The sequence below is a fragment of the Kogia breviceps genome, chromosome 5 (assembly GCF_026419965.1).
Source record: "Kogia breviceps isolate mKogBre1 chromosome 5, mKogBre1 haplotype 1, whole genome shotgun sequence".
Classification (NCBI taxonomy): domain Eukaryota; kingdom Metazoa; phylum Chordata; class Mammalia; order Artiodactyla; family Physeteridae; genus Kogia; species Kogia breviceps.
Window position 1 is genome coordinate 140,814,112 of NC_081314.1, and position 270,577 is coordinate 141,084,688.

Consider the following 270,577-nt stretch of genomic DNA (forward strand, 5'->3'; position numbering starts at 1 on the left):
GGATGAAATTAGTGTTAACGTTTTATTTAACCCAACACAATCAAAATATCACCACTGCAACATGTAATGAGTATGAAGATTGGTGAGATAATTTATAATTTTGTGTACTAAGTCTTTGAAATTTTAACATTTATGGCTCATCTCAGTTTAGACTAGTTCGATTTCAAGTGTTTGATAACCACGTGTGGATGGTGAGTACCATACTAGATAGCATAGTTTTATTTCAAGATAATGATGCAGCCTTTCCTCAAGCATGTGCAGATATCACACTACAAACTGTATAACTCTTCAGGATTCAATTTATATGATTGACTAGGGATTGCTAGTATACAATTTTAAACTCGTTTTCAAAAGTTGAATTTTTGCTTTAAATGCACAAACTTTAAAAATATACATACACAGGGACTTCCCTGGCGGTCCAGTGGTTAAGACTCCATGCTCCAATGCAGGGGGTATGGGTTAGATCCCTGGTCAGGGAACTAGATCCTGCATGCCTCAACTAAAAAGATCCCCCGTGCCGCAACAAAGATCTTGCACACCACGAGGAAGATCCCGTGTGCTGCAACGAAAACCTGGCACAGCCAAATAAATAATTTTTTTAAATTTAAAAAAAATAAAATATACAAACACACACTGTAAACCAAAATCTCAGAAACAAAGACCTGATTGAAATAAAGAGGCATTAATTTGGGGTTTGTTAGGACTGCAGCCAGGAGACACAGATTCAAGAAGTACTTGAGGGCTTCCCTGGGGCGCAGTGGTTGAGAGTCCGCCTGCCGATGCAGGGGACGCGGGTTCGTGCCCCGGTCCGGGAAGATCCCACATGCCGCGGAGCGTCTGGGCCCGTGAGCCACGGCCGCTGAGCCTGCGTGTCCGGAGCCTGTGCTCCGCAAAGAGAGAGGCCACAACAGTGAGAGGCCCGCACACCGCAAAAAAAAAAAAAAAAAAAGAAGTACTTGAACTGTGGACCACTGGACTACAAAATAGAAGCTTATAAAGGCAAAAAAAGTAAGGCCCCAGTTACATAAGTCGTTTGTCAAGGATTCTGATTGGAGCTGGAAAAAAAAAAATAAAGGTGCTTGTTAAACAAGGATTGGTTGGGGTCTGATATAGTTACAAAGTTGCAAGGGGAAACCTTGAGACCACAAGGTTGCAGCTAACAGATGTATCCTTGGGTTTGGTACAGTTCAGAAGGTTTCAGTTCTCAGTGGTGCAGGGATGTATCTCAGTCCTGATTCTCAATGGCTGCCCACCCCCGTTCTGTGTGCCTGAACTATGATTACTATGACTTCAATCTGTCATCAATACACACACGTATAAAATACATTTTCATATGGTCCATGCAGTATTCTTTAAGTTCAGATGTTCAAATGTTTAAAAAAAAAAAAAAAAGGGCCAGTGTTGACCTAATCTTTACCTAATGACTGACTTTAGATTATTCTGGGAATAACTGTCAGTCTGGAGAGTCAGATGACTTTCCAGCTCGTAGTAGCCACAGCCAAGACCATCCCATGACGCCTGCCTCCTATTCATACCCTTTGTAGTCTTTTCCCACATTAGACCAGAATTGGCCTGTGTGACCAACAGACATAGTAAAGTAATGGTATGTAACTTACGAAACTAAGTCATAAAAGACAATGTGGCTTCTGTCTTTCTCACTGACCCCTGGCCCACTTGCTCTGGAAGAAGCCAGCAGCCACATCTTGAGGATGTGGCCCAAGCAGACTACGGAAAGGTCCACTTGGCTAAGAACTGAAGCCTCCAACCAAAGGCCATATGAGTCAATCATCTTGGAAGGGATCGTCCAGCTGCAGTCAAGCCTTTAAGGCTGCAGCCCCAGCTGACATCTTGACTGTAACCTCACGAGCCCTGAGCCAGAACTACCCAGCTAAGCCACTCCCAAATTCCTGATCTACAGAAACTGTGGGAAAACAAATGTTTCTTGATTTAAACCACTACGTTTGAGTAATCGTCTATGTAGCAATAAGTTACTAATACACAGTTTTAATTTTAAAATTAAAGTTGGTAATGGGAATCTATCTGTAAAATTCTATTTAGATATAAATTACTTAAGGTATTGAAGACTTTTACAGCTTGAGAAATTTGATCTTTCAAAAAATATATTTTAAGTCAGCAATTTCTTAGCACTTTAAAACAAATTTTTTAAATTAAGTTAAAAAGCAAAATAAATTAAGTACAGATGAGCAAAATCGAATATTGAAATGTTTTAATTAGTTAAAATTCTGAAAATCTGACCATATTTACATTTATTTATAGTTTTTAAAAGCTGATGTCTAAAGCCATAAAGTCTATAATGCCTTTATTGTATCAATTTTACTGTGTTCAATTAATACCTTTAGAAATAAATATTTCTATGAACTAAAAGTTCAGTATAAAATCCCATCAAAAATCAGACTTGCTAAATGTGAAATTCAAAAGCCAATGAGACACTACAACACAAATAAACCTTGAAACATAATGTTAAGTGAAAGAAGTCGGTCACAAAAGAGTACGTATCTTATGATTCCATTCATATGAAATGTTCCGAATAAGCACGTCTACAGACAGAAATTAGGTTAGGGGTTGCCTAGGGCTCGGGGGGAATGGATGTAACTACGAATGGGTATGAGGTATCTGGGGGGTCATGAAACTGTTCTAAAGTTGTGGTGATGATTGTACAGTTCTGTGATCATATGAAAAACCAGTGTGCTTTAAATGCGTGCATTATTCAGTATATGAATTATCTCTTAATAAAGCTGGTTTGTTTTTTTTTTTAAGGGAAGGTTCAAAGAACAAGAGTTGCTAAATAGAAGAGGATAAATATATCTTTTGACAGCAGCACAAAGATTCTTTCCCAAGGAATATAATGTCTCTGGAAAATGATTACTAAACAATCTTCTCTTCTATAGGCCACTGATAACTGGATGTACCCACCACCAGTTGAAACAGAGAGGAAAGCAGTGAGACGACTATGAAAGAACATCAGTGTGGCTACCTAGGTGCTTTCAAGTCTGCTTTCAAAAGGAGTCCCCCAAGCTTGGCTCTACAGTATAGCAAGCCTCATCTTATAATAAAAGGGGTTGCAGTATTAAATGCTGAGAGCAGGAACTCAATAAAGATTAGCTATCATTTTTTTTTTTTTTTTCTGTACGCGGGCCTCTCACTGCTGTGGCCTCTCCCGTTGCGGAGCACAGGCTCCGGACGCGCAGGCTCAGCGGCCACGGCTCACGGGCCCAGCTGCTCCGCGGCACGTGGGATCCTCCCGGACCGGGGCACGAACCCGCGTCCCCTGCATCGGCAGGTGGACTCTCAACCACTGCGCCACCAGGGAAGCCCTAGCTATCATTTTTTTAAAAGCCGGAAGGGAGAGAAGGAAAAGAAAGTTAACAATCCAATCAAGTTCTCTTTAGAGACACCTAATGCCAGATAACAAAAAACAGTAAAGATATCATATATAATTTCTATGATGATAGAAAAAAGTATGACTATAAGAGCAAATTATAGCAAAAGAAAGCTACATGTTATACATGTAGGCAAGAATCCTTAGGATAAACGAGTTGGGAATAAGTCATTGATTATACTAATCGAAATGAAACAACAGAAAGTTTAAAGATTAGTAGTAGGTTGGACGATGTCCCCACAAAATTCATGTCCACCCACTACCTCAGAATGTGACTCTATATGGAAATAGGGTCTTTGCAGATGTAATTAGTTAAGATGAGGTCATCCGGGGTTAGGGCAGGTCCCAAATCCAATGACTAGTGTCCTCAGAAGAAGGGGAGAGGATACACAGAGACACATAGGGAAGAGGCCACAAGGATTCTTTGCTAGAGCGTTGAGAAGGAGTATGGCCCTGACAACACCTCGATACAGCTCTTCTGGCCTCCGGAACTGTGAGAAACGAAATCCCTGTTGTTTGAAGCCATGCAGTTTGGGTACGTTGCTTATATGACAGGCACAGGAAACAGATAAACATGCCATGAAGTGTAGTCACCAGGCCAGCAGAGGGCACTGTCTACCATCAATGACTACATAAACAAACAGGCCCAAAATAATTGCTGAGGTTTACAGAGAAAGCCATACAAACAGTGTTCAAATATAATTTAAACACTTGTACCTTTCCAAGGATGATAAACAAGCTAAAATGTATCACTTTAAATAATTTACAGCCATTGTCATCTTACTGGATAAACTGTTAACCTTTGCAACCACTCGGCTGGGAGCTGCTTTTCAAGAACATCCCCGTCTGGCATCACTTCACACCCACAGGAGGTTATCTGTAGGATGAATTCCCCCAACCATTTCCCTTCCAGGAAGAGGTGTATATTTTAAATTTCAATAGATAGGGCCCAATTCCTCTCCAATACTACATTACATACTCACTAGAAATGCACAAAAATGGCTGGTTTCCCCCAGCCTTGGCAATACTGTTCTAGAGCCAGCAGTGACGTGGGTCCCAAGAACAGGGCTAAGGGCTCTTAGACCCACATTTCTCAGCGCTGGTGCTTCACCAGCCGGATGGCACTAAACATCCCCGACCTCCCCCAAACCCTTCTCCAGCCTAGCATGGGCACAGTCAATTCCCCTTTCAGGCACGGAGCCCAGCCTTTCAGACAGCACACTGAACTGGTTCATACCACATCTGCAGGGAGAATGTCTTGCTCCAAGTCAGCACTGTTTACAATGAACAGCACCCCTTTTCCCTGGGTCACTGTGAACATAGAGGCCAGAAACCACTTCCAGGATACCAAAGGGACAGACACTACAGTGGCCTCAAGACTAGCTCTGTCACCCAAGCATATACGCTTGACTAATATTTGACAAGAACACGCACCAGAGAAAAGACAGTCTCTTCAATACATGGTGCTAGGAAAATTCATTATTCACATGTTTAAAAAAAATGAAACTAAACTGCTAGCTTAACACCACTCACAAAAATTAACTCAAAATGAACTAAAGACTTAAATGTATGACTAGAAAGCATAAAACTCCTAGAAGAAAACATAGGGGAAAAGCTCCTTGACATGGTTCTTGACAATGATTTTGATGGCTTTGAAACCTAGAGCACAAAGCAACAACAACAAAAAGAAGTGGGACTTGTTTCAAACTTAAAAGCTTCTGCACTGCAAATAAACCGTCAACAAAATGAAAAGACAACCTACAAGATGGAAAAAAGATACTTGGAAACCATTAGCTTATAAGGGGTTAATATCCAAAAATACAAAAAGAACTCATACGACTCAATAGCAGAAAACAAATAATCCGATTTTTAAATGGTCCAAGTACCTGAATGGTCATTTTTCCAAAAAAGATATACGAATGACCAATGGGTACATGAAAACGTGCTCAACATCACTGATTATCAGGAAAATGCAAATCAAAGACATGAGATATCACCTCTCACCTGTTAGGATATCTATTATCAAAAAGACAAGAGATAACAAATGCTGGAGAGGATGTGGAGAAGAGGGAACCCTTATAGACTGTTGGTGGGGATGTAAATTGGTGCAGCCACTATGGAAAAAAGTACAGAGGTTCCTTTAAAAATTAAAAATAGTACTGTCATGCGATGCAGCAATTACTCCTGGGTATTCATCCAAAGGAAATGAAAACATTCTGTCAAAGAGATGCGTGCACTCCCGTGGTCATAGCAGCATGAATTACAATAGCAAAGACATGGAAACAACCTAAGTGTCCATTAATAGATGAATGGATAAAGATGTGGTGTACATACAGTGGAAGATCATTCAGCCACAAAAAAAGAAGGAAGGGCTTCCCTGGTGGCACAGTGGTTGAGAGTCCGCCTGCCGATGCAGGGGACACGAGTTCGTGCCCCGGTCCGGGAGGATCCCACATGCCGCGGAGCGGCTGGGTCCGTGGGCCATGGCTGCTGAGCCTGCGCGTCCGGGGCCTGTGCTCCGCAACGGGAGAGGCCACAAAAAAAAAAAAAAAAAAAAAAGGAAATCCTGTTACTGCATTTGTGACAACATGCATGCACTTGGGGGCATCGGGCTTAAGTGAAGTAAATCAGAACGAGAAAGAAAAAGACTGTACGATCTTGTACGTGGACTCTAAAAACAAGAGCAGATTGGTGGTTGCCAGAGGGGAAGGGAGGAATGGTGAAGAGGATCAAAAAGGTATAAAGAAGACACCAGCGCCCATAATTTCTGAATAGGGCACAGAGCCGTTTAGATGGTGGGAATTTGGATATGGCAAAAGAGCTTACTTTTGGGCTTCCCTGGTGGCGCAGTGGTTGAGAGTCCGCCTGCCGATGCAGGGGACACAGGTTCGTGCCCCGGTCCGGGAAGATCCCACATGCCGCGGAGCGGCTGGGCCCGTGAGCCATGGCCGCTGACTCTGCACATCCGGAGCCTGTGCTCCGTAACGCGAGAGGCCGCGACAGTGAGAGGCCTTCGTACCGCAAAAAAATAAAAAATAAAAATAAAATAAAAGAGGTTACTTCTGCTCAGACCCACCAACCAGGTCATGAGTCAGACGGTGTCAAGCAGCTTTTTCCCTTTAATTCATTTCATTTAATTCATTTCTCTCCAGTATTTTCTTAAGATTTGTTCACAATTCAAACCCTTTGTGTGATGCCATACTGGGTACAAGTGAAGGGTGTTTTCACTCCGTCCTGGAGGCAAGGGGAGAATCCTCTGTGTTAACTGTATTAGTTTCTGATTGCTGCTGTAACAAATTACCACAAATGTAATGGTTTAAGACAACACAAATTGATCAACTTACAATTCTGGAGGTTCGAAGCCCTAAAATCAAGACATCAACAGAGCTGTGTTCTTTCTGAAGGCTCCAGAGGATAACTCATTTCCTTGCTTTTTCCACTTTCTGGAGGTTACCTGCATCCCTGGGTCCCCGGCCCCTTCCTCCATCTTCAAAGCCCGAAATGGCAGCATCTTCAAATCAGTCTCAGTCTCCTTCCCTCCCTCCCTCTCCCTGCTTTTACCTTGTATCTCTTTCTGCCTCTGACCTTCCTGCTTACCTCCAATAAGGAGATTTGGGATTACACTGTGCCCAGCAAGATAATCCAGGGGTATTTTCCCGTCTCAAGGTCCTCAATTTAATCACATTTGCAAAGTCCCTTTTGCCATACAAAGGGACATCCACAGGTTCTGGGGATTAGGACTGGACATCTAGGAGGGCAGAGGGGACTGTAACCTGTGCCATTTTCAAAACTTTTCTCCTTTCTCTCAAAAACCCCTAGCTCTTTTTTGAAGATTGTGTCACTTTTAACCAATTAACTCTCCTCATTATGTAACCCAATGTTCCCCAACCTTTGCTGCACATTGGAATCAGAGAGCTTTTAAATCTCCCAACGCTTGGGTAACACCCCAGCACAATTAAATCACGATGTCTGGGGATGGAGCCAGGCATCAGCATTTTTTTTTTTTTTTTGGAGATTCCCCAGGGCATTCTAATGTGAAAAATTACTTCTATGAGCAACAGACTTTCTCCAAGCCACCCTAAGCGCCCCTTCATTGACCTGCTGCATAATTTGCAGGGCTCAGTGCAAAATGAAGACGCGGGACAGGTGTTTAAAAAAAAAATCAAGAATTTCAGGACAGCAACAGCAGAGGATGCAGACCCTGAGGCCAGCACATTGGTCAGTATCTTCTTCCCTCCTCATCTCTGAGGAGGTCAGCAGCTATGTGCAGGACCCATCCAGTGTCTTGGCTTCCCAGTCCCTTGACCTCCTTCACACCAACAAGATTTCCCTGTCCCCTTCACGTGGTTCATCTGTGCAACCTCTGAGATCTGGATCTCAAAGCATCCCACACTGACCCCCAGGACCCGGCTTGGCTCCAGTCTCCAAGCTTTGCCTCCGGGGGTGCCCTGCCCTCGGAGACCTCTGTTCCATCAACTCTACTGTGTTTCCCTTATTATGAACTTCCAACTCTCTCGTGTCCTTTCTTCTGTCCTTAGAGGCCATAGCCCTACACTACAATCCTTTCCTTGCAAACATCTTTCCCTGTGCTGTGTGAGCCTGGCAAAACACCAGCCCTCCAACTTCCTCCACCAGCTGCACTAGGGACTGGATGATGCTGGGGGAAAACTGAAAGAGGCCGATTGTGCTGTCTTGACATTTATGACCACAGGCCTCATATGGGCCCCCAACTCTGCTGGTCAATGCTGCCTAATTCCCTAATAAATTCACTTTCCCATTCTGCAAGACGGCTATGGTTTCCTCAAGTTTCCTAAAAGAATCCTTCTTGCTAATGACCTCAAATCACTCATCCTTCAAAGATAAAATAGTGCCCTCAAGGAGAGCCACGCAACATCCTACAAGTAGACCCACACACGTTGATGTTTAGATGATTACTATTGTATCAAAACATGCTTTCATCTCTCTCTCTCCCAGCTTTAAAAACTCTTTTAAAAGAGTTCAAGTCATACAAAGTATGTTCTCGACTACAACAGAATTAAGAAATCAATAACAGCAAGATATCTGGATAATCCCCAAATAGTTGGAAGCGAAAAAATATACTTCTAAATATCCTTGGTCAAAGATGTCAAAAAGTAAATTAGAAGGTATTTTAAACTGATTGAAATTGAAAACACAACGTATCAGTGTTTACGGGATTCCACTAACGTAGTACAGAAAGGGAAATTAATAGCCCTTAATGTCTATATTAGAAAAGAAGATCTTAAATCAATGATCTCAGCTTCCATGGTTAAAAAACAAAACAAACAAACAACAACCAAAAAAAAAAAAAAAAAAAACCCCACAACACAAACCAACTAGAAAACCCAAAGTGAGAAGAGAGGAAATAAAGATTAGAATGGAACTATAATATAACCAGAAAAAATAGAGAAGCATATCAATGAAACCAAAAACTTCTTCCTTAAGAAAATAAATAAATAAATAGTTCTAACCAGAGAGATCAAGAAAAAGATACGAAAGACACAAAATACCAATATCAGGAATGAGAGAAGGGGCATCACTCTTGATATTAAAAGGATTGGTAAGGGCATATAATGAACGACTTCATGTCAGAGTCAACAACTTAGGTGACATACACAAATTTTTTGAAAAACATGAATTAAGCTCACTCAGAAAGAAACAAAAAACCCGAATAGCCCTATATCTTTAAAATAGAGTTCCAAATAATCTTTAGGAGAAAAAAGAAAATACTGGGTGAGCCCCAGCAGGTGCCCACCTTCCTGACCTCACCTGTTGAGTTGATGGAGAAAGTGGAGTCAAGGTGACAGACACAGGCAGCTCAGCCAACCTGTGCTTGGGTAGAGCTGAGTCATAATGAGATCGTAGCTCTCCATGAATCTAAAAGTCACGAATCAAACACACTCAGATCAAAGGCACTCAGATTACACTAAAGAAGGTGGGTGGGAGAGTTCTAATTGCTTGTCCACTCCGTGACACACCTTTGGAGATTCATTTTCAGTTGAATTTTGTGGGCACAAATTTCACTTAGAGAAAAAAAATGCATATATGTATCCTCCTTGGACAAACCTAAAATGCACACACTTAGCACCCGTAGGAGTTGTGTAAGATGAATAAAAACGTTCCGGTAAGAGGCTTCACCCACAATGAGAGTTTCATAAACATTCTCTCCCGCTTGGCGGCGCCCACAGCTAGGATCCCACACAGCTAGGTATCCTGCCCACACCTGTAAATCTGTTCTTGGGACCTTTTTTTCCTCTCATTCCTCTCTTGAGTTTCTCTTCCGCAAGGCATGGGATCTGTGTCCTGAGAAGCAGTTACCGTGTCGAAATAATTTCACTGTAGTCAAGGAAAAAGCGAACATCCTCATTTTGCAGTGGAAGACGGACGCACGCCCAAGAAAATTACTCAGCACTTGTTTTTCTCCTTTGGGGGTTCTCCTACAATAGTTTCTTCAATCCAACTGCAAGGAATCTCTAGACCCTATCGACCCGTCACCGTCCGCTTTTGCTTTAGGGGAACAGCGTCTCGACCCCGCAGACCACAGCTTGGCTCAAGAGGCGGGATCAAAAGAGGGCGCCTCGCGGGGAGGGGGCGGACCCGGGAATGGGGCGTTGCGAAACCTTCAGGAACAGATGGCCCCTCCTCGGAGGGGAGGGACCGAGGACCGGAGCCTCGTTCTCTGCAAGTCACAGCGCTGGATCCTAGAACACAGTTCTTCCTGGCTTCTCTGACTGTGGCCGGGCCTCCGCAGCGCGCGCCGCCCGTGGCCCACGGCCCGGTTCGCTCTTCACCCAACGGCCGCGCGCGCCCGGCACCCGGCCATGCCGTCCTACACCCGCGTGGCGCTGGTCACAGGGGCCAACAAGGGCATCGGCTTCGCCATCGCGCGCGACCTGTGCCGGCAGTTCTCCGGGGACGTGGTGCTCACGGCGCGGGACGTGGAGCGGGGCCGGGCGGCCGTGCAGCAGCTGCAGGCCGAGGGCCTGAGCCCGCGCTTCCACCAGCTGGACATCGACGACCTGCAGAGCATCCGCGCGCTGCGCGACTTCCTGCGCAAGGAGTACGGGGGGCTCAACGTGCTGGTCAACAACGCGGGCATCGCCTTCACGAGTAGGTGTGGGGGGCGGGAGGTCCCCGGGCGCTCCGAGGGTGCGAGACAGTGAGCCGCATACGCCCCCTACCCGCCCACTTAAGTTACGGAAGGCAGAGCCCGCCCCTCGGGATGCGCTCAGCTCTCGCCTCCCACGGCTGGTTCTCGCTTCCCACGGAGTCGCGGGAGCGGTTCGTTTAGCTCGAGACCCGCCCGGGCTCCGGGCACAGTGCGCGCCGCCCGCCTGCCGGCCTGTGCAGACCTGAGCACGCCAGGGCTCAGCCCAGGACCCTCCCAGAACAGACAGCTGCTGAGGTTCGCAAGAGAATCGGTCTCCTGGGAGGGCACCACGCCCTGCTAAGCTCATCAGCTTTCTAATGCAAGAAACATTTTCTCTGCGAAGGGTCTCAAAACTCACATTGGGCTTTCTCTTTCCTTGAAAGGGCGCATTCATAGATACGAGGCGGCATCTGCTCGGGACGGGAAGTGGGTCTCGGGAGCACGATTAGCGCGCACGTGCACGCGCTAGTGGACTTGAGAGAGCTTTAATGGAGCTTTTTAATGGAGAGCTTTGATAGGCTCTGGCAAAAAGGAAGCGAGCGTGGTTCCCACCCCCAGGGAAGCTATGTTTGTTATCAAACATATATAAGTGTGGTCTGAAGTAGCACCTTCCTTTGGGGCCGGGGGGCGGGGCGCGGGAGGGGAGAGATCAAGGAGATTACTTACTCTTATTATTCGAGTAAGAAAGTTATCGATCTGCCATGTGCTGCGGGTAGAAATAAACAGGCCAGCCTCACTTAACAACTTAGTGGGGAAGAGAAGAGGCAGAGCGGAGGAAAACGAAGCATTGTGAAGCGTTAAGTCTTCATCCCCTTGGCCGTGGGCCCTCGGCAGCGCCCTGCACCTGCACCTGCGCCTCGGTCTGCGTGCTTTCTGGGAGCGCAGGCGGGGGCGGGGGGCGACTGACAGCCCCTGGAGCCGACGTCTGGGTAATTGGTGGATAAATACCCGGCTTCCTGGAGGACACACGGAGGAGCGCTGACTTCAGAGGGAAGCTCTTGCCCCTCAGAGTGTGGGCTATGGCCGGCAGCGCCTGCCCCCCGGACACTCGCTGGAATCGCAGGATCTCCAGCCCCGCCACCACACGTGCTGCATTCTAATCTGCCTTTTAACAGAACCCCCAGGTGCCTCCTATGCCCATCCAAGACTGCGAACTCTGATCACTGCTGCTCAGAGTGTGGCTCGCAGACCAGTAGCTGTAGCGTCACCTGGGAACTGGTTAGAAATGCAAATTTTGGAGCCTCACCCCGGACCTTCAGGATCCCAAACTCTGGGGGCGGGGCCCAGAATGCCGTGTTCTAACAGGCCCCGCAGGTGCTTCCCACACACGCTCCAAGTCTGAGAACCACGGATCTCGTGGTTTTAAAATTGTTTTAGGGCTTCCCTGGTGGCGCAGTGGTTGACAGTTCGCCGGCCGATGCAGGGCACACGGGTTCGTGCCCCGGTCCGGGAAGATCCCACAGGCCACGGAGCAACTAAGCCCGTGCTCCACAACTACTGAGCCTGTGCTCTAGAGCCCCCCCGCCAAGCGCGTGCTCCGCAACAAGAGAAGCCACCGCAATGAGAAGCCCGCGCACCGAACGGAAGAGTAGTCCCTGGTCTCTGCAACTAGAGAAAGCCCTCCCGCAGCAACGGAGACCCAAAGCAGCCAAAAATCAATAAATTTATTATTTTAAAAGTTAGCTGAGGGCTTCCCTGGTGGCGCAGTGGTTGAGAATCCGCCTGCTGATGCAGGGGACACGGGTTCATGCCCTGGTCCGGGAAGATCCCACATGCCGCGGAGCAACTAAGCCCGTGAGCCATGGCCGCTAGGCCTGTGCGTCCGGAGCCTGTGCTCCGCAACGGGAGAGGCCACAGCAGTGAGAGGCCCGCATACCGCAAAAAAAAAAAAAAAAAAAAAAAAAAAAAAAAAAGTTAGCTGATTTTGTCTTTCATTAGAGATAAGATCCACTTTGTCTTATGAATTTCAGGAGGAAATGCATAACTTTGTTTCCGTCTCTCTTTTGAAAGTTGATGATCCAACACCGTTTGACATTCAAGCTGAGATGACACTGAAGACAAACTTTTTTGCCACGAGAAATGTCTGCCGCGAATTACTGCCAATAGTGAAACCTCACGGTAAGTCCAGCTTTGTGGACTGTCAGGTTACCTCCCCTTGGCAAGGCGTGACCCACTGGCCGGGGGGCTGTCCCCCAGGAATCACCCAGGGGTACTATTTCTCTGTAGGGGGGAAAAATAGAAAACTGCATTATTTTCTCAAAGTATCTGGCTCCTCATCTGAACATTTCAGTTTTGTTGAAAGATATGTATACCCCACTCCAAGTTTATGGAACAATTAATTCACTTTTCCTCCAGAACTTGCATGTTTATGCATGCAGGCATGAGTGAACTTAGGCATGTACAGATGCATGTATGTTTAGATACCTGATTCATTTGCAGTTTATCCGTGTGTAGGAAGGAGATGGATCCAAATGTACCGTTTTTCATATGGCTACCCAGTTGTTCCCTCAACATTTATGAAAAGTGCATCTTCTCCCCCACCTCCAAAAAGAAAGATGTGTATGATACATGGTGATGCTCTTGGGTCCCGAGTCCTGAACTGAATCCTAGAAGGATAAGGTGTTTCAAGTCCCCAAAGGCCTCTTGCCTTTGAGCAACTTCAGTGAGTCCTTCTCAATTCCCCAAGGTGGCCGGGCCTCGCCCAGCTCACCTGGGGCTTGGGGAAAGTGCCTGTTCTCTCATTACTAGGAATTTTCCTCTATTCCTTTCTTCTTGTACCAGCCTTTGCCAATCTGGTTCAGAGCATCCAAAAGAAACTTTTCTTTATTAGGAAATATCTTCCCCACACTTTCAAGTATTCAATGAATAACTTTTATTACTTTTCCCACAAACATTTATTGAGCGCCTACCATAATCCAGGCATTACTCAGGTGCCGGGAATACAGTGTTGAGTATTGTGGGTGTGGACGGTCCTGTCCATGGAGGGAAGTCCTGTCCAGTGGGGAAGACATCTGCTGACAAACAATCTTAGCTGTGTAAATTACAACTGTGCTGGGAGGTGGGGAGAGAAGCCTTGCTCCCCTGAGTATTTTCTTTCCCAAGAAACCAACTGTGATTCTTAGGAAGAATAACTCTGTGATTCTTAGTAGAAACATGCTTTTCTTAATTTAACATTTTGAAGAAAGATGCACGGTGAGAGTTCCACCTGTCTGCCCCTCTCCATCCTCCACAGGTGATTCTTGTTACTGGTTTCTTAGTGGGATGGGATCATAGAAAGCTCACAGGTAGAGTTGCAGGTACTGGCTCAAAGAAGCCTTGGGCCCAGGGACATGGAGTTGGTGAGTGTCCAGGGTCAAGGGGATGGAATTTTTAAATGCAAATCTAAGCAAAAATAAATGTGTGTGTATATATTTGCTTCCCTTTTTACCAAAAAAAAAGGGATATTAAATATAATGTTTGCCACCTTGCTTTCTTCACTTACTATATCTGGGGCTCTTATTCTTTTTTACAGCTGCATAGTATTCCAGCGTAGCTGTGTCTTTTACCAAGTATCATGAAATCTTCTTATAGATTTTAGAATCATAGAATTTGAAAGCTGCAAAGTATTGAAAAAAAGTACATTTTTAAAGTACATTTATGGTATCTGTCTACACCTTCACTTTATACAGAAGGAAACTGAGCCCCAGAGAAGTGAATACAGCCAGGTAGTAATAGAGCTGGAAACAGTATCCCAGTTTCCTAACTTCACCCCTTAATCAAACCAGGATAATTAGTTCTAGTTAGGGAAGGATTATAGCACCAAATGATTGTGAACCAACCATTTTGAAAGGTGAAAGAAGTCTTTGGGGAGGGTGGGGCTCAGGGACCCACCCGGTGCTGGTGAATCACTGTCTTTAACCAGTTTTCTGTTACAGTAATTCCCAAAGCAGGAATCTTTGGTTTGCAACACATTGAGAATAGTGGTGACTTTTCAATAAACGTCACCTTGAAGGGCAAAACGCGGAGCATCACTGCCCCTTGGTTTGTAGGGAGTCACTTTCTCCACATTCAAAGCTGATTTAAAAGCCACTCTTTACTTAGCTTTATAATATCACTTTAAAGAAAGTTATCCCGGGGCTTCCCTGGTGGCGCAGTGGTTGAGAGTCCGCCTGCCGATGCAGGGGACACGGGTTCGTGCCCCGGTCCGGGAGGATCCCACGTGCCGCGGAGCGGCTGGGCCCGTGAGCCGTGGCCGCGGAGCCTGCGCTCCGTAACGAGAGAGGCTACAACAGTGAGAGGCTCGCGTACCGCAAAAAAACAAAAGAAAAAAGAAAGTTATCCCGCTTGCTTATTGGTTCAAGAGTGAGTGAATAGGTTAAGCAACTGTTAAGCCACTAGGGGGAGCTATTTGCCCACTCTTGCCAGAACGCAGTAGGGGCTGTTTCCGGACCGTGGAGCCACCTGGACCTCAGCAAAGAGTGGTGGTGATGGTTTGGGCTGAGCCCTTTTCAGGGCTGATTGGGCCCATTTAGCTGTTGTAAATGTCACCCCTTGGCCTCTCCCCCAGGGGTGTGCCTTGAGATCAAAGGGAACGCCTCTTCCTCTTAGGAAGTTTTTTATTTCCATCGAAGCCATAGAGTAGCTCCTGTAATTTGTTTTTTCTTTTCTTTCCTCCTTTCCTGTTTGAATTTAATTCCTTGTAGCAGCCAAGCGTTTGAGTACAAAGCTGCTTAGCAAGTAATGAAGAGCATAACTTCAGCAAAGCAGAATTCCTGGCCAAAATATTGAAGTGAATCTAATCATAAAAAAAAAAAAAAAAAATCATGCCAATCCAAACTGGGGGAACTACTATAAAATAATGGCTTAGGGCTTCCCTGGTGGCGCAGTGGTTGAGAATCCGCCTGCCGATGCAGGGGACATGGGTTCGTGCCCCCGTCCGGGAAGATCCCACATGCCGCTGAGCGGCTGGGCCCATGAGCCATGGCCGCTGAGCCTGCGCGTCCGGAGCCTGTGCTCCGCAACGGGAAAGGCCACAACAGTGAGAGGCCCGCGTACTACAGGAAAAAAAAAAAAAAAAATAATGGCTTAGAGTCTTTAAAAAGATCACTGTCAACTGCTCTAGTCTAAATAGACTAAAGAGATAGATAGGACAACTAAATGCAACCCATGTATCCCTCCAGGGTCCATGCAACAATCCATTGGACCCAGGATGAAAACAAACAAAAAAACCTATAAAGGAAGATTACTGAGACAATTAGGGACGTTTGAATATGGACTATAGTTTAGATAATAGTGTTGTACCATGATTAATGTGATCACATTTGCCGTTATGGAAGGGAATGCTCTTCTGTATACTACAGTGTTTTAAGGTGAAGGTTTATGGTATCTGTCTGCAATTTAGAGAATGAGAGAAAGTAAATGTGGCAAAATGTTAACAATTGGTAAACTCAGCTGAAGGGTATATATATGGGTGTTTATTAAACCATTCTTGCAACTTCTCTGTAGGTTGCAAAGTTTTTCAAAGTTAAAAGTTGGGAAAGAAATATTACCAGAGGCAGGGAGAAGGAAGGAAGGAAAAAATATACTGAAGAGTCTTGAGTCCCTGCGGGCTATGTGAGATGCTTATGTACAAGGACAAAGTGAGGGCATCTCCGTGTGGGGCTGGGCCCACAAGAACCTCCCAGCATGTACACACCCCACCAACAAATGTGTACCTGTGGTGAATGCCACTCAGAAAATGAAATAAAATCCAGTTAACCTGTTGGATGCAAAGAATTGGATTCAGGATAATATGTGAGAAAAGAACCCCCAAAATTTGGTGCTTTTTGATGTTGGACAGGATGTGTAAATTCACACGTTCACGGGCTTGGGGATTTCTATCAATGCTTCAAATTATTTTCTAGTTTTTGGCCTTCATATTTTATTTTATGGACAGATCTGTCTCATTAGTAGCTGTGAATCATTGCTAATATGAATATTAACTAATTATATTTACTTATTTGTTAACTAGGGGCTAAAAAAAAAAGCAATGAAAATCAAAACTGGGATGGAGAATCAACCCATTCCACATGTGAAGGTATCCATCATTAAGGATAGACAAGGGTCATTGGCAAGGGATTGCTTAAACCTGATTTTGGCACTCAGGGGTACAGGGGTGGCCCCAGGACCCTAGGAAATAATCTAAGGGTGAGGGCGCTGTCCCCCGGAAAACAAGTTCACAAGTACCTGGAAATGTGTGTGTGTGTGTAGGAGGGTGTGTTTTATAAAACTACCTGGTGATTCTCCCACAGACCTACCTACCTTCTGCTCCTCTAATGAATCACTGCTCTTTAGCCCCTGTTGTTGACAGAAATGTGTCCTTCCTTTTGGGAGAACAAGGGACAAAAAGGTAAAACCCACTGGTGCATTCTTGAGGCATTTTTGAATGCCTTTGGAGGTTTTTTTTTAATGCCTTCTAGAATCACTTTTTAAATCAGCAATTATACCTGCCCCATGACTCAGTCATGTTTGTCAGTAGTCAACCAACGATTGTTTGTGACATGCTTCTATGTTTTTCTTATTCTGTTTCAGGCAGAGTGGTGAATGTCAGTAGTTTACAGGGTTCCAAAGCCCTTGAAAATTGCAGCGAAGATCTGCAGGAGAAGTTCCGATGTAAGACACTCACAGAGGAAGACCTGGTGGAGCTCATGAAAAAGTTTGTGGAGGACACAAAAAATGAGGTGCATGAGAGGGAGGGCTGGCCCAACTCTGCTTATGGGGTGTCCAAACTGGGGGTCACGGTCTTATCGAGAATCCTGGCCCAGCATCTGGATGAGAAGAGACAAGCGGACAGGATTCTTCTGAACGCATGCTGCCCCGGGTGGGTGAACATGGACATGGTGGGGGCTCATGGCTCCAGGACCGTGGAGGAGGGGGCTGAGACTCCCGTCTACTTGGCCCTCCTGCCTCCAGATGCCACCGAGCCTCACGGGCAGCTAGTCTGGGACAAAGTCGTCCAAAACTGGTGAATGTCTGCTTTGGCACTTGAGGCTTAATAAATGTTTGGGGAATGAATTCTGGTGTTATAGTCCAATTCTGTTTCTGTCCTTATGGGGCGTCGATGAGAAAGTGTCTAGTTCTGGGACTTCCCTGGTGGCACAGCGGTTAAGAATCCGCCTGCCGATGCAGGGGACACGGGTTTGAGCCCTGGTCCGGGAAGATCCCACATGCCGCGGAGCAACTAAGCCCCTGCGCCACAACTGCTGAAGCCTGCACACGTAGAGCCCGTGCTCTGCAACAAGAGAAGCCACTACGATGAGAAGCCCGTGCACCGCAACGAAGTGTAGCCCCTGCTCACCACAACTAAAGAAAGCATGCACACAGCAACAAAGACCCAACACAGCCAAAAATAAATAAATAAATTTATTTTTTTTAAAAAAAAAGAAAGTGTCTAGTTCTGGAATGGAGCTGAGCAATTTTGCTCTGCCCAAGCTCTAGCCTGAGAGGGAGATGCACATAATCCAGGGGTTCTCAAATATTAGAGGGCAGTCAAATCACTTGGAGGGTGTGTTAAAACACTGCCTGGAATTGGGGCCCAAGAGTGGGCATTTCTATCAAGTTCCCAGGTGCTGCTGGTATTGGGATGGCACTTAGAGAACCACCAGCCTCCTGAGAGGTCCCAGGGCTGCAGAGCAGGTCCCCGCCACGTTCCAGGTGTCCCTTGCTGTTTCCAGGTTGTCGACTCTATAAGGATGGTGATTTATCCTGTTTCCTTATTTCTGCAACCCTGCTTTATATCTCCTTCTGTTTTCCTACATTTGAGTACACTGAAATTGGTTCTTACACTTACGAAGTTGTGTGGCTTGAGGGACTTGGGAGGAATGTCCTTCTTTTGTTGGGTTGTGGTTTCTTCCGTAATAGGTTTTCCGTTTGGGTTTTGCATCCTGTGTTCTTCCCAGAACGTTTGCAAGGTTGCCCTGCCACTCTTTTCAGCTGGTTCATGCCTGGGCAACTTTGTCCAGACCATCTCTTTGCTCCGACACATGCAGATATTTTTTCCTTAACCTATTCTGCTCCCCTGTAAGGTACAGGCCAGGGTGGTTCTTCGGATGCCCCTCTCTGAGCCCCTTTTGCGCTCTCTCTGACAACAGGCAACTCCACTGCTTTCAAATGAGGTTGGTTTTGCAACCAGCCTCCTGCCTTCTGGTTATACCCTGCAGAAAAAAGACCTGGCGACCAAAGGATCTTACGAAAGACAAGAAACGTACTTGCAAAGAAAGTTTGCTAGGGAGCCAAGACTTCAGAAGGAATGGGTAGCCAAACAACAAAAATGCAACAGGTGCACGATGCATAAAATACAAAGGAAAGAAACCACAGATTTACCAAGTTGTGATGGGCTGTTCACAGTGGGAAACAGCAATTTTGTCCCTTGATTATGACCACAAGGGTCACGTCATATCTCCCGACAACAGCATGGCAGAAATAAGGGGTAATGGTGTTTTTCATTTGGAGATCAGTAAAGTATGGAAGTGCTGAAGGTTTCACTTATTTGGGGGACCAGGACTACACAGGTGACACTAGTATTTCTGGTCTATAACAGGGTGCAAGGTATTTATTATTCTCGACTCTCTGACTTGCGATGGCAGCCTTGCAAAGTGTCTGTTCAGCTCTCACGACCCTCACATCACTTTTCCATCCACTTTGGGTAGAGGAAGGTCTGAATCCCACCCAGACTGCATTTCGCTTCCTCTAGCCATCTCTATATTGCCTGATTAAATGCCGCATGCTCTTATATTCGTCTCAGACCATAGCTCCTAAGATATTTTAATGACTTCTTGCCTGGTTCTAAAAACATTTTAATGGCTTTCTGTAAGTTTCCTGAATACCCTTCATACTCTGGACTTTTGCAGCCAGGCTCCAGACTCCTGCCAATGACGGGTAGAAGCCCAGGGACCGTGGAGTGCTTTCAGGCTCTGCCTGATGGCGTCACAGACAGGAAATGCATGAGTAAACAGGCCAATTCCTTTGATCTCTTCTCCTTTTTTTGTCTCTAGCCATATCCCACCTTGACATTTTTTGGATCAGCATGTAGCCCACTTAGAAGACCCCGAATTGTAAACTGCTGATCAGAATGGAATTTCTCATTTTTATGGAAAGGTCACTGGGGGCTCTTATTCGATGGTCTACCCAGCACCCTCTTCCCAAGAATTGTCTCCTGGACCCATCCCCCCTGCTCTTTCCCCATGTTTGCAGCTGCAGCAGCTGCAAGATGGCTCTGTCCTGCTAGCCTCTGTTGACTACCGCAGCTGTAGCCCCTCCCTCTGAAGAGGAGGACCAGCGACACTGGATCTGGGAATGCTCAGAGCTGCTACTGTGAGTGGCCACGCCCCACCCCACGTGGTCTAAGGAGCCGAGGAAGCCAGGCATAGCCAGAGAAGGAGGAAACTGACTCTCAAGAAAAGCAGCTACAGGGCTTCCCTGGTGGCGCAGCGGTTGAGAGTCCACCTGCCGATGCAGGGGACGCGGGTTCGTGCCCCGGTCCGGGAAGATCCCACGTGCCGCGGAGCGGCTGGGCCCGTGAGCCATGGCCGCTGAGCCTGCGCGTCCGGAGCCTGTGCTCCGCAGTGGGAGAGGCCGCAACAGTGAGAGGCCCGCGTACCGCAAAAAAGAAAAAAGAAGAAGAGAAGCAGCTACAGAGTGGCCCAAAGAGAGATGGCCCCCATTCTCACAGTGGCATCCATTCCCCATCTTCAGACCATCCCTGAGATCCTAGGCTCTAAGAGATGCTCTAAGAAACTCTTGTATCCTTTAAAGAAGTTTCCCTTTTCCTTAAGCTGGTTTGAAGTGACTTACTGTTGCTTGCAACCAAAAGGAATCTAACTAACAGAAGTGCATGAAAACGTTTCATAGTATGCTGTAAAGGCAAAAATATCATGAAGTGAGGACCCATGGCGTGCTAGTCCGTATGTCACGCCTAATACTTTCCTGACATTGTTTTACATACTTCTCACAACAGTCCTTTGAGGTAGGTGTTAATGTCATTGTTTCAAGTGAGGAAATAAAGCCTTGGAGAGGCTGATTAACTTACTCAAGATCACACAGGTAAGAGCCAAGAGTCAGAATTGTATCCAGGACTGTCTGACAGAAAAATTCCTTGGTGCCGGGCTTCCCTGGTGGCGCAGTGGTTGAGAGTCCGCCTGCCGACGCAGGGGACACGGGTTCGTGCCCCGGTCCGGGAGGATCCCACATGCCGCGGAGCGGCTGGGCCCGTGAGCCGTGCCCGCTGCGCCTGCGCGTCCGGAGCCTGTGCTCCGCAACGGGAGAGGCCACAGCAGTGAGAGGCCCGCGTACCGCAAAAAAAAAAAAAAAAAAAAATTCCTTGCTGCCTAGCACTTGGTACATCCAGCCTCACTATTCCGAGTCTAAAGACCACAGGCAACTCCCTTGGTGAAAAAATTAAGGGAGGTGATACATTGAATCTAAGGGATTTGTAAGCCATATGGTTATTAGATCCCCAAACCAGCCTCTGTGTGAACTTTCCCATAAAGTAGATACATGAAATACGGTTTTAAAGTGGCATCGTTTATTATTTATTTTTTTGGCCGTGCCACGCGGCATGTGGGATCTTAGCTCCCCAGCCAGGGATCGAACCTGCAGCCTCTGCAGTGGAAGCGCGGAGTCCTAACTACTGGACTGCCAGGGAATTCCCTAAAGTGGCATATTTTAAATGGATTATCTCATACGTGTTTTTAGGCACCAAATGGTGACAGAGATTCCATCCACATCAGCTTCTCTGTGATATACTTTTCTAGGTTGACACCCGTGTGGGAAACCCAAACACAGCATCAGCTTTAGACCTGGCCTGTAGACTTTGCCCTCACCCACTGAACTGTAACAGGATTGTGACAGCCCAAGCACCCAAAGAGTGATGCAGTGGAGATCAAAGCAGGTGATAATGACGATCCTGACACAGGTTTACTCGTTACTGCAAGTCAGCCACAAAGTGGGAACAGCATCAACTACAGAACTATGCAAGCTTTCTACACAGATGGGTGGAGAAGAGACGGGCTTGGAGGGTCACCAGTATCTGCACATGGAAACTCAGCATGCGTTTCCCTGGCCAACCTTCCTCATAGGTGGGCCAGCCTGACCCATTTCCTCTGATTTACAGTGCTTTCTTCGCTCTCAAAATGGGTAAAATTCTGATTTAAATTAAATTTGAAGTGCCCTAATTAGTTTGAGTATTATTATGCAAGGAACCTATGTATTTACATGTCTTAAACAGATGAACACAGCTCAGTACATCAAGGGTGACAAGACAGCTTGACCCAAGTAAACAGATCCTTGTAAGAATAAACTTTTAAATCTTAGTGCTGTACATTTCATATAATCCTGATTATAAATGGAGTTCTTTTAAGGGTTTACACTACCCTTATTTGTCAAAGTTAATTTATATTAACCTCCCACACACCTGGCATTCTTCAGAGCTAGGTGGCCTAACTATAAGGTAAGTGTATTATTTTATATAAATGCACTAGGACAAAGTGGTACATAGTGGTTTGGGCACAGACAAACTGATTCTCTCTCCTTAATGGTGGGTATAAGCAGTTCTTTTATCTCTGTTAGTTCAATGCCATGTGCAGTGTGGCTAGGACTTGAGAAACCTAAAAAAAAAAAAAAGAAAAGAAACTCACCTGTTTGTCAACTTTGTTCTTGTAAAAATGGAATTTATCACATCTTCATCAGGAAACATTTTCATGAAATTAATTCTTTGTCTTGCAAATGCTCAATCCTTTAGTTTTCTTCTGTTTTTACTTTAAGACCATTCCTAGAATTGACCATTAGAGGATTTACATCTGGGACACTTGGTATATGCCAATTGGGTGGAGATGGAATCAGAATCAGAAGCCTGGCTGATGAGAGGTCCAGCATCCCAAACTATTAAAACATTCTTGATGTTTGGGGGGAGGTGATAGATCCCCTTGGGGATCTGATACAAACTCTATACTCTTTCTCCAGAAACATATGTAAACACAAAATATTCTACACAATTTCAACGTGTTCATGGACTCCCCACTCCCACCCCCCAAAACTCTTTCATGGATGGCCTAGCATTTATGAGCCCCAAACTAGGTCTGAAAATTCCCAGGGGACAGTGAGGGGTTAAATTGTTAGAGGCTTCCAAAGAAATCACAACCTCAATCAACAGGTGGCACTGCTTTGGTTGGCTGGGAGCCTGAGCGGGTGCAACCAGGATGCTCAGGTGAAATTTGCCTGAGTCCCATCATCAGGCGCTTCTTGCTCTGCAGCTGTCAGGCCAGGTTGGGTGCGTCTGGACTGTCCAGGTCCGAAGGCTCCTGAGGATGACGGGAAGGGGTTAGAGTTTATCTGGAAACATGAATGCTCTTTAGACTTGATGTGAGGTCTCCTTTCTGAGCCAGAGCCCACATTAAGAAGCTCATTCCAGGAATTATCCGGCCTCACCTTCTCCGATGCCAAGGGTCAGAAAAGTGCGGCCTGTGGGGCCGGCGCACCTTACCAGGGTCCCCAAACCTCCAGCGTCCCAAGCGTGTACAGAAGGGTTCATTTCGCTTCCTCCCCGAGAGTTTGGGTGTAGTCCCGATGGCCAAGTGCCACGGAGCCCACCTTTCTCGGGTCCGTCGGTTCTCCTTGTCTGTAACTCCAAACCTCTCCTTGGGCCGGCTGATTCACTGACCGACGTCCTCTTCCATTAGAGGCGAATCCAAATCTCCCCCCGACCTGTGCGACGCCTCCCCATAAGCAGACCCGCGGCGAGGGCGGGAGCTAGTTGTTCTGGCTGAGAGCGACGCCCACAGCCGGGAAGCTGTGGGAGAGTTGGGGTGGGAGCCCTGCACTCTGGAGTCCGCGTTCAGGCCCCGCCCCCGAGCGCTGATGACCCGCCCCCGGGACCCACCCCTCCAGCCGAGGTACCGCCTCCTGGTCCCGAGCCCCAAGCCAAGGGCCAGTCTTCCGGGCCCTGCCCCGAGCGTCGAGGACGCTCCCCGACCCCTGCCCCACTCACCGAGGGCTCTTCCTTAGCCCCGCCCCCCACGCGCCGAGGACCCGCCTCTCCGCCCTGCCTCGCCCAGTCCGCAGAGAAGTCCCTCCTTTGGCCGCGCCCCTATACGCCAAGGGCCCGCCTCCCGGCCCAGCCCTTCTAGGCTCCGCCCCACGCACTGAGGGTTCGCCCTTGTCCCCGCCCCCAAGCGTCTAAGATCCGCCCCCCCGGCCCGCTCAGTGTCCTGGAGCCGCGGCCGGTGCGGCTCGGGCGCTCGGCTTCCTCCGCCGTCTCGGCTCCCTGCCGCGCCGCAGCTGCCGATCGTTTAACCCTTCGCGTCCAGCTCGGCTCCTCCGCGCCTCCCGTGGGCGCGCCCGCCGAGAAAGGCCGCCGCCGTGGGTAAGTCGGGCCGGCGCCTTCGGCCGCCAGGAGAATCCAAGGGAGCCGGGGCGTCTCCTCTTGCGGGTCCGCGAGCGGCGGATGCGTCCTCCCCGGGTGCACAGGGTTCGGGCGGCGCCTTGGAGGCGGGCCCGGTGTGCAGGTGGCTCCCCGGAGCGCGGCCGGGGCCCGCCGGCGCTCACAGCTGCAGTGCGGGGGCGGCCCTAGCGAGGCCGCTAGTGGGCGTGGGCTCCGGCCCCGGCCCCCCAAGGGGCAGCCTGGGAGGCAGAGCGGGGTCCCCTCCCAGTTCCCCCGACTCCCTAAAGCGAGGGAAGAGCGGTCGGGCCCGGCGCGGCCTCTCGTCCGGCAGGTGGAGGTCAGGTGGGTCACGGCCCGCCGCGGCCGGCGGATGCCGAAGCCGTGGCTTTGTTTGCTCGCAGTCCTGGTCCAGGAGCAGGGCTAGGGATCGAGACCTTTTTAAGATGAAGCCTTTCCTGTTAAGGGAAGATCCCCCAAGTCTTCCCGACTGTCCGCGGGAGAAGGGATTCCAGCCGCAGTGCGCGCTCAGCCGCCTGGCCCCTCCGTCTCGCAGGATTGCCAGCTGTTGCCTTCCTGGATGGTCTTTTACCAACTCAGTGCCGCTGCTCATGGAGGCTGTTACCCTCAGGTGTTTCCCTAACCTGGGACAGCTGCCCTACACTTGGGAGAATCTTTGCAGCATATTTTGGTAAGGCAGTGGAGGCGCTCCTCTCCCCCCCCAAAGCTTGCTCCCATTCTGTGTCTTACGTTTTTGCCACCTCAATTTAATTACCACTCTGAAAGATCCGACTCAAAATCATGTGCCCTACAGTTGATTAAACCACTTGCAGATGAGTGTTTCTGTGCTGTGACTAAGGATCATTATCTACTGAAAAGTGTTCTGGCTCATGGGAGGGTGACTGACGCTTTCCACTCACCTATGTTTTCATCGAACTCAGAAACGGTCCTTCGTGTAAACATCTTTAATACTAACTTCTTTTGGATCTAGACAGTTGATTTTTCACTCAAACTTGTTTTCCTAAGAAATTAAGAATGGTTAAGGTGAGAGATTCCCAGCTGACGTTTTCCATTTGCTGGCGGATTCATCTGGTCTGATATGCTTGTTTATATGACTACTCCTTTGGGTGTAATTGTTAGGAGGCTGTAGAACTCTATCAGTCTTACTGAGCTACCGAGTCTCTCACAGAAAAGGTATCCAGAGTGGATTGCAAAAACATTGTCAAAAGAGCTCTGTAAGGGCTGCACTATTAATTTTACCTGTAGCTTAATGTAGTCGAGGCTCTGTGGCACCTGGCTGGCCTGAGCCGGAATCCTAATTCTGCCACTTGCTTGCTATGTGACCCCAGCAACTTTCTGGAGGGCCTGATTCCCAGTATCCTCATCTGGAGGCTGATAATACCCTTCTCTTGGGACTCTTGTGTGTTGCGTGAGAGAAATACATGCAGAAATGATGGAGTTGCCAACCCCCCCCAGAAGACTCGCTCACTAGCATAGTATCAAGTGCCCCATATTTTGAAATAGAAGAGCTTGCATATTTCCAAACTTCTCACCAGTGCTGTGACTTACATTGAATAGTACTTTCTTCTTATAACCAACCATAACATTGAACGGCTCCAGTTACCTGCTCTTACCTGGCTGACGCCTTCCTCACCATGAGCAGTGGTACCCCTTTGCCATCTCCCCTCCTAAACACGTGTTATCGCTGACAAGGCTCTCTTCCTGCTAACAAGCGCCCACACCTGTGGACTTTGAGGACGTCTCTGCTGGTAGCTGGGCGTCCTCTGCCCTTCTCACCAGCATCACTCTGTTACATCAGCCCACCCTCCATCACTGTGTGTGCCGCATTGAATTGAAATTACGTGTTTAGGTATTTCCTCTTTTATTAGGCTCTGAACTGTGAGAGTAGAACCCTGCCTTGTTCATGTTTCTCTCTCCAGTGCGTAGACACCTAATACAGTGAACGGACTGCATGGAGTATTGCAGTGGTTCAGAGACACGGGATTTCAGACCTGTACATTTCCTGGAATTTAAAACAAACAAACAAACAAAACCTTACGGACTGTTGGGATGTACTAAAGTCTTATCTTTTTACTTGGCAAAACAAACTACACCTCTCATTACCATCCTTGATATTTTCAAAAAGTATGGAGGCTATTATTTCAGAAAAAGGGGCAGGCCTTTCCAAGAATGAGCAGGCAATCTTACTGTGTGCCTATGCATAGCACAGTATACTCTTGCAGAGAGGCCCAGCACGTGCAAAGGCTCTGTGGTAGAATGCGTTGTCTTAGGACAAGCAGAGTGCCTTGAGGAGAGACGCAGGTGGAGCCTTGTAGGCCACAGAGTGGGGTTGGGGGGAGTGTGGACTTACTGTAGGCTTAACGGGAAGAGTTTAAACATGGTGGGGAAGTGCTTTATGTTTTAAGAGGACTTGGAGTGCTGTGTGAAAGTACACTGGAGAGGGGCAAGAGTGAAGGAGAACCCTTAGGGAGCTTCTGCAGGCTTGCAGGAGAAAGGTGGCTTGCACAGTGGAGAGTCCACGGGTATTTTGGAAGAAGAGCCAACAGGACTTGGGTTGAGTGTGACAGGTGAAGAGAAGGAAGTGTCCAGGACGATGTTGAAGTTCCCATAGATGGCGGGGCCACTTTCTGAGGAAAAGAAGACTGGAGAAGGAGCAGGTTGAGTAGATAGAATCAAGAGTAGAGGGTTTTTCGGGCTTCCCTGGTGGCGCAGTGGTTGAGAGTCTGCCTGCCGATGCAGGGGACACACACACAAAAAAAAAAAGAGTAGAGGGTTTGTTTTTTTTTTAACACGGAAGCAACTTAAATGTCCATTGACTGATGAATGTATAAAGAAGATATGGTGTATAGACACACAATGGAATATTACGCAGCCATAAAAAAGAATGAAATAATGCCATTTTTAGCAACGTGGGTGGACCTAGAGATTATCATACTAAGTGAAGTAAGTCAAAGAGAGACAAATACTATATGATATCACTTCTATGTGAAACCTAAAATATGACACAAATGAACTTATCTACAAAACAGAAACAGACTCACAGACATAGAGAACAGGCTTGTGGTTGCCAAAGGGGAGGGGAGGTAGGGAAGGGATGGGGTGGGAGTTTGGGATTAGCAGATGCAAACTATTATATATAGAATGGATAAACAATAAAGTCCTACTGTATAACACAGGGAACTATATTCCATATCCTGTAATAAACTATATTGGAAAAGAAAAAAAAAGAGGGTTTTTCAAAAACAGTGTTTTTGAGGTATAATGGCCTCTCAATGCTGTGGCCTCTCCCGTCGCGGAGCACAGGCTCCAGACGCGCAGGCGCAGCGGCCATGGCTCACGGGCCCAGCCGCTCCAAGGCACGTGGGATCTTCCTGGACCGGGGCACGAACCCGTGTCCCCTGCATCGGCAGGCGGACTCTCAACCACTGCGCCACCAGGGAAGCCCTGTTCAGTGATTTTTAGTAAATTTACAGAGGTGTGCAGACATCACCATAATCCAATTTTAGCACATTTCCATCACCCCCCAAGGATCCCTTGCGTCCATTTGCAGATACTCCCCTGTTCGTACTCCCCACCCTAGGCAACCACTATCTAATCTACTTGCATCTCTACAGATTGGCCTATTCTGGGCATTTCATATAGATGGAATGATACAACATGTGGCCTTTTATGACTGGCTTCTTCCACTAAGCTTGTATTTTCCAGGTTCATCCACCCCGTCACGTGTTTCAGGACTCTGTTCCTTCCCATTGCTGAATAGCGTGCCATCGTGTGGCTAGACCATGTCTTGTTGACGGACACTCGAGTGTCTAGTTTGGGATGCCCCTGGTTTGAGACGCGCGTGCCGTATCCTGGTGGAGAAGTCAAGGAAACATTTGCATGAATTTGGGCCTTGGAGGGGGAGGTTCGGGAGGTTATAAATCGGTGGGTCCTGAGCATGACGATGGTATCTGTTAGTTAAAGGAATGGAGAGATCATTGAGGGGAGAGAGAGGAGAGAGAGAAGGCCCAAGCTTGGTGCCTGGGGAGGCCAGCATTTGGCAGTCGTGTAGAGGAGGATGGGCCTGCAGAGAAGGCATGGCAGAGATGTCGCTGGGCCACAGGAGTGTGGGCAGACAGGAGGCTGTTGGGAGAAGGAGGAAGTGGCCTGTCGCGCAGTCCTCCTGAGAGGTGAATGAGGAAACAGGGTCCACTGACGGTGGCAACTTGAAAGTTGTGTTGGCCTCAAGAAGACTGCAGTGGGCCCGGAGCAATCGGAAAGTGAAGCAGAAGATGATCGTGGGAGTCTTACAACCTCACTGTGGCCAGTAAATGAAAGACTGAGGCTTAAACATCGTGTTGTCCCTGCAGTTCAGTTTCTTCCATCTGTGATATCTGGCTTTTTATTTGACTGACTACATGCAGCTTGGTTAGCCAACTAACTCCAACTCAGGGGATTTAATCATGTCACCGTTGCTCCGTATTTCTCTCTCCTTTCAGACCACGTACTAGTGAGATATTACTTAGGTCCATCAATCAAACAGGATTGTGTTCGGTTGTGAGTAACAGAAAACTTGATTGAACGGCGGCTTAAGCAAATGAGCTCTTATGTGCAGAAAACAGTAAGTCCAGGGGCAGAGTGTCCAGGGTTGGGATGGCGCCTTCTTAAAGCCATCTGGGGCCTCAACTGCTCTGTCCTTCCACTTAGGCAGGGAACTCATGCCTTAAAGATGGCTCTTGGGCTTCCCTGGTGGCGCAGTGGTTGAGAATCCACCTGCTGATGCAGGAGACACGGGTTCGTGCCCTGGTCCGGGAAGATCCCACATGCCGCGGAGCAGCTGAGCCCGTGAGCCATGGCCGCCAGGCCTGCGCGTCCGGAGCCTGTGCCCCGCAACGGGAGAGGCCACAGCAGTGAGAGGCCCGCGTACCGCAAAAAAAAAAAAAAAAAAAAAAAAAAGATGGCTCTTCCCTCGTGCTTGCAGGATGTGGCTTCAGCTCCAACGTCAAACCTTTGTTTCAGGCAGAAAGAAGGGGAGAGGTGGAGGACAACAGGCCAGAAGAGTCCGCCACCAGCAGCTTCCATTTGTCCAGCACTGTCATACGGCCACCTAGCTGTAAGGGAGGCTGGAAACTATAGTGCCACCCGGAGCAAAATGCGGGTTCTCTTAGTGTGGAAAAGGGGGCAAGGAATTCGGTGTGGGTGTCCGCCACACTTGATATAGATCTTAATCAGATGAAGACTAAAGAAGGGAGGCAAGTGGAAACCCTAAGGCATCACTTTTGAGAAAACATTGGAGCAGGGAGCTTGGCGACAAGTCAAGGGAACGATTCGACATTTCCACGCCTTGTGGAGTGCTTTTCAGAGCTGTAACTTGTTTGAATAGACTGATGGCTTGACCTTCAGATTTTTTTTTTTTTAATGAAGGAGTAGAAACAAAACTTAAGCATGTATTTCTATATGTTATAATGTATAAATGGTGGATGTTTTCAAAAAGGCAAATCTGCAGCATCTCACGTTGTTTCCTTTTGTCACACTGGGGATGAGAAGAAAAGGAAATGGTCGCTGTTGGCATCGGGCTCAGGTAGTCGATGTCTCAGGCTTTGCAGTAGCTGCAGTGGTTCATATATAATGAATGCATCTAGCCACAGAAAAAAAAAAAGAAAGAAAGAATCCATCGAAGAATATACAAGAGCCAGAATAAAATGATGACTGCTTGGGCCCTGGGGTGACACGCCTCGGTGCAGACTCCTCACCCAGGGGCATAGAGCTGTCGGGGGCCTGCCAGATAATTGGCACTTAGTAAATGAACAGGCACGCGGTGGGTTTCTGACACCACTGCTGTCAGACGCTTCACCCTTAGGTCCTTGTTTTCCTCCCGGTTTTCTTGTAGAATATTTCCAGTCCTCTCTCGGAGTCTAGTTGTTTGTAGAGGATTGGATTGCTAAGCCAGCTGTTCAGTTAAGACCATAGATCTGCTTTTCCTTAGGTTTTGTAAATGCCCTGTGCTGGGGGGGGGGCGGGGACCGCCTGTGTTGAGAATTACCAGTCAGCAACAACATGCAGTTGGCCGCTTTGTGACTTTGCTCCTAGAATTCATTTTGTCCGTTGAGTGGAACCCTAGCGTTTTACTTCTTTCTGCTCTGTCCATTTGTCTCCCTCAGAGCCCAGGAGTGCCGGAACCGTTTATCGTTTATCTACCATTGTGGCTGGCTCAGCAGCCTTGCTAAATATTTGAATTGGATCGCCCAGCATGTTTGTGCATAGGAACGTTTGTGGCCCTGTGTCCTCTGGGACTCTGGGCTGGGAACGCTTTTCATCCTCAGAAGAGCTGCCTCATGTGTTTATTCACTGGTTCCCTCTTAGATACCTTCTCTGCTGCAAGAATGTAAGATGGATCCAGAAGAGCAGGAGCTATTGAATGATTACAGATACAGAAATTACTCTTCTGTGATTGAAAAGGCTTTGAGAAATTTTGAGTCCTCCAGCGAATGGGCGGATCTCATATCCTCGCTGGGCAAGCTCAACAAGGTATGTGGGGCGGGGAGTGTTTGGATTGCAGGGAGGCGGGGACACAGCTGTCCTTTTATTATTTCAAGGACTTGTCTTTTTAGTATTACACTACATGCTGATTACAGCCATTAGATAAGAAGAACCACCCATAATTCTGTCACCCAGAGTTACCCACTATTAACCTATTGGTGTACGTACCTCCTTTCAGCCCTTTTTTTCTGAGCATAGACATGTAATGTGGATATAGTCGATAGAACAGCTGAACAGTCTTTTTTCTCAACAATATTTAGGTCTGAACAAGATAAATGTATAAATTATCCAGTTATTCATAGATGAATTGTCCTTTGTGTACTGCTTAGGATTTTTATGGCTTTTTCTTCTCCAGTCTACTTTTTTCACCATTTTACTGCAGACTGGTAACTCCTAGAAGAATAAAGGATGAAATAATTATGGAAATCTGCCCAGAAATTGTGCATGTGTTTGGACGAGGGAAAAGGGGTTGCGTCTGAGAAAACCAAAACCGGTTGCATGTGGGCTTGACCTCGTGTTCTGTGGATGGGGACCATTGTATTTTTCCATCCTGCCCAGAAGGAGGGTGACACAGTGATGCCCAAACACTCAGATGACCCCTGTGACATGTAGGAAGAAGATACCTGGCCTCGAAGAGGCTGTGCCTGGCTCCGTTATTGTCTGGCCAGGGCTCCTGGCTGTGATACCTGACTTTGGAGCCCGAGTGCCATATGGGAGCTGGGAGACGCCCAGCCTAGTCTGGGAGGTCCCCATTCCCCAGGTAACACACACCAGGGGACTCTAACAAACCTCGCTAAAGAGAAGGAATTTGTCCGTTTACCTCTTCAAGGGACCAGGGTGGGGGGAGTGAGAATGCCAACAGCCTGACCGTGGGGGCAGCGCCCGGGCAGCCATCCAGCACCAACCGCCCGAAAGCAGCTATCAGCACCCACAGATGACAAAAAGGAGATAGGCAGTTACTACAGGCAGTGGCCGGGAAACTGCACGGTCTCTGCAAAGTGTATTTACAACACGCGCACATCACGGCTGGTGCTGGCTTGGGGTGGAGACGTGTAATAAAACAGCAGATAAGAGCTTGAGAGCGCTTTGGCTGTAGAGCTCTGACTCAGGACTTTTTCTAGCTGAAGGTAACATTCACTGTCTTAAACGAAGGTGGGTTGCCTTTTCAGGGGAAAGCGAGAAGCCCTGGAATGGGACTTGGACAGATTCGGGTTCTTCTAGATGTTTCTGTGTTTTAGTACTTGACTCTCTCCTGGAATCTAAAAACAGCATACTTTGGGGGAGAGGGGGGTGTGTTCATTATTTTTTTGTTGAGTTAAAATTCATGTAACATAAAATTTACCGTTCAGCCATTTTAAAGCGGACGGTTAAATGGCTTTTAGTACATTCATGGTGTTGTGCAGCCGTCACCGCTATCTAGGACATTTTCACCACCCCAAAGGAAACCCTCTCCGTTACTCCCCTTCCCCTGTCCCTGGCAGCCACTAATCTACTTCCTGTGTCCATGACTATTTCATACAAAAGGCCTGGTACAATCATGTGATATTTTGTGTTGGGCTTCTTTCACTTAGCGTGTTTCCAAGGTTCATGCACGTTGTAGTGTGTAGCAGTACTTCGTTGCTTTTCATGGCTGAATAATGTTCCATTGTATGAAAAGACCACATTTGGTTTATCCAGTCATCAGGTGGGTTTCTACCTGTTGGCTCCTGTGAATAGTACTGTACGGATATTCACATACAAGTTTCTGTTTGAACGCTATTTTCATTTCTTTCGGGTCTATACCCAGGAGTCGCATTACTTAGTCATGTGGTCATTCTATATTAAACTTATTGAGGAACCACCAAACTGTTTTCCTCAGTGACTGCCCCAGTTTACATGCCCACCAGCAATGTATGAAGGCTCCAATTTCTTCTCAATCTCAGTAACACTTATTTTCAGGGTTTTTTTTTGATGATAGCTATCCTAGTGGGTATGAAGTGGTATTTTGTAGTTTTGACTTGCATTTCCCTAATGACTAAAATTTTGAGTATCATTTCATTTGCTTATTGGCCATTTGTATATCTTCCTTGGAGAAATTCCTATTCAAGTATTATGTCCATTTTTTAACTATGCTGTTTGTCTTTTTCTTGTGATTTGTAAGAGTTCCTTATATCAATACATTCTGGGTACTGGTCCTTTACTGGATATATGATTTGCAGATATTTTTTTTCCCATTCTTTAGGCAGTCTTTTCACTTTTTTGATAGTGTCTTTTGATGCACAAAATTTTTAAATTTTTGATGAAGTCCAATTTTTCTGTTTTTTCTTCTGTTGCTTGTACTTTCGATGAATATCTAAGAAACCATTGCCAAATCCAAGATCATGGAGATTTACCCCTGTGTTTTCTTCTAAGAGTTTTATAGTTTTAATTCTTACATTTAGGTCTTTGATTCATTTTAATTTGTGTTTTCCTGTTTTGTTTTTGTTTTTTGTTTTTCATAGAGGAATATCAAGTATGTAGTAAGGATAAAATTAACTCATAGCACACATACAATTCAAACATGTAAAATTAAACAATCTACTGTTGGGAAATGCAAACAACATATGTGCCAAAACTTCTAAAAAATACATGATAAACACAATAACCATATTATTGTATATAACCAGAGATATTAGATATCTCTGGGATGGAAGGGGGTGGGTTTGGGACATGTGCATGCATTCTGATGTTCTGGAAACATTTTTTTTCTTTAAATTTCATTTTTTGTTAGAGTATAGTTGATTTACAATGTTGCATTAGTTTCAGGTATATAGCAAAGTGATTCAGTTATACATATACATATATCCATTCCTTTTTAGATTCTTTTCCCATGTAGGTTATTTCAGATTATTGAGTAGAGTTCTCTGTGCTATACAGTAGGTCCTTGTTGATTATCTATTTTATATATAGTAGTGTGTATCTGTTAATCCCAAACTCCTGATTTATCCCTCCCCCCATCTTTCCCCTTTGGTAACCATCAGTTTGTTTTTGAAGTCTGAGTCTGTTTCTGTTGTGTAATTAAATTCATTTGTATCATTTTTTTAAGATTCCACATATAAGTGATATCATATGATATTTGTCTTTCTCTGTCTGACTTACTTCACTTAGTATGATAATCTCTAGGTCCATCCATGTTGCTGCAAATGGTATTATTTCATTCTTTTTTACAGCTGATATTCCATTGTATGTATGTACCACATTTTCTTTATCCATTCCTTTGTCAGTGGACATTTAGGTTGCTTCCATTGTCTTGGCTATTGTCGATAGTGCTTCAATGAACATTTCAGTGCATGCATCTTTTCTTTTTTTTTTTTTTTTCTGGCCACGCTGTGTGGCATGCAGGATCTTAGTTCCCCAACCGGGGATCGAACCCGTGCCCCCTGCATTGGAGAGAACAGTCTTAACCACTAGACCTCCAGGGAAGTCCCCCACCCCCTTTTTTTGCATGTATCTTTACGAATTACGGTTTTCTCTGGATATATGCCCAGGAGTTGGATTGATGGTAGTTCTATTTTTAGTTTTTTAAGGAAACTCCATACAGTTCTCCATAGTGGCTGTATCAATTTACATTCCCACCAACAGCGCAATAGGGTTCCCTTTGCTCCACACCCTCTCCAGCATTTATTGTTTGTAGACTTTTTGATGATGGCCATTCTGACTGAGTTAATTTTGTACATGGCATGAGGTGGGGCTCCAACTTCAGTCTTTTGTGTGTGGAAATCCAGTTGTTTTGCATGTGCAAAGCCATCTGTGGTTTTTTGTTTGTTTGTTTGTTTGTTTTTTTGCGGTACGCGGCCCTCTTACTGTTGTGGCCTCTCCTGTTGCAGAGCACAGGCTCTGGACGCACAGGCTCAGCGGCCATGGCTCACGGGCCCAGCCGCTCTGCGGCACGTGGGATCCTCCCGGACCGGGGCACGAACCCGCGTCCTCTGCATCGGCAGGTGGACTCTCAACCACTGCGCCACCAGGGAAGCCCGCAAAGCCATCTGTTGAAGAGACTGTTCTTTTGAAGGGTTTTGGAATCCCAGTTAACTATAGAGAGATGGATTTAATTCTGGACTTTCATTTTTTTTCCATTGATTTATATGTTTATCCTTATGCCAATACCACACATTTTATTATTGTAGCTTTGTTTTTTTTTTTTTTTTTTTTTTTTTTGCGGTATGCGGGCCTCTCACTGTTGTGGCCTCTCCCGTTGCGGAGCACAGGCTCCGGACGCGCAGGCTCAGCGGCCATGGCTCACGGGCCCAGCCGCTCCGTGGCATGTGGGATCTTCCCGGACCGGGGCACGAACCCGTGTCTCCTGCATCGGCAGGCGGATTCTCAACCACTGTGCCACCAGGGAAGCCCTATTGTAGCTTTGTAATAAGTTTTGAAGTGGGGAAGTAAGAGTCCTTCAACTTTGTTGTTCTTTTTCAGAATTGTTCAAGATTCCTTGAAATTCCATATGAATTTTAGGATCAGCTTGTCAATTTCTGCAAAAAAGCCAAGTGAGATTTTGATAGGGATTGCATTGACTCTGTAGATCACTTTGGGGAGTATTGCCATATTAACAATATTGTCTTCTAATCCATGAACACAGAATGTCTTTCCATTTATTTAGGAACACGTATATTTTGAGGTAGGTAAAATTATAAACTTGGAAAGTGCAGTTCTTGAGCATTGAGGTATTCTGTGAAACAGGCTTTGTTTCAGTGCACCTGAAAAACTTTCAGAAATGTTTAATCATTTTAACCCAACCCAGGTTATTGAATACAGTTGAATCTTTCTTTAAGGAGCTTTGAAAGCATTAGCCATTCATTCTTTCAGTGGCCATCTGAGTGCCTAAAATGTGCCAGTAGGTGCCAGGGTGCAGCAGAGAGCAGAATTGACAAGACCATGCCCGCATTCTGGTGGGGATGGGGGAAGCTGGATGATAAAATAGACGTGTTGTTAGGTGGTGTGGTAAGTGCTGTGGGAACCGCGAAGAAGGGAGGGAAGGGGGAGGGTTGCCGAGACGTTGCCGTTTGACCAAGCACAGAGGCTGTGGTGTGTCTGATGCCAGGGAGGTAGTCACAGAGCAGGAGAGGGATTGGGAGAGTATAGGAAATGAGGTTGCAGAGGAAAGGGGTGGGGAGGACGTCTGACCTTGTCGCTCCTTTAAAGCTGGAGGCTGACAGTGGGCCCTGAGCCGGGGGCGGCTGCCGGGCAGAGTGCCACAGCCTGGCTTCCCTTTTAGGTGCCAGAACCGTTTCCAGCTGCTCTACTGGGTGGGGCCGGGCAGAAGCAGGGAGACCATTTAGCAGCAGTTGCTGTAACGTAGGTGGGCCGGCAGGGACGTCTGTGGATTCTGAACGTACTTTGAAGGTGTTGCTGCTAACAGGCTTTGTTCGCCGAGCGGATGTGGGATATAAGCAGAAAAGAGGGGTCCGGTACGACGTGCAGGTTTCTGCCAGGGTTTTGGCTTGAGAAGCTGAAAGGATGTGATAGGGAGACCAGGGAGCCAGGGGCCCCGTGGGCTGGGCAGGGAGACCAGGGCCTCCCGTTGGAAGGTGTTGGTCTGAGCGTCTGGAAGATGGTGTCCCGGTGTGACGTCCGTGGGCCGTGGGATACGAGTCGTATTGGGTAAGAGTTGAAGAAGACACCTTTTTGTTGTCGGCCAATTCCACGTAACCCCGCTCCCGTGTCCTCCTTGCTCCAGCTTCTCCTGTCCTCTGCTGCAGTGATTAGGTCAAGAGGCTGAGTAGCCCTCTTGATGAATTTGCGAGATGTCGATGGGATGAGGGCGACACCGCCGTCTGTCCCTCCCCCCGCCTTGCCGATGACAGCTGACATCCGTAGAGAGCGCGCTGTGTGCTGAGGACCCGGTGTGCATCCTTGTATAGACTTACAGCGTGTCTTGAGGTTGGACCCAGGCTAAGCAGCTTGTGCAAGATCGTAGCCGGCAGATAGCAGGGGAGAGGGTGGGGACCCAGACCCTGTCTGCCAGCCTCCAACACGTGCTCTGGGGCAGGGCCCCCAGCGATTTTCAGGTCGGTATCTGTGGCTCACATAAGGGGTCAGGGACGCACCTCTTTGCTTTCCTCATTAGCCAAACGAGGCAGAGCCGACTATTAGCCCCATTTTACTGGCGAAGTTAACTCTTGCCCCCTGTCATGTGGCTGCTCAGTGGTTGTTAGGGGTTGAGCTGTGTCCTCCAAAACAGACCTGTCCTAACCCCCAGTATCTCAGAGTGTGGGCTTACTTGGACATCTGATCTTTACAGAGCCAGTCAAGTTAAGACGAGGTCATTATCCAGTATGACTGTATCCTTATAAAAGGGGAAAATTTGGACACAGACACAGACATGCAGAGAGGGAAGGCGCCACGAGAGAATGAGGGCAGAGATCCGGGTGATGCAAATAAAAGCCAAGGAATGCCAAGATTACCAGCAAACTGCCAGAGGCTAGAAGAGCAGCCTGGAGCAGATTGCCCCGCACAGCCCCGAGAGGAACCGGCCCTGCGCACACCTTGATCTCAGACCCCTGGCCTCCATTTCTGTTGTTGTAGGCCTCCCTGCGGGCGGTGCTTTGTTGCAGAAACCCTAGCAAACTGATACAGTGGTAGAACCACTGTATACTGAACACTTAGGTGCTTGGGACCCAGCACTGAATACACGGTTCCTGCTCTCGTGGAACATAAGGCTTTGCTGGTAGCAGACAGACAGCAAAGAAATATGTGCCGTTGGGTGCTGAGTGCTAAGAAGAGAAGTGAACGAGGAGAGCTGGTAGCAAGGAAGGAGGATGGGATGCTAGCTCAGGCAGAGATGGCTCTCTGATAACGTGACATTTGAGATTTGAGCAGAGGCCTGGATGCATCAAGCTAAGCTGGTGGGGAGGCCATCTGGGGCACGGGCCTGAGTCCAAGGTCCAGCAGGGGACGGCGTGGCTGGAGAGGAGAGGTGATAGAGGATGAGGGAGGAGAGGTAGCCAGGGCAGGTCACCGGGCTTTGTCCTGCGATGGAGGGACGCCACTGAGCTTCCAGGAAGGCTTTGAGCGAGGTGACCCATCGCTGCCTTTCTCAGTAGAGGAATCCCTCTGGCTGATGCATGGGGAAAGAGCCTGATCACGGGAGCCTGTGGGTGGGAGTGGGCAGCCTCAGCACCCAGATCACAGTTACTGGACATGGAGGGTTTGGGAAGGTGCTGGAGAGAGCGAGCCTTGATCAGCTCAGCAGTCACTTACTTCTGGGAGACTCGCGAACTTCTGCACTCAAGGGTTACCTGATAGGAGTTGATGTGAATAAAAAATTTTCTTCAGGCTTTTGTGATGCTTAGACTTCTTGAACTCTTGTGTGGACACAGAAATTCAGTGAGTGAATTAGTGACGAATTAGTAAAAAATGCAAGCAGAAACAATATCGTGGTGTGCAAAGTTAGGTGCAGTTGTGTTCTAATTAAGGTGGGCGATTGAAAGTTATAAAACATAAACCGTATACTCAGCAGCAGACGTGCATCTGGCTCAACTTGACAAGAGAAAACTGAGCCCCAAGAGGTTTTGGTTTGTCAGACTATAGACAAGTTCTGATTGTATTGTTTCTAAAACTTGCTAAACTTTCAGTATCATTTTTAGAATCTTTCTGTATTATGGAAAAGTTTATCTTTTATAGTTTTATGTGTATCAACCTGAATAGGGTAATTTTTGCTTCATTGTTTATCTGAGACTTCAAGCTGTCACGTTTCACGGATCATTTTTAGATAAATTTTAATCAAGTGCATTTGAGCCCTATGAACCCAACCACTGTACCAAGCCTGGGATAGAACTTTGATTATGGAAATGAAGGATAGTTTATTTAAACTCTGTCCATTTAAAAAACCTTAGCACTAAAGCTTCTTTTTAAAAAAAATCATAATGGTTCTGAATTGAACCATGGTTTTGGCGGGGGGTTTTTTGCTGATTTTATTCAGTATCCCACTATTTCACAAAATGGCCAGATAGCAGGTGACATGAGTAGCAAGGGAAATAGGTCTTGGGTGTTGTTAAGTGTTTCCTCTTCTAAAGGCTTAACGCTTAATGACAAGCACCTGCTTTTTAAAGCAGAGCCGCCTTGTTGTGACATGATGAGAAGGTGGCCGGAGCTCGGAGACCAGGTGAACCGTTCTGGCTCTTTACAGATCAGCTCCAAGACCTCGTCTACCTAAAAACTTGATGAGTCTCACCTGTATCCTGATGTCTACCTGAGCCCTGATAACTGCTTCTCTGTTAAATAGCATTAGTTCAGATAAAGCCTCTTTAGTTTGGGGTCTTTGTTAGTTTGCTAGGGCTGCCATAACAAAATACCATAGACTGGGTGGCCGCAAGAGCAGAAATTGATTTCCTCGAAGGTCTTGGGGCCGGAAGTCCAAGACCAAGGTGTCAGCAGATTTGGTTTCTTCTCAGGCCTCTCTCCTTGTCTTGCCAACGGCTGCTTGTCACCGTGTCCTCTTCTCTTTGTGTGTCTGTGTCCTAATCTCCTCTTAGAAGGCCACCAGTCAGTCATATTGGACACCACCTATATGACCGCATTTTACCTTGGTCACCTCTTTAAGGACCCTGTCTCCAAATACATCCACATTCTGAGGTACCAGGGGTCAGGGTTTCAACATACGAATTTTGGGCACACAGTTCAGCCCATAACAGGGTATGATAATGAACTGCAATTTGTCCCCCCACATGTCAACTGCTTAAAAAAGTTCATTTCTGGTGGAAGCCCAGGTGGCTTTTCCATCTGGCACCTCATGGAAGAGTAGAGAGTTATTTATTTAATGTTTGTTTTTTTTTTACTGCCCTAGAGCACTGTGAGGAACTTCAGCTCTTGTGTGTGTAGTAATACAGGATGTGCCCGTCCTTCAGGGCAGCCTTGCGGACTGCCTTAGCCCACTGGCGCTGCTGTAACAATACCACAGCCTGGGGGGCTTATCAACAACAGACGTTTATTTCTCACTGTTCTGGAGGCTGAGGTCAAGGTCACGGTGTAGGCAGATTCAGTGTCCCGTAAGGGCCCTCTTCCTTGTTCACAATTGGCTGTCTCCGGGTGTGTGTGTGTCCGTGGAAGGGGCAGGGATCCCACCCTCGAGGGCTCCACCCTCATGACCTAATCACCTCCCAAAGGCCCACCTCCTAAGGCCATCACACGGCGGGGGGACACAGACATTTAGGCCATGACCGTGATGACCGCACCTCAGCAGCTCGGCACCAGCTTCTCTGTAGTGCTCTTTGCGGGGTGTCTTTTAGGGGAGTTCAGCCCTGCGGGTTGGGCTTCCCCATCTGTCTCCCTGTGAGGACTCTTGCAGTCCTCCTCCCAGTGAGACACAGTCAGAATCGCCGCCTGTGATCTCTGCTGGACCAGACTCCGCTTAGCACGTGAGCTGGAGTCAGGCCACGAGCCCCTCTCAGCCCGCGTGATGCCTCCTTCCATCTTGTTCACTCACTTTTGGGCGCGCCCATCTGGTAGAGAAACGGTGTCTCAGTTTAGGGCATTTATTTTAGGCATTTTTCCAGCAACCTATGCTGCTGTCTGGGGTGGTGACCTTGAGGGTAGAAGGTGTCAGAGAAATGGGGTGTCAGGGTCATATTGGAAAGACGCGGGCCTAAATGCCTTCTGGGAAGAGACCAAACTTAAAGGATGTCGTTGGCAATTAGCGACTCCTTTCACTTGTAAATAAAGTAGATCCTGTACCTCTGCAGGAGAGTGGCGAGCGCGAGACCCATTTGTTTCCTTCTGGCAGTGTTCTCGTTTTCTTGGCACCGCGACTTGAGAGATGCAGCTAACAGACCTCCCATTCCTAATGTGTGAAGGCCGCCCCATCCTGTGGCCCTGTTCTGTCATCCTTCTTCCGGTGGGTGATGCCCTAGGTGGCATCATTGCTTCTTACCCTACCCCAGGTTCTCCAGAAGGAGCTGAGAATTGGCAAGCGCTTTGCTGTTCAGGGTTGAGAGAACGGGCTCACTGTGAGCCACTGAAACACCATAAGGCTGACATGGTCCTTCTGGGAAAGAGCGTTTCTTTTTGCTGAAGGCAGTCTGATAGGCTTCCAATAATTGATAGCTAGGATAGTCTATTTATTTTGCATCTGAGCCAAGGATTTTTTTTTTTTTTTTTTTTTTGCTGGTCTTCCTTTCAGATCTGCTGGAGGGATGGAAATAGTCCAGATTTGGACAGATGAATTAGTCTTCCAGTAATCTTATGACAAAAGCTCATCTGAAAAAAAAAAAAAAAAAAAAGGCTCCTCTAGCAGAAGTGAGTTTATGGATAAGGAAAAGGGCTGTGGTTTCCTTGTGTGTTATAAAAACCATCAAAAAAGCTTAGAGGGCTTCCCTGGTGGCGCAGTGGTCGAGAGTCCGCCTGCCGATGCGGGGGACGCGGGTTCGTGCCCCGGTCCGGGAAGATCCCACGTGCCGCGGAGCGCCCGGGCCCGTGAGCCGTGGCCGCTGCGCCTGCGCGTCCGGAGCCTGTGCTCCGCGACGGGAGAGGCCACGGCGGTGAGAGGCCCACGTACTGCAAAAAAAATAATAAATAAATAAATAAAAGCTAAGAAACCAGAAATATCATGTCAGGACTGAACTGTGTCGTCCCCCCCAATCCCCGCCTCAGCCACCAAATGCATACGTCAGAGCACCCCCTAGTGTGACCGTATCTGGAGTTAGGGTTTTCAGGAGGTAAGGTTAAATGAAGTCCTAAGTGTGAGGCCCTAACCCAGTAGGACTGTGGCCTTAGGAGAGCGAGCTCTCCCCTCCACATGAGGACACAGCAAGAAGGCACCACCTACAAACCAGGAGGAGAACTGAGTCAGTCGGTACCTTGATGTGGGACTTCCTGTCTCCAGAATGGTGAGAAATACATTTCTGTTGTTTAAACCATCCAACCTGTGGCATTTTGTTATGGCAAACTCATACGGAAGGAAATAAGTTTAAGCTGGGCTATTTTTCAAAAAGGACGACTGATTGAACATGAACACCCATATACAAGCTTGCATCTGAGCAGGCATTCCCATTTATTTATCTTTTTAAATGGTCTTCTCTTTTTTCCCTTTTTTTTTTTTTTTTACAACTTTGTTGTACAATAAACTACACGTATGTAGAGCGTATAGCGGATGAGTTCCGATGTGTGGATATCCCTACGAAACCATCACCATATAAGGTAATGAGCATGTATCCGTCACCCCCAGAAGTTTCTTCTGGCCTTTTGTGGTCCCTCCTCCTCCTCCCCTCTGTCCCCTATCCCCAGGCCACTGCTGGTCTGCTTTCTATCACCATCGACTAGTTTGCATTTTCTAAAATTTTATATAAACAGACTCATAGAGTATATACTCTTTTTTTTTTTTTTCCTGGTGTCTGCCTTCTTTTGCTCAGTCAGGCTATTCTGAGAGTCAGCGAAGTCCCATGTATTGATAATTTTTGCCTTTTTACTCCTGAGTAGGGTTTTATGAGTATACTCCATTTATTTACCCATTTGCCTGTTAATGGACATCGAGTTGCTTCCAGTAGGTGTATCTTTAACTTTAAAAAACTGCCAGATTGTTTTCCAAGGTGTCAGTTTACACCACAGTAGGAGTTACGAGAACTCCCGTTCTTCCATATTCTTGCCAACACGTGGTATGGGCAGTCTTTTTCTTTAAATTGAAGTATAGTTGATTTCCAGTATTTTATTAGTTTCAGGTGTACAGCATAGTGATTCAGTATTTTTACAGATTATATACTCCATTAAAAGTTATTACAGGATAATGGCTTTAATTCCCTGAACTGTACAATATATCCTTGTCGCTTATCTATTTTATACATAATAGTTTGTATCTCTTAATCCCATACCCCTAATTTGCCCCTCACCCCTTTCCTCTTCCCTCTGGTAACCACTAGTTTGTTTTCTATGTCTGTGAGTCTGTTTCTGTTTCGGGTGTACATTCATTTGTATTTTGTTTAGATTCCACATATAAGTGATATCATCACACTTGTCTTTCTCTCTGTCTGACTTACCTCACTAAGAATAACATTCTCTAGGTCCATCCACATTGCTGCAAATGGCAGAATTTCATTCTTTTTTACGGTTGAGTAATATTCCATTGTGCGTATATATGTGTATATATCACTGTGTGTATATATGTGTGTGTGTGTGTATATATATATATACACACACACACACACCACATCTTCTGTATCCATTGATCTGTTGATGGGCATTTAGGTTGCTTCCATGTCTTGGCTATTGTAGACAGTGCTGCTGTGAACATTGGGGTGCATGTATCTTTTCAAATTAGTGTTTTCATTTTATCCAGCTATATACTCAGGAGTAGAATTGCTGGATCATATGGTAACTCTGTTTTTAGTTTTAGTTTAGGGACCTCCACACTGTTTTCCATAGTGGCTACACCAACTTACATTCCCACCAACAATGTATGAGGGTTCCCTTTTCTCCACATCCTAGCTAGCATTTATTTGTAAACTTTTTGATGATAGCCACTCTAACAGGTATGAGGTGATACCTCATTGTGGTTTTGATTTGAATTTCTCTAATAATTAGTGATGTTGAGCATCTTTTTGTGTGCCTGTTAGCCATCTGTATGTTTTCTTTGGAAAAATGACTGTTGAGGTCTTCTGCCTGTTTTTTTGATTGGGTTGTTTGTGGGTTTGTTTTTTTTTTTTTTTGATATTGAGTTGCCTGAGCTCTTTGTATATTTTGGATATTAACCTCTTGTCAGTGATATCATTTCCAAATATTTTCTCCCATTCTGTAGGTTGTCTTTTTGTTTTGTTGATGGCTTCCTTTGGTGTGCAAAAGCTTTTAAGTTTAATTACATCCCACTTGTTTATTTTTGCTTTTATTTCTTTTGCCTTAAGAGGCAGATCCAAAAAAATATTGGTGTGATTTATGGCAGAGTGTTCTGCCTATGTTCTCTTCTAAGAGTTTTACAGTTTCACGTCTTTACATTTAATCCATTTTGGTCTTTAATCCATTTTGAGTTTATTTTTGTATATAGTGTTAGGTAATATTCTAATCTCATTGTTTTACATGTGGCTGTCCAGTTTTCCCAGCAACACTTATTGAAGAGACTGTCTTTTCTCCATTGTATGTTCTTGCCTTCTTTGTCATAGATTAATTGACCATAGGTGCGTGGGTCTATTTCTTGGCCCTTTATTCTGTTCCACTGATCTGTGTGTCTGTTTTTGTGCCAGTACTTTGCTGCTTTGATTACTGTAGCTTTGTAGTATAGTCTGAAGTCTGGGAGGGTGATTCCTCCAGCTTTGTTCTTTTTTTTATCAGGATTGCTCTGGCAATTCAGGGTCTTTGTGGTTCCATATGAATTTTAGGATTATTTGTTCTAGTTCTGTGAAAAGTGTCCTGGGTAACTTGATAAGGATCACATTCAATCTGTAGATTGCTTTGGGTAGTATGGCCATTTTCACAATATTAATTCTTCCAATCCAAGAGTACGTGTTATGGCAGTCTTTTCATTTCTGCCATCTTAGTGTAGTAGTATCTCCCTATGGCTTTTGCATTTCCCAAATAACTAATGATCAGAAAGTTAGTTCAGGGGACTTCCTTGGTTGGTCCTGTGGGTAGGACTGTACACTCCCAATGCAGGGGACCTGGGTTCGATCCCTGGTTGGAGAACTAGATCCCATATGCTTGCCACAACTAAAAATTCTGTATGCTGCAACAAAGATCTGGCCCAGCCGAAATAGATAAATATTTAACAAAGAAAAAGAAAAAAGAAAGTTCATGATCATTGTAAATTTTTGTTTTGTTTTGCTTTTTTAAATTATTTTTTGGCTGCATTGGGTCTTCGTTGCTGCACATAGGCTTTCTAGTCGCGGCGAGTGGGGGCTACTCTTCGTTACGGTGCACGGGCTTCTCACTGCGGTGGCTCCTCTTGTTGCGGAGCATGGGTTCTAGGCATGCAGGCTTCAGTGGTTGTGGCTCGCGGGCCCTAGAGCGCAGGCTCAGTAGTTGTGGCGCACGGGCTTCATTGCTCCGCGGCATGTGGGATCTTCCCGGACCAGGGCTCGAACCTGTGTCCCCTGCATTGGCAGGTGGATTCTTAACCACTGCACCATCAGGGAAGCCCTGTAAATTTGTTTTAATCCTATGGAAATACAACACAAAGAGAGCTCTGAGAATCTGCAGTTTCTTTGTATGTGATAGCAAAAAAAATTGGAAATGACCACCTTCAGTAGGGGAGTGGCAGTAAGATAAGACATGACACAACAGCATCCAACTGTAGTTACTGACACGAAAGAGCTCACAGTAAAGTAAGGGGGAAAAAAAAGACAGGTCGAACCGTTCATTATAGCGGTGTTGTGTGTGTGTGTTTGTGTGTGCGTGTGTTTATGTAAAGAAGAAAGGAGTGAAAGGGGATTGTATAGGAGTGGACAAGATCTAGAAGCCCTTTGTTGTTGGCCTAGTTTACTTCCAGTTTTTCATAACTCTAAAGGAGGCTCTAATGAGCATCTTTCTGCCTGTGGCTATTTTTGTAAGGTATGTCTCCCGTGGTGGAGCTGCTGTGTCAGTGAACGTAGAGTTAAATCTCTGGACACACAGCTTTATTTTGTGTGGACTTTATTTTGCTCCATTAATTAAATTGTCTGCACGGTGCCAGAGCCACTCCTTTCAGCTGCTGTGCTTTACGTCTTCATCTGGCAGGAACGTGCTCTCCCCCCCAGCCTAACCAGTCTTCTGTTCCAGAGTTTTTCTAACATTCCCAGGCGGTCTTCTTCCAGATGAACTTCAGAATCATTTGCAAAGTTTTCAAAAACTCTTATGGGCGTTGGTTGGTATTAAGTAACAGTTATTGTACATTTCATCTCCACACAGTTGGGCTCTCCTCCCACAGGGAAATTTGGTGGTGTCTTCATTTATTAAAAAGCATTCACTTAGGTTCCTAAGCACTGAATTGTTCTTCTTATATAAGTCCTTCTTGTGTCTTAAATATATTAGAATTTATACATGTATTTCTGCTGTTATCAGTGGGGTTATTTTCCACTATACATTTTAACTGGTCGTTGCCACATAGGAAACTATCAATTTATAGAATTTGGAAACCAGCCAACCTAGTGAATTTATTTCTAAGTTTTTTCAGCTAGTTGTGTTGAGTTCTTTGGGTAGACAGGTGTACATATCATCAACCAGCCCTGAGTTTGTGTTTTTTCCCAGTGTTTTGTTAGCATTTTCTGGAACAAGGTTAAATAATAATGATACTATCAGTGTATCAGTAACAGTAATGTTAGCTGCTGTAACAAAGAAGTCCAAAAATTCAGTGCCACCGTAAGACTGAAGTTTCTCGCTCATGAGTCAGTTCTGCGTGCTGGTCCAGATTGGGCAGCTCTCTTCCATATGGTCATTCCGGAGACTCAAGCCAGGGACTCTGCCATCTTTAACGCATGCCTTCCAGAGTTGCTCTGTTCACTGCCGTTCTGTCCCACAGGAAGGAGGAAGAGCACGTAGGTGCACGCTTAGACCTTAATGGCACATGTTACTTCCACTCATATCTTCAAGGGACAAAAATATCGGCTGGTCCAGCAGCCCTGGCCCAGCTGTGCCCTTTAGCACAGGAGGGGACTTGATTTAGGTGGGCGGTCCCCATCCCTGCTCCTACCTGGAGTGCACTAATCTTAATGGGAGTGCCTCAGCCCTGCAGATCCATCGTATTGCATGTCTCATCAGGGATAAGCTTGTTCCTTATTTACTAACCTTAATAACTTCTTATCTTAATTTTTTTAAAAAACTTTTTGTGGTACGCGGGCCTCTCACGGCCATGGCCTCTCCCGTTGAGGAGCACAGGCTCCGGACACGCAGGCTCAGCTGCCATGGCTCACGGGCCCAGCCGCTCCGCGGCATGCGGGACCTTCCCGGACCGGGGCACGAACCCGTGTCCCCTGCATCGGCAGGCGGACTCCCAACCACTGCGCCACCAGGGAAGCCCAGTAACTTCTTATCTTTCTATGACAAGAAATATATGTCATTTCACTACCTCGTCAGTTTGTAAGGTATTAATTGTGTTTTTCCCAAGCAGCACAGTTCTGCCTTACATTTTACTCATGTGCTTTTGGTGATTATTATCTGGCTTAAGCCAGATTCTCCCAGTGCCTGAGATATGTGTAAATTTGTTGGTAGGCGTGCTGATTCAGACGTCGTGGGGTAAAGGAAGGAACACGGAGCTTGCGGGTGGAGGACCAGGGTTCATGGGCAGACTCACCACTTCTCAGCTTGGGGCAGACGTGCCGGTTGCCACCCACTCGCCCCCTCTTCCTTCTTGTCAGAAGAACCCCGGTATGTTTAGGGGTCGGGTGGTAAAGTGCTACAGGGTGGTAACCCCCATCTTCCAGCCCCGGTGGTGAATATTATTGTTTGAGGACTTAATCCTAGTCGTTCTATTTTCCTTTAGACACAGGCACGTGACCTTCTCTGACCCTGAGATGTGGCCGCAGCTTCTGGAAAGGATTTCCTCTAATACAGAGAGACAAAAAAGGAACAAACTTTTTTTTTTTTTTTTTTTTTTTACTGTTCTCTGTAGTCATGTGAGAATTTAATGCCTGATATGTGACAGATATCTGAGGTTATGGCAGGAAAAGACTGAAGATAAGTCAATTCACCGTTGGGAGCATATAACCATGAAAAGTTTTGGGTTCTTTTAGGATGTCCTTGAGCCCTTGCATTAGCCAAACGCAGAAGTAGGCTCCTCTAGACCAGGGTTTCCCAGCCTCGGCACTGTTGACCTTCTCCGGTGGGGCTGGGGTGCTGTCCTCTGTGTTGTAGTGTGTTTATCACCATCCTGGCATGTGGGGGACAGGTGCCAGGAGCACCCCGTCTCCCCTACTGCGACAGCCAGAAATGTCTCCAGACATTGCCAAATGTCCCTTGGGGGAAAAATTACCCCAGTTTGAGAACCACTGCTTTTGGTTGTGAGGTGGTAGATTTCTTCACTGAGACTTGTATAGTCAGATAGCCTATTCTTTACATCCAAAAGCTTCCTAACTGATCTGCAACCTTGGACCATCACTAACCCATGCGGAGCCTGTTTCCTCTGCGAGCTGATGCAGGCACACTTGTTTCTTGACAATAGAGGGGGGGGGGTGTCCTTAAAAATGCAGAATGTCGGGCTTCCCTGGTGGCGCAGTGGTTGAGAATCCGCCTGCCGATGCAGGGGACACGGGTTCGTGCCCCGGTCCGGGAAGATCCCACATGCCGCGGAGCGGCTGGGCTCGTGAGCCATGGCCGCTGAGCCTGCGCGTCCGGAGCCTGTGCTCTGCAACGGGAGAGGCCACAACAGTGAGAAGCCCGCCTAGCACAAAAAAAAAAAAAAAAAAAAAAATGCAGAATGTCCTGTGCTGGTCTGTGCCCGTGCCGTTGGCATTCCCGTGGTTCTCGCTGGAATCAGGCTGTTCTGGACCAGCTGCCGATGATTTCCCGTCTCTCCATCTGCACAGGTTTCATCCTAAGTACGGAACTTCCTCATATTTCCGAGGAGATCGTGTTCTTCCAGCACCTGCTTCACGGCAGCCGCACGTCTGCCTCTCGGTTCTGAGCGTCCCGGGCGGTTTTACAGCTGCCGGGGTTTGGCGAGGAGACGCAGCGTTGGGCTTGAGTTGATCTGGAGGGAGTAAGCCAGGCTCTCAGGCCTTGGTCACCGTTCCTGGGCGTGTTGGTGGTGGTCCCCCCACCCAGAGCTGGCTCTTTCACCGTGGCCTGCTTTTGTGCACAGAGCTCACCTCGGGGACGGGGCAGCCGAGGGAAAGCACCGACCGCGGGTGGATTCAGGTCAGATCTGAATGGGCGGCGCCTCTTGGGAGAGGTGTGTTCTTCGCCTCCCAACTTGAGACTGAATTGCATCCCTTGCCGCTGGGGCCGCACGTGCTCTACCCCCAGTCCTGGTGCCTTCCGTTCCGAGGACCCTGTGGGCTGGCGGAACCCAAGCACCCGGGGAGGACGCATCCCAGGCTCTGAACAGCCATTCGGAAGCCCTTCTGCGCCGGCAGTGAGGATCGGGAGGTGCCCCTGGGACTTTTAGGCCCAACGTTTAGTCTCATTTGAGCGCGCCAGTTCTGTTCTCCCAGGTATGAATGTGAAAGAATATCGAGTTCTACCAGTAAAACTTTTGGGACTGAAGCCTGTTTGGAATTTTAATGAGACTCTCTACCCAAAATGTTCTTTCTTCCCTTCTGGCTCTTAACAAGTTGGTTATTAGGCATTAGGCTTTGGGTTTGTTTGTTAAATATGTTATTTGTATGTGGATTAAAATAAGTTCAAAAAGCAGAAAAATAACATATTTCCAGACATTTTGTCATCTAGCGTCTGAATGGTATGCTTACTTTTGTTAATGTCTCTATTGTATAGATTGTGGTTATAAATCCTTAATTATTTCAGTATTCACTGCGTCGTGTGTGTTTCAGGGTTTAGACTGGACCCTGAAGGGCGTGTTTGCCTCACGTGTTCATTTTCCATCATTAGCCCCCCCCCCACCAAATAGCGATTCCCTTTAGTGAGCCCCTGTAATCTGCTTCTCACCCATTATTTTTCAAACCTAGAATCCTCCCAAATCAGTGCCACGTGACTCCTTTTACTGATAAAGACGCCGAATGAAGCTCAGACCCTTCTGCGTGCAGTGTTTCAGCCCAGCCAGCGCCCCTGCAAAGCCCATGGGGCTGGGGGGTGGCACGTGGAGGTGAGGGAGGGCCGAGGACCGGCTCTGCATTCAGCGAAGAATAAAGTCTGGAAGCACGGAAAGCGCTGGGAAGCATCACAGTAGCCCCTGAAGTTCCTACGTGGCAGACAGGGAAAGTGGGTGTCACTGGTGAGAGCGAGGGACTTTTACAATCTAAATGTAATAAATTCAGAAGGGGGAGGAGAGCCATATTTGAGCACGTGTGTTGTAGCCTGCCTTCTGTGAGGTGGCGAAGCATTTGTTGTGATGTTTCGAGACGTGGTTTTCTGACCTAGTGTTAGATTCCTGCGTCGTGTTAGCCAGGAGCCCGGGATGGCCCCCGGTGCCATGTCCCACGTGCATGCGCGTGTGCGTGTACATGTGGGCACGTGTGTGTGTGTGTCCTCCTGATGCCCTGGGGGGTGGAAGTGGAGTGAACACCGTGGACGCCGCTGCTCCCTTTGGAGTCTGACCTGCGGGACCAGCCTGTGAGTAGGTGGCGGCGAGTTTTCTTCGTGAGAAGCTGGGGCGTCGGCGTGGACAGCAGCTTGGGACAGGCTGGACGGCCGGTGAGGGCCCGAGCCCGACTCTGACCCAGGTCCGCCAGTCCCGAGCCTGTGCTCTCCATCCTGTTGCCCCTGCCGTGGCCTTCCCGACCTTTCTCAGGAGTCAGGCCAGCAAAGCTTTCCCTCTGCAGCAGAGCCCTCCAGGTAAACTGATAGAAATGAGTTTCTGAAACTGCCAAGCCGAGGCCCAGGCCCAGGGCTCGATCAGGTGGTTCCTCCCGCGGATGGTTAGTTACTGCCACCCTGTGCCCCTCGGCCGAGGCCTGGCCTGGGGGCTGCTGCCCTCACCTCTCAGCCATGTTTTGTAAGGTCTCCGGGCGTGTAGAGGCTCAGCCTTTAGTCGTCCTCCTACACGCGCTGCATGGTATTTGTTCAGAAAGTGCAAGTTAATATAAGCTACAACAATAAGGTAAAACTGATGCAAAAGAAATAACTTTTAGACAATTAAAAGAAAAAAATGTGTTCTAATGGGTCTCTGATGCAGGCGGTTGAGTGAGCCAGAGGCCCCAGTGCCCTGCTGGCAGCTTCAGTGCAAGCCGGGACTGCGGGACGTGGATGAGAGTCGACTAATTGGGTGCACGGCCCTGCAGGTTTGCTGCAAGCATCGAACAGAAGAAAGCAGTGCAGTGATTCTCCAGTCGGTGACCTTTCTGAGAAGGAAGCTCTTCCTTTACAAAGGAGTTGTACTGGTGTCATTCCCCCAGTTAAACCAAAGCTGGCCTCGCTGGCTACCCGTGGGTCCCAGCTCCCTGAATCGGCTCCCAGGGGCCTTGATGAGGTGCCAGTCTCCCCACCTGTCTCTTTCCCTCCCTCGCCCTCCCAAGCTGCTGCAGTGGCTCGGTCACTGCCATCTCAGGGATGGCCTGATGTTCCCCGCATGGCCTTACTTTAATATGGGAAGTCCTGGCCAGTTTGTTATTATTGCTCAGCGTCTGTTCTCTTTTTACTCTGTCTGAAGGGCGGAAGTGCTGTTGCGGTCCTCTGGCAAGTACTCAATGAGTGTTCAAGCTTGTGCCAACTGGTCAGTCTTCATCACTGTTCAGCTTCTTTTTTGTGGCATGAAATGAACATCCTTATAAAGGTGCCTGACTTCCAGAAGGAAGGCATGCCAGTACTTTACCATTTGCTTGATGAGAGCCATGCTTTTAAATTGGCTTCCTTACATCCTTGATAGACAAGCATCAGGCACTCTGAGGTCAGTGCTATCACTGGGAGAGCAGGTCTGGGCTACCTCTTCTGGGAACTTTATCTATGTATTTATTTATTTAATTCTTATTGGATTATAGTTGACTTACAATGTTGTGTTAGTTTCAGGTGTACAGCAAAGTGAATCAGTTATACATATACATACATCTGCTCTTTTTTATATTCTGTTCCCGTATAGGTCATTACAGAGTATTGAGTAGCGTTCCCTGTGCTATAAGTAGGTCTTTATTCGTTATCTATTTTATATATAGTAGTGTGTATATGTTCTCTTCTGGGGACTTTTAAAGGAAACATTTAAAAATTCATTTTAAAGGCTAGAGCATCTTAAAATATAATTTAACTCCCCTCACCCATATTGTTAAATTACCCTAAAGTTTTTAAAATTGTGATAAAATACATATAACATAGAACTTACCATCTTAACCATTTTTAAGTGTATTAAGTTACTTTTTGAGTCCTCGGGCTACCTTTTGGAATTTTTAATCATGTGTTTTACATAGAACCGTTCTAAATCACGGGGAGAGTCCTGGAGACCATCAGACCGTCAGACCGTATAATGTCAGCGTAAAACAAAGTGAAACGTAGACATTGCCTTGGGCGGAGTGAACGGAGACGCTTCCTGGGCTCTGTTAGTGGAGCTCAGATGTGGTTCAAACTTTTTTTTTTTTCAAACTTACATTTTGTATTTTATTACTTTGTTCTAAGGTCGGTCTGCTAAGCCTATGAATACAATGAGGTTAAAAATATTGTAGTTATATCTTAAGGAATACTTTTAAAATAGTATAGTGCGGGTGAAATAAATAAGGAAGTTTAATTTCCTGTCTAATCATATTTTTCCTTTCTGGTTAGCACGTAAAAAAGTAATTTTGAAAGCATGGCTATGTTTTCCTTGCCAATTCATCTGTTTCCCTGAGATATTTATTCTATAGTTGTAGAAGAATCTTTTTCTCTCTTTTTTTTTTTTGTTTTCTCTCTCTCTCTCTTTTTAAAGTATACATCCTTTTCATTCAGAGTTAAAACAAACAAACAAAAATATATATAGGTATATATATGTATATATATGTGTGTGTGTGTGTGTGTGTATATATATATAAAATATTAAGCTTACTGGCCAGTCACTTTGGGTTTCTGTTTTCCTGAAAAACACAACCCAAACAATGAAGCTTCCCTGGAAATATTCCTTCCCTGAGCTTTTCTCACTGGAGAAGGCTCTTTCCAAAGTGAAATGCCCAAATGGAGGCTGGGGAGAGGAAGGCAGAGTCGGGGGGCCTTCCCTGACCTGAACTGGGTCCAGTCATGGCAGCTCTTGAACAGCTGGGAGGGGCGTGAGGCGGGAATCAGGCATTTGCAACCCCTAAAGTGCGCGACTCAGTTCAAGGGGGCTATTTTGCCAATTAAGGGTTAAAAACTCTCACTCAGGACAGGCTGGACCAAGTCCCTGTGTCCCTTCAGGATTGTTAAAAGGAGGCCCTTTGTTCTCTGGTCGGGAAAGAGTTTTCAGTCTAGTCCAAGGTGTGGACGGCACTCGGGAGTTCATGTGCCTTGCAGCTCAAGGCCAGTCCGGCAAGAGCAGTTGGGGGGAACACAGCATTCATTTTTTTCTTCTTTTTTGGTGATAAAATATACGCAACATATATTCAACTATTTTAACTTTTTTGTGTTTTTTTTTGTTTGTTTTTTTTGCGGTACGCGGGCCTCTCACTGCTGTGGCCTCTCCCGTTGCGGAGCACAGGCTCCGGACGCGCAGGCTCAGCGGCCACGGCTCACGGGCCCAGCCGCTCTGCGGCACGTGGGATCCCCCCGGACCGGGGCACAAACCCGCGTCCCCTGCATCGGCAGGCGGACTCTCAACCACTGCGCCACCAGGGAAGCCCCTATTTTAACTATTTTTGAGTGTATGGTTCAGTGGCGTGCAGCGTGTTTCATTGCTGTGCAGCCGTCCCCACCATTCATCTCCAGAACTTTTGCATCTTCCCGAGCTGGACACTCACTCCCCATTTCCCCCTCCCCCAGCCCCGGTCACGCTGCTTTCTGTCTCTATGGATCAGCTACTCTAGGGCCTCACGTAAGTGGAATCATACAGTATCTGTCTTTTTGTGTCTGGCTTATTTCACTTAGCACGGTGCTTGCAGGGTTCATCCAGGTTGTAGCACGTGTCAGAATTTCCTTCCTTTTTAAGTCTGAATAATATTCCTTTGTGCATATAGACCACATTTTGTTTATCCATTCATCCACGATGAGCACCTGGGTGGTTTCCACTATTTGCCTATTGTGAATAATGCTGCAGTGAACACGGCTGTGCAAATATCTGTTGGAGCCCCTGCTTTCAGTTCTTTTGGGTGGGATTGCTGGGTCAAATGGTAATTTGGCAAACAAAGCAAGTGTTTAACATTTTGAAGAGCACTGCGGTTGCACCCTTTGACGTTCCCACCAGCAGCGCACAGCGCTCAGGTTTGAAACGTCCTAGGACAGGGCTGCTCTGAGTCTAATGTCTTCCTTTTCAAAAGCAGTGGCAGCTGAGGGTATCAGGCTCGTTCCCACCTCCCAGAGAGGACGCAGCAGAACCCCTCCAGGTTCCTACCGAGAAGTGTCTTTGGGAGCCTAAAGTGGGCTGGCGGCGCCGGCCAGGCCTGATGGCTTAGGTGCCGGCGTTGACAGCCCACAGGTGGAGGAGCTTCTGAATCGAGGGCGTCTGCCTGAAGAAAGCCACCGGGCTGAACCAGCACACGGAGCTTTGACTGTGTAGCAGCCAGCTGGGGAATGAATCGTTGTATCTAACAACCTCATTCTCTGTTAAGTTTGTCCTAAAAACATGGGACTGTTTTCCCCCTGGCCTTGCGTCAGTCCTCAGTGAGACAGAGGAAAAGTCTCACGTAGGTAGAATTTGAGATGCTACTTAGTACTTCTCAGGTAGAAGGTGTCTTTGAGTGGGACCCACACCCACTTCCGGTGTAAATTAAGTCACACTGGGGGAGGTGGCACCCTGTCTAGGAGAAGCCTTTGTTTCCAAAGGTGCTTCCAATCCTGCTACATGGAAAATGCTTTCACCCGGCAATTCTGATCGCCAGTCTTACCACATTTCTTTTAAAGTTTTTTTGATGTGGACCATTTGTAAAGTATTGAATTTGTTACAGCATTCGTTCTGTTCTGTGTTTTGGTGGTGTGGAGTTTTTTTTTTTTTTTTTTTTTGGTTTTTTGGCCACGAGGCACGTTGGATCTTAGCTCCCCAACCAGGGATCGAACCCACAACCCCTGCACTGGAAGGCGAAGTTTTGTTTGTTTGTTTGTTTGTTTTTTGTGGTACGCGGGCCTCTCACTGTCGTGGCCTCTCCCGTCACGGAGCACAGGCTCCGGACGCGCAGGCTCAGCGGCCATGGCTCACGGGCCCAGCCGCTCTGCGGCATGTGGGATCTTCCCGGACCGGGGCACGAACCCGTGACCCCTGCATCAGCAGGCGGATTCTCAACCACTGCACCACCAGGGAAGCCCAGGAAGGCGAAGTTTTAACCAGTGGACCGCCAGGGAAGTCCCTCCAGTCTTACCACTTGCAAAACGTTTCTTTAGAGTTTTTTCATTAAATATCCTTTAAGAAACAATATTTTCTTTCCTTTTTAATCTTAAATATTAACGACTATTTACCTTTTCCTTTGTTGCCTTAAAAAGAAATCTCAGGTTCTCCAACTCCACCTCTTATTATATGCAGATTTTCTCCTTGGCCTTAGTCTCTTGGAATTCTCATCATCTGTTGGGTCCGCAGTTGATTTCATCTCCAAATATACAACAGTTTGAGTTTTTCTTTTCTAATACAATGTATTCCTCAAACTTTTTTGTTAACACATCTAACTAGTGTCCTTGTTTGCTTTTGTGACAGTAAAGGATATTATTTGTAAGTGATTGGATTTCTGTCAGTTCTTTTAAAATGCAATGCATTTTATCTCCATCTTTAAATCTGGTGCTTACCAGTCAGCTTGTCATTATAATAAGAGGAGATGCTTGTTGATTGCTTGCTTTGTGGCAGGGCCCTGAGCTAATTTCCTTAAGTGTGGCATCTCATGATGCTTGAAACTTTGTTAGGCACCATTATCCCTGTGAAACCGCAGCCCAGAAAGGCTACAGGATTTACCCAACAGATGATGGAGCTGGAATTCCAGGCTCTGACCCCCAAGCTCACAAGCTTAAACCAGGCGTTATAATAGCCTCAGTCTTGTTTGTTTATTTAACCTTCCTGTTGAAGCACATATTAAGTGCCAGGCTCTGTGGGAAGTGTGTTAACAAAATCACCATGACCCAGGCACTATTTTAGCCCCATTATTCGTGATGAGAATGGTACAGAGGGGAATCAATGTCATAGCTGCTTCGGGGAGCAGCCTTGCAAATCCTGTCTGGCCAGATCCTGACTGTAGGTTGGATGAAACCAGTTTTTGATCTCTGGGTGTCTCTGCTCTACTCCTGAACCTGTGTGCTTTGCTCTAACTTACCAATCTGATGGGTGAAAAGTATGGCATTTCATAGTAGTTTTTTTGTTTTGTTTTAAAATTTTAATTGTATTTATTTTTGGCTGCATTGGGTCTTCGTTGCTGCACGCGGGCTTTCTCTAGTTGTGGCAAGCGGGGGCTACTCTCATTGTGTTGCGCGTGCTTCTCACTGCGGTGGCTTCTCTTGTTGCAGAGCACGGGCTCTAGCCTCACAGGCTTCAGTAGTTGTGGCACGCGGGCTCAGTAGTTATGGCACACGGGCTTAGTTGCTCTGCAGCATGTGGGATCTTCCTAGACCAGGGCTCGAACCCGTGTCCCCTGGATTGGCAGGTGGATTCTTAACCACTGCGCCACCAGGGAAATCCCTCGTAGTAGTTTTAATTTGCATCTTTTAAATCAGGAAGGATGAGCATCTTCTCATTTTTCTAAGTATTATCTGTTTATATCCTTTGTTCTTCTCTGCATTTTCAAATCAGATAGCTTCCTTCATCTTCAATGTACCTTTCCCTCAAGAGGCACTGACTCCCCGACTCAGATATGCTGTGTTGCTTGGATTAACACGGGCAGCATACAATGAACAATTCATTCCACATGTCCTGGTCATGCCCTCAGTTTTTGGTTATGTTTCTTTTTCTAATTAAATTAAATGGGGTAACAAATTTAAATGAGAAAGAAATAGCAACCTGCCTTGTTCATTTGAAATGAGTGGTTGTGGTTCCTTGTAATTCCATTTATATGGGAAGAAGTGTATTCGTCAGAATAGGAAAGGTTATGCCATGGTAACAAACAGTCCCCAAGCTCAGTGATTTTTACAGTGTGGTTGAGTTCTGCCTCAGTGGGTCAGCGGGTGGTTTCTGCTCTCTTAATTTCTCAGGGACCCAAGCTGGGAGGGGCTCCAGTTCAGCCGGTGTCTCCGTGATCTTAGAGGCCGGGAAAGAAAACCCACTGGGCTTTGAGTTGGCTTCTAGAGCCTGAGCCAGAAGTGACACATCATTCCACTCATCTCACTGGCCAGGGTAAGTCATGGTGTCACGCGTATGTTCAAAAGGGCAGAGAAATGGGATCCTGCTGCTGTACAGCCCAAGCGAGCCAAACACTTTTGGATCCCAGATGACCCCCTTAGGAGCTGCAGCCCATCTTTTGCACCTCAGTTAGCAAAAGTCCTTAGACTGTGCTGAGCAAAAGTGAGATTGTGACTTAAAAAGCAAGAGCTCTGCCTGACGAACGTAACAGGTGAGGACAGAGCTTAGTTCTCCTCCTCCGAGATCATGGAGAAAGCCCACAGCTGCAGTATCGATAAGCCAGTGAGTCACAGACATGGTTTCCTAAAAGCTGTGTCTTTAGGACTGGCCAGCTGATACTTGTTGAAACTGGGTGATGGGTACTTTGCTGTTCTACCTGCTTTTCTATATGTTTGAAAATGTCCATAATAAAACGCACCCTTTCCTGTGCATTTCCCACTGTCGTTTCCTCTCTTCCTCGACACCTCCGTTCTTACCTGCTGTTACAGCATGTGTTTCCAGGTCACCTCCTCAATTTTTCTTTTTGACACGAGCACATTAAAAAAAATTATTTTGTTGGCTTGCCCTTTGTTTTAAGCTATCAGATTCTGTGGAATGATGTGTCACTTCTGGCTCAGGCTTTACAAGCCAACTCAAAGCCCAGTGGGTTTTCCTTCCCAGCCTCTAAGATCACGGAGACGACCCCTCCATGAGCTGAAACCCCTCCTAGCCTGGGTCCCTGAGAAGTTACAGAGAGCGGTATATGTTTTAGAGGTGGGATCATTTTCTTCGCTCCTAGGAAGAAAGCTGTCATGGCCCTAAGACCACGTGGTCCGGGGGGCAGCGGTTCTGACACACATCCTGTGACGGTCTTGCGGGGTGCCTGCCTTGTAGGAGGCAGGTGCAGAGGGCCGAGAACAGCAGAGGAAGAAGATCTGGGGGTGCGGGCCCAAGGAGCTCACCACCGAGCTCAGCCCTGAGGCAGGTGGTCATTGGCACAGCACGCAAGTCGGTGACACGTGCACTTGGAACCGGGTGGAGCACAGATAAACGTGTTCCCTGCCTAGAGGTGGGGAACATTCTGCCTCGTCGAGTTGGGTGCACAGCTGAGTCTCCCATGAGGCAAATGTGCAGGCAGAGCCCGCACGAGGCAGGCAGGAGCCCACAGGTGGACCTGTGCTATTAGGAAGCTTGAAGCTGAAGCATTAATTCATGGAGCAGGTGAATCGGGCAGGAGTCGCGCCGTGGAGGCCTTTGAGTGGCTTTTTAAGAAGCGTGGGCTTTACCCTGTCAGCTTTCGGTGAATATTTGTGTGAGTGGTATGGATTGTTTCACTGTAATGACGGACACCTGGCATAGAAGACTAAGTCATGAGGACCCACCCAGTGCTCTGTGTGTGGTCACTCGATGCCATGAAAAACGGCGTTGACCTACTCCCAACAGGGAGGTGCCCTGTTAGCAAGAAATCCGCCGACCGTGTTTCTCAGTTGCGGCCAACGCCCAGGGATGCTCTAGCGCAGGCCAGGCCTGTGTCCTGCTGGAGGAGGCCCAGCTCAGGGGGACTGTCATTCCACGCCAACAGGGATCTGACTTCCTCCTGGGGAACTGAATGGTGAGGACGCAGGAGTCATGGCCTACAGGTGTGTCCCACACGCTCAGGGCCACCTGGCTGTGCAGCCGGGCTGGGATAATGACAGGGAAATCCAGGGCTTCCGTGGCACACAAACGAGGGTTTTCTTGGGGATGGGAGGTCTGTGTTCTGCTTAGTCTCATGTGTAGACTAGAGGCTTCCCCAGACAGAAGCACACGGCTCCATCAGAAACTGGCCTGATGGGGACAGAGTCCCTTTGAAGGGATGCAGGGTTTCCCTTCACTGCCGGGGGCTTCCCAGCCCCGTGTCCCTGATGCCGGCTCGTGGCCCCCCTCCCCAAGCCCTCCCGCGCAGTCCCTCTATCCTCCTGCCCTGTCACGTCCCACCTCTTACAGCCACACCGGGGCCTGCTGGTGTCTTCCTGGCCTCGGCAGATGTCCTCTCCACAGTCAGTGTCACTGCTTTCTTCCTTATGTGCTTTTCCTCTTGTTTTCCAGGCTCTCCAGAGTAACCTGAGGTATTCCTTGCTGCCAAGACGGCTCATTATCAGCAAGAGATTAGCTCAGTGCCTGCATCCTGCTTTGCCCAGCGGTGTGCACTTAAAAGCCCTAGAAACCTATGAAATTATCTTTAAAATTGTGGGGACCAAATGGCTGGCCAAGGATTTGTTCCTCTACAGGTATGATGGCATCCCCACCGTTTTACTTTTTTTATTACCCAAGTAATCCATATTTCAGTTCACAAGATGAGAAAATGATACACAAAAAAATACAGAGGGATGTGTCAGTTCACCATAAAGCCATCACAGAGGTAACCAGGGCTCACCTTCTGGACTATGTCCTCCCTGACTTTTCTCTAAGTCGGAGTGTAACGTGCATGCTGCTCATCACCTGCTCTGGGCCAACAGTTCATTGTGCCCGGCTCCTGACAAGCGAGCATCTCCGTCACCTGTGTAGATGGCGGGCTGCCTGGCTGCTTTTGAAAACCCCCTTGGGCTGGCCAGTCACTTGGAGCTTCTGAGCAGGTGTCTCATTTTCCCTCCTCTCCCTTTTTCTGTCCCAAAGCTGTGGGTTGTTCCCTCTTCTGGCGCACGCGGCCATGTCGGTGAGGCCCGTGCTGCTCGGCCTGTACGAGACGTACTTTCTCCCGCTGCAGAAGCTCCTCCTGCCGAGCCTCCAGGCCTTCATCATCGGCCTGCTGCCCGGCCTGGAGGAGGGCTCGGACATCTACGACAGGTGGGTCTCACCCAGAGCTGACGGCTGAGCCCATCCACGTGGGCCGCCCGCATGCTCTGTATTTTATTTCACTGCTGTATGAGACACAGGGACAGTGGGACCTCCCTGGTGGCGCACGGGTTAAGAATCCGCCTGCCAGTGCGGGGGACACGGGTTCGAACCCTGGTCTGGGAAGATCCCACGTGCCGCGGAGCAGCTAAGCCCACGCGCCACAACTACTGAGCCCCCCGCGCGCCTAGACCCCGTGCTCCGCAGCAAGAGAAGCCACCGCAATGAGAAGCCCGTGCACCGCAACCAAGAGTAGCCCCCCCTCGCCGCAACTAGAGAAAAGCCTGCACGCAGCAACAAAGACCCAACGCAGCCAAAAAATAAATAAATAAATAAATAATTTTTAAAAAAGAAACAGGGACAGAAGTGCAGAGACCCATGAAGCAGGGCGGGTCGACGTTTACATTTCTGTGGTGGTCTCTGCCTGACGAAATACCGTGTGTGCCTGGGAATTACCTCACTTCCAGGTGAGGGTCAGAAGGTAAGAGAGTTTCCCGGAGTCGCAGTCAGTGGGCAGCAGAGATGGGGTTCTACTCCCCATATGTCACATTCTGAAGTCCTCCTCCCTCCTGTTGCACGAGGCCGCTTCCAAATGAAAAAGCAAGGCCACGTTTCATTGATGGATAAGCTCAGAAAGGGGTGAGGCTAAGCAGAATAACTTCTGACAAGTTTCAGAAGCACCTTGGAGGAATCTGTCACTCACACGCGTGAAAGTTCACGCGGTGGTGCGTGTTTGTTCTGGTCATTGCTTAGGAACAGGAGAGAGGGGAGAGGCTGTGTCCATTCCGATTGAGTGTACAGAGTGTCCTGCTTTTCTGGAGAATCATAAGGTCAGAACTCACTTCCAGCGTATCGACTATTCTGAGTGATGCCACAGTGATTAACTTCTGTTCGTAGGACCCATTTTCAGAGCCCACGTGCAGCCTGACTGGGAGGTTTAGAAACCTGTGTGCTTACAAAAGTTTCCATTTGATTACACAAGAAACTGCTCGAGAGGCCCCAGCCGTGCCACCGTGGCCTGTTTTGTGCCGCCGGCAGCGACTGGAGGGTGCGGGGCGTGGAGTGGAATCTCACCGTCGATCCAGAGTGTCCACTGAGAGTGCGCCGTCGAGGAAACCAAATAATCAGAACGGTTTGTGGGACGGTCGCTGGTGACCAAGGGTGCGTTAAAGTCACGAGCATCTGTGCCGGGATTGGATGTGCATTTGACCGCTCGGGGCTTTCACACAGAGCCGGTGGCGGCCGTGCACTTCCCAGTGGGGAATCCACCTCGGCGGTGCACTGGGTCACTAGGATCCACTTCCCTAGGAGGCAGGCTCTGTCTCGTTGCTGTCTTAAACCTAGCACCGTGCCCGGAGAGGCTGGGTAGGTGTGTGCGTAAGGGAACAGTCAGGGTCACATGGGGTCAACAAGAGGACCTTTACCAGACTCTGTTTCTTGACTCCCAGTCCCAGGCTCTTTCTAGCGTCTGATCCATTCACGTTTTCCTAACAGATGTGTGTATATAAATGCTTTTTTCCCATCATCTGAAGATGAACACATCAGCTCCCAAAGTGTATTGCGGTTTTTTTAATCTGTAAGAGTGAACCACACCAGGAGCATGTCGGTAGCTGGGGTGTTGTCATGTGTTCTCCAAGTTGATAAACAAATGTTCACTTGAACAGTCGCTAAAGTTGCTGAACACGGGTGTCTTCTCCCAACTCTGTGATTTGTTGACGTTGAACCAAGAGCGGAGTGAAGCTGCGTGAACCACAGAGTAGAGAGAGGCAGGTGGGACAGGAAGCCAAGCCCGGCGTCTGCAGCCCTCAGAGACAGGGGTGACCGGCCTTCCGAGGCGGAGGCTGGTCTAGGGCTGTGTGGTCTCGGAGCACAGCAGTCGGGGGACCGCACGTATCCGTGTCAGTTTGAGAGAGTTCAGCACCGATTCTTCCCTAACGTGCATAGGAATTGAGTCAGACACCCCCGACCCCAGCAAATACTCTGCGGAGACAGGAAGTGGGGGGGTCTGGGGGCGGGGGGTCGTGATGTCCAAGGCGGTGGAAAAGGCTAAGGGGGTGAGTGAGTGAGTTTGGGGCTGGTGAGGACAGGTGACTCAGGGGTCTTGTGGAGGTGGGGACAGTTCCTGGTCTGTTCTTGTCAGTGAACCATAAGGGAATAATGGAAATTTTGGCCAGTGTTAGGACTCGTTATTCACCCTGGCTTTCTAATAACCCTTTGAGGTCTGCAGATCACTCCTGGCCAGAGTTCCTTTTTTAAAGTGCCCAAGAAGTAGCCACATAGTTTGCTGTGTTTTGCTGTATGGAGAAAACAGGATTAGTGGCATTGGGGGCGGGAGGATATTCCACTCCTGTTCGGAGAAGACGGAGGAGAGGCGGAGGTTTTCAGTGTTTGGAAAGCAGGCAAAACCTGGCTCCCCAGAGATGTCCCTTTAAATCAGTGGCTCTCAGCGCGGGGTGGTTTCTGCCCCCCAGGGGACACTTCGCAGTATCTGGGGACACTTCTGGTTGCTAGACCTGGGGCGGGGAGGGTGCTACTGGCATCTAGTGGGTGGAGGCAAGGGGTGCAACTGAGCGTCCCACAGTGCGCGCGATTGCCTTCACGGCACGGGAGCGTCCAGCCCCGATTTAAATAGTAGTTGAAAAATATTTATTGACCTTTCTTTGGGCTGATTGCAGGCACCATGATGATGACCTCTGCTGGGTCTAGAACTTTCCCCCCCTTCTCTGACGTATATCCGACTATGGTGGTGCAGAGAGCGCTGTTGTCACTTCCCTGCTTGTTCGGATGGTCACACCCCGCGCCATTCGGTCTTGTGACAGCTCGGCTTTCCACGGGGGTCCATTCGGCAGGTGACCGCAAGCCCAGAGTCGTGCAGTGCCTGGGGCTCACGGCGCGCAGCCTGTGTCCCTCACCTGCTGTCAGTTGAGTAGAGGAGAGCGTGTCGGTGTCGTTAGAATGAGCTCGTGTTTGCAGGGGGCACGAAAGCAGCAGCCAGGGTGGCTGAGGAAGGACGGGAGGAGTAGGGACTGGGGGTTGGTGTGTGTGTTCTGTTTTGTTGATTGTTGGGTTTTAAATCGAAAAGATTACCGTTCTGGATGCTAAACTGTGCACACTTCTTTGGGAACTTCACAACTGAGGTGCTATGAATAATTCTTATTTAGTAGAAAGTTACTTAGTTTTTAACCCCAATTATCTTGCTCTTTACTTTGCTCTCCATAGCAAAGTCCTGTCATAATTGCCATTTTTGGACCTGTAGCACCATTTCAATTTTTTTTTTTTGGTTTTGTTTTTGTTTTTTGCGGTACGCGGGCCCCTCACTGCTGTGGCCTCTCCCATTGCGGAGCGCAGGCTCCGGACGCGCAGGCTCAGCGGCCATGGCTCACGGGCCCAGCCGCTCCGCGGCACGTGGGATCTTCCCGGACCGGGGCACGAACCCGCGTCCCCTGAATCGGCAGGCGGATTCTCAACCGCTGCGCCACCAGGGAAGCCCAATTTCAATTTTTAATATCCATTAATTTTTAGAATAAAATGGGAATTTTTATATTTATGTATAAAGCTGTGTTTCTTTAATAAAGAAAACTAGCCAGTGTTCTGTAAATATTGAAGAAAGGATAGCATAAGTGGCATTCCCCAGGCTCTCGGACAGTGGAACCTCTCTACTGTGGAACAGCCCAAGTGGCCAGTGTTCCGTGGAACGTACTTTGGGGATATGCTGTCCTAAGCAAAGGGGATGTGATAGCAGTGTGTGCGCTGTAGTGTTTGCGTTGGGTTTTAGCTAAGCGGTGGTCTTCTGGGATCCTGGAGAGAGGAGCACTCCGGGGGCTTCCTAAATTAATCTGTTGCTGTGGGAATCTCTTCCTAGCTCAGGACCATGCTGTCTGTCCAGAGGACACAGTGACCCACCTGCCCGACTTACTGTAACGGCAGCTGCTGAACGGTGCTTCTGCCTCAAATTAGGGCCTTTGTTTGGTTGTTTTCAGAGCTGGGCAAAGATAAGCTCTATTTGTTTGCTCAGCCTTGATAGAAGACCCATCGGTACCTTTAGCCACTAAACCATTCTGTGTCCTTCTCCTAAACGTTTGGGTGGTTACTTGTGCTTCTTCATTTTGTTTTTTTCTCTGTATCTTTTGCTACAAATATTTTATGAGTCAAAAAGGAGGCTTAAGGAGAACAAAATTTATTTTTAATATCAAAAGGTAGTAGGCATTTTTTGTATGAAATGTTTTAATATACATGGAAGTGGTTATTTAAAAAGTAAGCTGAAGACAGTTTGGCTTATAGTAAAAGGGAAAGAGTAGCATTCATCTGACATTTTTTTCAAGTGCCAGCTGTGTGTCAAACGCTCATCTGGGCACTGGGGGGCGCCAGCCAGCAGAGCAGGCTTAGTGGTGACGGTGGCTGTGTGGCCTCAGCAGCAGCTGTTCTCCTGTGCTGAGTTTTTGCTCAAAGACTCTCAGGTATCTTTCACAACATTTGCATCCCTTTTCCCTACCATAGCTGAGAGCTGAAACGCACAGAGGTTTGACTTCTGTGCAAGTGAAATCCCTTTGGGGGAGTTTGCCCCCGCTGTTGTATTGATAGATGCTATCACCGGGCCTGCAAGCTCTTGTGTTCGCCGTCGGCGGGAAGGTGCCCCGTCAGCTGCAGGTGCACCCCGAGCGGAGAAGGGCCAGGCCTTGGTCAGTGTCAGTGGAAAAACAAGCCCGCACCCACTGATGATGCTGCTTCTCTTAGAGGACGGCCGTGAAGTCGCTGACGTCGTGTCATGGGAGACCTGGATAAAGATAAAGAATAAATGCCGGTCGTCCACAGGAGGGCTTCCTGGAGTGGGAGCCGGTGTATGGAGGTGCTGTGGCAGAGTGACGGGAACTCGGCTCCAGACCTTCTGGAATGTGCCGTGCGGCAGGAGGCCCGGGGGAACGTTGTCCCCAGTGTTTCTAAAATCCGGTGTCACTGGGCACGTTTTTGGCTGTGCTCAGGTCGGGGGTGTCTTTATCATTACTTAGGTCTTCAATCAGTCACATTAGCCTCTTTTTTTTTTTAATGACTCCTCCTACTTTTATACAGAGTGGCTGATCTGCTCATCCACTCCGGGCAGTGCAGCCTTTAAGCACCATGTAAGCACCATGGCATCCACAGCAAGGCCGGGGGCGGAGACGGATCTCTGCCACGGGGTGACACAACCGTCAGATGCTGCCTCTTGGCCAAGAAGCCGCACCGCTCGGTGACATGTTTGTTTTAGCAAATTCCGTTTCAGTGACAGCCAGCAGGTGGACAGACGCAGAAGGGCGAGAGATGGCAGCATCTCAAGATGAGGAGGAAGGTGGCGCTTCCCGGCCGGGGAGAGTGGGCCGCGCGGGTTCTGAGGGCCCGCGGGATGCGCCCTAAGTCTGTGATCTCCCGCCCACAGGACGGACGCGCTGCTCCTGAGGCTGTCCCTGGTGGTCGGCAGGGAGGTCTTCTACGCCGCCCTCTGGGGGAGCGTCCTGGCGAGCCCGTCCATCCGCCTGCCCGCCTCGCTCTTCGTGGTGGGCCACATCAGCCGGGGCTCGCCTGGCAGGGAGCAGAAGTACATGCTGGGGACCGACTACCAGCTCACGGTGGGTGCCGTGCTCCCGGCGGCGTGGCGGGCAGGCTCCCCGGCACGGGGCGGGGCAGCGGAAAGCAGAGGCGCTCTGAGGTTGGGCAGGCGGGGAGGCAGCATCACTGCGTAAGCCGCAACGGCGGCGTGGGCTTCTAACACCGGCGTCACGTTCGTGTATTCACGCGAGAAGGGCCCTCCGGGACGCCCCCGCGGCTTCCGCGTTACCGGTGGCCGTCGCCGGCGCTCCGCGGAGCCTGGCTGGGGTCTGCCGTTGAGCCACAACCTTGCTTGCTTCCCCTGCCCCTGTCACACCGCCCGCTGCCCGCACAGTCGGCTCCCTCCAGCTCCTGTCGTCAACCCTGCCGCCCTCCTCTCCTCTGGCTGCTCTCACGCCTAGGTTGTCCGTGCCCGGGCCCCTCTTCCCTGGCAGCGACCTGCCTTCTCATGACCTTGAAGAATGGGAACTTCCCAGATCTTTCTCTTTTCCCCAAACTTACCGTTTGTTTGATGGCCTGCAGTCTGTCGCCACCTAGTGGTGGACCCAAGGCTGTGAAGTTAAAAATGTTCAAAACGGAATCCGTCGTTAACAAAGTTGCACCCTCTGAGTCCATTCCTTTTTGCAAAGTGGGAATAAGAGCTTCCTCACGGGGCTCTCTGCGGACCTCTGCTTAGGGCAGAGGAGACCCTCAATAGTCACGTTCCCTTCTTCCCTGACCTGTCAGTACCACTTTGTTTCTTTCTCCGTTTTCACTGCCCTGCCTCAGCTTCTTAGGTCTCGTTCCTGGACCGTCATGTAATTTTCTAACCGGTTTCTCCCCATCCAGTCCTTTTTCGGTTGCTAAGAGATTCACTTTGCTAAAACATAGCTTTGCTCAGATCTGTACTGTGCTTGCAAAATGCCTGTTTCCTGCAGGTGAAATCCATCCTCAGGAGTATTCTAACAGTGCGCTCCCAGCTCACCAGATGCCTCACTCTCCACTTCAGGCCCGTTACACTCCCAGAGCTGGCCGCCTGGCCTGGCCTCGCACGTCTGTGACGCTGTCTTTGCTCCAGTCAGCCCCTCGTCCTGCACTCACCGCCTGTCCCTCTTCTCCCCCGTCGCAGCGTATCTCCTGCCTGTATTACAAAAAACTCAGCTTACCCCCAAAGGTTCACTGTTCTCCCCAGCTGAAAGATCTCTCCCTCTCCTCTTCCCAGTTCTCGTAGCTTTTTGTTACCACTTGTCTTATGGCTCTTATCTATTATGCAGCTGAATTACATCTATCTATGCTCAGAAAAGACACCCAAAATGTCTACTTAATTGGTTTGGAATCCATTTGACTGACTGTCTTTGGAGTTTTAGCGTAGCTTTAAAGTTCCTATTGGAACCTAAATGTATTCGTTTCTGGGATTATAGAATTTTGAGGTCTTAGCATCTGACGATCTGGTCCAAACCCCTCCGTCTCTGAGATGGAACAGTGAGGGCTGCAGCTGAAGGTCTTCCCGATGTCACACAGCCCCCCTAGCATCTGGAGCTGGAACCAAGTTTCCCATATTTATATCTTATTATTCTGTTCCACACGACAGAACAGGGTGGTTTCAAGATGCCCAGGAAAAGTGATTTTCATTTTTATGACTCTAAAGAGTAGCCTGCAAGTGATGTCCAACGTCTTGGGCATGAAATGTTCGTGGCTTTTCGTCTTTTGTAGGTGAAGTCTTTATGTGCATCCCTGTTGGACTCAAACGTGCTGGTGCAAAGAAATAATCTGGAGATTGTCCTGTTCTTCTTCCCATTTTATGCCTGTCTGGTAAGCCATTTGTGTTCTTTGAGGGGAGTCGCTGGTCTTTCCTGAGGCCGTGGGGTACACGAGAGAGGTCCGAGCCGTGTCTCGTCTGGAGGGGAGGGCAGCCACTCAGTGACCACTATTTGCTTTCAGCCATTCAGGGTCCTCGGTCATTTCTGTGAGGGTGGTGTTTCCATAGAGAACATTGAATAGCCTCTTTCCCTGGGCAGCGTGTGAAAAACCAACCCCTTTTGAGAACCGCCTCTTTAAGATAAAGCTTTTGTAGACTGGTAAGGAGGGGTCACATGTCAGAAAGCCGGTGATTTACTATGTCATCTCCTTGCAGTATAGTCTCCTCTTTCCTCCTCATAGGATTCCAACGAGAGAGCCACCCCGCTGCTCAGATCCGACATGGTGCAGATCCTCTCGGCCGCCACCCAGACCCTGCTGAGAAGAGATATGTCTCTGAATAGAAGGCTTTACGCGTGGTTACTAGGTACTGAGTAATGCGTGGGAGTTGAAAAGTCAGTTAAGGTGAAACCTTTGAGTGCTGATTTTTGGAATGAAGTCGCAATCTTGTCGATACATTTCTGAATCACAAAGTGTGGAAAGATAACACGGGGACTGAATTGGCACTGGTCAGCTGAGTTCTGCTGCCTACCCCGCAGCTTTGGTTATTTTGCAGCTGTTACATTAAAAAACAGAAGTGATGGGATTCTTAAAATGTTAACCGAATTCCATTTTAAGAAGCTTGAAAGACCACAAAATAATGGTCGCTAAGCCTTATTCAGGTAGGAGTTTCATGGGATAAGACTGTGTGTGAGAAAACCCAGAAACATGGAATATATGTAAAAGAAAGTTTTGTCTGGATGGGAACGTTTGTGGCATTGACACGTGTGGGGAGATATTTGGATGACTTTGGAAGAGCGTGAGAAGCCCGGGTCGTGTTTCTGTGAGCATGTGTTCTTGTGAACAGACTGCAGACCTGTAGGAAAAGAGCCGTTGACTGTTGGTTGGCTGGAAGGCTTCAGGGGGACAAGTCCAGGAAATCAGAGGGCCGAAAATCCCCAAGTCCATGTACCTAAGAGAAGGTGGTTGACAGAGCGGTTGTGAAAAAACTCCGTAGTTTTTTTTTTTAGAAAGACTTTATTTTTTTAGAGGAGTTTTAGGGTCACAGCAAAGCTAAGAGGAAGGTCCAGAGAGTTCCCACCTCCCCCTTCCTCCCTGCCAAATACGGCCTGCCCTATCACCCCCTGGAGTGGCACGTTTATTACAGTCGAGGAACCTACACTGATACCTTATTGTCACCCACAGTCGACTGTTTACACAAGGGTTCACACTTGGTGCTGTGCATTCTGTGGGTTTAGACAAAGGTATAATGACATGCGTCTACCGTTATAGTGTCACACAGAGTATTTTCCTGCCCTAAAAATCTGCTTTTCAGCTTTTTTTTCTTTTTTTTTTTAAACCCTCATAGATCTTCTCATACCAACGTCAGAAAGTCCTCTTAACCTTTTCTTCCCCTAGTTGTAGAACTTCCAGAAGTCACAGCACAGAAGCTTATGAAGGATTTCCAGAAGGATACTTACAGGCTCTTTGAGCATTTTTGTTAAAAGGATGATTTTGTTAAATGCATGGCTGCCTTCCAGTGGGGCTCGGCACACTGTATGTAGACAGGACCCTGGACCCAAGTTCAGTACCGGCTCCGACTTGCTTAGCTGTGACCCCAGGAGTCCAGACTCTGCTTAGAAAGATGCTGTTCCCTTCCCTGAGGACCTTAGAGACTTAGCAAGGCTCAAAATGAGGGCATATAGTTGAGAATACCTTGATTTTTACATAGTGCCATACAAATAAATACTGGGTTTTTAAAAATGATTCTCATTCCATTAGACCCGTGTAATCATACTTGTCGAAGACAGGATGAATTCTTGGGGTAAACTAAATTGATGCCCGTTGAGATGGAATTCTGCCTGTCTGATCCCTGGTCTACACTGTCAGAAGAAAATAGGTCTCGGTTTTGCTGGATCTGATTTTGGTTTTCTGTTGGAGGAATTCTATTTTTTAACATGTCAGAGCATGAGACCTTTGCACAATAATATGTACTTGAAATGTATAGATTTCTTTACAGCTCTTGGTGCTTGTTCTTTTATAGGTTCAGATATTAAAGGAAATGTCATTGTGCCGGAATCGGAAATCTCAAATTCCTATGAAGACCAGTCCTCGTATTTTTTTGAGAAATATTCCAAGGATCTTTTAGTTGAGGTAAAGGAGCATTTCTGGAAAGTAGATTCCAATTAGGGCATTCCTGACCATGGTTCTTCAGTGGAGTTCCTTGTGGGACCTCAGAAGTAGACAGGGGGCCTGTTCCTTAGTACACGGTTGGGAAAATCTCTTGTATGGTTGTCCTTGGAATCTGCAGGAGATTGATTCCAGCACCCCCCTGCCCCATCCCCATGGATACCAAAATCAGTTGATGCTCTCAGGTCCCTCATATTTATCACTTGGCCTAGTATTTACATCTAACCTATGCTCATGCTCATGTCTTAACCCGTCTCTAGATTACTTACGATGTAAATGCTTTGTAAATAGTTGTAGAATACAGTGTAAATGCTCTATAAGTAGCTGCCAATGCACGACAAATTCAAGTTTTGCTTTGGGGAACTTTCTGGAGTTTTTTTTCCCGAATATTTTCAGTCTGCAGAACCCACGATATGGAGGGCCGACTGTAGTCACCTCGTGCTGCATGACTGCTTTTACTTCTATCTATCCCAGAGCATTTAACAACTAGAACAACCAATAGAGTCATACTGTACTTTATATAATACCCTAATATGTGGCTTTAAAAAAAAAAAATAGGGTCTGGCTGAGATACTGCACCAGAAGTTCCCCGATGCTGACGTAGAGGAACGCCACCACACGTACCTGAAGCCTTTCCGCATCCTTATCAGTCTGCTTGACAAGCCAGAAATAGGTAACATTAGATGAGCTTTACCATCATACACCATTAAAACTCCGGTGAGATACAATCAACGTGTTATTTAGAATACAGTGTAATCTTTGGAAGTTCAGAATCTTGAAGTAGTTTAGTCATGCTGGGTGCTTCAGTTTTCATTATCTGGGCACCACTTAAAAGTTTTGCACAATTACTTGAACGTTTTTGTGAAGAAATTATAATACTTTGAGCAGTTGTGCTCGTCTGGGCGTGTGCCTGCAGGGCACGTACAGTACTGACCTTGTGAGAGCGTTTCTCCAATCAAATCATTTCTTCAACTGAGCCTTGTGTTCTCGAGCAAATAGGGGACGCTCCTCCATCTTTTTGCCTTGTGACCCTGAGCAAGCCCCTTCTGCTGTTTGGGCCTCACTGTTTTCCTCTGTCAAATGAAGGGGTTTGAACTAGACTCTGGTTCCAAAAGGGTTGCCCCTTATGTACCGTGGTCCTCTGGGCACCCGTTGAGGAAAGTGACCTTCTCTCCCTTCCTTTAAAAAAAAAAAAAAAAAAAAAACCTGCCCCAGTATCCACTCACTGTAAGATCTCAACATCCCATCCCTTGAACACGGTAACAGGGAAGCAAAGCCCCTTCTCCGTGGGATTTATCCCTGATGGCATCATCTGAGTGCTCAGGACGTGCCCACCGTCCGGGCACCGTTTGCAGAGAACGAGAGCTGAGGGTGTTCGTTAAGTTCCTCCTCCCTCTGGCCTCAGGACGGGGACCCTTTGTTTATGCACTCAGAGACGGGCGTGGGGCATCTGTGCAGCAGGGAAGGTGCTAGGCTCTAGGTGTGCAAAGGGAAACAAGGGCTTCTGGTCAAGGGAGACGGAAGGGAGACTGAGGTCCTGGTGTGTTTTCACGGTTGTTAATAATAACGGTGACATTTTTTTGAGCAGTTATTTTGTGCATCGTTAATACGCATCTCCATGCATACTTCCGTACCTCCAACAACCCTGGCTGGGGTCGATTTTCTTACTATACACATTCTACAGAGGGAGAGACTAAGGTTGAGCAAGGCTAAGTCATTTACCAGGGGCCACCCAGGAACTGGGACTCAAACTCTGGAGTCTCTTTGACTCCAGAGCCTGAGCCCTCTTTGTCAGGACTCTGATGCTTCCTTGATGGCACTCGGACAGCCCATCCCCGAGATGTTACTCACGTAACACCAATGAACTTGGGTACCATGACAGGTGCAGCTCTGGCTGCTCCTGAGCAAAGTCAAAGCACGAAGCTTTTGTGCCTCCAAGCTCCGCCCTTGGAAATGGGTGTTTTACATCAAGGTGTTGACGTGAGCCAAGTAAAGCATTGAGCTAGCTTGGGCTCCAGGTCATATTTTCTGGAGCGGGGTGAATGGCAGGCTTCTGCCCCATCCCAGCAAATTTGTCCTATCTGATAATTTAGTTTTCCAAGGAAAGACACACGTACGTGAAGGACAAAGGAGTGGATTGATCATGTAGACTAGAAGGCATAGGAGGGTCATAGGTCAGTCTTATCTGTGCTTTGGCTACCAAGCTTTAGCCACTTCCTCATTTCTTCTCCTTGAATCTTGGCCACAAGCTTTCCTTCACTAGTAAAAAGCATTTGGCAGTGTTACACTATAGATAAAATACACCTGGGGCTTATCGTGAAAAAGAGACCTTTTGTCTTTGGAAGCGTAAGAGGAGATGAGATTATTTGCTGATTCCTTGTTTGACAGAGCTTTTGTTTTCTCTGAATCATCCCGTGTTCATTCCTCTGAATACATGAGTGGGAAGTCACGCCCTCCCGCCAGGTCTGCTGGTTGATGTTTGTGGAGCAGAAATGTCCACCCGCCTTCCAACTGCCTCTCTGGCAGGGTCCAGTTCTTTCGTGCCCTCTGAGGCTTTTCTGGGTTGGTGTTATTTCTTGTGTGTCATTCTAGCTCATCAGTAAAATAATTCAGAATAGGAAGTTGCCCTGCTCTGTTGGTGCTTCTGTGGAGTGATGGCCAGAGGCAGTTTCTACACACTTAAAACATTTAGCCCACTCCCTGCCTCCTTCGAGAATCCTCCTGGGGCAAGTTATTCGGCATCTGGGCCTCAGTCCTCTCGTCCCCTTGTAATCAGGACAGCCTACCTGATTGCATACCTGGCTCTGTGTCTACTGTGAGGGTTAAATAAGTTAATAGTTACAGAATGCTTAGAACAGTGGCCAGCACACAGTAAGCTCTCCAGAAATGTTGGCTGTTTTCACAGCTGTTATTCCTCCAGCTAAAGGTGTCATTGTCACAACTAAAGTTTCCCTACATCATTTAAGACTACGTAAATTACCTATGCGTTAGATAGAGTTACTCTCAATACGCTTTATACGTTTGTCACTGGTTTACAATGGATTTTTTTAAAAAACATTTTGATTATTAATTTATTTATCTGGACATTTTCTTTTCAATTGCAGGGCCTCAAGTTGTTGGGAATTTGTTTCTCGAAGTCATCCGGGCCTTCTATTCTTACTGCAGAGATGCTCTCGGCTCTGATCTTAAACTGAGCTACACTCAGAGTGGAAATTCACTGATAAGGTACTGGTGGGGCTTCCAACTTCACTCTTCCTCCCTCCCTAATGCCATGATTTTTTTTTTCTCTGTTTACCATAAATCGTGAAGCGCTCGAGAAAGTGGGGGTGCAGAGGGTCAGGCCACGCCTTAAAATGACCTGTGCTCTTAATCAATATGAATCGACTCTTCCCTCTTGAATACTGTGATGATTACAAGGAGTTTGACCTTGTCTCTGCCCCACACTGGGAAGTACAAACCGTATTTACTGATCAAGTGTGAAAAGTTGCTCAACAAAGGCAACTGAGTCTGGTGTACAAGTGGTGAGGGTCAGGGAGGAGGGCTGGCCGTGTGGGTATGAGTCTTCAGGAGACCGGTCAGAACGGGGGTAGCAGCGAGCAAGGCGAGGGCACCCCAGGGGCCTGAAGGCGCTCTAGGGCCCTGGAGGCAGGGTGAGTGGGGTTTGGGAGATAGCAGACGTGGCGATAACTTAAAGTGTGTAGTTAGCCATCAGCCCTGTGTTTTGTTCTGTCTTTGTACTTTTTATGGTAGTACAACCTCTTCCTTTTTACTTTACTCTTTTTTTGCGGTTACGCGGGCCTCTCACTGCTGTGGCCTCTCCCGTTGCGGAGCACAGGCTCCGGACGCGCAGGCTCAGTGGCCATGGCTCACGGGCCCAGCCGCTCCGCGGCATGTGGGATCTTCCCGGACCGGGGCAAGAACCCGCGTCCCCTGCATCGGCAGGCGGACTCTCAACCACTGTGCCACCAGGGAACCCCTGTTTGTTTTTTATTTAATGCAAGTTGTGAATGGCTCTACACTCTTCTCCTATGGAGGACAGTGGTTGCCTTTAAGTCTTCAGTAAGGAGTTAGACTTATTTAAGAAATCCTGACTGATTGACCAATCTCTTATTGATTGACTTTTGGGTGGTTTCCCCTTTTTCAGTATTTTAAGATTGATCTCGGAGAGGCAGCAGCAGCAAGTGGTAGCTTGAAGCAAGGTCTTAGTTTCCTGCTCAGGAATTGAACCTGGGCAGCAGCCTGGATGAAAAGCAGGAATCCTAGCCACTAGACCAGCAAGGGCAAGAGACTAGACTCAAATTTTCCCTGGCTCTTGCCTCCATTTGAAAGCAAGACTATTTCAAGTAGGCAAAAACTGTAAAAGCAGGTGCAAAGTTTATTATTAGAGGCACAGCACAAGTGGGAGAGCACACAGAGAAACCCTTTAAGTTTCTTTTTCCACACCTGCCCTGCCCTAGGACCCTCCCCGGTATGTATGTGCACCTTTTTTCCAGGACGGATTCCAGCCCAGAGGCCCATGGCGGGGGCCTTGGCATCACCTACTGTGGGGTGGCGCCCCCTCCTTTTTGACCCCTAAGGAGCCTTTCTGCACCCACGCCATATCTCCCTTGCTCTAAGGGTGGGAAATATGTGACCTCTCCATCTTTTACTCAGACAGGGTTTAGCCCCTCTCTGTTCCTGCCATGACTGTTATCTTAAAGTGTCCTCAGGAGACAAAGCCTGGCTATTTACTCTGTTTCTGTTGTTATTTCTCTTTCAAAGTGCAAACAGGAGGCTGGATGTAAATGCCTAACCTGGGAGCCCATCTATCTCCTGTCTCAGAAAATGCAAACAGGAGGCTAGTTGTAAGTGTCCGGCCTGAAGCCCACCTTTTTCCTGCCCCAAGAAATGTAAACAGGAGGCCAGTTTGTAAATGCCTAGCCTGGAGCCCATCTATCTCCCGCCTCAAAATGACATTGTCATGATATCCTTATGCCTACATCTTTTTTTTTTTTCCCCTGGCCGAGCTGTGCAGCATGAGGGATCTTAGCTCCCCGACCAGGGATTGAACCCATGCCCCCTGCATTGGAAGTGCAGTGTCTTAACGCAGGACCGCCAGGGAAGTCCCCCTTTGCCTACATTTTTGTGTACCTCTACAAGGATTTCTGTAGGATAAATCCCTAGAATAAATTTCCTGAGTCGTAGAAGATGTGCGTTTAAATGTTAGCCAAATTTCCCTCCTAAATGGCTGTACTGTGTTATTCCACCAATAAAGTATGTAATTACCTATGGTTGGACTAAAACTGGTTTTCCATATAACATTCTTTTTTACAATAGCTCTTTTTTCTTTAATTTATTTTTATTTATGTATGTATTTATTTGTTTTTGGCTGTGTTGGGTCTTCGTTGGTGCGTGCGGGCTTTCTCTAGTTGCCACGAGCAAGGGCTACTCTTGCGTTGTGACGCGCGGGCTTCTCATTGCGGTGGCTTCTCTTATTGTGGAGCACGGGCTCTAGGCGCACGGGCTTCAGTAGTTGTGGCTCGTGGGCTCTAGAGCGCAGGCTTAGCAGTTGTGGCGCATGGGCTCAGTAGTTGTGGCTTGCAGGCCCTAGGGCACAGGCTCAGTAGTTGTGGCGCACGGGCTTAGTGGCCCTGCGACATGTGGGATGTTCCCGGACCAGGGCTCGAACCCGTGTCCCCTGCACTGGCAGGCGGGTTCTTAACCACTGCGCCACCGGGGAAGTCCTACAATAGCTCTTAAGCTTACTTCTGAGGGAATGGATCAGTATAAATACTGTTTAGGATGGCACAATGCATTCTCTTCCCTATATAAGAACAGTAATACTCTTTATCTATGATCAAGTTTGTCAGTCTCTCTAGAAATAAGTTGTAAATGGTACAATGAATTCGTTTTTCAGACATGGCATTCCCGTAATACAGGTTTTTTCATAGATATATTTATAAATATCCCTCTTCCTTTACAGTACAATAAAAGAAAACAGAAATGCCTCTGAGCTTGTTAAAACAGTGAATTTGCTCATCACATCCCTAAGCACAGACTTCCTCTGGGATTACATGACAAGGTGCTTTGAAGACTGTTTTAGGTAAGCCTCCAGTTCAGGGCTTGTGAACATGTGGGAAGGAAATGAGGGTGCCATGGTTTCGTTTCTGCTTATTGTGGTCAGATTATACTTAACTCGCTAACGCTGGGTCGTCTCTGCTGAGTACACGATTGAATTCACTTAAAATCATAAGAGAACTAAACACAGTGCCATTGAGAAGGTTCACATGATACTGAAGCTTCCTTATTAAAGTCGAACTTCAGAAACTCGTCTGTGCATTTTCTGGTTAGGTCGATCTAATCGGCTTTCTTTGCATGGTGTCCTTGGAGCCCTGATCTATTCATAAGAAGCTTAGTTTTGTGGTCCTGGGACTGGAAAGAGTGTTTTTGAAATCATGAGTCATCTTAAATTCTTATTGAAATTAGTGTGTAACTGTTCAGATGAAAGCATTCATGTTCTAAGCTACTATATATAATCAGCTTTCCCGTCACTTTCAATCTGGTGAATTGCAGCACCTCCAAATTGCTGGCGGTGGTGTGCTCAGGACAGCAGACCTTCCTGTGGAGTCCTTTCCGATGTGATTTTCGCTGTTAAGGAGGGCTGGTGTTAGTAATCTCTCAAACCGCATTTTGTCCTGTGAGTCATGCTGTGAAACTTCATCCTTGTCACGTCCTTTGGAATGCTCTGTGTTCTCACAACGTCTTCAGTACCTGCAACTGTAATCAAAGCATAACTTACTCACGTTTGCCGCCGGCCATCCCCTGGACACCCCCAGGAGAAGCGGGCCCATCCATCATACAGGGAAGCCGGAGCTCAGAGATGTGAAGTACCTTGTGTGACACTGCACAGCAGATCAGCAGCAGCTGAGATTAGAACCAGGCGTGCCCGACGTCCCAGCTGCTCCTGCCATGCCCTTTGCCTCCTCCGGTGCCAGGCCCCAGCAGGCGTTCAAACCTGTGATGAGTAAATTAATTGTAATCGGATCCACGGTGGACAGCAAGGCCGTGTTATACTGAGGCTGGAAGTGTATTTTGGTCAGCTTAGTTCCATTTCAGAGTTACGAGGAGTGCTTTCTTTTAAAAAAAAAAAACTTAACTATGAAACATTCCAACGTAAGAAAGGATGGGAAATGACATCAGACACACATGCACCCATTGCTGAAATTACAGACCACACTTGATCATTGTTTTTCACATCTTTTTTTTTTTTTTTTTTTTTTTTTTTTTTTTTTGCGGTACGCGGGCCTCTCACTGTCGTGGCCTCTCCCGTTGCGGAGCACAGGCTCCGGACGCGCAGGCTCAACGGCCATGGCTCACGGGCCCAGCCGCTCCGCGGCATGTGGGATCTTCCCGGACCGGGGCACGAACCCGCGTCCCCCGCATCGGCAGGCGGACTCTCAACCACTGCGCCACCAGGGAAGCCCCACATCTTTTTTTTAAAGGAATAAAATGTTGCTACCCAGATAGAGCTAACGCCCCACCTTCCCAGCACTTCCCCCTCCTTTCATCCCAGCTTTTCATCACTGTTCTGAAATTCATGTCTGTCCTGTGATATCTGTGTTTTTATAACATGTGTATCCAGAAACAATATAGTCTGGTTTTGTCTGTTCAAATTTTATATAAATACTATCAAGTTGTATATAACTTTTTGCAGTGTGTTGTTTTGGGGGGTGGGGTGTGGTCCACAGCCCTTTGGAGATTTATATACACCTAGTTCATTTATCTTAGGTATAGTAGTGCAGTGTGTGAATCAACCAGTTTCAGTCTTTTCATTGTTGCAAATAGTACTCTGGTGACCCTGTTGGTCCTGTGTCTTTACAGACAGTTGCCTGGGTCTCTTTAGAGCCGGCACCCAGAAGCAGAGTCTCCCAGATGTAGTGGATACAGTTCTTCAGTCCCTTACCGAGATAAATGCCAAGATAACTAAGCGATAATTAAAATTAACTCAGGTTGAATTGTACTGTGATAGCTAGATGAATCAAAAATTACTGTTTTGGAAACGAGTATATTGACTTTTTAACTTATGTATCCAGCTGCCTACTTATTGAAAAGGAAGTGTTGAGCTTGAGAATAAGATAAGCTCCGTGGAGTTACACGTCTCTGTGGGAGCTGAGAAATTCTAAGCAGCTCATGGGGATGAGCTCCTGGTGACGTGGGAGGGAGCTGTCTCTGGTTGCTCTGACAGCATATTGAACAGCTGTCCCGCATTCTGTCACCAGGCTCTTTCCCCGGGAACATGCCTTTGGTTTGGGGCTGGGGGCCTGGAATTGGTGCTGTTGATAGCTCCAGATCTGCTGGGTAGGGAATCCCACGTGGGCGTGGACTTATTGAGACGTGTCAAGACTTATTGACGCTTCTCTATGTTAGATAGTTTTTGGCACCAAAGCTTAATTATTAGAACTGCAGAAGCTGTCTTTCATTATGGTTGAAATAGAATAAGCAACTTTATTGGAAATATAGGGAATGCTTGAAATCATTATAAGAGAGTTGTTTTTCTTTCCTCCGACTCACACAGACCTGCAGAGCAGAGTCACGCTGTCGGGAGGAGCGTCGGCCCTCCCCCGACGGTCTCGGAGCTCTGCACCCTCCTCGTGTTCCTGCTGGACGTGATCCCCTTGGTAGGTCCTTTGCTCTAAGGAGACGGCCCAGTGTCGGCTGTTATTTACATTCTGATTAGCGTTGTTTGGCCTTTTCATGAACCTAAACTTACTGAAGAAGTAGTTTTACATAAATACATAGCACTGTGTTAATGTTTGTTTCAGCATGGAAGATGTAGCTGGATGTTGTATCTTTTAGGTCCTTTTAATATAAGGGGTTATAACATTTGAGCCAGTTGTAAGTGGGCTGAGCTGAAGTTATGGAAACCAGATGATAAGCTGAGTGTCATCCATCCTAAATAACAACAGTTATTTAGGAGTGAGTGTTAATGTATGTCCTTTTTAAAAATTTTTATTTATTTATTTATTTGGCCACGTCGCGCACCATGCAGGATCTTCGTTCCCCAACCAGGGATGGAACCTGTGCCCCCTGCAGTGGAAGCACAGCGTCTTAACCACTGGCTTGCCAGGGAAGTCCCAGAGAGTAAATGCATTTCTTAGTTAAAGTCACACCCTTGGCTAATTTTCTCAAAGGAAATTGATTTCTTTAATATAGAAATAAACGTGGCGATGATTTTCTGCTAGAAAGAGGAAAGCCACCTGAAACGAGACGAAGAACGTCCATTGACTTCTTTAGATCAAAAAGAAATATTATTTTGTTTTCTGATTTGGGACTTCATGTGAAACAAACTTATGCTGTAAAAAAAAAAAAAAATTTGAATTTTCTCCTGGTTACACATTAAACCCGTGTCTCTGCTTCACAGGAACTTTACTCCGAGGTGCAAACCCAGTACCTCCCTCAGGTGCTTGGCTGCCTGGTGCAGCCTCTGGCCAAGGAAATGGAGGCGCTAAGCTTACCTGAACTCACGCACGCCTTGAAGACATGTTTCAAAGTGCTTAGCAAGGTCCAGATGCCGCCTTCCTACCTGGACACGGAGCCTGCAAGTGGAAGCTTGGTACGTGCTGGGGGGAGCTGAAGTGGTTCTCTGGGCTGAAGGAACCTCGTACCTTCCCGCTTAGGGATAAACACTAGAAGATCTATCGGTAACATCTAAAACACGCTTCTAAAATCCTCACACACTCAATAAAAACTTTTTGTGTAGAAGCAGCCCCCAGTCATTTCACCCTCTACCCTGCTACTTCCTGCTGAAGCCCATCCCTGAGCTAATGGTTAGACATAGCTCACCGTCCAGACCTTTCTATGTATATGTTTGTATACGTGTAATTTTGTTTGTTTTTTTTTTAATATAAGTGAGAGAGTAGTCCCTGGGGCTGCTGTGACAAAGTGCCACACTGGGTGACAAAATAACAGAAAGTTACTGTCTCACAGTCCTGGAGGCCACATGTCCGAGATTAAGGTGTGAGCAGGGTGGTTCCTTGTGAGGCTGTGAGGGAGACTCCATTCCATGCATCTCGCCTGTCTTCTGGTGTCTCACTGGCCATCTTTGGTGCTCCTTGGCTTACAGTTCCTAATCTCAGCCTTCCTCTTCACATGGCATCTTCCCTGTGCACACATGTGTGTCCAAATTTCACCTTTTTATAAGGACACCAGTCATAATGGATTAGGACCCATCCCGATGACCTCACTTACTTGATCATCTGCAAGGACCCTATTTCCAAATAAGGTCACGTTCACAGATGCTGGAGGGTAGGAGTTGAACATGTTTTTAGGGAACGCAGTTCAACCCATAACACACATTATTCTCTGATTCACGTTGGTTTTCATCCAAACACTATTTGGAGGACATCTTTCCATATCTGTGTACACAGAGGTATCTTACTCTTCTCTCATCTCTGCATGAGAGTCTATGGTATGGCTTTACAATTTCTTCACCTCTTCCCCTATCGAGGTTATTTGGGTATTTCTAGTTTTCCACTGTTAACAGTGCTGCAGTCAGCATCCTCGCACAGCCTGTTCTCAGGGCTGCAAGTGTTTCCGAGGGATCAGTTTATAGAAATGGGTTGCCGTCAAACCCACTTCTTACCTTAGAAAGATGCTACCAAATTGTCCTCCAAAAAGACTGTAAGAGTTATGGTTCCAAAACAAGCAGTGTCAGGCCCATGGTCTTTGAATTATTTTTATCTTCTACTTTGTTTAGGGATTTGAAAATTCTGCCCTTGAAATCCATTCGGTGCAATGGCAGACAGGTGTGCAAACAGACTAAAAAAGCGAAGCATTCCTGAAAGACAGCTGTGTGTGTCTGCCAGTGCTGGGGGCAGATGCCTGCCCGATGGGGCTTGCATCTCGGTTTGCAAACTAATTACAGACTGTTGCTTCATTCTCTAAGTTAGTCTTTTTTTTTTCTGTTTTCCTAGCTGTTACAGCTATTGGAAAAAAATATCCTAAAAAGGATGTAAGATATAAAGTTTAAGCTTGTGTAGTGTACAAATATAAATAACACTAAGTGTCTAAAATTGCGTGATCCTGTCTCAGTCTTCCCCAAAGAGCACAGTGGGTCAAATGCTGAAAAGTTTTCAGTTTAATGCCATATGAGCTGAGTAACAGTATGAGAGGTTGATTCATTAAAGGTTGAAGTGTCATCCTTTTGGGAAAGCCACAGGATATGTATACGCATGTATATGCGTGTGTGTAAAACATGTACGGGGGTAAACACGTTGTTCTAGCTGTCTCCCCTTACTTCGTTCCTTTGTGCCTTTATTTTACACTCAGCCCAGTTTCCTCATTCATATTTTTACATCTGCCAGAAGCTGTTTTTAAATAACCCTGTTGGACCCTGAAGGGCCTAAACACATAAAGTGGGCTCAACGCCAGCCCACCCCAAGAGCACGGGGCTTGGTCAGCTGCCTCGCTGGGCCGGCCGCCTCTGTCCCGCCCCCTGCGTGCCCTCTCCGTTGCATCATACACACGTGTACACAGGGACCCTCTCGGGGTAGAGAACTGTGATTTTGAAAAGCAGGGGGGGATGCATTCGAAGCCTGATTCAGCTGATGTTTGAATCCCTTGGTCTTTTGAGATACACGGTACAAACTTCCGTTTTTTGCAGAGTCCCGTCAAAGGTGAAAACAGTGAAGTCATTTTAGACGCAAACGCAGTGCTTCCTGGGGATGAAGACGCTGCGTTTCCTCCCCTTAAATCTGAAGACAGTGGCATCGGCCTCAGTGCTTCGTCGCCAGAGCTCTCTGAGCACCTGAGGGTTCCCAGGGTCTCTCCGGACAAAGACGACGTCTGGAAGAAGGGCGGGAGCATGCAGAGGACGTTTCTGTGCCTCCAGGAGCTCATTGCCAACTTTGCCCACAAGAACATCTTTGGAGTACAGCTGAGGGCATCCGGAGAAGACACCGAGTCGGCAGAGCCCGCAGGCCCGAGGGAGGAGGGTGGGATGCGGGCCATGGCGGGCAGCGACCGCGGGAGGAGGAACGCGGGGCAGGCGAAGCCCCCCGGCGGGCCCCAGATCAGGCAGATGCTCTCGGACCTGTTCCCGGTGCGGGGGTCTCCGTTTAAGCCGAAGAGCTTGGAGACGCCCTCGCCCCTGCCCAGCAGCCCTGGCCGCAAGGAGGAGGAGCAGTGGGCCGTGGACCAGGTGGTCATCGACCCGGGGAGCTGGAGGGAGGGCTGCAGAGAGGCCTTCGCCGCGGCCTGCCACCTGCTGCTGGACTGCGCCACCTTCCCCGTGTACCTGTCCCAGGAGGAGACCGAGCGGCTCTGCGACGCGCTCTTCCAGCCGCCGGGTGAGAGGGCGGCCCGGCTAGAGTCCCGTGGAGGAGCCGTGGCACTCGGGCAGTGGAGGTTTAGAGACGAGCTAAAATCACAGCGGCCCAGAAGGAACCGTGTGCCGCGTTTGTTTCCTTCCTGGGTCTGTGGTTAGCGTGCGTGGTTTGGATTTGTCTCACCAGATGGGAAATTGATGAGGCTGGGTCTGTATTTTTAAACGAGGGGTGTCGAGCAAAGCCCGTCCAAAGGTCTGGGACTGGGACCTCCCCGGCGGTTCAGTGGTTAAGACTCCGCGCTTCCGTTGCAGGGGGCACGGGTTCCATCCCTGGTCGGGGAACCAAGATCCCACCCACATGCCGCGGGGCGTCGCCACAAAAAAAAGAAAAAAAAGTCTGCCACGTTAAAGGTGCTTATGGTAGTCAGTAAATAGACCATTTCGTGAGACCTGCTCTTAAAGCTTTACATATTAGTTTGCTAGGGCTGCCGTAACAAAGTATCACAAACTAAGTGGCTTAAACAATAGAAATCGGATTGTCTCATGGGTCTGGAGGCCAGAAGTCTGAGGTCCACGTGTTGGCAAAGCCATGCTCCCTCTGAAGGTACTGGGGAAGGATGTGTTCAAGCCTCCTTTAGCCTCTGGTAGTTCCTGGCCTTGTGGCAGCCCAACTCTGATCTTTCCATGGTGTTCTTCCTGTGTATATGTCTGTGTTCAAATTTCCCTTCTATAAGGCGCCTGTTATATTGGATTTGGGGCCCACTCTGCTCATTTTAGTTTATTCAGTATTTGTTTATTTGGCCATGCCACGCGGCTTGCGGGATCTTGTCTCTTCCCCAATCAGGGATCGAACCTGGGCCCACGGCAGTGAAAGCTCCAAGTCCTAACCACTGGACCCCCAGGGAACTCCCCATGACCTCATTTTAATGAGTTACATCTGCATGACCTATTTCCCAATAGGGTCACATTCTAGGGGGTCAGGACTCCAACGTAAGGATTTTTATGAGGACACAGTTCGACCCATAGCAGGCAGCGTCTTAGCTCGGGCTGCCGTAACAAACTGCCCTACGCTGGGTGGCTTAAAAGCAATTTATTTTCTCACAGCTCTGGGTCTAGAAGTTTGAGGTCAGGCTGCCAGCATAGTCAGTTTCTGGTGAGAGCTCTCCCCTTGGTTATAGACTGCCACCTTCTCGCCGTATGTTCACGTCCTGGGTGGGGGGCAGTGGTAGGGGACTCTCTCTGTTGTCTCTTCTTATAAGGGCACCAGTCCCATCCTGAAGGCTGCACACTCAGGCCCTCATCTAGACCTAATCACCTCCCCTAAGCCCCACCTCCAAATACCATCACATTGGGAGTGAGGGCTTCGACATGTGGAGTTGGGTAGACACAGCCGAGTCCATTGCAGGCAGTGAACACTGGAAAGAAAAAGGGGCTGGAGGGAAAAGTGGAAAAGAAGAAAGAGTGATTAAGTTGGTAGGAGCAGAGGGTGAAGATGTCTCTGCTTGTCATTACCTTAAACATCCCATGCAATTCGTCTCTTGGCTCACGAGCTGCAAATGACAGTATACTTGGAAGAAGTGCATTTAGAATTGATAGCTTCAGTATATTTTCGGCCTCTTTTAAAGCTAATGGCATGTGCCCTACCACCAAGAGGGCTTTGAAAACACATTTTGAACTCTGCACCAAAAAAAAAAAGATGTGATTTTTGACTCTGTGTAAATTTAAAAAAAAAAAAAAAAAAGTTTTTTAATTCAAATTTTACTATATTTACAAATTTTTTTAATGACACAAAAACAAACAGTTCGCATCATTTCAAAGCCCTGAGACCGACCTTTGCAGATCTGGAATAATCTGACAAGCGCATGAAAGCAGACCTGGTCTCATTTGTCCCCTGGCCCTGGACGGGGACAGCGCGTCCTGTCACCGCCAGGTTATCACACTGCTGTCCAGGTGACTTCCCGGACCTAAACGTCTTAGAGACTGGCTCCCAGGTTGGAGAGCGAGTTTCATGAGGCTTTGTCTTGTCTCTCTCTGTCCTCTCTGGTTGGCTTCCTCGCAGGAGCTGGCGATTCCAGTTTTCCATCTTGGCTGAAATCCATGATGACCATTTGCTGCTGTGTGACTGACTGCTACCTCCAGGATGTGGCCATCTCCACCCTGCTCGACGTGATAAACCACTCCCAGTCCCTAGCGCTTGTCATTGCAGACAAAAGGAAGCGCTATAAAAGCTCCGGACAAGACCCATTTTTCAGCAAGCTGCAGATGGTGACCGTTCCTCCCATTGCTCCAGGAATACTGAAAGTCATTGCAGAGAAAACAGACTTCTATCAGGTATTAGCTGGGACCCTGGGACCCTTTTCCCAGACTCTTTATTTGAAGTTGTCCCAGAAGTTGTAGCGGTGGTGACAAAGAATATGGTGCCTTGGGTGGCAGCCAGTGAGGGTGGCTGGAGACGTTGCCCGCCTTGTCCATCTCTCTAAACCCAGGCTCCCGGCACAGTTTCTGTCCCCACAGCAAGTGTTCCATAATATTTGTGTTCAGTTTTAGGCTGACCAGACTCCGTCTGGCGGGATTCCTAAGTTACCTAAATACACAGAAAAAGAGACTCTGTCCTAATTTGTGAGGTTAGAGGCTTTGAGGTTATTTAGCCTCAAGGAAACCTTAGTTCGTGTCAAGTATAAGAATGATTGTTGCTGAAGATGGTGAGCAGGTGTTGTCCATCTTTTGGGGGGACAGAGTCAGAAAATAAGGTGGTATAGGGCTCATTTAATTGCAAGAAGCTGGAAGATACTCCAGCTAGCTCATGAAAAGAAAAGTGAGGTTTATTATAAAGGTAGGGGAGCCCATGGAAGTCCAAGGGCAGGAGTGGAATGCAGCTGGGTCTCACGGGGTCTCACCTGGGAAGCTGTCAGCTCACGAGGCTGCTTGCTCTGCACATCTCCCTGCCAACCAGGACCTAACGTGGTTGCCGCTTGACCTTCAGTCTGCCTCAGGACCCTCAGGCTTGATTCTCATAGCTAATGACAGCTGCATCACTTTCTTACAGTTCTGACCTAACTGGTCAAGGCTCTTAAATAGGCAGTCAGTGGGGCACCCTTGGGTCCGATGCCTTCGGCCGCCCAGTCGACCACAGCAGTGACGCAGGCCAGGGGGACGTGGTCGTGTGGTATAGACGGGGACCAGCCCACTCACTAGGGCCTGTAGATGGAACACGTTTCCCCCCTGCGCGTGGTCAGGACAGCAGATGCCCTGCAAATTCGGAGATGCTGAGGAAGAGACATGTTAGATGTTGTATGTGGGAATGAGGTACTGGAATTAAACTGTCCTTTTAGGTGTTGACAGCCCGTCCTCTGACAGGCTTTCGAAATGAGCTGGCTTTTCACCTATCGGAGATGAGCTGTATCAAGCAAGTCATGTAATTGAGGCCACCTCTCAGCTTTGTTTCCTTTTTAAAAACAAAACAAAACAAAACAAAAAAACAGCATCATTTAGATATAATTCATTCATTTAAAGCACACAATTCAATGGTTTTTATTATATTCCTTGTTTTCTATATGTCATATCTTTTTTCCACCTATTTCCCTTTTACTACTTTCTTTTTCATTAAGTGAATATTTTCCAATGTAATATTTTAATTTCCTTGATGACTTTTTTTTTTTTTTTTTTTGTGGTACGCGGGCCTCTCACTGTTGTGGTCTCTCCCGCTGCGGGGCACAGGCTCCGGACGCGCAGGCTCAGCGGCCATGGCTCACGGGCCCAGCCGCTCCATGGCATGTGGGATCCTCCCGGACCGGGGCACGAACCCGTGTCCCCTGCATCGGCAGGCGGACTCTCAACCACTGCGCCACCAGGGAAGCCCCTTGATGACTTTTTCAGTATATTTGGGGAGTTATTTTTTTTAGTGGTTACTCTAAGGTTTACCGTATACATCTTATCAGGATTGACTTCACATTCATACTAAATTCCAGTGAGATACAGAAACATCCCTCTTGAATAGCTCTCCTCCTCTTCCAAACGTGTGGGACACGTTTTCTTATATCTTTGCATGTCTTATAATCTTTATTGAAGACTGGACATTTTAGGTAATATATTGTTGTATATTTGTACTCTGGCACCTCCCTCCCACCCCACCCCACCCCACCCCACCCCACCCCACCCCACCAGTGACTTGTCTTTTTTGATCATTTAGTGACTTGACTGTTTTAGTGATGTCTGTTTCCCCTGCAGTGTGAGGCCTTTGGCGCTGCTCCTTGGAGGGTTCAGCCTTAGGAATGTGCAGCCAGTCTGAGATGATAGTGATCTTGGCAAGATTCTCCTTGACTGTCTGCTTTCTACTCATTGACTGTCTGGTCTCTGTTAAGCTCTGTTGGTATCACACCCAGATGTTAAGCTCCGCTGATCACTGGCTGATTGCTCTGTTGTTTTCAACAATGCCCTGGGGCATAAATTACTCCACAGTCTGATACAGTGAAATTTACACCCCTCCCTCAGGTAGTTTTTTGAGGCCAGTCTTTGAGATTTGTTTTGACACAGGAGGATTTTTCCTAGCTCTCTGTTTCCCTGGTTATTTCTGGTAAATGAGCAGGCCTGTGGTTTAGCTTGTTGCTGTGGTGGAGCTACCAGCCTCCTCTTAATTGCTTACCACCAAAATCTCTGTTGCTTTTGAAAGCACTCCTATCCTTGAACATATACCTATGCTCTGTTCCAGATAAACTCATTTCCCTTATAGAGAGCTATGCAACTCTCTGTTTTATGGCTTGCCTCTCCCACTGGGCAAATTCTCTGAATACCAGTTGCACAGGAGGAGCTGCGACTGGGACAGTTGTCTGTTTTTCTTATCCCTACAGGGTGCTGGGCAAGGGTGCTAGCCTCTGGTGCCTCTTTCCCTCTCCTAGCATGTAACTTTTCCCTTACAAGCAAACTGGAGCAAGAATGATCTGGACCCCAGTATTCTCAGCCTGCTGTGCCTGGATAAAGCCTCCATGCACGAGTTGGGGCAGAGGAGTAAAATGCCGGTGGCCTGGTTCCTTCCAGGGAGATGCAAAAGCCTTTGACTGGGAGCTGGAAGGAGGGGGTGCCCATCTTCTTGGCCGCACCCTGCCAAGCCAAGCTTGATTGAGAGGTGGATAGGGGTCATGGTTCAAGTGGCAGAGACTATTGCTACTTGTGCAGGAATTTTCGTAAACTTTCTTGAGTGTTTCTTCATCTCTTGAGTGCCCGTCGGATACTTTCCAGCAGCTCTAAATGGCTGGCTGTTTAATTTTTTTTTTTTTTTGTAATTTTCCCTGGTTATGGTGGTTTTGCTGGTAGAGGGTCCACAGTTTGTGCAGTCGAGCCCCAGTTACGATGTTGGGTCCTGGCAGATCCTGGATTTAGTTGCTCTTCAGCTTCCACCCCTCATTCTCCCTGTCTCCTTCTTACCAAACTTGAGTCACAGTGAAGATCTTGAATCTGTAGAACTTGGAACCGGGAGCAGTGCCCACTGTAAGCACAGTGGCTGGGCAGATCTTCCCCGGTCCTGCGTACGTCACAAAGCTTGACATAATTACCTCTCAGGCACAGAGAAGAAAAGAGAAGAAAGAATTGAGTCCATGAATCCTTGGCAAGCCATTAATAGATTAAAAATGGTAGCACTCAATACTTTCCTCTTGTTTGGTGTGAAGTATACTTTTATGAGTTCTTTCCAAAGCCTGGATTTTTATTTTGACTCAGATTTGGTACATACCTGAGTATCTACTACTTGCCAAGCACGGGAGCACAAGTTATATATTATCAGGTTCTCAGGAGCTGGGTGTGGCTCGTACCTGCCCACATTGAGATGCTGGAATTCGAAGTGGTAAAGCAACCTGCCCAGATAGCCAGGCTGTGCCCCTGGTTCTCGGATTCCAGGTGTTGGGCTGGTTCCACATCCTCTAGCCTTTTTCTCATTCCCATGGAATGGCTCACCGACCAGCTTTCCTTCTGCACACAATGCAAAGGAGGGTAAGGCCAGATATCCCAAGAATACGCTGCCCTTTCTCGGTTGGAAGGCAGATTGCCAACCACTAATAAAATGTCCAGAACATAGGGATTGAGAAGGCTAAGACAGATGAAGGAGCAGGTGGGTTTTTGTGATCAATATCAAGTCTCAGAAACCCTCCCGAAAAAACTTTAAACCTTCCAGGTGGAGCATCTTACTCATAAATTTGCCATAGGGGCTGCAAGTAAGGGGACTACCTTACTTAGTCGAAAGTTTTGTATCAGAAGTTTACATGTAACTTGTTAATTCGAAATCATGGTCCCTTAGATAAAAAAATAAATAATGGTCAGCGGCTCAAACCAGTCAGTGGTTAATTTGATCTGTGCAGAGAAGACAGTTTTGTTAAAGAGAAATAAATGAGCCAAAAGAAGTTCTTTGATCTAAGATGTACATTACAAAATGTTATAATCTGTGAGACATCATCTTTTTTTAAAAAATTATTTTATTTTATTTATTTTTGGCTGTGTTGGGTCTTCGTTGCTGTGTGTGGGCTTTCTCTGGTTGCAGCGAGTGGGGGCTACTCTTCGTTGCGGTGCACGGGCTTCTCATTGCGGTGGCCTCTCTGGTTGCGGAGCATGGGCTCTAGGCACGCGGGCTTCAGTAGTTGTGGCTCATGGGCTTCAGTAGTTGTGGCACGTGGGTTCAGTAGTTGTGGCTCACAGGCTCTAGAGCACAGGCTCAGTAGCTGTGGCACACAGGCTTAAGTTGCTCTGTGGCAGTGGGATCTTCCCGGACCAGGGCTCGAACCCGTGTCCCCTGCATCGGCAGGCGGATTCTTAACCACTGAGGCACCAGGGAAGCCCCTGAGACATGTTCTTTTTCCATGACCTTGAAGAAAGCCTTCAGATATTCCGCTCCCGGAAGTGGGCACCAGCCCTCCTTTTGAGCCTCACCGTGGTTGGGTCAGGCACCCGCCGTGCTCCCTGGGGCTTGGGGAGGGGCTGCAGCCGCTTGCACACCTCACATGTTTAAAGCACTGAGATCAGGGCTCTCTTGGGGATACAATTTGTGCCCTGAAGGTGAGCCAGGGCATCTGCCACAGCGCTGTGCACAGAAATGAGAACAAACAAGTTTGGGGAATGAAAGCTGAACGCCAGTTTGAGCCAACCCTAGGTGGTAAGGTCCCACGGTGTCTATCTCAGGATAGCGACCACCGCAGATCCACCGAACTTCCTAGAGGGTGTGCGTCTCTGGAACCCCAGTGCTGGCACGTAGGGAGCCTTGGTGTATGCTTGTTGAAAGGATGCCTCAGCTGATAGGTTCTTGCTTCCAGATCATTCCCCTCTGAAAGTGAAGGTCTGGGCAAGAGCTGCAGTGTTCTGAGCTAGTCTCAGACATCCAAGTTTAACCTATAACGTTGCCCTGGCCCGGATGACTCCTGAGGGGGTCTGTCATGTGATTTGGGTTTGCTTCGCCTTGTCCTGCTTCGTGGTGGTGGTTCTTTGCGTACTGAGGATTCTCCCGTAGCAAACGTAGGCAGAAGCCAGTACCTGGGGTGCCGGACTGGGCTGCCAACAAGGAGGAAATGGGGGGGAGCTGCCTGTGTTCACACTGTCTCCCCTCCGTCCAGAGGGTGGCTCGTGTGCTTTGGAATCAGCTGAACAAGGAGACCCGGGAGCATCATGTCACGTGTGTGGAGTTGTTCTACCGCCTGCACTGCCTGGCCCCGACGGCCAACATCTGCGAGGACATCATCTGTCATGCCCTCCTGGACCCTGACAAGGTGAGTCTTTGCAGCCGACGACCCCCCTCTGACAGCGGTCCTGACACCGTGAGCCCAGGCAGACTTACCTATATCCGGCCGGAGTCTTTCCGGGGCTCAGTGGACATCCTGATTAACGGGCAGGCCTTTGGCATTAGTGACATTTTTTTTGTTCTTGGTTTGGCTGTGTTGGGTCTTTGCTGCTGCACGCAGTCTTCCGCTAGTTGTGGCGAGCGGGGGCCACTCCTCGCCGTGGTACACGGGCCTCTCACCGCGGTGGCTTCTCTTGTTGTGGAGCACGGGCTCTAGGCACGTGGGCTTCAGTAGTTGTGGCTCATGGGCACTAGAGTCCAGGCTCTGTAGTTGTGGCGCACGGGCTTAGTTGCTCCACGGCACGTGGGATCTTCCCAGACCAGGGCTCGAACCCATGTCCCCTGCATCGGCAGGCGGATTCTTAACCACTGCGCCACCAGGGAAGCCCGCATTAGTAACATTTTAATACGTTCATAATTTCAGGACTGGAAGGCCTCCGGAAGCGCGAGCCATCCCCTGCGTCGTATTAAGGCTCACCAGGGAAGTCTGCCCAGGCTCCCATGATGCCTGCAGGGCTTCTAGAACTCTCAGTGAAGTAGGCAGTCATAGAGAATGTGTCACCTTGGAAGCCCTGGCTCTGCTTTGCTGTCGTGTCCTGTTCTCTAAGCTGTTCAGCCTGGCACTGCCAAAGGCCATGAGAAGGCTGTGCTCTGTGTTTTCCTTCAGCCACAGGCCTAGGTGTGACCCTAGACTTGGGCTGACTCTGAGTCTAGAACATGCACTCTCCGGAAAGCACATCTGTGTTAATGGGAGCAAGGAAGGCAAGGACCCGGGTCCTCCTTGCTCCAGGCCCCATCGGACAGCCAGGAACTAAGGAGAGTCCAGCGTCTCTGCCTGGCTTGCTGCCTTTCTGCTGAGCTCTTGTTTGTTATTTAAATGGGGTCTGCTGCCACTGAGAACCGTGTTCTGTTAAGAAATCAGGTCCCTCACTCCCGTTTCTTTCCTATTCGAGGGAACGAGACTGGAAGCTCTGTTTCGATTTTCCGTCATCTGGCACCTGACGAGAGAGATCCAAGGCAGTCGAGTGACATCTCGCAATCGCTCCTTTGACAGGTGAGGGGGGACTTTTTTATAACTTACCCTTAAAGCAAAGGGACACTTTGCAGAGGTGCCAGGTCAGTGTGTCGGGCTGGGGAGAGGGAGAAGTGTGCAGTGGAAAACCTGACCCCGTGTTCTTGATGCAGAGCGAACGATTCCTGTGATCCCGTAAGTGAATTCCGGCCAGACAGGTGTGAATACCTGGGAGGAGTTTGCTTAATTTGGCCTTGGAGGGAGGAGAAAGGCCCTCGCGCCTCAGACTCACCCGAGGAGCTGGTAGAACGTGCCCCCCCGAGGGGGCTTGGTAGGCAGGTGAAGATGGGCTAGATCTTCACCGGGGCGGCAGCCACGCTGGGTGTGTGCACCTGCGATGTCCTCAACCACACGCGGGGGATGTGAACTGTATTGTAGGCGCATTCGGTTCTTACATTGTTTTTTTGAAAATCCCCTACCTTATTTCCGGAGCTCTAGATGCGGGGGTCAGACGCACAGCCTTAGAGAGATGCCCGCTGATTCTGATACCTCCTCCCCGCTCCATCTGGGGTGAGGCCTGGACGTCGGGATTTTGAAAGCTCCCCCCAGAGACTCGAGCTCAGAGCAGGGTTAACGTCCCCGGTCCTCGTCTGCCTGGGTCGGGAAGCCGGGGCCAGGCAGGGCCCCCCCCCCGAGGGCGTCCCGGCCGCCCTGACGCTTCGCACCCCCCACAGGTCCCTGTTCGTCGTGCTCGACAGCCTAGCCTGCACAGACGGTGCCATCGGGGCCACCGCCCAGGGCTGGCTGGTGCGGGCGCTCTCCCTCGGCGACGTGGCCCGCATCCTGGAGCCCGTGCTGCTGCTGCTGCTTCAGCCCCAGACCCAGAGGACCTCCATCCGCTGCCTCAAGCAGGAGGACTCAACGGGTGAGCGCACCGTGCGGGGGCCGGCCCAGCTCTCTGTGCCTGGGGCCCTGGGCCTCGGAGGCAGGAAGGGGGTTGACCTGGGCCCCAGCTGCCTGGTGCAGCAGTCAAGGCACTCAGACCTCCCTGGTGCTTTTGCCAGATTCAGAAGGTATGAAGGTACTTTGTGGGGACTTTAAGAATTTAAATTTAAAGAATTTAAAATTTAAGAATCCGATGGACCAGCACTTAGAAATGCTAGGTAGTGGGTTTGTTGTTTTCACTGAAAAAGATGATCTTTTTATATTAAAAAGGAAAATGTTAGTAACCCATGTTCCAATCAATATAGCCGATTCTTGGTTCTTTTGCTAGAGAAAGCAATTCAAGTGCATCTAAGGTAGGAGGAGAGAAAAACAGACCATCCATCCAAAGGTCTCCAAGGGCAACCCTTCACTTATGAAAGAAGTCTGAGGTCTGGCGTGAAGTTCATTTGGGGTTGGCTAGGCTAGCACTTCTCAGACCTGGGACAGGAGAGTTGAGGTTGCCTCCAGGTAGGAATGATCAAGAATGTTGAAAGTTGCATGTAACCTAGTCAGTTGTACTTTATAAAAATTACTTCTTCTCCAGAACTGTCAAGAACGAGGTAAGTGGCTTCTTTTCCACCTGCTCTCCAGGGCTCTTTCCAGCTGTTAATATATAATCAGAAATGCAGAAGAAATAGACCTTTGGCTTCTGAGGACTTGCAGAGGCACCTTTAACATAAATTTAAAAGAATATGGGTAGGCAGAAGAAAAGAAAGGCTAAAATAAAACCCGATGAGTTCATTAAATTTCAGTGACTAATACCTAGAGCGGTTTATGGTCTAACACTGTTTCCCACAATAGGTGTGTTTTATGACTTCCTGCAGTTTTCTAAGTGATGGTTTTACAAGCTTTGATTCGTTTGTTTAGATCACTGGGCTGTAAATATTCAGTGTTTGTCCCAGTCTTATCTTACAGAGAAAAGCAGCCTAATCTTCGCTTATTTAGATAAGCAAAGATTCCTAAGGTGGTTTCCTTTCCTTACAAGGTTCTTTGCCTAAAACTCTAACTTCTGGTTTTCCTTTAGGTGTCTTCTCAAAGAAGAGGCATTTTATGACTCCACAATTATAAGAAAGTGAAATGCAAAGAAGTATAAACTAAGCACCTTCTTTAGAAGTTTGCTCTTCATTAAGGGAAGCTAGATTTTAAGCATTCCTTTGCTTTAACGAGACCTCGGCTCATTGGGTTTTAAAAGTCTCAGTGGCACTTCCTGCTGCCCCCTCTAATTGACGTTTAATGCTCCCTGCCCAGTAAGAGAAAATGCGTTTTCTCTGCCACATTCTCTCCCTGGAAACAGCTAGAAGGGTTCTGCTTACCCTCCATGCTACCTCTGTGAGCCTGTAGAAATCTACTTTTTAAATACTGTTGTGCGCACCAGACAGCTCCTCTATTTCTAACATCTTATTCTTCCTTCTTTCCTAACCTGGCTTAGTGTTCCTGGAATAGATTTGCTGAAAGCTGCCTATTACAGATGTTTGGCAGTACCGAGGACATCTGGCATTTCACTCCTTTTTTTAAAGAGACCCGAGCACTTTAAAGTGTTGTGTATTTTCTGATCTCAGAGGTACTAGCATGCTTATTTTGCGGTACGCGGGCCTCTCACCGCTGTGGCCTCTCCCGTTGCGGAGCACAGGCTCTGGACGCGCAGGCTCAGCGGCCACGGCTCACGGGCCCAGCCGCTCCGCGGCACGTGGGATCTTCCCGGACCGGGGCGCGAACCCACGTCCCCTGCATCGGCAGGCGGACTCCCAACCACTGTGCCACCAGGGAAGCCCCTAGCATGCTTATTTTAAGAACTGGAATCTTAAATCGGGAAGTAAAAGCACAAGTGCAAGTCCCTTGCGATGGCGGCTGATAGAGCGCCTTACTGTTAATGGTTCAGTACTTGCATTCCAGACTTTTGCATAGCTGCATATTATAGACACTCTCCCCTAATTGGGCTTGTTCTGTACTGCTAGATTCTGCAGCTTGGTCTTTTTTCTTCAGTACTTAATATACTCTACACATTGCTCCATATCGTACGTGTTAGAAGTATCTTTAAAAAACCCAAACGGGGGCTTCCCTGGTGGCGCAGTGGTTGAGAGTCCGCCTGCCGAGGCAGGGGACACGGGTTCGTGGCCCGGTCTGGGAAGATTCCACATGCCGCGGAGCGGCTGGGCCCGTGAGCCATGGCCGCTGAGCCTGCGCGTCCGGAGCCTGTGCTCCGCAACAGGGGAGGCCACAACAGTGAGAGGCCCGCGTACCGCAAAAACAAAAAAACAAAACAGAAAAAAAAAAAAAAAAACCCAAACGGTAGCCCTCTGCATGCCTGTGGCTTGAGTTTTTTCAGACCTCTTACTGTGGATGCTTTGTTTGCTTTCAAGTTTGTTTTTATTCAAGACGTTTCAGTGATACCCTTTTAGCTTTGAAAACCTTCTGCTGACATTTCTGTTGGATACCGTTTTTGAAAGGAAACTCCCGGGAGAAAGTGATGGGCATTTTTTAAAAATCACCCTTCCCCTAAACTCGGGATATTTATATTTCCTATGACAATGTAACTAAATTCTCCAACTTCTTGAACATTTTAAAAGACCTGTTCACTTTGCTTGTCTGCCTTCCATCTGTAATGTAATCTAGACTCTAGTGTTGTTGTTTCATGGGGGAATTATATTTTATCTTGTGGTTTTTACACTTTATTTTTTTTGTTGAGGTATAGCTGATTTACCATAGTATGTAAGTTTCATGTGCACAGCATAGTGGTTCACAGTTTTTAAAGGTTATAGTCCATTTATAGTTATTATAACATATTGGTTATATGCCCTATGCCGCACAGTATATCCTCGTAGGTTATTTATTGTGTACACAGGAGTTTGTACCTCTTAATCCCCTACCCGTGTCTCCCCGTCACCCTGACCCCACTGGTAACCACTAGTTTGTTCTCCGTGTCTGTGAGCCTGTTTCTGTTTTGTTACATTCATTCACCTGTTTTAATTTTTAGACTCCACCTGTAAGCGATAACATACAGTATTTGTGATTTTCGGTCCGTCATTGCACTAAGCATAATACCCTCCGGGTCCATCCACGTTGTTGCAAAGAATTTATCTCGTCTCTCCTCCCGCAGGAGAATTTTACTAATATTGATCTTTCTGCCTGGCTTTAAGACAAAGATCACCCTCCTGTTCTGAAGTCGTCTGTTGTTCTGTAATTTTCAGAAGACTGGCACCGTTGGTTTCACAGGAAGCGAACCTCATTCAAAGAGGGGCGGGGCGCCGCCGAGCTTCCGGAGGGCGGGGGTGAAGAGAGCGCGCCCCTGAGCCCCTTCACCACCGTGGACCGCGAGGCCATCTGGGCCGAGGTGGAGAGGGAGCCCGAGGCGTGCCCGCCGGGCCGCGAGCCCGGTGAGGAAGACCTTGCCTGCTGTGCGGACCCGCCGGACGGGGCGGCCCGCGACACCGCGGACGACAGCGAGCACACCGAGTCCGCGGACACGAGCCCCGCGGACGACAGCGAAGAGCACACGTCCTCCTCCTCCTCCCCCTCCCGCGAGCCCCAGGAGCTGGGCGGCGGCGAGCTCTGCTGCGCGCCCCTCCCCGCGGCAGCCCGGGGCCCCCCAAAGCAGGCGGCCAGCCTCCAGTCCACCGTCCAGCGGAGCCTGGCGCGCGTGGACTCGGACCAGACGCAGGCTTCGGAGTCGCTGTCCAGCGACGAGGAGGCCGACGCGGAGCTCCAGGCCCTGAGCGCGGCCCGGCTGCTGAAGCAGCGGCGGGAGAGGCGGGAGAGGATCGAGGCCCTGTTTAAGCACATCCTGCTCTACCTGCAGCCCTACGACTCCCGGCGAGTGCTGTACGCCTTCTCCGTGCTCGAAGCCGTGCTCAAAACCAACCCCAAAGAGTTCATCGAGGCCGTGTCCCGGACCAGCACGGACACCAGCTCCACCGCACACCTCAACCTCATCTCCAACCTCCTGGCTCGCCACCAGGAGGCCCTGGCCGGCCAGAGTTTCTACGGAAAGCTCCAGACCCAGTCTCCCAACGTGTGCCCTCACTCGCTGCTGATCGAGCTCCTCACCTCCCTGTGCCTGAGCTTCCTGCGCAGCTACTACCCTTGTTACCTGAAGGTCTCCCACCGGGACGTCCTCGGCAACCGGGACGTGCAAGTCAAGAGCGTCGAGGTTTTGATCAGGATGATGACGCAGCTGGTCTCGGTGGCCAAGTCAGCCGAAGGGAGGAACGTGGAGTTCATCCACAGCCTGCTGCAGAGGTGCAGAGTCCAGGAGTTTGTACTGCTCTCGCTGTCCGCGTCCATGCACACGAGCCAGGAGCGCTACGCACCGGCCGTGGCGGAGCGGGGCCAAGCCCGGCGGGAGGACGGCCCGCTCGAGGAGAGTCTCCTCAGCCTGGGCCAGGAGCAGACCTGGAGCGAGCACCCCCTGCAGATTGAGCTGCTGAAGCTGCTGCAGGTGCTCATCGTCCTAGAGCACCACCTGGGGCAGGTCCACGAGGAGGCGGAGCCCCAGGCGGACCTGTCCCGGGAGTGGCGGCGGACCCTGGACTTCCAGCAGGCCATCGGCGCCCTGCAGTACGTGCAGCCCCACCGGCTCACCTCGCAGGGGCTGCTGGTGTCCGCCGTGGTGAGGGGCCTGCAGCCGGCCTATGGCTACGGCATGCACCCGGCCTGGGTCAGCCTGGTCACGCACTCCTTGCCGTACTTCGGAAAGTCCCTGGGCTGGACGGTGACCCCCTTCCTCGTCCAGATCTGCAAAAACCTGGACGAGCTGGTCAAGCAGTATGAAGGCGAATCATCGGTGAAGCTCTCTATCAGGTACGGTGAAACCCTTTGATGCGTTACTGTGTCTTTAAACGACAGTTTTTGTCGCAGACGGCCGATTTCCCCTAGCCGGCGGCCAATTGGAGGATAATTTCAGCCTCATCAAAAGCCTAGTTAGCATTGTTCAAAGGGGTAACCGGGAACTAAGTGTTCGGCGCCTTTATTTTCAGTTCCACGTGACCACCCAGGCTAGATGAGGGTCACAGGACAAGTCAGTCTCTCTCCATTCGTTTTGCGAAACAGAGAGAAAAATGTGGGTCTTCACAGACATTCTGAAACACCTGGAAACATTTTTCCAAAACGACTGTATAAATGTAAAAACAGCACAAATGATGCCTGTCCTTTTTGTAAGAGTATTTCATTACGAGAGCCCCAGTTTTTTAAGATGGTGATATCTCTGTGGTTTCCATGTTTATATGTACGATTGAAAACCTTTATGGCGTCATTCTTAAAGATTCTCAAAACCAGTTTCTCGTTTCTTCACCAAAGCATAACCTCCAAGAGGGAAAACATTTCTCCGGATTATCCACTCACTCTTTTGGAAGGTCTGACAACCATTAGTCATTTTTGTCTGTTGGAACAACCCAACCAAAACAAAAAGGTAAATCGCTTTTTCCTGAGTTCGAGACAGTTTTCATATATTGTTTTGTTTTCATCGGGGTTACGTCTGTTTCAAAGAAGCAATGTATGTATGCAATGCAAACATATATGCAAATGTTAATGCAAATGAACACACCTGCAAATAATGAACTGTATGCAAATATATGTGCAAATGTATGTATGTAAGTAATGCAAATGTGGTTTTGTTCTTGCGGGGCGGGCGTTCTCTGTGGGCGACTTCAGTCAGCCCTCCTCCAGTATGGGATAGAATGTAATCTTTTTTTTCCGGGTGCTTTTTACTTGGCCTTATGGAGTTTGAAGACGTTTTAGCTGTTGATTGCTCTACCCTATCTGGGATTAGATTTTAGAATGCAGCTAGTGCTTTGGTTGAGTGATTGGAAGAGTTTGTAATGAGGAGCCTCAGATGCACAGACCTCCCTCTTTGAAAGAAAATCATGGGTTTAAATGCTCAGGGAGGCGTTTTACCTCCAGACCACACGTGCGACTTGCTCCGGAGAGTGCTACAGCCCAGACTTTATCCCACCAGCACCTCTGCCCTCGTGGAAAGGGAAATGGTGCCACCGCAGACGCAGCAGAGTCTCACATGTTCGTTTTCGTTTTCGTTTTCGTTTTGTTTTTAGACCACTGCTGCGAGTGACCCTACCAGTTTGAAAAATGCCAAGAATGCTATTCTGGAAGAGCTTCCTCGAATTGTTAACACCATGGCCCTTCTCTGGAATGTTCTCAGAAAGGAGGAGACTCAAAAGAGACCCGTGGATCTCCTTGGAGCCACGAAAGGATCTTCTTCCGTTTACTTTAAAACCACCAAAGTGAGAGAGAGCTTCTTTTGTGTGTTTACGATTTCCTTTGCCTCGTATTGTCCCACCAAAAAATAAAAACGTGCAGGGTTATAGACATAAAGAATCAAACGTAATGTGCTCAGAGAAACCCGCATGAGAAGTAAGTTGGAAGTAGAAATCTCCAGTGTGTTTATTAGAATACGTTTCCTATTCATGGAAAGAAAAGCTTTGTGAGTAGTTTTCAGTTTATTTTTTCCCCTTGGCCCCTTTTTTTTTTTTAAGCCAAACATAAAGTCTCTGGGGGTTCCAGGTCGGGGACCTAAAGTCCTCAACATGTTTCTCCTAAGCATCTCTACTAAGACAGCTTAGCTCTTACAGTCTCCTTTCAGTGGTGCCTTGAACAAGTGTTGAGGTGTCTTTGAGTTTTCTATTAAACCAGAAGCTCACAACCCAGAGCATTTCTAGTTCTGTTACTGAACCAAACTTGGGTCCACGCGCCTGCACGCAGTAAAGGCAATCTACTGACACCAGGTCGTTTTAAAGGAAAGTGGGGGGGGGGCGGTTATTTTAAGGCACCAGGCAAGAAGTGTGGGCAGCTGATGCTCAAAAAAACCTGAACTCCCCCGACGGGTTTCAGGGAAGAGTTTTTAAGGGTAAGGTGAGGGAGGGGAGTTGCAGGGTGGGTGAACAGCTCATGTGCAGTTCTCTGATTGGTTGATGATGAGATAACAGGGCCGTGTCACAGGAGTTAAACATCATCAGTCCTCAGGCTCCAGCGGGTCTGGGGGCTACGTGCTCACCATCATCATGCAGTTAGCTTCTTCCATTTGGTGGGGGTTTTAGCATCCGTAAAACAACTCAGGAATATGCCTCAGACACTTACCTGTGGACTTCAGGGAGGAACTAAAGATTCTGTGACCGCCATATGGCCGATTTACTGTTTAAATTGTTATCAGTTCTCCTCACCCCGCTGCTGCTTTTGTCATCATGTGTTCACATCCTTGCAGTCATTAATTCTTCAGCCAGGATTTTGTGACTCAGGGGAGGCCTGGGAGACTAAAGCTTTTCTACAAACAAGAGGCAGGCAGAGGCCATGGTGGGGAGGGGTCTGTCCCAGCAAGGCCCCCATAGGATCCTGCTAGGTTACAGTTCACTCTCTCTTGGTAGCACGCCGACTCAGTCTCTGATTGCTGTGTCTGGTGGCTCAGAATTATCTGGCTGTGTCTCATTTACCTGAGCACCCCTGGTGCTGGGTGTGGCCTCAGAGCTTACACTGGCAGCTGGCAGCCCGGGCTGAGCAGAACAGATCAGGACACAGGGAGCCAGACCACCTGGATTCGGCTCCCTGCTCAGGTGCTTTGTGGGACCTTGGGCAAGTTGGTTAACCTGTCTGTGCTGTAGTTTCCTCGGTTGGAAACACGAAGCCAGGCATCACCCAAGCACCCTTTGTTTATTGGCACATTTAGTCCTCACCTGCAAGGTGGGTACTATTATTATTCGCAGACTACAGATGAGGACATTGGGGTGTAGAGAGAGTGAGTGCTTTGCCCGCAGTTGTGCATCTGATAAGCAGTGATGCTGGGATTAGGGTGAGTAGGGAATGGAGCCCGCCCCTGACTTCTGTTTTCTGAGCTTTCTGTAGTGCGTCAGGGAGTTGCACAGGTGGCCTCCAAAATGTTCTGTCAGTTCCAGAGATACCCTCCAAGGGAAATCTGCTGTATTTCAAGCTGCCACAGGAAGCTGCTTAATTTAAGCCTAAAAATTAAGCTCTAGAACGGTTCAGAAAATCCACAGGCACGCAGCCTGAGCCTCGGTTTCCTCCTCTGTGAAATGAGTCTGTTATTCGTAGCCTATCTTCTGGGCTGATGGAAGGAGTCAGTTTGGCGGCGGCTAACATTTATTGAGAAGTTAGCTTAAGCCCTCCCTGAAGGACCCAAGGCCTTGAGCTGAGGCCCCCGTGGTTTCTCTGGAGCAGAAACCACAGCGGGAGGCAGAGGATGTCTCCATCCCATGGTCAGTTGTATCTAATGAGACGCTAAACTAAGGCAGTGGGGACAGAGGAAGCCCAAGGTACATTCATTCATTCCACAAACATTTGCATGTCTGCTGCTGTGTACCAGGCCCGGCTTATCCACTAGTGGATGAGATAGAGCAAGTAAGTCCTTGTCTGCCTGGCAGATACAGACGTTAACCATCAATTTAAAAATAATGATGAGGGCTTCCCTGGTGGTGCAGTGGTTGAGAGTCCGCCTGCCGGTGCAGGGGACGCGGGTTCGTGCCCCGGTCCAGGAGGATCCCACGTGCCGCGGGGCGGCTGGGCCCATGAGCCATGGCCGCTGAGCCTGCGCGTCCGGAGCCTGTGCTCCGCAACGGGAGAGGCCGCAACAGTGAGAGGCCCGTGTACTACAAAAATAATAATAATAATAATAATAATAAAATAAAAATAATGATGAGAAGTGCTACAAAGAATGCGGGGCACTCTTAGAGGCTGTGAGGGGGTCGAGGAGGGGGTCGAGGAGGCCTTCCTGAGGCAGAGGGGCTGAGCTGAGACCCAGGAAGAGAGGGTTTGCCTGGGTAGGGAGGTGTTAGAGGCTGTGAGACCCACAGGGTTTATAGAAGAAGGAGCATGGAGGTTTCAGGAATGGAGAAAAAAATCCAGGCGCAGCCAAAGGGAGGGCGGTGAGTGACGTCCGGGGCCGCGCTGTGAGTTTATTTTTAGTTGGTTACATAACAAAGTTAGTTAAATGGTACATATTTCTGGAAATTGAAAAACATCCTTCCTGATGCATGTAAGCCCTTCCAGAGCTGGTTGAGACACGTGAGGCTAGGGGCTTTCAGGGTGCGAACAGTGCCATCTCCGCTGCTGGGTACCCCCCCCCCCCACCGCCCTTTCTCACTGTGTCTGCAAAGCCTTGGGTGGCTTCCTTCGAGCCCTGCCCTGCTCACAGCTGCTCGAAGGTGGTACTCATCACCTCCCAAGGGTCTCTTCCTGCTCGGCTCCGCTGGCCGTCTGTCCGTCCACCTGGGCTGCCCACCGTGCCTTTCGTCCAGCTCCTCCTCCTGCGGCCTGGTGCCCAGGATGCCGAGACAAAGGCCCACCCCTGCTCTCGGGGTTTACAGGCGCTGGTGGTGAAGTGCACAGTCCGCCATAGCCCTGATTCTACTCTGCTCTTAACTCTTCGTTTTTCTGTCTTTCAGACCATACGACAAAAAATTTTAGACTTCTTAAACCCCTTGACAGCCCACCTTGGGGTTCAGCTGACAGCAGCTGTTGCAGCGGTGTGGAGCAGGAAGAAAGTGAAACGCCACAGTAAGACAAAGGTAAAGCCAGCAATGAAAGCAGTAGCTAAACTTACTCTGACAAAATACCAGAGAGTCATGTGTGTTCAGAGGTGACTCCAGAGGCCAACACGGGAGACTGGGGCAGTGGTTCCACCGTTTTATTTATTTTTTATTCTTTTATTTTTTATAATATTTTCTTTTATGTATTTATTTATTTTTGGGGGCTGCTTTGGGTCTTCGTTGCTGCATGCAGGCTTTCTCCAGTTGCGGCGAGTTTCTCTTCGTTGCGGTGCGCGGGCTTCTCACTGCGGTGGTTTCTCTTGTTGCAGAGCACGAGCTCTAGGCGTGCGGGCTTCAGTAGTTGTGGCACGTGGGCTCAGTCGTTGTGGCTCGCGGGCTCTAGAGCACAGCCTCAGTAGTTGTGGCGCACGGGCTCAGTTGCTCCGCAGCATGTGGGATCTTCCCAGACCAGGGCTCGAACCCGTGTCCCCTGCGTTGGCAGGAGGATTCTTAACCACTGCGCCACCAGGGAAGCCCAGTTCCACCGTTTTAAATGCATGACGTACTCTAGCTGTGCCAGTTACAACTAGATGGGGTGTTGGGTGGGTAGCGAGTGGAGGCCACCCCCACCCTCTCTTTTCTCGTCTTTCTGTAATGAATAGATTGTACTTCTATTTAACCTTTTTAATCTACCGTCTAATAGTCTGCTTACAAGAATGTACATTTTAACGAAGAACACCGCCATGAACTTGCCACCCAGCTTAAGAAACGGTTCACCATCCTACCTATGAGGACCCCTGTGGGCCCTTTCCTGGTTGTAACACCATCTGAGAGCTTTTTTTTTTTTTAACTAATCTTTTTAAAGACTTTATCTTTTTAGGGCAGTTTTAGGTTCACAGCAAAATGAGAGGAAGGAACAGGAAGTTCCCATATTCCCCTGTCCCTGCACATGCATGCCCTGGTCCTCCCAGCAGCCCCTGCCAGGGGCGTACGCTTGTCACAGTTGCTGAACCTACACTGACACATCCATAATTTACATTCGGCTATTTTAATTTATTAAAGTCATGCTTGTTCATGATGGTCAAGAAAATCTAAATCATCGCATGCCTACGCCCAGACTTCAGTTTGCATTTTGTCCATTCTTTCTCCGCTGACTGGTCCATCGCGAGGTCCTCCAGGAGCTTGGTTCACGTGCTTCTGCAAAATCAGCACGTACTTCTCTCCTGGTCCCCTCTGTCGACCATGCAGGTTCCTTCCTGGTACCTCCCTCAGAGGGTCTGCCCCACCCCCCCAGGGCACTGTCTCAGGGCCCAGCATAGGCCCCTGTTCCCTGAGGAGGTGTGAGAGGTTGGTGGCCCAGGCCACCCACCTTAGCACTTGTTGGGGCTTCCGGGCGAGAAACCTGATACTTGAAAGTGTATGTCACCACCCTACACAGACTTGTGTCATCAAAACATGCCTCCCTCACCTGGACTTGCCTGCCACGGCCATCGCATGAACCTGATTTACCTGTTTTTCTTACTGTCCTCATACCTTGGGGGCTGTCTCGATATCAACCTGTTTCCTTCCAACTAAATGTATCTGTTTCTACAATGCTTTCTCAGCTTGAACATACCAGAGTGACTGCCATCATCAGCTACATGTGGGGTTTTTTTTGTTTTTTGTTTGTTTGTTTGTTTTTGTTTTTTTCCGGTACGCGGGCCTCTTACTGCTGTGGCCTCTCCCATTGCGGAGCGCAGGCTCCGGACGCGCAGGCGCAGCGGCCACGGCTCACGGGCCCAGCCGCTCTGCGGCACGTGGGATCTTCCCGGACCGGGGCACGAACTCACGTCCCCTGCTGCATCGGCAGGCGGACTCTCAACCACTGCGCCACCGGGGAAGCCCAGCTACACGTTTTATTCCTTATTTGTATCAGGTACTGATGAGGTTACTGTGATTAAATGCTAACCTCACTCTTCATTCCCACCAATAGAGTCCATTACCCAGTTTTCATTTAAATATGTCTTTAAAAGATTAAAACAAATCCCTTTCTCCAGGAGCAAGTATTATAGAGTGCTTTCTGTGTGTCATTCTTATTTTTGTTTTCTCTCCGTGAGCCTTAAAGGAACGGCTTTTTTCTCGGCAGATCGTGCCGGCGGCCAGCGCATCCCAGCTGACCCTCGTGGAGCTGATCTGTGCGCTGAGCACCCTGCAGACCGACACGGTGCTGCAGCTGGTGAAGGAAGTGGTGAAGAGGCCGCCGCAGGTCCGAGGGGACGAGGTCAGGAGCCTGGGGGCCGTCAGAGGAACGCAGCACTCTCTCTGACTCCACGTCTCATAAACTGTGTTTGGGAGGGAAGCAGAGGTCACAGCGGCAACTAGGAATTCGGGGGCTGTAACACGAAGGTGTTCTAACCGGGCTCTGCAGAGATCCAGGAAATGTGCTTCATGGGCTCCTGTTTTGGGGTGCAAAAGCCCCTTGAGGTGAAGGACGGACTTCCATCCTTACATCCCACCGCAGGGTGCTCTGCCCGGTAGTGGTTCAAATCGAATAACTCTGTTAGAAAGAAGAAACGGCACTTGCCTCAAGGAACTTGCAGCCGGAAAGGCGTCAGAGTTCAACAAAGCCAGGCGCTAGTTAAAGGTGGAAGAGACTGATTTTATTCAGTAACTCCTGCAGCAGGGGAGAGAGTTGTGCTCAGTTCCAGTTTGTGCAGAGGTGACTGGGTATTTTAAGCAGAGGATGAAGAGCAGGGAGGGTGAACAAGCAGGGGCTTCAGCAAAGTCGAGGGACTGGAAAGTTCCAAACAAGCAAGAAGGGGGTTGGTGGATGTAATTAGGCCAGCGGGGTTTGCTGACTGCAGAGGGCAAGGTATTCCTGTGCTCCCTTGGAGACTGGGAAACGGAGGCCCTGACTTTCTTGATGATGGTATTTCAGAGGGAGGGCCGCCAGGTCCCTGAGAAAGACATTCCTGGGTTGTAGGAGATACATATACATCTCAAAGGGACAGAGCAAGGATTTACAACTGTAAGCTTTTCTTAATAAATGCTCAAAGAAAGGGAGGTCAGGAACCTATCAGGAGTTGGCTAAACACACAGCAGATTCCTTCAGAAGCCTTGAGCTTTCCTTCTTAGGCAGGCGTTTTAAGGCGGTTGAGGTCATCCCCCTAGGGACATGGCCTTGAGCTGCTGGGAACCTGTTGGGACATCCCTGTTGGCACAGTGGTTAAGAATCCGCCTGCCAATGCAGGGGACACGGGTTTGAGCCCTGGTCCGGGAAGATCCCACGTGCTGTGGAGCAACTAAGCCCGTGAGCCACAGCTACTGAGCCCGTGTGCCACAACTACTGAAGCCCGTGCTCTGCAACAAGAGAAGCCACTGCCATGAGAAGCCTGCACACTGCAATGAAGAGTAGCCCCTGCTCGCTGCAACTAGAGCAAGCCCGCGTGCAACGAAGACCAATTGCAGCCAAAAATAAATAATAAATTAATAAATTAAAAAAAAAAAAAGGCTAGGAAATTGTAAATACAGACCCTACAGTCTGACATAAGCATCTCAGGATTTGGGCTTTCCTCAGAAACGTAATTCTCAGTTGTTTCTTGCATTTTCAGTAAAATGTTTTCAGGAGGGAAGGAGAGAGCGGAGAGAGGAGAGGAGGGAGGGAGAGAAAGAGAAAGGGACTGTTGAGTAATGGGAGATATTTTAGAAGCTCTGGAATCTAATGATTAACCCTGTCATTGATTACCTCATTCACTGATTGTTAAAAAAATTGGAGTGAGAATATTGAGGAATTCCCCAAAATGGCTCGTGACCAAGGGCCAGATTCTTGTACCATTTCTTTTACTGTTGGAAAGCAAAAGTATTATAGGAGGAAGAAGAACTATATGATTTAAACTTCAAAAAAAGAAGAAAAAGAAGGGGGCTCAGAGGAGCCTGACTAGACTAGGTCAAGGAGAGCATCTTTGTCAATGTGCGAGTTAAAAATCTGCATAATTTTTTTTTTTTTTTTTTTTTTTTTTGCCGTACGCGGGCCTCTCACTGCTGTGGCCTCTCCCGTTGCGGAGCACAGGCTCCGGACGCGCAGGCTCAGCGGCCATGGCTCACGGGCCCAGCCGCTCCGCGGCACGTGGGATCCTCCCGGGCTGGGGCACGAACCCGTGTCCCCTGCATCGGCAGGCGGACTCTCAACCACTGCGCCACCAGGGAAGCCCAAAAATCCGCATAATTTTTACAAAGGTACAAAATACACGTCCGAGGACTTAACTCATCCTGGACATGCTGAGAAAGAAGAGGTTTCATCTGGCTGCAGGGACAGCAGTGGCCTTTGAAGGGTGACGTGATTGAACCACAAAGCTCTTATAGTTTTTCTGCCCAGTTTCGAGGGGGGCACCTTTTCATTTAAGCACAGTGATTTTGCAACAGAACAGACTGTGTGGTTTAACAGTTTACTGCCTGAGAGATTTTTGGTTTTACCAAAGCAGACCTCTTCGTTGAAAGTGTTGGAGCTGTTTTGTTCTTAATTAATTTGACAGAGAGCAGGGATTTGTTCCAACCTTGAAATAATTGCCTTCTCTTAGGCAATTTAAAATTATACAGTTAGGAACAATTTAAGAATAATTCCCTAAGTGAAAATTAAGGGAGTGGACCAAGTGATTTTGCTAAAAAATAGTGTTAGTCAAACAGATATCTGTACGCCAGGGTTCATCACAGCATGAATCACAATAGCCAGAAGGTAGAAACAACCCAAGTGTCCATCGGTGGATGAATGGGTAAACAAAACGAGGTCTGTACGTGCAGTGGACTGTCTGTCATCCAGCCTTAAAAAGGAATGAAATTCTGACACGTGCTGTACCGTGGATGAACCGTGACAGCGTTATGCTAAGGGGAATAAGCCAGTCCAGAAGGACAGTATTCTATGATTCCACTTACCTGGGGTACACAGAGTAGTCAAGTCCATCGAGGCGGAAGGGAGGAGGATGTTCACTAGGGACTGCAGGGGAGGAGGGAGTGGGAGTTAATGGGGACAGAGTCTCAGTTTGGGAAGATGAAAAAGTTCTGCACGTCAACGGTGGTTGTATTCACCCAACGACGTGATAGACTGGACGCCCTGTACACTGAAAAACGTTTAAAATGGTAGGTTTTGTCAAGTATATTTTACCAAAATAAAAAAATGTTTATAACAAATAAGAGAAATCTTGTTTTTAGATATTAAGGTCATAGCACTAAGGGTGGTGAGCAAAAGCTAAACCTTGGAATCAGAGATGTGTTCAGCCATTTTCACCCCAGAGTGGGAAAGCTGGCCAAGAATACCTTTAGCAGTTTGGGCTACGCCTGCCTTGGAGGAGAGCTGCCCACGTGAAGCTCTTCCTCCGAAAGGCACGTGGCACAGGGTCACCCTCTGCAGAAGTGTCCACCCTGGGAAGGCCACTGGGGGCTTCTAACCCGTCAGTTAACACTCGGGGCTCTGGTCCTCTTCCTTCGTTCCACGTGTTCATTGAAAATCACGTCTGCATCTGTAGTGGGGAATCCTAAACAGTTGACACTGTCCCTGCCCACGGTCAGCCTGTGTTCTCGCTGGGGAAAGAAGGTAAGGCAGCCTACAGATTTGCACTGTGAGGCCAGAATATGGAACTGGCCAAGTGCTTAAGCAGTCAGATGTAAAGCGGACACGGGCAACTTCATGGCGTCTGGCGGACGTCGGCCCCCGGTCTCCCAAATGCCTGGTAGTCTTGTTGCCTTTTACTCTTGAGTGTAAGTGTTAAAGTAATGGACCCGGGAGAGGGAGCAGGGTGGTGGAGGCAGGCAGAGGCAGCATCAGGTCCTGGGTGGGTTGGCATTTATATCTCTGAGCAGGTCTGGGTGGCAGGAGACGGACCTTCTACGCTGCCGGTCAGTCCCCACGGACGGGGTTACAGCTGCAGCCATGAGGGAGCTGGCCCTGCCACAGCTTTACACACAGAGCAGGCGCTTTTAGCTTTTGTTCCTTCGTGTTACGTGAATGTCTGCAAACACCTGCAACTCCTGGGCTTAAAGAAAACAAAACGAAACCTAGATGTCATCTGGCTGAGCGGTTTTTGGGTTTTGGAGTAACAAAATCACATTTTGTGGTTAGTTTAGTTAATTGGCTCAACGTCTATAACATCTACAAATAGCCTTTTACAAGCAAGAAGGGAAAATAATGTGTGTTTTGAAACCTATTTCTAAGTAGCTGCAGCCATTTGGGATTTAGGGAAGTTGTCTGGGCTGTTGGAGGGAATTCCTGGAGCTACGAATTCTAATTTGGCGCTGCCTCTCAACTGTAGCTCCCGGGGGTCAACTTTGGCCCCCAACTTTGTGTTTGGGGAGGTTCAGTTATAATGCCAGATCTTCCCTAAATCCTTGTTAAAAGCCTGACCTCATAGGATACACTTGTGTTTTGTTTCACTTGGGGGATACTTTCTATTATTATATTTGAAAGACTCTAGCTGCAAACATTTGCTTTGTTAGGAGATAGAATCTGTTTCGTTTCTGTGTTTGAATTCTTTCTTAGCCGTATTTCCTACCAACTTGGAGTCATTAGCTTTGCTTTAATTTTCAGAAATCGCCCCTCGTGGATGTCCCTGTGTTGCAGTTTTGCTACGCTTTCATCCAAAGGTAATGCAGCACCTCAAAGACGTTTCTCAATTATAGATGCTGTTGCAGTGATTATAAATAATTCCTCTGCTTGTATTTCCGTTTTTTTCTTTTAATTGAAGTAGCATTGATTTACAATGTTCTGTTAGTTTCAGGTGTACAGCAGAGTGACTCGGATATATATATATATATATCTGAATATACATATATATATATTCTTTTTCAGATACTTTGCCACTGTAGGCTATTATAAGATATTGAATATAGTTCCCAGTGCTATTGTTTATTTTTTTAAGATTTATTTATTTTTAAATTAATTAATTAATTTTGGCTGCATTGGGTCTTCGTTGCTGCACGCAGCCTTTCTCTAATTGCGGCGAGCGGGGGCTACTCTTCGTTGCAGTGTGCAGGCTTCTCATTATAGTGGCTTCTCTTGTTGCGCAGCATGGGCTCAAGGTGTGCGGGCTTCAGCAGTTGTGGCACGCAGGCTCAGTAGTTGGGGCACACGGGCTTAGTTGCTCCGCGGCATGTGGGATCTTCCCGGACCAGGGCTCGAACCCATGTCCCGTGCATTGGCAGGCGGATTCTTAACCATTGTGCCACCAGGGAAGTCCCTTATTATTTATTTATTTATTTAATTTTTGGCTGTGTTGAGTCTTTCTTTTTTTTTTTTTTTTGCGTTACGCGGGCCTCTCACTGTTGCGGCCTCCCCCGCCGCGAAGCACAGGCCCCGGACATGCAGGCCCAGCGGCCATGGCTCGCGGGTCCAGCCACTCTGCGGCATGCGGGGTCCTCCCAGACCAGGGCACAAACCCGCATCCCCTGCATCGGCAGGCGGACCCCCAACCACTGCGTCACCAGGGAATCCCTGTGTTGAGTCTTAAGTTGTGGCACATGGCATCTTTCGTTGCGGCATGTGGGCTTTCTCTAGTTGTGGCGTGCAGGTTTTCTCTCTCTAGTTGTGGTTCACAGGCTCCAGGACGCGTGGGCTCTGTAGTTGTGGCACGAGGGTTCTAGAGCGCATGGGCTCTGTAGTTTGCGGCACACAGGCTCTCTAGTTGAGACGTGCAAGCTCAGTAGTTGTGGCATTTGGGCTTAGTTGCCCTGCGGCATGTGGGATCTTAGTTCCCTAACCAGGGATCAAAGCCACGTTCCCTTCATTGTAAGGCGGATTCTTTACTGCTGGACCACCAGGGAAGTCCCTGTTTATCTATTTAATATACAGGAGTGTGTACATTTTAATCCCAAACTCCTCGTTTATCCCTCCCTGCCGACCCCCCATTGTATTTCTTGGTTACTGGAGAGGCTTAGTTCAGAAAGTATCTGAATGGTGTCCTTATTTCCTCTCGAGGCACGGGAATACCGTGATGATTTTACTTTTTCTTTCTGCAGAGATCTAATCTGACATTTTAAAGTCTGGGTGCTATAGCTTAAATACTTACGTCAGCAAAGCTTTATGTGAGGCCTGGTAAACTTTAGAAGAAACAGTTTGCATTAAATTGATACCAAAAAAGGAGGGGGGATTTAAGGACCTCTTTTAGAAAAAGGAGAAGGGATTATTTTTGGTGCTGTCCTCAGTGCTTTGCCATGTTTTCCGCTGGATGGCTTCTGCGCGGGTTTAGGATGCAGAACAGCCGCATGCAGGGGTCTCACCTGTAGGGGCTCCCCAGGTGTTTCTCCACGGGTAGAAAGGATGCTTTGCTGGGCCTCATGCACATCTTATGGCAGGTCCCGGGTGCGGCTCCCGCTTCAGTAATGAGGGTGACGGGAGTGTAGCCCCGTCTCAAGGAAGCCTCAGTATTCTCACGTGTCTCGGGGGTTCACGATAAGGAAATCTGAGAGCACCAGCTGCAAGCTCCCTGGTTAACAAGTCCACGTCCCATGGTTATTCCGGCTCACTGTATCCTGAGGTGGCAGGAAGGGTCACAGTCCCAGGAGGCCCTGGGTCCGGGGTTGAGTTCAGACCAGCTGTTCATCCTTCACCACAAGCATCCCTGACCTTCTTTCCTCCAGGAGGTAAAGATGAGCTGGTCGTGTCCCTTCTCGCGGTAACTAATGCGTATTATATCACTAGCAGGCGCCTGTTGCAGGGGCCTAAGTGGTCCCTGAGCCAGCAGCTGCCGGAGCCGCGGCCTCCTGTTACAGAGGAGGCCCTGCCCAGGTCAGTCAGGAGGCAGTAAGTCAGGGACGAGGACTTGAGCCTGGGGCCCTCTGGCTGAGACCCAGCTCTGCCTTTTGTGCCGTGCAGCCTCGCTCCGTAGCCACAATCCGAGTCCTTGTTTCCGTGAGGCCTGACCTTGCCCTCTGTGACCTTCTGGTGGTTGACCCCGTGTTTTCGGCGGCGTTGGGGAGGCCGAGTGGCAGAGCCCGACAGGCCCAGAGATCAGACAGCCCTCTAGTTCAAGGCTTTCGCTTTACAGACGAGGAAACCGGGGGCATCTGACCTGTCAGCGGGTTGCAGGTCTCCAAGCTCCGTGTTCCTGGCAGAATACCAAAATTTAGCTTGTGTGTCTTGTAATCTTAAAAAGAGCAAACAGCTCAGGCGGATACGCCATCTTCCTGTGCTTTCCAACCCCCTGGATCTAAAATGTGCTTATAAGTAACATTGTGTTTTGACCTGTTCAGGGTTGGATATTTTTTCTTTCTTTCTTTTAAAACAGGCTCCCAGCAACAGCCTTGCAAGCGAACTTCCCTTCGCTGTTGGGTGTGTTAAAGGAGTCCGTGCAGCTGAATCTCACTCCCCCTGGTTATTTTCTGCTTCTCAGGTACCGTGTCCCAGCCCTCACGTCACCATATTTTTCTTCGGGAACATGTTTTTATTTCTGCAGCATTCTCGGTCTGAAGCTGATTGTCTCTCAACAGCATGCTGAACGACTTTGTAACAAGAACTCCCAACCTGGAGAGCAAGAAGGATCAAAAAGATCTGCAGGTCTGTATGTGCAAGTCTGGCTGTTGCAGTTCCAGGAGTATCACCCACCTTTAGAGGTCTCACTGGAGATGGTAAACACTGGGCAGAACCAGATCTTAGATTTGCATTTGTTCCCACATCTCATTCCCTCCGTTACTGTCTTTAGAGGACTCTGTACAATCTCCTGATGAAGGTTCTCGTGTTAGACTTGACCCGTCGACCCTGCAATTTACAAGGCACCTTCTCGCTTCCCACTGTACACAGATGTATGCGGGCTTCCTCTGCAGCATGGTTGGGACAATAAGTCTATCTTCATGCACAGATTCCTTTCCTTAGAACCTTCCCCCATCTTTTTAAAGCAATATAGACTCACAGGAAATGTCAGAAACACTGAAAAACAAAAGTAAAGCTCACCCATAGGAGAAGGAAAATCTTCTCCTTTGGGTAGAATGCCAGCTATCAAGAATACATAGAAGTAATGAAGGAATTAGAAAAGTCACTATTTTGCAGCCATTATAATCCTTGAGTGAGGAGCTTTTTGAGTCGAAGTCTCGAAACTGGGTTGTGTAGTTTATGGCTTTGGTGACATTATGGCTTTTGTTTATGGCTTTTGGCTCCTCGTTGTGACCCCTGGTGTTTGTGAAATATCTGTCCAGTTCCTGATTCTGAAGCGCTAGAGTTCTGCGTAAAGCACAGAGACGCCTTTGGCTCAACGGGCAGAGAAGAAAGCATCATCCGAGGGCGAGTGCTGCAGCCCAGCCCTTGGGTAGCACCTCCTGCACTCACCTGGAAGCCCTCCCCCTTCCATGGGCTGTTAGCCTGCCGCGGCCCCTCCGTTTCCGGTCCGTCGGGCTGGACCGTGGCCACAGGCGCTACCACAGCTGGTGCAGCTCCGGCCCGTTGGTCAGGGGGCCGGCCGGGTGGGCCTCCGCTTCCACCCCACGGTGTCCCAGCCTCCCTGACACTGACTCCTTCCTGCTGTTTTCCAGGCACCCCAACTTCTTTCCCATCCATTCGTTGCACTTGAAATGGGAGCTCTTCTAAGTCCTCAACCCCTTTTCTTGATCTTTTTTTAAGAATTTATTTTATTGAAGTAGAGTTGATTTATAGCGTTGTGTTAACTTCTGCTGTACAGCAGAGTGACTCAGTTATACACATATATAAATATATCCCTTTTCATATTCTTTTCCATGATGGTTTATCACAGGATATTGAATATAGTTCCCTGTGCTCTACAGTAGGTCCTTGTTTTTTATCCATCCTATATATATAATACCTTGCATCTGCTAATCCCAAACTCCCACTCCATCCTCCCCCCACACCCCACCCACCTTGGCAACTACAAGTCTGTTCTCTACGTCTGTGAGTCTGTTTCTATTTCGTAGGTAAGTTCATTTGTGTCGTATTTTAGATTCCACATATAAGTGACAGCAAATGGTACTTGTCTTTCTCTGACTTCCTTCACTCACTATGATCATCACCAGGCCCATCCATCTATTCTTGACCTTCCTAGCCGCCATCATCCACCCCACACCTCTGCCCAGGTGCACCGCGGATGGTTCCCGTGGGTGCACCCCCCCTTGCCACCGGCAGGCAGACGTTCTGTTGCTTCATGCCCGAACACAGCTGCTGGGCTCATAGTGGAAGTCAGGACTGCTCAGTTCTCAGATGTCAGGGATGTACAGCCCCTCTCAGCTGGCAACACTCGATGATACCTGCTCAGCGTCTCTACCTCTGTCCCAGCTACTTGACCAAATTCATTCCTGGTGGAACTCCTGATACGGATGACTCCTCATTTCACCCTCAAGTCAATTTAATTTATCCAGTTATGTTTCTTGTATTATCCAAAGGTGCATCTCTAGCAAGAATCCATGGTCCTAAAGAAACCGGAAATCTAATCTGCCAAATGTGTTGTGCTGCTGTGACTTGCTATGTCTCTGTTTTACCCAAGTTGGCCAGAGAGTAGCCTGAGCCACAAGTGGCTGTTGAGCCCTTGAAATGTGGCCTGTCTGAACTGCATGTGCTGTAACCGCAGACACACGGCGGATTTCAAAGACTTAACAAACAATGCGTAACCTCGCTAATAATTTTGTATCGATTATATGTTGATACTCTGTTGGATATATTGTGTTACACATTATGAACTTGTTTCTTCTTTTAATGGAGCTCCTAGAAAACTTGGTATTCATGGTTCACAGCTGTGGCTTGCATTATATTTACATCAGATGGTGCTATTTTAGGCACTTAAGATTCTTTTCTTAACTAACTTCCTTTCCCCTTTCTCCTGACTACTCTCAGGAAGTCACTCAAAAAATTCTAGAAGCTGTCGGGAACATTGCTGGCTCTTCCTTGGAACAAACCAGCTGGCTGAGCAGAAACCTGGAAGTGAAGGCTCGGCCTCAGATCTCTCTAGAAGAATCTGACGAGGAGGAAGATTTGCACGGTAGGTGTAGAAGGGTCAAAAAGTCATGCCCAGTGCCAGCTAGTGGGTCTAGTTTTGCCTTAAAAGTAAACTGGCTTTACTTCTTAACAACATACGTTGTATGTGTAATAAACAGTAGGATTCCATTGGAAGGGTCCTGAGTGGCCCATGCTACCATGTTAAGCCCTCACTGAGCCGAGATGGGGGTCCAAGAAAGTAACTTCCCAAGATACTTTGCACGGACTCAGTGATAGAAATCTATGTGGGATAAAGAATAGGAGAATGTATGTTTTTCTTTTCGTGGAGCCGTGGAAAGAAAACTTAGTAAACCAGCTAACTGTCGTCAGGCAGTTGATGTTGTATTTCATTTCTGGCCAACACACCCCTGCCTCTCGATGCTCCTTGTGTTTGGTCATTACGGGGGTGGCGAAGATTTTATCATGGAGGCCACACAGGGCAGGCACAGCCCAGCCTTAGAGTTAGTTACAGCTTCCTAGGAAAATGGTCTCAGAGGAGACTCATCTGTTTACTCAGAGGACCACTGATCAGCCAGATACGCTTGAGGAGTCTGAATCAAATGCAACAGGGTAGATTGTCAATTGCGGGTGCCCTAAAGACCACCACACGAATGTATCATCAAGCAAATCTCAGGTTACTAGACCTGCTGCAGTGAGGGAGAAACTTGGCTGAGTCATAGTGGTGTCTCAACTCCAGGGGGAATTTGGGGAGGATATTTATAAGGTTGTAGGGCCTTGACTGAGTTGTTTGTGGCAGGTCTTTCCAGGTGGGGACGGGGCAGGGGTAGCGATAAGATACCTTTGCATTGGTGGGCACAGCACTAGACGAGGGTCCAGAAGTGGATATTGATGAGATGCTGCTCTTTTTGATAAGTGAGCCACTTTAGTTGGTTGGGTTTTTCTTTCAGAATTAGGCATATCTTAGAGCAGGTAATTATTTTTGCAAGTTCTCGGTGTTATTTAACACAGACAGGAAAGCATGCCCGATCCCAGTGTTACGCAACACTGGACAAGAAAATCAGTGTGGTCTCAGTTTTTTTAACACGAGCAAAAAAATTAAATCTAAGTTCTCAGTTGGAACTACATAGCGCGGTGCCCACCACAAGGTAAATGTTCAAACACTGCTAGTTCTGTCATATTGTATGACCTCTGTCATTATTGTTAGCGGTAGTTATATCAGCAGAAACAAAGCTGAATTTGTGGTTTTTAATATGCAAAGGAAGGTGTGTCAGGAAGTCTGGGCTCTCTTCTCTTGCAAGTAAACGAAACCCACTTCAGGCGTGTAGAAACACAGCAGCACAAAACTTTCTGGCTCATGTACAGGAAAAGCCCAGGTGTCAACATCTGGTTTTAGTCAGAGTGGGAGCTAGGTAGGTGTTCAGATGAAGTTCATCAAGTCTCATGCAAAGATTCCGGTTGGCTCTTCTGGGCCTGCAGCTGACCCAGAGGAGGAGAGGAAAGGCTGGTGCCCTGGAGCTCTGACAAATGGGCTCCCACCCAAGAAGGGTTTCTCTTGCCAGGAGGAGGAAGGGTGGTGTTAGACAGACAGGCCATAGTACCCGCTCCATTACTTCTGCCATATTTGTTTGACAGCTAGTTTTGTGGTTTACTTAAGAAAGTAATTATACTCTACTCTGTAATGAAGGTCCTATAACTAGTATGCTATCATTTACTAATGTAAACCAACAATTATGCTTTCTCAGGCTGCGGTTATGATTATAGTTGTGGTTCTAGGGAAAGAGAGCTCGTGCATTTCCTTGGCTCATCTGCCCTCAGTTATTTCCAATGTAGGTACTGATAAAGGGATTAAACTGCTTCTCCACCACCAGTGCATCTGAGCTGCGCTGAGTCAAGTGTCACTGGGCCTGGCCTTTGTGCAGTAACCTCAAGACAATACTATTGTAAAATGATTACCTGGTTTTTATTTAAAAAAAGAAAACATAGAATTCCAAAGCTTGGAGGTGATTTGGGGGCTTCTCAATAAGACTTAATTAGCAAACTATAGAGTCCCCAAAGACTCTTTGGATCATACACTATATTTTGTTTCAGTCTTGAACAAACTAAGTATGCATACTGGCCGTCTAAATCATGAAACAGAATGAGGCTTCAAATGACGTGTTTCTCCACTTAGAGTTCTTACGTGTACAGTGCACGTGCAGGGTCTCTCCTGTGTGTTTGCGTCTGGCGTGTGCCGTATGCACTATGTCCTAGGTGCTGGTGCCGCAGCAGCAAACAAAATGAGCAGGGCCTCTGCCCCCACGGGGGTGACGCGGAAGGTGACAGTCCAAAGTAAATTAACAAAGGTGTCTTTCAACTCTTCCGGAAATCCAAAGTTACTCCAAAATGAAAGTTGTTTGTTTTTTTTTAATGGGAGTGGGGCTGGGGCCCACTTTAGATGTTACAGAACATGTCCCCAAGGAAGTGTCAGTTGTGCTGAGAGATACAAGGTAAGGGGGCAGCCATGCAAAGATCTGGGAAGGCACTGCCCAGAGGGGATGGCGAGTCCTTGAGGTGGGAGTGGGCTGGGCCCAAGAAACCTCACGATCAGCTTGGCTGGAGCCTCATGCGTGGTCATGCAAGGTCAGGGCGAGAGCGGGCGTGGAAGTTGTTGGGCTTGATGCAGAGCACACTTCAGAGCCTGGCCCTCAGCCCGCTTGCTGCGGGAAACCATTAAAGCGTTTGGAGCAGTGACAGGATCTTATTGAGTTTTCAGAAAACATCAGTTTGGCTTCCAGGAGCAATATGGGCTGCAGCAACCGAGAACAGAAACTGGGAGTTCAGTTAAAAGCGTGTCACGGTGCTCTGGGCAAGAGCAGACGTTGGCTTAGAGGCATGGGCTCTAGAGAAAGGTGGACTGCTGTTAGTGCAGCGTCGACAGAACTTGCCGGTGGATTGGAAGTGGTAGTTTTTAAAGAAAAAAAAGGCAAACAAGGATGACTTTGGGGGTTTCTGTTGTTTGGTTTTTTGTGTGTTTGTTTTATTTATCTTTGGCCGCGTCGGGTCTTCGTTGCTGCGCGCGGGCTTTCTCTAGCTGCGGGCGAGCGGGGGCTACTCTTCATTGCGGTGCGCGGGCTTCTCATTGCGGTGGCTTCTCCTGTTGCGGAGCGCGGGCTCTAGAGCGCAGGCTCAGTAGTTGGGGCACACGGGCTTAGTTGCTCCGTGGCACGTGGGATCTTCCCGGACCAGGGCTCGAACCCCGCATTGGCAGGCGGATTCTTAACCACTGCACCACCGGGGAAGTCCCATGACTTTGGTTTTTTGGTTTAAACAATTGATTGAGGTGGAAAAGTCTGAAGCAAGAACATTTTGGAGAGGGAGATGGAGCTTGGGTTTGCACATGTTACATTTGAGATGTCTGGGAAGGAATCAGAAAAGGTCAGCAGCGTAGGAGGAAAAACCAAGAGAACATGGAGTCATGGAAACTATGAGAAGAGAGTGTTTCCAGAAGGAGGGCGTAGGAATGCAGCGGAAGGCTGCTGAGAAGTAGCGTGAGATAAGGACAGAGACTCCCTGGATTTGATGGGGGTGGGACGGCATGATTGGATGGAGAAGAGGACAGAGATGAGGACGAGGAGACAGTGGGTGTGGATAACTCTTTGAAGCTTAGTCGTCAATAGGGCAGTAATGAAGTCGTACTAAGGACCAAAGAATATCTTTTATTCGGTTTACTTTTCAATTGGAGTTAACCAAAGCATATTTGTATGGTGATGGAGTAGTACAGCAGAGGGGAAGAAATTAATACTAAAGAGCAATAGGATAGTTAGAAAGCAAAGTCTTCGATAGCCATAGGGCCAGGATTAGTATCGTTAATGGAATTAGCATTCTTTGACAGGAGCCAGGAACATGTCTATCAAAACAGGAGACAAGGCAGAGAACACGGATATAACTGTTCCAGGTTTTTTTGGTTTTTGTTTTTGTTTTTGTGGTACGCGGGCCTCTCACTGCCGTGGCCTCTCCCGTCGCGGAGCACAGGCTCCAGACGTGCAGGCCCAGCGGCCGTGGCTCACGGGCCCAGCCGCTCCGCGGCACGTGGGATCCTCCCAGACCGGGGCACGAACCCGCGTCGCCTGCATTGGCAGGCGGACTCTCAACCACTGCGCCACCAGGGAAGCCCAATGTTCCAGGTTAATAATGCATAGCAGCCAAACTGAGGGTGTTTCTGTTTGTTTACATTAATTTTCTCAATGAAATATGAGATGAGGTTACCAGCTGAGGAGGGACAGGTTATCGATGGTTATGGAGGGAGGAGGTGAAGGAATTATGTTGGAGACTGGGAAAGCCAGCACAGCGCTGAGGGACATGGGGGAGGGTTATCTAGTAGCATCAGGTCATTTTTGAGTTGCACAGTCATGAAATAAAGTGAGATCTGTTTCAGAGTAGTCTGGTTTTCTCCAGAGCATTTAGCTGCATAGAACTGCATAGGCAATCATTGGGTTTAGCCAGCTTTGCACTTTTCCAGGTGAGTGCTTCAGAGGGAGAGAGAAGCAAAAAAGTTAAGGATGTTCGCAAGGTGGACGATAGACCATGGGTGTGGGTGGGGAGATAGAGAGGTGAAGACCTGGGGGGATGGATGGGTGGTTAAGGAGGTGAACTCAGGGGGTTGGAGGCTTGTGCAAGGATTCAGGAAATTGTCAGAGCAGCATTCCAGGAGTAAGTGAGCAGGAAAGGTGAGATGTGGTCACGATAGGGTGCTGGAAATGGAGACTTTGGAAATTCATGGGGTCACGGGTATGATGGAGACAGTGGCTGGCTGAGCTGGTACAAAATAAAAGCTTGCTGGAAAAGAAAAGGCTAAGGGGCTCAGAGGCCGGGATGTTAGAGGGATCATCCAAGGGGATTTTGAAGCTCCAAAAATGGTGATGAGAATAGAAGCGGGGGAGGAAGACAGTGAGCCAGTGCTGATTTATTTGATCAAAACACCCAGATTCTTAGTTGCTGAAGTTGAACTTGTTAGCAAAGAAGAATACGTAACATGTACGTACATACGGAGTCAGTATGAAAGGCGGGAGGAGCTCATGACTCAAGTTCATCGGATGCTTTGGGGGCATAAATGGTGACCTATTGTCCTGATTAAAACACACATGCCGGGCTTCCCTGGTGGCGCAGTGGTTGAGAGTCCGCCTGCCGATGCAGGGGATGCGGGTTCGTGCCCCGGTCCGGGAAGATCCCACATGCCGCGGAGCGGCTGGGCCCGTGAGCCATGGCCGCTGGGCCTGCGCGTCTGGAGCCTGTGCCCCGCAACGGGAGAGGACACAGCGGTGAGAGGCCTGCGTACCACAAAAAAAAAAAAAAAAAAAAAAAAAAAAAACACACATGCCTCTTTCAGCAGATGCCGCTGCTGCTGCTTCAGCGATGGTGTCCGCATCTGCCCCTTCGGTGTACAGCGTGCAAGCCCTCTCCCTCCTGGCAGAGGTACGTATGCATCTGGCTTGTCACCCCCCCACAGAAGTGAGGCTTCGTGAGGCCGTTCGTCCTCGGGGGCCAGGGCGCGCGGGCTGCACCATCCCGGGTATGTTCATAAGCCAGTCTTGGCCTCGAGCTGCCCTGTGGAGTTTTCTCCTTAGGCTGTGTATATACCCCGAGGACTGAATTTTGTATCGCCGCCTGCTTTAGGAGATTTCTGTTTTCTGGCGGTCCTCTTCTTCTAGGTTCTGGCATCCCTCCTGGACATGGTTTATCGAAGTGATGAGAAGGAGAAAGCCGTGCCGTTGATCTCACGTTTGCTTTACTATGTTTTTCCTTACTTACGCAATCACAGGTAACGCCACCTTCTCCATTGTACCCCACCCACGTGTGGAAAGATGGCTTATGGGAAATGTGTCCAGCGGGGTTCCTTGCACCGTCTCTGACCTTGGCCCTTTCCCCTTCCCACCCCTTTCAGTGCCTACAATGCCCCCAGCTTCCGGGCTGGCACCCAGCTGCTGAGCTCTCTGAGCGGTTACGCCTACACAAAACGAGCCTGGAAAAAAGAAGTCCTGGAATTATTCTTGGACCCGGCCTTCTTCCAGATGGACACTTCTTGTGTGCAGTAAGAAATGCTGTCCTGATTAAAAAAAACAAAACAAAAACATTCCCTGAATCTTCAAGTGGAAAAGTGTTTGGGTTTCTGTAATTAATTCTCATTTCTGAAATTCTCATCAACCCAAATCATAGGACACCACTCACAGGTTAACTGTGTATTTCTGAGAACAGAATTAAGCCTTCTAAAAACTTACAAAGGTGCCTTTTTTTAATCAGGAGAAGAATTTCAAGTAAGAGAGCATATTTTTCCTAAAGAGCGTAGCATGGGGTTCCCGTGGCACTTGGTCTAGTACTACTTTATCTTGTAATCACAAAATGCTTGACCAGCATTAAGATGACAGGGCTCCATGGTGACACGGTGGTGTCCTCATCCCACTTCTTGGCTTACACTCCGCAAGCCCTCACTGAGACCTCGAGGCTGGCCAGGCTCTGCGCGGGCAGTGGAGATCCGTGGAATCACAGACACAGGATGAACTAGCTGTGCCTTTTTCTTGGAGGTCAGCAGAACCACTCGTAACTCTGTGCCCCTGGCGTGACTGAACAGGTCTTCATTAATAGCAGGGGTGGACGGTGGAGACGGGTCAGCTTTTTTATATGGGCCGAGCATTTGCCCCGCCCCCAGCAGCGGCCGTGGCTGCAATCCTGTTGCGCTGCGGGGGGCCCGTTGAGAGCTAGTGGTATTCGTCTTCACGGCCCCAATTCTTTCCATTAACACAAGTGTATGGACGTCACCTGTGTGAACACATTTAAGGGCAACCCTCGCAAAAGCCAAGTTACCTCGGCAATTTGTGTTTTCTTTTATGGTGAGCTGGGAATTATTCATTATTCCCTATGTTAGCCATTCCCTGTGTTAAGTTTATAAATGAAAAGCTTTTGCTCAACACTGCCTTATATAAAAACTATTCACACCTTTCACTAACTTTTCAGAAAGCCGTTTTTAATAGATCTTAAAGGGACATGTTCTTCTCTTGATGCTTTTAATCAGACTGTCACCCTTTGCATATTTCATTAATGTTGCTTTTTTTTTTTAATATCCAGTTGGAAGTCCATTATTGACCATCTTCTGACTCATGAGAAAACAATGTTCAAAGATTTAATGAGTAAGTCCTTCAGTTCTGTGCACACAAGTCACACTTCAAAGGACCAATTCCTTTTGGTCATAATCGGCTTTTACCACGTATTTCAGAGCCCAGCTCAAACCTTTTTCAGTGCCATTTCAGCCACAGAGTGTAATGTGATGTGCAGGATATGTCGGGACTGCGTGAACGAGCCTTCCTGTTTCCAGTCTGTTGACACGAATGCCTTTAACTACCTGCTGTGCAGTTTTATAGCGAGCACATACTTTTGAAAGTAATGATAAGCTGACCACAGTTGGTTAGGCGTACTTTCCTGTACCTCACATCCTCTTCAAGTACCCCGTCATTCAGTATCATGAAAGAAATAATAACTTTTATAAATGTAAATACTTGACTAACAACTACACGCCCTTCATCAAGATCATGATCTTTCACCAGGGAAGGTAGGAATAGTAGGAATTTCTCATCACTTACCTCTCATTGTAGCGTTCTCACTAAACAGAACTTATTTGCTCTATTTATTCCAGGCATGCAGAGCAGTTCTTTAAAACTGTTCTCAAGTTTTGAGCAGAAAGCCATGCTGCTAAAGCGCCAGGCTTTTGCTGTCTTAAGTGGAGAACTTGATCAGTACCACCTTTACCTTCCTCTGATCCAAGGTAAGAAGGCCTTCCCGCCCCCCAGGCCCCCCCCCCAAAAAAAGAGACAGGCCCAGAGTGGCCAACGTGGCTGGAAACCAGAGGGGCCCAGAGCAGGTGTTGGCAGACTGGTCAAACGTTAAATGAGTACTCAGCACAGGGGATTTAGAAGAACTTTGGAAATATATCGGTAAATCTGAAACTTTGTTTTAAAAATCAATTATTATGGGACTTCCCTGCTGGTGCAGTGGTTAAGAATCCACCTGCTGGGCTTCCCTGGTGGCGCGGTGGTTGAGAGTCCGCCTGCCGATGCAGGGGACACGGGTTCATGCCCCGGTCCGGGAGGATCCCACATGCCGCGGAGCGGCTGGGCCCGTGAGCCATGGCCGCTGAGCCTGTGCGTCTGGAGCCTGTGCTCCGCAACGGGAGAGGCCACAGCAGTGAGAGGCCCACATACCGGAAAAAAAAAAAAAAAGAATCCACCTGCCAATGCAGGGGCCACAGTTTCAAGCCCTGCTCCGGGAAGATCCCGCATGCCGTGGAGCAGCTGAGCCCATGCGCCACAACTACTGAGTCTGCGTTCTGGAGCCTGTGAGCCACGACTACGGAAGACCGCGTGCCTAGAGCCCGTGCTCCGCAACAAGAGAAGCCACCGCAATGAGAAGGCCGCACACCGCAATGAAGAATAGCCCCCGCCCTCCACAACTAGAGAAAGCCCGTGCACAGCAACGAAGACCCAACACAGCCAAAAGTAACATATAAATAAATAAATTTATTTTTGGCTGCTTTGGGTCTTTGTTGCTGTGCACGGGCTTTTCTCTAGTTGCGGCGAGTGGGGGCTACTCTTCGTTGCGGTGCATGGGCTTCTCATTGCGGTGGCTTCTCTTGTTGCAGAGCACGGGCTCTAGGCATGGGGGCTTCAGTAGTTGTGACTTGCGGGCTCTAGAGTGCAGGCTCAGTAGTTGTGGCTTGCGGGCTCTAGAGTGCAGGCTTAGTAGTTGTGGCGCACGGGCTTAGTTGCTCTGTGGCATGTGGGATCCTCCAAGACCAGGGCTCGAACCCGTATCCCCTGCATTGGCAGGCAGATTCTTAACCACTGCGCCACCAGGGAAGTCCTATAATGCTATTAGGGTTTTTTTTTTTTGGCAATACGCGGGCCTCCCACCACTGTGGCCTCTCCCGTCGCGGAGCACAGGCTCCGGACGCGCAGGCTCAGCGACCATGGCTCACGGGCCCAGCCGCTCCGCGGCATGTGGGATCTTCCCGGACCGGGGCACGAACCCACGTCCCCCACATTGGCAGGTGGACTCCCAACCACTGCCCCACCAGGGAAGCCCATGCTATTAGTTTTTATTAGGTTGTTTTTTAAAGTCTGTCGGTGCTTTTTCAGCACTGTCTCCGGCTGGATCCCTCCTGCAGTACAGATACTAAGTGAGGCCAGTGACAGAGCAAGATTTTGGAGAAGTACCTGATTTTTCCTTAACAGTTTTTTCTCTTCTTCATACTCGCGGTATTCTTTGTCTGCTTCAAAGATGAATGATTGTGGCTATTATACATGGTTTTGAAGGTTTTCTCCCCCTCATAAAATGTTGAGTTGGCAAAGTGAGCGTTCTGTTTTAATTCATCCTCCTCCAGGTACAAAAGAACTCTCAAACAGGAATGTGTTTTCCTTAAGACACGTAGCCTAAATGGAATATAATAAAATAAACAAAAAAGCTTTCAAGAATTGTATTAAATATCATGAAGACTAGTATAACAAACAATTTTACAAATACTAGAATTACGGTGTAAATCCTTTTGGGGGTCTCGGACTTATTAAAGTATAATTTACATACAGTTCTGGCTATACAGTTCTATGAATTTTGATAAACACATGTAGTCACGTGACCACCACTGCGGTCAAGATTCAGAACATTTCCATCACCCCAGAAAGTTCACTCGTGCCCCTCAGAAGGCATCTCCTCCCCTTACCCCCTGACCCTATCAACCACTAAATCTTCTTTCTGTTCATATAGTTTCATCTTTTCTGGAATGTCCTATAAATGTGAATGTGATTAGACAGTATAGAGCCTTTGAGTCTGGCTTCTTTAGTGTTTGAGAGTCATTCATTCTGTTGTGCTTATCAATAGCTTATCTCTTTCTATGGCTATTTATCTATAGTATATTCCACCCTGTGATTTGTTTGCCAGCCCACCAGGTGAACATTCAGGTTGTTTCCACGTAGGATTCTGATATAAATCTCTTACTCTACCCTCTTAAAAAATGCTCTTATAAATATCTGTCGGCTCACAAAGCATGTGCTTTTCCTAAATATTTGTATTAATTCTCAGCCCATGTCCCTACTTGATTAGCCACTTGAAAGGTCTTAATTATTTTAGGTCAAAACATTAACAGCGGGCTTCTCTGGTGGCGCAGCGGTTGGGAGTCCGCCTGCCGATGCAGGGGACGCGGGTTCGTGCCCCGGTCCGGGAAGATCCCACGTGCCGCGGAGCGGCTGGGCCACTGAGCCTGCGCGTCCGGAGCCCGTGCTCCGCAACGGGAGAGGCCACGACACTGAGAGGCCCACGTACCGCAAAAAAAAAAAAAAAAAAAAGAAAAGAAAAAACATGAACAGCTTTCACGGGTATTAATTATGACAGTATTTTATATTTGCAATAATGAAAATACCATTATACTTCTACTGACATAATTTCAGCCTGTGAAGCACATAAGGAGATGTTCATGACCTAACATCTTGAATACTTAAAATGTATAAAAGTGAATATTCAGATATTGACAAATCCTTACCTGAATTACTAACAGGAGGCTGCTTAGATCACAGGGTGACCAGGAATGCCGTTCAAGGTGACGGCAGCCCTCCAGAGACTCTGCTCAGTGCAGAGTCCAAGCTGAACTTCGTTGCATCCTTACAGGATTTAAAGGGGAGAAAGAACAACGGGAACCACCTTTGCTCTAGTTCACGGGCGGCGTCTGTGATGGTGCTTTATGCACCTGGCCGTCAGACGGTGGTCCAAAAGGGCTGCGTGAAGTTCACGCTCTCAGCAGGAGAGCACGGTAGGCAGTGCCCGGCACAGTCCTTGCCGCGCCTTCTCACTCTGGGAGAAACACCTGCGCCTTCTCTCCCCCGTGTCCCGTGTCACACACTCTCCTAAAACCCGGGGTGAGGCCCAGAGAGCTAAAGGGACAGTATTAGATGTGTAAAACAAGAGAACAGACAATGGCCTTTTTCAGTCAGTGGTATGGAGAATCTGACCGTGGCAGATTGGGTGTAAACATCCAATTCTGAGAAATCATGGCTCGGAGAGGGAGAGGGAAGTAGAGGCAACATAATATTATATACATACAACATATATGAAAGTCAGCATAATGCTGACTTTAAATAGGAGATAGTTTGGGGGCCCTTGGGGAAAGAGGAATTTCTCCAAATAAGTACCCTCCACTTTGGATAGCTCAAGTGCTGTTTTTTTAAAAAAAAAAAAAAAAATACTACATGTCTGAAAAAGTAGAGTGGACTTCCGTGGCGGTCCAGTGGTTAGGGCTTCGCACTCACACTGCAGGTGGCACGGGTTCGATCCTTGGCCGGGGAGCTAACATCCCTCATGCCACACAACGCAGCCAAAAAATAAAAAATAAAATCATATAAAAATACCTGTTTGAGTCCTTGTTTTAAAAAACTAAGAGGAAGAAGTCAACATGTTTACCCCCTTCCGTTTTTTTAACTGACGGACGGTTTGCAAAGCACTTGCCTCTGTATTGTCATTGTCCCCAGGACTGTTGATAGACCCAGATTCCCTAAGGTCCTGGGGTGATGGGACTCAGAACGTTCTCTGACAGTCTTGGGACACTGACTGGCCCCGTGGAGCAGTGACGCCCCAGTCACGGGAGCAGAGGCATCGAGAAGCTCCTAAGTTGCACACCATGGTGACTAGTCGAGACCAAATCAGAAGAGGCAGGAAGGGGGGAAGGTCTGGCATTTCTCCTCTGGGGTCCTCACCCCCGACTGACCACCAGCAAGTCGCGCTGGAAGAGGCCGATCGCTGCACCGGTGCAGAGCTGAGCAGCTCCTTACCTCTTGGCTCGTAGTGACATAAATTTTACATCGATCTCAAAAGAAGTAAATCGGCTCAAAGCAATTATTTTTTAAACGGGAGGGACGACGAAATGCTGCTTGTCTAGGATGAAAGGAGGACAGGCTACAAAGGCCCCTGATGAGAGGGGATCAGGAAGGTCCAGAGGGAACGGCTCTGTTCCCTCTAAGCTGATGAGTGCGGCTCACTCCAGGTCCATTGAAGTCCTTCCCATCTTTTTTTTTTTTTTTTTTTTTTTTTTTTGCGGTTCGCGGGCCTCTCACTGTCGTGGCGTCTCCCATTGCGGAGCACAGGCTCCGGACGCGCAGGCTCAGCGGCCATGGCTCACGGGCCCAGCCGCTCCGTGGCATGTGGGATCTTCCCGGACCGGGGCACGAACCCGTGTCCCCTGCATCGGCAGGCGGATTCTCAACCACTGCGCCACCAGGGAAGCCCCCTTCCCATCTTTTAAGTTTTCTTCACTGTCCTTTTTTAGCTCCATTTGTACGTCAGGATACTGGTGCTCAGAGAGATGAACACCTGCGTAAAGTTGCATTGCCACTAACTGGCAAGACCTGGACTGAACTCTGAGCCCTCTGGCTCCCAACAGCAGGCTGTGTTCTTTAGGAGGCGCCCTTTGAGGCAGGTGAGCTTCACAGATGCGATAATGGGCTCGGCAAGATTATGTGGCCAGCCTAGACGAGGGTCTGCAACCTTGACGGTGGTGCCGGGATTCTGGCTCAGGGCTTTCTCGGGCTCTGCTCACCAGGACTCCTTAAGCTTGTAAGGTTTATCGCTCAGCTAAGAAAAGAATATTGGAGATTCTAAAATAGATCATCTTGGCTGAAGAATAGTCTCACGAATTTAGCTTTTATTTGGAGGATCAATGTGAAATATGCCCCGTGTGTACAAACCACTTTTTTTTTTGTTTGTTTGTTTGTGGTATGCGGGCCTCTCACTGTTGTGGCCTCTCCCGTTGCGGAGCACAGGCTCCGGACGCACAGGCTCAGCGGCCACGGCTCACGGGCCCAGCCGCTCCGCGGCACGTGGGATCTTCCCGGACCGGGGCACAAACCCGTGTCTCCTGCATCGGCAGGCGGATTCTCAACCACTGCGCCACCAGGGAAGCCCCACTTTTTTTTTTTTAATACTTTTTGTCTCGAAGTAGATTAAGAATCACAAGTTACGCAAATAGTACCTGGTGTTCCTGTGTACTGTTCGTCCAGCTTCCCCCATGATAACATCTCACATAAGCACACTCCCTCATCAAAACCAGGAAATCGATGTGGGAATATTACCGTCACTCAACTTGAGACTTTTTCAGATTTCACCAGTTTCTACAATGCATTCTTTGTGTGTGTGTGTGTGTGTGTGTGTGTGTGTGTGTGTGTGTCTAGTTCTATGAACGTATCCCACATACAAATTCTTGTAGCCAACACCACAACCAGGATTTAGAACTCTTCCCTCGCTACAGAGCGACACCCTCAAGTCACTCACTGCTTTGTATAGTCACACCCTGCACCCAGCCCTAACCCCTGGAAACCGCTGACCTGTTCTCCAGCACTTTAATGTTATATAAATGGAATCATACATCATACGTATTATGTAAATGTCACCTTTTGAGATTAGCTTTTTTCATTTAGTACAGTGCTTTTGAGATCCATCCAAAGGCAAGTGGGGTAGGTTCATGGGTGTATAAAGAGTCTGATCTTTTTTAATGAGCAGTAATACTCCATTTTATGGATGTACCTCAGTTCATTTATCCATTTACCTGATGGACATCTGGGTTGTTCTAGTTTTTGGTTATTAGAAATAAAGCCTAGGGGCTTCCCTGGTAGCACAGTGGCTAAGAATCTGCCCGCCAATGCAGGGGACACGGGTTCGAGCCCTGGTCCAGGAAGATCCCACATGCCATGGAGCAACTAAGCCTGTGCGCCACAACTACTGAGCCTGTGCTCTACAGCCCGTGAGCCTAGAGCCCATGCTCCACAACAAGAGAAGCCACCACAGTGAGAAGCCCGCTCACCGCAATGAAGAGTAGCCCCCGCTCGCCGCAACTAGAGAAAAGCCCATGTGCAGCAACAAAGACCCAGTGCAGCCAAAAATAAGATAAATGAAATAAATTATTTTAAAAAAGAAATAAAGCCTCTGGCGATCCAGTGCTTAAGACTCCGTGCTTTCACTGCAGAGGGCCCAGGTTCAATCCTCGGTCAGGGAACTAAGATCCTGCGAGCTGGGATAATTCACAAGGGTTTGATTACTGGGTTCTATGGTAAATGTGTGTTTAACTTTATAAGAAACTGCCAAACTGTTTTCCCGAGTGGATGTATCATTTTGCATTCCCATTTAAACAGTAATTCAGATGTCATTATCCCTTTTTTTTTAAAATGCTTTTATTTTTAAATATTTATTTATTTATTTGGTTGCACTGGGTCTTAGTTGTGGCAGGTGGTCTCCTTTTAGTTGCAGCTCGTGGGCTCCTTAGCTGAGGCTCGCCGGCTCCTCAGTTGCGGCACGTGGGCTCCTTAGTCGTGGCTTGTGAACTCTTAGTTGCAGCATGTATGTAGTATCTAGTTCCCTGTCCAGGGATCAAACCCGGGCCCCCTGAATTGGGAACTTGGAGTCTTAACCACTGAGCCACCAGGGAAGTCCCTCATTACCCTTTTGATGTCTTTAGAGATACCCCTTCTTTCATTCCTGATATTGGTAATTTGCTTTCTCTCTTTTTTGGTCAGTCTTTGTAGAGGCTTATCACTTTTCTTGTTCTTTTCGAATAACCACATTTTAATTTGATTGATTTTTCTACATTATTTTTGTTTGTTTTGTTTCCAGTTTCATTTATTTCTGCTTTTTATTATGCCCTTCTTTGTCCTTGCTTTGGTTTTATTTTATTTATTTTTTTTTTTGCGGTACACGGGCCTCTCACTGTTGTGGCCTCTCCCGTTGCGGAGCACAGGCTCCGGACGCGCAGGCCCTGCGGCCATGGCTCATGGGCCCAGCCGCTCCGCGGCATGTGGGATCCTCCCGGACCGGGGCACGAACCCGTGTCCCCTGCATCGGCAGGCGGACTCTCAGCCACTGCGCCACCAGGGAAGCCCCTTGCTTTGGTTTTATTTTGTTCTTTTTCTGATCTCGTGAGGTAGAGGCTTGGATTATAGAGATGAGTGCTTTCTTCTCTTATAATGTAAGCATTTAGTGCTCTAAATTTCCCTCTCAGCAATACTTTAACTGTATCCCACAAAATCGGATAGATTGTAATTTTCATTCATTTCTTTATCTTTTTATTTCCTTTGATACTTCTTCACCCCATATCTAATTTAGAAGTTTGTTAACAATTTCCAAGAGTTTCTGGTTATCTTTCTGTTATTAATTTCCAGTTTGATTCCATTATGGTCAGAGAACATTCTTTGTGGGATTTAAATTTGTTGAAGTTCGGTTATATCATGGGTCATAAAGCAGTCTTGGTGAATGTTCCACGAGCACGTAATGAGATGTATTCTGCTGGTGTTGAGTGGAGTGTTCTACAAGTGTTTATTAGATCCTGTTGGCTGACGGCATTGCTCAGTTCTTCTATATCCTTACTGCTTTCCTAGGAGTTCTGTCAGTCATGGGATAGGGATGTTGAAGTTCAGCCACAGTTGTCAGTACTTATTCTTTGAGTTCTGGCAGTTCTTTCTTCAAGTATTTTACACCTCTGTTGTTTGGTGCACAGACATTTAGGAATGTTATATCCTCTTGTTGAACTGACCTTACCACTGTATAATGGCCCTCTTTGACCCTGGTACTTTCCTTTGCTCTGAAGTCTATTCTGTCCTATATTCATAGCGCCACTCCAACTTTCTTAAAATGTTTGCATATTGTATCTTTTTCCATCCTTTTACCTTTAATCTACTTATATTGTTATATATTTTTAAGTAGTTTTAGCTTTTTTAAAAATTTATTTATTTCATTTATTTTTGGTTGTGTTGGGTCTTCATTGCTGCGCGGACTTTATCTAGTTGCGGCGAGCGGGGGCTACTCTTCGTTGCGGTGCGCAGTCTTCTCATTGCGGTGGCTTCTCTTGTTGCAGAGCACGGGCTCTAGGTGTGCAGGCTTCAGTAGTTGTGGCACACGGGCTCAGTAGTTGTGGCTCGCGGGCTCTAGAGCGCAGGCTCAGTAGTTGTGGCACGTGGGCTTAGTTGCTCCGTGGCATGTGGGATCTTCCCGGACCAGGGCTCGAAACCTGTGTCCCCTGCATTGGCAGGCAGATTCTTAACCACTGCGCCACCAGGGAAGCCATATTATTCTATTTGCAGTGAGTTTTGTGTAAGATAGCATACAACTGGGTCATTCCTTTTATCCATTCAACCAATCTTTTAATTGATGTATCATGTCAGGATATATTATGGCATTTTATTTATTTTCTGTTTGTTCCTTGTTTTTCATTCCTTTTGTTTCCCTTTTCCTATTTTCCTGAGGTTACTTGAACATTTTTTTGGCGTTCCATTTTGATTTATTTAAAGTGGTTTGGGGGTGTATCTTTATATAGCTTTTTGCAGTGGTTGCTCTGGGGATTACAGTGAACATAGAATATACATACTCACTGTGGTCTCTACTAGTATCAATATTTTACCACCATTTGCTTTCCTCTTCTCCCATGTGATGTAGTTGTCTGAAATACTACATTTACATACTAGAACCATAAGAGATAGAGATACACTTTTTTCTTTCACTGTCCAACATAAATACTCAAGAGGAAAGGATATTATTTATACTCATTTATTTGTTGTTTTTGTTTGTTTGTTTGTTTGTTTGTTTGTTTGTTTTGCGGTACGCGGGCCTCTCACTGTTGTGGCCCCTCCCGTTGCGGAGCACAGGCTCCGGACACGCAGGCCTAGCGGCCATGGCTCACGGGCTTAGTTGCTCCGCGGCACGTGGGATCTTCCCGGACCAGGGCACGAACCCGTGTCTCCTGCATCGGCAGGCGGATTCTCAACCACTGCGCCACCAGGGAAGCCCTATACTCATTTATTTACCTTTTCTGTTGCTCTTTAGTCATTCCTGATGTTCCATGTTTCCTACCGTTCTCATTTTCTTTCTGTCTGAAAACATCATTTAGCCATTCTTTTAGTGCAAACCAGTTGGCAACAAGTTTTCTTAGGTCTCCTTCATTGAGCCTTTTTTTTCACCTTCATTCATTTTGGTTTGGTTTGGTTGTTTTGTTTTGTTTTTTCCTTTCACCTTTATTCTGGAAGGATGTTTTCATTGGAAATAGAAAAATTCTGGGTTGAAGTTCTTTTCTTTCAGCACTTGAAAAATGGAAACTTCTTTCTGACTCTATGGTTTCTAATGAGAAATCTGCTATTATTCAAATTATTCTCCCTTTTAGGTAATGTATAATTTCCCTCTGATTGCTATCAAGATTTTTTTCTTTGTCTTTAGTTTTCAGAAGTTTGGTTATGTGACTGAACATGATTTCTTTGGTTTTATCCCTTTTAGAGTTCACTCAGCTTCTTTTATTTGTACATACATGTCTTTCACCACATTTGGAAAGTTTTCAGTCATTATTTTAAAAATATTTTTCCAACCTATACTCGTTTTTCTCTTCTTCTGTGATTCCAGTGCACAAATGTTAGATCTTTTGTTGTCCCACTGGTCTGAGACTCTGTTCATTTTTTTTTTCTGATATTTTCTCTCTCCTTTGTTCAGCTCACATAATTTCTATTGATTCTGTCTTGAATTCCCCTCTTCTCTGTCATCTCCATTCTGCTGTTGAGCTCAACAGTAAGTTTTTCTATCTTGGTGATTCTAATTTTTAGTTTTAAAATTTCTATTTGACTTTTCTTTGTATCTTGTATTTTTTTGCTGACACTTACTATTTCTTATTTGTTTCAAGTGTCCATAATTGGTTATTAAGAGTATTTTTAGGTAGCGGCTTTAAAATCCTTTTCCAATAATTCCAACCTCTGTATTATCTCTGCATTGGTGTCTTTTGGGTATCTTTTCTCATTCAGGTTGAGATTTTTGGCATTCCAGGTTACATTCTTTTCAACTGCCTAAGCTGGGATAAAATTAAAAATTTAAAAACCACATGGAACCCACTTCTAGATCATTCCTTAAGTCCCAAGGTTCCTACCCAGTCCTGCCACCTTTCCTTCACCTGTTTTCTGATAGTTGGTTTATGTATTTTTGTTCAAGGTTTTTGTTTGTTTGTTTGTTTATAGTTATATAAATAGGATGTATTATACTTACTCCATCTTGTCCAGAACCAAAAGCACAAACCACTCTTTAAAAATGCCAACCTGTTTGTCAAGTGTCTGATCTATGCACGATCCTTCATTTGGTCAGAGTATTTTTAAAGGCAAGAAGTAAAAACCCACTTAAGCTACCTCAAGTAAAGAGAAGTTTATTACTAATTTACTACAGCGAATCTTAAGCGTCATGACCATCGTTCAGCTATTTCCTATGGCAATTTGTCATCTTCCTAAGAAACTTTAAATTATGGGGAAAAAATCACATTCTGCAAACAGTTATTTCAGTGGAGAAGTGAGGAAGACGGTTAGGGACTAGAGAGTTTACCTTTTTTTCTTTTTCCTGCAGGAATTAAAGTTTTTGTCATGGTCATCAAATCTAAACTAGACTGAATAATTCTATTTTATTCACGCACTTCACTTGCCACTCCTCACCCCCAAAATATAGTGTCATCTGCCAACCAGTCTATATGATCTCATAGTTTCATCACTCGCCAAAGACTCTTCAGTTTCTGTGTCTCATGTTTCATATTCTTAGAAGAATAATTACATGTTCATTAATCACACACTGGATTTCTGGCTTGAGCCAGAAGTTGATGCCTTTCTACTCAGCTGCAGCAGGGGAATAAGAGGAACTTAATTCACTTCTTTAGCAAAAGCCACAAACTGCTGTGCCTCACAAAGAACAGTGCTGGGGGCAAACACGGAGCACAAAACCGTTCTCCCAACACCCATCTCATGTATGAGGTCCTTGTCAAATGTCAAAGCCATTGCAATTTTATTATTCCTCTTTGTCTAGTGAGAATCTCCAAACTGCATATTTGTGTGACATCTCTAAAATCTTCTTTCCTTAGAACGCCTGACAGACAATCTCAGAGTTGGACAGACATCCACAGTTGCTGCTCAGATGTTTCTTTTTTTCAGAGTTTTGCTGCTAAGAATATCTCCTCAACATTTGACTTCATTGTGGCCAATAATGGTCTCTGAATTGGTAAGTGCAAATATTTTACTCTTGAAAGCAAAATTGGAGCTTTTAAAAATGCTTTTTCAGGAATAATATTTCATATATATCTAATTTTATCTGCAAAATTTTCAATCAAGTTGGTAGTGCATAGTCAGCTCTTGCTTAAATAGAGGTATTTTATCCTATAATCATAGTTGCTCTCTCAACGTCAGTTATTCCAATTAATCTGTACAGTTTGATATTATTTGCTTTTTTTTTTGGCCGTGCCATGTGGCTTTCGGGATCTTAGTTCCCCGACCAGGATGTGGCAGTGAAAGTGCTGAGTCCTAACCACTGGACCACCAGGGAACTCCCTATTTGCTATTTTTTAAACTGTTTTTTCTTCCCCAATTTTATTGAGATATGTGTCATATAGCAGTGCGTAAGTTTAAGGTGTACAACTTGATTTGACTGAAGTATATCATGAAATGATTATCACAGTAAGTTTAGTTAACATCCATGACCAGGGATTGAACCCACACCCCCTGCAGTGGAAGCACAGAGTCTTAACCACTGGACCACCAGGGAAGTTTCTTGTTTTATTTTTTTAGATTCCACTTACAAGGGAGATCATACAGTATTTGCCTTTCTCTTCTTATTTCACTTAGTATAATTCCCCCAAGGTCCTTCCATGTTGCTGGAAATGGTAGGATCCCTCCTTTTTCGTGGCTGAATAATACTCCATTGTGTATATATAAAACAATTTCTTTATCTATTTATCTGTTGATGGACATTTAGGTTGTTTCCATGTCTTGGCTACTGCAAATGATGCTGCCTATTTTTTAATTGGATTATTTGCTTTTTTCGTTACTGAGTTGTATGAGTTCTTTATATATTTTGGATATTATCCTATCAGATATTTGGTTTGCAGATATATTTTTTCCATTTCATAGATTGTCTTTTCATTTTTTGATTGTTTCTTTTACTTTATTTGCTTTTTTTTTTTTTTTTTTTTTTTTTTTTTGCGGTACTTGGGCCTCTCACTGTTGTGGCCTCTCCCGTTGCGGAGCACAGGCTCCAGACGCGCAGGCCCAGCGGCCATGGGTCACGGGCCCAGCCGCTCCGCGGCATGTGGGATCCTCCTGGACCGGGGCACGAACCCGCATCCCCTGCCTCAGCAGGCGGACTCCCAACCACTGCGCCACCAGGGAAGCCCTTTGCTATTTTTTATAGACATATAAATTTTAAACATTAAGCTAGGTTTACTCTCTCTCAAATAGTAACTTGAATTCACATTTTTTTTAAAGATTCAGACATTCATACAGCTTGAAGAAGATCTGAAAGAGGACGATGAATCGTTGAGGTAAGTAGTACAGCAGTCTGCACACATATATGAAGGTTAATGGACGTCACCTTAAGATGCAGGGCTATCTAACACTCAGTACTGTTTTCCTGAAGTAGCTGTGAAGGGGCCAGCTATTCTGACCATTTCTTATGGACATTGCACAGGCAAAAGGACCACAGCAGATGTGAATGAATTTATAACAAGAGTTTCTTTGCAAATTTACAGAAACAGCAACAAAATCAACAGAGTAAAAGTTTCAGTCTCTGATGGAAATGGGCCCTCGATGGGGGAGATACCCCAGAGTGAACTTATCCTATATTTATCAGCTTGCAAATTCTTGGACACAGCACTTTCTTTTCCACCTGACAAGATGCCGCTATTTCAGATGTAAGTCAGAGAAGACCACGCGTCTTCTTTGAAGCAGGTGACTTTCTGTCCTTGCGAGCACTTTCTCTTGTTCTTTCCTGTACCGTCTGTAAGACACTAGAGCATGGGTTAGTAGTGGCTGAGGAGCCTGCTTAGAATACCAAGTTTCACATTACTTGCAACATCTGTGGTTTGGGGAATTTGGCTCTCAGTAGTGTTTATGTACGGGTTTCTCTTTCTCTGTGCGCGTGTGTGTGCGTGTGTGCGTTTAGGTGGGTTTTGCTATTGGGTTCTTATAAAACAGAGTCACCCACGGGTGATCCTCACCGGGTTTGTATAATTTTTTTTGTCTCTTTGTTTCTAATTAAATAAATGGAACATGCCATCTCCAATTGGCTCTGCCCTTGTTGGCTCACATTTCCTGTAGGCTTAACACAGCTGCTCATATGTTTAATTTCATGCCTGGCCCCAGATGCCACTTCTCTCTGTCCTGTTCCCCTAAAGAGTGAAATCACGTAGCAATGTTTGTGGTTAGAAACACAAAGTGAAAGAAGCCAATCTCCAACGGCTACATACTGTCTGATTCCGACTACATGATGATCTGTAAAAGGCAAGACTGTGGAGACAGTAAACAGCTGAGTGTGTGCCGGCGGGGAGGGGAGAGCAAGGCAAAGCACCGAGGATTTTTAGGGCAGTGAAACTACTTCGTACGATACATGTCATTGCGCGCTTGTCCAAGCCTACAGAAGTTACAGCACCAAGAGTGAACCCTAAGGTAAACCCTGGACTTCGGGTGATGATGTTGAGTCAGTGTCAGTTCATCGATTGTAACGAATGTGCCCCTCTGGTGGGCGTGTTGGTGGTCAGGGAGGCTGTGCACGGCAGAGCAGGGCCCAGGGCAAGTGAGAAACCTCTGTACTTTCTGCTCAACTTCGGGTGAACCTAAAACTGCTCTAAAAAAAGAAAGGTTTTTTTTTTTTTTAATGTGAGTTCCAATGTACAGGAGTTTGCACAGCAGCATTCATCATAATAGGCAAAAGGCAGAGAAATGTCCATCAGTTGACAAGTGGATCAATAACATGTGGTGTGTCCATACAATGAAATATGCTACAGTACAAAGAAATGAAGTACCGACACATGCTACAGGATGGATGAACCTTGACAATATTAAGTGAAAGAAGCCGGGCACAAACAACCATGTATTATATGATTCCATTTATATGAAATGTCCAGTATAAACAAATCTGTACAGACAGACAATAGATTAGTGGTTGCCTAGATCAAAGGGGTGTCGTGGATTGAGGGGTGAGAGCTAACAGGAACAGGGATTCTCTTTGGGGTTATGAAAATATCCTAAAATTGATTATGGTGTTGGATGTACAATTCTGTGAATGTACCAAAAGCTATTGATTTGTACACGTTAAGCCGGTGGATGTGATTTACATCTCAGTAAAACTGTTTATGACTCTTTAAGTGGGCTCCGAGCCAGGATGCCTGACCTCAGATATTCTTCCTCCAGTTACAGGTGGGCGTTTGTTCCAGAAGTGGACACAGAGGGCCCCGCCTTCCCGTCGGATCTAGAGGAGAATCACCAAGAATGCAAACCGCACACTGTCAGGATTCTCGAACTTCTAAAATTAAAATATGGGGTAAATGTTTTCCTTTTTAACAGTTATATTTGTGGCGGAGGGGGGAAAGGCTAGGCAGTGAGTGAAGTACTTCATATGCTATTTGATTTTAATGACTTTGAACAGTTTTCAGAATGCCTCCTGAGTGTTCAGACTTGGAGATGGTTATAAATTTCATCTTTGTCCTAGCATTTATATGTCACTTTCTCATCCCAGTTGCTAAGAGATAAAGCCTCCTGGGTGACACAGTCCTGTAGAAGTAGCCTTGCCCACAGAGTTCCTCTGTGACTCAGAGGAAGAGCCGGCACGAGAGGTGACAGTGGCCCCAGCGGGGTGGGCTCAGGGTGAAATCCCGGTGGAAGATGGCAGCTGCAGACCTAGGATTTGAGTCGATGCTGCTGCCATCAGCACCGACGGTGAATTTCATAAAGGACCCGTCTCTTACCTTCCACTGCCTGCACGTGCCTCGTGTGCACCTCTAACCCGTAGCAAAGCCATGTCGTTGTGGGTTTTTTGCAGGAAATCGGCAGCTCAGATGAGGTCACCATGAAGAGCGAGTTCCCTCTTCTGCGCCAGCGTTCTCTTTCCAGCATCAGGCAACTGATGCCATTCTTCAAGACTCTAAACTGTGCTTTTAAAACCCAAAGTAAACTGCCTGCTGACACCCGAGGCCCTCTCCTTGTGGAGTTTCCTGTTCCAGATAGCTCAAGGGTCTTGAAGCAACTGGAAGAATGTGTTGAATATGATTTTTTGGAACATCTGGAATGTTAACCTTATGAGCCAGAACTTGTTTAATCCATTCACTGAGACCTCGAGAAAAACCAGGATACATTCAAAACAAAAAAGGAGCCAGGATAGTGCTTTTAAACAAGTCTGTCTCAATTGTGAAAGTAAGTTTCAGATCATTTTTCTGGTGGGCAACAAAATACACCTCCCTGAATGCCATGTAATACTTTTAGATCTGATGTTATGTTTCTTCCTCAATTTGTGTAAAGAAATAAAATGAATATATCATCTAATGGTGGCACAAAATTTGTAACATAAAGTAAGAGATGAAGAGATTGAAGAGCTGTTTTCTTTGTTGCCGGTATCCGGGTCTGGCTCGGTACACCTCTCTCAAAATCTTGTTGACTATTACTTTAACCTTTCTTACATATGTCCCTTTAAACATTTATTTTGGTATCACGTTTTCGAGTGAAAATATATTATTTTCTGAAAATACTAATTGCCCGTTACCATTGACTATTCAGCAGAGGTGTGAGCTTGAAGATATCTCAGCGTATTTAACTCATAGGCCCATTAAAATCACGTGTTCACACTATTCTGCTGGGTAAGAAATACATAGTTTTCAAACATCTGACAGCTGTAACCTTAGTTATGGTACCACAGTTTGCCTGGCCAGCACTTCCCATTTAACAAAGCAATCAGCGTGGTCCTGGAGCCTCTGATGCCTGAAACTCTTGTCAGGGAAACTCACCCTTTGGACTCTTCCTTATTACTCTGCCCTTTCTGGGACCTCTTTACCTCTCTGCAGACATTGCTGTTGACGCAAATAATCCCTTCCTAGGCACGGACTCCTCCAGGCTGGCAGCGTGTCACCCCCCTCTTTTTGAGCCTCTTTGTCTCACGCCAGCTTCCTTATTTAGACTCCCTCTTGGTGCCCATCCTCTGCTTTGAGCACCCGCACTCCGCGCCAGCGCGCGAGGCTTGCCTGCCAGACCTGCCCAGCTCATGCCCCCTTTTCAGCCACCAGGGTGTTCTGTGACCTCATTTTCCGGGCCAGACGATGCAAACTGTCCTACCTAGTGTGTGCTCTCAGATCCATCCTGTCTATAGACAAGGGTGTTTGGGAACTTGACCAACACTATTGGTTAAGTTTCTCCTAACATTCCACTACGTGTTAGTTTGTGAACGCTGCAGAAGCAGTTTGTGTCACTAGCCCCAAGATAGGATATGGGGAGCACAGAACCACTTGGTTCCCTAAATAAGGGTTAAAAGAATCAAAAAGCACCACCATATATGGGTATTCATACAAATACGTGTTAAAAACTACACGGAGGGACTTTCCTGGCGGTCCAGCGGTTAAGACTCCTTGCTTCCACTGCAGGGAGCGTGGGTTCGAGCCCTGGTCGGGGAACTAAGGTTCTGCATGCCGTGTGGCACAGCCAAAAAATAATAATAAAAAAAATTGATAATTACATGGAAACTGTGTTGTTTTTGTGTGTGTTGGGGGGGTTATCTTTAAAATCATTTGCAAGTTTGGTCACTAAAATGTTAAATACATTGAATTGTGAATTCAATGTAACTTATATGATGAGTTCCCTATAATTCAGGTTGTGAGGAGATAACCATATGCTGATTAATAGTTAACATCAAGGTGGGCACATATGATCATGTATCAAAACTGACAACAAAACTAATAGCTTATTTATATCATCAGTAGCTGTTATGCCATGAAAGGTAGTTCTTGTATCTGTAACTAGATTTACAAGTTTTGGGTTTTTTTTCTCTCCAGTATCTAAAACAGCTTAATGGTCTCGGTCAATAGCATATAGAATTTAATCCTTATTTATTAATAGAAATCTTAAAAGAGATTTAATAGTACATCTCTGTTTATCATAGAGCACTAGGAAAGAAGTCTTATAAATGCGATGTATATCTAAGTCTTTTGTCAGTGTACACACCACAGTGGGTGAGGGCATAGGCTCTGAATTCAATTTGGGTTTATTATTCAGCTTTACCCACATGCTAGGCTGGACGTATACTTTGTGCCTCAGTTTTCTCATCTATAAAAGAGAAATATCGACCGTATCTACCCCTCAGGGTTATAGCAACTAACCCTCTCTGTGCTCCCGCTGTGGTTTATAAAGTTGTTTTTTTCACTTGACTTTTTATTTTTTTGGATCTTTTTTCTTTTTTCTTTTCTTTTTTTTTTTTTTTTTTGCGGTACGCGGACCCCTCACTGTCGTGGCCTCTCCCGTCGTGGAGCACAGGCTCCGGACACGCAGGCGCAGCAGCCACGGCTCACGGGCCCAGTCGCTCCGCGGCACGTGGGGTCCTCCCGGACCGGGACTCGAACCCGCGTCCCCTGCATCGGCAGGCGGACTCTCAACCACTGCGCCACCAGGGAAGCCCCATTTTTGGGGGATCTTTTATGTCTTTTTTTTTTTTAACTTTTTGTTTTACATTGGAGTATAGTTGATTGACAATGCTGTCTTAGTTTTAAAAGAGAAAATGGAGATTTCTTTTTTTTTAAGTATGAGGAAAAGCAAAATCAGTTCTTTTTTTTCCTTCCCACTGGAGACGCTTCTGCACCCTACTTGGAAGACGACCAGTGTGACTCATTTCCTCTCAGCAGAAGTTCAGCCGTGTGTCCAGCCCAAGGACCAAAGTACCACTGCTCTGGAGGCAAGCAGCGTGCGGGTCCCGTGCTCTAACAGAGCCGACTTTGGAGCGCGCGGAGCCACAGGAGGGTGTGGTGGGGACATGGTCCTTATGAGCGGGTATGAACGGTCGTCACCACTGCAGCACTTCCCAGGAGCCAGGCGTAGTGCTGAGCGCGTCCCATGGGTGATTTCCTAACCCCCTCGGGAGGTAGGGACTGTTCCTCCGTTCTCCAAAGTCAGCAGAGCCAGGAAGCGCAGCCTCGGTCTGTCTTGCTCTAGAGCACCGTGTTCTGCAGCCCAGGGCTGAGAAGGTTAAACAGGAAAATCCGGCGAGGGCTGCTGCCGCGCGGGGTGCCGGATGGGAGACGGCTTCCGAGGCCGCCCCACCCAGCGGGCTTCCTGCTGAGACAGCTCCTCCCAGGGCCTCGGCACAGAGCAGGTGGTTGCTGCCTCTCAAGGGGTGGTGAGGTGTGTTTTAAAGCAGAACAAGCCTTATTCTCCAGCACGTGTCTTGTGCACAGTTCAATTAGAAGTAGAAGTAGCTGGATTCATCAAGATGGTTGCTGAAGACTGTAATTAAAAGCTCTGAACAACACCCTGGGAGACCAGACAGAATCTGGCCTTTGGGATTAAACTGAGGTGAGACAGTGCCTTCTACCAGGTAGCATTTGCAGTTCAGTAGGACACACAAACCCGTGAACATGGAAAAGTAACACCATCAAAGAAGAGTCCGCCCATTCTGCACTAAGGGGCAACTGGACGTGGGGAGAGTCACTACGTAGTATCTTACCTCGCTTACATGTTTTGTTAAGTCGTATAGTCATCCATAAGCTGAATTCCATCATCTTCAATTGGACTTTGCGCTGTCTCTGAAGTTGAGTGAAGAGACCCCCTTCAACCTTTTCTCAGGACAGTTATGAAGACCCGGCAGTTAGAAATCTGTCAGTTGTGGTTAGAATCCAGCAAAGCAACTTGACTTAACAGGGGTCCTCTCTCTCTGGTGTGTGCACAGAATCATCCAGAGAGCTTTGCTAACTTGCAGAAGGCTTAGCCTCCGGCCCCAGCAAGTCTGAATCAGTGAAAGGGGTGACATTCGGGAATCTGCCTGTGTGGTAAGTTATCTTTGATGCCAGTGCTTTCTGGACCACTCTTGGAGAAACACTAGCTTGCAGAGCCACAAGTTCACAGAGATGATGGCTTGGATGGAAGCGAGGAAACCCGCAAGGTGGAGGCTTGTCTGCTTACTTCTCATCCTATACAGGTAGCTCTCTCCAAATGGTCCTGCATCTAAATCAATAAGCCTACCTTTAAGCCAAGGCGGAAATGGACTTTAAAATTGGATCTCGGGGACTTCCCTGGTGGCGCAGTGGTTGAGAGTCCGCCTGCCGATGCAGGGGACACGGGTTCGTGCCCCGGTCCGGGAGGATCCCACATGCCGCGGAGCGGCTGGGCCCGTGAGTCACGGCCGCTGAGCCTGCGCGTCCGGAGCCTGTGCTCCGCAGCGGGAGAGGCCACAGCAGTGAGAGGCCCGCGTACCGCAAAAAAATAAAAAATAAAAATAAAAATAAATAAAATAAAATTGGATCTAGGAAGAGAGTATGGCAGTTCCTCAAAGAGTTTCAAATATAATTACCCTATGATCCAGCAATTCTGCTAAAAACGGAAAGCAGGGTCACAAAGAGATATTTGCAGACCCATGTTCGTGGCAGCATTATCCACAATAGCCAAGAGGTGGAAATAACCTGAATGTACATCAATGGATGAATGGATAAACGTATGTGGTGTAGACACACGGTGGAACATGATTCAGCCTTAAAAAGGAATGAAATGCGGACACGTGCTACAACATGGATTAACCTTGGGGACATGACGCTAGGCGACATAAATCAGTCACCAAAGGACAACTATGATTGCACTTACAGGAGGTGCCTGAATAATCAAATTCATAGAAGCAGGAAATAGAATGGCGGTGGCCAGGGGCTGGGGGAGAAAGGACTGAGGAGTTAGTGTTTAATGGGTACAGAATTTCAGTTTGGGATGAGGAGAAAGTTCTGGAGGTGGATGGTGGTGACGGTTGCACAACAATGTGAGTGTAATTAACGTTGCTGAATTGTACACTCAAGGGTTAAAATGATAAATTTTATGTTTTGTATATAATACCACAATAAAATTTTGAAACAAACCCCCCAAATACTGTGAATTTAAAGTGAGGGTAGGGGAGACAGCCAGGGCTCCCCCTTATCTGGTGAACAAGCATCTGTGCCATCCTGAGTTTCCCCCCCCCAGAGTCAACCAGAAGCAGATGGGAGGTAGAATATTAAGGAGAAACTCGCCCTTCAATGTTTCAACTTTAGAAAAAGAAGTTGTTTAACATTTTACCCTAAATTGAAATTGTAATCCTGACTCTTGGGGCCTGATGGGGTTTTCTATCCTCCTTAAGGCCTCAGCTACCTCTCCTGTCTCCAACCACTCGGGGTTTCTCATCTCCTGCATTTCTTTTTTTTTTAATATATAAATTTATTCATTTATTTATTTATTTTTGGCTGCGTTGGGTCTTCGTTGCTGTGCGCAGGCTTTCTCTAGTCGCCGCGAGCGGGGGCCACTCTTCCTTGCGGTGCGCGGGCTTCTCATTGCGGTGACTTCTCTTGTTGCGGAGCACGGGCTCTAGGTGCACGGGCTCCAGTAGCTGTGGCTCGCGGGCTCAGCACTTGTGGCTCACGGGCTCTAGAGCGAAGGCTCGGTAGTTGTGGCACACGGGCTTAGTTGCTCCGCGGCACGTGGGATCTTCCAGGACCAGGGCTCGAAACCCTGTCCCCTGCATTGGCAGGCGGATTCTTAACCACTGCGCCACCAGGGAAGTCTCTCTCCTGCATTTCTTACATATGCTGTTTCATCCACTTGATACTATTTTCTCCTCCTCTTTCACCTGGCAAAGTCCTACTCAAGTCGTTTTTTGGTTTATTTGACAAATATATGGGTGCCCGTCTTCGAGACCCAATCTCCCTGGCCTTGCTTCTTTCTACACCTCACAGTGAGGCACTTTCCCAGTGTGGCCCTATGAAAGCACTGAATAACACAGTAGCCCATCACCGGTCCAAGGTAAGCGCCCTTTCGTGGAAAAGACAGAGCCCGTATCTTCAGTTCCTCCTGTGTCTGGCATCGACGAGCAGCCAGCAAACAGCTAAATGAACAACATAAATGTTGATTTATCTGCCCAAGGTGGTGCTGGAAGGAAGAAGAAAGGGGAGTAAAACAAAGTTTGAATGGACGGATTTGTAGGACTAGGCAGTGTGGGCTCAGGGAACAGTGGGTTTTCTGCCCCAGTCTTGGCCTCTCCGTCACTCTAAGCATCCCCTCCCTGAGACTCACGTGCTTTCCTGGACCACCACTTGGGACTCGGGAGGTGTTCTGCTTGGCATGCTTTCCCCACTCTGTCCTGCTGTGCCCAGCGCTGCCTGATTACATAATCAGCCCAACCCTTCTGAAGCATCTCTGTGAGAACCACCCATTCTGTCTTCACGCGGCTTGTCCTTAATTCTTACTGGATCCTTTGACAACCAAACACTTCCGTACTGTATGGAGAGGGAACACTTGACTCTGTGCAATAACCATACTGCTCAGAGAGCTTTGTGTTGTATTAAAGATACTACAGTAACTAATAAGCACTTGATTGTATATTGTCCCATGTTTTTCTTCCAATTATTTTCTGTTTGTTTCTGAATCTAAGCCAGCCTATCAATCTAAATTCTGTAAGGAAAAACACAAGTTGTTTGGGGACTTCCCTGCTGGCACAGTGGTTAAGAATCCACCTGCCAATGCAGGGGACACGGGTTCGAGCCCTGGTCCCGGAAGATTCCGTTGCATGCTGCGGAGCAACTAAGCCCGTACGCCACAACTACTGAGCCTGCTCTCTAGAGCCCGCGTGCCGCAGCTACTGAAGCCCACGCACCTAGAGCCCGTGCTCCACAAGAGAAGCCACTGCAATGAGAAGCCTGCACACCGCAACAAAAAGTGGCTCCTGCTCACCGCAACTAAAGAAAGCTCGGGGCTTCCCTGGTGGCGCAGTGCTTGAGAGTCCGCCTGCCGATGCAGGGGACACGGGTTCGTGCCCCGGTCCGGGAAGATCCCACGTGCCGCTTAGCGGCTGAGCCCGTGAGCCATGGCTGCTGAGCCTGCGCGTCCGGAGCCTGTGCTCCGCAATGGGAGAGGCCACAACAGTGAGAGGCCCGCGAACCGCAAAAAAAAAAAAAAAAAAAAAAAAAAAAAGAAAGCCCACCACGTGCAGCAACGAAGACCCAATGCAGCCAAAAATAAATAAATAAATTTATTTTTTTAAAAAGACAAGTTGTTTAATATGATTGGGGGCAGGGGGTGGAGCTTGTGGCCAAATGAAGAGTATGATTGGCCTAAAGGCATGAAAATTCAATCAGAAGTTAATATGTACACATCAGTATAGTTTTTTTGACATCAATATCTATCTATCTATCTATCTATGACCAGTTATGAGATAGATGAAATCTCACTGCCAATAACAACAACAATAATAAAATAGGAAAAAAAAAAACTTATAAGACCACCTTGAAGACAGCACTACCAAAGCAGAAAAGAAGACTTGGAGCTACAGGGAAGGTTTACTAGGTCTTGAAGAGGAAAATTCAACATCACAAAGTTGTAAATTTTAACTTACAGCGTAAATTCTAAGTTAAAGAGTAATGAAGAGAACTAACCTCAGATCTTTATATTATACAGCTAAAATAATTGGTACCAGTGCAGGAATGGACAAGAGGTCAATAGAACAAAATGAAAGTCTATCAATGGACCCAAACACGTAGAATAGTTTAGCATATAATAAAGGTGGTACTTCAAACCCATAGCGGGAAAGAAACGTGTCTTATTCAATAAATGGTGTTGGGATAACTGGGTACCCAACAGGGGGAAAATAAGCTGGATTCATATCTCACATCTTTCACCAAAATAAATTCCAAACAAATCAAAGATTGAAACCATGAAGAAACCATGAAAATGCTAGAAGAACTGAGGAAAAGATATTTATATAAGCCAACAATGGAGATGAATTTCTTAGATGAACATAAATTCCAGAAGCCTAAGAGAAAGTTCTATAATTTTGACTATATAAATTTTCTTTTTAAAATTCTGCACAACAAAAATCATCATAAGCAAAGTCAAAGACAAATGGCAAACAGAAAAATATTTGAGACATATTACAAAGGGCTAATTTCTTCAGTACTGAAAGAACTATCAAAAGAAACAATAGAAAAGTGGGCAAAAGATATAAACACACACACACAATTGACTTTTACAAACGTAAAAAGACACCCAAACTTACAATATGAGAAAAAAATGAAAATTGCTCTGAGATATTAGTCACTGTCCATTTCAGGAATATCAGTGATAGAGGGAAAACAGCCTCCCCACTTCCATTGCTACAGAATATACATTGGTACAAGCTCTGTGGAGAAAATGGGGCAATTTCTACCGAAAGTAAAAATGGATGTATTTTTGACCTCACAATTCTACTTCCAGGAATTTATCAGATATACGTGCATATGTGCAAAATGACTTATGTACAAGTTATTCATTGTAAATATTGATAACAGCAAAAAGTTTGGCGACAGCCTCAGTGTCCACCAGTAGGAGACTGACTACATGAATCGCAATACATCAATATAATGAAATGTTATGAAGCTGTAAAACAATGTGATGAAGTTTTTCCTGTACAACTACAGAAGGCTCTCTGAGATATATTCCATGTAAAAGTCGAGATGTATAACTGTGTAGGTTTGTGAACGCAACCAGTTTTCACGCTGATTTTTTTTCCTTTTTTAAAATTTATTTTTATTTTTTTGGCTGCGTTGGGTCTTTGTTGCTGCGCGTGGGCTTTCTCTAGTTGCGGTGAGCAGGGGCTACTCTCCCTTGTGGTGTGCGGGCTTCTCATTGCGGTGGCCTCTCTTGTTGCGGAGCCCGGGCTCTAGGCGCGCAGGCTTCAGTAGTTGTGGCACGCGGGCTCAGTAGTTGTGGCTCGCGGGCTCTAGAGCACAGGCTCAGTAGTTGTGGCTTAGTTGCTCTGCAGCATGTGGGATCTTCCCGGACCATGGCTCAAACCCGTGTCCCCTGCATTGGCAGGTGGATTCTTAACCACTGCGCCACCAGGGAAACCCCTTCACGTTGTTTTTGATTTAGATCAATCGGTTAGAGATTTTACTTTCTTCAAATATTCTAACTCTTGTATGGAATTTTAAAATTTCTGTTTTCTTGCCTTAGTTTGGGCTCCTAAAATAAAAATACCATAGATTGGGTGGCTTAAACAACAAACTTTTATTTCTCACAGTTCTGTAATAGGGAAGTCCAAAGTTAAAGCACCTTGGGAATTCCCTGGCGGTTCAGGGGTTAGGACTCTGCCCTCTGTCTGCCGAGGGCCTGGGTTCAATCCCTGGTCAGCGAACAAAGGTCCCACAAGCTGCACACGGTGCAGCCCCCCCCCCAAAAAAAAGGGCACCTTCCTGATTCTAGCTGCTGTGTCCTAACAGAAGGGTTGAGGGATCTCTGTAAGGTCTCTTTTATAAGGACTATAATTGCATTCATGAGGGATCCACCCTCTTGACCTAATCACCTTCCCAAAGGCCCCACCTCCAAATACCATCACATTGGGGGTTAGGATGGCAACATATGAATTTTGGGGGGGAGACAAACATTCAGTACATAGCACTCCCCAAAGAAGGTAGCTTTTACCGTAAAAAAATCACTTCAAACTCAGCTTTGACATTTTTAAAGATAAAGATTTCCAAGTCAGCTTGAGTTTCTCTAACACAAGCACCAGAGGCGTGCAGCAGAGCATTTACTTTCCTGAAAAAGCCCCTTTTATACCAACCTGGTTTAAGTTTAGCCTGTATAGGTTTGCCTCCCATTTCTTCCATATCAGTAAAGCCTTGAGGATGTAGAACTCCACAGTATGCTCAACTGTGTTAAAAAACGGTTAGGAGTGGGGAGGCAAGAATTTGTATGTACAGGTAAGTGTTTGCTTGTACGTGAATAGACTACTGTCTATTCGTGTTGCTGTTCTAACAAACTACCACAATTTAGTGTCTTAAAAACTACGGAAGGGGGCTTCCCTGGTGGCGAAGTGGTTAAGAATCCGCCTGCCAGCGCAGGGGACACGGGTTCGAGCCCTGGTCCAGGAAGATCCCACATGCCGCGGAGCAACTAAGCCCATGCGCCACAACTACTGAGCCCGCGTGCCACAACTATTGAAGCCCACGTACCTAGAGCCCATGCTCCACAACAAGAGAAGCCACCGCATTGAGAAACCTGCGCATCACAACAAAGAGTAGTCTCTGCTCACTGCAACTAGAGAAAGCCCGTGCACAGCAACAAAGACTAAAGCAGCCAAAAAAACAAAAAAACAAAAACAACAGCAGAAATGTATTCTCTTCGAGTTTGGAGGCCAGATGTCCGAAATGAACTGAAACCAATGTGTCTGCAGGGGCTCGTGCTCCCTGTAAATCCTAGGGGCCCTAGAAGGGAGTTTCCTTGCCTTTTCCAGCTTCTAGAGCTGCATTCCCTGCATCCTTTGGCTCATGGCCTTTCTCCACTTTCAAAACCATCTACACAGCATCTTCAAGTCTCTGGAGAGAGGCTTCCGTGGCCAAGTCCTCCTGTGACCAAATCTCCCTCTGCCTCGCTCTTACAAAGACAACTGTGATCTCATCTAGGGCCCACCCGGATATTCCAGGCTAATCTCATTTCAAAATCAATATTGCTGAACATCACATAGTTAATAAGTGAACAAGTTGGATTTAGGCCCAGACAGACACTACACCGTACTATTAAATTAAAATTCTTCTTCTTCTTTTTTGTTTTTGCAAAGTGCTAGTTGAGACTCACCAAATTGTTTTCACAACTCACTAATGGGCTACAACTTATTGAATAAACAGCCAAGAGACTGTAGATTCCACAAGAGTGGAATCCTCTATTTTGCTCATCACTGCATTCTTGGAGCCCTCACTTTGATATACACAAAGTAGGTTCTCAACAAACAGTTGATGAAAGAGCCTCTCACATAACAATACAATCTGAAAGCTGGAGGAAACTGAGAAATTACCCAGTCCAGAGGGTTGCAAATGGTATTTTTTTTTTTTTTTTTTTTTTTTTTTTTTTTTGCGGTACGCGGGCCTCTCACTGTTGTGGCCTCTCCCGTTGCGGAGCACAGGCTCCAGACGCGCAGGCTCAGCCGCCATGGCTCACGGGCCCAGCTGCTCCGCGGCATGTGGGATCCACACAGACCGGGGCACGACCCCGTGTCCCCTGCATCGGCAGGTGGACTCTCAACCACCACGCCACCAGAGAAGCCCTGGTTTTCTTTAATTAACAGTAATCTTTTGACTACCTGGGTTTTTTGCAAAAACCCCTATATATCCTGGCTCCCCCCTTACATCTTCAGAACAGTCACTCAGAGCTAATGAGAGGCTATCTCCTTGGCTTAAGTCCTCAGTATATCCACCGAATAAAACATAATTCTCGACTTTTAGGTTGTGCTTTTTTTTTTTTCAGTTGAGAACCCAGTGGTCAGTAGCAAGGGTGGCAACAGAACACAGGCTTTTTTTTTTTTTTTAACACTTCCGCATTCATTTATTCAAAAATATTTGAGAACCTAAAAACCTCAAATTGAAATAATTAGATAAAACAAAAACGCAAGTTGCAGAGGAACTAGACTTCCATATTGTAGATAGTATTGGGTTGGCCACAAAGTTCCTTTGGTTTTTAAAATAAAAGACACATTTTTCACTTTCACCAAGAACTTTATTGAACAGTGTATTCACTGTTTTGTTCCACTACCTTCCGCCATTTTTCAGGTAACTTCATAATTCCACCATCTTCCCAAAGATTTTTATCTTTTTGAGCAAAGAACTGTTCCAGATGCCTTTTACAGTCTTCCAGGGAATGGAAATTTTTTCCATTAAGAGAATTTTGTAAAGACCGAAATAAATGGAAATCCAAAGGTGCAATGTCTGGTGAATATGGCGGATGAATCAGAACTTCCCAGCTAAGCTGTAACAGTTTTTGCCTGGTCATCAAAGAAACATGTGGCCTTCCGTTAGTTATCCTGATGGAAGACTGTGCGTGTTTTCTTTTTTTCTGATAATGGCTTTATTTTTTTTTTTTGGCTGTGTTGTGTCTTCACTGCTGTGTGCAGGCTTTCTCTAGTTGCAGTAAGTGGGGGCCACTCTTCGTTGCGGTGCATGGGCTTCTCGTTGTAGTGGCTTCTCTTGTTGCGGAGCATGGGCTCTAGGAACTTGGGCTTCAGTACTTGTGGCACGTGGGCTCAGTAGTTGTGGCTTGCGGGCTCTAGAGCACAGGCTCAGTAGTTGTGGCGCACGGGCTTAGTTGCTCCGTGGCATGTGGTGTCTTCCCGGACCGGGGCTTGAACCCATGTCCGGCATTGGCAGGCAGATTCTTAACCACTGCACCACCAGGGAAGTCCACTATGCGTTTTCCGTTGACTAATTCCAGACTTTTCGTCTAGTGCTGCTTTCAGTTGGTCTAACTGGGAATAGTACTTGTTGGAATTAATCGTTTGGTTTTCTGGAAGGACTCCCTTCCAATCCCCCTACCGTATACACAATATCACCTTCTGTGGATGAAGACAGGCCTTTGGTGTGGTTGTTGGTGGTTCATTTCACTTGCCCCATGATCTCTTCTGTTCCACATTATTGTACAATATCCACTTTTCATGAAGCGTCACAATTTGTCGTAAAAACAGAACATCTTCATTACATTTCAGTAGAGAATTGCATGCAGAAATATGGAAATACGGTCAAGAAGGGTTTTTTTGCTTAACTTATGTGGAACCCAAACATCAAAGTGATTAACATAACCAGGCTAGTGCAAATGAGTTTCAGCGCTTGATTTGGATGTTTTGAGTATGTTGGCTATCTCCCGCGTGGTATAATGTTGATTGTTCTCAGTGAAGGTCTCTATTTTTTTTTTTTTTTTCTGTGGTACGAGGGCCTCTCACTGTTGTGGCCTCTCCCGTTGCGGAGCACAGGCTCCGGACACGCAGGGTCAGCAGCCATGGCTCATGGGCCCAGCTGCTCCGCGGCATGTGGGATCTTCCTGGACTGGGGCTCGAACCCCCTGCATCGGCAGGCGGATTCTCAACCACTGCGCCACCAGGGAAGCCCGAAGGTCTCTATTTGATCGATATCAATTTCAGCTGGTCTACCTGACCAAGCAGCATGGTCCAGTGAGAAATCTCCAGCATGAAACTTCGCAAACAACTTTTGACATGTTCGATCGGTCACAGCACCTTCTCCATACACTGCACAAATCTTTTTTTTAATTTCAGTTGCGTTTTTACCTTTCTTGAAACAATAAAGCATAATGTGACAAAAATGTTGCTTTTTTTCATCTTCAATATTAAAATGGCTACACAAAAATTCACCAATTTTTTTTTTTTTTTTTTTTTTGCGGTATGCGGGCCTCTCACTGTTGTGGCCTCTCCCGTTGCGGAGCACAGGCTCCGGACGCGCAGGCCTAGCGGTCATGGCTCACGGGCTTAGTTGCTCCACGGCATGTGGGATCTTCCCGGACAAGGGCACGAACCCGTGTCTCCTGCATCTGCAGGCGGATTCTCAACCACTGCGCCACCAGGGAAGCCCAAAATTCACCAATTTTGATAAGTTTTTTTTTTTAATGCACGCTGATATGACAGCTGTCACTATGCAATCTAACAATCTAACTTCAAATGAAGTAAAGGACAACTAAGCGCTACTAGAACCATCTTACAGAAAAAACCAAAGGAACTCTGGCCAACCCAATATTTAGCATATAGTAAATGTACGCCAAACTGTTTATATGTTCTGGTAAAGGTATTGGGGTAAATTTTATGTTTTATATTTCTGTATTATTTGAATTTTTACAAAGAAAATGTATTTCTTTTACAATTATAAAAACGCAAATGAATATTTTTTAAAACCTTTTAACTGTTTCTTTAACCGCAGTATCTGACAGCCCTTGACTTATTCATTTCTTTCTTTCTCCCTTCCTTCCTTTTTTTTTTAATTTTTTGCGGTACGCGGGCCTCTCACTGTTGTGGCCTCTCCCGTTGCGGAGCACAGGCTCCGGACGCGCAGGCTCAGCGGCCACGGCTCACGGGCCCAGCTCCGCGGCACGTGGGATCCTACCGGACCGGGGCACGAACCCGCGTCCCCTGCATCGGCAGGCGGACTCTCAACCACTGCGCCACCAGGGAAGCCCTCTTTCTTTTTTTTGCTACGCCTCATGGCATGCGGAATCTTAGTTCCCTGACCAGGGATGTAATCCGTGCCCCCTGCCATCTTAACCACTGGACCACGAGGGAAGTCCCAACTTACTCATTTCTATATACTACTAACTTAGCCTAAGGCCGAGCTCAAAGTCGATACTGAATAAATGTACGCGAGCAAAAGGACTCAGTAAGTTGCAATACGAGAAAGGACTCTTTTCCTCAGGATGAAGGATGATAATTTTCAAGGTACACCCCCAAAGTAGTCTTCATTTCATTAATAAGGTTTCAAATCACATTGACACTGGTGGGCATGTGATGGCTTTCTTCAGTGTAATTCATGTCCAGCCTGGTCAAGCACCTCAAGTGCACATTTTTGGGGCACCAACGCCCATGGCACCCGGCTTCGAACTTGCGGCCCTCAAGCTGCAAAAGGAAAATCAAAAAGGAGTAGGTGTTGCTAAGAGATCTCTCTAAAATGAAGCCACACTTCTAAGGTAGTGTGATTTATGCATGTCTCAGCCCAGATGGAATCTGACCTTTGACCGCTTATCTATCTTCTAACAAAGGTATCCAGAACATCTGCACCATGTTCCAGAAATTCAAGATACTTATCCGGCCCTTAACCTAAATAACTCGTGACAGTCTATCCCTTAAGGACAAATATTTCCTTTTTGCATCAAAGTCAATCATAATTCCTGCCAGACAATTTTAACAACCTTGTGGGTTTTGCCTTTATTAGCCTCTGACTCTTTCTCTTTCCCAAACACTCTTCCTATTTTGCTGGCACCTATCCCCAGTTGCAATTCCCAAGATCCCAAATAAAGCTCTTTGCGGCCTTCATGCTGATTACTGTTTGACAAAGCCTCTAGGTTCAGTTAGCACAGCCACCCATTCGAGCCTACGGGTGCCTCACGCATGCGCCCTACTCTGCAGGGCCCCGGAGCTTGAAGCCTACCTCTCCCGCTGTCCCGGCTCCCTTAGCCCCCAGAGCGATTTACCTTCCCAGCAATCCCAATACCACAGCGCAGGGAGGCGGAAGTGAGTGGGCGGGGTCACACGTGCGCTCCGCCCCGGAAGTGGGAGGGCCTTGTGGGCTCCACATTTGTCTCCCGTCGCCTCCCAGTCTGATTGCGGCCGAGGCCGGTCCTGGCTTTGTAACTCGCTCAAGATGGCGACGCAGCCACCCAGCGGGATCCGCCTCAGCGCGGTGAGCAGCCGCGAGGGGTGGAGCGGGCCGTGTCCCAGGAGGGCGGGCAGGCGGGCAGGCGAGGGGGGGCCGGCAGTGGGCGGTGGCGACTCGTCGGCCCGGAGCGGCGGCTGGGGCCGCGGCGGGGCCGGGGGAGGCGGCGGCGGCCATCTCGCTACCGACGGCCGAGCTGCTCGGCGGCGGGCAGGGCAGGGCAGGGCCGGGCGGCGCGCGCTGGGCTGCGTTTCTGTTTTGCCTCCGCGGCTTTGGGGCGGGTCGGGGCCGCGGCCCCTCCTCCTGGCTCCCTCTTGGCTGCCCCGCAGCTGTCGTACGAGGGCGAGGCCTCGGCGGCCAGTCCGCCCGCCCCTCGGACCGCGGGACCTCTGACCCATCCGGCCTGCGGGCCCGCGGGGTGTCCCGGAGGGGAAGGGAGAGGTAGTCTGCGGCCAGAAATGCCCAGCGGCCTTGACCTCCTGGCGGTGGGAAGGGGTGCTGCGAGCTGGGACTAGTCTTCCTGATTCATTTAAATTCCTGCCGCTTCTCTCCAGTTAAGCTCTCGGGCCAAATCACTACTAGGTCACCACCGAGGTCTCCCGTTTCCCCTCTAGTCTCCGGGTCGTGTCTGTTCCGGAGCGTCTCGGGTTCTTGGGAATCCTTGAGCATGTTTTTTGTATCTGTGAGTCTTTTTCGGAGGGAGCGGTCACACAATATGAATTAAAATTTCACAGCCTAAGGTGTGGGCGTGGCCTCCCTACATGATTCTCCTTAAAAAGTTGGCGTTGTTATGCAAAAATGTCCCTCTTCTCTGGAGGGTGTTGGTGCTGGCCAAAGAGTGACTGCAGCAGTCTAATTCGAATGGTAATACCATTGCTTTAAAAATGGTATTTTGCCCATTGACTTGCATTCATTTAGCCAGATTTCGGGCAACACCTGGTATCATTAGACTTTAACGTTTTTCCTGGTAAGTGTGAAATGGTATCTGTTTACTTTATATTTACTTGACTGAAGTTGAAAGTTTGTCACATTTCACCCTTTTTGGTTTGGGATTTAAAAAAGAAAAAACAATTTCATGTCCTTTTCCCATTTTTCTATTTTTTTTTCTTTTGAGGGGTATTTTTATTGATTTATGAGTGTTCTTTACATATTCGGAATAAAGGCTCTTTGGTTACCTAACTGGTTTATTGAATGAGATAGTATTTAGTAGATGGAAGACAGAGAAGAACTTTACTCTTTCTTACCACTGGCTTTAAGCATTATTTGCTAATTCACCTGGGTGAATCTGGACAGATTCTGATGCTTTCCAATTAGTCTCAGGTACAGTTAAAGTCAGACCTTAACTACTTTAAAAGCTCTTATTCATTTTAAAGCCCTGCTCTTTCCCCTCACATTGGGCCAAATTCTGGCCCAGAAAACTGGTGAGAAAAACGAGTGAACTGGGTTTTTGTTTTGTTTTGTTTTTTCTTGCTATTTCTGCACTTTGATTCTCTTCCCCATTCCCCAGCTCCTCCCAAGTTGTTTCTCTGTCTCTTCAAAATTGAGAAGACAGAGGGAGCAAAGATAAGGGTCAAACAGTCTTGAGAGACTGGCATTGTTGTTAGCTGGCTCTCTGGGTGTAGCAGCTGTCCATGTGCTAAATCTTTCTTTTGTGGGTAATAATGGGCCGTTTGGAACCTCATTGACGGAAATCTCCCATCTGCAGCTTCTGGAGTGTATTTCCACTGGTGTTTTGCTTTAGGACAGGAGTTGGCAAACTGCAGTTTATGGGCCAAATCCAGCCTGCCACCTGTTTTTGTATGGCACACGATCCTTAAATGGTTGGGGGATAAAAGATAAAAGAATAATATTTTGTAACATGAAAATTATGTGAAATAGACATTTCAGTTTCCATAAATGAAGTTTCATTGGAATAAAGGCTTATTCGTTTGTTATAGCTCTCAAATGCTAATACCATTTTGTGACTGAGAGCATTGGTTCTGGAGCGCACGTGCCTGGGTTCAAATCCTGACTGATAACTGTATATGTGGCCTGAAAAGTGGGAATAATAATCTTAACCACTGGAAAGTTGGTTTAAATGAGCCAGTGCCTGTAAAAGTCTTATAAAGGTCCTGTTCATGCCATAAATACTCAGTAAATTTTTGCTGTTTTTTTTTTTGTTTGTTTTTTTACTGTTAGCAGTGAAGCCTATCAGTTTTTCCAAAAACAGGTGTAGCTTCTTGAGAACAGAGTACATGGGAAGAACATTTGTCTTTTCTTGGAAATATGTTTTTGCTACCCTTGCTCTTTACGTATAATTTGGCTGGGTTTGTTATTCTAGATTAGAAATTATTTCTTCTTAGAATTTTAAAGGTATGTTTTATTGTTTAATAGAGTCCTAGAAACTCAAGTCCATAATATATGGAAAATTTTCTCATTTATTTGGTGACAGTTTTCCCTTTATTTTTCTGTTTTCTTTTGTTTTCTGTTTTCCTTCCCATTGCTTTTTCTTTCTGGGAGATTTCCTGCATTTCTCCTACCTTTCTCTTACCATATATTTAATTATTATAAACACTGTCTTATTCTCTGAATATCTTTTAAAAATCTTTCTCAGCAAAATATTTGTTTTTATCTCTGGGTGTGTTAATCATAGTATTTTTGAAGTTTTCTTTTGCTCACTGCATTGCCTCTAGTTTCTTTACATTCTTTTTACCGTGTGTTTTTTATTCTAATTTTACACATTCTCAGATGTCTGGAGATGGTCAGTCTTCTACTTATATCTCCAAGTGAGACACTAAAAAAATGGTTGTTCATACCCAAGTAGAGCTAGTCCTTTTGGTGGGCTTCAGTGTTGGGTGATCAGGTAGAAGGAGGCAGCAGTGTTGTTGGAGCACTCTCTGTCAGTATCTGTTGACCGTAAAGAATGGAAATGTTAGACCATAAAGTAAGTATGTTTAAAATAACTTTTAAAACTTGTAAAATATTTTTTTTCAAGTGAGGGATTAAAAAAGCTATCCAGAATGGCCTGGCACAATTGTAAAAGAACCAGATAGAAATTTTAGAAATCATTCCGTTTTCCAGAGAGGAATTCTACATCTAGTCTCCTGCATGGCTTATATAATCCTGGCTGCTAGCTCTTCTGAAGCAGGGAAAAGAAGATAGTATCCCATTGTTCAGTTTGCAGATTTGGTTTTCATTTGTTTACTATTGTGGTAAAATACACATAACATAAAATTTACCATCTTAACTATTTTTAAGCGTGCAGCTCAGTACGTTAAGTACATTAACATTGTTGTACAACCAATCTCCAGAACACTTCATCTTGCAAAACTAAAACTCTGTACCCATTAAAAAATAACCCTCCGTTCCGCCTTCCACCGGCTCCTGGCCATTTTACCTTATGTGAATTTGACTACTGTAGGTGCATTATATAAGTGGAATTATACATTATTTGTCTTTTTGTGATTGGCTTGTTCCTCTTAGCATAATGTCCTCAAGGTTCATGCATGCTGTAAGATGTATCAAAATTTCTTTCCTTTTTAAGGCTGAATAATATTCCACTCTATGAATATACCACATTTTGTTCATTCATTCATCGATGGACATTTGTGTTACTTCCACTTTTGGCTATTATGAATAATGCTACTGTGAACATGGGTGTGCAGATGTCTCTTGAAGACCCTGCTTTCACTACTGTATACAAAATAGATAAATTTTATACAAAATAAAAAACAGTAAGGACCTACTGTATAGCACAGGGAACTATATTCAATATCTTGTAATAACCTATACTGGAAAAGAGTGGAAAAAGTATGTGTGTGTATGCAATATATATATATATATATATATATATATATATATTGCATACACACACATACACATATCTTTGTGTGTGTATATATGTATGCATGTATAATGGAATCACTTGGGTGCACACCTGAAACTATCACAACATTGTAAATCAACTATACTTCAGTTAAGGAGGAAAAAGGACCCCACGGGCTTCCCTGGTGGTGCAGTGGTTGGGAGTCCACCTGCCGATGCAGGGGACATGGGTTTGTGCCCCAGTCTGGAAGATCCCACATGCCGCGGAGCGGCTGGGCCCGTGAGCCATGGCTGCTGAGCCTGCACGTCTGGAGCCTGTGCTCCGCAACGGGAAGGCCACAACAGTAAGAGGCCTGCGTGCAGCAAAAAAAAAAAAAAAAAAAAAAAAAAGACCCTGCTTTCAGTCCTTTTCAGTATATACTCAGAATTAGAATTGCTGGATCCTATGGCAAATGTATATTTAATTTTTTGAGGCCCCTCTATATTGTTTTCTACAGTGGCTGCACCATTTTGTATTCCCTCCAAGGGTGCACATGAGTTCCAGTTCCTCCACAGCCTCCCCAACACTTACTTTCTGCTTTTGTCGTTGTTTTTTGTTTTGATTTTTAACTATTCCCAACCCTTTGAGTGTGAGGTGGTATCTCGTTGTAGTTTTGATTTTCATTTCCCTAATAATTAGAGATGTTGAGCATCTTTGGAGAAATATCTGAGTCCTTTGCGCATTGTTTAATCTGTTTGTAGTCTTCTTGTTGAGTTGTAGGAGTTCTTTGTAAATTGTACATATTAACCCTTCATGAGATACTTGGTTTGCAGATTTTTTCCCCCCATCCTGTAGGTTGCCTTTTCACTCTGTAGATTGTGTCCTTTGATGCAGTGGTCCACCGCCTGCTAGGAACCGGGCCACACAGCAGGAGGTGAGAGGCTGGCAAGCGAGTGAAGCTTCATCTGTGGCTCCCCATCGCTTGCATTACCGCCTGAACCATTTCTCCATCCATCCGCCCCCCCACCAGGAAACCAGTCCCTGGTGCCAAAAAGGTTGGGGACCGCTGCTTTGATGTACAGAAGTTTTAAATTTTGGTAATTTCAAGAAATCATTGCCAAGTCCGATGTTGTAAATGGTTTCCCCTGTGTTTTCTTCTAAGAGTTTTATGGTTTCAGCTCTTTGATCCATTTTGAGTTAATTTTTGTTTATGGTATAGGGTAAGGGTACAACTTCATTCTTTTTATGGATATCCAGTTTTCCCAGCACTATTTGTTGAAAAAACTGTCCTTTCCTCATTAAATGGTCTTTATACCCTTGTGGAAAATCATTTGACCGTATATGAGAGGGTTTATTTCTGGTCTGTTTGCTGACCTGCTTTTAACCCACCTGCTTTTGATTGTCTGTGAGCCCCCACCACTGTCAGTTTCTCCAGAGAACAGACCTCCAGCCTTACGTGGTTTGCTGAGGGTAGTTGAAGGGCTGCTTAGGGTAAAAGAAGGAGCTGGGGAATCTTTCTTCTTTTAAAGACTTTCAACCTATCTTGTTTTCATACAGCTTCTAGTATCTTTTACTTCAAAGGTACAAAGTCTAATTTCTAAGACTTTCTGGGGTTGCCAACGTTCCTGACTTGCTTCTGGTTGGTTTTCTCATCTCCTACAGGCTTCGGATTTAGCTTTTTCCAGGGTATTATATCAGTTGTCACTAGTCTGTGTTTTCCAGGTGCCAAACTACTATTTTGTCTGCTATTAGTAATCACTTCTTTGTTTTTGTTCTTCTGGGTTTATGCCCCTTTTTTTCCTTCATTATAGAGCGGTTTCGGGAGGCAGCAGAGGTAAACACTGTCCATGTGTTCAGGCTTCCGTCTTATATTTAAATGATTTTTTAAATTTGTGACTATTTGTTGACTCTAAAAGTTCTATTGATTCTTTTTTTTAATATATACTTTTTATGTATTTATTTTTGGCTGCGTTGGGTCTTTGTTGCTGCGTGTGGGCTTTCTAGTTGTGGTGAGCAGGGGCCACTCTTTGTTGCTGTGCATGGGCTTCTCATTGTGGTGGCTTCTCTTGTTGCTGAGCATGGGCTCTAGGCACGTGGGCTTCAGTAGTTGTGGCATGTGGGCTCAGTAGTTGTGGCACTTGGGCTCTAGAGCACAGGCTCAGTAATTGTGGTGCACGGGCTTAGTTGCTCCGCGGCATGTGGGATCTCCCTGGACCAGGGCTCAAACCTGTGTCCCCTGCATTGGCAGGTGGATTCTTAACCACTGTGCCACCAGGGAAGTCCGAAGTCCCTCTATTGATTCTTTAAAATATCTGTGTGGCCTTCATTGTATCTCATTTTTGTGTGTTTTTTGGAGGGGAGGATTACTTTTTAAATGTCTAGTTATTTCAAGAGATTCCTGTTTTATAGGCTGATATTTCTTTTACCTAGTGTTGGGGGTCGATGTCTAATACTGTATCTTGTCTGCTAATATTTTCTCCTGGTGGATCTTTTCCTTAAATGTTATTTTAGATTGTGTACTCAAATATTCCCCAAATAATGTCTCTGGGAGAATCCTATGCAGTCTCGTTGAGGCTGTGTCTCCACAGTGGTTCTGAAGGTTATATAAATTGAAATGCTTAACCCAAGTGAAGGCATGCCTCTTTACAGAATTTCATGTTGCACTTTTTTTTTTTTTAACCTAGAGTCCAGACCAAAACAGAAAGCTCCCCATTGGGCATATTGCCCCCACCCTCTTTTTTACTGAAGAGGTGAGAGGGGGCAGTTACTTCAAGAGCGTGCTTCTCTTCTGCCATGTCTCCTATCCCTGAGTCACCATTAAAATCGAAACCTTTGTATTCCAGATAAGCACCCCACTCTAATCCACATTTTCAAACTTTATTTTAGTTTTTAATTCCTTCTTTACTTGAGGCCCTTGAGGATTTTCTTTGTTTATATATGAGCTCAGTTGTGCCTTTAAGGGTATACTTACTTTTTTAAAAAAACATACACTTATAATGCTTATTATGTCCCAGGTGTTCTTCTAAGCATGTATAAATATTAAGTTTTTTAATTCTCTTAATGTCTTGGTAAGCTGATATTATTATCATCCTCATTTCACAGATGATAAAACTTGAGGCCCAGAGCGTTAAGTTGCTGACCCAGGATTACGCATCTAGTTGAAGATACTCCACAGTCCATGTCGTGTGTGTGTGTGTGTGTGTGTGTGTGTGTGTGTGTGTGTTGGCTGTTGAAGGGTGTTTTTCTTTCCAGCTGATGACATGTTCTAGAGATGAGAATTAAAAGTAGTTGAAAATAATGCTTTTGTTTAAATACCAAAAAAACCACTGTTTAGAATTCAGCTCCCCGGGGACTCTTACTCAAGAACAGTGTGTACCGTGTCACTTTGGAGTTGGTATATAGGATGAAGTCATTTAGTGTAAGTTGACAGTCTACCCACAGTCTGCCGTACATCTAAAATCGAAGTATTACAACATGGACCAAAATACCCAATTTCTAACTCCAGACTTCACACCTAACAAATTCATAAAATAGAGAGCAAAGACAAACTATTCTAAGGGTTTCTGGTGTTGATTAATCGTTTTCTCCTTTGGTAGCCAGAGGCTTTACACCCCAGAGCCATGCCCCATAGTAAGATTTAGAATGGGTGAGGAGTACACTCTGTATTCTTTTGTAAATGGAGGACTGATGCTTGTGCAAGGGGAGGGCCTGGGACAGGACTCAGGTAGACTAATTTGACAAAAGTTTTCTTGTAGAAGATGAAGGCCTGGAAATAGATTTTCTTTACAAAAACTCTTGTTTTAGAAAGTTGGGGAATTCCTTATACTCCATTATTACGTGGATGTATGCTATAGAAAGTATGCCGTAGAAGGTCTGAATTACATATGCTCCAGTTTGAAGACCACTCTTCTACGGAATACTATTTCTCACTTGTGTACTTTAACCTGATAGTAAACAAATGCTTGGGGATTGTCTAAAGTCGAGGGTGGACAGAGGGAAAGTAGACCTTTCTGACACCTTGTGGCAGCAGCTGAACACTATAAATGCAGCTGGTTGGATTTATAATCTCATCATATTTCTAGGGCTCTTCACATGAAACACTTAAAGTGCCTCCTTTCTCCCCCTTAAATATGTGATAATCTGTTCAAAATGAACACAGAAAAGTCCTCATTTCATGGAAATACTCTGCATATTGAAATTTCCAAGACTCAGCCTTTTTAAACCATTTGTACATTTTTAGGCATTTGATATCTGTACTCCTCAGGAATTTAGAGAGTTCCCTATAGCACGAGGTTGATTAACATACTCTTCCATACTGTGTTACCATGAATCAGACATAAAATCTCTGGAGGTCAAGAAGGTTTGTTGCATTTGAACTGTTATTTGACATTGTTTTGAAGGCTTTATAGATGTATACTGCTCCAGTGCTGCAAGTTCAACTGTTGATATAATGAACTTGGAGAGACCATGAGAAAAGCCTGTTGATTAATAAGCAAAGCTAAGTTTATTAAGCTTAATGCACTAAAGGAGAAAACACCCCTTTGACAAAGTCTTAGTTTTATCTCCTGGTAATTTTGAGGTAGGTCTTGTAGGGTGGATAGCTTTGGGATTGGGCACTTTATGATAGGGCTCTGGATTGGTGGACACAAGGAGGCAAGGGGTTTGCAGCACAGCTTGATGAGAAACTATTTAGTTGATTTACAGCCTTATTTTCCAGGTTATGTCTTCCAGGTATATCCTGACACAAGCAGCTAAGTCATTCTTGCGTGGTCTCTCTTAATACTGGGACAGAAAATTATTTTGGCGTCTGTTCTCAAAAGTAAGACCTTAATTAATTTACATGAATCATTGGTTTATTTCAGCTTTGCCCGAAGTTTTTACATACAAATTCTACTAGTCACACTTGGCCATTTAGTGCAGTTGCTGAATTAATAGGTAAGTAAATTGGTGTTTCGTATATAATCTGTTGCTTGCAATTGAAGTTCTAAAAAGCTTTTTATTGAAAAATAGTATGCAGATGTGCTTTTTAAAAAAACCAAAGTGTATCTCAGCGATAACATTGGTAAAGGTTACCTAGCATAACAACTATTCAAACTGCTGTCAAATTAATCACTGCTCAGCCTTCCGTATACAATTGTCAGAGTATTTCCCTATATTACTATCAAAGTATTTTAATTTGCCAAGTTCCTAAAGCATTTATGTTGAAAGTATTTTTAGTCCATTATAAAAGAAATACGTCTGTTGCCAACAAGTGAGAATTATGGGGTTTTTTTTAATAGTCTGAAAATGTTTATAACAGTGGATTCATTTTTCTGGTGTTAGTAACTAGGAGGATTATATTATGTTAGATTTGTGATAATAAATTCTTGGTTTTTCCAGTAGATAGAATGATCAAGGTATAGGATTATTTTTAAAAGTGTTTTAATGAACATGAGAAAAGAGGCAAGGTTGTGTTCAGATTTGCATTATGGGTCATGTTTTTTTTTCCTTGGTAAAATTAGTGCACATGAATTCTTGGGAATTCTTAGATATACTTTAGATTCATTATCACGAAAGGGTCCTATGTTGGATGTGCAAGGAAAAGAAAAGAACATTTGAGAGCCCTTCTTTTCTTGGGTGAAGTTAGATTTTCCAGAGTCTCGCAGCTAACGTGTGCTGCTCAGGTGTAGACTCTGCAGTGCAAATGAGATGACACGGCAGCTGTTCGCGGTCATTCTTTGTCATGGCAGCCCGGAGGAGCTGCTTAGCCTGGGGTTGTTCATACATAGCGCTTCTCTGGCTTTGGGTTCGCGCAATGGAAAGCACGGTGCTCTGTGTGGGGTACCGAATTTTTAAGTTTTTTTATGAAGCTAAGATGTTTGCTGAAAAAGATGATTGGATTTCAATTGAAAGCTTATGGAAGGATAGTTTGAGAACCATTTTTTATATTATAATGAAGGCTTCAAAATACACCTCGAAAGCAGTTTTAGTCAGTTAGGGATATTCTGATAGATCTTAGATAGTTCACCAGTTGATTTTATTACGGCTACTGTTGAAAATTTTTTCATTTTTTTTTGATATATTCCTCACACTTACCTATTCTGAGAGAAACAGGTATGCTAGGCAAGGGTGTTAAACGGTGTGGTGTACAGAGAAGAGAAAAATGTACCAGCCACCAGAAACTTCTGCCAGATTGAAAAGGGCTACAAGTTGAAGAACTGGGTAGAAGTAAACCTTCATCTGTGTGCATAGGTTAGCAGACTGCTTTCTCATGTATTCAGTAACTGTTGTGGACCTTCCGTGTTAACTTGCAGTGCTGTTGGCACTCAGCTCTGTTTCCCTTATGATAGCTAGGCTAGTTCTTTGGGCAGAAGAAGACCTTCCTGTCTTGATCATCTATCTCTTCAGTGCAGTGATTCTTCTGGCTTTACACTTTTTTAGTGTAGTGGGTACCAGTCTCTGCTCTCTGTATAACAAATGGAGGGCTTTAGATAGAGTTAATTCTGTAATAGTCAATGAACAATATATAGCATGGTACAGTTTAATTTCATGTTGTCAAATCTTAGGAGTTCCAAAGCATTTCAGCTTTTAAATTCTCCTTAAAATATATTATTCTGTTGCTTGTCAAAGTGTTGTTCTGAACTAATTGCTCTTATTAAAATGCAAAATCACAATTTCGCAAAACTTTCTCAGATAATGCTTATGATCCTGATGTGAATGCTAAACAGATATGGATTGACAAAACAGTGATAAATGACCATATATGCCTGACATTTACTGATAATGGAAATGGTATGACTTCAGACAAATTACATAAAATGCTGAGGTATGTAAAAGTGTCACACTCCTTAAAATCATTGCTTTTACCTAGTTCAGGTGTTTCATGTGTCATACTTAGAGCCTGTAGTTTTTGTTTTTTAAACATGAAATGCTATGCCCACAGTGTGCTCTGTTCTCTTAAGTCATCCGTCATTTACTTCTACTGTTAGACTATTAAGCAGTCCCTGCCGTTCTCACCACCCGCCCCCATGTCTGACTTATCTAAAAGTCCACCGTTCCTTTAGAGTTGTAGCACATTGACATCAGTTGTTTGTGCTTTAGTGGAAATAGTTTTAGCTACTATTTCCAATAAAACTTACCATTTTGGGGAATGGGGACTGGTAATTTTAAAGTGACACAGAGGATGAGGAAGTAGCATAGTCGTAAGGGCTTGGGCTCTAGGGTCACAGAATAGGATGTCAGGATGAAGCCAAATGTGCCTGAAATAGAAGCTGAGATACATAGTACAGGTATGAGGTGGAGGGAGGATTTGCCTCAGAGGCCTTTCTGCTGTCTCTCAAATACTCCTTACACTGATAAAAAAGGCAGGTTCACCCGATCAATAATCACAGTACGGCAGGCTTGCAGAGAACAAGAGAATCATTCACACTTAGAGGAAGAGATTTCATGGGGTGAAATCTCAAGGTCCTTGGAGCCTGAATTATCATTTAGCCATTTAGCTAAGATGTGCCAGGCAATGAGTTCCTGTTTTAGTATGTGTAATCTTTACATCCCTATAATGTGGATTTGGTTTCCTTCATTTCAGAGTTACGGAAACACATCAATACAGATTAAAAGTAATTTGCCCAAGATTATACAGCAAGGAAGGATGAGACTAACATTCAGACTTAGGCATTTTACTTGGTATTACAGTTTTTGAATTGAAATAATGAAGATTATACATACTTACTAATTTTTTTTTCTTTTTAGCTTTGGCTTCAGTGACAAAGTCACCATGAATGGTCACGTCCCAGTTGGATTGTATGGGAATGGCTTCAAGTCAGGCTCTATGCGTTTGGGTAAAGACGCAATGGTTTTTACCAGAAATGGAGAAAGCATGAGCGTGGGCTTCTTGTCTCAGACCTACTTGGAAGTCATAAAAGCAGAACATGTTGTTGTCCCAATAGTGGCCTTCAACAAGCACCATATCCTTCTGGTTTTGAAATTGAATCTATAAAGAGACAGTCGGGCCCATTCCGTCCTTCTGCCCTCCTCCAGATTCTTGCTTTCCAGTCATACCTTCCCTTCTAGCTCTTGTTCCCGTCCACGGCCTCTACTCTGCATCTGGGCCACGTGTTTGTCCCTTTGTGGGCTCTGTTGGAGTTATGCCGTGGAAATCCTTAGCATAAGGCGATTGCATTTTATGTTAAGCTTCTTTATTTCAGTCTTTTTGTGGTCTGATAAGCGTATGATCTGGCTTGAAATTTTCACCAGAAACCATGGAAAGCAAGATATCCTTAGGAAAATATCTTCTGTATAAACATTCAAATTTTGGAAATAATTAAAGTAGGAATAATAATAATCTTCTTCATACTTCATCCTTCTTGGTGTTCATTTGAAATCACACTATCATTTTAAAACTTAGAAAATAATTTAGGAAATGGTTTTTCAGTTAGTTTGAGTTGGTTTCCATATCATAATTGTGAAAAATACATCGTTGGTCTAAGTCTTTAACTTAGGATATACGACAGATAATTAATTTAACAGAATCAAAAGCGAGTCTTGCTGCAATTCTGGAACATTCTCTATTTTCTACGGAACAGAAATTACTGGCAGAGCTTGATGCTATCATGGGTAAGAAGGGGACGAGGATCATCATTTGGAATCTCAGAAGGTAAACGTAGACCTCAGCTAGTTGTTAACCATTTGGGAAGTAAAGTGCATGTGCGGGAGTAATTTCATTACATTCATGCTTTGTCACACAAGAGTGCAAATGTATTGGAAGGTCCTCATTTTATGGCATAGTTAATGATTTACCTTTTCCAAGGGTATTTTATTGAGGCTACTTTGGCTTCAATTTGAGATAATTGCATATTACTAAAATTAAATTTCCTAGCCCTGCCACTCTGTCTCCATAGCACTCTATTTTCTCTCTTGGTTATACCATCCCTCTCAAAAAACAAGAGAAATGAAATGAAAAGATAAAGCCCAGCCAACAAGTCCCAACTTGAGTAAGTTAGAGAAATTTTTGTCTGTTTGGTTAATTACATAAAGCTAAGCACAATTCAGCATCTGTTGAGAAAAATAATATAAATGAGACTTCTGTGTTGCTAAATCTTTGTGAGGATAAAATCCTTTGCAAATAAAGTTTTAAAATTTAGGGTAAATGTGTGATATTGAGAGATCTAAGATCTGTTGAACCATAGGAATAAAGCACAAATAGTGATAATCCTAAAATCCTTTAATTCTTGTGCTTTTCTGACCACCTGTATTCCCTTTTGCTTTTATTTTCTTTTTCTTACTTTCTTCCCTGCCCCTCCCATTCCTACCCATTTTTTCTTTAACTTTTAATTTTGAGATAATTGTAGATTCATATGTAGTTGTAAGAAATCTCATGTACCCTTTACCCAGTTTCCCCCAATGATAACATCTTGGAACACTACAGTACAATAGCACTGTTGATACTGACATTGATATAGTCAAGGTACAGGACAATTTCATCAACTCAAGGATCCCTTTTATATCCACACCCACTTCTTCCTTGATCCCTGGCAACCTCTAACATGTTCTCCATTTCTATAACTTTGTCATTTCAAGAATATTCTGTAACTGGAATCACACTGTGTGAAACCTTTTGGGATTCGCTTTTTTCATTCAGCATAATTTTATGAAGATTCATCCAGGTTCTTGTGTGTGTCCGTTTGCTTCCTCTTACTTGCTGAGTGGTAATTGCATTATATGATGGACCACAGTGTGTTTACCAACGTGGTTGATCGCAAGTTTCAGTTATTACAAGCAGAGCCATAAAACAGCGGTTCCCAACCGTTCTGTCATCAGGGTCTGGTTTCATGGAAGACAGTTTTTCCACAGGGTCGGGGGGTGGGGTTCAGGCAGTAGTGCAGTGATGGGGAGCGACAGGTGAAGCTGTATATCTCCTGCTGTGCGGCCGGGTTCCTAACAGGCCCCGGGGGTTGGAGACCCCTGCTATAAAATACGCGCATAGAGGTTTTTGTGGGAATATGGTCATCCTTTTGTGGGATAAATGCCCAGGAGTGTAATTGCTGGATCATATGGTAGTTGCATGTTTATTTTTTTAAGAAACTGTCAGAATGTGGCTCTATCATTTGACACTCCCAGTGGTAATGTGTGTGAATGAATACAGTTCTTTTCTGTACCTTCTGGATTTCTTTTCTCCCTCCCTCCCTCCCTCCAACTCCTCTGACCTTAACTCCCACCGCATGTTCGTGTTTTGTTTTGCTAACTAAGTTACTTGCTTGCTTATCTTATGGTGAAGTTAAAATTTAGCTCTTAAAAAAATTATTTTTGCAGCTACAAAAGTGCAACAGAGTTTGATTTTGATAAGGATAAATATGACATCAGAATTCCAGAAGATTTAGATGAGACAGCGGGGAAGAAAGGGTACAAGAAGCAAGAAAGGGTGGACCAAATTGCCCCTGAGAGTGACTATTCTCTGAGGGTATGTATTCAGCTCTCTTTGTGGGAATGAGAAAATAATCAAATAATGGAAATTGTTAACCACTTGTATTATAAATGCTGCCAGAAATCTCTATCTCAGATATGAACCAATTTATTAAATTTGTCTTGTGCACACTGTTTGTTTTATTTGCTTAGAAAAGTTTTTTAATTACAAAGTCATCAGGTCTAACAGTGCTTGTAAAAGTTCTTTCACTGTGTGGTTAATTGTTTGAATTGGGAATACTAGAATCAGTTTGTCCTGTGATGGCCATATTGATTGACTCAATCAAAACGTCAGATTCAGAGTGTCTTTTAAAATTTAAAATATTCTCTGGAACACACACACATTATTGATACCCTAAAGCAATAAATTATGTATAACCTATGCATAATGCACGTTAATATAATTTTGTGATAAATATCTTTGAGATTTGACTCTAGAGATGAGAATGTTTTTAAGATTGAAGGAATTAATATCTCAATATAACAGTATTGATATAATAAGAATATTAAGTTTCGGGCTTCCCTGGTGGTGCAGTGGTTAAGAATCTGCCTGCCACTGCAGGGGACACGGGTTTGATCCCTGGTCCGGGAAGATCCCACATGCTGCGGAGCAACTAAGCCCATGCGCCACAACTACTGAGCCTGCACTCCAAAGCCCACAAGCCACAACTACTGAGCCCGCACGCGTAGAGCCCACGCTCCGCAACAAGAGAAGCCACCACAATGAGAAGCCCGTGTACCGCGACAAAGAGTAGCCCCTGCTCGCTGCAACCGGCAAAAGCCCACACAGCAACAAAAGACCCAACGCAGCCTAAATAAATAAATAAATAAAAACAAAGAATATTAAGTTCCTTAGTCACTATGATAAGACATATAATACTATTCCCTTTTTCTTCCTTCTTTTTGTTTTTCTTGGCTGCACTGCAGCATGTGGGATCTTAGTTCCCCGACCAGGGAGAGTGGTCCTAACCACTGGACCACCAGGGAATTCCCCTTTTCCCTTTTTTGTGCTAAAATTATTTCATAACCCCAAGCTAAGGATTCATTTGATGTTAACAAGTATACTATGTAATTTTTTCTGAGATTCTAGCAATTACAATGGCAGCTGTTACTATTCCTTGATATACCCCAATGTGTTAGTGAAGTATGTCCTAGTTGTTAAGAAAATCTTAACTCAAGAATATCCAGAGGTAGCCAGAGCAGATGGTATAATGTTAGTGTACCTTGAAAAAAATGTTTTAAAATGTCATTAATGAATTTTATAAATGGGCCAAACACCACTAATTTTGAAATCAGGAGTCAGGAAAAAAAATAAGAGAAATGTTCAAATTTTAGTTTTGAGTTGAACTTTTCATATATCCTTCTTGAGTCGTTCAATTCATTTCCCTCAGAGATTTCTGATAGCTTGGAGGCAGGCACAGGAGATCATATTTTAATATGTTTTAGGATGCAAAGTTTGGTCAAATCTAAGGTATCTAAACTTCCATGTATTAAGAATTGAAAACACCTTTAGGGAATTCCCTGGCGGTCCAGTGATTAGGACTAGGCACTTCCCCTGCCATGGCCCATGTTCAGTCCCTAGTCAGGGCACTAATATCCCGCAAGCCTCAGCGCGGCCAAAAAAAAAAAAAGAAAGGAAAAAAAAAAGACTTGAAAAGACATTTAGATAGACTGCTGATTTTTACAGCTCCATATGGAAAAAGTGCTATTTGTCTATTCTGCTTAATTGTTGGTGCATTATTTATGATTTTTTTTCCTTTTCAAGCTTATAATCCCTTTTGTTTGTATTAGATTTGGCTTATTTTTGCCCAAATAAAATTTATTGATGCTTTTAAAATTATAATAGCAATATATAGTTTTGACAGGAGAGTCAGAAAATAGTCCGTTTTGTATACATAGACATTTTTTTAAAATTAAAATGAGACCATACTATACATGCTGGGGGTCTTTCTGTTTTGTTTTTTTGTTTTTTTGCGGTACGCGGGCCTCTCACTGTTGTGGCCTCTCCCGTTGTGGAGCACAGGCTCCGGACGTGCAGGCTCAGCGACCATGGCTCACGGGCCCAGCCGCTCTGCGGCATGTGGGATCTTCCCGGACCAGGGCACGAACCCGTGTCCCCTGCATCGGCAGGCGGACTCTCAACCACTGCGCCACCAGGGAAGCCCTACATGCTGTTTTTTAACTTTTTTTCTCTTAACATATCAACATCTATGTAGGTCAGTAGATTGTTTTCTGTAAGTCATTTTTACTGGCTACAGTATATATTGAGCTTGTTTTTAATAAAAAGTATTCAGATATTAACTAATACACCTTTATAGTCTAGTATTTTATTGAAGAGTTGATACGTCTTTTATCAAAGCAAGGTGGTAGCTTCCTTTTTAAATACATGCGTAAGTAATGTTGAACAAATCCATAGATAATTATTTGGAAAGGACAGATAATTGTGTGTCTTTGCAGGCTTACTGTAGTATATTGTATCTAAAGCCACGAATGCAGATCATCTTGCGTGGCCAGAAAGTGAAGACACAGCTAGTTTCGAAGAGTCTTGCCTACATTGAACGTGATATTTATCGACCCAAATTTTTAGTATCCTTTATTTTACTTGTTATGATGCTGTGTATAGATATGTATCAGTCAAGTGTATTTCCCTTCCTTCCCCCTTTCTCCTTTTATCCTGATAAGAGTCTAATCCTCTCCAACTTTTGCCCTGCTTTGCACCTTTGGACTCAAAAAATAATGAAATAGGAATGGTGGTTTAAAGGGAGTGAGGTGTTGTGTTCAGAATTTTCCTTAACATTTAAGACTAATAAAACTGTGAGAATTACTTTTGGATTCAACTGCAGAAATAAAGATCATTATGGGATAATGATGTATCACAGAAATAGACTCATCAAAGCTTATGAAAAAGTTGGATGTCAGTTAAGGGTAAGTTTATATCTGAAAATGTCTGTATCTTTTATAAAAGGATAACATGTTACCGGGTCAGATGTGAAACAAGGTGCTTTTTGCCAAATGACTTTTTTTTTTTTTTTTTTGGTGGTGGTGGTACGTGGGCCTCTCACTGTTGTGGCCTCTCCCATTGCGGAGCACAGGCTCAGCGGCCATGGCTCACGGGCCCAGCCTCTCTGCGGCACGTGGGATCCTCCCTGTCCAGGGCACGAACCCGTGTCCCCTGCGTCGGCAGGCGGACTCCCAACCACTGCGCCACCGGGGAAGTCCTGCCTAATGTCAGTGTTTTTAATAACATTGGTATGGCACTTGACCTTAGAACGCTTTTATATTAATTTGAGGACAGAACATTTTATCTCTGTTTTACAGATGAGGGAATTGGGGCTAATAAGTAACTTGCCAGACCTCAGGCACAGGTGCAGACATTTTCTCTACATTTGGAAAAGGATCCTTGATTTTTTTCATGCTAGAATAAAATTGATTGGTTTTAATTAGTTGTTGACTCAGTAGCCTAAAAAATAGTATCTCATAGGTGATTTACTTTTCTGGAGTTAGTTCCTGAATATATCAGAGTTTTCCTCCTAAACCACTTCCATTGTTGTAGAATTCAATTTAGGATGGTGAACATTGCCCACTATGTCGATCTGTTTATCCTTTACCTGTTTTCACAGAACATTTGTTATGCCTGGACCAGGTGGTAAGTGGGGAGTGGGAGAGAGGAAGATGAGGCCAGAAAGGAGGTGAAAAAGAGCTAAGATTGAAGGGTTCTGTGGTTTACAAGTTGGACGAAATGAGGAACCACTGATGGCTTTTAGTGGAATAGCATTATGATTAGGTTTTCATGGTTTTGTCTATAGTTGTATCTATGAAAATTCTCATAAGTCAGTATTTCACTTTTTCTCTTTATACTTAGACTCAGCTATAGTTGTGAACAAAATACACATGTGTTAATCACATGTAGATAATCAGAAAATGACTCAGATACTTTGAGTTCAGTGTTCTAGCTAGCAGGTTTAAAAAATAACCTAGGTCAGTAGAATTAAAGTTTTTACTTCACAATTAACAACTGAGTGTGTAACTTTGGATTAATGTCTTTAATTTTTATCTAACAAACTTACGGAATATTATGTTCCAAAGCCTTTGCTAGGCACTGTGGATACAGGAAGGAGTTAGTTGTGGTTTTTAGTAGCTAAGAAATTGCATCCCAGTAGAGGGCATCTTTCTTCCCTAGTATAACATTGGGAATGATAATACTTGTCTACATGAATACTTGATAACAGGGGAAGTGGTTTTGGAGGAAAGCTGTTGTTACGTATTTAGGACTTAGCTCCCAGAAAGGTAAATTACCTACCAGACACTGTTTTTCAATCTAAATGTCATGAGAATCATGAGATAAAATAATAGGAAAATGTTTCATACACATCTTAAATTTTGGTGAAGGGATAATTGTTTGGAGCATCATGTTTCATGTTTAAAATGCCAGTTTTATTTTTCAGGCAAACAACATGGGTGTTGGAGTAGTGGGGATTATAGACTGTTATTTCCTAAAACCAACTCATAATAAACAAGATTTCGATTATACTAACGAATACAGGTATGTTACCTATTTAAATGACTGACTTCTTACAATTTATTTTGGAAATACTTTCATAACTTTTTCTAAGCTGGATTTCTTTCTGTTTTGTGGGAAGCTTGCATAGAAAACACATGTAATTATTTTCTCATCCCTGGGGATTGTATTCTACTGTGTCACAAATAGAAATATATTATCCTTTGTCTTTACTGATGAAGTATTTTTGAGATTTGTACTAAATAGAGGAAGTTCCTGTTTTCTTGGTAACATTTTTTTGTGTAATATAAAATCCAGAAACTTTGATCTTGGATGGGAACTTTAAGATAACTTAGTCCTATGTACATGAGACAGAAATGCTCATATCTTTTAAGAGTGATCAGAAGCCATAAAATAAATATGACCATCAATTTTACTTGTAAATTTAGGAAGCAGAAACAGTTGTCTTAATGAGCGTATATTATGAAGAAGAATGCAAACTTCATATAAAACAAAGTAGAAGGAGGGAAATGATAAAGAGCAAAATCAGCAAATTAGGAAACACACAATAGAGAAAATCAATAAATATTCAGAGTATAGTCTGGAGACAGAAGCTACCCCTGTTATTTGAACAGGGAAAATATAGGGAGTTGTTAACCAGAATAGTAGAAGGTGATCACTCAAAGAGGTAAAAGAGGACAGTAGATGTCCAGAACTAGCTGATACAAAACAGCAGCTGTTACCTCTAGGTTGAAAAAGAGTATACAGTAAAGGAACTAGGAGAGGGTCCTTGGTCCCTGATGTCGGAGATTCAGATCTCTTTGTAGAGGTCATAACAAACACAGAAACAGGCTACCTGCCATGGCAAGAAGCTTGCCAGAAGGCCTGGCCAGTCTGGGTCTGTAGACATGGCCTGCTGTTGCCAGGGGATGTGGGTGGGCCTGGGCTGGAGCTGTTCTGTAGAGGAGACCTGTCTTTGCCCAAGGGTGTGAGTATATGCTGGAACTGGTTCCTGCTACTGGAGGGAAGAGCGTGGCCTGAAAGCACAGCTGGAGCTCCTTTGGGAGGCCATGGGCTCCAGCCAAATAATAGTGGAGCACCAGACCTGAAGGCCATGTGTCTTGCTGCTCTCACCTGGTAGGTTCATTGCCCCATTAACCCAGTGTAACATTCCTCAGGCTGGCAAAGGACGAATGTTTACAGGATCAAACTCCTTTATCACAAAACTGAACCAAAAAACCCTGTTTGGAACTGGAAGACAGTAAGTTGATAATTGACACAATCAAAAGCCCAAAGTTTGTTCTTTGGTAAGATTAACAAAGTCTATAAGCATCTGGCAAGACTAAGGAAAAAGAGAAAACAATAATCATCAATAACAAATGAAAAGGACATTACTACATATCTACAGACAGAAAAACAGGGGTAGCATGAACAACTTTAGACTGTTTTAGATGATATGGACACCTTCCTTTCAAACTGAATCAAATCAAATATTTCCCACATACTTAAAAACATTTAAGGAAGTGTCAGCACCAGCGTACACAATCATTAAAGGTTTTAGGAGACCACATAACTAGTAGTGAACTCACAAATGCATTGCAAGAAAGAAAATTTATGTCACTCTCTCATGATTAAGATATGAAAATCTTAATTAAACAGCAGATACCATTTAGTGACTTGTAAAAAGAATAATACATTAAAAACAAGTGGATTGTATTCCAACATGGCATGGGTGGTTTTTACTATTCAAAATTCAATGTAATTCATCATATTGATGTTAAAGAAAAATCTCATGGTTATTTTCATAGGTACAGAAAAAGCACTTGAGAAACCACAGTATCGATTTGTGATGTAGGAAAAAAGGGAACTCTTACAAAACCATTAATAGAAAGGGCATATTAGCAATACCAACTATTTAGCAAAAAAACAGCAGTTCCTAATGGAATTATTGACAGCTTTCCCCTTAAGAGTGGGAGTAAGATAAGGTTATCAGCTATTCACCATTGTTCCTGAGGAAATAACCAGAACAAATAAGGCAAAAAAGAAAGAAATGAAAGTATAAGGGTTGGAAAGGAATAAGTAATTTTCTGTAGGTGACAATATCAAGTATATAGAAAGTCCAAAATAATCTGCAATGTAATACAGAGTCTAAGGTTGCTAGATAAGAAGTATTCAGTATTTGTTTACCAGCAAAACAAACAAACAAACAAAAAAAACAACCATGAGATTAAAAAATAATTTATGCATAATATCAAAAAAGCAAGTGCTTTGGAATAAATAAAATATGCAAAGACGTCAACACACTAAAAGCTATAAAACATTGTGGAATGAAATTTCAAATCTGAATAAATAGGTATACCAGGTTCAGGAGTTGGTAGGCTGAATATTATAAAATGTCATTTTTTTCTCCAAAGTAATTAAATACAATTCCAGGTTTAAAAAAAAATCCCAGCAGGTGTGTGTGTATGTTAATAGGCTTAATTTAAACTTTATGTGGAAAGTCAGAAGACCAAGGATAGTTAAGACAAAGAACAAATCAAGAGGACTCATACTACTAAATATCAGTGCTCAAAAAGCTGTAGTGGAAGTGTGGGATTAATGAAAAAATAATCTTAGTGAAATAGAATAGAGAAGCCAGAAACAAATCCCTTTTTATACATATGGTCAGCTGATTATGACGAAGGTGTAGTAGGAAAATGATCATCTTTCTAAAAATGATGGTGCAGCTACCTGTATGAACAAAATGAACGTTAACTTCTCCCTCTTACATGAAGCAAAAAATCAATTCCAGATGGATTTTAAGCCTAAATGAGAAGGGAAAAACGAAATGAAAACAAGAATAGTTTCATAACCTTTCATTTAGGTGGGTTTTTTTTTAACAGGATGCAAAAAGTATTGATACATTAGATCAAAATGGAAAAATTATCTAAAATGAATAAGATATAGCAAATGTTGGTAAGATATAGGGCAGTTGGAACTCCTGTATGTGCTGTTGGGTGTGAAAATTGTTGATCATTCTTGAAAGTTATTAGACTGTATTGAGTAAAGGTGAACATCACTGTCCACCCTTATGACCCTGCAATTCCACTCCTAGGTACATTTTCAACAGAAATGGGTGCAGTCTCATGGATTGAGGAATAGAGGTGATAAGAAGAGATGAGGAAGAACTGAAAAAGTGATATGAAAGGAACCGTGTTTGGGAGGGGAGATGATACATTCTTATTTGGATGTTAATATGTTGTTATAGTGGGGCTTCCTGGTGGAGAAAATAGAGATAATGAATGGGAATATATATGTATAATATTAACCTGTCAGTACAGAATTTCAGGTCTTGATATTTACTTTTTAAAATTTTTAAATTTATTATTATTTTTTTTGGCTGCATTGGGTCTTTGTTGCTGCGTGTGGGCTTTCTCTAGATGCGACGAGTGGAGGCCACTCTTCATTGCGGTGTGCAGGCTTTTCATTGTGGAGGCTTCTCTTGTTGAGGAGCACGGGCTCTAGGTGCGTGGGCTTCAGTAGTTGTGGCACACGGGCTTAGTTGCTCCGCAGCATGTGAGATCTTCCCTGCCCAGTGCTTGAACCTGTGTTCCCTGCATTGGCAGGCAGATTCTTAACCACTGAGTCACCAGGGAAGCCCGAGTCTTAATTTTGTGTGTGTGTGTGTGTGTGTGTGTGTGTGTGTGTGTGTGTGGTATGCGGGCCTCTCACAGCTGTGGCCCCTCCTGTTGCGGAGCACAGGCTCTGGACGCGCAGGCCTAGCGGCCACGGCCCACAGGCCCAGCTGCTCCGCGGCACGTGGGATCTTCCCGGACCGGGACACAAACCTGTGTCCCCTGCATCGGCAGGCGGCCTCTCAACCACTGCTCCACCAGGGAAGCCCCCTGAGTCTTAATTTTTAAAAGCGTAATTTACTCTATTGAAGTATAGTTGATTTACAATATTATGTTAGTTTCAAGTGTACAGCAAAGTGATTTGGTTATATGTATATATGTATGTCTATAATTGTTTTTCTCTTTTCCATCATAGTTTATTACAAGATATTGAAATAGTTCCCTGTGCTGTACAGTAAATCCTTGTTGTTTATTTTATATATAGTAGTATGCATCTGTTAATCCCATACTCTCAATTTATGCCTCCCCAACCCTCTTCCCCTTTGGTAACATTAAGTTTGTTTTCAAAGTCTGTGAGTCTGTTTCTGTTTTGTAAATAAGTTTGTTTGTACTACTTTTTAGATTCCACATATAAGTGATACATAATATTTGTCCTTGTCTGACTTACTTCACTTAGTATCATAATCTCTAAATCCATCTGTGTTGCTGCTGGTGGTACTATTTCATTCTTTTTTATGGCTGAGTAATAGTCTATTGTATATATTGATGTATACACCACATCTTCTTTATCCATTCCTCTGTCGATGAACATTTAGGTTGCTTCCACGTCTTGGCTGTTGTAAATAGTGCTGCACATTGGGGTGCTTGTATCATTTTTCCCCCCTCACCCCTTGCTGTGGCATGTGGGATCTTTGTTCCCTGACCAGGGATTGAACCCATGCACCCTACATTGGGAACACAGAGTCTTAACCACTGGACTGCCAGGGAAGCCCCAAGTGCATGTATCTTTTTGTTTTTAAATTTATTTATTTATTTTGGCTGCATTGGGTCTTTGTTGCTGCGTGCAGGCTTTCTCTAGTTGCAGCGAGTGGGGGCTACTCTTTGTGGTGCGCGGGCTTCTCATTGCAGTGGCTTCTCTTGTTGCCGAGCATGGGCTCTAGGCGCACGGGCTTCAGTAATTGAGGCTAGTGGGCTCAGTAGTTGTGGTGCATGGGCTTAGTTGCTCCGCGGCATGTGGGATCTTCCCGGACCAGCGCTCGAACCCTTGTCCCCAGGATTGGTAGGCGTATTCTTAACCACTGCGCCACCAGGGAAGCCCTATCTTTATGAATTATAGGTTTCTCCAGATATATGCCCAGGAGTGGTGTTGCTGGATTATATGGTAACTTTTTAGTTTTTTAAGTAACCTCTGGACTGTTTTTCACAGTGCTTCCACCAGTTTACATTCCCAGCAGCAGTGTAGGAGAGTTTGCCCTTCTCCACATGCTCTCCAGCATTTATTATTTGTAGACTTTTTGATGATGGCCATTCTGACCGGCTTGAGGTGATGCCTCATAGTCATTTTGAGTTGCATTTCTCTGATAATTAGTGATGATTAGTATCTTTTCATGTACCTGTTGGCCATCTCTCTGTCTTCTTTGGGAAAATGTATATTTAGTTCTTCTGCCCAATTTTTTATTGGGTTGTTATTTTTGTTATGGACTTGTATGAGCTGTTTGTATATTTTGGAAATTAAGCCCTTGTCAGTTGTATTCTTTGCAAATATTTTCTCACATTCCATACGTTGTCTCTTTGTTTTCTTTGCTGTGCAAAAGCTTGTGAGTTTGATTAGATCCCATTTGTTTAATTTTGCTTTTTTTTTTTTCCCTTGCCTTGAGAGACTGACCTAAGAAAACATTGCTATGATTTATGTCAGCGTTTTGCCTGTGTTCTCTTACAGGTATCTCATAGTGTCATGTCTTATATTTAAGTCTTTAAGCCATTTTGAGTTTAGTTTTGTGTGTGGTGTGAGGGAATGTTCTCACTTGATTGATTTACACGCGACTGTCCAGCTTTCCCAACACCACTTGCTGAAGAAACTGTCTTTTCTCCATTGTATGTTCTTGCCTCCTTTGTCAAAGATTAAGTGACTGTAGGTGTGTGAGTTTATTTCTGGGCTCTCTATTGTGTTCCATTGATCTATGTCTGTTTTTGTGCCAGTAGCACACAGTTTTGATTGCTGTAGCCTTGTAGTATTTTCTGAAATCCAGAAGGGTTATGCCTCCAGCTTTTTTCTTTTTTTCTTTTTTTTTCAGTATTGCTTTGGCAATTCTGGGTCTTTGTGGTTCCATATACATTTTAGGATTAGTTCTAGTTCTGTGAAAAACATCATGGGTAATTTGATAGGGATCACATTAAGTCTGTTTTAAATTTAAGATGTTACACTGACTGTATCTTGTGTGTGCAGACAGTTCCTGGCACAGTAGGTATTTAACTCATTAACAAATGATTATTCACTTGTGGCCGTAGTCATGTTTATCTTAGCAGGTCCTGCTGATTTACTTTTTTACTGACACCTTATTGTGGGAAAAGTGAAAGTCTTAATTGTGGGACAGAAGCTATTTTGAATTATAGTTGCTGGTAATGGTTACATACTTTTATAAAGCAAACAGCTGCATTCTGGTTTGCATTGAAGCTTGTAAGTTTGTTGGTTGGGGTGAAATTCATAAAGCCTGTGGTTCTCCCAGTAGCTGGTCTGCAACACGCTTCCTCAACAGAGGACCCAAAGTGTTATTAGTATTGTCCGTCTTATTCCTAGATGGTCCTGGCTCGGTTCTATAAACTTATCTACATCCTTAGAGAAAATTGCCATTACTTTAAGTTTTCTTAACTGTGCCTTTTGGAGGCCCCTCCCCCCATGTTCACATGATCAGTACCAGGTTGTTTATGCTTTCTCTGTCAAAGATTTAATCTTTATCTTTTTTTTTTTAATTGATTTTATAATTTACTTTTTTTTAAGGCTTACAGTAACGGCACTAGGAGATAAGCTCAATGATTACTGGAATGAAATGAAAGTGAAGAAAAATGCAGAATATCCTCTGACTTTGCTGGTTGAAGATATACAGTAAGTACATTTAAAAAATAATAAGTGGGGGCTTCCCGGGTGGCACAGTGGTTGAGAGTCTGCCTGCTGATGCAGGGGACACGGGTTCGTGCCCCGGTCCGGGAAGATCCCATATGCCGCGGAGCGGCTGGGCCCGTGAGCCATGGCCGCTGAGCCTGTGCCTCCGGAGCCTGTGCTCCGCAATGGGAGAGGCCACAACAGTGAGAGGCCCGCGTACTGCAAAAAAAAAAAAAAAATAATAATAATAATTAAAAAATTAAAAGTGACTATAGTATCAAGATGTGATATTGGAGGGCATGGTGATTCTACAGTGTTCATAAACTTTTGAATCAAATCCATAGTAAGAAATGAATCCCACAACTCGAAAGCCTTTTATATACTAAAAGAATGTATACATTTAAATTATTCAGAAATGTGCTGTAATAGAGGGTAAAATGTAATACAGTTATAAAAATTGCTTAAATTACAATAATACAACTTGCCTATTTTTTGTACTTTGAATGGTTTATTGTGCTAATAAGTATATTAGATTTGACACTGCAGACACTAACTTAACATAAATTTCAGGGCAAGGCATTTGTAGTATTTTCTAAGTTTTTTAGTTTTTATTATAGAAAAAATGTAATAGTATGCTATTAAACAAGACTAAGTCAGTTTGTTTAAATTGGTCTGTCTCTTTTAACCTTCAGTGGTAGCCAAAATTGTTTTTAAAATCTTAACTCACTGTCAAATGTTCCGGAATTTTCAGGGACAGAATTAAATAATAGGGGCATTTTGTGGTAGAAATGATGTGGAAAGTCTAGTGAAGTACTTAGATCCATATTTCCATGCTAATATTTAGTTGCTATTTTGTTACAGGAAACGTCCTGATCAGACATGGGTTCAATGTGATTCCTGTCTAAAGTGGCGAAAATTACCAGATGGGATAGATCAACTTCCAGAAAAATGGTATTGCTCCAATAACCCTGACCCACAGTTCAGGTACCATATAGTTGGTAGTAGCCTTTTTGGAAAGGCAGAAAGTACTGTTCAAGGTGTATGAATAGGCGCTGGTGACGTGTTATTCCCATTTTTCTGACTAGAAATTGTGATGTTCCAGAAGAACCTGAAGATGAAGATTTGGTGCATCCCACTTATGAAAAAACCTACAAAAAGAAGTGAGTGGTATATTTATGTATGATGGGAAAATAATACCCAGATCATCAACAGTGGTGTGTCTGTAGCATTAGTTGATATTTCTACAAGATAAAGCAGTATAGCCAAAAAAAGATTATGACTCCAAAAAAAAAAGATGATGTGGAGTGCATAACATCAAGTGCTTTTAAAGTTTATACTGTGGATACCTTCTGTTTATTGCTGTCCTATCTACAGGATACTTTGAATATACAGTATAGTTTTGTGGTTTTTTTGTTGTTTTTTTTTTGCCGTACGCGGGCCTCTCACTGCTGTGGCCTCTCCCGTTGCGGAGCGCAGGCTCCGGACGCGCAGGCTCAGTGGCTATGGCTCACGGGCCCAGCCGCTCCGCAGCATGTGGGATCCTCCCGGACCAGGGCACGAACCCGTGTCCCCTGCGTCGGCAGGCGGACTCTCAACCACTGCGCCACCAGGGAAGCCCTACAGTATAGTTTTGTTCTTTTGGATTACACACCAGTGAATCAAAAGTGAATACTGCCCTTTATGAGCTCATGGTCTAACGGGGAAGGTGAGATGTGTGTGTATTACCAATTTGAAGTTGACGACTCCCGTAAAAGGCATGATCCAGTCCTGTGAGGAAGCCCATATGGAGAAATTACTTCTGGCTGGGGGTGGGGAAATGGATCGGGAAAATTCATGAAGGACATTTTTATAATAGGCCTTGAAGGAAAGGTAGGATTTGTTGGGTAGGAAGCAATGGTTTGTTCAGCTTTACTACAGTAAATATGTGAATGGGGATAATGGAAAATAGAGGTGGGAGAGAGAAGCTGGAGAACGATAGTGAGCCATGGTGAACATTAGGCTTATGTACTGCACATGGAAGACTGAGTTGATGAAGATTTTCTGGGTGGTTTTGATTTATAGTTCACTGTTCTTAAAGGTAAATCCAGTAGCAGGAGTGGAAGACATTAGGGTGTTGCTGAGATAAGAGGTGGAAAGTACTTCCCTGCCTGAAGGCTTACCACTGATTCTAACGAAATGGAAGCAAGTTCAGTGTACCTATCTTATTGACTTAGTAGTGAAATGGCAAGTAGGTCATTTGAAAACAGAATTGAAAAATCATAATGAAGTAAATTTAAATACATTTTTCTTTTCTCTCTCTTTCTTTTTTTTTTTTTTTTTTTTTTTTTTTAAGAGACAAGGAAAAATTCAGGATCAGACAACCGGAAGCAATTCCTCGGGTAATTAGGCCTTCCATTTCATAGCTGTGTCTTGTATTGTGTTGTGATTAATTTAATACTCAATTTTAAGCTTAGGAGTTACATAACAAATTGGAGCAATCTCGTTCATTCAGTTCACATTTCTCTTCTCTTCTTGTACCCCTTCTTACCCTCTTTCCCAATACTGACTTCTAACCCACAACTTCACTCAAACTTCTCAATTTTATTATTCAGTTGGGCATCTTCTGAGGAAAGGCAGGTATTCTTTTAAGAATCTTATTTAGGTAGACAGTCAAGGAAAAGTTCATAGGAAGACCCAGGGAGCCACATGCTGGTACTAACCTGGACCAAAGCTGTAGTGTTGACCCTTCAACCATAGTGTACGGTTGATTTACAATATTATATTAGTTTCAGGTGTGCAACATAGTGATTCAGAATTCTTACAGATAATACTCCAATAAAAGTTACTACAAAATAATGGCTATAATTTCCTGTGCTGTACAATATGTCCTTGTTGCATTTATTTATTTATTTGTTTGTTTATTTATTTATTTATTTATTGCTGTGTTGGGTCTTCGTTGCTGTGTGCGGGCTTTCTCTAGTTGCAGTGAGCGGGGGCTACTCTACGTTGCAGTGTGCGACCTTCTCATTGCAGTGGCTTCTCCTGTTGCGGAGCATGGCCTCTAGGTGCGCGGGCTTCAGTAGTTGCAGCATGTGGGCTCAGTAGTTGTGGCTTGAAGGCTCTAGAGCTCAGGCTCAGTAGTTGTGGTGCACGAGCTTAGTTGCTCCGCAGCATGTGGGATGTTCCCTGGCCAGGGCTTGAATCCATGTCCTCTGCATTGGCAGGCAGATTCTTAACCACTGCGCCACCAGCGAAGCCCATATCTATTAATATTAATATTAATATTATTATTATTATTATTGCGTTACGCGGGCCTCTCACCGTTGTGGCCTCTACCGTTGCGGAGCATGGGCTCCAGATGCGCAGGCTCAGCAGCTATGGCTCACGGGCCCAGCCGCTCCGCGGCATATGGGATCTTCCCAGACCGGGGCACGAACCCGTGTCCCCTGCATCGGCAGGCGGACTCTCAACCACTGCGCCACCAGGGAAGCCCCCCATATCTATTTTATACATAGTAGTTTTTATCTCTTAATCCATACCCCTATCTTTTTAAAAAAAATATATATTTTATTTTATTTATTTGATTGGGCCAGGTTTTAGTTTCAGCAGGGGTGCTCCTTAGTTGCACCTTGCCAGCTCCTTAGTTGTGGCATGCAAAGTCTTAGTTGCAGCATGCATGTGGGATCTAGTTCCCTGACCAGGGATCGAACCCAGGTGCCCTGCGTCAGGAGCGTGGAGTCTTAACCACTGTGCCACCAGGGAAGTCCTTCCATACCCCCTATCTTTCTTAATGCTTAATGGTGTTGAGCTTCTTCTGAGTGTATAAATAGATAGTTGTACTTCTTGTATCAGAAGTTGTGGTCTGCTGCAGTTGTGTATTTGTGCTTATCATTATGTTGAAATGTTTTCTTGTATAAAGGCTGAGGGTTTGAGGGTGAGAACAGAACTGGGAGAAAAAGAATAGTGGGCTTACTTTGGTTTTTAAAGGCAGTGTCTTTGTGACTGTATCCTCAGTTTCTTTCTCTTAGAAAAATAAGTTTTTATTATATCTCTGTATGTTCTATATAGTCTGAGGTCAACAAATCTTTCAGTAAAAGGCCAGATAGTAAATATTTTAGGCTTTGTGGACCATATACAGCCTCTGTGGCATATTCTTTCTTTGTTTTGTTGTTTTGTTCATGCCTTTAAAAATGTAAAAGCATTCCTAGCTCACTTGCAGGTGCTCTTTGGCTCTTGGGCCTGTTGTTTGTCACTCCCTGGTCTGGCACAGCACAAGGAGTTTATGTGGTTAGGGTAGTTCTCAGGGCGTGTTGGGATGGGGGAAAGGGGAAAGAGTATCTCGTGTTTGGAACATGACACGCTTAAAAAATTTCTTTAAAATCAGTTTTTTTTCCTTCAACAGATTCCTGCTGAACTCTTGTTTCCAACAACTCCTGTGTCAAGTCAGAGCTTTCCTCCCGTTAAGGAAAATGTTCCAAGAGGACATCTTTCAGAAGTGGCAAATACTTACGCACCGAGACTTATAAATAATCATCGAGGTTCACCCCAGTCTGAACCTGAGAATAACAGGTCAGTGGCTAAAATGTGTTTTTCCATTTGGGGAATGAATATTAAACAGCCTTTACTTGGCACTTTAATGGAGTAATACGCTTCTAAGAAAGTGTAGTTGAGATGCATGTGAAAAGTCTTAAGGACAAGTTACTTTGCTTTCATTGTCTGAACTTACCCCCACCCCACGAACTTACCTGTGTACATCAAAGAATATTAATTGTTTTTATTGTGGAGATTGATCAAATTGTCACCTCTTTGAAATTCAGTATAGTATGAAAATTCCTGCTTTTAAGATTATCAGTATCTGAGTAAAGAAAAACCTGAAGCAGTTAACAGTACAAGGCTGTAATATCAATTGTGACCCATATGTTCTTAGCATAGCCCATGACATGCTGTGTACTTTGGATGAGTGGATGGAGAAGGAAGAGGAAGAGAAGTGTGAGTGATACATGAATTGAACAGTTAGCTCTTTTGACTGGAGTGGTCAGGAAAGGCTGTATGATGAGCTGGTACTTACCCCGTTGGTTCCTGAAATTCTGAAAGCAGTAAGTGCTCTGCACGGTGACCCATTCAAAGGGTATGATAGAATGGACACAGGTGAAAAGGCACATGACGCCAGTGAACTAGTACATTAGACTAACACCATCTGACATTTGTTATTGAAAGAGAAACATTGAAACAAGATTCTCTGAAATAGTGAGGCCAGACGTTCTGAGAGGTTTTGTAGCCTTCGTTAAATTCTTAAAAGGATTTTTGAAAATTCAGAAAAGATTAGAAATTGTCTTCATGCATGTATACACCAGGGAGGGCATGTTTTGAAATAGGTTGCTGTTTATAGCCTACATTTTGAGGTCTAATTTTGTGGCTGGATTTCTACTTAACTAAGAACATGTGTGAATTTATTTTTTTAATATTGTTAATTTTATTAATTTATTTATTTTTGGCCGTGTTGGGTCTTCGTTGCTGTGCGGGTTTTCTCTAGTTGCTCTGTGTGAATTTTTATAACTAGTCTCCATAATATTGTTTTTTCTTCATAAAGATGGTTCCAGACAAAGTAAGAAAAAGTAAAATTTGCAATGTTACAGACACGATAATGGAATTTAATTTCGGATGTGACTGCCATCAAAATGGAAGACGAGAATAGAGTAAAATTTTTCATTAAATTTTTAAAAAGTATTTATTTTATTTTTGGCTGTGTTGGGTCTTAGTTGCAGCACGCGGGCTCTTTGCTGCAGTTCGTGGGCTTCTCTCTAGTTGTGGCATGTGGGTTTTCTCTCTTTGTTGTGATGTGGGCTCCAGGGCACGTGGGCTCTATAGTTTGTAGCACGCAGGCTCTCTAGTTGAGGCACGGGGGCTCAGTAGTTGTGGTGTGCGGGTTTAGTTGCCCCGTGGCATGTGGGATCTTAGTTCCCCGACCAGGGATCGAACCTGCGTCCCCTGTATTGGAAGGAGGGTTCTCTACCACTGGACCACCAGGGAAGTCCCCTTCATTAATTTTTAAAGCCTGTATTTATTCTTAAATTCATAGAGCCAAAGTCTGTGGAAAGGTGTACCTAAACTAAGTCTTGAGAGAGACAAATAGGAATTGGCCTGGTAAGAAAAATAATAGGACAACTTCCAATTAAATGCTTAACTCCATTGATTCCTAGACAGTCTCAGAACTTGGAAGCATTGGGAACTTCTGAAGGTGGCAAATAGGGGTGAGAACAGGAAGCTTGTATGAAAGTTTAAGGACGAGTAGTTCCCTAGACCTCTTCCCAGCCTGCGAAGTCCAGCAGTGCTGCTTCTCTTCTTCTGTCAGAAGGCAGGGAGTTTACTTTCTGGAGCAGTTTCTTCTGCTGAAGATGTGGGTTGAGCCACTGTTTTGGAAGCAGATGAAGTAAGGGAAAGTTTGAATACTGAATGGCAAGAAATCCTTCTCCCTTCCTTCCCTCACTGGGCTCCCAAGAGAAAAGCTCTAGAAGATGATGACAGCCGAGCATCCTTCACATTCCCAGACCTCAGTGCTTCTAGTCTGAAATAGAAATACAGCCAAGGATCCCCCGATGTACAAAACTGAAACAAGGAGTAGAAGAAACCATGTGAAATTTATTGAGAGGTGGGGAGATGTTTAACAGGTAAATCTCCTAAAACAAAAAGATAAATGGTTAGAAGATAGAAGAAAGAAGAGACGACGTACTGGAGGGGCCAACATCTGAGTAAGGACACTTCAGAGTGGGAAATCAGAGAGCAAAGCGGGGGGAATAATATAAGAAAGACTTAATTGCCACTGGATACACAGCATAGTGGCTGGAAAAGGTAAGAAATATCACAGAGGAATAACACAGGCTATATTCAAAAGATCGGGAATCAGAACGGCAGGAACAATGAATGGTAGATAACAATGGATTGATGCTTTTAGAGTTTTGGGAAAGTGATTCCCAACCTGGAAGTCTGTATTTTTCAAGCCAGCAGTGAACTTGAGAGGTGAATAAAGATATTTTCACCATGCAAAATTTCACATTTCCTCATGTCATATGTACCCTTTCTCAAGATTTTATTGGCGATTATGCCCTCTCCATATGAGAGAGTAAGCCTAAGAAAGGGTAAAGTCCTTCTTGAGAAATGAGGTCTTAACACCTAAGGCCCAAATAGCAAATCAGTACAAATATCCCTCTAAGTGGGGCAAAAAGTAATCAATTGGTGATAAATACACAGAAAACTAAGAAGATGAAGAAAATGAGGCAATTTTTAATACAGGGGAAATTGTTTTCCATGAAAGGGTAGGGCATGCTGGTTTACTTTGTGGTTCACCTTTGATCACTGAATGTTGATTAAAAATTATGATGGGCCAACGGGAATGGCCGTGTCATTCACTGAGCTCTGGAATTCAGAGAGCAGCCCTGGGGGGGGGGGCATTCTGTTCGGACGTGTTACATTGACGTGCCAGAAGACATCAAATGAAGAGATATTTGGCAGTATAAGGATGTGGTACTTTTAAAAAGAGGTCTCAATAGTTGTTTCCTTGTCTGTAAAAGGAGAAAATAATCTCTACTTCATTAAATCATTGGGCAGTTCTGTGTAATATATCATCTTTTTACAAAATGAACATGGGCATTTCTTAGAATTTCAAGATAGTTAGATTACTTCAAGGTCTATTTTTTCCATATCTACATTTTATAATCTTATATTTCATATATAAAATTTTTTCCAGCCTGAAACGGAGACTCTCTACTCATTCCTCAATTTTGAATGCAAAGAATCGGAGATTGAGTAATCCAGCATTTGAAAATTCTTATAAAGATGATGACGATGAAGATGTCATCATCTTAGAAGAAAACAGTACTCCCAAGCCCGCAGTAGACGATGATATTGAAGTGAAATTGCAACAGAGTCACATGGAGCAAAGCGGTGTTCAGGTGGAGCCTGTGGGTGACAGTGAACCGTGTGGCCAGACCAGTTCACCGGGCACCTCGTCATCCAGGTGCAGTCAGGGAACCACTGCGGCCACCCAGACTGAAGTACCAAGTTTAGTCGTTAAAAAGGAAGAAACTATTGAAGATGAGATAGATGTAAGAAATGACGCAGCCATACTGCCAACCTGTGTGGAAACTGAAGGAAAGACACGTGAAACCCAGGAAATCTTTGATAAATCTGCTGGTGACGCTGGTTGCCAATTAAATGAACTAAAAAATGAGCTGCTTCTGGTCACCCAGGAAAAGGAAAATTATAAAAGACAGTGCCACGTGTTTACTGACCAAATCAAAGTGTTACAGCAGAGGATACTGGAAATGAATGACAAATACGTGAAGAAGGAGACTTGCCATCAGTCTACTGAAACTGATGCTGTATTTTTACTTGAAAGTGTTAATGGCAAATCTGAAAGTCCAGACCATGTGGTGTCTCAGTATCGGCAAGCTTTGGAAGAAATAGAAAGGCTGAAAAAACAGTGTAGTGCTCTGCAGCATGTAAAGGCTGAATGCAGTCAGTGTTCCAACAGCGAGAGTAAAAGTGAAATGGACGAGATGGTTGTGCAGCTTGACGATGTATTTAGACAGCTGGACAAATGCAGTATCGAGAGGGACCAGTATAAAAGTGAGGTGAGTACGTCCTTCAGCACAGTGAGAGTCGTGGGGGCCCAGGGGCATCTAAAGCTTAACTGCCAGCTGCTAGGTGGGCATAAATCCCTTAATCATATTTCCATTTACTGGCTCCACTGGTTCTCAATTGGGAGTGGTCCTCCTGGGGGCATATGGAGCTGTGTAGGGCAGCTTCGGTTCTTAAATGTCTTGAAGGGGTGGGCGCTGTTGGAATTGAACGGGTGGGAACCAGTTGTGGTAAATGTCCTGTAGCGCGCAGGACACTGCTGTGCAGTGAGGGGTCGTCCAGCACATTCCCACTGGGACGCTCAGTTACTAACATGCCGCGAGTTCCACGTCCGTTATTGGTAAGCCTGAGAATAACCACACGGGGTGGACAACAGTACCTCATCTTATAGAGGGTACCCTCTATCGGTTACGATGAGGTTCCTTTGAAGGTGACGTAAAACCCCACATAACAGTAGCAGCTGCACAGTCATCAGAGACACAGGCTCTTTCTACATTGTTGCTTTGCTTCTCAACCTGCGCTTGTGGTCTGAGCCGGCTCTTCAGGTCCAGCCAGCATATACCTACATCGCAGGCGGCAGGAAAGAGGAGCGGTGCCGTTTCTGAAAGCTGCTTGTGTGCCGTCTGTCCGCACTTCGTCACCTGTCCAGTGGGTGCCTTGGGAATGGTAGTCTTTATTTGGGGATTCTTTTACTGAGGAAGGAGGAGCCCCCAGTCCAAATTTGGGTAGCTCCTTTGAAAAATACTTTATGTATTATATTTACATGGTGTTTGAAAGGAGAGTTTCTCTGCTGAAAGGCATTTGGAAACGACAGTATATTATCGAATTGCCCCTTCCTGGAAATGCTGCCAACATAACTGCTCATTGAGACATTCCGCTTGGCTTAGGAGCTAGATGACAAAATACGTAAAAAACAATACAGGCTTTCTGTTGTAACTTACTGCTGGTGAGTGTGCAAGAAGTGAAAGTCACTATGACCTCAACATAATTTGGGCATTTTTATCTTGGTTTTTCAGTTTTTAGGTCCCATTTGTTTTTAGTCCTGCTTTAATTAACATTTTGTATTCTTCTAATGTAAAAAGATATAGAGCTGAAACTAAACAAATGAAGCTTTATTTATAGAAAGCTATTGTTTTTTGTGTGTGTTTTGTTGGTTTTCTTTTTTGTGTGGGGGGGGTGTCCTAATTTTTTGATGGTAATTTTCATCAAGCAGGATTTTGTACATTTCTTAGCTTAAATTTGCACTTTGACATTAGTATTTTTAAATTGTACAGTTATAAAATTAATTAACTTTTTGTCAGGTTGAATTATTGGAAATGGAAAAATCACAAATCCGTTTGCAGTGTGAAGAACTCAAAACTGAGATCGAACAATTAAAATCTACAAGTCGACAAATTGGAGATGTGTCAACGTCAAGTAACATCGAGGAGTCTGTAAATTATACTGATGGGGAAAGGTAATATGAAATGAGGCGTTTGGCTAGGGCTGCAGTTCTGGTTAGCATGAGACTTATTTGCTAATGCACATCAAACAGATTGTTCTAGCAAAAGAAGTTATTGGCTGCTGCGATCCCAACAGTATGGTAGACAGAGATACAAAAGAAGTACATGTCATCATCTTCCCTTCAAGGAACTAACAGTTTTGTGAACTTAAATGAAATAGGAATTTCAAAGGAATTAAGCTCTGATTGGTCAGAGTGGTTTGGGATGTTTTTTGGGAAAAAGTGAGAATTGAGCCAGATATTGAAGGGTGGGCTGAATTAGGCAATGACTAGAAGACAAGGGTCTATTTCATGAAACTTACTTTTTCACCTTGATTTCTTTAATTTCTGTACTTGGCACCATTTCTTTATGGTTTGCCACCTCATTTTACTACATGCCTTCCCCAATTTTAACATTTAGGAAATCACAAAATTACTAAAAATTGCCATTGCAGGTGATCCCTAATTATAGGTGACTAATTAGGAAGAAGTTCTGTGAAAATAAGAAAACAGTAAATGAGTGATTACCCTCTCTCAGTAAGATATTAAATGGGCTTGGGGTTCTGACAGTGTTGGTCGTCTGTTGATAACCATTCAAGAGAGAAAAAAACCCACAAAAATAGTCATTAAAAATAGTGCAACTCTTCCTGCTAATATGATAAAACTTGATACCTAAAATGTACTATTGTTGAGAAATAATTTACCATCCTTACTTGACATTAATTATAGTATGACTTAATTTTTTAGCTTAAGGTTTTAAAGGATTTCTTTAAATCTATTCATGGAAATAGAATGAAGAGATCAGTACATATAAGCATGGGGGGGCAAGGGGTCAGAAAAAAAAAATCCCAACTGGTGTTTCTGAAAATGGGAACCACAAGCATCTGTGGTGCTTGTAAAAATGCAGATCCTTGGACCACAGTGCAGTTTGTTAAATTGGAAACTTTTAAACAATCTCCCAGATGATTGACTTGCACACTAAACTTTGAGTAACTGCTGATCTTTTAGACCTGTGCTCTCGAAGACAGTATAGCCACATTTGGCCACTGACACTTGAAATCTAGCTAGTCTGAATTGAGATGTGCTTTAAGTATAAAGTACATGCTGGATTTTGACGCCCTGGTATGAAAAAATAAATTAATTACTTAAATGCCTCAATATTTTGGTTATATGATGAAGTGATATTTTATATGTAACTAAAATTTATTTCATTTTACTTTTTAATGTGGCTGTTTGAATATTTAAAATTGCATATGGAGCTCACAATATTCCTCTCAGTCCTGTTCTGTGTACTAAAATAGGGATCTGTGATGTGTCCTGTAAAGAGGAAGAATTAGCCAGGACAGTCAAAAGACTTAAAGAATAGGATAGGTCAAAGATGGTTGTAGGGTCATACTGGTCTTTTTCTATTTTTTATATAGAAATGGGCCTCTGATTGAAGATGAGTGGGAAAGTTTGGACCAAAAGCAGCTGGTATGAGGATGATGTAAAATTTTATCAAAGGTCCAATGGAATCTTAACATAAAACTCACAAAAATTTAAAATTTAAAATCACATTTTTATGCGTTGTCAACCCAAGGATGAGCAGCTCGCCCCTTCAGAGATTTCCACCCTAGAAAGATCAGTATCTAAACTAAATGTAGACTTCTTATATTTTGGGAGGGGGCAGAACAAAAACAACTGTAACATTCTCTTGACCCAGGCGTCTCAATCTTCGACGCAAAGGCTGCTTGCTGTGTAGTTGTAGAAATTCGAAGTCTAGAATGTGGATATTCAGATAGATACAGTATAGAAAACGGAAGGAATGATAATGATCATTTAATCCAGGGTTTCTCAGTGTTTATAATAAATGCATAGTAAAACGGATAGTTAGTGAACCTTAGCATGTGATAGGTTCAGAGAAATCCTGCATTTTATTTTTTTAAAGGCTTTTTTTTTTTTTTTTTTTTTTTTACTTATTTAGTTGCACTGGGTCTTTGTTGCAGCAGGTGGGCTCCTTAGTTGCTGCTCCAGGGCTCCTCAGTTGCAGCTCACCGGCTCCTTAGTTGTGGCATGCAAACTCCCAGTTGCAGCATGCATGTGGGATCTAGTTCCCTGACCAGGGTTTGAACCCAGGCGCCCTGCATTGGGAGTGCAGAGTCCTATCCACTGCACCACCAGGGATGTCCAGAAATCCTGCATTTAAAAAAATCTTTTTACCATTATTTAACCCAAAGTTGTATAAGCTTATTTGACCACGGGACCATTTCGTTTTCCTTTTATAGTACTATGGATATCTCATAGAACATGTTTTAGGGAACAATTCAATTTACTTTGCTCAAAAGGAAGCTGAAATTCAAAGTGACACATTCTTATTCTTAGATCAGTGTTCTCACTAGTGTGTCATTATTGTTTTCCAGGTGATAAAAAGATTTTCAATTGTAAATAACATCTTGTAATTTATGTATTTTACCAGTTCATCTTTTCTCCAATCTCGAATTAAAATTGTATTAGTTGGAACCAAACAGAGCTGCTAGTGTTTTGAAACTTTACTCTACATACCAACAGATAAATATTATACTTAGTTATTAAATTATGAATTATTAAGTTAAATGAATTGTTAAATCTAGTTCTCTTGAGGAAGTTTTGCCTTTCATTTAGTTTGTATATCATTCTACAGAGATTCCATTTTAATGTTTCCGTTAAATTTTAAGGCCTACCTGAATATTAAACTGTATTGTTATAATGTTCGTCTAATAGGTGTAATGTTTGTATTTGCAGCCTCAAACTTCGATCTCTTCGAGTTAATGTAGGACAGCTCCTGGCCATGATTGTACCTGATCTCGATCTTCAGCAAGTGAATTATGATGTCGATGTAGTTGATGAGATCTTAGGACAAGTTGTCGAGCAAATGAGTGAAATCAGTAGTACTTAAAGTGTATTTTATGTGAGATAATAAAAAATATTTGCTCTGTCTTTCTGGTTGTATAGCTTTCAAAATTTAAGCAGCTTTGTTATAGATATGATACGTAACAGACAGAAGAACCATAATCTTTTCTGTATTCTATGCATTCAAGTGTGGACACAAATATTGTGGACACATTATCACACCTTTTGAAATGCCTGTGAATCATTGGTATTGAGCAGCTACATAGCTAACTCATGATTCTGCTTTGAAATGTAAATATTTATAATTAAGTCACACATATTTTTTTATTACCCTAGAGGACTCAAGTGTTTTTCACCAAGAGGTTTTCAGATTGCCCCTAACCTTTGTGCAGTCTTTTCTGGTTCCCCAAAGTGTATTTTTCTCTGACTTCAGAGCTGTGCCATAATACAAATGGAAATGCTACCTTTGATTTTCTTACAGAGAAGTTTAAAACAGGGTTTTTAAAAATGGAATACCACTCCTGATAAGTTGTAATTGAGCATTAATGTTTCTTTTCTATAAATTCTTATCTCCTGAAGTATTTTATTCGTGAAAATAAAGTAAGCAGAAACTCCATCCATATTGCCAGGATTTTTGTGTGTGTGCTGAGATTGCTGATCATGGTTATTAAACACAAAGTGTTTTTACAGAAAAAAATAATGATTTTTAGTATAAAAATATAAAAAATACTAAATGCCCCACCACATTTACTTTGAAGCCCATTTTTGGCTACTTAGTCCACATGGAGTGGGCGCAATAATTGTTTAATATTTCTTTTTGTGAAATTTCCTGTACAGCCTTTTTGTAGGATTACTACAGGTTAATATGAGTTGAGGAAGACAATCTTTCTCCAGCAGTACTGCATACCTTTTATTATATTACAAACCAGTATTGCATACCTTTTATTATATTACAAGCCTAAGTGTTTTATATCCTGGAGTTAAGCAACAAACAATCTAGGATTATAGTATTACATGCCATAAAAATTATGCTTTACTGGTCCCATGTTTTGTGCAATTATAAAGAGATGGCTTTCTATGAAGTATAACTATATATAATTAAGAATCATATTTTCCACAACTAAAGTGTGCATTATTTTTTTCAAAGTTTTATCATTGCTATTTATTTTTACTTTTGTTTCTGAACATTGAATACATGTTCCTTTTGTATGCTTAATTACATGTCTGTCATGTACAATATTAAATTTTTACTGTACATTAACTTCTAGAAAAAGCAAATAAAATTTTTATTTGCTTGATACAGTAATTGAAAGTGTATTTTTGGTATGAAGCTGGTTTTCTGTCACAGTTGTATCTGTTCAAATTTTAAAATATCTTGTAATAAAATAAAAAGATATATGATGGCTCACACTTCAGATACTACTTTTAAGGAATTCTGTATTCAAGTTATATTTTGAAAAGTAAGATTGTATCTGTTAAGACCCTCAAGTTGAGCTCATTTTACTATATTTATTAGAAGTTATATTTAGAAGATACAACTTCTAAAAATTTAGAAGTTATATTTACTTCTATTAAGGCTCTAGGACCGGGCTCACCTTGAGAGAGCGTGCGTGCATTTTACACTCAAAAAGAAACTTCATTTGTGTAAGTCATTTAATCTAAAGAAACCGTGCCCAAATGATAGCAGCTGTGTATAGCATGTCTTAAGTTTGTGAATATTTGTGTAGCACTTACTTCTGGAATTTGCAATTTTTCCCTTCCTTTTGGTCAGCTATATACTTGCAAAAATACATACTTTATATGGCTGTTAACCGGCTTAGTGGCAAAGTTAATCATAGAATTAGAGAAGCTTGCTTGCTAAATGGATTCTTTGGAAATACTTACCTAATATTCACTCTTTAAGAAAATATTGCCAAGATACGACTTTGTGGCTAGCACATTTAACAGAAGAACGTACATGGGCTTTCATGTCATCTATTGAGGTAGCGATACCTATCTTTTTTTGTTAAGTTAAATTTGTTCAAAGGCTAGTGTGGGGGAGGATTGTGTGGCTTAAACTAATTATTTAAAACTTAAAAGCAACGTGAGGACGTAAACTAAGGGCAGTCCACAGTCCCTACAAACAGGACCTCAGCTAAGACCACAAAATCAGTAAAAGCTAATTTTCACACAGCAGGAGAGGCGTGGCCTTTATTTGGGCCTCAAATTCTTAATGTGGGCAGGAGGTGCTGGTGACTCTGCCCATGGTCTCAGACACTTGATTCCTGCTATCATACAGCCCATGAGGTCGTTATTTGTCATGGAGGAATAATTAAGGTGATATGTACTGATGGTTCTTAGCACTCACTGGCTGCATTTGAGAATCACTTCCGCGGTCCTTAGGAATCCCTCCCAGTGGGAGCACGCACCCCGTACTAATTAAGAGTTGGTTGGACCAGACTGTCAGGCTGCTTTTCTTTAAGGCCTCCCAGTACACCGTCAGAGCCGAGAGCTATTGATCTATACCCTCCAGTGATGAATATTGTTAAGTGTTGAACTCAAGTGGTTCCTGAAACAAACTCGGGATCTGCATGACCACTTTCTCACTGAGGTAAGCAAGGGCAGGGAGGGGGAAGCAGAGTTGATGCCCGAGTTAGAAATGTAAATACAACTCAATGGTATAAAGTAAAAAGTTTTCTTACGTCCTTCCAGAAAATATTAGCGGCATACATACACACATTCAAATATATATGCATTCAGTTTATCTTAAATTTTATATCTTTGTATTTGATTATATGTTTGTATCAAATCTACACAGGTATCACACCATATAATTGTGGTACCATTTCCATATTACTCGAGCAGCTTTAGTAGCATTTTATGACATGAATATGCTCCCAGCCCTCATTTATTTCTCGTCTTTTGATATTACTACAAAAGCTGCTGCTGTGAGAATACACACCACACATACTTTTTTAAAGTATATCCAGAATGTAAATACCTTGTAGTGAATACTGATAGGTTAAGGAGTGTATGCCGTGTTCATCTTAATAAATGTCGCCATCCAAAAATGGTTGTGAGTATTTATACTTCTATGAAAAATAGATGTATGAGTGTGTTTTTTCCTATCTCCATCAGACTTACTGGTATGTGGGAAAATGGCAGCTTGCACTTCTTTCTCTCAAGTTGAACATGTTTTCATGTGTTCTATTGGCCATTTTAATTCCTTTTTCTGAGTACCCTGTCATTTTCTCTGCCTATTCTTTTCTGTGGGGTTCTTTGGTTTACTGCTTTAAAGAAGCTAAATGCCTGTTAATGTGGCCACAAACGCTACCCAGACAACTCCTAGCTTTCCGAAGTTGGTTCAGTCTTACTTTGCACAGTGTCACATAGACTCATTGGAATGGAGTGAGAGACCCACTGGATTCATGTCTTCTTATATGAGGCTGCCCCTTGAACAACTTGGGGCTTGTGGGCTCCAACCCCCATTTAGTCAAAAATCCACATATAACTTCTGACTCCTCCAAAGTTACTAATAACTTGACCAGCCTTACAACAATGACCAGTCAATTAACATGTTTTGTCTATGTTACAGGTATCACTTTCTGTATTCCTAGAATGAAGTAAGCTAGAGAAAAATGGTTAGAGAATCGTAAGGCAAATACAGTACTGCCAAATTCGTCGTCTGTTTACAAGATGGACCATCTCAGTATGTACATCTGTATTGTCTTAAATGATAGACAACACTAGATGTTACATGTACCCATTGAAAATGAAAAGGTAGTGTGAATACACTAATCGTTATAAAATTTTTTTAAATTTAGTTTATTTTTGGCTGCATTGGGTCTTCTTTGCTGCGTGCGGGCTTTCCCTAGTTGTGGCGAGCAGGAGTTAATCTTTGTTGTGGTGTGCAGGCTTCCCATTGCGGTGCCTTCTCTTGTTGCGGAGCACAGGCTCTAGGCACGTGGGTATAAGTAGCTGTGGCACACGGGCTCAGTAGTTGTGGTTCACAGACTCTAGAGCGCAGGCTCAGTAGTTGTGGTGCACGGGCTTAGCTGCTCCATGGCATGTGGGTTCTTCCCGGACCAGGGCTCAAACGCATGTTCCCTGCATTGGCAGGCGGATTATTAACCACTGCGCCACCAGGGAAGCCCGTTATAAATTTTTTTTTTTTTTTGGCTGTGTTGGTTCTTCGTTGCTGCATGCGGGCTTTCTCTACTTGCAGCGAGCAGGGGCTACTCTTCTTTGCGGTGCGCAGGCTTCTCTGCAGTGGCTTCTCTTGTTGTGGAGCACTGGCTCTAGGCGTGCGGGCTTCAGAAGCTGTGGCTCGCGGGCTCTAGTGCACAGGCTTAGTAGTTGTGGCACGTGGGCTTATCTGCTCCGCGACATATGGGATCTTCCCAGACCAGGGCTCAAACTCGTGTCCCCTGCGTTGGCAGGCGGATTCTTAACCACTGCGCCACCAGGGAAGCTCGTTATAAAATTTTATGGCATACAGTATTACAGTTATATTCTTTTTTTCAATAGTTTTTAAAAATAGATTAACTTATTATTTATTTATTTATTTTGGGGTGCGTCGGGTCTTAGTTGCAGCATGTGGGATCTTCATTGAGGCCTGTGGGATCTTTTGTTGCAGCACGCGGGCTTCTCTCTAGCTGTGGTGTGTGGGTTTTCTCTTCTGTAGTTGCAGCACATGGGTTCTGTAGTTTGCAGCATGCAGGCTCTAGTTGAGGTGCGTGAGCTCAGTAGTTGTGGCATGCAGGCTTAGTTGCCCCGTGGCATGTGGGATCTTAGTTCCCTGACCAGGGATCGAACCCATGTCCCCTGCATTGCAAGGCAGATTCTGTACCACTGGGCCACAAGGGAAGTCCCTACAGTTACATTATTAATACAGTATCGGAAATGTTACATTTTTTTAAAAACCTCTTACCTGTGATGATACGCAGTTTCTCCAGTTACGAGAGAAGCATACTGTATGGTAATGTAATTCTTTGAAAGCAAAGTTATGGAACAGGAAACTTACATTAATTTTATATTAAATATCACTCACCTTATACCTATGTAAGGATAGACTAGTATCTATATATATTCTATGCATTCATGATATACCTAAATTTTTCTTATGTTTATTACATGAAATCATGCATTTTATTATATATTTCTTTTGAAGTATGAATGATTTACAATGTCATGTTTCAGGTGTACAGCACAGTGATTCAGTTATATATATATATTTTTTTTTCAGATTCTTTTCCCTTATACGTTATTATAAAAAATTACTATAGCTCCCTGTGTTATACAGTAGGTCCTTGTCGGTTATCCATTTTATATATAGCAGTGTGTATATGTTGATGCCAATCACCTAATTTAACCCTCCCCCAACTTTTTCTTAAATTTTTAGATATTTCTAGGTTATGCACTTCATCTGCATTTTTATTTTTTATTTATTTTTGGCTGCATTGGGTCTTCGTTGCTGCACGCGGTCTTTCTCTAGTCGTGGCGATGAGGGGCTACTCTTCGTTGCCGTGCATGGGTTTCTCATTGCGGTGGCTTCTGTTGCAGAGCATGGGCTCTAGGCGTGCGGGCTCAGTAGTTGTGGCTCACGGGCTCAGTAGTTGTGGCTCGCGGGCTCTAGAACACAGGCTCAGTAGTTGTGGCGCATGGGCTTAGTTGCTCCGCGGCATGTGGGATCTTCCCAGACCAGGGCTCGAACCTGTGTCCCCTGCATTGGCAGGCGGATTCTTAACCACTGCACCACCAGGGAAGCCCTTATTTGCATTTTAAAATTGTTGTCATCTCCCCCCCCAGGTTTCCAATATATTGAAAAAAAATCCGCATATAAGTGAACCCATCCAGTTCAAACCCGTGTTGTTCAAGGGTCAACTGTATTTGTCTTTTTGTTTTTTTATAGATTTATTTTATTTATTTATTTTGGGCTGTGTTGGGTCTTCATTGCTGCACGCGGGCTTTCTCTAGTTGCGGTGAGCAGGGGCTACTCTTCATTGCGGTGTGTGGGCTTCTCATTGCAGTGGCTTCTCTTTTTGCGGAGCACGGGCTCTAGGCATGGGGGCTTCAGTAGTTGTGGCTTGCTGGCTCTAGAGCACAGGCTCAGTAGTTGTGGCGTACGGCTTAGCTGCTCTGTGGCATGTGGGATCTTCCCAGACCAGGGTTCGAACCCGTGTCCCCTGTGTTGGCAGGTGGATTCCTAACCAATGTGCCACCAGGGAAGTCCCTGTATTTGTCTTTGGGACATTGGTCACGGCTCACAAAAGGAATGCCATTAATATCCATCCACTTGGCATAGAGGAAAATATATATGCATTGCTTTTTTAGGATTAATTTTGTGATCATGAAGTTAATTTACATATACTGGCCTCTAGGGAGAAAGTCAAGACCCCTGAAGACATGTCTTGGTAAATTCAAGCCATTCAAATGCAGGTGAAGTTTTTAGGTGAGTGTGGTCATAGAGAATGAATTAACCATTACAAAACTGGAGTGTGAATCACAAGTAAATTTCCTACTCAGGCATTCTAATAAGAATGGGCTGAGTAAATACAATTAACCTATTTCAAACATGTAAAACAAGTTTAACCTCAAGGTTCAGTATTAATTTCTTGCAAAGCAGTCAGGACTCATTACGGTAATGATATATAGAATAGACTCAAAAGAACTTTTTACCCCAACCTGGCTAATATTTAGGTTATGAGTATCTTCAATTATGTAAATATTATCCAGAATTCAGCTGTATCTTCATAGCAAAGTGTAATGGTGCTTTATATTCACAAAGTACATGAGTCATCAGTCTTCCTCATTCCTGTTAAATGTTGAAAACTCTGGCCTGTGTTTTGAACTGTGTGGCCTGTGTTTTGAAAGTTTGTACTGTGATCTGAAAGTAGGGCTGGCTGGAAGTAATTTGATGTGGGCTTTTCATTTTCTTTTTTCTGGATAGGCAGTTGTCCCATGTTTTTGTGATTACCTTGGAGGAGTATCTCTCAAACTGTGCTGTTCATGCAGACAGCTGAGATGCTAGAAAGCGTTCTTCCCAACTTGCTGTGTGACTTTACAGTGTGAGTTGTCTAACCAGCTGACAGCCAGAGAAGTGACGCAGTCTGACATAACTAACTATACCTGTTACCTCTTTTCCTGGGCAGAGAATTACAGGGGTCTAGGACAATAACAAAAATAATTACATATTATAATACTTACATATAATTATGTTATATAAAGTAGATGATAATAGTATTATACACCATATTCACCGTCATCACTTTAACCAGTAGTTTCTCATTTCCCACTAATTTACTGTGTTCTTAAATTGATTTTTTTCAGTATCAGATATTTTAAGCTCTACAAAGGCAATTAAAAAAAATTTTTTTTTTTAATTTTAATTTTTTGGCCATGCCAGGTGGCTTGTGGGATCTTAGTTTCCCAACCGGGGATTGGACCTGCACCCCCAGCAGTGGAAGCTTGGACTCCTAACCACTGGACAGCCAGGGAATTCCCTCTATAACGGGAATTTTCAGTTGCATACAAAAGTAGAGAAACTGTTCATTGCAGCACTATTAACAATAGCCAGGACATGGAAGCAACCTAAATGTCCATCAACAGAGGAATGGATAAAGAAGATGTGGTACATATATACTGTGGAATATTACTCAGCCATAAAAAATCGAAATAATGCCATTTGCAGCAACATGGATGGACCTAGAGGTTGTCATACTGAGTGAAGTAAGTTAGAGACATATCATATGATATTGATTATATGTGGAATCTACAAAAGAGTACAAACGGACTTATGTACAAAACAGAAATAGAGATACAAATGCAGAAAACGAACATGGTTACCAGGGGGTAAAGTGGTGGGGGGGAGGGATAAATTGGGAGATTGGGAGTGACATATACACACTACTATATATAAACTAGATAACTGGGCTTCCCTGGTGGCACAGTGGTTGAGAATCTGCTTGCCAATGCAGGGGACGAGGGTTTGAGCCCTGGTCCGGGAAGGTCCCACATGCCGCGGAACAACTAGGCCCGTGAGCCACAACTACTGAGCCTGCGCGTCTGGAGCCCATGAGCCACGACTACTGAGCCTGCGTGTCTGGAGCCTGTGCTCCGCAACAAGAGAGGCCGTGATAGTGAGAGGCCCGCGCACCGCGATGAAGAGTGGCCCCCGCTCGCCGCAACTAGAGAAAGCCCTCACACAGAAACGAAGACCCAACACAGCCAAAAATAATTAATTAATAATAAAAAATAGATAACTAATAAGGACCTACTGTATAGCACAGGGAACTCTGTTCAATACTCTGTAATGGCCTATATGGGAGAAAAATCTAAAAAGGTGGATATATCTATAATTGATTCACTTTGCTGTACACCTGAAACTAACATAACGTTGTAAACCAATTATACTCCAATAAATTTTTTTTTTTTTTTAAATAGAGGAACTAGGGGCTTCCCTGGTGGCGCAGTGGTTGAGAGTCCGCCTGCCGATGCAGGGGACACAGGTTCGTGCCCCGGTCCGGGAAGATCCCACGTGCCGCGGAGCGGCTGGGCCCGTGAGCCATGGCCGCTGAGCCTGCGCGTCCGGAGCCTGTGCTCCGCAACGGGAGAGGCCACGGCAGTGAGAGACCCGCATACCGGAAAAATAAATAGATAAATACATTTTAAAAATAGAGGAACTATTATAATGAACTCATATGTACCCATCACTGTGCTTCAACAATTTCCAGCTCACGGTCAATCTTGTCTATATCCCCATTAACTTATTGCTCTGGTAATATTTGTGTGTGTGTATGTGTGTTGTAAATATTAACTCATTGATTTTTTTATTGTGGAAATATATACATTACATAAAATTTATCATTTTACTATTTTTAAGTGTATGATTCAGCGGCATTAAGTACATTCACATTGTTGGGCAACTATCACCGCTATCCATTTCCAGAACTTTTTCATCATCTCAAATAAACCCTGTATCCACTAAACAATAACTCCTCATTCCCACCTGCCCCCCTGGTGGCCTCTACTTTCTGTCTCTACGAATTTGCTTATTCTAGGTACCTCATAGAAGTGGAATCATAACATATTTGTTCTTTTTATTTTTAATCTTTATTTTGGCTGTGTTGGTTCTTTGTTGCTGCGCCCAGACTTTCTCTAGTTGCAGCGAGCAGGGGCTCCTCACTGTGGTGGCTTCTTTTGTTGTGGAGCACAGGCTCTAGGCACGCAGGCTTCAGTAGTTGTGGCGCACAGGAGTAGTTGCTCCGCGGCATGTGCGATCTTTCCAGACCAGGGCTCGAACCCATGTCCCCTGCTTTAGGCAGGCGGATTCTTAACCACTGCGCCACCAGGGAAGCCCCCATATTTGTTCTTTTGTGTCTGGCTTACTTCACTTTGCATAACGTTTTTAAGGTTCATCCATCTTGGCATATATCAGTTTCATTCCTTTTTAAGGCTGAATGATAGTCCATTGTATGTATGTACCATATTTCGTTTATCCATTCATCCGTCCATGGACATCTAGGTTGGTTCCACCTTTTTTTTTTTTTTTTTTTTTTTTGTAGTACACGGGCCTCTCACCTCTGTGGCCTCTCCCGTTGAGGAGCACAGGCTCCGGACGCGCAGGCTCAGCGGCCACGGCTCACGGGCCCAGCCGCTCGGCAGCACGTGGGATCCTCCCGGACCGGGGCACGAACCCGTGTCCTCTGCATCGGCAGGCGGACTCTCAACCACTGCGCCACCAGGGAAGCCCCAGGTTCCACTTTTTGCTATTAATGCTGCTATGAACACTGTTGTATAAATATCTAATTGCGTCCTTGCTTTTACTTTTAATTCTTTTCGGTACATACCTAGGAGTGGGATTTTCCTTTTTTTCTTTTTCTCTTATGTGTGCTTGTCAAACAATCAGATTATCTACAGTACATATTAGTCATTCCCAGTCCAAGTTCTCGAAATCCTAGCCATGACTCGAGCGAACATCTAAAAACTACATATCTGGATTACATTATAGCTTTCTGTAGAAAACAGGCTTAAGGAGCCTCCTGTCATTTTTGTCAACATGAGACATCCATGTGTAGACAATTTCTGTATCTTTCATGAAACCGGCTACAAGCATCAACCAGCATTTATATAAGAATCGATGTCAATTCTTTTTCCTGAAAATGCCGAAAGAAAATTGTTTTAAAAAGCCAGGAAGAGGGCTTCCCTGGTGGCGCAGTGGTTGAGAATCCGCCTGCTAATGCAGGGGACATGGGTTCGAGTCCTGGTCTGGGAAGATCCCACGTGCCACGGAGCAACTGGGCCCGTGAGCCATGGCCGCTGAGCCTGCGTGTCCGGAGCCTGTGCTCTGCAACAAGAGAGGCCGCGATAGTGAGAGGCCCCCGCACAGCGATGAAGAGTGGCCCCCGCTCGCCACAACTAGACAAAGCTCTCGCACAGAAACGAAGACCCAACACAGCCATAAATAAATAAATAAATAAATAAAATTAACAACAACAACAAAAAAGACAGGAAGAATTGGCTCCTCAGATGAACCTGCCTTTGATCAATTAAGGCTATGTATGCATCACAAGGGATTTTTTTTCCTGGCCTTCTGGGAAACTCACAGATAAAATGTCACATTTGGAAAATTATCCCATTTCAAAAGGCCTGCTGCATCTATTTCTGCCTTCTGATTTACAACCTCACTTTAAAATGTTAAATTCTGGGGCTTCCCTGGTGGCGCAGTGGTTGAGAGTCTGCCTGCCGATGCAGGGGACACGGGTTCGTGCCCAGGTGCGGAAGGATCCCACATGCCGCGGAGCGGCTGGGCCCGTGAGCCGTGGCCGCTGAGCCTGCGCATCCTGAGCCTGTGCTCCGTCTGCAGCAGGAGAGGCCACAACGGTGAGAGCCCCGCGCACCGCAAAAAAAAAAAAAAAAAAGTTAAATTCTGTTCTTAAAAAGTGTCTGTAACCACATCTGTTAATTGAGGTATAATCTAAGCAACCCAGGTACTGAACAATCACATAGTTTTGAATTCTCCAAAGCGATCTAGAGCCAATATATATCTTAAAAATATATAAAAAACCCCCAAATCTCAGTTTTTGTTTGCAAAAGGAGGAAGAGACCTGGTTGAATTCAGGGCCAAGATATCCAGAGAGAGAGAGGAGGGAAAGGTGAGGAGGAATGGGAGAGTCACCTAGGGAGGCTGGCAAGCTGTCTTCTGCAAGGTTGCACAGGGTAGCACTCATTTTACAAAGCCCCTTGGCCTTGAAGGCCCAGAAACCTGCTGTTAGTCAGCACAAGGAGATTGTCCATTTATCCGGGCCAATCTCATCTCAGGGAAGCTCCCAGAGTAATGTATGCAACCAGGATTCCAGTTAATTTAGAAGGAGAATTGAAACTGCCTTTGAAACTTATGTGCATATGACCTGCTTATTCACGTCCAAAGGCTTCTGGATCATTGACCAATCCATCCTTTCCCATTCATTGCCAGGACCCATTGCTCCTCCTTTGTGCCTCTATTGTCAACGGTGAGTTTCTGTACCTTCAATTCTCATTTCCCAGAGCTGCTCATCCGAAACTCTATCACTTGAAGCCCACTTTAAATGCCTCCTTCTCTTCAAACTTCCTTTGAGCCTTCAAATTCAAAATAACCTCGTACTCAGAACTGTAAAGAGCACATTGTTCCTTTCACACTCCTTTTCAGTTTATTTTTAAATTATAGTTATTTGTGTACATGACAGGAAGCCCGAACACCGTTTCTGTGGTTTATTTATGTTTGAAACACCAGTGACCAAAACGGGGGCCTGATACAGGTTACAGCTGTCAAATATTCGCTGCACCAGTGAAACACTTGGTAGTCTTGGGCGGGTCTCAAGAATTACAGCCTCCCCACCACCTGTCCTACAGGACGGCTCTTCTTTTCCTTTTACCGGACTGTAAATTCTCTTGAGGGTAAGTCTGAGTCAGCTTCGCTCTCCACTGTGTATCCAGGGCCGGCACAGGGTTCCGCATATAGCAGATGCTCAGTAAATGTTTGCTAAAAGAATGAATTAACAAGGGAATAAGTGATTGAACGAACGAATCGATGGACTCCCCCTTTCTTCCACCTGTGCATCTGTCCGCAGGGAATTAATAAACCCGCGGGAGCGAGCCCAGATTCGCGGGACTCGCGGCGCTGGACCATACTCAGCGGAGGGGCGGGGCCTCCTGGGAGTCCCGCCCACGAGGAGGCGGAGAGTCTCGGGAGTCCCGCCCACGCGCAGGCGGGGCCTGCAGCGCGCGGGAAGCTGCGCGCGCGGCGGCGGGAGCTGGCGGCCCCGGGGACTGACCGCGTCCCTGTAGGTAAGGCTTCCCCGCGCTGGCTTCCGCGTCCCCGCGGTTTCCCGGCCGGACCTGCGGGGCGAGAGGCTCTCGCTGAGGGCCGGCCGCGAGGACCCAGGGTAGCTCCCGGGAAGCGCGCGGCCGCGCGGCCTATCCCCGCCCAGGCCCCGAGCGGCCTCCTCCCAGCCAGGTCCGGGCCCAGCGTCCCGTCTCGAGCGGCGGGAAGGGAACTGCCTTCTCGCCTCCGGCCTCGGTCCGTTCCCCGGGCAAGCCCCTCCCCCTGGCGGCCTCCTCCCCCCAGGGAGCCCCCTCCCCCGCAGCCCCGGCCCCTTCCCCCGGCTAGCCCCCTCGAACACGGCCCACTCCCCACGCGGCCCTCCCCCGGCTCTCCGGGCTCGCCCGGCAGCGAGCGTCCCCTAAGCGGGGGCGGGCGCCCAGCCAGGCCCGATCCGGTGCCTTGATTTGCTCTGCCCGGGTGTCCCATTTTGCTTTTCCGGAGGTAGCAGGAGAATAAACTGAACAGCCAGGACTCAGCGAACCATTTTAGGTGAAACTTGCTAGGTGTTAACGTCAGAGGTCAACGGTAACATCCTCTCCCAACGCAGCGTGCGTTTTTAATGGTTAGCAGAGTTTCTGGGTCCTACTAAACGCTCAGTACATCGTTCCTGCTATAATATTCACCTCATTACCGACGATTTTCACCTTTCCTCTGTCTTTGGAGAAAGAACGGTCCCCGAGGAACGGTATTCTGCCCCTTGAAGACTCAGGAGGATGAAAGTCATCACTTGTGAGATCGCCTGGCATAACAAGGAGCCAGTGTACAGCCTGGACTTCCAGCACGGAGCCGCCGGGAGGATCCACAGGCTGGCCTCCGCGGGGGTGGACACCGCGGTCAGGGTAAATGGGGCCGAGGCAGAAAGGCCCAGGGAAGCACTACTGAAGCAGCATTCGCCACTCTTCTATTTATAATGAGTGTCAACAGACACACACTAGTTAGTTATCTAGCCCAGAGGGCTAAATTCTCAGGGCCTTGAGTCAACAACGAAAGCAAAGGAGAGCACCTTTCTTCCTGGGGTCCTGTTACCTAGAGTGATGGCACTGGATGCCCATTGCTGTAGAACCCTGAGCCAGTATCCTCCTGGGAAACAGTTTGCACTAGAAAGAGGTGGGAGGCAATGGGACTGTAGGTTTATGTTTCAGATATAGGAGTTCCTTCCTCTTACATTTCAAAAGAAAAGCCTAAACGTTCTTTCTGAAAATCAGCGTAGTGGTGTTTTCGTCGGTACAGTATGGTGCGTGCTTGCTATGCTTTCCTCTGAATGAATGTGTTCGTATCAGCAGATCTGGAAGGTAGAAAAAGGACCAGATGGAAAGGCCATTGTTGAATTTTTGTCCAATCTTGCTCGCCATACCAAAGCTGTCAATGTCGTGCGTTTTTCTCCAAATGGGGAAATTTTAGCATCAGGAGGGGATGGTGAGTATTGTATTTCAAGATTCTTCAGAAACCAGATACCCATGTGTCTCATATTGAAGAGTGAGATTTGAGCTAGACACACTTGGTTATTTTAGAGGTCGCTTGACCCTCTCAAGCTGTCATTTAGATAGTTTAGTAAAATAATGTGGGGAGTGTGAAGGGGTGGAGGATGGAAAGGTTAAACTGAGAAGACCTGTTTGGAAACGGCCCCTTTCCCACTTGCTCCCACTGGGCTGATTGGAGACAAGTAGGTGGTAGGTGCTTACCGTTCTAAGTCCCAAGGCAACCGGCCAGGCCTTGTTTGGCTGTCAGTTTAGCATCTGTAAGTGATCACAGTCCGTTCCATGTCTCTGTGTAATTAACGAATGAATTGGCTTAGGGAGTATAGTCCAGACAGCCCTCTAAATTATGTTTCTTTGGTGGGAGTAAATCGATTCATATTTTCTGCTTGTGCTTATTACTATTTATTTATTTATTTTTTGCCTGTGCCACGCGGCATGCAGGATCTTAGTCCCCCGACCGGGGATGGAACCCGTGCTCCCTGCAGTGGAAGCGCGGAGTCCTAACCCCTGGACCGCCAGGAAATTCCCTTTCTGCTTGTGCTTAAATGGCATAGAATGATGCAGAAGAAGTAAATCTTTTTTTATTTTAAAGAAGTAAATCTTTTTATCATGCTCTAAAACTAAGATAGTCTAGAAGTCAGAATAAAAAGAAAGAAGAAATCTCAGATGTTGTTTGAAGGAGGAGGAAAAGAAGCCTGGTTGAGTTCAGTGCCCTGCTGTCCGCTGTTTCGGTCGAGGGAGGGGTGGGGGGTGGCAGCGGCCCGGGGCAGTGAGGAGGCCGGCGGGGCCGTCCTCTGTGGGGCCGCACAGGGCAGCCCAGGTCCTTTGGCCTCGAGGGCCCGGAAACCTGCCGTCAGTCAGTCAGCACGTGGAGAGTGCCGGGCCGTCAGGGCCAGTCTCATCTCAGCCAGGCTCCCGGATTCACGTGTGTGTCCACACCACCGGCTCCTTCACTCTCCTCCTTCGGGCATTCCTCGGAGGGAAGCCACGTCTTGGTCAGGAGGTTATGTGGGGAGCTAGAGGACTCAGACAATTGATGACATCACGCTAAGGTATCTGACACGTCCTTGGTGTTAAACAGCTGACACATGTACGGGCTTACCGTGTGCCGGGCATCGTGTGGTAAGTGCTTTATGCATTTGCCTCATTTAATCCTCGTGATAGCTGATGAGCTAGGCACTGTTATCCTCCTCATTTTACGGGTGAGGAGACCGAGGCACCAAGATGGGAGGTGACTGGCCGCGGGTTACACAGCTAGGAATGATTTGCCAACCCTTGCGTTGGTGCCTCTGTTGTTTCCCTGTCCGGCCACTTACAGGTCATGCCTGTGGTTTTTTAATGTAGTCAGTCAGTTTGCAGTAGTGTTTTGCTGGCCTGGGGACACTTCTGCTTAAGGTGACCTTGTATAGCTCCGATCTGGTATGAGTTTGATTTTGGAGTTTTTGTTCGGAAGGCAAACTTGCTTTTCCTGCCCGAATTCTCAGAAGTAAATCCTTGTGGCCATGGTGTCTATTGAACAACGTAGATATTATTTAATACCCTAAAAATCCAGAAGTGAAGGAGCCATGCTTTGTAAAGCGTGGCTTGTCTTTAACTGACTCGCTCCGCAGATGCTGTCATTCTGCTGTGGAAGGTGAATGATAACAAGGAACCAGAACAGATTGCTTTTCAGGACGAGGACGAGGCTCAGCTGAACAAGGAGAACTGGACTGTCGTAAAAACCCTGAGGTAACCTCGGGAGGGACCTGGGAGGGGTTTATCTTTACGACCTGAATGCATTAAGCTGATACGCATTCTGAATTTTATATCTCGCTCGAAACTTTTACGTATGCAAGACAGTAATACGGGCATAGTTTAAAAGATAAAAATATGATTAAAATGGATTTTCTTAGTTTGTCTTATAAAATTTTCCTTAGTAAACGTGAATCAATTTTAAAGATACAAATATCCTTGAAGGTAGTACTTTATAGCTATAGCTAATATAGCTCTAGTGGAAATTCCTAAAGTCGCACTGTAATGTATGGTCCCTGAGTTTGCTTTTAAATTTTTGACGGTTTTTTTCTCTCCTTGAGACAAGAATTGCTTTTTCTCCTCTTTGGATTCTAGGGGCCACTTAGAAGATGTGTATGATATTTGCTGGGCAACCGATGGGAATTTAATGGCTTCTGCCTCTGTGGATAACACGGCCATCATATGGGATGTCAGTAAAGGTAGCTGATATGTTTTTGTTATTATCGGGGGAAGGACTATTCTAAGTGTGTAAAAAGCCAAACCTTTAAAGGCTTCAGAAGAGTCTTTTTAGTGAACTGAAATAGGTGTTTGGCGCGACAGGTTAGGGATTAGCCCCATATGCCATGGGTCCACTGCATTTTTATTTTTTATTTTTATTTTTTTTGCGGTACGCGGGCCTCTCACTGTTGTGGCCTCTCCCATTGCGGAGCACAGGCTCCGGACGCGCAGGCTCAGTGGCCACGGCTCACGGGCTTAGTTGCTCCGTGGCCTGTGGGATCTTCCCGGACCGGGGCACGAACCCGTGTCTCCTGCATCGGCAGGCAGACTCTCAACCACTGCGACACCAGGAAAGCCCAATCCACTGCATTTTTAAGGGCCCAGTCAGAATGTGTGAGGCTTAGCAGTGGTGTCATGAGCCGCTGGTGCCAAAGCAAGGTAGATCCCACACGGCTGGGGGTGCAGACATGACGGGGCCGGCGGGGCGGGGCGGGGCATGGCTGATCCCTGCCGTCCTGGAACGTAGGATCTCGGGAAGTTAGCAAGTCATAATCTGTGAGGCATTGCATGCTCGCTGTTGGGGTAGGTGGGATCAGGTTTCCATTTCGGGACGTCAAGGAAAGCCAAGGACACCTCACTGCTTTGAAAGAGCCTGTTGACTAGTTGAGGGGACGATAAACATGTGAGAAGTTACCGTAGTATGAAAATAGCAGTGAAATGCCAAAAGCCAGTGGTGGCTGCCTGACGCCTGGCCACTTTTACCTCCTGCAGTCCTGTACTCAAGCTCGATGTCTTCTCCCAAACCTCTTCTTCTTCTTTATCTTCGGATTCTCCTGCAGCCCAAGTGCCCAGGTCGGGAGTCAGGCAGCGGCATTGGCATCCCCTGTGGTCTCAGCACTGCGTCAGCCCGGTTTTCATCCACGCTGTAGAGGCCTCTGTTCTTAGTTCTGTGCGGTCCAGCTGAAGCGTCCCCTGTCTTGCCTCATTTCTGTCAGGCTCTTTCTCATCAATCCCAGACACTCGGCAACGTGGAGGACCAGTGCCACGGTCTTCTTTTTCCCAAATCTGGCCACGTGTTAGATAAGTTCCGTGTCCGTTGACACTCCATCAGCACCCCCTGAAGCCAGTTGTAATGATCTTGAACACTGCCAGCGCACGCTGGGCACCTTGCAGGTGCTGGAGGGTGCGTGAATACGATGGCTACATCCTAGTGGGGTGTCAGACGAATACACAAACGTATGATGCCAGGAAGTGATAGCGCTCTGAAGGGGTCTGGGAGTGATAGGGTGATCTGGGAAGGCTTCTCTGAGCCTGTGGAGTTTGAACAGAGACTGGAATGAAGCCGGAGAGCAAGCCATGTGCATTATGTCATGGGAACAGCAGGTGCAGAGGCCCGGGGGCCGGAGCTGCTGCTTGTGTCCAAGGAACAGGAAATTGACGGAAGGCAGGAGCAGGAGGGAGGGAGGACCTGAGGCTGGAGGGTGGCGGGTCCAGGCCACAGGGGTCGGGTCTCAGATTGTAACCAAAGTGTGACCACATGCTACTGAACGGTTTTAAGCAGTAGACTAATGTGATTTTACTTATTTTTTTTAAAAATATTTATTTATGTATGTATTTATTTTGGCTGCGCCAGGTCTTAGTTGTGGCGTGCATGTGGGATCTAGTTCCCCGACCAGGGATCGAACCTGGGCCCCCTGCCTTGGGAGCTCGGAGTCTTACCCACTGGGCCACCAGGGAAGTCCCCTACTTATGTTTTAAAAAGATGTCTTTGGATGGCATGTGGAAAACTCTCCCAGGACAACACAGCAGGTAGCAGGGGGTGGGGGGGAGGAGCGGTTTTGAGGAGCATGGAAATCAAGACCATGTCCTAGGCCTCCGTCATTTTTTTTTCTTAACGTGTAATGTGGGCAAAATTGTTTAAAGTCAGTACATTTTTATTGATGGAGGTTCACAGACTGTGATTCCTTCTCCTCCCCATCACCTTAGTTCCTCCAAAGTCTGAGTCATAATCTTCAAGGTGGCCCTTTAAAGAGAACGCCCACTTGATCAGCGAGTGGTCGGGAGAGCGAGAGTCGGGGTGTAGACCGCTCCCCAGAGAAGAAGGTTTGGGGTTTTGTTTTGTTTTGTTTTGTTTTGTTTTTTTGGCCTCACCATGCAGCATGTAGGATTTTAGTTCCCCAACCGGGGATTGAACACTCCCCTTGCAGTAGAAGTGCGGCGTCTTAACCACTGGACTGCCAGGGAATTCCCTGGGTTTTGTTTTTTTAAGACAGGCCAAGGCTTCCTAACTCCCTCCTCTTTTTATCCGGGTAATCTCTGTGTGCTACTGGTTTTATCTTCTAAATGTTTCCCCCAAAGCCCTTTTCCCATCCCTAGTCACAATGCTCTGGTCCAGGCCCTCATCTCTCACCTGGTCTGCTGTCACCTGCTAACTAGTGACACTTCTCTGTGCTCTCTTCAGCCCTCGGTTTCATCTTTAGAAGGCAGGTCACTTCCCAGCTCGGCGACGCTCTGAGCCCCACCGTGAGCCCCCAGAGCCGTTTCCTTGCACGTGAGGGTCCTGCACACACCAGCAGTCTCGGCTGCTTGTCACTGCTCCAGAGGCCTAAACTGGCTTTCACCCCGTGGATTTGCTCAGAATTCCTTCTTCTCTCCTCATCGGCCCCCTGTATCCTGTCTGAGCTGGAGAACCGAATCCTGAGCTCACTCCTTCTCGACCTCCCCCCCTGCTTTCTTAGCTGCCCTCTTCCTCTGCGTCGTGTCACAGTGCGCATGCTGGTGGTGGTCTGTCCCCACCATGAGCTGTGAGCTCCCTGGGAGGAGGGCCCACGTGAAGTCATCTTTGGTCCCCAGAGCCTGATGTGGAGTTTGGTAGAATCTCAGTTACCAACTGCTGAATTATGGAATGGCATAAAGGAGCAATCCTTAAATTGTAGTTTATACCGTTTGTGCATTAGTGGGTTTTGGTAATGTGTGTGTTGTGTGCTCTATTCGTAGGACAAAAGATCTCAATTTTTAATGAACATAAAAGTTATGTCCAAGGAGTAACCTGGGACCCTTTGGGCCAATATGTCGCTACCCTGAGCTGTGACAGGTAAGGTAGTATTTGGCGAGTTGCTTTCATCCCTGTCTGCTTGAAATTTTCTTCAGAGGTATTTTTATTACAGCCTAACAAGTGTAAACCACAGTCTGGCTTTGATTCTTTCACTCTTGGTTTCATATAAAACATTTTCTTTCACTGCTATTCTTACAGCATAATAAGAAATTGGCAACTAATTAGGACAAGAGCCTTACACGAAGTTAGTACTTAATAAATCTTTATTGAGTGGGTGAGTGAATGCAGAAATAGCTTTGAATTAAATTTAAACTTGGGCAACTTTTAAAGAAAAAGTCTTTTGTAAATATGACTTAAGTAACGAGATAACTAGTGGTAGGGTTGGATAGTTATTTCATATTTTTTTTTTTTTTTTTTTTTTTTTTTTTTGCGGTATGCGGGCCTCTCACTGCTGCGGCCTCTCCCGCTGCGGAGCACAGGCTCCAGACGCACAGGCTCAGCGGCCATGGCTCACGGGCTCAGCCGCTCCGCGGCACGCGGGATCCTCCCGGACCAGGGCACGAACCCGCGTCCCCCGCATCCGCAGGCGGACTCTCAACCACTGCGCCACCAGGGAAGCCCAGTTATTTCATATTTTTGATTAGAGTTTACTGCTATAGTGATTTTTAACAACTCCATTTAAATTAATATGAAAGTAAGATATTTTGTCTTCTCTGAAAGGAGGTCTTGTTGCTGTGTTTACTGGTGCATTTAAACACAATATATATTTTTTTAATTAATTAATTTTATTTTTGGCTGCGTTGGGTATCTGTTGTTGCGCTTGGGCTTTCTCTGGCTGCGGCTATGGGGGCTACTCTTTGTTGCGGTGCGCGGGCTTCTCATTGCGATGACTTCTCTTGTCGCGGGGCACGGGCTCTAGGCGCGCGGGCTTCAGTAGCTGTGGCACGCGGGTTCAGTAGTTGTGGGTCATGGGCTCTAGAGCACCGGCTCAGTAGTTGTGGCGCACGGGCTTAGTTGCTCCGCGGCATGTGGGATCTTCCCGGACCAGGGCTTGAACCCGTGTCCTCTGCACCACCAGGGAAGCCCTAAACACAATAATTTAATTGTGTTCCTGGAACGAAAAATTAAAAAAAAAAAAAAACAACCCAGAGGTGCCAAGCATATCACTCACCAGTCATAATAGTCCTTTATCATATTTTTCCAACTACTTTTAACTATAACAAACTGAATTTCAAATGGCCCTGGAATGAAAGCACTAAGGAAGTGTTTATTTTTCATAGAATCCCCTGTAACATTCCAAATGTCATTAATTTTCTGGTATACGTGGTTTTTATTGTTTTTTGGTTTTTTGTGTGGCCATGCCGAGTGGCATGTGGGATCTTAGTTCCCTGACCAGGGATCGAACCTGTGCCCCCTGCAGTGGTAAGCACAGAGTCCTAACCACTGGACCACCAGGGAGGTCCCCTGGTATATATGTGTTTTATTCAGGCAGTCAGGAGTGAAACAATTTGATTCGCTCAGGGAATAATATGAATTACCAACAACCAATTTACTTGCTGCTGTTTTCCTTACTCTTGCAAATCCCTGAGGGCGAGACCGTTCCACACAAAATAAATTTCACTGCAGTCATACAGGTGGCCACTGAGCCAGATGCCCAAGACCTGAAAAATAAGACCAGGCTTACAAGTTTATGTCCATTGACAAGTTGAAACATTCAATAAAGAATGAAATTATGACGTATTTCCCCACTTAGTGATATCCTTTTGGTTGTTAATATTTGCCTCTGTCATTCAGTTAAGTGTGAAAGTCATTGGTCAGTGGTTTTGCAGGCCAAAAGTTGTTGAAGCAGTCTTCAGTTCTGGTAATAGATTGTTTCTCTGTGAAACATAATTCGTTTACTAGAAGAGATAAATCAGACTTTTCTTCTTTATTTAGGATCCTGAGGGTGTACAGCATACAGAAGAAACGTGTGGCTTTTAATGTCTCAAAGATGCTCTCTGGCGTAGGGGCTGAAGGAGAGGTACAAAATGTTTTGACATTCTGTCTTAGCCGTACTGTAGTTGGGACTTAGGAAGTTGCGAGCTCCTCCATCGCTCGTAGCTAAACCCCTGGTTTCCAGGACCCGACACCTGAACTGCGATTTGACTTCCTCTTAGACCACCAAGTCTCAGTGCGGTGGTCTGGGCTGGCCTGTACGGAGGTGGGGACGTCCGGGGGCCAGGGGAGAGGTGATGGTGGAGGACAGTGTTTCCAACCCTGGCTGAACTACGGAGTCACCTGGGAAACATGTAAAAATATGGGTGCCTGGGCCCGACCCCCAGAGCTGTGGTTCACTTGGCTTGAGGCAGGCAGGGCCCCCGCGGTCTGAGGTGCAGTGAGGGTCAGGAGCCACTGGCTAGGAAGATCCCAGCAGTAGGCAACAGGAGGGCAGGTGCGTCCAGCCGCGGCGACACACCTTCTGGGCAGGTGGAGGGGGGCTCTGGCCATCGGGCTGGTGCTCAGGAATGGAGAGGGTTTGGGGTTTCGAAAGAACTGGTAACTGAAGACAGCACTCTAATCCTGGTAGGTGAAAGGGAGCAGGTCGGTTACTATAACAAATAGTAACAGATAAACAACAAGGTCCTACTGTGTAGCACAGGGAACTGTATTCAACGTCTTGTGATAAGCCAGAAGGGAAAAGAATATGGCAAAGAATGCATACATGTATAACCGAGTCGCTCTGCTGTGCAGCAGAAGTTAACGCAGCATTGTAAATCAACTGCACTCCAATAAAATTCAAAACAGACGGGCGACGACAACCAAAACCCAAGCAGAGATGCGCTGCGAGGCCAGTCCCGGGGCAACGCGTTAAGGCAGAGCAGCCGTGTGAGCCGCCCGGCGCCGGGGGGCACCTGTGTAGTCAGGGTCACGCCTGGTGGAGGATTAAATGCTCAGTGTTCATAAGGTGTCCGCACATGGCAGCAAAAACTGTTCCACACAGCTGCTCAGGAAACGTTGTTTGAAAAGATGAGAGGATTACTATTTTCTTTTTAAAAAGCGTTCATTCGGTTGGAGATTCTAAATATAAACACACAGCTACCAAGCAAAGGGCCCCTGGTCACTTTCCTGCCTTTTCCTGGTCTCATTCCCCAGACAAACCGCTGTTCACAGTGTGGTGTGTGCTCTTACAGGGGGTTATTTGTATAATAATTATAGAACCACCCAAACGCGTAGAGACACACACACACACACACACACACACACACACACACACACACACACACACACACACACACACAGAGCTTTCCTTACCAAAAATGGGTGATCAGTTCATGAGTGATGGCCCTTGCAGACTTGCGTGATTATTTGATATGTAATTTATTTCAGTTTCACTTATTATTATGTCAGTAAGAAATGACAACATGTAAAGAAAAAAATAGGAATTGGTAAGCCTTTATTGTGAATGCGAAGGTTTGGAATAACGTTTAGACTCTGTGTGCCGCAGGCGAGAAGTTACCGGATGTTCCATGACGACAGCATGAAATCATTCTTTCGTAGACTTAGTTTCACTCCTGATGGATCTTTGCTCCTCACACCAGGTGTGTCTAACAAGGCTTTTGATTTAAGGGCATGAGAGCAGCAGTGGTGGTGTCTGTGCTCCTGATTTTGTGATGCTCTTTGCAGCTCAGGGAATTCTGATGAAAGCAGTGGTCCTCAGCTTGTCCACACATTGAAACCTCCAGGGAGCTTCACAAAGTGCTGGGACCTGGGTCCCACTCCCAGAGATTGTGTTTTAATTGGTTTGGAGTGTGTGCTCTGGGTTTTGGAATTTGATTTTAATGTACAGACAAGTTTGGGAGCCACTAGACCAGAGTGATAAACATACTCCCTTAGGCAAATTCAACTTTAAAAAAATTTTAATGAATGCCTTTTCCCTAGACATGTATATGGAGGTCATCGTTCTAAAATAATGATAAAGTGCCTTTATCATTTTTATTCTCAATACTGAAGCAGCCTGTCGTGACAGGGTCTAGGCACAGACAAGTCTGGTTGGAATAACTTGTGGGAGTTGTAGTGGTCAAGTCTGACAGGTCAGCAGAATCAGCAAGGACACGTCAGGGTCATTGTCAGCAGGAGGGTGAGACGTTGAGTCCAGCAGGATCAGCCAGGGCAGTGCTATTGCCAACATGGCCTCAGAGGAGACCGTCCCCTGCTCTCCATTGGCTCAGATACTATCCTGTGTACGATACGCTGACATGACCCAGGACTGGGCCAAACGGGAGGGCACAGGTCAGGTCTGCCACTAAGCGTCCCAGCCAGGCTGGGCAGAGGAGACCCCAAGAGTGTGTGAATCATACGCACACGTGTGGGTTAGGCTGTAAAAGGACCTTGGGGGACACGTGGAATGACATTGGCCCCGGGGGCTCCCAGGACCAAGAACAAGTAGTTGCTTAAGTATGTTGAAAGTTGTTGACGAAACTCAGTAGCAGGTCCCCTCCTAAGTGGCAGCTCCAAACATGTTTTCCTTTAAAATCGGGTCCCAGATGGGAGTCTGCTGCCGCCATTCTTATTCTTGGTGGCGTTAATAAACGCAGGAAACGAAATTACAGAGACTGGAAGAGATAAAACTTTGTGATAGCATTGCGTTTCTAGAAAATCCAAGAGATTTAAAACATACTCTCAGAATAAAAAAAAGAATTTGATAAGGTGGCTAGATATTATAAAATACATAAAATCTGTATCCGCTACAGTAGAATAAGTACTTAGAAATGTGAAAAGGATAATTGTTCCATTCGTAACAGGGCAAAACCCAGAAGACATGGAAATGCAGAGGAAAATATTTAATAATAAGGAATAGAGCCTTTATGAAGACGACTAGAAGGTCTTACTGATGGTTATAAAGCAAGTTCTGAACAAATAGAGAGGTTTTGTGTCCTAAAAATTAACATGATAATTGATTTCCAATTAGGATCCCATTTAAGGGTTTTTTTGTTGTTGGTTTGTTTCGGTTTTTTGGTTTTTTAATGGGACGACGTCTCGGATTTGTTTAGGAGAGTAAATGCAAAGAATAGTAAAAAAGTATGAAAGATAAGAATAACACTTGAGCAGGCATTTGCCTGTCTAAATGTCAGAGGTTCTGTCGTGCTATTGTTATCAAATCAGTACGGTATTGGTATAGGAATAAACATATAGCTTAGGGCTTCCCTGGTGGCGCAGTGGTTGAGAGTCCGCCTGCCGATGCAGGGGACACGGGCTCGTGCCCCGGTCCGGGAGGATCCCACGTGCCGCGGAGCGGCTGGGCCCGTGAGCCGTGGCCGCTGAGCCTGCGCGTCCGGAGCCTGTGCTCCGCAACGGGAGAGGCCACAACAGTGAGGCCCGCATACCACAAAAACAAAACAAAACAAAACAAAACAATAAAAAAATAATAATAGACCTACTTTGCTGTATTTGAATGTAGAGCTTTTGTATGGCAAAAGACGCAGGAAGCAAAATCAGTAGTCGTATGATGGGACTGGAAAATAATGGTTATGGTACAGAAGAGAGAGCGCTAACAGATATCATATACGATGGCTCTTCCAAATTGGCAAGAAGAACAAAAAGACAAAAGGAGAAAAACCAAAAAGAGAAAAACGAGAGAAAGGTACAAAAAGGCGGCTCATAGAAGAGCAAATCTATGTGCAAAATCGGCACACACAGGGAGGTGTTCGGAAACCCGACAGTCAAGGCAACGCAAGTTAATGTGACATCAGTAGGTATCCCTTTATTCATTTCAGGCTGGAAAAAAGTGAAAATATCTGTCGCTGATGGGCATGTGTATGGCTGTTGCTGGAGAGAGTGTGGATTGTTAGAGCCTTTTGGGTCTGGTAACCGTTTAATGCATGGACTCTTTTTTTTTTTTTTTTTTTTTTTTTTTTTTTGTGATAAGCGGGCCTCTCACTATTGTGGCCTCTCCCGTTGCAGAGCACAGGCTCCGGACGCACAGGCTCAGCGGCCATGGCTCACAGGCCCAGCTGCTCTGCGGCATGTGGGATCTTCCCGGACCGGGGCACGAACCCGTGTTCCCTGCATCGGCAGGCGGATTCTCAACCACTGAGCCACCAGGGAAGCCCTAATGCATGGACTCTTTAGCCAATCCGCCCCTTGTCTGACATTCACTTCCTTAAGAAATGAAAACAGTACATAAGAGTGTATGTCCAAGGATGTTTATTGCAAGCATGGCTTTTTTTTTTTATGACATGTTCTTTTTAAAAAAATTAATTATTTTATGTATTTAGTTTTGGCTGTGTTGGGTCTTCGTTGCTGCACACGGGCTTTCTCTAGCTGTGGCGAGCAGGGGCTACTCTTCGCTGTGGTGCGCAGGACTCACTGCGGTGGCCTCTCCTGTTGCGGAGCACGGGCTCTAGGTGTGCAGGCTTCAGCAGTTGTGGCGCATGGGCTCAGCAGCCCCGGCTCGCGGGCTCTAGAGCGCAGGCTCAGTAGTTGTGGCACACGGGCTTAGTTGCTCCGCGGCATGTGGGATCTTCCCGGACCAGGGCTCAAACCCATGTCCCCTGCATCGGCAGGCGGATTCCTAACCACTGCGCCACCAGGGAAGTCCAAGCATGGCTCTTAGTTGTAAAAAAACAAAAACAAAACAACACTCGTTAACAGAGAATGGCTGAGTAAATTATGGTGTTTTCAGACCAGTGCATAGTAGGTAGCTACTGAAGAAAGGGCGCGTTAGTGTCACGCAGGTTAACTGTCATGAGTAATTGACTGAGAAAAGCAAAATGAGCAAAAGTATAAATAATATCCCATTTTGTAAAATAGATTTTAAAAACCCACCATATGAATATACAAGCGATTGAGTTATAACTGGTTGGAACAATTATGTAAGCATGGAGGAAATACAGAATGACCTGATGGTTTGTGAAAATGGATTACTTGGGGATGGAAGGATGGGGTGAGATGGCAAGAGAGTAGAAAGACTACTGGCTGTGTCTGCTGCCCTCCCCAGCGGGTATGAAATGGTCACATGGAAGATTATATATGTGTCTGTGTGTCAGGAAATGTTAACGTAAAACAGGGAGATGTTCCCAAGAGCAACTGTGTGTGACGGTCATTCTCCAACAGGATCTGACCTGGTTTTGAGTACAGCCTGAGGTGAGTGTAGAAGGGCTCTCAGATGTGGGCTGCTCCCCAGGGCAAAGGCAGCTTCTGCAGGGCCTGGAGATGTCAGCAGAGGGCCGGTCTCCTGGCAGCCTTTGGGCTCCATCAGGCTGATGGGAAAAGGCCTGAGTCTAAGGTTTTGGGTGGCAGCTGAGGTCAGAATCCAGGGGACAAAGAGCCGGGGGTCTGATCATAGCACTTCACTAGCAGGAACTGGCTGGATTCCCAGGCAAAGGTCTGCTGCGGTCAGGGCTCTCTGCTTTATGTTCTTCCCACCCAGGCCTGGAAGGGGCTCTGGGGCAGCTGAGCCCCTTGGGGAGGTGACAGGTGGGTAGAACTGGAGTAAAGGGCTGAGCCCAGGCAGGGACAGGGTGTTTGCATTTGTCCTCAGTCACAAAAACTGTGCAGGTAATAATGTTCTGGGGAAAATCTTTTACAAACCAGAACTGATGCTCTTGCGTCTTTGCTGATGAACAGTTTAATAACACATGGCCTTGCCTTCCTCTACTGCTTCCCCAGCTGGATGTGTGGAATCCGGTGAAAACGTAACAAATACAACTTATGTTTTCTCCAGGAAAAATCTTAAAAGGTATGCAATTGAAGAAATATTTGAAATGTTTACCCTTTCTTTTCGCTTTTGTTGAGTGACGGTGCCTTTTTGCAAAACCGCGATTCATCTTGCAGGCCTATCGCCCATCTTCCGTGCCCTGGGAAGGCGACACTCGCTGTCCGCTGCTGCCCCGTCTACTTTGAGCTGAGGCCAGTGGTGGAAGCAGGTACCTTAGAGCCACAGCGGCGTGTCACGTTCTCTGAGGCAGGTCACCAGGGTGGGTGGGGGGGAGGTGAGTATGTGGGTTGGTTCAGTTTGGTCAGTCTTGAGAGCAAAGACTGATGTTATCAAAATACGTGTCAGATTTTGCGTTGTCTAGAATACACTTTCTTTGCTGCGAGCAACTTTAAAGGACTAAAAATACTAGCTCTGTTTCTCTACTGAAGCAGGTTGAATGTCATTTATGATTGATTTCCTATGCAGTGAAAATGATGGAAAAATTATATGAATTGGATTTTTGTTTAACTGTTTTCCCACCACTGGCTGCTTTTAAGATTTTTCTCTTTATCAGTGGCTTTCAGCAATCTGATTACGCTGTGCCTGCTGCCGTTTTCTTTACGTTTCTTGTGATTGGGGTTCATTGAACTTCTTAGATTTACGAGTTTATAGTTTTCATCCAATTTGGAGAACTTCGCCAGTTATTTCTTCAGATACTTTTTCTGTCATCCCCCCTCTCTCTCCTCTTCTTCAGGGGCTCCCGCTACACATGTATTAGGCTGTTTGCAGTTACCCGTGGCTTACTGATGCGCTGTTTACTTGTTTCTTTCCCCTCTGTGGATAGTTTCTACAGCTTGTTTTGAGTTCACTCCTCTTCTTCCGTGTCACCTGCCCTTGGTGCCATCCAGTGTATTTTCTATCTGTGACGGTGCAGTCTTCATCTCTAGAGTTCAACTTGGGTTTTCCTCACGTATCGCTGCTTTACACCTTCCCTCTTGCTTCTTGGACACGTGGAATATGCTTGTTACAATAACTCTTTTAATGGCTTTGTGTACAAAGGATTGGTTTTGATTGATTTTTTTCCTCCTCATTATGGGTCATATTTTTCTGCTTCTTGGAATGCCTGATAATTTTTTTTTTTTTTTTTTTTTTTTTTTTTTGTGGTACACGGGCCTCTCACTGTTGTGGCCTCTCCCGTTGCGGGGCACAGGCTCCGGACGCACAGGCTCAGCGGCCATGGCTCACGGGCCCAGCCGCTCCGCGGCATGTGGGATCCTCCCGGGCCGGGGCACGAACCTGTGTCCCCTGCATCGGCAAGCGGATTCTCAACCACTGCGCCACCAGGGAAGCCCGCCTGATAATTTTTAAAAATTAATTAATTTACTTTTGGCTGCATTGGGTCTTCGTTGCTGTGCGCGGGCTTTCTCTAGTTGCGTCGGGGCGGGGGGCTACTGTTCGTTGCTGTGCGTGGGCTTCTCATTGAGGTGGCTTCTCTTTTTGCGGAGCACGGGATCTAGGCGTGTGGGCTTCAGTAGTTGTGGCTCGTGGGCTCTAGAGCGCAGGCTCAGTAGCTGTGGCGCACGGGCTTAGTTGCTCCACGGCATGTGGGATCTTCCCGGAACAGGGATCGAACCCGTGTCTCCTGCATTGGCAGGCGGATTCCTAAGCACTGCGCCACCAGGGAAGTCCATCCGATAATTTTTTATTAGACATTGTGGATTTTACCTTAGTGGATGCCGGATATATTTTCATCCTTATAAATATCCTTGAGCTCTATTCTGGGATGCAGTGAGGTTGCTTGGAAACACTTTGCATCTTCGGGGTCTTGCTGTTAGGCTTTGTCAGGTGGGATCACAGGGGCATTTAGTCTAGGGCTAATCTCATCACTACCGAGGCAGAACCGCCTGGATGCTCTAATTGATGCCACGACGTGGGCGGTTTTCCACTCTGGCTGGTGGGAACATGTGCTGCTTCTAGCCTGTGTGAGCTTCAGGGGTGGCTCTTTTTTAAAAAAAATTAATTGACTAATTAATTTTATTGAAGTATAGTTGATTTACAATGTCACGTTAATTACTGCTGTACAGCAAAGTGATTCAGTTATACATATGTACATTCTTTTTTAAAATATTCTTTTCTGTTATGGTTTATCATAGGATATTGAACATAGTTCTCTGTGCCATACGTGGGACCTTGGTGTTTATCCGTTCTATCTATAAAAGCTTACATCTGCTACCTCCAGCCTCCCACTCCATCCCTCCCCGACCCCCTCCCCCTTGGCAACCACCAGTCTGTTCTCTATGTCCGTGATTCTGTATCTGTTTCACTGATAGGTTCATTTGTGTCATATTTTAGATTCCACATATAAGTGATATCAGATGGTATTTGTCTTTCTCTTTCTGACTTCACTTAGTATGATCATCTCTAGTTGCATCCATGTTGCTGCAAAAGGCATTATTTTGTTCTTTTTTATGGTTGAGTAGTATTCCACTGTGTGTGCGCGTGTGTGTCTGTGTATGTGTGTGTCTGTGCGTGTGTGTGTGTCTGTGCGTGTGTGTGTGTGTGTGTGTGTGTGTGTGCGTATGGCACATCTTCTTTATCCATTCATCTGTTAGTGGACATGTAGATTGTTTCCATGTCTTGGCTGTTGTGAATAGTGCTGCTATGAACATAGGGGTGCGTGCATCTTGTTGAATTATAGTTTTGTCCAGATATATGCCCAGGCGTGGGATTGCTGGGTCGTATGGTAGTTCTATTTTTAGTTTTTTGAGGAACCTCCATACTGTTCTCCATAGTGGCTGCACCAGCTTACATTCCCACCAACAGAGTGGGAGGGTTCCCTTTTCTCCACACCCTCCCCAGCATTTGCTATTTGTAAACTTTTTAATGATGGCCATTCTGACTGTTGTGAGGTGATACCTCATTGTAGTGTTGATTTGCATTTCTCTAATAATTAGTGATGTTGAGCATCTTTTCATGTGCCTATTGGCCATCTGTATGTCTTCTCTGGAGAAGTGTCTGTTAGGTCTTCTGCCCATTTTTGGATAGGGCTGGTTGTTTTTTTGTTGTTGAGTTGTTATGAGCTGTTTATATATTTTGGAAATTAAGCCCTTGTTGGTCACATCATTTACAAATATTTTCTCCCATCCTGTAGATAGTCTTTTCATTTTGCTTATGGTTTCCTTAGGGACGGCTCTTTCTTTCCCGTGCTTCTCACTGTGGCCCTGGCCAGTTTTCTCACGTGCGTGCGCTGGTCAGCACTCAGCTGAAGCCTCGAGGCCCCCGTAGCTCTGTCTCTGCTCTTCCACCCACGCACTCCAGTTGCCTTGGCCTCCTGGCCTCCCAGCTCAGGGCGTCTGCCAGGCGCCGCCTGGGTTCCCTCTACCTTTGCTGGGCCTGGAAACTCCAGGCAGTAAGCGGAGGTGATCGTAGGGCTCACCTTTCTCGCTTCCTGTCTCTGAGGGATTGCTGTCCTTCATGGCCTAATGGACAGTGTCTTAAAAAAAAAACTGTTTCAGTATTTTGCGTGGTATCTTAATTGTTTCAGGTGAAGGGTCAGTCAGGTCTCTGTTACTCCATGGCCAGACGCGGAAGCTGTTGTTAAGTTTCTGATCCTTTATGTGAATGACTGTGATTAACTTGACAGCATTAAAACATCACTTCACGAAATGCTGCTACGTGACCCTGAGTTTTCCTTATCAGGCAGTGACCCCTCAGGGTGACTTGCCTCATTCACACGACTTCTTCTTCTCTTCTTTTTGAACCGCAGGTGCCCATGGGTGTTGAATCATAACACAGTGTCCTCATTGGTTCCTGCGTGGTTCTCCTCGACTCTTATATTCCTATATAAAATAATACAAAAAACGGAACTTCCGTAAAGCATTTAGTAAAATTACATCACTTACGTCCCTGGGGAGAGGGCTTTTGGGAGAGATTTGTTTTCTTTGGGAACTTTGCTTTTGCTTGTTTGACTTTCTCTGTTCCTGATTTCGCCCGTCCCCAGAGCCAGGGGTGGAGCTGGTGAGCCTGCCCTACCGCTTGGTGTTTGCTGTGGCTTCCGAAGACTCTCTGCTTTTGTACGACACCCAGCAGCTGTTCCCGTTTGGTTACGTGTCTAACATACATTACCACACCCTGAGTGATATTTCCTGGTGAGTGGATGTGGGGGACAGCGTACATTCCCCTGGAGTTGCCCCTCGGGTCGGGGAGCCTTTCATCCTACAGTTGGCTTTTCTGGCCCTTATTTACCAGTTTTTTTCAAGGAATCAACATCAAAAGGAAAGCTGTTTCTAACTTGCTAAAATACTGCTTCCTGTTGTGACGGCAGTGGGTGTTGACGCCCTGCAGACTCCGTGTGGTTCATCTAATTCCCATAAACCAAGGGGAGGCCCAGGGTCCCTGGTGTTGCGGGGACTCGCCAGGCCCTCCGGGAGGAAGCGCACACACGCGGGCCCCTGCTGCGCAGACCAGGCGGGGCCCCAGAACTGTGCCCGTCCTGAGGGGCCCCTTTGCCCTCGCCTTTCTGCCTGGGGCTCTCGGCACCCCTGGGCTCCCAGTTCTGTCTCCACTGTGTGCTCGGGCCCAGGCCGGGCCTGGCCACCCACCATCCTAGTTCTTGCTCTTTATCACTCTTTATCTTCTTTTCATCTTCTTTTCATCTTCTTTTTATCTTGGAGGGGAAAAAGAGGAAAAAAAAAAAAAAAAAAAAGGTCATCTCACCTTTATTCCGGTGAATTTGATGATGGAGCAGGGGTGGGTTGGGGGGGGGGAAAGGCGTGAGGGTCCTTTCTCAGTCGTGTTTTTCCCTTGACGGCTTGGCCTCCAGACAAAGCTTGTGAGTTTGCCGGAACTTCCACTTCCTAACCAGTAGACTTTGGTAAAGCTTCTCGCTTTCTCTTCCGTTTCGGGAGCGCAGGTCCAGCGACGGGGCCTTCTTGGCCATCTCTTCCACGGATGGCTACTGCTCCTTCGTGACGTTCGAGAAGGATGAGCTTGGGATTCGCTTGAAAGAGAAGCCAGTTCTGTGTGTGAGAACTCCCGATACAGCGAAGAAAGCCAAGAGTCAGTCACACCCCGGGTCGTCGCCAGGACCCAGGCCGGGAGAGGGAGCCCCCGGCAGCAGAGCCCGGGACCCCAGCAGCCCCTGTGCAGCGCCCCCTCAGGCGAGGCCGTCTCCGGCCCCCGCGGCGGCCAAGGACACCCCTGGGACCGCTCCTGGTGCCAGAGGCTTCCTGGCAGGGCCCTCGGAGGAGAAGACCCCGCAGGCCGGCAGTCAGGATGCGAAAGGCCACCCATCCCGGAGGGTCACTCTGAACACGCTGCAGGCCTGGAGCAAGTCGGCGTCCCGGTGAGAGCTGTGCTGGAGACACACACACCGCCTTGCCTTGTCGAAGGACAGGATAAGCCGAAAGGCCCCCTGATAGGTGAAATCCCGCACAGCTGCCAGCGAGAGGTTTCCTGGCGCCCGAGCCGAGCGTGCCGCTTGCTTGCTCACAGACCTCTGCTGGTTCCGTTTCCTCCCCGTCGGGTGAGGTCCCGGCTCTGCGCCCGGGCCGCCGTTGGCTCTGTGGCGGCCTGCCATCCAGCGCGGTGACGCCGCACCCTCCCTCTCCTTCGTCCCGCGTGCCTGAACGTCAGGTGCCCAGGGCACGCTCCGCCCTTGGAGGCCTCTGTGCCTTCACCCTCTGGGGACGCCCCCGGACACCTGCTCCCCTGGGTGACATTGGAGCCCTCCCAGAAGACCCATTTGGATGTCCCTCCAGCCCTTCTCTGTGTCACAGCACGTCACATCCGCTAGCAGGCGTTTGATTTATGCTTCTGTTTCCCTAGTTAGAGCACAGGCGCCCCAGGACAGGAAGTGTGTCCCCGTTCTTTACCCGTGTCCTCCTGCCCAGACGGTAGCCGGCACTTACAATAGGTAGGAAGGCAGAGGAGCATCTCCTCAAGGCGGTTTTGGCGCGTCCAGCCGACTGGCTCATGGTGAGCCGCACCTCGGGTCTGAATGGCCTCCAGGTGGCGCTGCCCTTGTTTTCTCCCCTGTTCACTCCCGTCTGGCTGGTGAACGTGCCCGAGCGCGCGGCTGGCACTGCGGAGCGGACAGAACCGCCCAGCGTGGCCGCTGTCGTCAGGCAGCAGCTGCCCTCCAGGCTTCCTTCCCTGGACAACCTCTGATCCTGCACACGGCCTTCTCCCCGGCCCACCGCCCGACACTGGGGGGCGGCCTGGGGAAGGGGCGGCGCGGGGGTGGGGGGATGAGGGGCGCACGGCACACCTCCCACACGCTCTGCCACGTTCACGCGACTTCATTGGCGGGTCCATAATGTGGTTTAGGTGTGATGCTGGGCTCTTTCTGTGTCTCTTTCTACAGACTAGCAATGTGGTTTTTTAAAATTAATTCATTTATTTTCGGCCGCGTTGGGTCTTCGTTGCTGGGCGCAGGCTTCTCTCTAGTTGCGGCGAGCGGGGGCAGCTCGTTGTTGCGGTGCACGGGCTTCTCGCTGCGGTGGCTTCTCTTGTTGCGCAGCACGGGCTCTAGGCCCGTGGGCTTCAGTAGCTGTGGCACGCGGGCTCAGCAGCTGTGGCTCGTGGGCTCTACAGCGCAGGCTCAGTAGCTGTGGCGCACGGGCTTAGTTGCTCCACGGCATGTGGGATCTTCCCGGACCAGGGAATTGTACCTGTGCCGACTGCATTGGCAGGCGGATTCTTAACCACTGTGCTACCACAGAAGTCCCTAGCGATGTTTTTTAAATTCGTTTTTAGGTGGGGGAAGGGAGTGGGAAAGTGCTCTTTGAAACATTTTTGGTATTAAAGTCTTTCCCCTCTTAATTTCTTGCGAGCTTCTTGCAGTTATAATTTGAAAAAAAAAAATAGTTGTTGAGAATTAAGACTGTGGATTTTAAAGAAGAACCATCTATATTTTGGAGCTTTCCACACTGGAAGCCATGTCTGATAGGCTTATGTAGGAAACATCTAGCAGAGTGTTTAGCATGTCATTGGTAGTTCACAAAACACGGATTTTGAAACTTAGATGACTGGTTAAGGTTTAAGCTGACTCTTATTTATGTGATGGTTTAACTTAAGACATGATCCTTAGTTACTAAGAAAGGGGGCAAATTGACATTATATTCAATGCCTTGCATGATATGAGCTGAAAGTTTTACGTGTTTCCTTTGACATTTGGTATTGTATGCAAACCATTCCTATGATACTAATGGCCTTTTACTTCTTTTTTTAATCCAGGAGAATAAACTTAATACCCTTAAAGACAGATACTCCACTGAATTCTATACCAACCAGCGTAATTTCCAGCCCTTCCACAGAAGAAATTCAATCAGGTAAGTGATACTGTTACTGGTTTAGTACAATTAAAGATAGAATGCCATCTCTTTTGGAAATGAACACCACCTAACTTGAAGGCAGTTCTGAGGAAGCAAGGATGCATCTCACCAGGCCCGTCGTTTAAACCCACTGATGGCGTGTGTATTCTCACCCGGGAGCCCACGCTCCCGCCAGGCTGCTCCCTGCCAGGCAGACGGTGGATTTGGGCGACGGTGTAGAGCCGGGCCGGTTCTCAGCCTCGGCAGTGTTGGCATCTGGGCAGGCCGTCCCTTGTTCCGGGGCTGCGCTGTGGATGCAGGATGATTAGCAGCGCCCCTGGGTGGCCGGTGCCAATCCCCTGCCCCCACTTGTGATGCTCTAACATGTCATCAGACACTGCCCGCTGTCCCTCGGAAGGCACAGTCGCTCCGGGTCGAGAACCACTGGGGTAGATCTTCCCCTTAGATCCATAGAGGGCCTGGCCAGGCAGTTCAGTCCCTTGTCTGCGCGTGAAATTTAGTTTGTAAACGTCAGCTCTTAACTTAAAGACGTCTTCACTCTCTTGTCCACCCCGTGTGTGTTCACATTTTAGAGATGCCTGGAGACCTTCAGGGCGGCCCCCCGGAGCTCAAGCGGCCCAGGCTCAGTGAGCACAAAGAAGGTCCCCAAGGTCTGGACCCCTGATGAGACCTGTCAAGTGCCTGAAGGCTGCTAGGTCTGGGGGCCCCCGTGTGCCCAGAGAGGGGTGAGACCAAACACACCCGAGACCAGTGGAGTCAGATGGAGCCTGATGGACACTAGAAAATGGATTTCTGTAACGGGAGATACACATGGACCGATTTTCTCCAGAAATATGTTGGCTGTTGTATTTAGCATGCATTTTTACCTCAGAGATGTGAACATTTTAATAGACTAAATTCTCTTTTTGATGAGTTTCTGAGACTGGAACAGTTCAATGTTACCTAGTGTGAAAATCAGTAAATCCCCCCCGCCTTGGAATACTTGTGTGAAAGTACGGACACACTTTATGGGTGGACTCCTTCCACAGCTAGAATTAGAGGAGAGGGTGGTTCGAGAAGGTTTATTCTGTTGAATTTTAGAGTGTTTGATTATTAGATCACCTTAGCTTCTAAATAGTTGATTAACTTTTGGAAGTTTGTTGTGTTTGCTTTTTGATTTTAAAGGTGGTAATGCACATTCTAGAAAGTAAAGAGTGAAGTAGAAAAAACGGGTTGGAGGTGGAAATCACCCATCTGGCCACCAGAGGGAGCCCTTGTCACTGTTTTGGCATATAGTTCCTTAAAATTTCTATGTTTCTATTAATGTTATTTTATTTTGGGGAGTGGGAGAGAGTTGAGATGTTACTTTAGATACAGTTTGGTATCCAAATAGGTTAATTTCTTGGTCTGATTTTTCAAAGCAAAAAAAGTACCTTTCCTTAGCGGTCTGCCTCTGCTCTCCGTGCCTGGGATGCTGGCACGGTCCTTTCCCTCTTGGGAGCAGACCGGACTCGTGGGCTGAGACGTATGACGTGCTGTCGCTGCAGGAGGCCTCCCACGTTTGGAGTCTCCTCTTAGCGCAGGAGACTCTGGTGATGTGGCCAACAGGGGGTGATAGGTGGAGCCCTAGCAGCTGGTGCGGCTGCTTCACGTTGAGGAGTTTACAGGTGACTTCGTGGCCCTCCATGCTGTCGCTCTGGCACGATGAACACGGTGAGTCCCGCAGGTGAGGCTACACCCAGGACCCCGTTCCTGTCTGCACCGAATCAGAGGGCAAGTTCGGGACCCGCAGGTCCAGGCTCTGGCAGGGAGCCTCTGAGGATGGAAGAACACACTCTTGTCAGCTCAGGTCGGCAGCAAAGAAGAGAGCCGGAAAGAAGCGTCACCTCGTTGCTAATCCATAACCCGGTTAGCCAGAAAAAGAGTCTGCCTCTCTCCGCGTGGGAAAGTGGCAAGCGGCATGATTAACCACGTGGGGAGCTGGCAGGTGAATCCATGCAGAGTTGTAGTAATGCAGGTGTGGGTCACGTTCAATGTGAAGACATTTAAACATGTCAGATGGCGGCTGTTTTGTGGTTTTTTTGTTTGTTTGTTTGGGGTTTTTTTCGGTACGCGGGCCTCTCACCGTTGCGGCCTCTCCCGTTGCGGAGCACAGGCTCCGGACGCGCAGGCTCAGCGGCCACGGCTCACGGGCCCAGCCGCTCCGCGGCACGTGGGATCCTCCCGGACCGGGGCACGAACCCGCGTCCCCTGCATCGGCAGGCGGGCTCTCAACCACTGCGCCACCAGGGAAAGCCCATAGCAGCTGTTTTGACCGGTGGTTCTCAACCTTGAAGTCACCCAAAGGCCTGCCGGACATCAACACCCAGGTCCTGCCCTCCTTGGTCTGGGGCACAGTCTAAGCATCAGGGTTCTTTAAGGCTCCTCCGGTGATTTGATGTGCAGCCAAGATTGAGAAATCATGAGAGGGAAGCTTTCCCCGGAGATGGTCTCTGCTGGGTAAATGCATTTGCACCAAAAGCTTTTCCTGGCTTCTTCTCTGGTTCACCACCCATTGACAGCAAAGCTTCTCTACCCGGGCTGCCAAACCGAAAGGATAATGTGTGAGATGCTGTCAGCTCTTCAGAGGAAAAAGGTCTTTTTACGTTGCCTGCGGCTGGAGCACGGTGTGTTTTGTAAGGGTTGATCCCCGTGCAAACAGGAGTCATCACGGGTCCCTTGTCTCTGTGAACCGGCTGGCTCCCCAGCCACCCCCAGTGGAGGGGCGACGGGGATGGGTGGGAGGGGCCGGCGCCCGCGCAGCGGAAGTGCACGCTGATAGGCACCGTTGCCTGTTTGTCAGCTGTCTCCTTGACTGTAAATACAGAGTCGGCAATAAAAGCCCAGGCGGTGTCACCTCCCGGTCCTCGTCTAAAGCCACCTGCTTCCATCTGGGTAGTGACGGGAAGGGAGGCCTTCTGCGACAGGAGCCTCGCCCGCCGGGTGGGCAGTACGCCCGCTGAGGGCCACCCTGCCCCTGTAGATGGGTGGGGCTCGTCTCTGAATCCTGCTGCCAGGTGAGGAGCCGCGGGAGGGCTCGGGGAGAGCTTGATGGAGTCCGGCGGTGAGGGAGGCCGCCCTGGCCCGCGCACCCGCGAGAGGGGAGCCGGCAGGGCCGCCGGCTGCAGAGGTGAAGGCTCGTCACGGGCCAGGCTGCAGCCATGGCTAGAGGGGCGTCCGCAAGCAGGCTGCCCACCAGGGCAAGGGCCCCCTGTGGAGAGAGGCCGGAGGGCGAGTTGCAGCCCGTCCTCGGCCGTCTTTGTCACCTGCAGCCCCGCCTGCCGTCACTCCTGCATTTTAACAGTGCCGTTGACCCTGCTTGCCAAAGTATTGCGGGTGTCCTTTGAAGGAGGCCGTGAGTCCTTGAGGAGGCGGGGTGGGATCTCCCAGGACTCCTGCACCTTCCCTTGCGGGTTATTTGGCTGTATTTCAGTCTCAGCTGCCTCTCACCTGGTGTGTGTGTGCGTCTCTCTCTCTCTGTCTCTCTGAGGACCAGATTGCTGCATCTGAGGAAGTTTCTTCACAGCTCTGAAAACTGCCTCCTTGGGCAGGGGACGGGTCAGAGAAAAGGCAGGAGGGCGGAAATGAGAAACAGAATGAAAGGGCGGGCGGGTAAACCAGATCCTTGCTCATGGAGGTAAGAGGCACCTGTGCTCACACGAACTCTCGTGGCCACCGGAGGGCACTGGCCCCACTGGGTCTGCCTGGCCGTAGGGCTGCCTTGGCTCGGAGCCTCTGCTGCCACCCCCACGCCCACCCCCCCCCGAGGGGCCCACGTCCATGTCAGGCTTGGCCACAGTGGCCTTGGACACTGGCTTCGGCCCCTGGCGGCCAGACACGAAGGGGGGGAAGCATCATTCAACAGATGGTGGTGGGAGAGGATTGCGGAAGTAATCCACGCGTGCACACGTCCCCCTGTTCGTTCAAGAAGTGCTTATCTGACACCTTCCAGGTACCGGCGGATACATCAGGGCACAAAACAGACAAAGCTCTCTGCCCTCCTGCAGCTCACATTCTGACTGGGGGAGACGAACACTAAAGCTAGTAAATATATATTAGAAGATGACTGTGGAAAAAAGAAAGGTGAGGGGGGGCTTCCCTGGTGGCGCAGTGGTTGGGAGTCCGCCTGCCGATGCGGGGGACACGGGTTCGTGCCCCGGTCCGGGAAGATCCCACGTGCCGCAGGGCGGCTGGGCCCGTGAGCCATGGCCGCTGAGCCTGCGCATCCGGAGCCTGTGCTCCGCAACGGGAGGGGCCGCGACAGTGAGAGGCCCGCATACTACAAAAAAACAACAAAAAAAGAAAAGTGAGGGGTATTAGGAGAGCTGGGTGGAGAGGGGCTGACAACTTAACGTGGGAGGACCTCTCGGGAAAGCGGAAACGACAAGGGAGCGGAGAGGAAGGCAGGACGCAGGCCAGGTGTTCTAGGATTTCCCAGAGGCACGGAGTCCTCTGCTCGTGTCTGACGCATTCTGTGGGTTGGGCTGGGTGGTGGGGGCGAGGACAGCCTGCAGCCTCTGCTGGAGTGGAGCCCCAGCGGCCACGCGGCCTCCCTGTGCCCTGACGCGCACCGCTGGGAGTCGGCCCGACGCCGGCCTGTGCGCGTGTCCGGGCCGCTGCTCAGGTGGTCCGGGCCAGGCTGGGGCTGGCCGTCGCGGTGGCTGTCACTGGGGTCGGGAAGGCGCCCTGTCATATTCCAGCGCGAGTGAAATCCTTCTGAGTTCTTAACCTCTGGTGCAGCTCGCATCCCAGATCAAAGGCCGGGCCATACATCACCCAGCTAACTGTTTCCTTCCACTTCCTGCCTTTAAGCAAGATCTATGGTGGCTTTAACAGCTAAATCGCGAGAGGCGGTGGCTCTTTTCTTCAGTCTGCGTCCGAGTCCTGCCCTTGTCAGCACAAACAATGTCAGCGTGCAGAGAAAAGAACTCACTGGCCTGGATCCCTTACAGAAGTCCTATATTTTCCCTCTGGTTTAGGCTCTGAGAGACGCTGTAGCAACAAGTATGGCCTCTGTTAAGAAGCTGTTTGCATGACATCCCTGGCAGTCCAGTGGGTAAGAGTCCGCGCTTCCGTTGCAGGGGCCACGGGTTCGATCCCAGGTTGGGGAACTAAGATCCTGCATGTGCTGCACGGCGCAGCCAAAAAAAAAAAAAAAAAAAAAAGCTGTTTTAAGAACAAATGCTTAGTGATGATTGTCCGGGGTCCACACTCCGGCCTCTTAACACCCCAAATGACTTGTGTCGCCTTCTGTCACAGAAGGTTACCTGGGAAGGCATTTTCCAGCGTAATAACAAGTCTGTGTAACAACTCCAGGTCTCTGCCTTTGCTCGGCACCCTTGGCAGGTCTGAGAAGTGCCTGCTTGGGAGGAGTGCAGTGCCGGGGGTCAGCCCTCCAGGCCCTCTTTCCCTCTTCTCTCCCCATCTCCTGCCCACCAAGTGCACGGAGCTGGCAGCACCCGTGCTTCCCAGCCTGGCCCTGCTCCACATCACCAGCGGGGCTTTACAAACAAAACAAAATAAAACCAACTCGAGTCTGGCTCGTGACCCCGGAGTCAGCTTCTAAAGGTGAGGGAGACACCCAGCCGGGCATGTGCATTGTAAAAACCCGAGAGATTCAACGGGCAGAGTCAGCATTGAGAAATGGTAGGAGTTGTGAAATCTGAAGATACACCAGTGACGGGCAGTTAAAATTCTTTTGAGCTCCTTGATTTCATAAAGAACCTCCATATTCAGCTACTCAAGAAGAGGGTGAATCTTGAAGGAGACTTTGACCCCCAGGTCCAGTGTCACTCTGCTTCTAACGCAGAAGTCACAGGAATGAGGAGACGCTGTGTTACTGGAGCCTCCCCCAAAGCCAGCGCCACTGAGCGGTCTCCCGCCGCCTGAATGCGGTTCCGGGTGTGATGCATTTCAATTCCTGATGGAGCGAGTACTCCAACAAGCCACTAGAGGGCGGTATAGCTAGGCCTTCGCTCCACCGTCAAATGTATTAACTAATTTCATGCATTTTAAAAAAAGGATTTTTAATCCCGTTGTTATGGAAGTAGTGTATTATCTATTACGATACATTTTTCATGTTTATTGCTTTCTAGGTAATTAAACACTATTTTGTTGTTCCAAAGAGTTCTGTAAATCCAAGTCATATGCTGGCAGAGCATTCCAGGAGCGTTTCACATACATATAAGCTAGACTTAGAAGGTATTTATATTCAGTGTAGTCAAAGGTATAATGCGTTGGAAGACACTAACCTCAAAAAGGTTTTTAAATTTTTGAGCCGAAACAATACAGTCTTAATGACATTTCTCTACGTTAGCAACAAATGTAATATCCGCCGTGCCCCACAACTACACGAAGACACATGCACAAAGATTTGCTGCAAGATTTTTGAAATGGAAAACGGGGCTGAAAATCACCCCGGTGTCTACCAAAAGGAGATTAATTAAATTACAGCATAGCTATACGGTGGCATGTAATGCAGCTGTTAGCTGGACCACGCACTGCTGCGGAGAGATGTTAAGTGCAAAGACCACGGTGAGGTCTGATTCGTCACATTCCCTGAGAGCTGAGAGGGGCCCGACCCGCGAGACTCAGGGAAAGCAGGCACCGTGCTGGGATCGGAGGAGCGTTTGTCTCTGGACCTTCTCCTCGGGAGCGGAGCAGGAGGGGGGCTTCTGCTTAGGGCAGTCAAGGCCCTTCTAGCTTTAGGTTTCAAGCCAGCACATAACCATTTTAGCCCTCGTTCCACACGCTCGTGCGTGAAAGACTGGCGAGGGAGTTGTCGTTGATGGAGGCGGGGGAACTTAGGCCAGGAGGCCAAGTGATTGTGGGGTTCTCCCCACAAATGTGGCTGCCGGAGTGTGTGGGGTGGTGTGAAGCGGGTGTGGGATTCATGACCAGGACAGTGGGAAGGGTATGCGCTTTGGAGCTAGAAAGCATGGGGTTTTAATTCTGTCTCAACTGCTAAGCTGCTGTGTGACCTGGCACGTTTTATGTCACCTCCCTAGGCCTCAATCTTCCCGTCTGTGAAATAGGAATCCAGCATTTCAGTGCCTCATATGGTCGTTGAGAGGATTGAGTGAGACATGTACCTTCCTCTTAAGCTGAGATTTCCATTTTCTCAGCGGAGAAATTTAGTGATTTCTGGGGAGATATTTAAACACTATTTTAGGGTTCTCCAGAGAAACAGAACCAATAGTTTGTGTGTGTATATATAAATATACACACATATTTATATACGTATATAAATATACACATATATTTATATATGTAATAAATATACACATATATTTATATATGTAATAAATATACACACATATATGTGTATTTATATACATATATAAATACACAAATGAGAGGGAGAGAGAGAGAGAGATTTATTACAAGAAATTGGCTCGGGCTTCCCTGGTGGCGCAGTGGTTGAGAGTCCGCCTGCCGATGCAGGGGACACGGGTTCGTGCCCCGGTCTGGGAGGATCCCACGTGCCGCGGAGCGGCCGGGCCCGTGAGCTGTGGCCGCTGAGCCTGCGCGTCCGGAGCCTGTGCTCTGCAACGGGAGAGGACACAGCAGTGAGAGGCCCGCGTACCGAAAAAAAAAAAAAAAAAAAGAAAATAAGAAATTGGCTCACTCGGTTATGGAGGCTGGCAAGTCCAAAATCTGCAGTGTGGGCCTGCAGCCTGGAGACCCAGGAAAGCCAGTGCTGCAGTTCCAGTCCAAACGCTGGCAAGTGGAAATCCAGGAGAGCTCCCTCTTGTTTGGTGAGGCTGGACTTTTTGTTCTATTCAGGCCTTCAACTGATTGCTCTCCCTGAACTGGGTGGGCCTCATCCAATCTGTTTACTCAAAGTCCACAGATTTAAATGTTAACCTCACCCAGAAACACTCTCTAAACGGACCCTTAAAATTAACCATCACATAAACAGCAAGGACCTACTGTATAGCACAGGGAACTATATTTAATATCTTGTAACAGCCTGTAATGGAAAAGAATATGTATATGTATAACTGAATCACTTTGCTGTACACCTGAAGCTAACGCAACATTGGAAATCAACTATACTTCAATAAAAAATAAATTAATTCACATAAAAAAATTAAGCATCACAACCACCAACTCGAGCCAACCCTGGGAACTGAGAAGGCCCATGGCCTGGTGAGCTGACCAACAGCAGTGGGTCCAGATCCCTAATTCATGGTTAATTTGGCCTCTCAGACGTTTAGTATAGAATGCCCTCTCTTCACTCAAATATCCTAATCTACAAAATGAGAATACACGATACTCTGAGAACTCCTAAAAGAACAATACAGGAACTTTGGAAATAGCATGGAAGAGGTTCGTTTGAGAAGGTACAACCAGAAGCACCAGTGAGTTAACCTATGGTAGCTGAACCCAGCAGAACACAGGTTCTCTCTCGGCAACTGCAGGGCTTGAAGGTCACAGGCTCTGGGGCCAGCCAGCCAGCCTGCCTGGGCTTGAACCCTGGCTCTACCACTTGTTGCGTGGCCAAGGGTTTGTTGCTTAGCCTTGCTGAGCCTTGCCTGTCTCTTTCTCACCTATAACGTGAGATCACAAAAAGCCCCTGCCTCATGGACTTGCAATACAGATTTAATGAGAAGCCGTGGGTGGACCGCATGGTGCAGGGTGCCCCCCATTGAGCCTCAAAACACATCAGCCAGGCTTCGCTGGTGGAGCAGTGGTTAAGAATCCTGCCAATGCAGGGGACACGGGTTCGATCCCTGGTCCGGGAAGATCCCACATGCCACGGAGCAACTAAGCCCGTGTGCCACAACTACTGAGCCTGCATTCCAGAGCCCGTGAGCCACAACTACTGAGCCCGAGTGCTACAACTACTGAAGCCCGCGTGCCTAGAGCCACCACAATGGTGGCTCCGCAACAAGAGGAGCCACCGCAGTGAGAAGCCTGTGCACTGCAACGAAGAGTAGCCCCCGCTCGCCGCAACTAGAGAAAGTCCGCGCACAGCAGCGAAGACCCAATGCAGCCAAAAATCAATCAATAAAATAAATAAATTAAAAACAAACAAATGAACAAACACATCAGCCGTTACTGCTCCTTTCCAGATCTCTGACACCTTTACCGCTGAGCGTGAGCGTGACCCCTCCTCCACGGCAGCAAGTACTACAGGGCTTTACAGTGGGGGAGGGCAGGGACAGGGGCAGGGGTTGGGGAGAGAGGACCTGTTTTTCAAAGTGTGTTCACGTAGTCTGACTTGAGGGATGATATTTAAGCCAAGATTTGAAATATGAGGAGGTGTGGGCAGAGGAAACAGCCAGAAAGGCCCCAAGGTGGGAAGGCATGGCCTATTTCAGGAATGGACGGACAGACAAACACCCGTGTGGCTGGAGCCTTGCAGACTAGCCAGTAGATGGTGTGTGATGAGGTTAGACACAGGGCAGGGGCTGTGGAGAGAAGCCTGAATATACTTAAAGTGCAAAGGAGAACCCCTTGCAGGGACCTGCTCTCCCCTGTGTTTTAGAAAGGGCCCTCTGCACGCCATGCAGAAAATGGGTTGTTCAGGGAACCACGGTCAGGAGGCTACTGCAATGGTCCAGGCAGGGGTGATGGGCCTGGGCCAGAAGGTTGGCGTGCGGTCAGGGGGGGCCACACTCGAGGAGCATTTTGGAGATCAAGATGACAGCGGCAGTCACTCGGGCTCTCATTGCTGTAGTTATTTACTGATGACGTGAAATTCTAAGAGCGCACTCTCGGGAGGGCCTTAGAGATTGGAGTTTCAGAGCCGGAAGCAGCGGATCTGGTGAGATCCCTCGTGCCTGTCCAGTTTCCCTTCTTACAGGAAAAGGAGGGAACGAAGCCCGGCAGGGTAGGTGCCCACACTGGGCTGTATGAGGGGCAGATGCCAAACTGGCTTCCAGGGAAACAGAGCCCCGGGGCCAGGCCCCCGACCACCACTGACAGTCCTGCTCGTGTCATTCCCCCTCCTCCCAGCTGCGGACACCGTGCGTTGCTGCTTCATCTCCCTCAGCCTCAGCTTGGACCCTTCCAGTGACGGGAAGCTCAGCCCTCAACCTTGTGAGGATGCCCGTTCCATCTCCGCTCAGCCTAGGCCGACGGATCTCCCATCTACGGACTCGAACCCGGCTCTGGTCATGTCCACACAGAGTAGCCCGCACCCTCTTTCCGGTATGTCACAGAACACCACCTCCTTGTTCGGGGCTCTCTTTTCCGGGCTAAACGCGCTTCAGAAAGAGCAGGAGCTCCATCGTGTGGGTTGCCAAACCACTGCCCTGCCCTGGGGGGTGGAAACTGGGGCAGCCTTGGAAGAAGTGACAGCTCCGTGGAGCAGCCTGGCCCGCGTGACAAAACTGGATCTGTCTGATCTCAGCTCCAGCCATGAGTCACTGGCTATTTTTTACTTCTAAGTCCAGAGCTTTGGCTTCATCGGGGGCTCTTGTTTCCTGGCCGATGAAGCAGATGGAAGAAACAGGATCTGGCCATCCAGAGGCCTGGGCGTTGGGGGGATGCTGGCGGCCAGCTCAGCGGGGCGGGCGGACACCACCTCTGCGCTCTCGTGGTCTCGGGCACCGTGTGGCCTTTACCTTCATCTTCTGGTTGCTTTCTCGTGCCTGTCTGCTCAGCAGCGTGGGGAATCGTGCAACCAGAGCTCTCTTTTCCAATGCAGCGTGGAGGTGTCATACTGCACTTACCAAAATGAGAGAACTCAAAGCAGGGCCTCGGTGGAGACGCGCTCCAGGCGCCTTTGGGAGGGAAGTCGGTTTCTCTGGGCACGAACCACTCAGGGCTCAGCTCTGCGATGCTGGAGGAGTTGGGCCTGGTCTTTCTACGCGGGGTCTCCTTTCTGTCCCTGGCCGTGCCCACTTCAGACCTTAGCGCTGGCGGAATGTGCTGGAGGTCCTGGGGTGAGCTCTGCAGAGCCCAGAATGCTCTGTGAGGACTGTGAACGCAGTGGGATCACAAGGAGGAGCTGGAGCTCGCGACCCGCTGCCCGGCCTGGCCAGAGACTCCTTCCCGCTTGCTAGGATGGATCTGCTGGGCTCTCCTTGGCAGAAAGGGGGCGGCCCTGGGCCCAGAGAACTGGCCCCGAGTCCCAGCCCCACCACGGAACAACGGTGGCTGTGGACAAGTTACGTGGCCTCACTGCGCCTTGGTTTCCCTCAGGAAAGATGGGGTTGCAGACAGCTCTTATCTCCTCGGTTCCATAAGGAGGAAACGAAACAGTGCAGGGCTTTCTGTGTAGTAGGTGCTCACTGAGCATCAGTGTTGGTGAAATAAAATTCATATTTTATGGCAAGACAAGAAAATTTAAACATAAAAATTTTCTCTGTCCATTTGGGTCTCTTCCCCTTTAGTGTGTATTATGCTGCATTAACCAGATCTCCTTAGGAGACCACCTTCCTTCTTCATCTCGTATGGGCTCATGATGACCCACTACTTGCTTTGTACGGGTAGATCTGGATTGTGTAAACTGTCAATAATACATCGTTTGATGCAGAAACCTTCGTCTCAAAAACTTAATACAACTGTGCTTTGACCTCTAATGGGTGGAACAGCCCTCGGTACTTTATGAAACACTGTCTGCCAGGTTATAAACCTCAGGTTGACATGATTAAAATTACCCATTTCTTTCTTAGATTGAATACTGATTAATTTTTTTCATTGACATGATTAAAATTATCCATTTCTTTCTTAGATTGAATACTGATTAATTTTTTTCATTGACATATGCATGGCATATGCAGGATATTAGAGACACCCACCAGAGGACACCTGGAGTCTACCCCGAATTGGCACTTGGTACCAGCATGGGTACCACTGGCTCCACGGTACTCCTCAGGTGTTCTAGTGAGTTCTCCTGATACCCGCATTTTAAGTGACGATCCCCCAGATTTTATTCCAGCTCCTTTTACTTAAGACTTGGAGTCTTGAGGGGTAGCAGTGCATTTCCTTGGCTGGGACCTAGGGGGATTTGGATAAGGAGGCCCAGGGAAACATAGGTGGCTGGGTTTTTGTTAAACGTGGCTAAAATTGAAAAAAAAAAAAAGTTGACATATGGTCTGAACAAAACTTTTGCTAATAAAATGAGAAACTGAATTAATTCAGCTCTGAAGAATAAGAGACATCTGCTCCTTCTGGGTACAAGGTGTTCTCGGGTGGTCGAGAACCTAGTGGAAGTGTCTGAGGATCCATTCTTGTGATGCTTACGGGTCCCACAGGCAAACCCCACTGCAGCCGTTAGGTAAATACTGCTCTTCCGGGGACATATAATATAAAGACCACAGCAGTTTTAGACCATTGGAGGAAGAAGCCAAGTCACATAAGAGAGTCAAACTGGGGAATTCCCTGGCAGTCCAGTGGTTAGGACTCCATGCTTTCACTGTCAAGGGTGCGGGTTCAATCCCTGATCGGGGAACTAAGATCCTGCGAGTCATTTGGCTCAGCCAAAAACGAGAGTCAAACTGACCCAAAAGTAACTACTTAGGGAGCCGGACTCAGAAGCAGCCCACATCCACCACGCTGCCCTCAGAAAGTTGTTCGGAGCATATCTCAGATCTGAATTAGGCTACCAAATTGATAATGGGAAATTGTGCCTCAAAGTCCAAACAGTTTGTGGACAGACAGCCACCTATGGGGATACCAGCTGGGTTTATGTATGTCACACTTAGTTGGGAATTCAAGAAAATTCTGCCCTGAAATGGCCAAGATGGGGATGTCCCTCTCCTGGGTCCCTGCCTGCAGCGTCTACTGGAAACTAGAGTGGTAAATTTCTAAATTAGATTAGCAGGAGAGGATAGTTATAGGGCTACCTTCTAGGATTCTTTGAATTGGAAATAATTCTAAAATTGTTAAAATTTTAGAAGCCTCTTATCTTGAAACCCTGTACCTATTTTAATTGGTATGCAGAAGCCCTGAAGCCAAATCTAGCCTCTGTACCCTGACACTGCATTCAATCTCGGAGACAGAGTTTTGGTGAAGTAGAAAAGAATAGCTTTATTGCTTTGCCAGGCAAAGGGGGCCACAGCGGGCTGATGCCCTCAAAACCGTGTGTCCCAACTTGGAGAGGGTAGTGAGAAATTTTATACTAATGGTTCAAAGAGGGCGTGATCAGCTTGTGGACATTCTTCTGATTGGTTGGTGGTGAGGTAAGTGGGAGCCAGCATCACCAACCTTCTGGTTCCAGCTGGTCTGGGGTTTAGTGCTAGCCGGCAGCATACCATCGTTAACCATTAACTTCTTCCACGGGGTTGGGGTGGGGTGGGGTGGGGGGGTGGCTGGTTGGGGGGGGTGGGGTGGGGGGGTGGCTGGTTGGGGGGTGGTTGGGGGTGGGGGTAGGGTTATCTGCAAAACAGCTCAAAGATATTGTGTGTATCCCTTGATGGAGAACCAGGACCCTGCCCCAAGGCTGCACTACTGTTTCTCTTGACTATTTGTTTCTCTCTTGTCTGCATCCCCTCCCTTCCCTAATTCACAACTGCTTGAAGCTGCCTGTTGGAACTCAGGGAAGGTCATGGAGGCTGAATGAAGGCTATTTCCTATAATCCAAGAAATGGGGGACACAGAAAGGCTTTGTGCACAGGAGCCCCACAGGGCCCTGCTCAGTTACAGCCCCCAAAGTTTTCAAAATTCCAAAACAGACTCATTGAAAGACCTGTAGAAAGCTGATGAAAGATAAATGATACAAAAGGTACTTAAACTTTCATTACTTCTCCCCTCCTTTATTCAAGTACACATTCTAGTAATCCTCCGTCTGAATTGCCTTTCCACTCTGGAGAGACTATTTAACTAGTTACCTTTAGAAATGGGACCACCTGAAGCTATAGGTGAGCCTCTTCAGATCAAAGATGGAACTTAGGGCCATAGTTTCTTAACCCCAGGGAGGGTCCTCAAAAACTTTTGTAAATGGGTTACTGTTACCCGAACACTGGGTTTGCCTCTTGATGGGTGCTGAGCCAAAATACACAATCAAACCGAAGATGGGAGAAGGAAGGATTTAATATTACTTGCAGCATGTAAGGAGATCAGGGATCTTTCCCAAAGCAGTATCTGTCTGAACAGCAAAATTGGGGAAGTTTTAAGTTAAGGGCACATGCACATTCATGAAGGGGCTTGGGCCATGACAGTGTCCAAGCTTTGATTGAAGTCATGAGGGTCAGAAAAGGTCAACATCATCCTCCCTTAGCTTCCAGTTGATCTGGTGGTTGAGCTTCAGGCTTATCTTTACCAATGAAACAGAACTGGGAGTCTTTACAACTGACATGTTGTTTTTTTTTTTTTTTTTTTTTTGCGGTATGCGGGCCTCTCACTGTTGTGGCCTCTCCCGTTGCGGAGCACAGGCTCCGGACGCACAGGCTCAGCGGCCATGGCTCACAGGCCCAGTTGCTCCGCGGCATGTGGGATCTTCCCGGACCAGGGCACGAACCCGCGTCTCCTGCATCGGCAGGCGGACTCTCAACCACTGCGCCACCAGGGAAGCCCTGACATGTTGTTTTTGCTATGGTTATTTCTCTTGCCTGTCAACTGAAAAAAAAAATGCATGATCTAAAAGTTGAGAAGTATGTTTTATTCCACGGATGTTCTGAGGACTTCAAGCCTGGGATGCAGCCTCTCAGATAGCTCTGAGGAACTTGTCCAAAGAGGTCAGGGAGGAGCCAGGATCTATAGAAGTTTCTGCAACAAAGACCAGGTAGTGGGAACATCAAAATGTTACTGTTAAATGAAGAAGACCGGACATCTCAAGTTAAGGAATTTAGTGCTTTTCTATGTATGGAAAGAGGCAAGAGTCTGGGTTCACTGAAATCATTCCTTTGATATGCACCTCAGCTATCTAGGGCCAGTATTCTCTTCTTTCCCATTCTGAGTCTCCTCAGGGTACACCTTTGGGGGTGGCTGCAGTGACTGATGGCTTAATGGCAGGCATCCTGGTTCTATCCTGAGTTCCCCCAGGGCTCACCATCCGGGGTGGCTGTAATGTGATGGCTTGATGGCTGCAACATCCTTTGTTTACTGATATGGCAGGCAACATTTTTTCATTCACAGCCTGATAGCGGTCATTTGTTTCTGCATTCTTTTTGTTTTCCTTAAGATCATTAGTTACTGAGACCTGTTCAAGGACAAGCGTTGTGGCCAGGCTGAGATCACAAAATAGCTTTGGCCAGAAATGGCTTTCCTGTAAAGAAATCCATGCCTGGTTCTCTTTCTCCAGGGACCACCTACCCTATCTGCTTACATTACCAAGGAGGAAACTGGTCTGAGCAAACTGACCAAAGCTGATATCCAGAGCCTGATAGGATTTTTTTTTTTTCCTTTTTTGCCTTCTCGCTTAAAGTAAATGAGAGAAAGTAAAACATTTCAACATAGGTGAATAGCTATGTCAGTCTTTTGATATCATTGAGGTGGCTGCCCAACTCTTTGAGGAATTAAAACAGCTATCCTTGTTTTACAAATCTAATCTTTACAGGACCAGAGATGTGGCTCCAGGACCAAAGGCCCACCTATTCTTTTACCACTCCCAAGCCCTCCACTATTTATCTTTTAAAAAATATTTATTTATTTATTTATTTATTTGGCTGCATTGGATCTTAGTTGCAGCACACAGGATCTTTGTTGTGGCATGTGGGGTCTTTTGTTGCAGCGCCCAGGCTCAGTAGTTGCAGCTTGCGGGCTCTCTAGTTGTGGCACTTGGGCTCTAGAGCACATGGGCTTGGTAGCTCCGCGGCATTTGGGATCTTAGTTCCCCAACCAGGGGTCGAGCCCTTGTTCCCTTCATTGGATGGCAGATTCTTAACCTCTGGACCACCAGGGAAGTCCCTCTCCTATTTATCTTAAGAATTGAAAAAAAATTCTGGCCTTAAGAACTTGAATTTTTCCTCCTATGCCTTTGAGATGCAAATGTACTCTTATCTAGGCCATCTTTTTAAATGCAAATTTCAGGAAGGTAAACTCTTATGGAAAGAAAAAACAAGTGGGATAGGTTATTTGGAACTTGACAAGGACAAATACAGATCTTAAGTGTCTTCTCTATTAATATTAGTAAAAAGGATTTAGCCATCTAAACAGGTGACCTTGATTTGTTCCATCTGCCAGAAACCCAGTTTGAATCCAGCCTCTTGTAACTGACGGGTTTTGTATTACTGCGCCTGAATCATGGCTGAAATTTTGGACTGGGAACTATGGGGTCTCTGTGTCTGTTTGTATGTTTGTGTGTATCTATGCATGTGTGTTGTAGATGTGTAGTATTGCCAAAATTAATTTGTAAAAGAGCTCTATTTAATTGGCTTAAAGGAAGTTAAGCGCTTATATAAATACTCAGAAATATAAAAGAAATTAACCCAAATGAATTTCAGAATCACATGATCTAGGATTCAATTTAATGAAAGAAAACAAGTTTGTTGGTTTAATTAATGTAGACATGTCTTTAGAGCCATCAACATTAAGTATAATACTTTTTACTGTAACTAGGTTTACTAGAAATCAAATAAGATCTTATTATTCCTGTTTCAAAATTTGTCAGCAAGAAAAATAACTTGGTATGATGAAAATTTTAGGTAAATAAAATGAGGTAAATGAGATAGGAGCCTATAGGTAAACTCTTTAGATATAATTATATTTTGGGAATGTCTATCCAAAATAGTCTCTCCAGATTTGGGTAACTCGAAACTTTAGAGTTTTTCTAAATTAAATAGTGGGAATTCATTGAATATTCAGATCATTTTCAAATAAGATACTGGAACATTAGTTACTGAACATAGGCTTCCTTTTACAGAGAAACTAAAAACTTATAAATACTATTTATGGTTTCTAGAAAACATTTACTTGTTTGTTCTTCCAAACAGAAAATGTGTTAGTGTGGCACCAAACATATTCATTAATAGTCCTAAATAGTCAGAGAGGGCCCCTGAAGCATCTCAGAGAGTATTAAACTAATTAGGCTTATTTGGTAGGTTAAATTACACAGGAAGCACTGTCAAATGAGTGGTGATAAACCTTAGGATATATTGTATGGATAAGTGCCATTAATATAAACGTTCTAGAAATTATATGAAATTTCTAAAAGTTGAAAATGTCCTTGTAAAATGTTATCAGTCATAATTCTAGCAACTTAAATATTTGTCAGAGCAATAACCAAGTTTCTTTGTCAATTCTGTTATAATCAGGTAGATAATTATTTTTTCACCTGATGCTTCTGCAGAAAAAAAGGCTTCATCTTCAAAAAGATTCATAGAAAGGACTTTTTGACAAGTATGAGTTTCTGATAACTTTCAGATCATACTGCTGAACTGGGTAAGAAACTAAAGAATTCTAATGGAAATACTGATGGTTTCATAAAACTGTTTTAAAGAGGATTAAGATCAAGAATTAGTCACATAGTATAGCACAGGGATTATATTCAATATCTTGTAATAACCTATAAGGGAAAATAATCTGAAAAAATATATATAACTGAATCACTTTGCTGTGCACCTGAAACTAACACAATACTGTAAATCAACTATACTTCAATGGAAAAAAAAAAAGAATTAGTCACATAAGACTGAGTGAACTGATTAATATGGTTATAATTCTTTGGTTATTTGTCTGAAATACGACTGGTTTTTAATCTGTGTTTTCCAGATATAAGGAAATCTTTCCCCTCAAGCTAATTATGACTTAATGGCAATTTGATAAATTATATCTTTGTAAGTGAAACTGAAACATTTATCTTTTCTCTCTACCTGATCCCTCCTGAAATTGGAAACTCTTAGGTTCCCAGCAGTCTTATCAGGTAAATAAGAAAGGCCACCTCCTAACAGATACAAGAATCTCAAGGTATTATGGGGACCTTGAAAAGAGAGGAATTCATCCATATCCATAGATATCGCATGCAGGTGGAATCTGTGACAAGTCCTTGGCGTGGCTTTCCTGGCCTTTTTTTTTTTTTTTTTTTTTTTAGTGGTATGCGGGCCTCACTGTTGTGGCCTCTCCCGTTGCGGAGCACAGGCTCCGGACGCGCAGGCTCAGCGGCCATGGCTCACGGGCCCAGCCGCTCCGCGGCATGTGGGATCTTCCCGGACCGGGGCACGAACCCGTGTCCCCTGCATCGGCAGGCGGATTCTCAACCACTGCGCCACCAGGGAAGCCCTTTCCTGGCCTTTTAAAGATTCAATCTGAGATTCCTTATGAAAAGTTCCAGCACAGACAATTTAAAAGAGTCTATGTGGTCATTAACCAGACTTATTTTGCAAACAAATTAGTCTTAATTTGGCTACATTTGGTAGAAATTAGGGTAATTTTAGAGAGAAAAAAGATTATGTTTCAGTGGATATTAAATTCTAGTTTTGATGTGACTGACAAGGGATTAACATCCAAAATCTTAAATTCTATTTATTTATTTATTTGGCTGCGACAGGTCTTAGTTGCGGCACACTGGATGTTCGTTGCAGCGCACAGGCTTCTCTCTAGTTGTGGGCTCTGTAGTTTGCAGCACACGGGCTCTCTATTTGGGACTCCTATGCTCAGTGGTTGCGCAGTGCAGGCTTAGTTGCCCTGCGACGTGTGGGGTCTTAGTTCCCGGACCAGGGATTGAACCTGCATCCCCTGTACTGGAATGTGGATTCGTTTTTTTAGAAGATGTTGGGGGTAGGAGTTTATTAATTAATTTATTTATTTTTGCTGTGTTGGGTCTTCGTTTCTGTGCGAGGGCTTTCTCTAGTTGTGGCAAGCGGGGGCCACTCTTCATCATGGTGCGCAGGCCTCTCACTATCGCGGCCTCTCTTGTTGCGGAGCACAGGCTCCAGACGTGTAGGCTCAGTAGTTGTGGCTCACGGGCCCAGTTGCTCCGTGGCATGTGGGATCTTCCCAGACCAGGGCTCGAACCCATGTCCCCTGCATTAGCAGGCAGATTCTCAACCACTGAGCCACCAGGGGAGCCCTGGAATGTGGATTCTTAACCACTGGACGACCAGGATTAAATTCTAGTTTTGATGCAACCAACAAGGGGTTAGTATCCAAAATATACAAACAGCTCATACAATTCAATATCAAAAAAACCCCAAACAACCCAATCAAAAAAGGGGCAGAAGACCTAAATAGGCGTTTTCCCAAAGAAGACATACAGATGGGCAACAGGCACATGAAAAGATGCTCAGCATTGCTAATTATTAGAGAAATGCAAATTGAAACCACAATGAGGTATTACTTCACACTGGTCAGAATGGCCATCATAAAAATGTCTACAAACAATAAATGCTGAAGAGGATGTGAAGAAAAGGGAACCCTTGCTTGCTATTGGTGAGGATGTATATAAATTGGTGCAGCCACTAAGGAGAACAGTATGGAGGTTCCTTGAAAACTAATAATAGAGCTATCATATGATGCAGCAGTTCCAATCCTGGGTATATACATCTGGAAAAAGTGAAAATTCTAATTCAAGAAGACACATACACCCCAATGTTCATAGCAGCACTATTTACAATAGCCAGGACGTGGAAGTAACCCAAGTGCCCATCAACAGATGATTGGCTTAAGAAGATGTGGTATCTATATACAGTGGAATATTTCTCAACCATAAAAAAGAATGAAATACTGCCATTTGCAGCAACATGGATGGACCTAGAGAATAGCATACTACTTGAAGTAAGTCAGACAGAGTAAGACAAATATTTTATCACTTAAATGTAGAACCTAAAAAACAATACAAATGAATCTATATACAAAATGGAAACAGACTCACAAACATAGAAAACAAACTTACGGTTACCAAAGGGGAGAGGGAGCAAGGGAGGGATAGATTAGGAGTGTGGGACTAACAGATACCAACTACTATACATAAAATAGATAAGCACCAAGGATTTACTGTATAACACAGGGAAATATATTCAATATCTTATAATAAACTATAATGGAAAATAATCTGAAAAAATATATATATATAACTGAATCACTCTGCTGTACACCTGAAACACAATACTGTAAATGAACTATACTTCAATAAAAAAAGAAAACTTTACTAATTACTTTGTTACTCCTATTATCAATTTTGATCACATCTATAGTTCTCTATATAATTAATGAACATGCACAGTGCACAGGCAAGATAAAATTGGCAGAAGTCCTATTGGACAACTTGGAATTGACTGTTAGCCCTTGCCAGACATCTTATTAGTACAACCCCCTAAAAGGGAAGAAAGAACCAGGTTATTAAGAACCAACATTAAGGGACAAGATGGACCCAGGGCAGGTAAGCGATCATTCTAGCATATCGAGGGACCAAATATTTGATCACCTAGTGCTTTCTATTGAAAGATTAATGATCTAAAGGAGAAAACTGATGAAATAAAATTCATATTTTATGTCAAGACAAGAAAATTTAAACATAAAAATTTTCTCTGCCCATTTGGGCCTCCTCCCTCCCCTTTAGCATGTATTGATATTATGCTGCATTAACCAGACCTCCTTAGGAGATAACACTCCTTCTTAATCTCATAAAGGGTCACAACTCCTTAAGAAATAACCTTCCTTCTTAAATCTTTAAGGGGCCACAATGACCCATGACCCACCACTTACTTTGTACGTGTAGAGCTGGATTGTGTAAACTGTCAATAATATGCTGTTTGATGTATAATCCTTTGTCTTAAAAACTTATGTAACTGTGCTTTAACCTATGACAGGCAGAACATTCCTCAGAGCTTTCTGAAAGACTGTCTCCCAGGTTATAATCCTCAGGTTGGTTCAAATAAAATTTTCCATTTCTTTCTTAGATTGATTAATTTTTTTCATCAACAGTGCTTTGCTTTTATTTTATTTTATTTTTTAAAAATAAGTTTATTTATTTAAATATTTTTGGCTGCTTTGTGTCTTCGTTGCTGCATGCGGGCTTTCTCTAGTTGTGGCGAGCAGGGGCTACTCTTCATTGCGGTGTGCAGGCTTCTCATTGCAGTGGCTTCTCTTGCTGTGGAGCACGGGCTCTAGGTGCATGAGCTTCAGTAGTTGTGGCACATGGGCTCAGTAGTTGTGGCTCTCGGGCTTAGTTGTTCTGCGGCATGTGGGATCTTCCCGGACCTGGGCTCGAACCCGTGTCCCCTGCATTGGCAGGCAGATTCTTAACCACTGTGCCACCAGGGAAGCCCCATTTTAGCCATTTTAAAGTGTACAACACAGTGACATTAGTTACATTCATTATGTCATTACCAGCACCACCATCTATCTACAGATCTTTTTCATCACCCCAAACAAAAACTCCATACCCATTAAACACCAACTCCCTATCCACTCACCCCACAGCCCCTGGTAACCTCTATTCTACTCTGCCTATATGAATTTGCCTATTCTATATATTTCACGTAAGTGGAACTGTACACTATCTGTCCTTTTTGTGACTGGCTCATTTCACTTAGCATAATATTTTTGAGGTTCATCCATGTTGCAGCATGTATTAGAACTTAAACCCTTCTTATGACCAAGTAATATTCCACTGTATGGATGTACCCATTTGTTTATGAACACTTGAATTGTTTCCACTTTTTGGCTATTGTGAATAATGTTGCTATGAACACTGTGTACAAGTATCTATTTGAGTCTGTTATTAATTCTTTGTGGGTATATACCTACTAGTGGAATTGTTGGGTCATGAAATAATGGATTGAATTATGTCCCCCCAAAAAGATATGTTGAAGTCCTAACCCCCAGTATCTCAGAATGTAATTTTATTTAGAAATAGGATCTTTAGGGAGATAATCAAGTTAAAATGAGGCCATTAATGTGGGACTTTATCCAATCTGGACACAGGGATGGACATGCACAGAGGGGAGACAAGGTGAAGACACAGGGAGAAGATGACCATTAAGAAGCCCAGGAGAGAGGCCTGGAGCACATGCTTCCTCACAGCCCTCAGACAAGACCAAGCCTGCCCACACCATGATCTTGGAATTCCAGCCTCCAGAACCAGGAGACAATGCATTTCTGTTGTCTAACCTACCCAGTTTGTGGTACTTTGTTATGGCAGCCCTAAGAAGTGAATACATGTGGTAATTCTCATTGTTATCTTGATTTACATTTCACCAAGGACTAATGACGCTGAGCATCTTTTCACATGCTTATTGGCCATTTGTATAGCCTCTCTTATTTATTTATTTATTTTGTCATTTGGCCATGCCACGCGGCTTGTGGGATCTCAGTTCCCCAACCAGGGATTGAACCTATGCCATGGCAGTGAAAGCCTGGAATCCTATCCACTAGCTCACCGGGGAACTCCCTTCTCTTTTTCATTTTTATTTTTTGTTAATTTAAAAAATATATTTATTTATTTATTTGGCTGCGCCGGGTCTTAGTTGCAGCATGCGGGATATTTAGTTGTGGCACGCGGGATCTAGTTCCCTGACCAGGGATTGAACCTGTGCCCTCTGCACTGGGAGCGCGAAGTCTTAACTACTGGACCACCAGGGAAGTCCCTCTTTTTCATTTTTAAATCTCCAGTGCATAGCACAGTGTCTGATATGCTCAATATATTTTGATTTATGAACAGATGGAAATTCCTGGTCTCGAACTTCCCAGCTGCCTTTGTTAAGTGTATGTGGGGAAGGTTACAGAAGCGGCATCCAGTGGCTTCTCGGTGTGCATAGAATAGACAGAATTCCTTGCACAGCCTGTGCGCTTGGCTCCCACACTCCTCTCTGACTTCTTATCGTTTCCTTCTTCCTTATCATCAGGGTGACCGTGAAATAGATTGCCCAAACCCGGGCACTTTGGGTAGATACATTGGCATAACAGGTGTGACCTGGGGTGGTCCCAGCACACCAGGATGTGAGGTCAGCCTGGTCATCACACTTCGCCTATGCTGGCCTTCCATCTGCCCCTGAACACCCAGCTCTTTCCCTGCGCAGGGCCTTTGCACGCACCGTCCTGTGCCTGGAGGCCCCTTCCGTGCTCTCCTCCCACCTGGCTCTTTGCTGGCCCTCAGGTCTTGGCTTCAACCTCTTCTCCTGGGGAGGTCCCTGCTGACCTCTTTCTGGCTGACACCGACCTGTCATTATCTCACGACTTCATAGTCATTTTCTTCACAGCATTGATCACAGTGTAGGATTGTAAATTCATGTCTTGTATATGCTTTTTGTCTGCTTACTCTAGAATGTCAGCATTTCCCTTTTATTTGGAAAAAAAATAGAAACAACGTGTTGTATGGTGCCCGACAAAAGCTAGACAATGAATAAATAGCTGTTGAATGAATGAATGATCCATTAAGATAAGAAAGGCATTGTGGTGTGACTCTATAAAAGACAGCTGGGAAATAATAAAAACTTGGCTGAAAGAGCCAGGTTCTGTGAAAAGTGAATTCACAAGCTGGAAAACATTAAACCAATGAGGAACACTTGTCTCTCAACCTGCTCTTTAGCCAGAGGATTTTCTGGAATCATTGTAAACACTGATCATTTCTATCTAAAAGCTATTATGAAAATGGTCTCTTTTTTTTAAATTTTATTTTTGGCTGCATAGAGTCTTAGTTGCACCACGTAGGCTCTTCCTTGTGGCCCACGGGCTTCTCTCTAGTTGGACCTTGCGTGCTCAGTAGTTGCGCAGCTCAGACTTAGTTGCCCCGTGGCATGTGGGATCTTCGTTCCCTGGACCGGGGATCGAACCCACGTCCCCCGCGTTGGAAGGCGGATTCTAAACCACTGGACCACCGGGGAAGTCCCGAAAATGGCGTCTTTATTGTAGCCACTCACTCATCCGCCCGCCTCTCCACCTACCGTGACCCCGGCCGCCCTTCCCACCAATCCGTCCATCCGTCTATGCACCATCCACCTGCCGTATAACCATCCCCTCTCCCCCGCCTGTCTACCTCTCCCCTTGCATCACACATTCCCTTACTACCAACCTACCCAGGTTCCCATTCCTGCTGCTTGGGTCATGTGGCCTCTATTGGCTCTGAACAAACTACTACAGAGGGAGCAGTAGTTTGCTTAGGTCAGTTCCCATTCAAGGCATCCTAAGAGGAAGGTTACCTGCATTCAAAAAAATGAGGAGACTTCTGAGGTTTCCCTCCAGACCTCACCGACTTGGGGATGTAGGCAGCCTGAGGCCCAGCGGCAGGTTCGGTTATTCCAAAGGTCAGCCTGTGGATCTGTCTGTCTGGACCCAGTGATTCTGTGCTTGACAATCTCCCACCCACAGAGAGAGATGCAGGCCATCTTAATGGGCCCTGGGAGCTGCTCCCTGCACCCCACCACTCTTACTTTTCTCCTTGACCCCTAGGATGAAATAAGAAGTGTTTGCATCCATAGAACGAAGAGAGTTGGCTGGGACTGCAGAGTTGCTCAGTTGGCGCCCTCAGTTACACAGGACGAAACCCGAGCCCCAGCATCTCAACTGAGCCAGGAGCTACTGTTACCAGCATCCAGCCGGAGGCTCGGGTTGGGGGGGGGGGCGCCTCAGAGGGGACACGATTCTGCTACCTGCGGGGCTTCCCTTTCCTTTACATGACCCCCAGACTAGAGACGGCACCTGCATACGTGCCCTGCCCGCTGGGAGCAAAGAGGGTTATTTTCTTCGTGCCTTAAACACAAGGAGGGGGCTTCCCCGGTGGCGCAGTGGTTGAGAGTCTGCCTGCCGATGCAGGGGACGCGGGTTCGCGCCCCGGTCCGGGAGGATCCCACGTGCCGCGGAGCGGCTGGGCCCGTGAGCGCGTCCGGAGCCTGTGCTCTGCAGCGGGAGAGGCCACGACAGTGAGAGGCCCGCGTAGCGCAAAAAAACCAAAACAACAACAACAAAAACCACAAGGAGGACAACTGTTGAATAAGTCAATTGATGCCATCTGGGGTTTTAACTTGCACTGGCTTATCCCTAGATAGCCCCTTCTGGAAGGGTCCACATCAAACGGAAGCCGAAGTCCTAGTTCAGGAGAGAGAGGTTTCCAAGAATTCCCCAGGTGGCGGGAGGGTGCCACAAGTCCCAGTAATCGGGCGTGGTAACGGGAGCTCTACCTCTCCGCAGGCTCTCAGAGTATCACTAGCACCTTCTAGGCTGTCCTGCTGAGACCTGCGTCTGCATGGAAGCATCCTGCAGAGGGCTGGGGCTGCTGAATGTTATTCCTCTTGCCAGACAAACTCGGGCTGTTTCCCAAATTCAAAAGCACACCCTCAAAAGAGAGATTGCTTTATCGATTCTCTGGTAAGTACATTTCCTGCCCCGCGGCCAACATGTCCCCCATATCCTGCTACGAATTCAACCCTTTCGCACTTATTTAGTTAGTCCATTTAGAAAAAATATGTACCTTTAGAGATTAAAAAGTGGGGTAGAGAGAGGAAATTACTGTGGAAATGCAAAAAAACAAAAGGCAGTGACCGGTATGTGTTAAAAGTCAATAAAATGCCTAGTTGAAAGGTCCGTTTTTTTGTTCCTTTGTAACATGTCCAAGGAATCGATCCCCCTCTCGGTGGTGCTAATGCTCAGTGGAAAAAGTATTTTTCCAAGTGGGCCCCGTTTGCGATGACATTTCTGAAACCCAGCGGAGGCCGTCTCGCCAGGTGCCTGGCTGTGCACATTTACGAGCTTCATGACCAGTTACAGTGGCGGTTTCTCCTCTGTGCGTCTGTTATTGGATCCCCGTTTTCCAGCCTGGGGATCAGAGATGGTGTCAACTGTTAAGATGGTCAGACAGCTCTCAGATTTATGAGTTTTCTTTTTTTTCCTTTAAAAAAAATCACTCTGCAGCAGAAAAACATTCAGGAAGATTAAGGGAACAGGAGAGGAGCCTATGGTTTGCTGAGCCTTGGGGACATTGATAAGTCTGTTTGCAGCTAACTTCCAACTTTTTGTCTGCTTGTTTGTTTGTTTTGTGACCAGGGATTGAACATAGGCCCCCTGTAGTGGAAGTGCAGTGTCCTAACCACTGGACTGCCAGGGAATTCCCTAATTTCCAATTTAGGTGGCGAGAGAAGCCTGACCTGGAGTGTAGGCCACAAGGATTTAAACATAAAAATCAAGTACTTCATGTATGCTGCCCTGTGGTCATAAAGCGGCTGCACAGCTCCAGTGTCACATGTGTGTTCCAGGCATTGACAAAAAGCTGCTAAAATGACTTCCTGGAAGCCTTAGCAACTCTGCTTATATTTAATTGGCCCAAATCTAGATGTAAGGGAGGCTAGGAAATATAAATGTGTTTATCTGAGTACATTGCTACCTCCAAAGAAAACTGGAGTTCTGTGTGTAAGAAAAAACAGTAGAACGGATAACAGGTCCACAGCTAGTAGCATTTTCCCAGCGTCTTACTGCCTAATTGTTGTACAAAGATGGAAACAAGAATGACACTAGCTTCTAAGACCGAGAGGCCAACGATACCATGGGCTGAGATTGGGGGACCTTGGGGTTTGGGAGGACACATTGGTTTCTCTTTCGGCCGTGTTGCTGGAGATGCTAGGGGACTTGTGAGTAGAGAAATGGAGGACGTGTGGAATAGTCATACCTGGTGCTCTGGAGAGATACAGATTTAAGAAAGAGCAGCATACGAATGAAATTTTTAAATCATGGACTGAATGATCTCATGAGTCAAGGAAGAGAAAAAAGGTCAAGGACAGAGATCTGGGTCTGGGAGGGAAGAAGAGCAAAGACACTGCAGGAGGGAAAGCGGTGAGCGGGTGGAGGACCAGGGGACCACGTGTCCTCAGGCCTAAGGAAGAGGCTTCCGGGAGGAGGGGGTGGTCCACGTGCGACATGGCTGCCGAGAGGTAAGATGACCATTGGTTTTGGCAAAGTAGAGGCCATTTGCGACCCTGGGAAGAGGTTTTATCACGTGCCTGGTGGACTTAGCATATTTCCTTAATCATTCCCCCAATCGTGCGCCCCTGAGTCGTTTTTCACTTTTTTCCTTTTCCTTTTTGCTAATGAAGACAGTGCTACACAAGGTGTATCTTGTGCAACTATTTTTGCTACCATGTGAAAATATTCCTTTTGGATAAAGCCTAGAAGCCACGGAGTCAAAAGACATGCATATGTCAAAGTGTAGTCTGTATGGTCAAATGTCTACCAAATGATTATACAGATTTACACTCCCACCAACAGTGTATGTGTCAGTTCAACATAAAGTGAAATCTTTGGTAAGCTGGTAGTTGAAAAATATCGTGTTTTCATTTGGAATCTCCATCAAGTTTTTTGTTTCAATTGGCCATTTGTATGCCTATCTTTTCCCCATTTTTCTTTTCAGTTTTTTTCTTAGCAATTTATCAGAGCTCCTTTATATATGTATTACAATTTTTTCTAGTTTGTTTTGATTTTTTAAGTGTTTTTTTTGGTAACTTTAAATTCTACATTGTATATAGTTAAATTTCTTGTTTTTTTCCTTTCTGCTTAGAAAGGCCTTTGTCACCCCAAGACTATAAAAATAGTCACTCCTTTTCTTCTAGGTTTTATAGTTTCTTTAAGAGTGAATCTTTGAGCTCTATGAGACACATTTTATTTCAGTGTCAGAAGTGAGGTTGAAAGTCAAGCTTCATTTTCCAAATAGCTGGCCAGCCACTTCAACACCTTCTCCTGAGTAATTTACTTTTCCCCCATTAATCTGAAGTCACTTTTTTGGGGGGGCCATGGCTTGGGGTATGTGGGATCTTAGCTCCCTGACTTGGGATCGAACCTGCACCCCCCCCTCCGTATTGGAAGCATAGAGTCTTAACCACTGGACTGCCAGGGAAGTCCCTGAAGTCACTTTTATTATTTAATACATTTCCATATGTTGATGAATCTCTTTCTCTATTCTCTTTTGTCCTATAAATCTATCCATGAATTTGTCTACTGTGGAGCCAGTTACTGTTTTGTTTTGTTTTTATAAATTTATTTATTTATTATTTTTGGCTGTGTTGGGTCCTCGTTTCTGCATGAGGGCTTTCTCTAGTTGTGGCGAGTGGGGGCCACTCTTCATCGCGGTGCGCGGGCCTCTCACTGTCGCAGCCTCTCTTGTTGCGGAGCACAGGCTCCAGACGCGCAGGCTCAGTAGTTGGGGCTCACGGGCCCAGTTGCTCCGTGGCATGTGGGATCCTCCCAGACCAGGGCTCGAACCCGTATCCCTTGCACCGGCAGGCAGATTTGCAACCATTGCACCACCAGGGAAGCCCCAGTTACTGTTTTAATAATTGCAGTTTTATGTATCAGTTAGGGTGTGTTTCTGTTGCCAGTAATGGAAAAAATCCACCTCAAACTGATTTCCGCATGTTGATTTTGTATCCTGCAACTTTACTGAAATCGATTAGTTCCAACAGTTTTCTTAAAATTTAATTAATTTTTTATACAGCAGGTTCTTATTAGTTATCTATTTTATACATATTAGTGTATACATGTCAATCCCAATCTCCCAACTCATCCCACCACCCCTGCTCCCTCGCACTTTCCCCGTTTGTGTCCATATGTTTGTTTTCTCTCTACATTGTTCCAACAGTTTTTTTCACTGAGTCTTGGGATTTCTATATACAGAATCATACCATCTGCAAATAACAGTTTTACTTCTTCCTTCCCGATTTGGATGGCTTTTTTTTTCTTTGTCTTGCCTAATTGATCTAGCTAGGACTTCTAACACTGTATCACATAAGAGTGCTGAGACCAAAAGAGCAGAGAGATTAAACCAGAAATCAAACACCTCCCAACAGGGCTTCCCTGGTGGCGCAGTGGTTGAGAGTCCGCCTGCCGATGCAGGGGACGCGGGTTCGTGCCCCGGTCCGGGAGGATCCCATGTGCCGCGGAGCGGCTGGGCCCGTGAGCCGTGGCCGCTGAGCCTGCACGTCCGGAGCCTGTGCTCCGCAACGGGAGAGGCCACAACAGTTGAGACGCCAGCGTACCGCAAAAAAACAACCAAAAAAACCCAAAACCTCCCAACACAGAGAACCTCAGGACCAGACGGCTTCACGGGCACATTCTACCAAACGTCAAACAGGAATTAACGCCGATCCTTCTCAAACTCTTCCGTGAGGAGGAGGGAATACCTCCAAACTCATTCCACGAGGCCAGCATTACCCTGATACCAAAGCCAGATAAGGACATCACAAGAAGAAGCTATAGACCAATATCCCTGATGAATATAGAGGCCAAAATTATCAACAAAATATTAGCAAACCGAATTCAAGAACATCATAGAAAGAATTATACACCATGACCCAACGGAATTCATCCCTGGGATGCAACATATGCAAATCAACAAACGTAATACATCACATTAATAAAATGAAAGATAAAAATCTCACGATCATCTCAGTAGATGCAGAAAAAGCACTTGATAAAATACAACACCCTTTCCTATAAAAACCCTCTACAGATTGGGTATAGAAGGAATGTACATTAACATAATAAAGGCCGTATACGACAAACCCACAAGGAACATTCAGTCAATGGAGAAAAACGGCAAGCTTTTCGTCTATGATTAGGAACGAGGCAAGGATGCCCCCTCTTCCGTTTCTCCTTTGAAAGCCGACTGTGCACTGGGCTCTGTGACCAGCAGCACAGACGAGACTGCCAGGCTAGAGGGGGGCGAACTTGCACCTTCCTTTGCTTGATGTCCTGTTGGCATCGCCTAGCAGGGCCCTCACCCTCACAGGGTGGCTGGTGCCAGGCCGTAGTCCCTGGTCCAGCCCCCTCCCCTTAGAGGTCCCAGCGTAACAGCTCAGACCCCAAAGTTCTGGGCCCCAGCTCTGCAGACCTGTCCTCTGAGCTTCCAAACCTCTCAGCTCCTCCCGTGCTTCCCAGCCCTACAGGAGACAGCTGCTTCCTGCAATTACTTTCTCTGTATTCATCCAGTGTCCCCATATTGATTTCCTGTGGCTGCTATCACAAATCATCACAAACACAGTGGCTTAAAACAAAGTTATTATCTTACAGCTCTGGAGGTTAGGAGTCCAGTCCTGCTCTCCCTGGGCTGAAACCACGGTGTAGGCAGAGCTGGTTCCTCGCGGAGGCTCTAGGGGAGGAGAATCCATTTCCTTGCCTTTTCCAGCTTCCAGGGGCTGCCTTCATTCCTGGGCTCACGGCCCCTTGTCCATCTTCAAAGCCAGCAGCAACACTGGGCTAAGTCTGTCTCACTCCGCCATCTCTCTGGTGGTACCTCTTCTGCGCCCTCCCCTTCCGCCTCCCCGCCCACTTATAAAGACCCTGGTGAATTCATTGGGCCCACCTGGATAATCCAGGCTACTCTCCCTACTTTGGGTCAGCTGATTAACAACCTTAACTCCACCTGCAACCCCAGTTCCCCCTTGCCTTGTAACCCTCCACGTTTACGGGTTCTGGGTATTACGAAGTGGACATCTTTGGGGGGACTTTCTTTTGCTTACCACAGTTCCCTTTTCACTTTTTTCCAATTCTCTAATACCTGTTTAACTAATTCCTTATATTAACTACTCTCTTATAATAACTGGTGCAGTTTCCGTATTCTTAACTAGATCCTGCCTGATCTTAATACAATGGTTATTGCTTGTTAAATGAAAGTTTTAAATCTATCCCTATCTATCTACCTACCTATCATCTATCTATTTATTTGTACTTTTTTTAAAAAAATAAATTTATTTATTTCATTTTTGGCTGCCTGCGTTCAGTCTTCGTTCCTGCACGCGGGCTTTCTCTGTTGCGGTGTGCGGGCTTCTCATTGCGGTGGCTTCTCTTGTTGTGGAGCACGGGCTCTAGGCACACGGGCTTCAGTAGTTGTGGCACGTGGGCTCAGTAGTTGTGGTGCACGGGCTTAGTTGCTCTGCGGCCTGTGGGATCTTCCCGGACCGGGGATCAAACCTGTGTTCCTTTCATTGGCAGGTGGATTCTTAACCGCTGTGCCACCAGGGAAGTCGTATTTATTTGTTTTTTAACCAGCCATCTTATCGAAATAGATTTGCTAGGCTTTCAACCATATTATCAGGAAATAAATATAACTTTCCCTCCATTTTCAATCATTTATTTCTCTTCTTGACTCTCTAGATCAGTAGTATAGTTCAACACTTTCAGAACAATGTTCAACACCAGAGGCAGGTCCCCTTGTATTATACCTAAAAATGTGCTTTTTTTTCTGACTTTGTTTTCTTCTTCTTCTTCTTGCAATTAGAAAAGGCTGTGGAAAGGTGTGGGAGGGATAAATTAGGAGTCTGGGATTAACAGATACTACAATTACATATAAAATAAACAACATCCTTTTGTACAGCACAGGGAACTATATTCAATGTCTTGTAATAACCTATAATGGAAAAGAATCCAAAAAGAGTGTATACATATATATATATCTGAATCATTTTTCTGTACACTTGAAACTAACACAACATTGTAAACCAACTACACGTCAATAAAAAAAATAACTACACTGAAAGAAAAGAAAAGGCTGTGAAAGTCTATCAAATGTCTTAATGGCTCTTCTTGTGATGGTCATATTATACTTTCTTTCTTCTTTGACCTACTGAGGTCTCTGAGATCCACTTAGAATAAATGCATTTTATTTATGGTGCATATTTATCTTTATGGAATCTGTTTGCTAATATTTTATTAAGCATCTGTATCAATATTTATAACTGAGATACTGAGCTTGGCCTGGTGTGTATGTATGTGTGTGTATGTCATATTATACTTTCTTTCTTCTTTGACCTACTGAGGTCTCTGAGATCCACTTAGAATAAATGCATTTTATTTATGGTGTATATTTATCTTTATGGAATCTGTTTGCTAATATTTTATTAAGCATCTGTATCAATATTTATAACTGAGATACTGAGCTTGGCCTGGTGTGTATGTGTGTGTGTGTCTGTGTGAAATTTTTCACTGGCTTTGCTATCAGTGTTTGTATTAGTCAGGGTTCAGCCAGCAAAACAGAAACCATACTAGGTGTGTCAAACAGAGGGATTTAATAAGGGGGGTTGTTACACAGGTACTGATGGGCTGAAAGAAACAAAGAGGGTTCATCATGGTAAATCCAGAGTTCAGGGGGCAGCTTCCACCCCTAGGGCTGGAGAGGAAAGGGCACACGAGGGGCCCCCTTTGGAGCCAGAGATTAGACCTCTGAGGAGGGACACTACCTGGCTGCTGTGTCACTCTGCGGAGGTGCAGTGAGGCTGGTACAGGGTGAGCCAAGGGACCTGGAGTCAGAACCATGGGCAGCTACGACGCTCACCTCCCTCTAGCGCCTCCTGCTGGAGTCTGAAGGGCACGGTCCCAGGCCCTCTAGCCGACCACAGAAGGGTAGCTTTAGACCTGAGAAATGGTAGGTGAATAATTAGCACCTGAGAGAGTCCGGAGGCTTTCTCTCTTTCTCCATGCCCTTGAATAGTTTTTTTTTTTAAGTAATGAATAATTTGAATTGTTCCTGTTTATTAATGTTAAGGGACATACAATTTACATCCTTTTCTTTCTCCTCTGTGCCTAGTCTCTAGTAGATGTTCAGTAACTGTTTGTGAAATGAATACTTCCTATTTTTGGCTCACTGGCTGTGTTCGCACCATCGCCCTGACCTCTCTACTGAATGGCCCACATCAGCATTTGACGGTTGATCACTTTCCCTGGGTCTGTCTTTCACTGACCTGTATCTAAATCTCTGGCTAGTCCTCCTTAATTTCTTTCTTGGGCTATTTTTCTTCCACCCACCCTTCTGTGTTGATGTTTTCCTGCCCTTTTTCCTCTGTGCATTTCTCAATGGTGAGCTAGTAGATCACCTACCTAAGGCATCACCTACAGCTTGTATGCTCACATCTCCCAAGCTCTGTCTCTGGCTCATATGGGTCTTCTGAGATCAGAACCTACAGCTGAGAAAGCATTTCCAAATTCAAACATGCTGGTGAGTCTCAACAGAAACTCTACCTCTCTTTATCCTCTACACACACAATTTACTTTCGTGGAAGGTACCACCATCCATTCATGCCTTCGAAGAGTTTAAATAGCCTCTAAACGGCCTGTTATTTCAAAGTTTGAAAGAATTGCCATCAAACCATCCGAGCATCAGGCTTTTGTGGGGGAACAGTTCACTGACAGCTTGTACAATTTTTACCCAAATTACCGAGTTAGCTTTCCCATCTTTTCTTCAGTCCAATTTCAGTAACATGTAAAGTATTGTTTTATAATTGCTTCCCTTACTTGATCCCGATTTTATGTATTTATGCTCTCCCGTCCCTGTCTTTTTTTTTTAAAGCGATCAAGCTAGTTTGTGGTCTTTTTACTTTGCTTTTCAAAAACCCTAAATCTTGAATTCATTATCAACTCTTCTGTTTTTTTCCCTTACGTTTTCATTAAGTTTTGTATTAATTTTTCTAGTCCCTCCCCCACCCAAATGCTCGGTTCATTTCTGCATGAAGTGTTTAAGGATATGATTATTACTTTGCCTTCAACTTTGACCCTATCCCCTGGGGTTTGATATATAATATCCTCATTATTGTAATTTCCTAGATAGTCTGCAGTTCTAGTTTGATTTCCTTTTTGAAACAAGGAAAAACAGACTTTTTTTTTAACATTTCCGATAGCTTGGGTATTAATATTTTTTTTTACTTCAACTTTATTATTTTTAGTTTTATTATAGCTTTAGAATGTGGTTCCTATTTCACTTCTTGGAAATTATTGAGGTTTTCTTTGTGATCTAATACATTGTAAAATTGTATAAGTTTGCTATTGTTTTTGAAAAGACAGTGTGCTATATTTTCTCTTTTGTTTCAGGACGAAGAATTTGACATACATGTATAAGATCAACCTTGTTCATCCTATTGTTCAGACCATTTATATCTGGTTTTTGTTTTTTGGTTTTGGGGTTTTTTTTTTTTGCTTTTTTTTGTTTTATTTTGTTTGGTTTTACTTGATGATAGTGAGTTAAAATATCTTGCCATTAATGTGTTTGTGCCAGTTTTTTCCTGTTCATGAGGAAGATCTTTTCATTGTGGATTATAAAATTCATCATGATGAAGTGACTCTTATGTATAACTTAGTGAGTTTTCCTTGAATTCAAATTTCTTTGGTTTTAATATTACACACCTTCCCTTGCTTTCTTTTCGTCATCATTTTACTCACCATTTACCTATCATTTTGTTTGTAATTTTATTTTCAGCTTCTCTAAGTCATTTTGTTTTAATACATGGGCATATACTTAGATTTTTAAAATATTTATTTATTTATTTTTGGCTGCATTGGGTCTTTGTTGCTGTGCGCGGGCTTTCTCTAGTTGCAGCAAGAGGGGGCTACTCTGTGGAGGTGCGTGGGCTTCTCATTGTGGTGGCTTCTCTTGTTGCAGAGCACGAGCTCTAGGCATGTGGGCTCCAGTAGTTGTGGCATGCCGGCTCAGTAGTTGTGGCTCGCAGGTTTTAGAGAGCAGGCTCAGAAGTTGTGCCACACAGGCTTAGTTGCTCTGCGGCATATGGGATCTTCCCGGACTAGGGCTCGAACCCGTGTCCCCTGCATTGGCAGGCAGATTCTTAATGACTGTGCCACCAGGGAAGTCCGGATTTTTTCAAATCCAATATGAGAATTCTCACATTTTACTAAGGTTATCTGTTTATATTATAAATGATTACATTTAACTGAAAACATATATGGGTGTATTTTTAATATTTCCTTTCTACTTTTTCTGTTTCTAAACATTTTCGATGTTAACTTTTTTTCTCCTTTGAATTTAAAAGGCATATAGTCTGTTTGGGTTCCAGTATTTACCTTTATAACTTTAAATAACTTTAAAGTTATAAAGTAGACTTAAGCCTATTTTTCACAATATACCAATTTCAGTAACACAATCATCCCTCTTTATTTTCTCATATGAAAGATGAGAAAATTAGCACTTTGGGACCACCTATTCTCTTCTTCCCCAATTTTATTTGCTTGTTCTGGAGTTTTTGTCCTACTTTATACCATTGTCAATTAAAAATAATTAGTCTCCTCTTTTCCAGGAATTATAATTCTTGTAATTAGAATGTCTGTCTTATTTAGATGTAATTTGTATTTAATAGGTTCAAGACTCAAAGCTGATATTTCATCCTATGACTTCCCCACTTCTGAGTTATTTATTTTTATTTTAACTCTCTGATTACATCTTCAAGTAAATTTTTTTGCAATTTTATTGAGGTATAATTGAAGTACACCAAACTGCACATATATAAGGTATACAAGATCAGTCTATGTACACACACACATGCACACACACACTTCTGTGAAACTACCACTGTGATCAAGATGACAACGCTTATCCATCTGAAAAAAAAGCAATGCTCAATACAGAGGACTGACAACCCAAATATCCAATATACAGTTAACTTTGTAGACCTAAAAAATAGAGTAGAACAAAATGAGTAGATAAAAAACTAGAAGGTATAATAAACCCCAGAATTTCCTGAAATGAAGGAAAACATACATTTGTACATCAATAGAGTCCTTCATTATTTAGGACAAAAATAATAAAGAACTGTACAGTCTGAGTGAAATTATTGAAAGGGCAAGGTTAAAGGAAATATGGCAAAAATAAAGTTATATACTAAAAGAAAATTAGGCTAACTTTAGATTTCTCCTTAGCAATTTTATATGTTTTTTTTTGTGTGTGTGTGTGTGTGTGTGTGGTAGGCGGGCCTCTCACTGCTGTGGCCTCTCCCGTTGCAGAGCACAGGCTCCAGTATGCGCAGGCTCAGCGGCCATGGCTCACGGGCCCAGCCGCTCCGCAGCATGTGGGATCTTCCCGGACCGGGGCACGAACCCATGTCCCCTGCGTCGGCAGGCGGACTCTCAACCACTGCGCCACCAGGGAAGCCCTCCTTAGCAATTTTAAATGAAAGAAGAAACCGGAGCACTGTCTAATGAGTGTTTTCTTTGAGGGGTTGTGTATGACCCAATTTTCCATACCCACTCAAGTTATCATTGCTGTGACAAGGCAACAGAAATATGTTATCAAATGGTCAAGAATTCATGAACTATATCATTCATATAGTCTTCTCTAAAATATACTTGACTGAAGCTAACATCATATCAAATGGTGAAAGACAGCTGATTTCTCTGAGATTGGGAATAAAGCAAGGATTCTCACGTTCAACAATTCTGTTCAACATTGTTCTGGAGGTTACACACATTGCAATAAGGCACGAAAAGGACATGAAGGCATAATGATAAGAAGTGACAAAGTATAATTATCCCTGTTTGTATTTTCATATAACATTGTATATGTGTAACAATATACAATGTATATGTATACCATATAACAATACATATACAGTGTATAACATACAACACTGTATAAGTTTAAGGTGTACAACATGTTGATTTGATCTGATACATTTATATATTGCAATATGATTACCACCATAGCTCTAGCTAACACCTCTGTCATATCACATAATTATATATTTTTTGTGTGAGGTGAGAACACTAAGATCTGTCTAGAGTTTTCTATAAAGGGAACCGTATAGTAGTTACTTGGGGATGAGGGTGGAGAGAGGGACAGATTGCAAAGAGGCATGACTCAATTTTTGGAGATGTTTATTATCTTGATTGCTCAAAAATAATATTGGTGGAATTTCTCTTTCCTGTGTTCCTGAGCACTATTTGAACCTTCCCCTTAGCATTTATTTTGGAATGTGAGATGCTAATAATTTCTATTCTCTGTTTAGATCTTCAGCTGCTTGAGGATTTGGAAGGAGGACCAATGTTATGTACAGCTGCATTCTGGAAACTCTGGCCCTGTGGTTTCTCTCTGAACTTGTTGACTCTACTGGAAACTGGGTTGATGTCTTATCTTGCTCTGTGCATGTGGGGTTACCCTTGGATTTCAGTTTGCTCTTCTGCATTGGTTTGAGAAGTTGAGTTGGAGTGATACCTTGTAGGCTGGTTTGTAAGATTTTTCTTCTGTCTATTAGCACTTATTTTATCCAGCAGTTGCCACTTGTCTGCAGCTTCCAGATCTTCCTAGTGAGGAAAGGAGGGCATCTTTGAGGAGTTGACATTTGAGAAGCAGCATGAATGAAGGAAAGGAATAAGCCATTCGAAGATTTAGGGAGAGAGCATTCCAGGTAGAAGAAACAGCAGATAAAGAAGTCCAGAGCTGTGAAAAAGCTTGATGCTGCTTCAGTTGAGAGCCTTTTCTTTAAGCCTTGATGCTGATCTGCAATGGTAGAACATTCTAAGCAGTCACTCCCTGTCCTTCTCCCGCACAATCCCTGGGAACCTCCAATCTGAATGGGCTTGTCCAGCAGGGAACACACATGGCACATGTAGTCTATCTATACAATGGAATATTATTTGGCCATAAAAAGGAATGAAGTTCTGATACATGCCCAATGTGGATGAATCTTGAAGACATCAGGCAATTTCATATAAATGCAGTCATACAATATGTGACCTTTTGTGTCTGGCTTCCTTCACTTAGCATGTTTTCTTTGAGGTTCAACCACATTGAAGTATGTATTCCTACCTTATTCCTTTTTGTGTCTGAGTAATACTCCACTGTACGAATATACCATATTTTGTTTATCTATTCATTTGTTAATGGACATTTGGATTGTTTCCACATTTTGGCCACTGTGAGTAATGCTGCTACGAACATTCATGTACAAAGATTTGTTTATCTGTTTTCTTTCTTTTCTTTTTTTTTTTTTTTGAGTATCTATTTTCAGTTATTTTGGGTATATACCTAGGAGTGAAATTGCTGGGTCATTATTACATTTTAATTAGAAGGATTCTCTTCTCTTCAAAATGTGTTGGTTACAATTTTCTGTGGCTTCCTGTAGGATTCCCATCCATCATTTCACACTTTCTCAATTATCCAGTCTCACCTACTTGAAATGCTCTCATAGAACCTATGGACTCTAAGGTGTGTGCTGGTAGAGTTTCTTACTCCTATAAGACCTGAGCCCTCATACACTGCTTTGGCTTTGCAGTGTTGTATTTCAGGAGTGGAAAAAGTAGATGGCTGAAATGGAAAAAGCACATAAAAGAGGAGGATTGCTATGCCAATGTGGCCTGGCCAACAAGGAAGGGTGGACAAGAGACTGAATTTAACTCAAGCTCCAAAGACAGCTTCTGAGCTGAGGCCTCTCCCAAGAATGTTTTTCAGTTGGGTAGGCTGCCAAGTGGTATAGGACCCAAGTAACTCTTGGTGCCCTTTTCCCTCCGCCCTCAGGTATGTGAAGTTGCTGAGGTAGCAGTCATTTACATGGTAGTATGAATCAATGCTGGTTTGCTGACTTCCGGGAGGGACTCATGCCTCCTGCCTTCCCTGATCCCCTCCAATTAAAACACAGACATATTTTCAGCCTAGGGCTGTACCAGGTCTCACACACATGACAGTGAATGAGATGGGCAAAATCTCTGCCCTGAAGGACCTGGAATCTAACAGAGGAGTCAGGAAAAAAATGCATGTGCAAATTAAGAAAACAATCACACATTCTGAGGAGGCCTATGAGAGGAGTTCACAGTGTGCTGAGACAGAGACTGACAAGGATTTAGGGCTGCTTTGGATGAGAAGGAGCCAGTTATTCTTTCTATATGATCTGGATTGTTTTTTCTCTCTGGGAATTTTTTTTTAAGGTCTTTGCTTCTTTTACTTTGATGTTCTGAAATTTCATGGGGATGTATCTCATTTAATAATGTAAATTTTCATTTATTCATTCTATGTGACACTTGTTAAGCCCTTTCAAATTTGGAAATTCATGTCTCCCTTCAGTTCCAGGAAATTTTTTTCATCATTTTTTTCCCACTCATCCATTTTCTTTATTGCTTTCAGGAACTCCTATTTGTCAGATGTTTGGCCTCCTACAATGTTTGGTGTCTTTCATATGTTTTATATGATGTTTTCTAGTTCATGGTGCCCTTTTATTTGTAATTTAATCTTTGCTACGCTCTGGAACATTTTCTCTACTATATGTTCCAATCCCTCTACTTAAATGTTAAAAATGTAATATTAGAAAAATTTTAACTTGAGAGCCTTTTCCATTTTCTTATCTTTCTCATGGCATTCTGTTGTGATGGATGAACTAAGATCCGGAATTCTCTGAGAATAGAGAATACAGATTTTAAAACCTTCTCTTCTCTTCCCTGAACTATCAGTTTCCTCTGGCGTCAGTTTTTTCTCCTTGTTTATCTTTTCTCTCTCTTTCATGCTGCAGGCTTTCCTCAAATGTCTGATGCTTCTCTGAAGTGTAAGGCAATACAGAAACTGGCAGGGAGTGCTATTTACATAAGCCGGATTTATCAAAGGAAAGCTTCCCTTTACCCAGAGGGAGTAGGGAGCTGGTTTTATCCCAAGGACTTCTCAAATGCCTGAAGTAGAAGCTGACACCTACACTACCTGCCTCTTCCCAGGTAATCATTCTCTCCCCAGACAGTTTGTTCACTTGCTTTAGGAGAACCTTCTGTATGTGTGTGGTAGGGCTGGGGGGAGTCAATACACAAGTAACCCCCTGCATTTTGCATTTTCACCTCCACTCTCCTCTTCCTCCTCTTCGTCAGCCTTCATGTTGAACATCCCTAGGGTCTGCCCAAGGTCAGGTCCATCTTTTTTTTTGCCTATTTTTGTTTATTTTATTTTATTTTTTGCGGTACGCGGGCCTCTCACTGTTGTGGCCTCTCCCGTTGCGGAGCACAGGCTCCGGACGCGCAGGCTCAGCGGCCACGACTCACGGGCCCAGCCGCTCCGCGGCACGTGGGATCTTCCCGGACCGGGGCGCGAACCCGTGTCCCCTGCATCGGCAGGCGGACTCTCAACCACTGCGCCACCAGGGAAGCCCTAACTTATTTCTTTTAAGACCACCTCCTTGTAATTTCTAGAGAGAAAATACAAAACAAGAAACAGACTTGGTTTCAAATACATAAACAGTGTGCTGGAGTTTAAAGCATTACTGATGACATTGTTACAGAAGAGTGTCAGCTCACTCCAGGGCACTTCAGTATTCCTGAGGAATACACATGATTTCTCTCTCCCTCCCACCGGGATGTGCTCAGATATTAAGTCACTGCTCCTGCTCTTTGACGTATTTCCCATGTAGAAGATATGGAGCCTGCAGCGGCGGGGGTGGGGGGGTGGGATGAACTGGGAGATTGGGATTGACATGTATACACTGATGTGTTTAAAATGGATGACTGTTAAGAACTTGCTGTATAAAAAAAATTTTTTTTTTAAAGGTTATGGGCTTCCCTGGTGGCGCAGTGGTTGAGAGTCCGCCTGCCGATGCAGGGGACGCGGGTTCGTGCCCCGGTCCGGGAAGATCCCACATGCCGCGGAGCGGCTGGGCCCGTGAGCCATGGCCGCTGAGCCTGCGCGTCCGGAGCCTGTGCTCTGCAACGGAAGAGGCCACAACAGTGAGAGGCCCGCGTACTGAAAAAAAAAAAAAAAAAAAAAAAGAAGAAGAAGATACGGAAACTGAAAATCATGCTGACAGTTGGAGTAGGAGGCCATTCCCAATCCCATTCCAGAACCAAAGGCTAATGGCCACATTCTTCTTTTAAAGAAGGTAAGAGAGAAAACAAGTCCTAATCCAAAACCAGTATCTATCTTCCCGATGGCATCTGCCAAGCACCAGTCCCACTTCCTGCTGAGCTCTGAATCCGACATGTTCCCCACCCTCAGTTCCAGCTTTCCGGACCGTCGGGCCCTGCGCTCAAGCCCCTGGGGCCCTTCTTCTTAACTGTAGATTCTCCACCTGTATTCTCAGCTGTGTCCACCACGACCATCACACTTGATATCGTCAATCCTTTAACTTTTAGCTGTTCACAGGTAGTGGTATCTCATTGTGGTTGAAACAGAACCAGATTTGATTTTTTAAAAAAGCAAAGGCAGGTGTTATTCTTATGCTTGGGTATTTTGGAGCAATTCACAATGCCTGCAAAGGTGAATGATGAATTTCATAGCAGAAATATCTATGGCGCTATGGATGGAAAAGAGACCATCCCTCCTGCTGAGAGGGTTGTCTGGGCAGAGGGCTGGGCTCAAGGACTCCCAAGTGCAGCACTGGGTCTCTCCCTTCCCACAACCTCTTCACTGTCCTGGGACCGCACTGCCCATGTTCAGCAAGGTCACAATGAGCTCCTCCCCAAGGCAGGCACCAGCTTCCCCGGACACCTGGTGAAGCCACTAGACCAAGACTCTCCAGTGATTTCCTGGCTGTTAAGTCCTGCCGTCTTGCTATTTATTATGCTGCATAGGAAACCTATGCAAATGCTTTATTTTGGAAAAATGCCTGGGATGACTCAAGCAACCCCAGATCCCTGCAGGAGCCCTGCTGGGACGGAAAGCTCGAGCCTGCCAATCATTTACTCAGCGGGGATGGGAGGGTGGCGAGCTTTTGAATAGCAAGTCCCTCAGGAGAAAAGAATTAAGGAGCATGTTGTGCTGAGCTTTCCTGGGGCAAAGCTGGCAGAGCAAGAGGTGCCATCATAATCCCAGGTGATCCGCCCCCAGGGGCTGGGCCCTCCCAGATTGGCGGGGTGACCTCCACTGGCCTTTCTCAGGCAGGAAATGGGCTGTTTGCTAATGCCTTTCCCCTGCCACACACACCTGTGAAAGCCAGTTGGTGGTGCTTTAAAATAATTTACTAGAATGAAATTTCTGTGTTTTCCTTTGGATATCTGCCCAGAAAATGGCTCTGTGCTTTTTGATTCAAGAAAAGGCTTCAAATATTACAGGACCTCAGATTTCAATTTCTCTCTCTCTGTCTCTCACAGACACACACACGCACACGCACACACACACACACTCCTGTGTCTCTTGGGTGGGAGTGAGGATACTATAGGAGAAGCGAGGTGGCTTTTTCTTTTAACCCTCAAAGTCTTAGTTAAACCTGTTTCACTCACTTGTCCCCCCACTGCAACCCCTGCCACCGGGACTTCCTCAGCCTGCTGCCCCCTCTCCCCACAGTGACTGTTCAGCCTCAGAGCATTGCCAGTTCTAACTTCATTTGCCTGAAATGGACGCTTCCTGAATAAGAAATGTGTGATGGGTTTGCCTTTGCTGTTGGCCTACTTCGGTTTAGCAAGCTGCCTCTCCAACCCTCCTGTGAGAGGACCAAGCAAACCGCAGCCAGTGGTCCCTGGCCTGAAACCCACGACTTGGGTATCAGGTGCCTGGTGCTTCTCCAGCCACCGGGAGGAGCTCCCTGTTCGGTTTCTCACTGATGGGAACCGTGCCTTTGGGGTGTTAAAAGGAAAGCCACGGGCCCCGGATAGCATCACTTGTGCTAAAAGCCCCTGATACCAAATCTGGTCAGCACCATCGCGTGGGTCCCCTTCATTCCCCTCCAACCCTCGCCAGAGGAAGAAGAGGCAATCTGTGTGATCAAACCCTTGTCATCCAATGCTCTGAGGTGACCTAAATGGGAAGGAAATCCAAAAAAGAGGGGATATATGTATATGTAGAGCTGATTCACTTTGCTGTACGGTAGAAACTAACACAACGTTGTAAAGCAACTGTACTCCGATAAAAATTTTTAAAAAACCCCCACAAACCCTTGTCATCGCCGCCCCCCCAAAGATATACTGACTTTAAAAGAATCCTTTCTTGGGCTTCCCTGGTGGCGCAGTGGTTGAGAGTCCGCCTGCCGATGCGGGGGTCACGGGTTCGTGCCCCGGTCCGGGAGCATCCCACGTGCCGCGGAGAGGCTGGACCCGTGAGCCGTGGCCGCCGCGCCTGCGCGTCCGGAGCCCTGGCCGCCGCGCCTGCGCGTCCGGGGCCATGGCCGCTGAGCCTGCGCGTTCGGAGCCTGCACATCCGGAGCCTGTGCTCCGCAACGGGAGAGGCCACAACAGTGAAAGGCCCGCGTACCGCAAAAAAAAAAAAAAAAAAAAAAAGAATCCTTTCTTTTCTCTTGCTAATAGCTTCCTCACCCCATCCTTCTGCCTATAAAACCTTCCATTATGCACAATCCCTCTGAACGTGCTTCTAGTTGCTAGCTGGGATGCTGCCTAACTCATGAATCGCCTAATAAAACCAATTAGATCTTTCAAATTTACTCGGTTGGATTTTGGTTTTTGACAGGAGTGGTACAATTCATCCCCTCAGGGCACTGAGACGGCGCTTCCTGCGCAAGTGACAGAAGTTCCAGGTTTATCACTGTGTTCATCGGACAAATAGAGGAAGGGGTGTTCTGAGAATTAATGGGGGGCCCAGGCTTGTGCTGTCTTCAGGACTGGTGCGCAGTCTCACCCTGCTGTCCTGCAGTCCCCAGCCCACATGTACACACTTAACACCCTCTGGGTCCCCGGGGAGCAATTAGGGATTATTTTCATGAACTATCGCTTACATGCAGAAGGAAAATTGAATTTCCGGTTGCATGAATGTCTTCTCATGCTCAGGGGGCATGTGTCTTCAAGTCACTTGAGCAAGTTGCTTTACTTTTTTTTTTTTTTTCTTTTGGTATTTCAACCCTTGTAACTTTGAAAATTACAGATATTTTCACAATCAAATTACAATTGTTGCAAATTTCTTAAAATATCCTTTATGCTGGGCTTCCCTGGTGGTGCAGTGGTTGAGAGTCCGCCTGCCGATGTAGGGGACACGGGTTTGTGCCCTGGTCGGGGAAGATCCCACATGCCGCGGAGCGGCTGGGCCCGTGAGCCGTGGCCGCTGAGCCTGTGCGTCCGGAGCCTGTGCTCCGCAACGGGAGAGGCCACAACAGTGAGAGGCCCACGTACCACAAAAAATATATATATATATATCCTTTATGCTTATTATTGCTTTGAAATTTCAGTATTTATTAGACTTCCCCTGCTGGATAATGTCGTTTTGTGCATTAGTAAAGGAGTACAAATATTACTATGCCATCATTTAAAAATATTTTGATAACACATTTCAATATAATGGTTTCCTCTTGAAATCTTACATATTTACCTTTTTCCCTTTATATGAAAAGTATTCATCTGAGGGGAGTCCATAATCACCACACCTCTCTAGGGGTGCATAGTATAAACCTGGGCGAGAAGACCCTGTTCTAGTATCCAAGGAGAAATCGGTAACTAGGGATGTCTTAATGTTTATGCAGAAAGAGCAGGAACGTACATATTTTTCTGTAAGGGTTACTGTGACCTTACAGACTGGAAATGAGAATTTTCTAGTGTGTGTAAGTTTCCCTACCCAGCAGCTTACTCCTTCTGTGGAGCAGTCCTCAGCAGGTGCATTTTTTTCCGAAGCCCCATTTCCTCATCTGTTAAATGCAGCTGCTTACAGTGCCCAAGTTACTGTGGAGAGAGAAAGAGGTGACTGAACACCGCTCCCTTCTCCTCGGCTTCCAGAACCTCCCAGTTTGGGCCTCCTTGCTCAGGGGGTGTTCCTCTTCTGGTTGCCTTGCTGGACGCCCCCGTCCTCCCAGCCTCCAAACGTGAAACCCTCAGCAGCCCTTGGCTTCTTTGGTTGCTCATCTGTGTTTATGTCCCGTGAGACCCTTTCTAGCTGCATGGCTAACTGTGTCCTGGGCTGAGGCTCCCACATTAATCTGTCCCTCAACTCCAGCTTCACACATCTAAGGGCCCTGACCGCCGTCTCCACTCGAGGCGGCTCAGACCGAACACGTGGAAAACAAACAAAATCTACCTTACCAGAGGCTTTCTTTACAGAATCTCCTTCTTTCAGAAAACGGCGAACCCATTCCTCCAGTTGATCCAGTTCCAAATCTTGGCATCAACATTTCAGCCTCTTTCTTTTCACACGCCACAAGCAAGCCATGGGCAAACTTTATCAGCTCTGCCTTCAGGCACGTCCCAACCTCTGCCCACCCCCACGGCTGCCTCCTAGCCCAGAACCCCATCTCATGCCGGACTGTCACCTCCATGCTGTTCCCTCTACCTGGAAGCAAGAAAGCACAGAGGGTCCAAGGCAGGGAGAAGCAGGGAGGTATGTGGCCACGCTTTGGGGCCGGGCATGTAGAGTGCGGATCCTGGCACCCCATCTTTGGTTTATAACTATCAAGTAATGGACTGTTATACAAATGGTGAATGTGCCGTAGTTTTCAAATTATTTCCACTTAGGGCAACGGTGGCTGCTAGGAAAGTAGGATTCTCTGGGGGATTTCAGAGCCTCTTGATTTCAAAAGATTTAACCCAGGAAAGCAATTAGGGTGTCTTATCCAAGAAGGGGGACGTTCTGGTGCTTTGCGTATAGGAGAGGAGTGGATCCGTTTCAGGAAGTGGCTTCCCAGAGACTGAGCCTGGGACTAAGGGTTCCTCAGGGTAGAAGATTCCAGTGCCCATTCACACCTATGGCCTGGGAGGGGCTGGGGCATGACATGGGTGATTGTGAGGATGGATGGGCTGTGGCCTGGGAGCAGCAGCAGGAGGCCCCTGGCTGTGAAGGAACCAAGCACCTGGCAGTCAGCAGGTAACCAGAGCGACCCCAAGGACTAAAGGCTGGGCCTCACCCCCTCCCCAAGTCCAGGGCCTCCATTAGTGCTGGGGCCCTGAGCCCTCCTAAATGCTGGGGAGGGAACAAGGAAACGTGGCTGGCTGTAGACCTCTGGATCAGAGCCAAATTTGATTTGATTTAGGGAAGCAAAGAAATACAGCATTCTTTATCCCATGAGGGTCATATTGTAATTTACATTCATCACAACAGTTTCCTGGAAAACATCAGAATCTGACTCATGTTTCCTTTTTATTTTGAAATTTGGGATTACATGTTGTACCTCGAAAGGAGACCATACTTTGTTCAAAACGACCTTGGTTCTGACTGCCTAGTCCCAAAGAGACTTGATGGCCCTGGTGATTGTAATGTGATGAAAAAGGGGGTCACAGGACCTGAGCACTTGTCTTAGGAGTGGATGAGAGCAAAAGAGCCAGAGGAAACTGGGAACAGCGTTCTTACACCCTGTATCTTGAAGGAGGGAATTCAGGTCTTATTTGGATCCATTTCCTACATTTGGTGGGTCAGCCATCCGTGTTGTCACTTCCTGTGTGTCACTTCCTGCTTTCTATGGGGATTCAGACTTGGACCTATGGGTCTGATATCACATTTCCTCGAATCCAGCCAGAATCCAGTTAACAGAAGCTTTGTGGAGTGACGGTTCTAGAAAGAACTAAATATGGTCATGAAACAATTCACTTAATTATTTGGAAATAGTCTGGACATGAAATTAATTAGCTTACAGGTCATGCTTCTACTTGAATGAATGTATTTTCTCCTTGCTTACCTGTCTGGGTTCAAATCCTGGGTCTTTTGCTCACTAGCTCTGTGATCCTGGGCAGATAATTTAATCTCTATGCACTTTGATTTCTTCCTTTGTAAAATGGGGTTAAAATGAGTATTTATATCTCATTGGGTTCTCATGTATCTCTTTGCACCAAATTAGTAAGTAAAAGGTATTCCTGGAACATAGTAAGTGCTTAATAAATTGTAATCACTATTATTATTAGTCTTTCACCTGAGTAGGAGAGAGGAACATATTTTACTTTAGTAGTGACAGAATTCAGAGAAAGGGTTTGATAAGAGCTATTTTAGAAAGAAATATTGCCATTTGCAGCAACACGGATGGGCCTAGAGATGATCATACTAAGTGAAGTAAGTCAGACAAAGACAAATATTATACAATGTCACTTATATGTGGAATCGAAAAAAGTAATACAAACAAATCTATATACAAAACAGACTCACAGACATAGAAAACAAACTTATGGTTATCAAAGGGAAGGGGGGAGACAAATTAGGAGTTTGGGGTTAACAGATACAAACTGCGATACATAAAATAGATAAGCAACAGGGATTTACTGTATAGCACAGGGAACTATGTTCAATATCTTATAATGACCTATAGTAGAAAATAATCTGAAAAAAATATAACTGAATCACTTTGCTAGACACCTGAAACTAATAAAATATTGTAAATCAACTATACTTTGAATTTTTAAAAGCTATTTTATCTTTAAATTTGTAATCGGTCTATTAACTAGAATAACTTCACTAAACACATTCTAGATTGTGACCATCAAGTAAGGACTGACAGAATATCATTTCGTTTTAAGAAGATTTTGTTTCTCTTCTTTATAGATTCAAATTTGTTTTTATAATTTAAAGAGTAGGTTAAAATTGCTTGTTTCATCATAAATAAATGATGACCTTTCTGATCTAAATCCCTGACCTAAATAGGATGGCACATCCCAGCCCTCTTAGCTTCTGTGGGGCTAGATAGAGGCTAAAATGTGTGGTACCCCCTCCTTCCAATCAGAAGCGGCCCCTGTTGCTTGGGGTCTAGAGGTCAGCACAAAATAGAAAAGAAATATGTATGTGTAGGATTGTTCCTTAAACCCTGACTTTTCAATGTTCCTAGAAGATTCTCCCGTTGCTAGATCTCATCAATGGTGCAGTTTATTAGGTGTCACTGGTGAGGCTTAAAGGAATCAGAAGAGGATCGCGGGGTGTACGCACATTACTGGTGAGAGCCTCTGCCTACATGGGAAGCACATGGCATCTGGGCTTCTTGTCACCATTTTGGTGGCCCGGAAGACCGGGTCAGGAGGAGGCATGAAGTCAGGGGAGCATCAAGCAACTTCCAGCCTTGCTGGATCCAGAGTCGCAGGGCTGAGGCCCGTCTGGCCTCCCGATCCT

At 46.0% G+C, this 270,577-nt stretch overlaps 5 protein-coding genes, 2 long non-coding RNA genes and 1 other non-coding gene across 15 annotated transcripts; 4 read left to right on the forward strand and 4 right to left on the reverse strand.

Annotated features, from left to right (window-relative positions):
• The first annotated feature begins 9,722 nt into the window (after nt 1-9,722).
• CBR3 (carbonyl reductase 3) lies at nt 9,723-17,601 on the forward strand. The gene is made up of 3 exons (XM_059064074.2): nt 9,723-10,528; nt 12,579-12,686; nt 17,118-17,601. Exons 1-3 carry the CDS (start codon nt 10,240-10,242, stop codon nt 17,552-17,554), a joined length of 834 nt encoding a protein of 277 aa, XP_058920057.1. The 5' UTR covers nt 9,723-10,239; the 3' UTR covers nt 17,555-17,601.
• LOC136794281 (uncharacterized) lies at nt 12,620-23,365 on the reverse strand. The gene is made up of 3 exons (XR_010840860.1): nt 23,172-23,365; nt 22,220-22,882; nt 12,620-12,788 (listed from the first exon to the last, which is right to left on the reverse strand). It is a non-coding gene; the product is annotated as an uncharacterized lncRNA (long non-coding RNA).
• Nucleotides 23,366-23,788: 423 nt separating this feature from the next.
• DOP1B (DOP1 leucine zipper like protein B) lies at nt 23,789-136,967 on the forward strand. Of its 6 annotated transcripts, none has more exons than XR_010840858.1 (37): nt 23,789-23,943; nt 30,322-30,486; nt 58,484-58,665; nt 59,051-59,221; nt 64,680-64,869; nt 66,542-66,640; nt 66,989-67,112; nt 68,769-68,878; nt 69,473-69,587; nt 72,019-72,139; nt 74,877-74,996; nt 77,469-77,571; nt 78,315-78,506; nt 80,556-81,240; nt 83,278-83,549; nt 88,808-88,960; nt 89,985-90,085; nt 90,778-90,968; nt 94,216-95,824; nt 96,320-96,431; nt 97,072-97,260; nt 100,429-100,551; nt 102,638-102,772; nt 107,069-107,124; nt 109,764-109,868; nt 109,966-110,032; nt 112,310-112,454; nt 117,780-117,862; nt 118,099-118,208; nt 118,332-118,478; nt 119,510-119,571; nt 120,075-120,203; nt 131,404-131,470; nt 132,730-132,785; nt 132,993-133,154; nt 134,653-134,782; nt 135,281-136,967. XR_010840858.1 is itself a non-coding variant. In XM_067035065.1 (37 exons), exons 2-37 carry the CDS (start codon nt 30,349-30,351, stop codon nt 135,530-135,532), a joined length of 6,879 nt encoding a protein of 2,292 aa, XP_066891166.1. In that variant the 5' UTR covers nt 23,789-23,943; nt 30,322-30,348; the 3' UTR covers nt 135,533-136,967. The 6 variants fall into 6 exon arrangements, 4 of the variants coding, with proteins under 4 accessions (XP_066891166.1, XP_058920069.1, XP_066891167.1 ...); XR_010840857.1 differs by having other exon boundaries at nt 117,777-117,862; nt 135,281-135,780; XM_067035065.1 differs by having other exon boundaries at nt 117,777-117,862; nt 131,334-131,470.
• A 12,656-nt stretch (nt 136,968-149,623) lies between these two features.
• Nucleotides 149,624-150,822, reverse strand: LOC131756972 (uncharacterized). The gene is made up of 2 exons (XR_010840859.1): nt 150,430-150,822; nt 149,624-149,854 (listed from the first exon to the last, which is right to left on the reverse strand). It is a non-coding gene; the product is annotated as an uncharacterized lncRNA (long non-coding RNA).
• On the forward strand, nt 150,347-190,429 carry MORC3 (MORC family CW-type zinc finger 3). The gene is made up of 17 exons (XM_067035068.1): nt 150,347-150,638; nt 159,258-159,330; nt 161,068-161,200; nt 162,124-162,338; nt 162,880-163,027; nt 164,683-164,830; nt 167,290-167,418; nt 167,635-167,757; nt 169,278-169,375; nt 175,943-176,047; nt 176,906-177,028; nt 177,130-177,204; nt 178,377-178,422; nt 180,426-180,592; nt 183,768-184,653; nt 185,962-186,116; nt 188,901-190,429. The coding sequence occupies exons 1-17, from the start codon at nt 150,600-150,602 to the stop codon at nt 189,052-189,054; spliced, it is 2,817 nt and encodes a 938-aa protein (XP_066891169.1). The 5' UTR covers nt 150,347-150,599; the 3' UTR covers nt 189,055-190,429.
• A 10,785-nt stretch (nt 190,430-201,214) lies between these two features.
• Nucleotides 201,215-224,253, forward strand: CHAF1B (chromatin assembly factor 1 subunit B). 3 transcript variants are annotated; one of them, XM_067035069.1, is made up of 14 exons: nt 201,215-201,311; nt 202,016-202,187; nt 202,632-202,764; nt 204,437-204,554; nt 204,933-205,036; nt 208,053-208,149; nt 210,046-210,130; nt 211,595-211,688; nt 215,758-215,827; nt 215,923-216,014; nt 219,786-219,933; nt 220,698-221,129; nt 223,022-223,116; nt 223,692-224,253. In XM_067035069.1, exons 2-14 carry the CDS (start codon nt 202,062-202,064, stop codon nt 223,781-223,783), a joined length of 1,686 nt encoding a protein of 561 aa, XP_066891170.1. In that variant the 5' UTR covers nt 201,215-201,311; nt 202,016-202,061; the 3' UTR covers nt 223,784-224,253. The 3 variants fall into 3 exon arrangements, with proteins under 3 accessions (XP_066891170.1, XP_058920044.1, XP_066891171.1); XM_059064061.2 differs by having other exon boundaries at nt 201,244-201,311; nt 202,012-202,187; XM_067035070.1 differs by lacking the exons at nt 201,215-201,311; nt 202,016-202,187; nt 202,632-202,764 and adding an exon at nt 202,817-203,948.
• On the reverse strand, nt 209,495-209,568 carry TRNAV-UAC (transfer RNA valine (anticodon UAC)). Its single transcript has one exon. It is a non-coding gene; the product is annotated as a tRNA-Val (tRNA).
• A 38,750-nt stretch (nt 224,254-263,003) lies between the features above and the next one.
• On the reverse strand, nt 263,004-263,605 carry LOC131756976 (MICOS complex subunit MIC10-like). Its single transcript, XM_059064084.2, has 2 exons — nt 263,417-263,605; nt 263,004-263,054 (listed from the first exon to the last, which is right to left on the reverse strand). Exons 1-2 carry the CDS (start codon nt 263,603-263,605, stop codon nt 263,004-263,006), a joined length of 240 nt encoding a protein of 79 aa, XP_058920067.1.
• Nucleotides 263,606-270,577: the final 6,972 nt, after the last annotated feature.

What these genes read in the sequence shown, in the direction of transcription:
- CBR3 (XM_059064074.2), top strand. Translation starts at nt 10,240, where the DNA reads ATGCCGTCCTACACCCGCGTGGCGCTGGTCACAGGGGCCAACAAGGGC. An exon ending in CGCGGGCATCGCCTTCACGA is followed by an intron (nt 10,529 to 12,578) that starts GTAGGTGTGGGG and finishes CTCTTTTGAAAG; the next exon opens with TTGATGATCCAACACCGTTT. An exon ending in GCCAATAGTGAAACCTCACG is followed by an intron (nt 12,687 to 17,117) that starts GTAAGTCCAGCT and finishes ATTCTGTTTCAG; the next exon opens with GCAGAGTGGTGAATGTCAGT.
- DOP1B (XM_067035065.1), top strand. Translation starts at nt 30,349, where the DNA reads ATGGATCCAGAAGAGCAGGAGCTATTGAATGATTACAGATACAGAAAT. An exon ending in GAGGACGATGAATCGTTGAG is followed by an intron (nt 132,786 to 132,992) that starts GTAAGTAGTACA and finishes GCAAATTTACAG; the next exon opens with AAACAGCAACAAAATCAACA. An exon ending in TTCTAAAATTAAAATATGGG is followed by an intron (nt 134,783 to 135,280) that starts GTAAATGTTTTC and finishes GGTTTTTTGCAG; the next exon opens with GAAATCGGCAGCTCAGATGA.
- MORC3 (XM_067035068.1), top strand. Translation starts at nt 150,600, where the DNA reads ATGGCGACGCAGCCACCCAGCGGGATCCGCCTCAGCGCG. An exon ending in ATCATTTGGAATCTCAGAAG is followed by an intron (nt 163,028 to 164,682) that starts GTAAACGTAGAC and finishes TTATTTTTGCAG; the next exon opens with CTACAAAAGTGCAACAGAGT. An exon ending in AAGTTGGATGTCAGTTAAGG is followed by an intron (nt 167,758 to 169,277) that starts GTAAGTTTATAT and finishes TTTATTTTTCAG; the next exon opens with GCAAACAACATGGGTGTTGG.
- CHAF1B (XM_067035069.1), top strand. Translation starts at nt 202,062, where the DNA reads ATGAAAGTCATCACTTGTGAGATCGCCTGGCATAACAAGGAGCCAGTG. An exon ending in ACTGTCGTAAAAACCCTGAG is followed by an intron (nt 204,555 to 204,932) that starts GTAACCTCGGGA and finishes TTTGGATTCTAG; the next exon opens with GGGCCACTTAGAAGATGTGT. An exon ending in CACAGAAGAAATTCAATCAG is followed by an intron (nt 223,117 to 223,691) that starts GTAAGTGATACT and finishes TTCACATTTTAG; the next exon opens with AGATGCCTGGAGACCTTCAG.
- LOC131756976 (XM_059064084.2), bottom strand. Translation starts at nt 263,605, where the DNA reads ATGTCGGATTCAGAGCTCAGCAGGAAGTGGGACTGGTGCTTGGCAGAT. An exon ending in CCAACTGTCAGCATGATTTT is followed by an intron (nt 263,055 to 263,416) that starts CAGTTTCCGTAT and finishes CCCCCGCCGCTG; the next exon opens with CAGGCTCCATATCTTCTACA.